The sequence below is a fragment of the Mixophyes fleayi genome, chromosome 11 (genome assembly GCF_038048845.1).
Source record: "Mixophyes fleayi isolate aMixFle1 chromosome 11, aMixFle1.hap1, whole genome shotgun sequence".
Classification (NCBI taxonomy): domain Eukaryota; kingdom Metazoa; phylum Chordata; class Amphibia; order Anura; family Limnodynastidae; genus Mixophyes; species Mixophyes fleayi.
The window spans coordinates 49,631,367-49,919,724 of NC_134412.1; positions in this window are offsets into that span (position 1 = coordinate 49,631,367).

Here is a 288,358-nt window from a genome sequence, read left to right on the forward strand (position 1 = left end):
CCGTCAGATTTAGTCCTGCAGGCCATGTCACCAGCCAGACTGAGTCCTCTTCAATACGGGATTCATCCGAGGAATCCTGCAACGGTACGCCTACTACTGCCACTGCTGCTGTTGCTGCTGGTAGTCGGTCATCTTCCCAGAGGGGAAGTCGTAAGACCGCTACGTCTTTCACCAAACAGTTGACCGTCCAACAGTCGTTTGCCCTGAGCACAAAGTACGACAGTAGTCACCCTATAGCAAAGCGTATAACTGCGGCTGTAACAGCTATGTTGGTATTAGACGTGCGTCCGGTGTCCGCCATCAGTGGAGTGGAATTTAGACGGTTGATGGAGGTATTGTGTCCCCGGTACCAAATCCCGTCGAGATTCCACTTCACTAGGCAGGTGATACCAAAGATGCACAGAGAAGTACGAACAAGTGTCCTCAGTGCTCTGAAAAATGCGGTTGTACCCACTGTACACTTAACCACGGACATGTGGACAAGTGGTTCAGGGCAAACGAAGGACTATATGACTGTGACAGCCCACTGGGTAGATGCATCGCCTTCCGCAGCAACAGCAGCAGCTGCATCAGTAGCAGCATCTCCACAACGGCTGCCCGTGGCAAGGCAGGCAATGTTATGTATCACAGGTTTTAATAAGAGGCACAACGCTGACAACCTCTTAGAGAAAGTGAGGGAAATAATCTCGCAGTGGCTTACCCCACTTAGACTCTCCTGGGGATTTGTGGTGTCAGACAACGCCAGTAACATTGTGCGGGCATTACATATGGGCAATTTCCAGCACGTCCCATGTTTTGCCCACACCGTTAATTTGGTGGTGCAGCATTACCTCAAGAGTGACAGGGGTGTGCAGGAGATACTTGCGGTGACCCGCAAAATTGCTGGACACTTTCGGCATTCTGCCAGTGCCTACCGCAAACTCGAGCAACATCAGAAAAGCCTGAACCTGCCCTGCCATCACCTCAAACAAGATGTTGTGACGCACTGGAACTCCACCCTCTATATGCTGCAGAGGATGGAGGAGCAGCAAAAGGCCATTCAAGCCTACACAGCCACCTACAACACAGGAAACGGAGTGGGGATGCGCCTGAGTCAAGCGCAGTGGAGACTGATTTCCGTGTTGTGCAAGGTTCTCCAGCCGTTTCAACTTGCTACACGAGAAGTCAGTTCCGACACTGCCAGCTTGAGTCAGGTCATTCCCCTGATCAGGCTGTTGCAGAAGCAGCTGGAGAAAGTGAGGGAGGAGCTGGTAAAGCATTGCGATTCAACAAAGCATGTAGCTCTTGTGGATGAAGCCCTTCGTACGCTTTGCCAGGATCCGAGGGTGGTCAGTCTTTTAAAGTCAGAGGAATGCATTCTGGCCACCGTGCTGGATCCTCGGTTTAAAGCGTATGTTGTGTCTCTGTTTCTGGCGGACACAAGTCTACAGCGGTGCAAAGACCTGCTGGTCAGGAGATTGTCCTCTGAAGAGGACTGTGACATACCAACAGCTCCACCTTCATTTTCTTCTACACCTTTGGCTGCGAGGAAAAAGCTCAGTTTTCCTAAAAGACCCGCTGGCGGGGATGCTGAGAACAACTGGTCCGGACTGAAGGACCTTCCAACCATTGCAGACATGTCTACTGTCGCTGCATTGGATGCTGTCACAATTGAAAAAATGGTGGAGGATTATTTTGCTGACACCATCCAAATAGACATGTCAGACAGTCCATATTGTTACTGGCAGGAATAAAAGGCAGTTTGGAAGCCCTTGTACAAACTGGATCTATTTTACCTGAGTTGTCCCCCCTCTAGTGTGTACTCCGAAAGAGTTTTTAGTGCAGCGGGGAACCTGGTCAGTGAGCGGCGAAGGAGGTTGCTTCCTCAGAACGTTGAAAAAATGATGTTCATAAAAATTAATTATCAATTCATCAATTAAGAACAGCACTGCCCTCCAGAGACTACAGAGGGACCTGTGGTTGTGGAGTCCAGCGAGGACGAATTGAAAATGTGTGAGGATGAGGAAGTACACACTGTAGGGGGAGAGGAATCAGAGGTTGATGATGCCTCAGTAGAGCCTGTTTAGTTTGTACAGGGAGAGATGAATAGCTTTTTTGGTGTGGGGGCCCAAACAAACCAATCATTTCAGCCACAGTTGTTTGGTAGGCCCTGTCGCTGAAAAGATTGGTTTGTTAAAGTGTGCATGTCCTATTTCAACAACATCAGGGTGGGTGGGAGGGCCCAAGGATAATTCCATCTTACAACTCTTTTTTTGGCATTATGTGACCGTTCAACAGTCGTTTGCCATGAGCACAAAGTACGACAGTAGTCATCGTATGGCAAAGCGGATAACTGCGGCCTTAACAGCTATGTTGGTGTTAGACGTGCATCCGGTGTCCACCATCTGTGCAGTGGAATTCAGACCATTTGAAGGCGGAGGTATTGTGGCCCCGGTACCAAATTGGGTACCGGGGCCACTCCACTACGCAGTCCAGATAGATGCTTATTACATATTAAACTAAGTTCAATGTTGCTGCCAAATTAAAACAAAAGTAAAATGCCCTGTCATAATAGAAAACAAGAGGTAGTGACACGCTCGAACTACACCCTGTATATGCTGCAGAGGATGTAGGAGCAGCCATATGTGCAGTGGAATTTAGAACAGTTGAGGGAGGTATTGTGGCCCCGGTACCAAATTGGGTACCGGGCCTACTCCACTACGCAGTCCAGATAGATGCGTATCAGATATTAAAAAACGTTGACTGTTGCTGCCAAATCCAAAATTAATTAAAATGACCTGTCATCGTCAAAAACAAGAGGTATTGACGGGCTCGAACTACACCCTGTATATGCTGCAGAGGATGTAGGAGCAGCTATATGTGCAGTGGAATTTAGAACAGTTGATGGAGGTATTGTGGCCCCGGTACCAAATTGGGTACCGGGCCCACTCCACTACGCAGTCCAGAAAGCTACCCCGGTGCAATGTTTTGGACTAAAAACAATATTGTGAGGTGTTCAGAATAGACTGTAAATTAGTGGAAATGATTGTTATTGAATGCGATTGAGGTTAATAATAGCGTAGGAGTGAAAAGAAACCAAAAAAACTGCATTTTAGCACTTTTTATGCTTTTTTAAAAATAAATCAGAACCCAAAACCCTAAATCAGAACCAAAACCTTTCGTCAGGTATTTTGGCAAAACAAATCAGAACCCAAAACCTCAAGCTAATCAGAACCCAAAACCCAAAACACTAAAAGTGCCCGGTGCACACCCCTAATCTCCATTAGAAAACATTGACAAATCAGTGCCTTAAAATCAATAAACACACAACACTTAGTTTATGCACTTTACCTGGACAGAAAAGTAAATTCACATAGTGAGTCAGATATATGATTAAGACACTGCTTAATTATAGAATATATAGAATATTTTTCAGGTGAGGCAGACATGTCCCAGCTAAGGCCTGGTAGTACATCAATGAAAGCCTTTAGTTTGGTCTATTTTAAAAAAAACTCTAACAATCAAACTTCATCATTATTTTTCTAAGTGCTATGGCTATAAAAGTCACATCTGATAATCTCAGAAGGGACAGAGGCAGCCCTTACAGCACAATTTCAAAGGTACACATTTGATTAAACTATCTGGTGCATGCTTTTAAATATATATAATATATTGTAACAAAGGGAGGCATTTTTCTGACAAGAGGCAGATAAAGTATACAAACAGAATAAAACATTGGCACAGTTATGCACCTAGGGGGAGATTAAACCATGTAAAAACATATGTGTAGTTTAGAGTGTGCTAACTTACATGATTTAAAAGCTGCTTCCTCTCAGCAAACAAACAGGGTGTATCTTAGTCTAAACAGAGCCAGGGATGGGTGTTTCCTTTTAAAGGGAAAGTGTGTGTGTCACCTGCCCATCAAGCTAGGCCTGTGGGAGGAGTGTCAGGTATAAAACCCTGCTTGTTTCATTGTTCAGGGAGATCAACGCTGGGCTAGCTGGCTGATCTGGATTGAGAGCTGGACTATGTATAGTAAGCGTAAAGGGTCTCCATAGTTGCTGTGCAAGTATACGGTATCAAAAATATTATTACCATCCTGACAATAAAGAACCATAAAAAGGAAGAAGTTGTTCGCGTGTGCTTCACCAGTAGCGGGCTCTTGCCACAAAATATATAAACATATAGATTGATGAGCGCTTCCTAGTGGCTGTGGGACACAATGGGGAAGGGGTTAGGGAATGCTGCCACTAATCCCAAAAAGGAGAAGGTCCTGACACTTCCCAATGAATAGAGATAAATGAAATATTGTGGAATGGGCGCAAAAAGGGGGTATGGATTATACATACAAAAGTTAAGTGATTTGAAGATGAATAAATAAGAGTATATACAATATAAATATCTAAATAAATGAACCGCCAATATAGCTATTGTATATATCAATTACTTGTATGGCATGGTGATTAACAAAAAAATATAAATGGGCTGCCAATATAAATATTGTATATTAATCACTTATATGGCATGATGATTAAAACAACCTTGTGTGTGGAACATACATCAATATATACTAGTAATATTGGTGTCACTGTAAATGGATCAAGTATATATAAATGAAAAATCAATAAATATGCCACAATTATAATATATACATATGTCTCTTGCACATCATAGGTAATTTAAAAAGTCCATTCTCTGACTCCTTAATATTCCAACCTTTTAGATTATCCAACAGTAGGTCCATAAAAGGTTAACCAGCCTTCTGTCTCTCAGTTGAAAAGACCTTCTGTATCTCTTCCTTTTCCCTCAATTACCATCATCATATGGATCGGAAACACATACAGGGAGAGAGTAAAGGTAGAGAAGAGACGGCTGATAGTGTGGTATTTATATTTACTACACTATTGTCAAAGTTGAATAATTGATGAAAGAAAGTATATTGATTAATATTGTTTTGCCATGCGGTTGCAATCAGTACGCCACATGTCATGGCGCAAGCGCACAATAAATAACGCACGCATACACTTGCACTTACACATTCACTTGTATATAGTTGATATTTTAGTTTCAACCCACAGTTGTTTATGAGTAGATGTTATTTGTTTTATAGTTAAATATTATAGGATCGCACTTTGCGTATGCTAGTTATGGATGATAGGGAATAAATGATTAGAATGATATTGTCTGTGTAATGCTAATAGACCAGTTGAAACTAGTTCTTGGTGGGAACATTAGTATTCCTTCTTTGGAGAGTTGACCCCCACCCTTGGAAAGGTAACCCCCACCCTTGGAGGGTGTCATTTGAATTGACCTATGGACTGCATTACACTGGACCTTCCTGCAGCTTGAACCTATGGAAACTTGCCAAGTCAACTGTATTGTATTTACTGTAACACCAAATGTATATATATTGCTCCCTGGGATCAGCTAGTCAGTCACTCTGACTACAGTCTTCAGGACTGAAGGACTGTCTAGCTGGATCCAGCAGAGCACAACACCTCACAGCACCGCGCAGCGTACCGACTATACTTATTTATTGAACTGTTATACTATTGCTTTTTCTAAATAAATTGCTTATGCTTTGGAACCACACAAATCTCTTAGACAATAATTATTGGAAAATTATTAAATAACTTTAATAATTTGGGGGCTCATCAGCGGAGGTTACACTACCGGACTCTTCACAAATCCTACAGATTTCGGTTCCTCAACAAAGGGTGGAGTAACGCGTCATATATGGGTAAAAACGCAATGTGTTCAAAACCTGTTTATCATTCTGTGTTGTGAAACCGAATGTCTGTTATTGCATAATCTGAGGAGCGCTAACTTGAATCTAGGGAAAAGAAGGAGAATTGTTTATTTTTATTGTCGGTTTCCGTTTTAAATGTATTGCATTGCATAGCGTATGTGTATTTCCTGCATTGTGTATGTGTACTTCCGGTGTTGTTGCCATGAGTTTAAACAGTCGTTTTGATAGTCTGTGGTATATGTATAGTATAATCAATTGTTAAAGCCTCTGAAAAGATATTACTATTGTTTGGGAAATTAATTTTCTGCGCAGAAAACGAAGGTGTATGTGTATGTGAACAGGCTATGGAGATAACCTGCGAGACAAAGGTTCTGTTTGAAAGGATAAAAGTGTGTGAAGAAACCTTTTATGTGGCAGGTATACGCGGAGCAAAAACAACAGGTTTTTGTCGCATTCCCAATATTAATCGCAAAGCTTACCAATAGATAGTATCTGTAAGTGGTGCAATTGGACCGTATGGTTGATTGTGCAACCGTGATTGTGACTTGGGAGTTGTGGGGGGGAAATACGCTGCAACCGCTGATATTATGATAAATATAAAGTGCTAACAGTTGTAAAGTACCCAAACGGGAAAGGCAGGGCATTGTGAAGTTGGTGCCTTTCTGATCCCAGTTGCTGTGTTAGGGTGTTCATCAATTAGGTATGCTAACAATCGCGTGTTATTGTTCAGTGTCTTAGTAGAGTTGAGCGGAGTGGATTCAGTGTCACGGGCACTAGGAGTCTTTACCCAGGGATCACCGAGTGATGGACTTACCAGAGTAGTATAGATGGTAATATGGTACTCTGGTAGCGGGGTGATCACGGAACAAGAGACAGCAGATGGTAGAGAATGCTCGTGGAAAGTCTATGACTAGCAGCACTGGTAATATACAGGTAGTAGTACACGAGGAACTGAATGGACAAAAGAAACGTGAGGGTAGTCAGTGGTCTGCGGTAGCAAGTTGTACCACTGCTATAGTGAGGAGGAATGTCCAGCAGCAACGAGAAGGTGATGAGAGTCAGCGGTCTGCGTTTAGCAAGTTGTACCGCTGTCTATGTGAAGGAATGGAATCCAGGTGGAGGTATCCGGGAAGTCAGTGGTCTGCGTTAGCAAGTTGTACCACTGCTATGTGAAAGGATACTGGAAACAGGTGACTCGGGAAACAGGGATCAGTGGTCTGCCTCTAGCAAGTTGTACCACTGAATATATATGTGAGGAGGAGCAGGGGGAGAGAAATGCAATACAGAGTATACACGGACACACTGAACTTGATCCCACGATGATATGCACAATATAGTAATGACTGAACAGCACTGCACAATAATACAAAGTCACAGGAACTATCCGGGCAAAAGGTAACACAGTCAAATGATGGCAATAGTCTCAGTGGATAGTAAACCCCAGGGGAGAACAACTCAGTCCAGCAAGATATGCAATACACCAGCACAGTCAATGAGAAATATGCATACCGTGGTTCAGGAGCAGGCTGTCAGACAGGAGTGCAGAGATAACTGAACGGCTGGAGGCCGGCAGGATGCGAAGTCCCAGGAGGGTAGAAGCGGTAATCAAGTAGGTGCAGCGCACAGATAGGTAGACCAGCGGAGATGGGAACAAATACTCAGGAAGCAGTAGTATAGGACTGGACACCTGGAGAACACTGAAGTGTAGAGATGGTCTAGACGAGATGAAAGCAGCGAGGCGTTGATCCGATGCAGACAGGCGAGTTGACACAGGCAGGAACACTGTAGAAGCACGGAGAGCGGATCAGCTGACTGCAGACACGAATAGAACTGAAGGGTAGCGGCAAGCAGGACACTGCAGGTACACAGAGGCAGCGGATAGAAATCAGCAGGTGCAGTCTCGATGAAACACGGGAGAGTTGAGATGAGCTGGAACTGTTGAGCACGGAGACAGCGGATAGGAATCAGCTGGTGCAGTCTCGATGAAACACAGGAGAGTTGAAGTGAGCTGATAGCTGTAGTGCACGGAGGCAGCGGATAGGAATCAGCTAATACAGTCACGATGAAACACAGGAGAGTTGAAGTGAGTTGATAACTGTAGTGCACGGAGGCAGCGGATAGGAATCAGCTAATACAGTCACGATGAAACACAGGAGAGTTGAAGTGAGTTGATAACTGTAGTGCACGGAGGCAGCGGATAGGAATCAGCTAATACAGTCACGATGAAACACAGGAGAGTTGAAGTGATCTGGAAACCACAGGAATCAGCAGAGCTGAATACACAAGGAAACACAGGAACACCTTCAGAGGCTCATGGGAATGAGACTCCAAGATCAGGCAACGAGGTATGGAACTCAGGTGCTTTAAATAGGGAGTGTTGCCTGATCAGCCAATTAACTAAAAGGAACATGAACTGAAGGCTTGAAAGGGCTGCACATGCGCAGACCCTCAGGATGGTGGACGGCCACCTAAACACACGGGAAGAAGCACTCACAGTCTGGTGAGTGACAGTACCCCCCCTTTTAAAGGTGGGCACAGAACACCTGGAACCGGGCTTGTCCGGATTTTTGGAATAAAACTTCTTAAGAAGAGCTGGAGCGTTGAGATCTTCAGCTTTGATCCATGAACGCTCCTCAGGACCAAAGCCCTTCCAATGAACGAGGAAACGAAGAACTCCTCGCGAAATTTTTGCGTCCAATATATGAGTAATCTCGAAATCTTCCTCCTGATGAACTTGAACTGGCTGAGGTGCTGAAGGAGGGACCGAGAAACGGTTGATGATGAGAGGTTTGAGCAAGGACACATGGAAGGCGTTGGAAATGCGAAGATTCTTAGGAAGTAGAAGTTTGAAACAAACTGGATTTATCACTTGAATGATCCTATATGGACCAATAAAACGGGGAGCGAATTTCATAGATGGGACCTTCAAACGGATATTTTTGGTAGATAACCAGACACGGTCTCCAATTTTCAGTGGTGGAATAGCCCGCCTCTTCTTATCTGCAAAAGACTTATATTTGGCAGATGTCTTCTTTAAACAGGTTTTGACCTGAGACCAAATATTTTTGAAGGTCTGACAAACAGTCTCTACAGCAGGAACTTGGGTGGGAGGGAGGGCAGGAAATTCCGGAAAAGACGGATGGTGACCGTAAACCACAAAGAATGGAGTTTTGGAAGATGACTCATGGTACATGTTGTTATGAGCGAATTCAGCCCAAGGAAGCAATTCTACCCAGTTGTCTTGATTGGCTGATGAGAACATCCTTATAAAGGTCTCGAGATCTTGATTGACCCTTTCAGTTTCTCCGTTTGATTGAGGATGGTAGGAAGATGAGAGTGCTAATCGTATGCCCAAGGTCTTACAAAGGGCCCGCCAGAATCTGGAAACTAATTGTACTCCTCGATCTGACACAATCTCAGATGGACATCCATGAATACGAAAGATTTCCTTGACAAAATGCTCAGCCAGAGTAGAAGAGGAAGGCAAACCAGACAAAGGGACAAAATGAGCCATCTTCGAAAATCTTTCTACCACTATCCAAATAGTATTACAATTTTTACTAGGCGGAAGATCAGTAACAAAGTCCATACTAATATGGGTCCACGGCTTGGAAGGGATGGGTAGTGGTTGAAGCAAACCCGCTGGGGTTCTGCGGGAGGTCTTAAACTGAGAACACAATTCACAAGCAGCTACAAACTCTTTGACGTCTCTCCTCATCGAGGGCCACCAGTAACTTTGAGAGAGAATCTCAAAGGTCTTGCGTTCACCAGCATGTCCAGAAAAACGAGAAGAGTGGAACCACGAAAGGATTTTCCTCCTAAGAGTAGGAGGCACGAGGGTTTTCCCAAATGGTAGCACTTTAGTGGAAGAAGCAGCCAGCGAAATACATTTGGGGTCTAGTATAGAGTGGTTGGAAACCTCTTCAACGTCAGAGGACGTCACAAAAGCTCGGGATAGAGCGTCAGCTTTTTTGTTCTTGACAGCCGGTTTGAAGGTTATGATTAATTCGAAACGAGAAAAGAAAAGAGACCATCTTGCTTGACGAGGATTCAAGCATTGAGCAGACTGTAGATATGACAAGTTCTTATGATCCGTGAAAATCGTCACAGGGTGACAAGCTCCCTCCAACAAGTATCTCCACTCCTCTAATGCTACTTTGATAGCCAGCAACTCCTTGTCCCCGATAGTGTAATTCCTCTCCGCAGGCAGGAGACCCCGAGAATAAAAGGCACAAGGATGGAATTTTTGTTGCTCCGATCGTTGGGAGAGAATGGCTCCTAAGCCAACATTAGAGGCATCTACTTCTAGGAAGAAGGGAAGCGTCACATTAGGCTGTCGAAGAATGGGAGCAGAGGAGAAGGACTCTTTAAGAAATTGAAAGGCTTGGAGAGCCTCAGATGGCCATTGCTTAGTATTGGCCCCTTTACGAGTCAGGGCCACAATAGGAGATGCAATGGACGAGAAGTCTTGAATGAAGCGTCTATAGTAATTGGCAAAACCTTAAAAACGCTGAATGGCATGAAGAGTAGTTGGCTGAGGCCAATGTAACACAGCATTCACCTTTTCTGGATCCATTTATAGACCAACTCCGGAGACAATATAACCCAAAAATGGAATCTGGGGCAACTCAAATGAACATTTTTCTAGTTTGCAGAATAATGAATTTTTCCGGAGTCTGGAAAGGACCTCTGCCACATGTTGGTGATAAGAAGGCAGGTTCTGTGAAAAGATCAATATTTCGTCCAGGTAGACAACGACACATACATATAACAAGTCCCGAAAGATCTCATTAATGAAGCCCTGGAAGACAGCGGGGGCATTACATAACCCGAAAGGCATTACTAAATATTCATATGCCGATCTCTGGTGTTGAAAGCTGTCTTCCATTCGTCACCGGCCCAGATTCTAATTAAATTATAGGCACCACGAAGATCCAACTTGGTAAAGATCCGAGCTCCCTTAATGCGATCAAATAACTCAGTAATCAGAGGAATGGGATACCGATTTTTAATAGTAATGGCGTTAAGTCCACGAAAATCTATGCAGGGGCGTAGTGATCCATCCTTCTTTTTTACGAAGAAGAACCCGGCTCCAGCGGGAGAGGTGGAAGGTCGAATAAAACCTCGCTGGAGATTCTCTTGGATGTATTCAGATGTAGCTTGAGTTTCAGGTAACGAAAGTGGATACACCCGACCCCTAGGAGGAGTCTTGCCAGGTAGAAGATCGATCGGACAATCCCATGAACGATGAGGAGGAAGACGTTCAGACTGAGCTTTATCAAACACATCGGCAAATGAAGCATACTGCGGAGGAAGTCCCGGTGAGGAAGATGAGATGGAAGATTGCTGTATTTTAAGAGGAATGACTTGGGAAAGACGTAACTTGAGGAGTGCGCCAGTCAATCTGGGGAGAATGACATTGAAGCCATGGAAGGCCTAAAACAATCGGACTTGTAGTAGCAGGAAGAATTAAAAACGAAATCTCTTCATGGTGTAGCACACCAATCTGAAGCGTTACTGGAGACGTACTCTGGGTGATGAGACCATTCATGAGACGTGATCCATCTATAGCAGTCACAGTAATCGGTGTTTTCAAAGTAATCACTGGTAGGGACCATTGATTCACTAGGGATTTAGAAATGAAATTTCCTGCTGCTCCAGAATCAATCAGTGCTTGGCACTCAAAGGATTTGGTAGCAAAGGAAATTGTAACATCAAAAGCGCAGACTTTTAGTTTCGTAGAACATGGAGAGGACTCCAGGGACCCTAACTTCACCTCTCCAGAACTAGTTAGGGCCTGGCATTTCCCGATTTCTTGGGGCAAGAATTGAGCATATGTGTGGAATCAGCACAATAGATACAGAGTCTATTCTTTACTCATCGGTTCCTCTCCTCAGAAGTTAATTTGGAACGTCCTATCTCCATGGGGATCACAGGAGATGAAGCTGGACGAAATTGAGGGGTTGAGCGAAGAGGTGCTTTAACTGAAGTTGATTTTTCAGATTCCCTTTCACGAAACCTCATGTCTACACGATGGCAGAGGGAAATCAAATCTTCTAATGACGTAGGTAGCTCTTGGGTAGTCAGTGCATCTTTCATTTTATCGGAGAGCCCCTGCCAGAAGGCGGCAATCAATGCTTCAGTGTTCCACTGAAGTTCAGAGGCTAATATCCTAAATTGAATGACATACTGGCCTACTGTACGAGAACCCTGACGTAAACGGAGAATGCTGGAAGCAGCGGAGGTCACACGACCTGGTTCATCGAACACACTTCGGAACATAGAAATAAATTTGGCACTATCTTGTAATACTGGATCGTTCCTCTCCCACAGAGGGGAAGCCCAAGCCAGCGCTTGTCCAGAAAACAATGAAATAAGATAGGCCACTCTGGAACAATGGGTAGAAAAATTTTGAGGTTAGAGCTCAAAATGAACTGAGCATTGGTTGAGAAAACCCCTACAAGTTTTGGGGTCTCCATCATATTTTGACGGAGTAGGCAGGTGAAGCGTGGAAGCCGTAGACACATGGGATGGCACTGGGGAAACGGAGGAAAGCACAGGAGTTTCAACATTAGCTGTAACATTCTGTCCAGATGTTCCTTGGGAGGCTAACGCCTGGTAACATTGTAGTAACAGCTGTTGGCGAGCATCCTGTTGCTCCACACGGGTAACCAGATGCTGCAGCATCTCTTTAGCTGTAGGTTCCGAATCTGGGTCTGTCATGGCCTGATCTTACTGTCACGGGCACTAGGAGTCTTTACCCAGGGATCACCAGGTGATGGACTTACCAGAGTAGTATAGATGGTAATATGGTACTCTGGTAGCGGGGTGATCACGGAACAGGAGACAGCAGATGGTAGAGAATGCTCATGGAAAGTCTATGACTAGCAGCACTGGTAATATACAGGTAGTAGTACACGAGGAACTGAATGGACAAAGGAAACGTGAGGGTAGTCAGTGGTCTGCGGTAGCAAGTTGTACCACTGCTATAGTGAGGAGGAATGTCCAGCAGCAACGAGGAGGTGATGAGAGTCAGCGGTCTGCGTTTAGCAAGTTGTACCGCTGTCTATGTGAAGGAATGGAATCCAGGTGGAGGTATCCGGGAAGTCAGTGGTCTGCGTTAGCAAGTTGTACCACTGCTATGTGAAAGGATACTAGAAACAGGTGACTCGGGAAACAGGGATCAGTGGTCTGCCTCTAGCAAGTTGTACCACTGAATATATATGTGAGGAGGAGCACGGGGAGAGAAATGCAATACAGAGTATACACGGACACACTGAACTTGATCCCACGATGATATGCACAATATAGTAATGACTGAACAGCACTGCACAATAATACAAAGTCACAGGAACTATCCGGGCAAAAGGTAACACAGTCAAATGATGGCAATAGTCTCAGCGGATAGTAAACCCCAGGGGAGAACAACTCAGTCCAGCAAGATATGCAATACACCAGCACAGTCAATGAGAAGTATGCATACCGTGGTTCAGGAGCAGGCTGTCAAGCAGGAGTGCAGAGATACCTGAACGGCTGGAGGCCGGCAGGATGCGAAGTCCCAGGAGGGTAGAAGCGGTAATCAAGTAGGTGCAGCGCACAGATAGGTAGACCAGCGGAGATGGGAACAAATACTCAGGAAGCAGTAGTATAGGACTGGACACCTGGAGAACACTGAAGTGTAGAGATGATCTAGACGAGATGAAAGCAGCGAGGCGTTGATCCGATGCAGACAGGCGAGTTGACACAGGCAGGAACACTGTAGAAGCACGGAGAGCGGATCAGCTGACTGCAGAAACGAATAGAACTGAAGGGTAGCGGCAAGCAGGACACTGCAGGTACACGGAGGCAACGGATAGAAATCAGCAGGTGCAGTCTCGATGAAACACGGGAGAGTTGAGATGAGCTGGAACTGTTGAGCACGGAGACAGCGGATAGGAATCAGCTGGTGCAGTCTCGATGAAACACAGGAGAGTTGAAGTGAGCTGATAGCTGTAGTGCACGGAGACAGCGGATAGGAATCAGCTAATACAGTCACGATGAAACACAGGAGAGTTGAAGTGAGTTGATAACTGTAGTGCACGGAGGCAGCGGATAGGAATCAGCTAATACAGTCACGATGAAACACAGGAGAGTTGAAGTGGTCTGGAAACCACAGGAATCAGCAGAGCTGAATACACGAGGAAACACAGGAACACCTTCAGAGGCTCATGGGAATGAGACTCCAAGATCAGGCAACGAGGTATGGAACTCGGGTGCTTTAAATAAGGAGTGTTGCCTGATCAGCCAATTAACTAAAAGGAACATAAACTGAAGGTTTGAAAGGGCTGCACATGCGCAGACCCTCAGGATGGTGGACGGCCACGGTTCCTAAACACACGGGAAGAAGCACTCACAGTCTGGTGAGTGACATGCAGCCTGTTCAAATCGTCCACGGTCCATAAAGTCTCTAGTAGTAGAGAATGGATACGCTGGAGATGGGCACGGATGTGCTGCCTAAGGAATGGCCGATTGGTTCGGCGAGGTATATTATGCATAAGAAATATGGGGAGAACGCAACGGCGTACTGTGACAAATGGGGCAAGATGACCCGGGAGTGTGTGAGTCCTTTTGCCAAGGAAGGTATTTTTGATTTAGAGGTACTAAAAACTGTAACTGATAAAATATAGTTGATCGAACCAACGAAAAAGAGAATTAAGCACTATGACTGTTTAAAACTGTGGCAACAGGAAGGTAACACGTTGCAGGGTAATAATACATGCGTACCGGAAGTAAGTGTTCTGGAAGTAAGCGTTGCAAAGCGAACAGAATGCGGTTGGGATGGTAAGTACAGCCAATACCAAAAATGTTAAAAATGTAACTAGTAATTTTTATGATTTATTAAGTCATGTTAAAGGTAATGTTTCAAAAGAAGAAATTGAACCCACCTTTATTTCAGCCATTGCCCATGCCAGTAACATGCAAGACGCATCACACGGACAAGGAAAAGGAATGGTCCCACCAGCAGGGGCAGCGGCTAAAATCGGTGAGAATAATGTAGAAATTAATAGAAGGGGGAACATTCATTGTACTGCAACAGTAATTCCAGCAAATGGTCCAGACTGTAGTGATTTGGTATGTTTACATCCTGTCCGCACAATAGCAGTACCCAATGGGAAGTCGGACAAAGATGGTGTAGTTCCCATAAAACATTTAGTAATGCATTGTCCATGGAGTAGGTCTGAACTGTTCAATTATGTCTGATTTCCCTGATCCTAGAAAAGAGTTGGCCAAGTGTCAAAAATTTATTAGACATTTAGGTAATGCACATGCGCCTACTAATAATGATTGGCGAGTGGTGCTGAGGGCATGTCTTCCTCTCGATACTGATGTACAAAAGTTCATTAAGAATTGTATGTTGGAGGAGGATAGATCCTTAACAGAGGATGATAATCAGGAAAATGTTAAACGTATAATCTCACAGTTGGCCATATATTTTGCCGTGTTAGTGAACTGAATAAAAATTTTCACTATCAGACAAAAAGGTAGTGAGATTGCAGCTTGCTATTTAGAGCTCTGTCAGAAATGACTAAGTACACAGGGATACCAGATATAAAGGAAAATGTGCAACACAGGGAGGTAACTGTTAGAGTACTAATGGATGGTCTCAGGGAGGATCTAAAGACAAGGATACAAACCTCTTTGCCTACTTGGAGAGGCCTCACGGTAGATGCAATTAGAGAGGCTGCCTTGGAACATGATAAAAACATATGTAAAAGGGAAAAGGCGCAGAGAGATAGGGTACGGATGGTGAGTATCCAGGCTTTAGAAAGATTACATTCACAACCTCAGACTTATAAAACCCACTATAAGGGACGAAACAAACAGAAGTCTTTGAAGTGTTTTAACTGCCTTAAGAAGGGACACTTGAGGAAGGAATGTAAAGAAAGAACTATGGCGAAAGCAAGGAGATTAAGACCACCTATGGGTGAATATTATACTGTGGTAAGTATCATTGTGAAGAGTTAGAGAGAAATTAATCTAAATGTATATGTTCTTTTTGCTGTTTGTATTATGTTGTCTTGTATTTATTCTCCTGTCGCTGGTCGATGGTAAGGAATGAAAATGTTTGTTTTTCTTTGTTATTTGAAACTGACTGTGTTTTATTCCCCTTTTTCTATAGCTAAGGACAAATAAAGAAATATATATACTTAGTGATTAAGGGGATTGCTGGAGGAGCGCAAAACTTTCCTTGAAAGAGAAATTAACAATGGGTCATTGAAACATTCTTCTAATTGCAGTTGCTCATGATATGTTATTTGGTTGAGATTCATTATTTAAAATGAAGTGTGCACATACTTCGCTCTAATGTTGTTTTATGTATTTCAGGAGGACACACATGAGAAATATAGAGTATGTGTCACAATGGGTTAACTTTGCACTTCTCCATTATAGTCATGACTCTATCACAAAGGTATATAGGTAGGATGATAATGAGATACCAAGTTCCATACGAGCTAACGATGGACGACACTGGATTGGATGGGTGACATAACCCCCAGTTAAACTTGAGAAGAATGGGGAGGGGGTCATAGTTTAGTGAATAACTAAGGGGATTAGTGGTAAAGTAGAATCATTTTCCCATAGTGTCCAATCCAGCTGTCATTTTGCTGTAAAATCTCATACTTTGTTTCTCTGTTTTCTGTTTGTCTGTAAATCTTTTTGTTTTTATTATTTGTTACTTTCCTATTTATAGTTAACTTTTTATAGCAATGGCATTACATAAGTAGAACACTCATATTAGATGTAGGACTTGTGACAGTGACACAGTTACCGACTTAAGTAACTGCTAATTAAGTTAACACTTATACAAATGACTTTCACAAAAGGACGGACATGGCTGTTAAAAAGACAGCAGGGTTTTTACGTGACAGCCAAAAAATCAATGTTTTGTTTTGTTTTTCTTTGGATTGTTTTAAATTGTACACACACACACACACACACACACACACACACACACACACACACACACACACACACACACACACACACCCACACATTAGTTAATATATGAGATTTGTGTTGCCTGACGAATAAACAGTCTGGAAGGTGAAGGGAGGTAGTCAGGAGTCTGCTGGACCCTGGAGAGATGGACAAGGTAGGCCACTAGCTCCCAGGGTGTATCTTACAGGTCTAGCGGAGGCAGCACATGGTCTGGCTCAGCTGGGTAAAGAAAATATGTGCAAGCTGGTAAAGAGCATATTGGTGTGCATCAGACGTTTCTTCTCAAGTTGGTAGGAAGGCAATGTCCTGTCTTGAGTGAGAGAAAATGTCAGGAAAACAATACCAATAGAGCCATCTCATACCCCTCCTACAGGTGGACTTTTTTCAGGTAAAACAAATCAACTTCATCCAATTACCACCTTGCAGGATCCTCAAGTATGTACTGTTCTAGCGATGAAATATATCTGAGTAAAGATGTATTGAAACGCTTCTAATGTATTGCTGTGTCATACTCAGGGTTTTGTTAGTAGATGTGATATCCCTAGAGTTATAAAAAGTGATAGGGGTATTCATTTTATTGGTAATAACTTTATAATGTATGAGCAGTAATAGTAAGTTACATACTTTTGATCAGCCACAAACCAGTGGAAAATAAAGTAACGGTACTACGAATTGAATGGAATGAGAGTTGAAACTTGATTGGAGTGGCTGGTAGCTTCGGCCACTTGTCCTCTCCACAATCAAAATCACTCCTAAACTGCCTCTTAAACTATCATCTTTTGAAATGTTTTTGACTTTCCTGTGATGAGTTTGTAACGGAGAGACTGGTCTAGACCTTGAGAGGAAAAGCAAATAGTGAGACAGCAACCAAGAACGTTTGAAACACTGTCTCCTGAGGAGTTACACTAATGGTTATGATGTTGGACTGGGAAAGTAAGATGTGGAACTGTAATTTCCTATGCTCAGGTTGTTTAACAGACAGGTGCCAAGTGTTGACGACCAATATCACATCCGTAGGGGTAGCAGAGAGACACCTGTACCAATTCTATCCACTGCAGAGGAGTCAACACCTGGAGAAGGTTCCAATTACTAACTGCTCATGAATCTGTTCTGGGAGACCCCGATTGCAGTTAATAACACATGAGCCAAGGTCTTTGCAAAGACAGTTGTCCAGCATGAAGTAGTAGTTTTTCCTGTTCTGTGTTTCTCTCATCTCATTCTCTTTTCAGGACAGGCAATTCTTTTAATTGTGAACAGGTGACAGAGGCTGGTTCATGTAGTGATATTGAGGAGTTGGGGATGAAGGAGAAGTTGTTAGCGCAATCAGTCCTGCCAATTACTCTATTCAATTCAGGGGTAAAGGAAAAATTGGTAACCTTGGAGCTTGGAGACAGTGTGAGGGCCTATTGTCTGAGGAGTATTACATCCGTAAGTACGTTGACCCCATAGTTGAAAAGATGTGCATCCAGCGATGCCAGTCCAGTAATATTCGGACTTGAGCAGGCATCCTTGAGAATGATTATTATTCTTGGGTGGGTAAGGTTTTAGACCAAATTGAGTGCTGGGTGTGCTCTCACGTGCCTCAGAGATTATATCAAGTAGGACTAGTTCTCTTTCCACTAAATATTCCTGAGGTACCTGAACTATGGGGTAGAAGGTCACTAGGGGAAAGGTAAGTCAGATAGGTCCCTTAGTTTGGAGTCTCCCAATATTCGACAGGCCGATCACTGTTTCACGTGCAAAGAAACTTGAGTATTGGGAGACTGGGAGGAATAAACAGACAATATCCTGCCCCACAAGTGTTGATGAAAAGAAATGTTGATATTATAAGAGTGTATATACTAACTCAGGTTGAAGGATAACGTAAATGACATTGTTGATACACATAGGATGATGTTATTGGTGAACATGCATTATTTAAATGTTGTCTGAGCTAAAGATATGTGTTGGACAGATGAACATGTTAGGCATGAAGAACTGTAGTAGAATATTCTATATTATTGATACATGTTCTATCTTGGAGGGCATACAAAAGGTTATCTCTAAGCTCCAGAGGTATATGTTCCATAGTAAAAAAAATTATTTCTAGGATTATGATTCTCTGTTATGGTAACCTGCCTGAGATCTACAGACAGTGTAGTCACACGCAAAGGGGGACATACATTACTGAACAATGAAACGTACTACTAAGATCCTGCAATAACATTTTTAAGGTGATAGTTATGTGTACTATCAAAGGGTGGTGCTGTCAAAGTGGAATAATTGGATGAAAGAAAGTATATTAATTAATATTGCTTTACCGTGCGATTGTGATCAGAACGCCATGTGTCATGGCGCAATTGCATGATAAATAACGCACACATACACTCGCACTTACACATTCACTTGTATATAGTTCATATTTCAGTTCCAACCCACAGTTGTTAATGAGCAAATGTTATTTGTTTTATAGTTAAATATTATAAGGCTATATGTACATGTTAGTGAGATCTAAGGTTCAGGTCACAGGAAACATATCATGTCTGGTATCATTCTAATCCCCTATTTTTTTCACAGACGTCTGGTTCATTCGGCGAAAGAATCGCACTTTACGTATGCTAGTTATGGATGATAGGGAATAAATGATTATAATGATATTGTCTGTGTATTGCTAATAGACCAGTTGAAATTAGTTCTTGGTGGGACAATTAGTATTCATCCTCTGGAGAGCTGACCCCCACCCTTGGAATGGTAACCCCTCCCTTGGAGGGTGTCGTTTGAACTGTACTATGGACTGCATTACACTGGACCTTCCTGAACCTGAACCTATGGAAACTGGCCAAGTCATCTGTATTTTATTTACTATAACACCAAATGTATATATATTGCTCCCTGGGATCCGCTAGTCAGTCACTCAGACCACAGTCTTCAGGACTAAAGGACTGTAGAGCTAGATCCAGCAGACTGCAGCACCGCGCAGCGTATGTATCGGCATTTATATATGTCTATAAAAGTGAAAGAGGCCTTTACTTCCATCACCAAACAATTGTATTATTAGGATATCAGAGAATATTCAAAGTGTGATATAAACCATAATAGAAAAAGATTTTACCTTGCAAATCAGTGTTGAACCTGAAGTGGGCTGCCTTCACAGTTTCAGGAGTGTAGGGGACCTGATGGATAAACATGCAATATAGGAAAGTGAAAAAATTAATAAGAATTATCTTAACTAATATTAGATTAAAAAGCATCACAACACTCCTTCCTCCCCCAACCAAAAAAAAAACATAAATTGGGTTCATATTTATAATGCAAACAACACACACTTTAAAACACGCCATTATTGTGGAACATAAAATAACTTACAAACACAAAATCTTGAAAGTGTCTATAAAAGAGTAAGAGATAGTATAACTGTTATACAAATAAAAGTCCACTATAAAAATCTACACCAGTAAACCTCACTATAGACTCCTAACCAACTTCAAGTGTGCATGAAGCAGTCCTTTATAGTGGATTGTAATGAGATAAGTATATGCAGGTGTATGGCCCACTGTGGTATCAGATGGCGACAGCTGATGCTGGATCTACGCAATGCTGGTTATGAAAATCTGTTGTTTCCTTTTATACTGATTAAAAAATGTTTGTGTTTATTTCTGATTGCAAATTATTTTGATATGCATTATCATATACTTTCTTATTTTAATTTTTATAAAACAAAACATAATCCTTTATGTCTGTTACTAAGAAGGTGTGTGCAATTGTTCATTTAATTATGCTCATTAACACTTTAGGTTGCCACTAATTCCTGTGTTATGTTGTATGTGTGTTTCAATCTGAAGTATGCCTTACTGATTAGACAAATGAGCTGCCAAAAGTAGGGTCCTGAGTTCGAATCCACAATCATGCCTGTATCTGTGTGGACTTTGTATATCCCTATATTACTGTGAATTTACTCTAATGTGTCACTTATAGAAGAGTACGCTAATATATGTTTTCGAGATTATATTGTATCGTGCGTGGATATATATGTCTGCGAATTATTAGCCGTTAAATCCGCATCCACAGCTATTTACAATTCAAAATTACAGATGATACATTTTTTCATGTTGTAGAACAAGAGAATGTGTATGTGTAATTCTTTATTGTTTATACTTAAACCTTCAAGTAATGCATGTGTTGTGTTGTGAATTTCTATCGCCAAATTTTTAAACCAAGGATTTAGGGTTATAATATTTCATTGTATAATTGATAATAATAATATAATTGATTGTTTGCTACATTAAAAAAATTACAAAAGTAAAAAAGTTTGTTATGAGAGAAGTTCATGCTCAGCTTTTCCTTCAAGTTCAAGTACATTATGTTGCCACTTGCACGTTGGTTTAGTGGTTAGACAATCCACCCTCTAACAGTGGAGACCTGAGTTCAAATCCTCACCCTCATTCTCTCTCTGGAGTTTATATATCCTCCTCATGTTTGTGTGGATTTCCTATGTATCCCTTATGCATGAGTACACTTGGCTTAAATTCGTACAATTTTGAAAAATTATTATTAGCGTATTATTAGCCGTTTTTTACAAATATCAACAAAGATATAGGCTAACTATTAGACAGATCAACCACTTTACATTGGAATTTATTACAACTGTGGTTGTAATAAATAAAAGTTTTTGTTTTTTAAAAAAAAAGTACACATTGTTTAATGTTTGATATAAATATAAAATATTTTTTTAAAAAAATAAATAATTTTGGAGTGAAGTGTATTAAGATGTATGTTGTGCATATTTAGTTGTGAACGTTTTAAATAGAGATGTTCACTGACCCCCGTGTTTTGGTTTTGGTTTTGCTTTTGGATCTGGGTTACCTTAGTGTTTTGGTTTTGGTTTTGCAAAACCGCAAGTGCGTGTTTTGGTTTTGGTTTTGTTTGGTTTTGTTTTACAATTTTCATTAAAAATCAATGTTTTTGACCCTAAAATAACCAAATTTAGTGCTCCACCTGTTTCTGTCACTCACCGGACGGTTAGTGCCTCTGGTCTGGTATGTGGCTCTCTCTCATTCCTGCCGGCGCCTGTCCTAAGCCGCGGCCGTCTGCCATCTTGACTGGATTGCGCATGTGCAGGACTCTTGAACTTAAAACCTTGCTTTTAATCCTATTGGTGAATCAATCACCACTCACTATTTAAGGCACCTGTGTCCTTAGTATCGTTGCCTGTTCTTGGTTCTCATTCCCTTGAGACTCCTAGGTGTTTCCTGTGTTCTGCTCGTGTGATCGGTTTTGCTGTGGACAAGTCCTCTCTGCTCATCCGTGGTAAACTTGCCCGCTACAGATTACCTCTATTCTGCTGCATGCCTACACCTGCACAAGCCTTATCTGCTCTTCTGTGGTAAACGTACCCGCTATAGACTGATTGCCATTTCGCTGCATACCTGCACCTGGACAAGCCTGCTCCGCTCATCAGTGGTAATGTACCCGCCACAGATTATTTGCTATTCAGCTGCTTGCCTGCATTTGGACAAGTCTTCCTTGCTCATCAGTGGTATACTTGCCGCTACAGACTACCCGCTATTCTGCCACCTACCTGCACCTGGACAAGTCTTCCCATCACCGCAGTGGTACAACTTGCTATCCGCAGACTACTAACGCTCCCGCTACCTACCTGCACCTGGACAAGTCTTCCCATCACCGCAGTGGTACAACTTGCTATCCGCAGACCACTGACGCTCCCGCTACTTACCTGCACCTGGACAAGTCTTCCCATCACCACAGTGGTACAACTTGCTATCCGCAGACCACTGACGCTCCCGCTCCTACCTGCACCTAGACAACTCTTCCCATCACAGCAGTGGTACAACTTGCTATCCGCAGACCACTGACGCTCTTGCTCCTACCTGCACCTGGACAACTCTTCCCATCACAGCAGTGGTACAACTTGCTATCCGCAGACCACTGACGCTCCCGCTCCTACCTGCACCTGGGCAACTCTTCCCATCACAGCAGTGGTACAACTTGCTATCCGCAGACCACTGACGCTCTTGCTCCTACCTGCACCTGGACAACTCTTCCCATCACAGCAGTGGTACAACTTGCTATCCGCAGACCACTGACTCTCCCCGCTACCCACCTGCACTGGCACAAGTCTTCACTGCACATCAGTTGTTATACCTACCCCCGCATTATAGTTGCAAGTCGCTGACTCTCCTGCTGCATAGCTGCAAGTCGCTGACTCTCCTGCCTCATAGCTGCAAGTCGCTGACTCTCCATTGACATTCCTTATCCTAAGTTGTTGTACTGTTCCAACCATTCACCATACTGCCCAGAGGATTGCTGTGATAAACTCCGCCCCTCTGGTAAGCATAATCACACCTGGTGAATCCTGGGTAGAAACTCCTAGTGCCCGTGACAGTTTCTAGGATAAGTAATGTAATTGTAAAGCTAATAAATTATCCAAAAAACAGTTTATTTCCTGTTAGGCCTTCATTAATTCTACACACAAACCAGATTGTCTTCCTCTCCATCTATGAATATTGGCAATGCAGCCATCGTCTTTGGATGTATATTACACCCTACACTTATACTTAAATATGTAAAGAAATGGACAAAGGCAGTTTGGTTTCTGTGTCTCTAGACCCCCCTCCAGTTGTTGTAAATACAAAAAAATTCAGCCGTTATAGACTGTACAATATTAATAGAAATGTACAAAGGCAGTTTGGTTTCTGTCTCTATAGGCCCCCCTACATTTGTAGAAAATAGAAAAAAATTCAGCCATTATAGACTGTACAATATTAATTGAAATGCAGAAAACCAGTTTGGTTTCTGTCTCTCTAGGCCCCCCTCCACTTGTATAAAATACTAAAAAATTCAGCCGTTATAGACTGTACAATATTAATTCAAATGGAGAAAGCCAGTTTGGTTTCTGTCTCTCTAGGCCCCCCTCCACTTGTATAAAATACCAAAAAATTCAGCCGTTATAGACTGTACAATATTAATTCAAATGGAGAAAGCCAGTTTGGTTTCTGTCTCTCTAGGCCCCCCTCCACTTGTATAAAATACCAAAAAATTCAGCCGTTATAGACTGTACAATATTAATTGAAATGGAGAAAGCCAGTTTGGTTTCTGTCTCTCTAGGCCCCCCTCCACTTGTATAAAATACCAAAAAATGCAGCCGTTATAGACTGTACAATATTAAGAGAAATGGACAAAGCCAGTTTGGGGTTACTCTGTCTATGACACCCTACCCTTAAGGAGAAATTGCCCAAAGACGATATGTGATATTGAAATGCCACAAGTCCCTTTCCTCTTTGGGGGTAAATTGCACCCTACACTTACAAAGAAAGTTTTAAAAAGATGGTATTGTCATCATCTTCAGCTTCATCCTCACCCTCATCAGTGTGTATGTCATCATCACAGATTATCAATTCATCGCCGCTTGAATCCGCCATTAGAGAACAGTCAGTGCTTGGATGTCTTGGATGGTGAAGGCCTTTCTCGTGGAAGATGTAGTTCATTTTTATAAACATCATTTTCTACACATTTTTTGGGAAGTAACCTTCTACAGCGATCATTGACTAAGTTCCCTGCTGTGCTGAGCACTTGTTCAGAGTACACACTGGAGGGTGGGCAGCTTAAGTATTGCAAAGCAAGTTTGTACATGGGTTTCCAAATGGCCTGCTTTTCTTCCCAGTAAGGAAAGGGACTGTCTGTCATTTCCATATCAACTACCTCTTGAAAGTAATCCTCCATCTTCCTTTGCATGTTAATACTCATATTGGATGGAGTTATGGGCAAGGTCACACATTTTTTTATAAAATCCTTGAAACCAGCACAGATGTTAAACTGTTCTGGTCTGCCCTCTGCGTCCTCCCTGCATTTTTTGGGAAAATTCAATTTTTTACGAGCAGCAGCTGCTTGAGAAACTGAAGGAGGACACGTCGGCAAGCCAAGGCCCAGTTCAGCGGACAACTTGCTGAGCAATAGCTCCTTGCAAAAGTTCACATCTCGTTCATTTTGAAGCAAAGACTCAATGTAGGTCTTAAACCTTGGATCAAGCACAGTGGCCAAAACGTACTGATCCGAGCTCAAGATCTTAATAACTCGAGGATCATTGTAAAGCGAATTAAGTACTTGATTGACAAGGCCAACATACTTGGCGGAATTGCTTGCTTTCATCTCCTCCCTCAGTTTCTCAAGCTATTTTTCCAATAGTCTAATTAAAGGAATGACTTGGCTCAAACTAGCAGAATCTGCACTCACTTCACATGTCACAACTTCAAATGGTTTCAGCACCTTGCACAGCACTGAAAGGATTCCCCACTGTGCAAGACTGAAATACATGCCCCCTCCTTTCCCAATGACATGGCTTGTGCAATACGCTTGGATGGTTTTGCGCTGTTCCTCCATCCTCTGCAGCATGTACAGGGTGGAGTTCCACCTAGTTACCACCTCCTGCTTAAGTTGGTGGCAGGGCAAGTTAAACTGCTCTTGGAGCTGCTGCAATCTCCTACATGCTGTGGCTGAATGCATGAAATGGCCTGAAATCTTACGGGCCACCGAAAGCATCTCCTTGTCACTCACCGGACCGCGAGTGCCTCTGCGCTGGTGCGTGGTTCTCTAGCCTTCCTGCTGGCGCCTGTCCTGAGCTGCGGCCGTCCGCAATCTTGATGGACTGCGTATCCTCCAAGAACTCTTATGACCTTTGCTTTTAATCTAATTGGTGGATCAGACACCTCTCCCTATTTAAGGCACCTGTGCTCATTACATCGTTGCCTGATCTTGAGTCTCATTCCCTGTGAGTCTCTGAAGGTGTCTCCTGTGTCCTGCTCGTGTCTTCAGTTTCCTGCTGATTACCTGCTCTACTCATCGGTGGTTCCCATACCCGCTACTGACTCCTGTGTCCTGCTCGTGTCTTCAGCTTCCTGCTGATTATCTGCTCTACTCATCGGTGGTTCCCGTACCCGCTACTGACTTCTGTATCCTGCTCGTGTTCTCAGCTGTCTGCTGGATTACCTGCTCCACTCATCAGCGGTTCTGATATCCGCTACTGACTCTTGTTTCCTGCTCGTGTCTTCAGCTGTCTGTTGGATTACCTGCTCTGCTCACCTGCGGTTCCCATACCCGCTTCAGCAGTTCAGCGCTCCTGCAGTGCCTGCATATCCTCGTGGACAAGCTTCTCTACTCATCAGCGGTATGCTTACTTGCTATTGACTTTCAACTGTTACCTTGCATATCCGCTTAGGACAAGCTTCTCTACTCAGCAGCGGTATCCATACCCGCTATAGACTATTAGCTGATACGCTGTATATACGCTTTGTACAAGCCTCTCTACTCAGCAGCGGTACATACCGCCATAGACTATTAGCTATAACGCTGCATATCTGTTTGGAGCAAGTTCCTCTGTGCTCTCATTGTATTCATACAATTATTGACTCTATTCATTCCTCTACTTATCCTCACCTGGACAAGTCCTCACTTCCTCGCAGTGGTACAACTTGCTGAACGCAGACCACTGACTCTTCCCGCTACCTACCTGCACCTGGTCAAGTATTCCCTTCACAGCAGTGGTACAACTTGCTGAACGCAGACCACTGACTCTCCCATTACCTTCCTTCACCTGCTCACGTCCACACTGCTCTCCGTGGTTGAAACCTGCCTTCCACTATAGCTGCAAGTCGCTGACTCATCTACCAGTATAGCTGCAAGTCGCTGACTCATCTACCAGTATAGCTGCAAGTCACTGACTATCATCAATTCCATTGGCATCCTCTCTCCATCTGCTGTTATATACGTTTCACTATTCACCCTGCTGCCAGAGGACCGCTGTGCAAACTTCGCCCCTCTGGTAAGCATAGTCAACTGGTGAATCCTGGGCAGAACTCCTAGTGCCCGTGACACTCCTGCAGCTCACAGTCTTCGTAGGAAGCTCTGCACCACCAAGTTGATGGTGTGAGCAGAACAGGGAATGTGCTGGAAATCACCCAGCTGTAATGCTCGCACTATATTGTTGGCGTTATCAGAAATGACATATCCTGGGGAGAGTCCAAGTGGTATAAGCCATGTATCAATCACATCTTTCAGTTTGCGTAACAAATTGTCAGCTGTATGCCTGTGTTTGAAGCCGGTGATACAAAGAGTGGCCTGCCTGTGACAAATGTTACGTAGTGGTTTACATGCTGCTGCTGTTCCTGCTGGTGAAGGTGAATGACCAACCCAGTGGGCTGTCACAGTCATATAGTCTTTGGTTTGACTACTTCCACTTGTCCACATATCTGTGGTTAAGTGGACAGTGGGCAGAATGGCATTTTTCAGTGCAATCTCTACATGTGTACACACTTTTTGGTATAGTTGTGGGAAAAATGGTGTTGCGGGAAAAATGGTGTCGCGATGGAATTCTGTAACGCGGACACAAAAAATCAATTAACTGTGAAAAACCAGCTGCGTTTATTGTGGAGATTAGACGCAGATCTAACACTAACATGACAGCCATGGCGTCTGTGATTCGCTTGGCGACTGGGTGACTGCTGTCATATTTGCTTCCCCTAGCAAATGATTGTTTCACAGTTAATTGTTGAAATGTAGGACTGCTCTTTTTCTTGGCCTTCCTCTGGGCTGATGATTCACCCCCAGCAGCAGCAACAGCAGCAGCAGTGGGACTAATGTTTTCTTCAGAGGAATCAATAATAGTGCAGGAGTCATCCAGCCTTAATAATTGGGATGCAGGGCTAACACCGAGCGCTACTAAAGATATTGATGAGGATGGTGTGGTGGGTGTATTTTGTAGCCGTCAGGATGTCGGTGAGCGGAGGGTCCTAGCTGATGTGGGAGTGCTTGTAATTTTTTTGGAAGAACTTTCAGCTTTTCCCAACACTTTGCCATGAACTCTCGTCAAATGGCGTAACATAGACGAGGTTCCAAGATGGTTATGGTCCCTCCCTCGACTGACTGTGGCTTGACATACACTACAAATGGCTATACAGTTGTTGTCTGGATTGGGGTAGAAATAATTCCACACATAAGAAGTGGATTTTTTTGTTTTATGATCTGGCATGACAATGGCCTTTTTATTGTCACGTGCCAGAACTGCTGCCACTAGTGCAGGACTGACACAAACAACCTCATCCTCATCAACATCCTTATTAGCACCCTTGTCACCTCCACAAATCTCCCCCTCATCCTCTTCTATTTCCAAAATGGCATCCTCAATTTGTGTATCACCGGCTACACTCGGGCTGTTCAGGCACATATCAGCAGAGCTGCTGAAAGGGTCCCTCTTTATGGTTACACTAACAGAATGCTCACGATTAGACATCCCACTGTTGGATGGACTCTCCACAGGGATTGGTGTCATTTGTGATTCAGAGCAAACATTATCCTCTAATGCCTTACTGTTATCTTGCAGCTCGGCTTTAACCCGTAACAGTAGTTTTGCACCACTTGTAGGCTCGGTAATATTTTTTGATCTGCCACTAATAGACAAAGGTGAAGGTCTCATTCTCTCTTTGCCACTGCGTGTATAGAATGGCATGTTGGCAAAAAAAAAATTATCGGCACTTAACTCCTCATCAGTTACACTTCTTTTGCGCTTCAACACCGCAAAAAATTTTTGGGTGTGTGTTTTTTTGACTGATTTCAAAAGACTGTGTAGTTTGACATCGCCTTTCCCAGATGACATAATGGGAACACTACCATCAGGACTGGTGACAGAACCTGGTTGTTCATTCTGCTCATAGGTGGACTGCTTTGAATCCATTCTGAGCCCAACGCACTTGTAGTGCTACAAATTGTTTTAGATACTGCTGACAGATAGTACTTTTGACAGCCAGAAATATTAATGCAAAATAATGGGGGACACCCCAAAAGCACTTTGAAGTGCTACAAATTATTTTTTCAATCTGCTGACAGATAGTACTTTTGACAGCCAGAAATATTAATGCAAAATAATGGGGGACACCCCTAAAGCACTTTGGAGTGCTACAAATTATTTTTTAAATCTGCTGACAGACACTACTTTTGACAGCCAGAAATATTAATGCAAAAGAATGGGGGACACCCCAAAAGCACTTTGGAGTGCTACAAATTATTTTTTCAATCTGCTGACAGATACTACTTTTGACAGCCAGAAATATTAATGCAAAAGAATGGGGGACACCCCAAAAGCACTTTGGAGTGCTACAAACTATTTTTTAAATCTGCTGACAGACACTACTTTTGACAGCCAGAAATATTAATGCAAAAGAATGGGGGACACCCCAAAAGCACTTTGGAGTGCTACAAATTATTTTTTCAATCTGCTGACAGATACTACTTTTGACAGCCAGAAATATTAATGCAAAAGAATGGGGGACACCCCAAAAGCACTTTGGAGTGCTACAAACTATTTTTTAAATCTGCTGACAGACACTACTTTTGACAGCCAGAAATATTAATGCAAAAGAATGGGGGACACCCCAAAAGCACTTTGGAGTGCTACAAACTATTTTTTAAATCTGCTGACAGACACTACTTTTGACAGCCAGAAATATTAATGCAAAAGAATGGGGGACACCCCAAAAACACTTTGGAGTGCTACAAACTATTTTTTAAATCTGCTGACAGACACTACTTTTGACAGCCAGAAATATTAATGCAAAAGAATGGGGGACACCCCAAAAGCACTTTGGAGTGCTACAAATTATTTTTTCAATCTGCTGACAGATACTACTTTTGACAGCCAGAAATATTAATGCAAAAGAATGGGGGACACCCCAAAAGCACTTTGGAGTGCTACAAACTATTTTTTAAATCTGCTGACAGACACTACTTTTGACAGCCAGAAATATTAATGCAAAAGAATGGGGGACACCCCAAAAGCACTTTGGAGTGCTACAAATTATTTTTTCAATCTGCTGACAGATACTACTTTTGACAGCCAGAAATATTAATGCAAAAGAATGGGGGACACCCCAAAAGCACTTTGGAGTGCTACAAACTATTTTTTAAATCTGCTGACAGACACTACTTTTGACAGCCAGAAATATTAATGCAAAAGAATGGGGGACACCCCAAAAGCACTTTGGAGTGCTACAAACTATTTTTTAAATCTGCTGACAGACACTACTTTTGACAGCCAGAAATATTAATGCAAAAGAATGGGGGACACCCCAAAAACACTTTGGAGTGCTTCAAACTATTTTTTAAATCTGCTGACAGACACTACTTTTGACAGCCAGAAATATTAATGCAAAAGAATGGGGGACACCCCAAAAGCACTTTGGAGTGCTACAAACTATTTTTTAAATCTGCTGACAGATACTACTTTTGACAGCCAGAAAAATTAATGCAAAAGAATGGGAGACACCCCAAAAGCACTTTGGAGTGCTACAAATTATTTTTTTAATCTACTGACAGATAGTACTTTTGACAGCCAGAAATATTAATGCAAATCCTCTATCCTCCTCTCTTCTCTATCGATTGTTAGCAGAATTGGAATCAGAATTGTATTGTCTGTCCCTGCTCTAATCAGCCTGTGACTACACCCTGCTCTCTCCCTCTGTCAAATGGCGATGACTTGCTGTGAAGGCGGGTATTTATAATTTTCAAGTATCGCGAGAACCAAGCCCCGAGATCCGATGACGTCATGATGACGTTCGGCCTCGATTTGGATTCAAAGCGGGTGGGAGAGTACCGAGCCTGCTCGGCTCGGTACTCGGATAGCCTAAGTTCGGGTGGGTTCGGTTCTCTGGGAACTGAGCCCTCCCATCTCTAGTTTTAAACGAACAATGCTTTTTGAACAGTCTAGTGTTGTTTTCAGCACTGCTGCTATAACTGCTTTGGATTTAAACATGACCACGAGCTTCCTTAAGTTTAAGAAGGAAGTTAAGATAAAACTCTGAGCATTTCCTCTTAACTATCCAACGGATCCGGAGGTAAATGCCTACTCTTCTTAAATCAGTACAAATATGGCCTACTCTCCTTAAGTCTGTACGATCTCCGCCCTATAACGCTCCGGTCCCACAGATAGTACCTGTCTCGTTACCTGCAGTCCATTCATCTGGAAACTTGCATGTCCCAGCATCAGACATTCTCCAGTTCAATCATTCAGGTATATTCAGATCTGTGCAGCTGCAAGCCTTTGCACTTCAGGACCTTCTCCCTCTTTTTCATTGGCTAAGCACTTCTGGAGCACTATTTAAACCTCCTGGATTCACCTGTCTGATGCCTGTTCTTCAAGCTCACTTCCTGCAGCCTGTGGTTCTGGTTCCTATTCTCCTTGTGGTTTGCCTGTGTTCCAGTCTGCTCTCAGTTCATGGTCTGTGCTAAACCATCGCTGTTCCAGTACCTCTCTTACCATCTCAGTGTACTTCATCATGACAGCTCCGGTTCTCTCATCGCTACCACTCAGAGCCTGTCACTCATCAGCTTTTACCACGGGGTTACCTCCACTACTCCAGCCTGCTGCTCTCAGTCTCTGACCATGTTGAACTATCGCTGCTCCAGTACCTCACTTACTATGTCCACTGTACTTCATTGTGACAGCTCCGGTTCTCTCATCGCTACCACTCAGAGCCACTACTACATCTGTGACTCCTCAGCTGTTACCACGAGTTACCTCCGCTACTCCAACCTGCTCTCAGTCTCTGGCCGTGTTGAACTATCGCTGCTCCAGTACCTCTATTACCATCTCTCCAGTATACTTCATCGTGACAGCTTCAGTTCTCACATCACTAACACTCAGAGCCGCTACTCTCTCTGTGACTCATCAGCTGTTACTACGAGTTACCTCCACAACTCCAGTTTGCTCTCAGCCTGCGGCCGTGTTTAACTATCGCTGTTCCAGTACCTCTATTACCATCTCCAGTGTACTCTATTGTGACAGCTCCAGTTCTCTCATCACTACCGTTCAGAGCTGCAATTTCATCTGGGACTCATCAGCTGTTACTACGAATTACCTCCACCACTCCAGTCAGCCTTCAGCCTCTGGCTGTGTTGAACTATTGCTGCTCCAGTACTTCCATTACCATTTCCAGAGTACTTCATAGTGACAGCCTCTGTCCTCTCGTTGTATACCACAGAGCACCTATTCTCCTAGTGACTCATTGGCTGCTGACCATCAGCCTATATTATTGTTGTGCATGTATTTGTACCACTCGTCTGTGGACTCCATCGTCTCCATCCACTTCACCGGGCTCCCCCACATCGTTCTCCTGTACACTCACTCACTCCGCGACCTGCAGACTTGGTGCAGCTAAGACCATACCTCCTTGCGGGGGTTCCTGGTGAAAACCCTCTGTCTGTTAGACTCTGCGCCTATGGGTGGGCTTAGCAATGTTCAGCAGAGCCTAGGGATCAATTTCCTGTAAGCCAACCGTGACAGTAAGAACAGGCCAAATGTCTGATCCCCCAGTGAAGCCTTCAGCAAGAAACTTGCAACAGCATCTAGTTTCATGCATCGAGCAACAGGATAGCATCCAACGGCAACTGTTACAGTGTTTATAGACTCTGACCTGTCGCCTGGACATTCTACAGGCTGCTCAGCCATCTGTTGCTCTCTCTCCTCAAGACCAGCGCTCTACTCCACAGAGTCCGTCCTCTTCTCAGAGACTACCTACACCAGCAAAATTTGATGGGGACCCCAAACTCTGTCGTTGTTTCATTAACCAATGCTCCATACAGTTTGAACTACAGCCCCAAAATTTTCCTTCTGATAGGTCTAAAATAGCTTACATTATCTTCTTGTTGTCCAGTCAGGCCTTGGCATGGGTCTCTTTTCTATGGGAGCGAGAGGATCCTTTACTCAGCAACTACTTAGTCTTCTTAGCTACCTTCCGGCGGATCTTTGACGAGCCCGGACGAGTTTCTTCAGCCTCTGCCAGCATTCTCAGGCTTCATCAAGGTGCTAACACAGTCGCCTAGTATGTCATTGAATTTCGTACCCTTTCCTCAGAACTCTCCAGGAATAATGATGCCTTGGTAGCAGCATTCTGGCAAGGGCTATCGGACAAAATTAAGGATGTACTGGCACCCCAAGAACTTCCTACAACTGTGGATGCGATAATCACTCTTTGTAATAAAGTGGACCTTCGCTTCCGCGAAAGGTGAGCGGAGAAAGAACATCCTAACTGCTCATCCTTCAAATCCGCTCTTCGTTCTCAGGCCCTTGTCTGCCCCGGGGAGGTCACCATCTCCAGTGTAATTCATCGTGACACCTTCAGTTCTCTCATCGCTACCGCTCAGAGACGCTACTCTCTCTGTGACTCATCAGCTGTTACTACGAGTTACCTCCACAACTCCAGTTTGCTCTCAGCTTGCAGCCTTGTTGAACTATCGTTGTTCCAGTACCTCTATTACCATCTCCAGTGTACTCTATTGTGACAGCTCCAGTTCTCTCATCACTACCGTTCAGAGCTGCTATTTCATCTGGGACTCATCAGCTGTTACTAGGAGTTACCTCCACCACTCCAGTCAGCCTTCAGCCTCTGGCTGTGTTGAACTATTGCTGCTCCAGTACTTCCATTACCATTTCCAGAGTACTTCATAGTGACAGCCTCTGTCCTCTCGTTGTATTCCACAGAGCACCTATTCTCCTAGTGACTCATTGGCTGCTGACCATTAGCCTATATTATTGTTGTGCCTGTATTTGTACCACTCGTCTGTGGACTTCATCGTCTCCATCCACTTCACCTAGCTCCCCCACATCGTTCTGCTGTACACTCACTCACGGGACCGCGACCTGCAGACTTGGTGCAGCTAAGACCATATCTCCTTGCGGAAGTTCCTGGTTAAAACCACCTGTCTGTTAGACTCTGCGCCCGTGGGTGGGCTTAGCCATGTTCAGCAGAGCCTATGGATCAATTTCCTGTAAGCCAACCGTGACACACCCTTTCCCCTTCCATTCTCAACCTTTTTTTCTTAAGTGTTTGGAGAACTTCTTAAGTGCAGTTAAGAAGGATTTTCATCTTAAGTTAAGAAATTCTTAGCATACGCAACAGATCTTCCTTCTCAAGTCTCTTTTCTGGGCATGCGCAGAGAAGATTTTCGCTAGATCCGCAAAAAACGGCACATAAGATCGCTAATGAATCAGACCCTAGATATCTAAGCGCAGAAGAGTCTGAGGCCCTCTGATTACTAAATGTCTGGACCATCCCAAAATTATCACACCAGAAAATAATGCTCTTGTTATGCAAACAATTACTCCACAATACAACAACCACAATGATCAGAAATAGCTCTAAAAGCAGCAGATTCCTTGTGAGCCCATCTTCATGCCAATTAAGGGGTTATGGCGCATCCTTCTGACAAAGCTGGATCAACAGCTGATTGTCCCATTTAGTTGCAGGAGTAGGAACTCACAAACAAACCACATTGAAATGCTGCAATATGCCACATCGCCAGATTATACCTGTTCTTGTAAGAAAGTATAATAAAATGATGAGTCTTAAAAATACCAGAAAGCTATCTACAAAAAATCTGCTCCATTGGAATCACATGACATGCAAAATTTCAGCCCCAAATAGAGACTGAATCTGTTTCAGTGTGACCTTGCTGTCTCCAGTAAATAAATCCAGCATGCCCCTCAGTTTAGCCATCTTGGCCGTCTGCAACCTGCAACAACCCGCGAATGTATCAATTACAATGCTGATCATTCAGGTTTTTCAACTGCAACTGGCACATATAGCACTGCAAACAAGGCCATTAAAAAAATAACCTCCTAACAACCAGCAGACTTACCTGGACTGACAACTGAAAAATCTTCCAAATAATACACCACACTATGGTGGCCCATTCCAGCTATAAAGCACCAGTGAAGGAAGGATCTAAAACACTTTATAAAGGCACACAACACCCCATAACACATGGGAAAGCATTTATGCACTTAAAACCCATCATCTAACTTAAAATCTATTTACAGTGTAGGGGGAGGAGACAGAAAGCTGATTGCATATCTAGCTTTGCCCCATGCACCTGACCCATACTCTTGAACTAAAGCCCAATTCTCCTCAAATGTCTGATATACCACCTTGCAAACATAACCATCAGTGGCCGGTGTCTAGACAGGAGGTTTATGTCTAGCCAGTGATTGGTTGCCTTTTGTCATCCTGACGGAAAGTGTATGCTGTGTTATTGTGATGGAACAACAACACACTCTTTTCAGCAATAAGTTAGCCATGTGTGTCTCACCTAATGTGATAGTGTCACACTAGGTATGGGAGGGGATGGTAAAGGACCACACATTCCCCCCAAACTTATTTCCTGCCTTACTACATTGGGCAACTCCTGAGCTAATTTTAAATTACGGGGAAAACTGCCCCAAATGGGCCAATGAATAAGCAGCAGGGACCCATGAAGAAATCCGTTGTATAAAAACAGAGGGGTGTGACTATGGGATACCAGCCCAAACATTTAAACAACTTATTCAAAACCAACCTGGATAAAGCCTTAGCGAGGAGGGATCCTTGACCTGCAATACTCAGCGGGCGTTTGACCTAAGCGTTTAGTACAATTCCTCCTGAATCTACACATGGAATAAGCATATTTGAAGTGAAAAGAATGCCCCTGACACAATGTCCACTGTTAAAAGCAAATTACTTATGCCTGAACTGAAAGGATGAGCCAGGTCTACCCATCCTCTGTCTCTGCTTGGAAGTCTCTCCCTCAGACAAGCCAGCACAAGGTTGCTTTGAATGAGAGAGAACATTATTAAATATAAGACAAATCAAAAGAATATTATTTAGGAAAAATCTAGGATACATTGCTGTGATATGTTATTCCAGTGATCTACCGGCACTATACTGCTACATAACAAATATATTTTCTATATTAAGTTGTGTGATGTTAAATACTTTCGTGTCAAAAAAAACAAAAGTATTATAGGAGTGATACCTTTATTGGCTAACCCCAAAAAAAATATTATATTTGCTAGCTTTCAGAGCACAGAGGCCCCTTCATCAGGCAGGTTTACAAATGAAAACGTTTGTGACAAATGCTCCAATTGCTATGCACAAACATTTTGGTTTCAAGAAGCCATTGCATGAAGTGGAAGGCTTTTAGACTCCTTGTAATACACCATAATTTTAATGTAGAAAGTTTGAGAAAAACGTTCAATTAGTAATACAATTCTGTCATCGTTTTTGCTATAATAATGCAGATATTTTTACATTTCTCAATTATGTTAGAGGTACTATGAAAATTTTTTTTTACTTCAATATCAAAATAGAACAGCTACAAATAAACTTCATAATATATGACTGCAAAATAAGAAACTGCTTCAAAACAAAAAAGATTGTTATGCTATCAGATGCATAACAATAAGCTGAACAATATGATTACTTTCAGTTGCTAAGGAGAATACAGAGCATTCAGCAGGGGTTAAGCTCACACACCTTTTTATGAGTTATTTGAAATGATTAATATATTTGCAAAATTTTAATTAACTTTACAGCTATCTTGGATTATTACTCTTGAAGCAACAGCCTCCACTCGCACACTCATCTCATATCACTAAGAAATGCCATTACTGTCTGTCCTTGTAAGCAGTAAGGCTTATAATTTTCACAGAGTGGGTGCATTGTTTTCTTAACCTGTGCATACTTAAGAAGTGTGTCCATTAGACTAAACGCAGTTAAAATCATGTGGGTGAGTGACTTGCCAAAGAACCTATGTGGATTCCTGGATTTTCAGCCAATGGGAGCAGGAAGGGGTTGGGACTTATACACAGTTATAAGTCAGTGTTCAGAGGATATAGTTCTTCCTGCTACTGGATTGAACACTGATGAGTCAGGCTGAGTATAGCTAGTGCTTGGTGGTATTGGTTATTGTGTTTTATTTTCATTTGTTTTTCTTTTTCTCTCTGGTTTTCTTTTATTTCTTTATCCCTCTGCTGGTCCCTCTGTCCTTCCATTCGTTTCTCTGTTACCCGTTCTCTCCCCTTGTGCATTTTCCCTCTCCTTCTCACCCCCCTCTCCTCCCTTCCTCCCCCTTCTGCTGTTCAATGGCGGGGCTCCGTGGCTGTCTTTTTCGGTCCCCCCTTACCTTATTGTATGGAGTCATGTCTAGACCTAGCCGGGTGCGCAGCGCGCCGGGTAGGTTTCAGGAGGCGGAGCTGAACGCACGATCACTCTCGGCTCCCCCTTCTCAGCGGTCAGCGGGGGAGCGAATCCCCATCTCTGGCGGTGTGCCCGCCATGGGGACACTCAGTGTTTCTCTCCCGTCGGACTCTCGCAGCAAGGGTGTCACTAGGAGGTGGCGGTCGCGGGGCAGCGGGGCGGGTAGTCTCTCTGGTCCTCCTGTTGTGAGCGTTAGTTCCCCGGGGGGTGGGGGGAACATCCTCGTTCCCGGTTCTGGGAACGTTTTTGCAGCTCGGCCCCCCTTGTCTGTTTCACCAGGTGGTAGCATTTCAGAAGGTGGGAGGCTTCCTGGCAGATTGTCACTGCAGGTGTCAGGAGGAAGGGGCTTTCCTCCCCTTACAGGGGTTTGGGACCCGTTATGGGTTCCTCCTATGTCGGGAGCAGTCCCTTCCCGCCAGGGAAGCGTGGAGCCTTTGGGGGTGGGTGGTTCAGGGGCCGCTGGGGTTAGTAGCCTTCCTCCTCCCCTGGGAGTCAGCAGCAGGGGAGTGAGCTCAATTAGCAGTCCATGGCAAGCCGAAGTTTTGGTTTCTCAGGTTGGGGGAGGGGTAGAAGGGGGCCTTCCTGGGCAGAGTTTTAGCTTTCCCTTGTTAGGGAGTGTTGGTCCGGCCACGCAGTTCTAAGTGGGGGTGGTCAATATTTTCATTCGGGGCAGGTCAGAGCTCAGTTTCCCGTGACCCCTTTTCCTGTTTCTAATACGGTTTCTCCCCGGGTCACTTGGGATTTGCCGTACCCCCCCCAAGGGTGGTCCAGCATCCACGACGGCGGGGGTGGGCGATGTTCCGCCTTACCCCACCCCTTCTGGCAGGTATACCCATTTCTATCTCGTTCCCTGGGAGCACACTGCAGGGGATGGCGGGCATCCTTCGGGGAACATAGGTGCTTCAGTAAAACGAGCCCCTCATCTTGGGTTTGTGGGGGCACAGCAGTACCTGTTAGGAGTCAACGCATCAGGGGTGTTGCTAGGTCGCCCGGTCAAGAGTCAACAGATATTGTCAGAGGTTAACGTGCCTTTTGTTGCAGATTCACAGCAGGAGCCAAAGAAAGAATGGTGGTCGCAGGTGACAATCGGGGGTTGCCAGCAGCAGGGTCCTCTGGAATTTTGACGTTACCGGAAGCGCAGAAGTCGGCCGTCATGGAGGCTTCATCGGCACCGGTACCCTCCGGCGCGGCAGGAGTCGGGCAGCAAGCAGAGGCGAACGCAGGCGGTGAGTTGCTCAATGTTGGTTTGTCGCATGAAGGCACACATAGCCCGCCAATGTCATCCACTGTCGAGGATTCTCCCTCTTCATCGGGAGAGGGTCCTCGGAAGTTGATCAAAATACTTAAACACAGATTTTAGCAGAGCTAGATCTCAAGGGGATAAAAGAGGAGCGACAGCAAAAGTGGCAGCTTCTAGGGCCCCCATGATTCAGTGTAGAACACCGCCCTTTTAGCTGGTATGCGCGCTAGCATTAAAGACAGGATTAAGCAAGGCTGGTTTGTAAACATGTTTGGCTTACAAAATCATCAAAGAAAGAGTAAGACGCGGCCTGCACAAAAGGGGACATAGGAGAGAAGGCCTATAAAAAACTTCCCTAATTGGTTAGCGGAATATTGTTCCTTCGCGGCGTGCTATATTGAGACGAGACCGGAGGCAAAAGAGGAGGTCTGGAAATATCTGCATCTTATAAATGAGATGCACATTAATGATCGCCGGGGACTTGGCGTAAGTACGACGAGTTGTTCCGGGAGAAAGTGGACGCTCAAGTGGACATGCCACTAGGGGTTAAGGACGTAGAGATATGGATGAAGCTGAAGCAAGCTAGCTTAGCTTTCGGTCCAGGGGCCCAGGGAATTCGGTTTCCGCAAGGGGGGGAGGAGACGTGGAGCTCCCCAGTGTGCCAAAAATAGGTGCTTTGCCTTCAACAACAGGGCATGTGGTAGAGGAGAATCATGCAGATACAAACACAATGGCTCCTATTGCCGTGGTGCACATTCAGCCAGCGAGTGTCCGAGGTGTGCCCCGGCCTCTCCAGAAACCGCGGCAATGACAACAGCATTCTTTAAAGCGTGGTCTCCTATTTGTAGCGAAGTTTTAGACAACTGGCTTAGACGTTACCTGAATGCGGCTCAGGCTTCCTTTCTCTGCAAAGGTTTTTGTCACAGGTTTAGGCTCCCTATTGTCACATCGGTTAGCGCCAAGGCATAGAGGAACTTGAAATCAACATGCATATTTCCTGAAATCCTGGAGGAAAAAATTTGTGGTGAGTTAAGTTTAGGACGCATGATTGGCCGATTTGATTCCCCCCCCCCTTTTTAAAATTTTTTAGTCATACCCCCAGTAGGTATAGTCCTTATTAAAAAAAAAAAAAAAAAGTACCCAGTAGATTTCAGCTAATCCAGCACATGTCACATCCCGCAGGAAATTCGGTCAATGACGCCATAGACCAGGATATAAGTTCTGTTGTATACCAATCATTTGAGAAGGCTTTAATGCTCCTTCAGCAGTTTGGGGTGGGGGCACTTATGGCCAAAGTAGATATTGAGTCAGCGTTCAGGCTGTTTCCCCTTCACCCAGAATCATTTCGCTACATGGGATTTAAGATCAAGGATAAATATTACATCGATAGATGCCTCCCCACGGAGTGTTCCCTCTCAAGTACCTACTTTGAATCCTTTAGCTCTTTTGTACACTGGGCTATTCAGGCGGGTACAGGTCACAAGGGCATTGCGCATTATCTGAATGATTTTCTGTTTGTAGGACTGGCTAGCTCCTCAGTGGGCTCGGATACGCTGGATTCAGCACAAGCACTTGCCTCTGTTATGGGGGTACCGGTAGCCAAAGATAAGACGGAGGGCCCAACAACTTGCTTGTCGTTCCTAGGGATGGGAATAGATCAGTCGCTGGATATTGCCATTTGCCAGCGGATAAAATAGCAAATGGAGAGTTTGATATCCAGCACTCTGGCCTCTCCGTCTCGTACGCTTGGGCAGGTTCAAGCTTTGCTAGGATCTTTTAATTTTGCATGTAGGGTCATACCCATGGGTAGGATCTTTTGCAGGAAATTACAGTTAGCCACGGCGGGCAGGAATAAACCCCACGCATCAATTGAGCTGGGTACTAAGATTAGGGAGGAACTGGCAGTATGAGCAACATTCCTCCAGAATGTTAACGGGTCCAGGATTTAGCCTTCCTCGCCCATTTCCACGTTAGAGTTAGATCTTTTTGCGGATGCCTCAGGAGCTGGAGGAGTTGGTGCTTTCTTTCAGGGTCGGTGGTGTGCTTCCCCGTGGCCTCAGTCTTGGATTGAAAGTGGTCTCACAAAGAATCTTTTGGTCCTAGAGCTTTTTCCCATCATTGTGTCTCTAGAGTTGTGGGCCCCTCAGCTGTCGGGGCGTAACGTGTCTTTTTGGTGACTTGGTTTGGGAGTGGTTCAGGCAATAAACCATCAGAGCGCTTCCTCTAAGCCGGCAGTAAATTTGCTGCGCGTTCTGGTGCTTCGTTGCCTGGACTGCGACATAAATTTTCGCGACAAACATGTTCCAGGTATAGACAACTGCATAGCTGGCTCCCTTTCCCGTTTTGAATGGGAGCGCTTTAGATCCCTGGCCCCTCATGCTGACCCCGTGGGTACAGCCTGTCCATCCTATGTTTGGCAGATGGTCGGTCCGGCTTAAGATTATTGGCAGAGGCTTCTCTAGCTCCATCCACGTGGAAGGCCTATCGGGCAGCCTGGAAACGATGGGAGAGTTTTCTGTAGTCCAGTTCCTCTCGTGCTCCGGGGGATAGTAACGGTATTGTGGACTTCATGTGGGGGTGTTACCAGGAAGGGGTTAGTAAAACATCCATGTCAGCTACTCTAGCGGGTATATCATTCATGGCTAGGTTGCAAAGTTTACAAGATCCCACTAAATCGTTCCTCATTAACAAAGCTTTAATAAGATGGTCAAGGTTTCACCCCGCCCCAAGGATAGGAGAAAGCCCATAGATCCTGTTATTATTGGCCCGTATGATTCTTGTTTTATCTGAAGTGACATCACACCATTTTGAAGCTTCACTGTTTGTGGCAGCGTTCTCTATGGCTTTTCACGGCGCTATGCGAGTCAGTGAGTTAGTTGCACAATCAAAAAACAGGATGGAAGCTGCTTTACTAGTTAAACATGTGGTGTGTCGGATGACAACATTCAAGTAAAATTAGGCGCTCTAAAACGGATCAGGTAGGCGTAGAACATTGGTTTAGCCTTAGTAAACATCAGGATCAAGTTATATGTCCGGTTAAACTTTGTCAATATTTTGCCAGCCTTAGGCCACATGGAGCAGTGATTTGGCTAGTTCATGAGGATTGCTCCCCCCTTACTAAATTCCAATTTCATTCAGTTATGTGCAGCGCATTAGATGCCCTTGGTTTATCAATATCAGAATTCGGGACTCATTCGTTTCGGATTCGAGCTGCCATAGCGGCTGCAGCAAGTGGGGCTTCTGTAGCTTCTATACAAAGGCTAGGAAGATGGTAGTCTGACGGTTATAAATCTTATATTCGTCCTGATGTTTAACATGTTGTTTTTCTCTTTACGCAGCTCTTCTCTACCTCTTTTCTCCTCTAAGCAAGTTAACCCAGGGCGCTAGGCTGCTCGCCGCTATTTGCGGGGACGTTGAAGGGCTTTTTTCTCACAGGTTTTCACCTTCACCTGGGTTGCTGCTTTTCCTTTCGTTCTGTTAGGTTTAAGGTTGGAATTTATGTTTTATCCCCAGTATTCACCTCACTCCCTCCCCTCCTGTTGGTTATAAATAGGGTTTGTTTTTTTTGTTATTGTGTATAATATCTTATTCATTGGTCCTTGAGTCATTTCAAGATAGGTTATTGCTTGGTGTTCCTTAAGTGTTGGTCGTTCACACTGGTGGTAATGATGTGGGTCAAACTAAAACCCTGGAGCTCATCATTAGAATTCGGGAAGACATGTCTGTTATTTCTAGTAGATGGCCTAATCTTAATTACCGTATATACTCGAGTATAAGTCGAATCGAATATAAGCCGAGGGACCTAATTTTACCACAAAAAACTGGGAAAACTTATTGACTCAAGTATAAGCCTAGGGTGGGAAATGGCGCTATATAAATACCGTAAATGGTGATGATGATGATGATATCTGTCAGTTTACAAAAATACCCCCCCCCCAAAAAGAATACAACAAATCTTTTGAAAGACTATATGACACAGAAATACACATTTATCTCTCCCTGTTCATCTTCTTATAAGTGATTTATATAAACTTTTGACTAGGACTGCACTGCTATAGACATTAATATCTCTGGGGATAAGGCAATGGGACCGTGGGTATATATCTTTGCATGTGTATTTATATTATGGCGAGGTAGCTGAGCATAAAACATTACCTCTGTGTGTGCAATAATGTATTTTTCAGGAAGCGTGGTATTGACTGGAGCCAGGCTGCCCCCCTCTCTCCCTGAATGTCTGTAAGACTGTCTGTGCCAGAACGCACATGCGTTCCACTGCGGAACTACACAGAAATTCAGGGAGAGAGGGGGGCAGCCTGGCTCCAGTCAATACCACGCTTCCTGAAAAATACATCATTGCACACACAAAGGTAATGTTTTATGCTCAGCTACCTCACCATAATATAAATACACATGCAAAGATATATACCCAAGGTCCGATTGCCTTATCCTCAGAGATATTGATGTCTCCTCCCAACTCACAAGAGTTTGGTGCTTGCCGAAAGCTCCACAGTGGAACGCATGTGCGTTCCACAGACAGGAAGTTCGGCACTTGCATTGGAAGTGCCGAGCTTCCTGTCTGTGGAACGCACATGCGTTCCACTGCGGAACTAACGGCAAGCACCAAACTCTTATGAGTTGATTTTTTTTGTCCACTAAACTCTTCAGTTAATGTTTTCCTTCTCTTTCTCTTCAGCCCTTAAGCGGGCTGAAGCTATGGAGGCAGGCACCACCCTCCTTATGGCCGTGCATTGTGGTCTTTAACTATCACTCGAGTATAAGCCGAGGGGGGGCTTTTTCAGCACAAAAAATGTGCTGAAAAACTCGGCTGATACTCGAGTATATACGGTATGTTGGTATTATATTGTTACTAGATGTCATTGGAGATCAGATATGTCTGCTGTTAACATTGCGGCGGCTGTTCGCAAAATAAATCAGGTGGTTAGTAAAATCTTTCGTGCTGTGGGTGGTTCTGTTATAAAGCACCCTTTGTTGAAAGCTGAGCTTCCTTTCTCATATGAATTGGACGGTGTTCACTTGTCAGATGAAGGGGTTCGTTATTTTATTGACCAGTTGTGTTGGAGATTAAGAGGAGTTGTTAGGTCTGTAGTTGGCGGGCCACATGTATAAGTTCATGCAGCGTGGTAGGAGAGCAGTGCAGTCTGTAACTGTGCATATGGTGCTCGGGTGATCTTGTCATAGGTCACTACCCCTCTGTGGTTATGGTGTCATACCATGGTTGGTCCGTATGTTAGGAGGACCATTGGGCCAGTTTTGTATGGTTTATACTGGCGGAGTTAATAGGGGGCGTAGTCTTGCCGTTGGACTTGATCTTAGCACCGGCCAATAGATAAGGTATGATCCTGGGTTGGTGGTACTATGGTCTGACCTTTCCACCTTTATTGGTTTTACGTTCCTGACTGCCCTGCTATCGTCCGCCTTAAAGTCCTATTAGTTTAAATATTAATAAATACCGTCATTCATTCCAACTTTAATTTGGTGTCCGTGTCTTTATTTGGTTTGGTAAAGGTTATGTCACAGGTTGTGTTATTTGGGGAAAGCTTCCCCGCTATGCATTTTAGTCAGAACTCTGACAATTTCAAAACACTAAATATGATCACTGTCATGGATTGTACTTAGGTAGCCAAAATTGAGTTCTAATAGTACTAGTAATAATAATAAACACATGGTCATATAGACGAACTAAACTGCGTCACATGTTTGCACATGTTTACTTGTGCGGAATAATAGGTAATTTTGCAGAGGTGCAGAATTCTGGCAGTTCAATCTTTTTAGTACTAGTTTTTCTTTGCCATTCCACAGAATGCAATTCTGAACTGAACATGTAAATGTGTGTTTCACAGAATTTATGGTATATAAATAGAGGCAGAACGATGACAGTCAATTCATTCTGCTGTGTAATGTAGTGTAGTAGGGGTAGGGCACAGAACACTGCAAATAAATTATGTCATGTGAAATTTTACGTCCAAATGTGAAATGATGCAAATATTCTGCAGGACAGATTTAAACAATACCCAGAAATTTAATTTGAGAATGTTCAAAGAGGCACTTCTCCAACTTACAACAGAGATGATTCTGGTGTAGGCAGGTGAGAAACTTGTTTACTTGTGCTCAATGGGAAGATAAATCTCAGGAGAAAATCAGAATATCATCTAGATATACCGTAACCAAGTGGTAAAGTAAATCCTCAAGGTTTCATTGATGAAACCTTGAAAGACTACACAGATCATTATTATTCATAATTCCCATCTCGGGTATTGAAGACTGTCTTCCATTCGTCTCCCTGATGTATGCGAATGAGGTTGTAGGCTCCACTAAGATTAAGTTTTATCAAAGATCTTGGCCCTATGAATGCAATCAAATAGAATAATACCCAGTAGCAGATTCTCTGAGATATATTTCAACATAGAATGGGACTCAGACAAATATAAAGGATAAGTTCTCCCTCTGGGAAAATTCCTGGGGTGAGGTCAATAGAACAATTCCAAGGATGTTGCGGAGGCAGCTTCTCAAAAGCCATTTTGCTGATGACATCCTGAAAGGAAGCGTAAACAGAACGTAGGACTAGCGTTGAGGAGAGGACATGCTGGTCTCCGTGGGGGATACCGGAGATAAATACTGCTTGTTACAGAGTGGTCCCCAGGAAGTGACCTATGAAAGATGCCAATCAAACTGTGATAATCCAAATCAGGGGGCAGTGCCCTAGAAGCCAACTCATCTTTTATACAGTCCTTTAAGCCTTACCAGAAGGCTGCCACCAATGCCTCCTTGTTCCATTTCAGTTCATAGGCAAGGGTTCGGATATGGACCTCATATTGACCCACAGTAAGGGATTTTTGACATAATGTCATTAAACCAGAGGCAGCAGAGGAACCAAGGCAGATGCCACTTAAATCATAAGCTCCTCCTATTGCCCTGACCAGGGTAATAGGAGACCCACGCTTACTATAATCTGCCACAGACACATGGTAAAAATTAAAGTTTTTCTTGCTTCTCTTGTTTTGGCAAAACAACCCTAGTGTGTCTCGACTTTGGTTTTGGATCCCGATTTTTTTTCTAAAATCACATATTATTGCTTTTTTCCCCTCTACATTATTATTAACCTCAATAACACCAATTTCAAGTCATTTACAGTCTATTTTGACCACCTCACAGGTCACAATATTATATTCATGCACTTTTAAACAAAGACTGCAGATTTAGAAGACCAAGTCTGCCAGACCTAATTATTTCTATTTCAGCAATGGCAATTAGCAATGGAGCATGGAGCTCTCCTCTTTGTGTGTTACCTATATAACACAGTACAATGTGACTGCAGATTTCCACAAGAAATATGCGTACCAGAAAAATAGTAATATAGGCTTATCTGTATAATGGTTGTCTTCTTGCCCCAGAGTGGATCTCACAACAATAGTAGTAGGTATCAAGTTCTTTTACATGGATGCTTGGTTTGAAATGTCCTTCCTCTCAGCAACCAGACAGGGTGTGTCAGTGTATATATATATATATATCAGGATACTGGATTTTTAGAACTGAAGTTCACTAGGTTACCCGGCCCCCCTTAGGCTCAGACATAGCACAGGCAAGGAGGGGAGTGTAAGATACAGCGCTATCTTTTCTTTTCTTACAGTAAAACAACAAAATATAAAACTGCACACTTTACACAATAGGTCAAGCGGATCACCAGTGTCAACAGGAATACCAGCAAGGTTCCCCACCCGCCTTAGCCATGCAAAAGTTCCACAGGCAAGATTCTGTCAACAGAAGGTTCAAGAAGTCTTGGTATCTTGCTGTTTCCGGCCACTTGGCCAACTAGTGCTGGTTCCGTGAAAACCGGGGGGACCCCACACAAATTTTTCCCGATTTTCGAACAACCAGCAATAGGCTGGCAGCTCTAGGCTTTATAGTGCTTAGAGGGGGGACCCCAAGCATTTTTTTTAACACTATGTTTTTTTTCAGGTTACACAGCTACTGGGTCCTGCGGCATTAATTTTAACAGCGATGTGTTTGATCATCTTGCAGCAAGAAAGTAACGTGTTGTATCTGGTAATTGCTAAACCAAACCTGAGTGAGTTTGCACAAGATTTGTATAGCTAGAGTGGGAAAAAGTCGGAACCGCGATTTGTAGCGATTTTGAGAATGGCAATTTTTAAAACAACAATAGAGATTTTCCATTAAATCTCAGGTTAATACATTGACAAGTTTCAACTCGCCCGAGAAAATCGAGAGATTTTCAAACTCACAGCTTGATACATTTACCCCCAGTACACATACAGATATACACTTGTCAGGTGTTGTATCTCTTGTGGCTGCTAGAGAGCAAGTGTAAATACCCACTGATGATGATGACAAACAGCACCATTAGCTCATACATGACAACTCTCCGAGAATGTCCGAGAGACTCCCAAAACCAGGGTAGGTAACATCCAGATTACAGCCAGCATGTATGGGCGCAGGAGGTGGGGCTTCGCGGATTGCGTCATTTCAGCCCCGTCCCCAGTGATGTAATGCCTGTTTTGGGTATTTTCACCACTCTAAGAGGTCTCAAAACAGGCATTATGTCACTGGGGGCGGGTCAAAATGACACAATTCACGAAGCCCCACCCCTCCCACCCATAATCCCCTCCTGCCCTCCAGGAAGTTCCAGACGTGGCCAACAAAAAGTTGACAAATGTGCATTATCTGCCCACCTCTCCAGCTAATACCACTTTCTTCATTGCTCACATCTATATTAGAGCAATCAGACCAACACAGGCACTGGAGTTATGTAATGTAATTTTTGTTTTACACAGAATAATGCATGTTTGTTTAGCTAGCAAAACAAATGTCAGCAAACGTATCTGCTTATGATATGTACTTTACAATTATGTTTGGTTAGGCTTATATGATTGTATATAGTTAGTGTACTGCTATTGGGCACTTTTAAAATTAGTACTGTAAACACACTACCCATTTTTCCACCACAGATCTTTTGTGCTTTGGAAATACAACATATTAGGATTGCTAACAGTAATATTTTTTTTTTAATCATTTTTTATATGATTATAATAGCCATGCAAAACTTATGCAATTTTTATTTTGCAAATCTATTTTCATATCTACATTCTACATATTTGGCTTTTTAACTAACACTATGCCATTATTATTCTTATGCATTCTTTATTTGTGAGCTGCATAATAATTAACAGTAGTCAACAATAACAGTTCCAGAGAACAAGCAAAGCAATTCAGCAACATTTTTTTCTTGCACAGAAGAAACATATACCAACAATGGAGGAGGGGGACAGACAGACAAGGGGGAGGTGGGAGTGACGGATCGAGGGAGGGGGGGCAATAGGAGGGAAAATTGGGTGCAAAATAAGGTTTAAAAAAAACAAAAATCGTAAAAACAAATATGCACTGTGCTCAGTTCACAGATAACACAAGTTTACTACAGCAGCAGTGGGACAAAGGTATTCCTCCATGATTAATTAATCTAAAAATGCATAAGGTGTCCCATCCATGCTCATAAAAAACTGATCACATAAATAGATGAAATGCAGTTCTAAGAACTGTAAACCTGTGTAAAACACCTCTTCAGTCGATTGTCTAATACAAACACACCGGTTCACAAATCGGTCCTGTGACATAAATTAATATATTGATATTACGGAATACGACATACATAAGAGAATCTGGTGTCAGTCTATGACGTAGTCAATACAAAACATATATATAAAAATGTCCTCAAAGAACAATATACTTAGTCCACAAAAAGTAATGAACACATGTGTGTTCAACTGATTCATAAAATCAATCAATTAATAATATCAGTCTGAGATAAAAAAAAATAATAATTAAAAGTATCACCATTGTTGATTTAATCTTGAGATCAATTGTACTGGATCATCCTTGTGAAAGCTTGATTTAATTGTCCCTTGAGAATTTCTGCAGTGAGTACTTGTTGTATAACCATATATTTCATAAAGGACTGCAATCAGGATGTTTACAAACCTCAAAGAAAAAAGATATTAGGGTCAAAGGACCCAATTAATGCAAATTGGAGATGAACAAATAATATGTTGGATGACCTTATATGAATCTGTTAAAAATATGCTAGCATTTGATCATCTGGTATTAATAAATCTGGTGCTCAAAACTGGAATAAAAACTTGAATACAGTAAAACATCATTACACACATGAAACAGTAAAGATATATTAATGTAAATACTAATTCACACTATAAGGATTAATCTAACAGGACACAGATAAACATACAATTGTATGTATTCAACCAATAACACAACAAGTGATCGCTTGCCCAAATAGCAAGCGTATATCGTTTGCAATTTCATCTATTTATGTGATCAGTTTATTATAAGCACGGATGGGACACCTTACACATTTTTCAAAAACAAAAACCACAGTTTGCAATAGGAAACTACTCCAGGATAACTCAACTTAGTGTCATCTCGGTGTAAAAGTTGTTACTGTGGTGTGAGAGAGTATAAAGTTCTTATGCAGTAGTTGATTGTCTCTTTAAATTCCAGTCAACTGAACCAAGTGGCTGTAAACTCATCGTACCGATTACTGGCAGATAGGGACAGATCCTCCATGGACATATAAAAATCAATGCATTTGAACCAATCAGACATAGTAGGAGTTGAGGGAGAATTTCAACGGACCAGGATCAGAGACTTCGCTGCATTGTTCAGGTGCTTAAGGAAAGAAATGGAAATTCTGGACAATGACAGGAGCCAGAGACCAGGGTCAGTTGGCACATCTGCACCCATGATCAATTTAGAGAAGTGTATTATTTTGTTCCAATAAGGAGAGATCTTAAGGCAGGACCACCAGATATGGCGGTGAGAACCTACATAAGAGTTACATTTCGAACAAACAGGGGATACTGAAGGCAAAAATGTATTTAATAATTGATGTATTTAATACCATTGTGTTAAAATTTTGTATTGGGTTTTGACAATAGTGGTGTTTTGTGAACAGGCATGAGTAGCCATGAACACTTTCGGCCACTGGATTGTCCCAATAAGCTCTTGTAGATCTCTCTCCCATGAATCTGTGAAATGAGGTTTGTGTGTGAATTTATCTTCAATGAGTAATTTGTAGATTGTTGAAATAGCATATTTGGGTGTGCTTTGGAGCGCACACAGTCTCCAAAGGCATATGCCATCTGTTGATTTTAGTTAATGTACCCTTCGTGTGGAGAAGAGAACTGAGTTGTAAATATCTCCAATGTTTGCTTATTGGAAGCGAGAATTTTGATTGGAGTTCCCCAAACTCTCGGATGATACCATCCTTGAGCTGGTAACTTAATGTTGGATACCTCTCTGAGTCCAAGCAGCAAAATGACTGAACTGAAGTCTAGCTGAGAAGTCCCCATTGCCCAAAAAGGAAGTCAAGGGGGATATAATTGTGTTGATACTTTGGCTTGCCCTAGTCTGTGTCCAACAATATAGTGTCTGCCCAAAAGTGGGGTGTGTGAATTTGGGTATAGTCGGGAACCACGGCATCAGGTGCATTCCCTATTCCCTGACCTTCTATGAAAATCCACTGTTTACTTTTCATTTGCCTTGTCCACTCCAGGGGGTAAATGTGTCAAGCTCAGAGTTTTCCGGCAGCTTTGAAAAACCAATCAGATTCTAGCTATCATTTATTCAGTATACTCTCCTTGGTTGCTATAGGCAATATCTCCATTTTTCAAACCCACTGGAAACCTCTCAGCTTGATACATTTACCCCCAGAACTCTAGTGAGAATAGAAGCTTTTTTCCCCTCCAGAAATGTGGAAGCTGTAAGCCTCTTAATGTCTTAGTCTATAGAGTATTATTATTATTATTATTATTATTATTATTATTACCATTTATTTATATAGCGCTGTACAGAGTACTCACTCACATCAGTCCCTGCACCATTGGGGCTTACAGTCTAAATTATCTAACACACACACACACAGACAGACAGAACAGAGGCATACAGACACACACAGACAGGCACACAAACTAGGGTCAATTTGTTAGCGGCCAATTAACCTACCGGTATGGGTTTTTTTTGGAGTGTGGGAGGAAACCGGAGCACCCTTGAGGAAACCCACGCAAACACGGGGAGAACATACAAATTCCTCACAGATAAGACCATGGTGAGGAATTGACCCCAGTGCTGTAAGGCAGAAGTGCTAACCACTTAGCCACCATGTTGCCCAGAGTACATAATGCTTAAACCTTGGTCATATGCTCCCCCAGACAAAGTCTCTAATCATACGTTACAGATTCACAAGAAAGCTCATGGGAACTTTAATTGGAACCGTCTGCAAAACATAAAATATCTTAGGAAGGATAGTCATTTTGATGACATTCACATTCCCAAACCAGGAGAGTTTTAGTGTGGATCATGATTGCAAATCCTTGCATGTTTTATCTAAAAGACTAGTGTAATTCAAAACGAATATTTGGAGGTGTCATCCGACAGAGTGATCCCCAAATATTAGACAAAGTCCGGATGCCATTTGAAGAGAAAGGAAGACTTCAAGGAACCCACAATATGGTCTGGCAGTAAAATATTAGGTGTGACTGCTATCGAGTAATTAATTTTAAAATTTGACAGTCGGGCAAACTTTGTGAATTCGTCCATCAGGTTCTGGAGGGAGACAATTGGATTTGTGACAACATCTAGCAACTCATCTGCAAACAACGCTAGATAAACCTCCCTATCCCCCCACCTGCACACCGCTTATATCAACATTATGGCGGATCGCCCTGGCCGGTGCCTCCATACAGAGAATAAAGATTAACGGTGATAGAGGGCAGCCTTGACTTGTGCCATTGGTGATTGAGACCAGGTCTGAAAGCATCCCATTGATCCTGATTTTTGCACTGGGTGATTTATATAGGGAAATAATCCTGTGCAAGCAAAGAGGGCACATGCCCAAATGATCCAGTACCACTCACATGAATGGCCAATTAATTCTATCAAAGGCCTTCTCAGCGTTTGTGGAAAGAAAAGCGCCTGGGTCTTGGATTGAGAAATGAATTATATCAATCATTTTGTTCGTGTTATCACAAACCTCTCTATAAGGAACAAAACCCACTTGATTGAAATGAATTAAATTTGGGAGAAACAAATACAGGCAGTTGGCTATGAGTTTAGCAAATAGTTTTACATCAATGTTGAGGAGGGATATAGGGCTAGAACTTGAGCAGTGGGATGGATACTTTCCTTCTTTATAGATGACAGTGACGTGTGCCTCCAACGCTTGATCAGAGAAGTAGGTTTTGTCTGATACCATGTTGAAGGCAGACAAAAAGGATTTCTTCCCTGACGGTGATGATTTAATGACTTCATCTATTTCCTCACCAGAGAAAGGTTGTTCCAACATCTCCTCCATTTCTTTAGTAAATCTAGGAAAATGTATCTCTTTCAGGTAATCTTTGACGGCTACCGAGTGTCCGGCCAGTAATGTGGGAGAGGTATGAGACTCAAGGTTATATAAGTCTGAATAATAATTATGGAGTGCATTGGCAATGTCTTTTTTGTTAAAACATGGGATATACCCTTCATTTTTAACTGAGTGAATGTAACTCTGGTCGTGCTGTTTGCATAGGGATTTAGCAAGGAGTCTCCCTGGTTTGTTACCCCATATGAAAAATTTATTTTTACACTTCCTGAAGGCAAATTCATTTTTGTCATCTAGTAATTTGTTGAGTGCGTTGTGAGTGGATTCAAGTTCTAGATATATGTCAGGAAATTGTGAACTTTTGTGTTTGGTCTCTAAAGTAGCAATTGGAGAAAGAAGGGACTCCCTGAAAGTCTCCTTTTGCTGTTTGAGGAAAGACCCAAGTTGTATACATTTTCCTCTAATGACACAATTGTGGGCCCCCCAGATTGTGATCTTGTAAGTCTCACCATTGTCGTTTAGAGCAATATAGTTATTGAGGGATTGCTCAAGCTAAGATTTACAATATTCTGCAACAATTGTTCATTAAATCTCCAGGTCCACTGCCTTGGAAAGGACCAGCCAAAGTCAAGGTAAGATATATGAGGGCATGATCTAAACCCATTATTTGTCCGATTCAGGAGTTCAAGAGGAGATCCGAATGTCTATGTTCAATGAAAAAATAGTCAGTTCTGGAGAAGCAAGAGTGTGAAACAGAGTAGTATGTGTGCCAGTAGGATGTAGGAGAAGCCAAACATCTATCAACTGATGTTCATGAAAATTGTGCCTGGTTTTCCTAGCCTCTCGCAAAGGTAGTCTGGGACTCTGTCCCATCGTGTCTACTTGAGGATCCATAGCCCAATTAAAATCTCTGCCTACTACAAGGACGCCCTCTTTGTATTTGTTAATCAACTCCAAAGTAAGTGCTAGGAAAGCCAACTGACCCTGTTTCAGAGCGTATAAGTTAACAAAGGTAAAGAGTTGACTAAATAGTTTTCCCTTCACCAAATGGCACCATTTTTATTTATAAAGGCAGCCTTATTTATTAGTATTGTTTTGAGTATTTTTTATTCTCCATTTTTTGACATACAGCACATTGCATGAGATAAAATGCTAGTTGAGAAGCAAAGACAACAATGTTGTTGCCTCTGCCAGTGTCAGCAAAGACAACTTTTTGTTTCCAGGGACACTAACCTACGCTCAGCCTGCTGCTCATGCACTTCCACCATCTGTACACCTCCTGGAAGGAATACAAAGATAAGAGAGAAACAGATGTCGAAGTCAGCAAATTGGATAAAGTCATTTCAATTAAAGTCGAGCAAACTTGGTTGTCTTTGTCTGAAAAGGGCGTACTGTACGCTACGACGTAGAAGGGCACGCTACGGCGTGAAAGGGTGTGCGCATCCAGTACACGTGGCAGCAACAGTAATTGGTCTTTTACCATACATTCGCACAAACACGCATACTTATAAAATAGTACACATTAATGGTAGTTGCAACACATAGTCAGTTATGTCGAAATATAGTAGTATTTATATGTTATATTAGAGTTACATGCATATTAGTGAAATACACGGAACAGGTTGAAGGAATCATATCATGAGTGGTATCATAATAAACCTCTTTACATATCCTACTGTTTGGTTCACTCTGCGAGGGAATCGCAGAGTGCATACACAAGTTATGAATGATAGGGAATTATGAACTACTTAAGACTAAGGAATCTTGGCGGGAAGAGCCGAGCATACCCTCTGGAGAGGTGACCCCCTCCTTTGGATTCCTTAGGATGAACTAGCCAATGATTGACAACCCCTTGGACCTTCCTGAACCCTGGACCAATAGATGCAAGCTATACCATCTTCATTGTATTACTGTATTTCTGTGTGTATATAAGCAGCAGCTTCACACCTAGTGTTCAGACATCTTGTCCCCAGACTTCAGGATTGAATGACTGCACACAGGATCCAGAGCGCCTGCGATAAGTAACGGCTGTATTTATTTTCACTTCGCTTGAGCATATTATTCTACTATTTGCGAATAAATCTTTGTGCGTTGGAAACAGAAATCGAGGTTCGACAATCGTTATTGGTTAGCGACAAAACGCACATAACAATTTGGGGGCTCGTGAGCTTTGGAGGTTTCGTTGCCGATGATACGCAAGACCAACGGATTTCGGTTCCGCAACAAAGGGTGGAGACGCGTCATATACGGGTAAGAACGCAATGTGTTCAAAAGCTGAATTTTACTCTGTGTTGTGAAACCGAATGTCCGTTTTGCATTGTCTAGGGCACGCTAACTAGAACCTAGGGACAAAAGAGAAAACTGTTTCTTTTTACTGTCACTGTGCGTTTTAACTGTATTGCATTGCTTAGCGTATGTGTATTTCCTGCTGTGCGTACGCGAACTTCCGGTAGATTTGCCACGTGGTTAAACAATCGCCTTGATAGTTATTATATGTGCATAATATAATTACTTGTGAAAGCCTCTGAGATATTATTACTGTTGTTGGGAACTTTTGATTTTCTGCGCAGAAAAGGTGTATAGTGTGTGATTTTGTAACGTAGATACACTGTTTATTATTCATTGTGCTCAGTTGCTGTCTGAGGAGGCGGATTGCCCAACTGAAGGACGGTATACAGGGCAGGTATACCGAATGCGAAAACAGGGTTTTCGCAAAGCGCTGCCAATAGATTGCAAGGTTTGCTAATAATTAGTATTGGTAGGCAGTGCGATCTAACCGCACCGTTAGTGCGAATTGGTGAAGCAGCTAGGAGGAATTATATTGGAAAGGCTGGTTGATTGTGTCGACTTTGTTCTCCCAGTTATAATAAACTCAACAGATTTTGTGGTTATCGAGGAGCAGATAGCCCTTGGGTCCCACAGTGATGTTGTCTGTGTTAGGGGTCCTTGTTTAATACAAGAGGAAGTGAGTGGACGCGGCTTGAGCAAATACGTCCACGGCCAGTAAGAGATCTCTAGCGGTAGAGTGTTTGTAGCAAATTGTTGAAAGCGTTCTGCATAGATTGGTGTTGTTCAACATGGGGTGCTAAGCATACGCTAGAGATGGTCAGTGTACTGCCTAAGGAAGGTCCTATTGGTTCAGCGAGGTTTCTCATGTGTAAGAAATATGGTGCATACGAAACTGTGTATTGTGACACGTGGGTCAAGATGACCAAAGATTGTGATAGGCCTTTCCCAACAATAGGAAGTTTTAATGCAGAGGTACTAAATAATGTAAAAGATAAAGTATGGTTGATTAACTCAACGAAAGTGAGGAATAAACATAATGATTGTTTAAAATTGTGGCAAATGGAAGGTAAAACGTGGCAGAGCAGCGAATACAAAGCGGAAATAGGCATGGCGAAAAGCGCGCGCACGGCGGAAGTAGCCGTTGAGAAGCGTGGCGAACTCAGCGCAAGCGCGCCCCCGCCACCTTATGTGGCGGGAGCGGTAAGTACAGCCGGTATTAAAACTGAAAAAAGAAAAATTGCTAAATTGTATCCTGTTTTAAGCCAGTTTAAAACAAGTGTATCAGAAGATGAAGATGAACCCACTGTGATTTCGGCCATTGCCCATGCTGTTAGTGTACTAGAGGCTCAGCGCAAGTATGAGAAAATGGCTGAGATAGGTGAGAGTAGCGTGATCACTAGGAGTGAAAGCGTTCCAAATCTTGAACCAGCAAATCCTGTAGTGTCCCCATAAGTCAGTGAACCAGAGGGTGCGTACCCAGTCCGCACAATATCAGTTCCCAATGGGAAACCGGATAAGGATGGTGTAGTTCCTTTAAGAAATGTTACAATGCATTGTCCCTGGACTAGATCAGAATTACATTCCATTATGACTGAATTCTCAGATCCTAGAAAGGAGTTAGCTAAATGTCAGAAATTTGTTAAAGACTTAGGAAATGCCCACGAACCAACCAATAAGGATTGGCGTGTAGTGTTGACGGCGTATCTTCCTCCCAATACTAACATGCAAAAATGTATTGAAGATTGTTTGTTGGAGGAAGATGACACCTTGACTGATGAGATTAACCAAAAGAATATAGAACAAATTGTCAAACACTTAGCCATCTATTTTCCAGTAGTAGTAAATTGGAGTAAGATTTTTACCATTAAACAAAAGGATAGTGAAACAGCAGCAGATGCAGATGCTATTAGAACTATAGCAGCGATAACACGGTTTACTGGGATATCCAACATAGAGGAGGACCCACATCATAGGGAAGTAGCTATAGGAGTATTAATGGATGGCCTTAGAGAAAATTTAAAATCCAGAGTACAAACCACATTACCTAATTGGAGAGGCATCACAGTAGATTCTCTTAGGGAGTCTGCTGTGGAGCGCGGCAAAAACCTTTTTAGGCAAAAGGAGGAGAAAGGTGATAGGTTAATGACGGTGAGTATACAGGCTCTAGAGGGGATGCATACACGACCACCAGCATACAACCCACATAATAAGAAACATAGAGTGAGATGTTTCGATTGTAATGAAGAAGGACACATGAGGAGGGATTGTAAAAAAGACAGATACAGCCCTAGATGTGGGACACATAGATATCCTCCAAGGAAAAAATCACATAGAATCGAAGACTCACATCTACCCGCACATATTATAACCACAAATATTGCGTGGGAAAATGATAGTCAGCGCTAGGGGTCAGGTCATACCTGTAGTCTACAACCAGTGAGGTTAACTGAGAGTCAGAGTGAAGAACCAACAATGATAGTTGACATAGCTGGTAGGAAAGAAACTTTTCTTGTAGATACAGGGGCGGCCCGGTCTGTGATAACCTCTCCTTTCAATCTACAGGTGACCAGTAAAACAATTCCAGCCATCGGGGTAACGGGAAAAGTGTTGCATTATCCACTAACTAAACCAGCTGAGGTTACTATCGGGCCCCTGCATACCAAGCATTTGTTTCTCTTGGCTGCGGCGGCTTCTACTAACTTGCTAGGGAGGGACTTGTTATGTAAAATGGGATGTGTCATATACTGTACTTCTAATGGTGTGTTCTTAGATATACCGGAGAAGGTCGCACATGAGGTGCAGGATATATTGGACATCCCTCAAAGGTTAATGTTACACTCTCCTGTTATAGATCAAAGTCCATCTCAAGTAAAGGGGATGTTGCTGGAAATACCAGGTTCACTATGGACCAGAGATGGACAGGATACTGGACTGATGGCAAACGTAGCCCCTGTCATGGTCAATCTAAAAAGTGGTAGGATAGCTCCAAAAATCCCACAGTATCCATTAAAACCGGAGGTGGAACTAGGGGTATATCCTGTTATTGAGAGGCTGTTACAACAAGAGATTTTAATTCGTACAGCCAGTACAGCAAATAGTCCCATTTTCCCTGTGAAGAAGAATGGGGGGAGGGGCTATAGATTAGTCCAGGACTTAAGGGGAGTTAATAAAGTTGTTGAGAGCCAATTCCTCGTAGTGCCGAATCCAGCTGTCATCCTCATGCAGATTCCACCGTCTGCCAGTCATTTTACTGTCATTGATCTATGTTCTGCTTTCTTCTCAGTCCCTCTTCACCCTGACTGCCAATACCTTTTTGCATTCTCCTACAGGGGAGTGCAATACACATGGACCAGACTACCTCAGGGGTTCATTGACAGCCCCAGTATTTTCTTCCAAGCCTTACATGACTGTTTGCAATCCTTTCAACCCCACAATGGGTCTGTTCTACTTCAATATGTGAACGATTTGTTGTTGTGCTCTGATTCTTTTATGTCATGTTTACATGATACTAAATTGTTGTTGCTTCATCTTTCACAAACAGGGCACAAGGTGGCAAAGGATAAATTGCAGCCATGTCAGACTAAGGTCAAATACCTAGGACACTGCCTCACTAAGGGGCTAAGACACCTGACAACCGACAGGAGTGAGGCCATACAACACATGACTCTGCCGCAGAGTCAGAAGCAGATTCGTACTTTCTTGGGGATGTGTGGATACTGTAGATCCTGGATCCCAGGTTTTTCTATTCTGGCATTACCATTGCAGGAGCTAGTCTCTTCCTCAAAACCAGAACGTGTTGTACACACAGAAGAGTCAGAGCACGCATTCTTTAATCTTAAAGACAGTCTGACTAAAGCACCTGCATTGGGAATACCTGATTATGAAAAGCCTTTTGAGCTATTCTGTACAGAAGCTGATTGTGACGGCACTAGGAGTCTTTACCCAGGTATCACCAGATGATAGACTTACCAGAGCAGTATAGTTGGTATTATGGTACTCTGGTAGCGGGGTGATCACAGAACAGGAGACAGCAGGTGATAAGAGAATGCTCGAGGAAAGTCTATGACTAGCAGCACTGGTAATAGGTAGATAACTGTACACAAGGAACTGGATGGACAAGGAAACGTGAGGGTAGTCAGTGGACTGCGTATGGCAAGTTGTACCACTGCTATAGTGAGGAGGAATGTCCAGGAGTAACGAGGAGGTATAGTAAGTTGTACCGCTGTCTGGGTGAAGGAATGGAATCCAGGTGAAGGTATCCGGGAAGTCAGTGGTCTGCGTTTGCAAGTTGTACCACTGCTATGTGAAAGGATACTGGAAACTGGTGACTCAGAAAACAGGGAACAGTAGTCTGCCTCTAGCAAGTTGTACCACTGAAATATATAAGTGAGGAGGAGCACGGGGAGATAAATGCAATGCAGAGTATACACGGGCACACTGAACTTGATCCCACGATGATATGCACACAATAATAATAACTGAGCAGCACTGCACAAATATACAAAGTCACGAGAACTATCCAGGCTAAACGGTAACACAGTCAAATGATAGCAATAGTCTCAGTGGATAGGAAACTCAGTCCAGCTAGATATGCAATACACCAGCACAGTCAATGAGAAGTATCCATACCGTGGTTCAGGAGAGCAGGCTGTCAGAGAGAGGTGCAGGGATACCTGAACGGCTGGAGGCCGGCAGGATGCGAAGTCCCAGGAGGGTGGAAGCGGTAACCAAGTAGGTGCAGCGCATGGTAGGTAGACCAGCAAGGATGTAAACAATACTCAGGAAGCAGTAGTATATAGAACTGGACACCTGGAGAACACGGGAGAGTTGAGGCGGTCTAGCTGAGATGAAAGCAGCGGAGCGTTGATCCGATGCAGACAGGCGAGTTGACACAAGCAGGAACACTGTAGAAACACGGAGACAGCGGATCGGCTGGCTGCAGACACGATGAGTACTGGAGGGTTGCGATGAGCAGGATACAGTAGAAACACGGAGGCAGTGGATAGGAATCAGCTGGTGCAGTCACGATGAAACACGGGAGAGTTGAAGTGGTTTGGAAACTGTAGAAGCCCGGAGGCAGCGGATAGGAATCAGCTGGTGCAGTCACGATGAAACACGGGAGAGTTGAAGTGGTTTGGAAACTGTAAAAGCACGGAGGCAGCGGATAGGAATCAGCTGGTGCAGTCACGATGAAACACGGGAGAGTTGAAGTGGTTTGGAAACTGTAGAAGCACGGAGGCAGCGGATAGGAATCAGCTGGTGCAGTCACGATGAAACACGAGAGTTGAAGTGGTTTGGAAACCACAAACGAACAACAGGAATCAACAGGAGCTGAATACACGAGGAAACACAGGAACACCTTCAGAGGCTCATAGGGAATGAGACTCCAAGATCAGGCAACGAGGTATTGACCACAGGTGCATTAAATAGGGAGTGTTGCCTGATCAGCCAATTAACTAAAAGGAACATGTACTGAAGGGTTGAAAGGGCTGCACATGCGCAGACCCTCAGGAGGGTGGACGGCCACGGTTCCTAAACACACGAGAAGCACTCACAGTCCGGTGAGTGACAGTACCCCCCCTTTTAAAGGTGGGCACAGAACACCTGGAACCGGGCTTGTCCGGAAACTTGAAATAAAACTTCTTAAGAAGAGCTGGAGCGTTGAGATCTTCAGCCTTGATCCATGAACGCTCCTCAGGACCAAAGCCCTTCCAATGAACGAGGAAACGGGGAACTCCTCGCGAAATTTTTGCATCCAATATATGAGTAATCTCAAAGTCTTCCTCTTGATGAATTTGAACTGGCCGAGGTGCTGAAGGAGGGACCGAGAAACGGTTGATGATGAGAGGCTTGAGTAAGGACACATGGAAGGCGTTGGAAATAAGAAGATTCTTAGGAAAAAGAAGTTTGAAACAAACTGGATTTATCACTTGGATGATCCTATATGGACCAATAAAACGAGGAGCGAATTTCATAGATGGGACCTTCAAACGAATATTTTTGGTAGATAACCAGACACGATCTCCAATTTTCAGTGGTGGAAAAGCCCGTCTCTTTTTATCTGCAAAAGACTTATATCTGGCAGATGTCTTCTTTAAACAGGTTTTGACCTGAGACCAAATATTTTTGAAAGTTTGACAAACAGTGTCTACAGCAGGAACTTGGGTGGGAGGGAGGGCAGGAAATTCCGGAAAAGACGGATGGTGACCGTAAACCACAAAGAATGGAGTTTTGGAAGATGACTCATGGTACATGTTGTTATGAGCGAATTCAGCCCAAGGAAGCAATTCTACCCAGTTGTCTTGATTGGCTGACGAGAACATCCTTATAAACGTCTCAAGATCTTGATTGACCCTTTCAGTTTGTCCGTTCGATTGAGGATGGTAGGAAGATGAGAGTGATAATCGTATGCCCAAGGTCTTACAGAGGGCCCACCAGAATCTGGAAACGAATTGTACTCCTCTATCTGACACAATCTCGGACGGACATCCATGGATACGAAAGATTTCTTTGATGAAAAATTCAGCCAGAGTAGAAGAAGAAGGCAAACCAGCCAAGGGAACGAAATGCGCCATCTTCGAAAATCTGTCCACCACTACCCAAATAGTATTGCAGTTTTTACTAGGCGGAAGATCAGTAACAAAGTCCATACTAATATGGGTCCATGGCTTGGACGGAATGGGTAGTGGTTGAAGCAAACCCGCTGGAGTTCTGCGGGGAGTCTTGAACTGAGAACACAATTCACATGCAGCTACAAACTCTTTGACATCTCTCCTTATAGAAGGCCACGAGTAACTTCGAGAGAGGATCTCAAAGGTCTTGCGTTCACCAGAGTGTCCAGAAAAACGAGAAGAGTGAAACCACGAAAGGATTTTCTTCCTAAGAGCAGGAGGCACGAGGGTTTTCCCAAATGGTAGCACCTTAGTGGAAGAAGCAGCCAGAGAAACACATTTGGGATCTAATATAGAGCGGTTGGGGACCTCTTCAACGTCTGAGGACGTCACAAAGGCTCGAGATAGAGCGTCTGCTTTTTTGTTCTTTGCAGCTGGTCTCAAGGTTATGATTAACTCAAAACGAGAAAAGAAAAGAGACCATCTTGCTTGACGAGGATTCAAACATTGAGCAGACTGTAGATATGACAAATTCTTATGATCCGTGAAAATTGTCACAGGATGACGAGCTCCCTCCAACAAGTATCTCCACTCCTCTAATGCTACTTTAATAGCCAGCAACTCCTTGTCCCCGATGGTGTAATTCTTCTCCGCAGGCAGAAGACCCCGAGAGTAAAAGGCACAAGGATGGAATTTTTGTTGCTCCGATCTGTGGGAGAGAATGGCTCCTAAACCAACATTAGAGGCATCTACCTCTAGGAAGAAGGGAAGCGTCACATCAAGCTGTCGAAGAATGGGAGCAGAGGAGAAGGACTCTTTAAGAAACTGAAAGGCTTGAAGAGCCTCAGATGACCATTGCTTAGTATTAGCCCCTTTACGACTCAGGGCCACAATAGGAGATGCAATCGAAGAGAAATCTTGAATGAAGCGTCTATAGTAATTGGCAAAACCTAAAAAACGCTGAATGGCACGAAGAGTAGTTGGCTGAGGCCAATGTAACACAGCATTCACCTTTTCTGGATCCATTTGCAGACCAACTCCGGAGACAATATAACCCAAAAATGGAATCTGGGGCAACTCGAATGAACATTTTTCTAGTTTGCAAAATAATGAATTTCTCCGGAGTCTGGAAAGAACTTCTGCCACATGTTGGTGATGAGAAGGCAGGTCCTGTGAAAAGATCAATATGTCGTCCAGATAAACGACGACACATATATATAACAAGTCCCGGAAGATCTCATTAATGAAGCCCTGGAAAACAGCGGGGGCATTACATAACCCGAAAGTCATTACTAAGTATTCATAATGCCCATCTCTGGTATTGAAAGCTGTCTTCCATTCGTCACCGGACCTGATTCTAATTAAATTGTAGGCACCACGAAGATCTAACTTGGTAAAGATCCGAGCTCCCTTAATCCGATCAAATAGCTCAGTAATCAGTGGAATGGGATACCGATTCTTGATAGTAATGGCATTAAGACCACGAAAATCTATGCAGGGGCGTAGTGATCCATCCTTCTTTTCTACAAAGAAGAACCCGGCTCCAGCGGGAGAAGTAGAAGGTCGAATAAATCCTCGCTGGAGATTCTCTTGGATGTATTCAGATGTAGCTTGAGTTTCAGGTAACGAAAGTGGATACACACGACCCCTAGGAGGAGTCTTGCCAGGTAGAAGATCAATCGGACAATCCCATGAACGATGAGGAGGAAGACGTTCAGACTGAGTTTTTTCAAATACATCAGCAAATGAAGCATACTGAGGAGGGAGTTCCGGTGAGGAATGTGAAATGGAGGATTGCTGTATTTTAAGGGGAACGACTTGGGAGAGACAACGATGATGACATTCAGCTCCCCAAGACGTAACTTGAGGAGTGCGCCAGTCAATCTGGGGAGAATGACATTGAAGCCATGGAAGGCCTAAAACAATCGGACTTGTAGTAACAGGAAGAATTAAGAACGAAATTTCTTCTTGGTGTAGCACACCAATCTGATGAGTTACTGGAGACGTACTCTGGGTGATGAGACCATTGATAAGACGTGATCCATCAATAGCAGTCACAGTAATAGGTGTCTTCAGGGTAATCACTGGTAGGGACCATTGATTCACGAGGGATTTAGAAATAAAATTTCCCGCAGCTCCAGAATCAATAAGTGCTTGGGACTCAAAGGATTTGGTAGCGAAGGAAATTGTAACATCAATGTCAAGGGCACTAGGAGTCTTTACCCAGGGATCACCAGGTGATAGGCTTACCAGAGCAGTATAGGTGGTAATATGGTACTCTGGTAGCAGGGTGATCACGGAACAGGAAATAGCAGATGATGAGATGCTCAGGAAAGTCTATGACTAGCAGCACTGGCAATATGGAGGTAATAATACACGAGGAACTGTATGGACAAAGGACACGTGAAGGTAGTCAGTGGTCTGCGGTAGCAAGTTGTACCACTGCTATAGTGAGGAGGAATGTCCAACAGAAACGAGGAGGTGATGAGAGTCAGCGGTCTGCGGATAGCAAGTTGTACCGCTGTCAGAGTGAAGGAATGGAATCCAAGTGGAGGTATCCGGGGAGTCAGTGGTCTGCGTTAGCAAGTTGTACCACTGCTATGTGAGAGGATTCTGAAACAGGTGATACTGGAAACAGGGATCAGTGGTCTGCCACTAGCAAGTTGTACCACTGAATATATATGTGAGGAGGTGCACGGGGAGAGACTGCAACACAAGATATACACGGCACCTTAACTTTGATCCACAGTAATATGCACAATATATATATATATATATGACTGAACAGCACTGCCATAAATAGAAAGTCTCTTGAAGTAATCCAGCACGAGATAACACAGTCAATGATGGCAATAGACTCAGTGGATAGCAAACTCCAGAGGAGAACCAACACAGTCCAGCAAGGTATGCAATACACCAGCACAGTCAATGAGAAGTATGCATACCGTGGTTCAGAAGCAGGCAGTCAGACAGGAGTGCAGAGATACCTGAACGGCAGGAGGCCGGCAGGATGCGAAGTCCCTGGATGGGTGAAGCGGTGGTCTAGTAGGTGCAGCGCACAGGTAGGTAGACCAGCAGGGAAACAAATATACAGGAATCAGTAGAGCGTGGAACTGAACTCCTGGAGGTACCTGGAGAATGGCGATGGTCTAGCAGAGAGGTAAGTAGAGAGACACGAATCCAATGCTGACAGGCGGGTAGAGACCAGCGGGAACACAGGAAAGCGTGGAGAGCGGATCAGCAGTAGATGGATGAGTAGCGCTGAGGAGTAGCAGCAGCGGGTCTCTGCGGAAACACGGAGGTAGCCAATAGCAACCAGCAGGTGCAGTAACGATGGGACACGGGAGAGCAGAGTTGAACTGGAACTGTTGATCACGGAGAGTAGCGGATAGCAATAGTGGCAGCAGTCTCAAGGAAACACGGGAGAGTTGACAAGAACTGAAGACTGAAGCGCACAGAGGCAGCGGATAGGAATCAGCCAAACAGTCACGATGAAACACAGACGGGTTGCAGGTTGAAGACTGTAGTGCACGGAGGCAGCGATAGGAATCAGCTAACAGTCACGATGATGAAACACAGACGAGTTGCAGGTTGAAGACTGTAGTGCACGGAGGCAGCGGATAGGAATCAGCTAACAGTCACGATGATGAAACACAGACGAGTTGCAGGTTGAAGACTGTAGTGCACGGAGGCAGCGGATAGGAATCAGCTAACAGTCACGATGATGAACAGGTGAGTGGATGTGGATGGAAGACTGTAGTGCACGGAGGCAGCGGATAGGCATCAGCTAACAGTCCCAATAATACATGGTGGAGTTGAAGTGGTTAGAAGACTGTAGTGCACGGAGGCAGCGGATAGGAATCAGCTCACAGTCACGATGATACACAGAAGGGTAGCTGTGGTATGGGAACCACAGTAGTAGAAGTGGTTTGGAAACCACAGAGATAGAAGTGGTTTGGAAACCACAGGAATCAGCTGGGCTGAATAAACGAGGAAACACAGGAACACCTTCAGAGACTCATGGGGAATGAGACTCCAAGATCAGGCAACGTGGTGTTGACCACAGGTGCTTAATATAGGGAGTGTTGCCTGATCTGCCAATTAAGTTAAAGGAACATACACTGAAGGTTTAGAAAGGGCTGCGCATGCGCAGTCCCTCAGGATGGAGGACGGCCACGGTTCCTAAATGTCCGGGAAGAAGCACTCACAGTCCGGTGAGTGACAATCAAAAGCGCAGACTTTTAATTTCGTAGAACATGGAGAGGACTCCAGGGACCCTAACTTCACCTCTCCAGAACTAGTTAGGGCCTGGCATTTCCCGATTTTTTAGGGCATGAATTGAGCATTTGTGTGGAATCAGCACAATAGATACAAAGTCTATTCTTTACTCTTCGGTTCCTCTCCTCAGTGGTTAATTTAGAGCATCCTATCTCCATGGGTATCACAGGAGATGAAGCTGGACGAAATTGAGAAGTTGAGCGAAGAGGTGCTTTAGCTGAAGTTGTTTTTTCAGACTCCTTTTCACGAAATCTCATGTCTACACGATGGCAAAGAGAAATCAAATCTTCTAAAGAAAGAGGTAGTTCTTGAGTAGTCAGTGCATCTTTAATTTTATCGGAGAGCCCCTAACAGAAGGTGGCAATTAACGCTTCAGTGTTCCACTGAAGTTCAGAGGCTAGAATCCTAAATTGAATGACGTACTGGCCTACTGTACGAGAACCCTGACGTAGACGGAGGATGCTGGATGCAGCGGAGATGACACGACCTGGTTCATCGAATACACTTCGGAAAGTGGAAATAAATTTGGCACTATCCTGTAATAATGGATCGTTTCTTTCCCACAGAGGGGAAGCCCATGCGAGAGCTTGTCCAGAAAACAATGAAATAAGATAGGCCACTCTGGATTGATGAGTAGAGAAATTTTGAGGTTGGAGCTCAAAATGAACTGAGCATTGATTGAGAAAACCCCTACATGTTTTGGGGTCTCCATCATACTTTGACGGAGTAGGCAGGTGAAGCGTAGAAGCCGTAGACACCTGGGATGGCACTGGGGAAAGGGAGGAAAGCACAGGAGCATCAACATTAGCTGTGATATTTGGCCCAGATGTTCCTTGGGAGGCTAACGCCTGGTAACATTGTAATAACAGCTGTTGGCGAGCATCCTGTTGCTCCATACGGGTAACCAGATGCTGCAGCATCTCTTTAGCTGTAGGTTCCGAATCTGGGTCTGTCATGGCCTGATCTTACTGTCACGGGCACTAGGAGTCTTTACCCAGGTATCACCAGATGATAGACTTACCAGAGCAGTATAGTTGGTAATATGGTACTCTGGTAGCGGGGTGATCACGGAACAGGAGACAGCAGGTGATAAGAGAATGCTCGAGGAAAGTCTATGACTAGCAGTACTGGTAATAGGTAGATAACTGTACACGAGGAACTGGATGGACAAGGAAACGTGAGGGTAGTCAGTGGTCTGCGTATAGCAAGTTGTACCACTGCTATAGTGAGGAGGAATGTCCAGAAGTATCGAGGAGGTGATGAGAGTCAGCGGTCTGCGTATAGCAAGTTGTACCGCTGTCTGGGTGAAGGAATGGAATCCAGGTGAAGGTATCCGGGAAGTCAGTAGTCTGCGTTAGCAAGTTGTACCACTGCTATGTGAAAGGATACTGGAAACTGGTGACTCAGAAAACAGGGAACAGTGGTCTGCCTCTAGCAAGTTGTACCACTGAAATATATAAGTGAGGAGGAGCACGGGGAGATAAATGCAATGCAGAGTATACACGGGCACACTGAACTTGATCCCACGATGATATGCACACAATAATAACTGAGCAGCACTGCACAAATATACAAAGTCACGAGAACTATCCAGGCTAAACGGTAACACAGTCAAATGATAGCAATAGTCTCAGTGGATAGGAAACTCCGGAGGAGAACAACTCAGTCCAGCTAGATATGCAATACACCAGCACAGTCAATGAGAAGTATGCATACCGTGGTTCAGGAGAGCAGGCTGTCAGAGAGAGGTGCAGGGATACCTGAACGGCTGGAGGACGGCAGGATGCGAAGTCCCAGGAGATTGGAAGCGGTAACCAAGTAGGTGCAGCGCACGGTAGGTAGACCAGCAAGGATGTAAACAATACTCAGGAAGCAGTAGTATATAGAACTGGACACCTGGAGAACACGGGAGAGTTGAGGCGGTCTAGCTGAGATGAAAGCAGTGGAGCATTGATCCGATGCAGACAGGCGAGTTGACACAAGCAGGAACGCTGTAGAAACACGGAGACAGCGGATCGGCTGGTTGCAGACACGATGAGTACTGGAGGGTTGCGATGAGCAGGACACTGCAGATACACGGAGGCAGCGGATAGGAATCAGCTGGTGCAGTCACGATGAAACACGGAAGAGTTGAGGTGAGCAGGATACAGTAGAAGCACGGAGGCAGCGGATAGGAATCAGCTGGTGCAGTCACGATGAAACACGGGAGAGTTGAAGTGGTTTAGAAACTTTAGAAGCACGGAGGCAGCGGATAGGAATCAGCTGGTGCAGTCACGATGAAACACAGGAGAGTTGAAGTGGTTTGGAAACTGTAGAAGCATGGAGGCAGCGGATAGGAATCAGCTGGTGCAGTCACGATGAAACACGAGAGTTGAAGTGGTTTGGAAACCACAAACGAACAACAGGAATCAGCAGGAGTTGAATACACGAGGAAACACAGGAACACCTTCAGAGGCTCATAGGGAATGAGACTCCAAGATCAGGCAACGAGGTATTGACCACAGGTGCATTAAATAGGGAGTGTTGCCTGATCAGCCAATTAACTAAAAGGAACATGTACTGAAGGGTTGAAAGGGCTGCACATGCGCAGACCCTCAGGAAGGTGGACGGTCACGGTTCCTAAACACACGAGAAGAAGCACTCACAGTCCGGTGAGTGACACTGATGGTTGTGCAGCAGGTGTCCTCGCACAGAAACATGGTGATGCTAGCAGACCGGTAGCATACTACAGTGCACAATTAGACAATGTGGCAAGATCACTCCCAACATGTCTCAGAAGTGTAGCAGCAACGGCTCTTCTGGTAAGTAAGAGCGAGGACGTAGTATTAGGACATAATTCAACTATCTATACACCCCATGCTGTATCAGCTCTGTTAAATTCAGCCAAAACCAGACATGTCTCTTCAGCTAGATTCACAAAGTGGCACCCTCAATCATCACCATCAAATGATGTAGCACCTTAAATCCAGATACATACCTTCCGTATGTGTCTCTAGAGACACAAAGGGTGGGAGGTGAGGAGACCCTGGTTGATGATGAGTTAGGCAAGAATACTGACACGCATGACTGTATGGAACACCTGAATCAGACCTTTACTGCAAGGCCCGACATACGTGACACTCCCTTAGAAAATGTGGATTTTACGTTTTATACAGACGGAAGTTGCCATAGACAGACAGAGACGGGAATGCTATGTACTGGTTACGCTGTTGTAGACGATCAGGATGTGGTAGAAGCTGAACCCCTTGGCCCACCTCACTCAGCCCATGTGCCGGAACTAGTAGCACTAAGGAGAGCGTGTGAATTAGCAGAGGGTATATCAGCCAATATATATACAGACTCTAGGTACGCCTTTGGGGTAGTGCACAATTTTGGGGCCCTTTGGCATCTTTGAAACTTTACGACAGCAGCAGGTACGCCAGTGGCACACTCACAACACATAAAAGGACTTCTGACAGCGATACAGTTACCCAGAACAGTAGCCGTCATAAAGTGCAAAGCCCATACCTTTGAAGAAGACCCAGTGTCATTGGGCAACAACAGGGCAGACGAAGCTGCTAAATGGGCAGCAAGGCAACCTATGACTGTATCGACCGAGACTATGATGGTTTTTCAGACATTAGACATGCAGAAATTAATTTAAATGCAAGATTTGTGTTCCCTGCAGGAAAAGGCGGTCTGGAAGGCGATGGGATGTGGTCAAGAGTCCTCAGGACTCTGGAGGGATGGACAAGGTAAGCCTGTAGCTCCCCGAACATACTATCCAAGCCTGGCAGAAGCAGCACATGGTCTGACTCACCTGGGTAAAGAAGGTATGTGCAAACTGATGAGAGCATACTGGTGTGCTCCCGGATTTTCCTCTCAGGCTGGTAAGAAAGCAATGTCATGTCTTACTTGTTTGAGGAAAAATGTTGGGAAAACTATTTCAACTGAGCCATCCCACATCCCTCCTACAGACGGACTTATTAAGGTAATACAAATTGACTATATCCAATTACCACCGTGCAGGAATCTAAAGTATGTGTTAGTGTGTATTGATGTGTTTTCCGGTTGGGTGGAAGCATATCCGGCAGCCACTAATACTGCTGTGTTCACTGCAAAGAAAATTGTACAAGACTTTGTGTGTAGGTTCGGTATCCCTAGAATCATTGAAAGTGATAGGGGTACCCATTTTACTTATGATATCTTCCAAAACATGTGTAAACTCATGGGAATAGGTAGCAGACTTCACACCCCTTACCGACCACAAGCCAGTGGTAAGATGGAGAGAGTAAACGGTACTATAAAGAACAAGCTTGGTAACATAATGGCTGAAACTGGGTTGGCATGGCCTGAGGCCTTGTCATTGGTCCTCCATAGCATTCGAACCACTCCTAGACCTCCTCTTAATCTGTCCCCCTTTGAGATACTGTTCGGACGACAGCCTCATTTGATCGTGGGTCCACAAGACGACTTGAAGTGTAATAATGAAGGGACTGTACAATATCTTATAAGAATGAGTAGACAGCTAAAACAACAACAACAAAAACTAAAAATGCTGTCACCTGGTATGCCAGAAACGAACTGTCATGATGTTGAACCTGGAGACTATGTTATGATCTGCAATTTCTTACGTTCAGGTTGTTTAACAGACCGTTGGGAAGGCCCGTACCAAGTGCTGCTGACCAGTACTACATCACTGAAGGTTGCAGAGAGAGACACTTGGGTCCATTCCACTCACTGCAGAAGAGTCCATAATCCGGAGAAAGTGCAAGATAAAGCTAAGACCAATGACATAGATCTGTCACTCGTGAGTCTGTTCCGGGAGACCTAAAGCCTGCAGTCGAGACACCTGAACCAGAATCGTTGCCCCAGAACTATCTTTCCAGCGATCTAGTGGCGGTTTTTGTTTTTCTTTTGTTCCAGGATTTTCCTTGTTTTTATTTTTTTTAGGACATTCTATTTTTGTGAAGGAGGATGGAGGACGGAGGAGAGTTCTGGGAGTGATACGGATGAAATGGAGGCAGAAGAAAAGTTATTAGGATACTCAGAGCAGCCCATTATCAAACTTGGACCGGGGTTATGAAAAGGTCTGCTAGCTCAGGAACTCGGAGGCAGTGTGAGGGGCTATTGTCTGACGAGTATTGTATCTGCAAATTCTGCGACTCCCTAGTTGAAGAGAGATGCATCCAATGATGCCAGCCCCCCAATACTCGGAATATAGGCGGGCATCCTTTGGAGGATTATCACTCCCTGGTGGGTAAGGTGCTAAACCAGACCAAGTGTTGGGTGTGCTCTCACATGCTGCAAGGGCAGCATAATATAGGACTAGTGCCATTCCCTCTAAACATATCCGAAGTACTCAAATTGAGGGGTGGGAGGCCCATAGACGGGAGGTACAATAACACTTGGTCCTCTAGTCTGACGCTTCGACAATACTCCATAGGCAGATCTTTGCTGTGCCTAAACATATCTCATGCAAAGCGCCTGGAGAATTGGGAGGCTGACCCATCAGATCAGACAATGGCTCGCCACACTCATTTTAGAGGGAGACTCACAAGGTCACTAATAGGCAGGAATTTTGATTGAAGTCACAAATTAGGGCGTATAACCAAACATAAGAAGGTATCCATTGGAAAAGTCTCTACAGATAAATGTAAAAATGTCATTAATGCCGACACGTGTCTAGAGCAAATGGAGACACTAGGCATGGGTAGTTTTATCAAAACTCTATGTGATATAATTCATGGGCACACTGTTCCTTATGTTCTCCCTGATGATGTGTATTTTGTTTGTGAAAGGAAAGCTTATTCCTGGGTGACTCCGAGTTCCAAGGGCTTGTGTTTCTTAGCTAAACTGGTTCCTGAAATCATGACTATTACTCATGAAGAAATGGTTGGTATTCACAAGACTACATCACCACCATACATACACACACAGTATGAACACCGTGGCAAGAGAAATATGATTCCTGGTGAGGAACCCATAGCTACAAAATTGATTAGTGAAACCTCACCAGGACCACTCGGGGAACATTAAACTTTAAATATATCCAAGACCTAGCTAAATTAATAGATAATATCACCGAGATGTATGATGACACTTTCAGGTATACTGGAAGGGAGCTACAAGCGTACAAGAAGGAGTTGGTGCAACATAGACTGGTACTAAATTATCTCACCTCTATTACTGGTGGGTACTGTGTGACACTGGCCACCCAGTTCAGTGTCAAATGTTGCACGTACATTACTAATAATACGGATGACCCTAAAGAGGTTATAGACCGGAAGATGGATGAAATTTTGCAGCTGAAATGGGAATTTCGAAAGAGCCATAATTCTTCGTTATATGAGGTCGGGGAAAAGGTGGCGGGTTGGTTCTCGTGGTTGAACCCTGTGAAATGGTTCTCCGGTCTGGGGGAGTGGGTACAGGAAATGGTTGCTAGTGTAGGTAAGCTCCTTCTCCTTATACTGGGTTTCATCTTAGCAATTGGTTTAGTTGTCAAATGCATTCCTACTGTGTTGAAGTGTGGAAAATGGTCTCATAGGAGTAACACTGAGAAAGAGACTGAAAGGGTGGTACCAGATACCGAGATCATGGTCTGTGAAGAAGTATTGTGTAATCCTGAACTTGAAACGGTGATTGGGTGATAGTTTATTACACTATCAAAGGGTGGAGCTGTTGAAGTCAGCAAATTGGATAAAGTCATTTCAATTAAAGTCGAGCAAACTTGGTTGTCTTTGTCTGAAAAGATGCGTACGGTACGCTACGACGTACAAGGGCACGCTACGGCGTGAAAGGGCGTACGCATCCACTACACGTGGCAGCAACAGTAATTGGTCTTTTACCATACATTCGCACAAACACGCATACTTATAAAATAGTACACATTAATGGTAGTTGCAACACATAGTCAGTTATGTCGAAATATAGTAGTATTTATATGTTATATTAGAGTTACATGCATATTAGTGAAATACACGGAACAGGTTGAAGGAATCATATAATGAGTGGTATCATAATAAACCTCTTTACATATCCTACTGTTTGGTTTACTCTGTGAGGAAATCGCAGAGTGCATACACAAGTTATGAATGATAGGGAATTATGAACTACTTAAGACTAAGAAATCTTGGCGGGAAGAGCAGAGCATACCCCCTGGAGAGGTGACCCCCTCCTTTGGATTCTTTAGGATGAACTAGCCAATGATTGACAACCCCTTGGACCTTCCTGAGACCTGGACCAATAGATGCAAGCTATACCACTTTCATTGTATTACTGTATTTCTGTGTGTATATAAGCAGCAGCTTCACATCTAGTGTTTAGACATCTTGTCCCCAGACTTCAGGATTGAATGACTGCACACTGGATCCAGAGCGCCTGCGATAAGTAATGGCTGTATTTATTATCACTTCGCTTGAGCATATTATTCTACTATTTGCGAATAAATCTTTGTGCGTTGGAAACACAAATCGAGGTTCCACAATCGTTATTGGTTAGCGACAAAACGCACATAACACAGAAGAACTGTTGGCAGGAATCCATCAAACCCTCAAGGAGATGCAGGACCAGCAGGTGGCACTAAGGGAGCGTATTTACAGGTCCCTTGTAAGCCTCTTTGGGATGCCAGACACAGGGGTGATATGTCAGTTTTGGATCCCACACAATGTCATTATGTAGACTGTACAGACTGACTCTTGTGCCATCATAACAGCTCTGACCTGTCAAGACTCGGACTCCACATGACCTGTCCTGTGGTATCTGGCACCAAGTTGTTAGCAGCAGATCCTTTAAGTCCTGTAAGTTGTGAGATAGCTCAGACTTGTATTTCCAGCACATCCTGCAGATGCTTGATTGGATTTTAGATCTAGTAGCTCTGCTGTGGGATTGGACCAAACATGTTAGCTTTCACTCCCTACATACATCAATGATCATTGGGCACCCATGACACTGTCGTCAGTTCACTTGTTTTACTTGCTTGGACCACATTTGGTAGGTACTAACTACTGCATACTGGGAACATCCCACAAGATCTGCCGTTTTGGAGATGCTCTGACCCAGTCGTCAAGCCATCAGAATTTGTTGCTCAGATCCTTGTGCTTGCCAATTTTTTCTGCTTCCAACATATCAACGTCAAGAACTGACTGTTCACTTGTTCCTATTATATCCCACCCATTAACAGTTGTCATTGTAAAGAGATCAATAAATGTTATTCACTTCAATTGTCAGTAGTTTTAATGAGTTTAATTATAACAATCTAATACATACTTGCCAACTTTAGCAGATTGGTCCTCGAGAGATCCAGGGGGAGGTGGGCGTGTGGGGACGTGGCACAAGGAATCGCTCCATGTAGCCCCATCCAATAAACCATCATCACAATTTCTAACCTATTACAGAAGGGGGCGGGGCCACAATGATGCCTGAATCGCATCCTAACCTCCTACCTCTCCACTTAACTAATGAAGTGACCAGGAACTAGGAGGTTGCCCTGCTCTTCCGGGAGTATAATATATAATTGTTTTATATTACAGTTAAATACTCCTTAATGAAACCTGTTCACTTCAGGAAGAAAACTTGTTTGCAGTGTTCAGGTAAACCAGCCTTCTAAATATGAGTTCTATATATCAAAGTATTTAACAAACAACAGAATATTCCCAAACCATTTAGCAAGCTAAAGTATAAAAACAGGATAATCTTAATATCGGGCCCAAGAGCCACTTTAAACATAAATAATATAAATCATATGCACAATGCAATAAATAAGGGTCCTGTGACCTGAAAGAGCATTTTAGGTTTAAGCTTGGATACACTCTAGGATGCTTTTTGCTGTTTGAATGATTCTTGCTTTGACGAGTATCCTGTGATTTATGCTTTTAAGTGGCACTTGTGTCTTAAATAAAGATTTATACATTTTCAAAAGCTTACTGCATGAATTGGAAATATGGTTGTTGCTATCTATGTCCTTTGATATTTCCTAAATAGACGTCTTCCACCCAAAAGATCAAAGTATGTAGATAGCAACAAAAGTATTTTCATTTCATGCAGTGAGCAATCACAATGTATCAGTCTTTATTTAATGTAATTTAGATGTGGCAGACTTTGGAGGTTTTTAATTGCTATTTAAAAAAGAGACTATTGACAATTCAATTTTATGTAGAATGATTGCTCTAGCTTAAGCAACCACTATAGGTGAAAAATCGGAACTATTGTCATACTGTTCTTACTTGAAAGCTAACATTGGTCCACAAATAATAGGATCCAAATTGTTGCAACCCATATGAAACTAACTCAATAACAGTGGATCGTTTTTAACACAAAGGAGCTATCATTTTTTGCAAGTAACTCAATTAGCATCTGAAATTTTTCAAAATGATTGCTTCTTGTCTGATATCTTCAATATAAAACGGGTAATTGATTTATTTTATACCACAACTTTTTTCTATTAATGGGGATTCCATTATTGCTAGAGCAATAAATTGCCATTGCCTAATAATACCCACTGATAAAAGACTTCCATATTCTGATATATCACACCCAGGGCTAGATTTACTAAGCTGCGGGTTTGAAAAAGTGGGGATGTTGCCTATAGCAACCAATCAGATTCTAGCTGTCATTTTGTAGAAGGTACTAAATAAATGAAAGCTAGAATATGATTGGTTGCTATAGGCAACATTCCCACTTTTTCAAACCCGCAGCTTAGTAAATCTAGCCCCCAGGGTCAGTTCTAGCTCTAAATGAGCCCAGAGTGAAATGGTTCTTTGGCACCCACCGCAAACAAAATAAAACAAAAGTGTTTATTATGCTACCTCCCTACAAATAGTTCTACTAGGAATATATGTCCCTATTTATATATTAATATTGCAGATGAATAAAAATGTACATGGTAAATAATCTCTTCACATATTTGATTACTGGTAATCACCACTGAAGGTGAACTATGCAGACCTCAGATAAACATCCCTGATACTTCTTCACACCAAGATATCCCGACCAAAACTCAGGAAGTACAAAACTCGATCCAAGCCCCAGGCAATTGTCTGTGCATATTCAAAATAGATTCAACACCCAGCAATATATGCTGTACATGTACATCATACATAGCTATATATTTATAAAAAATCATATTTATACATGTATGTTATATTATACATAGATATATATTTATAGCAGCAATGTTGTAAACTTTTTATAACATACATCATTCTCAAATGAATTAGCATACAGAAAAATATATAAACACTTTTTATGTACAGAGTAACAATATACTGTAAAGAATCAGACTTATGTTAAAAGTCCCTGTTGTTAAACTGCCTACTCCTTTACAGTTATCTGTCACTTTGCCATGGCCATGCATAGAACACCCTCCAATTCCCTTCCCATTTGAGCACCAGAAAAAATGCTTTGTCTCTATCCCCAAACCAGGCAACACCCCTATAAATTCATACTGTTAAATGGTAATATCTCTTAACTCAAAGAAAAGTGTATTTTATGCATGAGATACATGAGTAAGTGCAGCCGGCATTTTGTTTTCAAAGTCCTGATCTGCCCAGCTCCTCCCATCTGAACAAGCTAAACATTGCATGGCTGCAGACTGTAATAGACCACAGGAGTTTGGACTCCAAGTGTTAATCTACACTGGCACTGGAAAACCAGGGGTGCAGGCTCTAACGAGTTCACCCGTGTTCACCAAGAACCGACGCAAAGCAGGATAGGCTTAGCTACTGAGAACTCACAGGTTGCGGTCCTCTAACCTGCCACTAGATGTAACACTGCAGAACTAGGAGAGTGAGGATGTAGGTGAAGCCTAGACAAGGTAATGAACCGAACTGGTACACAGGCGGTCTGCACGAACTACAGAAGATAGTGACGAGGTCAGGTGAGCAGGAAACTGGAACCCAGGTGGTCAGTGGAGTACAAGATCAGGAGACAGGTAGGAAGGTCAAGTGGAGCCAGTAACTGGTACACAGATTATCAGCTTTGGTGGTTAATACAGCAAGGCAGGGATCCAGGCATAATGCACAGGAACAGGGAGTCGGATAAACTGGAATACTTGTTGGTCTGACACTGCTGAAGTGTCAGAGCAAGTTTAAATAGTGCAGGACATTTGAATGGCCTGCCTCTAGATTGCAGTCATGTGATGTGCCGAGACCTGGAAGTGCTGAGCACCCTCACTGATGGCGGGACAGAAAACGTTGGAGCGAGGAAGAGTAAGTGATTGTGACACAGTCTCTGTTATTTTTATATTCAAGATTTGCAATACAGGCCTGCAATTTTGTGCTTTCAGAATTTATCTTTACTATTTCTGTTAGTAACAAACTGTCAATAGATGGTGATATGTGGGTGTGTTCTTTCTTAGATATATCTGGGTCCAGGTCTATGTACAGACTGATGATACCAGTTGTTTTTTTATTCAGTGGAGAAAGTCAGCATTGAAAAACCACTGTTTGATGCACATTTTTACCCAAACATCAACAGATCTTTAAAAATTATCTGTTTTGTCTACTTAATAACTGTATTCATAACAGTGTTAGACAGCTTTAAAAATAATAATAAATTAAATCATAAAGATTAAACAAATAATTAATAATGATGTAATGATAATACAAATTGTATGAATTAAATAATGTTAGACAAATTGATGTTCTTATCAACTCTTCACTGGCTCATGAGCAAAATGCTGTTTAGCATCAGCTGAGGATTGTCTTAGAGATTCAACGCTTTCCTTAGTTTTAAAAGTCAGAAATTACATAGCTGAGACCCTTTACTTACAAACACATTGCTTCAGGGAGACAACAAAGAGAAGTGTCATTACATTTAATATCAGTATCACTTTTGATCCTGACATAGCTTAATACTTGGTTGAATTATGAGATTCTAAGATTTCTTTTAGAAATCTCTAATGTGACTGGAAGGGAAGATGAGAAAATGTATGCTTGTTGTTGCCTATTGGGGAGGATGGAGACAGCTGAATCCACAATGAAATTATTGTGCCCTGTATGGTGCAGTAGTTATCTGTGTTCCTCTTGTTCCTGGTAGTTTGGGATGAAAAGGAGTGCCCAAGTGCAGCTTCCAAGTGGAGGAGAGGTAGAGATGGTGTTAGGGGGCACACATGTGCCCAGTGCACAGCAACAGGCCATGCCCCTATGTAAGCTGTGTGGCCATTCAGGGGCACAGATAAATGAGGGAGGTCCTGAAGGTGCGCCCCTTTTTGTCAATACTGACCATTTCACTACATTTGAGACACTCTGCTTCACTTGGCTTGGTAAGCCCAAACCTTCAGATATTTTAATTGTGATACATGTAATAAATTGATAGCCCTTTGGTCCTATCAAGAGCCACATGTTCTGGTCTTGAATCTATTCCAAATAAAATAAAAATAACTTGAACACCAAGGGCCTTATGTAGAGCTTGACATAATTTATGCTTACAACATAATTGTAAATTGCGTCCTGTAGTTTAATTAGTATTCCAAGCTGCATGTATCTCAAAATAGGTGACACTCAAAACAATATGCATAATGCTTAAAGCAAATGCTAAGTTACAAATAAGATAATGAGAATAAGCTCTTAGTGAGGGTACAGTTTTATTTATAATCGAGCACTCGACCACTCAAGAAATATCGCTGACACTGTGTAACCACTAAGAGCTTATTTGCAGCTGTAGCTCTTAGTGAGATAGTACTGCGTTGTCCAATAGATATATATTTTCTTTCAAAACTGGGATCTATAACAGATGATGAGGATGCCAAGGATGTCCACAAGGATCTAGGTTAGCAATAAAGAGGGTAAATCAATGAAGTTTATGGGAGTGTTTATTTCAAATAAATGTATTTTGTAAGCAGTGTGTTAGGAACCCCTCCAGCCGGCACAACACAACCCGGAATCTACTCTGCCAATCAGGTGTTCACTGGAGCCCCTGATGGTGGGGACTGGGCCACAGACTGACAGAGGGTCGTGAAGTGTGTACCGGCTGGAGAGAACCCAGGCAAGCGAAGTGAGGTCCACGCAGAGGTCAAGGGCCGGCAGCAGACAACAGTATCGGTACACAAGCTGAGGTCAGGGGTCAGAGGCAGATAGCAGAAACGGTAAACAGGCCGAAGATCAGGGTCACAGGAAACACAAGCAAAGTCCAATTCAAAGCCAGGGGTCATACACGGGAAATCAGTAGCAGTATCAGGATACAGGAACAGGAACAAGCAGGTCAGCAGACTGGAGCACAGAAGCTATAACCGGCAATGAGGCAGCAGACCTCATTGCCTTAAATACAGGCATAGACCAATCAGCACTAGCATACACAGCTGCAGAGTAATTGCTGTTACAGAGTAGAACCAATCAGGGCTTGTCCCTGAACTACTCACAGTTGCAGGGTAATGTTTAGTAGATAAATCCCCCTCATACAATCAGCCCACCGGCTGTCTACTACACGCCCGCGCCCGGCTTCTAACACTGCCGGGACGCAGCGCTACTGAAGAAGCGTCCGGCCGTTGCCTTGGCGACAGCCGGGCAGGAGGAGGAAATGACGTCCCAGTCGTCAAGGTGATGGCCGGGACGCCAGGGGGAGCCAGAAGCGAGCTGCGGCGGCTGTGAGTACCGCCGCGGCTCGTGACACAGTGTGATAGTGTTTTATTGGCATCACTACAGGTTGGGTGGGTGGCAGGGAATTCTGGCACTTGTGGGTGTCATGTCAGTATGTCCCATGGGTATACAAGCATCCATGGTGCTTGTATACTATAAACACAAGCATACCCAAACAGTTAATGCCAGCCTGGGGATGCTAGGACCTGAAGTGCACCAAAAACAAAATTGTTAACTGAATCTACTTTTGGTAGAATTAACCAACATCTGCCACAATAAGGGTGTGGGTATATCCCTTGTGCTAATAAAGGTGCTACTCAGTCATGGTGTATCGTATGTATGATCTATAGAAATTTCTCTATGGGTGAATTTGTAATAGTTGTTGATGTGCTTATATGATCTTATTTATATTCATGTTGTACTTTTATTCATGTTTCACTTTTTTTAAAAGTTTTCTGACTTGCTTCTGTTTTTCTTATTGTACGCTTGTTATTGTTACCTAGTTGTTCTACAGGGAATGTTAGATGTTTCATTCTATTTGATTTTTGTTTACTTGTTTCAAGGTTTATTACATGCTGGTAAAATTATGTCAGTGTTTGAATATGACAAAGAGGTCTGTAATTACACACTGAGAGATCCCTACTGATAATTGTTCTTATGCAGAGGACAAACATAACTGCATACAATCAGCCCTCCAAAATGAAGAATAAGATTTAAAAGGTACTTGTTAAAAGGAACTCTACTAGAGAATGTGCCTGACCAAAAGAAAAATAACAGGAATTTTTGGACTGTTACCTTACAGTCATGGCCAAAAGTTTTGAGAATGACACAAGTATTGGTTTTCACAAAGTCTGCTGCTTCACTGTTTGTAGACCTCTTTGTCAGATGTTGCTATGGTATACTGAAGTAAAATTACAAGCTATTAAAGTAATTCTATCGTTTTCAAATAAGCATTGCCCAAGCGATTGAATTGTGTTTCTAACGCACAAAGTGATATATTTTAGCAGATGTAAAAAGTTAACAGTTCAATACATGATTATAATATAATACAGTACAGTACAGCCAATACCAAAAATACATACATACCGCTGCACTATGCTGCTCTACGCTGCGCTACCACGGGCACCAGTGAACAGTAGTTCACCCTTGAATACTGTGGTCAGAGAATGACTGAAGCTACTGGGAGCGCAGCTATGATATATACATTCAGTGTTACAAAGTGAACAATGCAGATGACGTGGCTTGCTTCTATAGGTCCAGACTTCGGGTGGGTCCAGGGTAAACAGGTCATAGGCTAGTTTAAACTAAAGAATCCAAAGGTGGGGGTTATCTCTCCAGGGGATGTGCTCCTTTGTTCCAGCCAAGACTCCAGTTACAACTAGTCTATTAGCATTTTATAGTCAGCATCATATTAAAGGTTTATTCCCTAACATCAATAACTAGAGTATGCAATGTGCGATCTCTTCGCCGAATGCACCGTACAGCTGATGTAAAGGGGATTAATATGATATCAGACATGACACATTTCCTATAACCTGAACCTTAAATAACACTGAGGTGTACATATAATCATAATATATAAACTAATAATAAACTAAACACTATCTGCTCATAAATTACTGTGTAACAGAACCAATATGAATATGAATTATATAAATAACTAAATGTTGTAATGCGAGTGTGTACGTGCGTATTTTACTGTGCGATCGCCGAATGCCACGTGTAGCGTGGCATACTGAGTACAATTGGCCAATCAAACAATATTAACCAATATACTTTTGTTCATCCAATTATACGACTTCGACAAAGCATTTCATTAGTGTCAAAGGCTTTTATTGACAATTACATTAAATTTATGCAAAGAGTCAATATTTGCAGTGTTGACCCTTCTTTTTGAAGACCTCTATAAATCGCCCAGGCTTGCTGTCAATCAAGTTCTGGGCCACATACGGACTGATGGCCGCCCATTCTTGCCTAATCAATGCTTGGAATTTGTCAGAATTTATGTGTTTTTGTTTGTCAACCCGCCCCTTGAACATTGACCACAAGTTCTCAATGGGATTAAGGTCTGAGGAGTTTCCTGGCCATGGACACAAAATTTTGATGTTTTGATCCCGAGCCACTTAGCTACCACTTTTGCCTTGTAGCAAGATTTTCCATCATGCTGGAAAAGCATTGTTCGTCTTCAAACTGTTCTTGAATAGTTGGTAGAAGTTGATCTTGGAGGATGTGTTGGTACCATTCTTAATTCATGACTGTGTTCTTAGGCAAAATTGTGAGTGAGCCCACTCCCTTGGCCGAGAAGCAACCGCACACATGAATGGTCTCAGGATGCTTTACTGTTGGCATGACAAAGGACTGAAGGTAGTGCTCACCTTTCCTTCTCTAAACTAGCACTTTTCCAGACGCCCCAAACAATCTGAAAGGGGTTTCATCAGAGAAAATGACTTTACCCCAGTCCTCAGCAGTCCAATCCCTGTACCTTTTGCAGAATATCAGTCTATCTCTGATGTTTTTCCTAGACAGAAGAGGCTTCTTTATTTGCCTCCTTGATACCAGGCCATCCACCAAAAGTCTTCGCCTCACTGTGCATGCAGATGTTTTCACACCTGCCTACTGCCATTCCTGAGCAAGCTCTGCACTGGTGGTGACCCGATCCTGCCATTGAAACAACTTCAGGAGGCGGTCCTGGTACTTGCTAGACATTCTTGGGCGCCCTGAAGCCTTCTTCTCAACTATTGAACCTCTCTCCTTGAAGTTCTTAATGATCCGATAAACGGTTGATTTAGGTGTAATATTACTAGCAGCAATATCCGTGTGTCACAAATCGGGATCTTAGCCGCACTTATCTCATCCGCCGCTGTCATATCACGGCTACCTGGGTCCCTTCTGGCCATCTGCAGCATTCCCATCCTCCACACCTCCGTTTGTAAACAAACACATACTTTTTGTTCTGCTGCATGGGCGCGGCCATCTTGGATGCAGTCAGGTGATCATTCCAGACCAACCAGATTCTGCAGCTGTGATCACATGAACTGATCAGCCAATAGTTGTTTGGGACACCCTATTTAAACCTGCTGCTGTGATCTGTTCATTGCCAGAACAACACACTTCTCTCCAGAGGATAGTTCTTGGCTCCAGTGTTCCTGACTGCATTACAAGTGCAGTGTTCCTGACTGCATTACAAGTGCAGTGTTCCTGACTGCATTACAAGTGCAGTGTTCCTGACTGCATTACAAGTGCAGTGTTCCTGACTGCATTACAAGTGCAGTGTTCCTGTCTACATTTCCAGACTGCTAATTCCCCTGCTATATTCTACAATCAGCACGAACATGAGCAAGAAGTTCATCCAGGCTGCCAAGTTCTGTTTCACTCCTGCTCCAGCTAGTCCCAAGGGTCCCGAATCGGATCAAGAAATTCAGACGACCGTGACACCGTGCCTGTGAAGCACTTTTTGTGCAAAGCAATGATGACTGCACGTGTTTCTTTGCAGGTAACCATGGTTAACAGAGAAAGAACAATGATTTCAAGCACCACCCTCCTTTTAAAGCTTCCAGTCTTTTATTCTAACTCAATCAGCATGACAGAGTGATCTCCAGCCTTGTCTTTGTCAACACACTTACCTGTGTTAACGAGAGAATCACTGACCTGATGTCATCTGGTCCTTTTGTTACAGAGTTGAAATGCAGTGAAAATGTTGTTTTTGGGATAAACGTCATTGTCATGGCAAAGAGGGACTTTGAAATTAATTGCAATTCATTTGATCACTCTTCATGACATTCTGGAGTATATGCAAATTGTCATCATAAAAACTGAAGCAGCAGACTTTGTGAAAAATAATATTTGTGTCATTCTCAAATCTTTTGGCCATGACTGTAATAAGAAAAACTTTTAGAATATCACAGCAGTACCTATTTACCAAGCCACAAATACCTGACAGTCTTCATCCTTGTACTCCAGTGTACTCTTTATTAGTTACACCTGTTCCGTTTATCAAACTACATAATAAGCTAATCATATGACAGCAAATCAATGCATAAAAGTATGCATACAGAATGAAGAGGTTAAGGAGTTGTTCAGACCATACACCAGAATGGGAAAGAAATGTAATCTAGGTGAATTTGACCATGAAATAATTATTGGTGAAGGGCAGGTTGGGGTGCTTTGAATATCTCAGAATCTGCTGATCTCCTGGGATTTTCATGCACAACAGTCTCTACAGTTTGCAGAGAATGGTATGCAAAGCAAAAACATCCAGTCAGTGGCATTATTTGGGCAAAAACACATTGTTAATAAGAGAGGTCAGGGGAGAATAGCCAGACTGGTTCAAACTGACAGGAAGGTGACAAAACCTCAAATAACCATGCGTTACAACAGTGGTATGCAGCCCTGAACAGAGAGCATGTTGAGCCTTGAAATGGAGGGGCTACAGCAACAGAAGAGCACTCCGGGTTCCACTCCTATCAGCTAAGAACAGGAAACTGCGGCAACAGTAAGCACAGGCTCTATATATGTATATTGTTAAAGTCCTCTATTTTCACTCAACACAGCTTTCACTTGTCCGTGTATCTGCTGTCTCTGGGTGTAAAGATTGGGACTTTGAGCAAAGTAGCAGATTGTCAGTAAAGATACAGCACACTACTGTCCACTTCAGAAGAAGATGTAAATCAAACAGCTCATGTGTGCTATTCTTTGCTTAATTGCATTGCTATGTAAAGAAATAGATAATGGCTTCATCAACTGCAGTCTATATACAGTACAGCTGGCTCACTCTATACTGAAATACATAGAAATGTACAGTGAAACTATTAAAATGTGTTACGAGCCACAGCGGTGCCCAGCCGCCGCGACTCTCCTACCTCCGTCCCGGCCGTCGTTATGATGACCGGGACGTCACTTCCGGGAGCTCGCCGACCGTTGCCGTAGGAACGGTCAGACGCTCTTCTGTCCAGTGCCGCGTCCCGGCAGTACAGGTCAGCCGGGCGCATGCGCAATAGCGGGGCAAGCCTGCGGGCTAATTAATTCCATCAAGGGACAGCCTGTGGGCAATCAGAGAGCTGGGCTCTCATTGGTCTGTTTCAGTATTTAGGGCAGGGAGGGCTTAGCCTCCCTGCCAGTTATAGCTTCATGGTTCCTGTGTTGCTGCCTGCTTCTGTACTCCTGTACTCCTGGTGTTCCCTTTGGATTGTTGCCTACTGTGTATGACCCCTGCCTGTTTACTGGATTTGCCATTTGCCTGTGCCCTTGACCTTCTGGCCTGTACCACCGTTTCTGCTGATTTACCCGTGACCTCGACCCTTGGCTTGTTTCCTGACGATTCTTCCTAGCAAGTGACCCCTGACCTCTGCCTGTCCTTTGGAATTGCTGTCTGCCATTATCCTCTGCTTCTGGGTTAACCGCAGCTAGTACATGCCACATGACCCTCTGTAGTCTGCAGCTAAGCCTGTCCCCACAACTAGGGGCTCCAGCGAACACATGACTATAAGAGTAGACTCCGGGTGGTGTTGTATTGGTTGGAGGGGTTCCTGACAAAATGCTTAATGGTTGATATTCTCACATAATAATCAGTTCCCCTCTTTACCTCCCTTTTTACCCATCTACTAATAATAAAGGACAGAAATACAGAGCTTGGCAAATAAAGGAGTTTATAAAAATACAAACATTGGATGGTGGAGGAGAAAACAATAAGCAGTTCGGCAAGGACCAATCACAGTGAGGGCATTTACCCTCTTGATATCAATACATGGGGAAAAATTTCAACTGGACACACTGAATTTTATTGCAGCACCACCTAAAGCAGAATTGACTGCTCCTAGGCAAAAGGAATGCGAGAACATACTCATTAAGCCTACCTGTCACTTAAAGACAACTGGAAATTGGCATTCTGTAAGGGGGGCACCCAACACAATGTACCGACTATGTTTCCGATGCCTGGGGATGTATCTTGGCAAATTTAGGGACATTAAATCAGGTAAACTCAGCAATTCCTCGTACTTGCAGACCATGGAGGAAGCTGCAATAATTACATGCTTAGTGAGGATGTCCGATTATGTAGCCAACCTAGAAGAGACTAGCAAGTCGCTCGCTGGGAAGCGCCAAAACTACATTAGAAAAGCGTCACTAAACAATGCACAGTCAAACGCATCATGCACCACCACTGCAAGATTCCCCAGCAGATCTGTCAATGTAGTGGGCTAATTGTCCCCATAAGGTCACAGGGGACAGGATGCCCCTGCGCCTAGCAAAGCTGTGCCAAGGAGAAAAACTCAGATCAACACCCACTGTCCCATGCAGCCTAGCAAAGAGGGAGGTACTCACCAAGGTGGCAGACAGTGCTCAGGAAAGCAGCTCAAAAGAAAGAAAGCATGCACTCATGCAAACCTCTGCCTTTACCCAAAAAAAAATCGACCCACAGCATCCGGGCCCGGCAATACTGCAGAGTAGTAGGGGCAGGGGAAAGCTTTACCAAACCCACTATGTCTGCTTGACAATTGTATTCCCAAAGGGAAAAACTGGGAAAATGGGGAAAGGGAAAAACCGCTCCGCACTAGACAACAACCAACCTCACTGCTTGGATAACTCAACTTAGTGAGGGGGTGCTAAGGTCATATATATAGCATATGAATTGGAAGAGAAAGAGAGTCTTGACCTAAAAAGCACTCCAGGTGTGAAGTAAATAAACATTTAATACTAATATTTTAATGGTATGCGTTAAAAAAATGTATGTCAGTATACAACTGATTAAAAAAGCGAAGTATTTAAAAGTAATAGTGTTGAAAAAAATAGAATTAAAAATCGTGTAACCCTGTGGTGGAGCCAATCTTGAGAGTACTGATAATAGGGGAAGATCTGCCAAATAGAAATTCCTTCCACATGTATATACACAATAGGTGAGGTGAGAAATAGCCAAGGAGAATGATTATAAAGTCCTATAGTATGGTAACTATGTTACATTCACCAAAACCCTATTCCTGTTGTATTCATGTAGACTCTAGATGGCAGTAGAACGTAAACTTCCTCCCTATGATCTTGACTCACTGGAGAGTGTCCCTCTGTTATTAATAAATCAGAGTCCTAACCATAGTCAGAAGCTGAGTCACTGGAAATTCCCAGATAAACAAAACATATATAACGTGGCTTAACTTATTCCCTAATGGTATAACTTCAGGGAGACCACTCATATGTGCGGTTTATATTGTTACCTTACCAATAAACTGTACAGTATAGTGACAAAGCGCCTTATTTTGTGTTATAATAGTGCACTTATAACCAAAAGAATTTATAACCAAAGGGATTCACCCTAATAGGAGACAGTGTAATACAGTGGAACCACTCATTCATACATCCTATATTACTGCCTTGCCACGAGGCTGCACAGTGCAGCGACAAGGTACCTTATTCAGTGTTGTTATTGTGGGTTTATAGGCAAAGGGATTCCCCTGGTAATAGGTTATAAAGTATAGTAATAGGTCGCTGTATTTAAATTTGGTATGCACTTGTAGAGAGAAAGATATCTACTCTAAAAGTAAGTTATTCCTTACAACGATAAAGCGCCGTAATTGTTGTTACTATGCGCTTGTGAACATAAGAATTTGCTTTAAAGGTAAGTAATTCGGTTCAGCGGCCAAACACCGCACTGAGAATTGTGTTATTTATTTCATAAACAGAGAAATTCCCCCTAGTAGTGAGTAGTTAGATAGAGAGGCACAACGCCGCGATTGGCTCCGCCCACTTCCGGGTTTGACGTCACCTATTGTGACGCCGGCCCGACGTACGTTTCGCTTGAAGGCTTAGTCATGGAATTACTGGGTTACTGCTAAGGGGTTGGTTTTATACCCCTCCTGACCAATCATTATTTTGAAACTGCATGACGTTTATGTCCAGATTGCATTGATACTACTGGGGAATTGCGTGGCATAAAATACAAAGGCAAATACCATCGTTTACATATTAAACAGGGATTCTAAGGATTACAGGTATTGGTATATCCTCATTGTTATCTACAGATGAGCTAAGACATGTTACAGATTATATTCTAGATATCCATGGAGAAGTGTATTTATATATATGTAGAATACATTGCTGGTAACTCCAAGGAGGCTGTGACCTTATGTATTATAGAGACTATTAAAAAGGAGAGTATCTGATGGCCTTAGTGTACAATGGGCTTCAAATTATTTGCAGATTTTTTAGAAAGTATAAATACATATTAGGGTTGTTTATATTATAATGTACATAGTATATTCTCATATGTACATAGTATATTATTATTACATTTCTATATTTTTGACATTATAGTTTTTATTTTGTATTTTTTATTTATTGTTTATTTTATTTTGTTTAATATTTATTATTTTATTTTTTGTTGTTTTTCATTATTTTTTATTATTTTTTATTTTTTATTATTTTTTATTTTTTATTATTTTATATTTTAATATTATTTTTACTGTTTTATGTTATTTTTAATTTATTATTATTCTTATTTTTTATTTTTTATTGTTTATTTTTTATATTTTATATTATTGGTATTTATTCATTCACGTATACATGTTTCAAAAAATAAATAAAGATATATAGTGTCCACTGGTGTCTTTTTAATTTGTTATTATATTTCTTCTTAGTGAATTATGTGAGTACAAAAAAAGAGAGGAGAGAGAAAAAATTTTTTTGTGTAATAATACATAAATTTACTTTGCTAAGTGATCAGTTGTGGGTCTCCTTAATTCGGGAGAGAAAAGAGAGAGATAAGAGAATCTCTCTTGTTGCCTATTCTATTACGTGAAGTGAGACATAACACAGATAAATATCCGTGATTAATTGATAAACATAAGTGAATGTGAAAAAAAGAGAGAGAAAAAATTGTTTTTTGAATTAAGGACCATGTGTTGGTCTAGAATCGTGAATAGGAAGGGAATAGACAATTAAAACATGTTTTTATAAATAAAAAAGGTGGCTAAAATATCTTTACCTATGTAAACATATATATACATTATCCATCCAGATTAAACTAAAATAAAATAAAGTTAGATTAAAATCACTAAGTAAGGTCATATTTAAATTAAATTGAAGAATTGTTAATTTAAGATGCCCTATGGATCCTTATCTATCAAAAAATGATGATAACATTGATACTCACAAACAAATTGTTGAATTAAATGAAAATTTAGTTTTACTCTTAAGTATTCTCTATAGCATGTTAAAGATCTTAATAAATATAGGTAGTGATATTGGTCACAGCACTCTTGCGCTTCTCTGATAATCGAAGTCTCTATTGTATTATAGAGCATTGTAATATGCAATAGTTGTCCAAACGATAGATTGATGTTTAAATTGATATTTTAATAAGCCATCTTACAAGAAGCTAGCATAGCTAGTATTCTCGTTGAGACCAAATGGTATTATAGAGTTTAAGAGAAATATCCACCTGCTCTCTCTTTGTAGGAGCTGTTTAGTAACATCACCCCCTCTAATGCCCATCTTAACCTGTTCTATACCAAAGGCTTTCATATTTTGTGGATTTCCTCCATGTTCATATAAAAAATGTTGTGCTACTGATGTCAGTTGTTTGAACTTATTTTTGTCTATGGCTGCATTTCTAATTGATCCGATGTGTTCCAAAAGTCTATTTTTTAACATTCTGCTGGTCATGCCAACATAGATCTTATCACATGGACATGTCAGAGCATAAATCACACATTTAGTAGTACAGTTGATAAATTGTTCAATCTGGTGTTTGTTGCCATATTTATCAAGAAAATCTGTGGTCTTAGTCATGTATAAACACGCCTTGCAGAGACCACGAATTTCTAAGACTGAGACGAAATTGTTCCAGTACATCTGACTATAAAAAAAGATCCGAAGAACTAAGTATGAGACTTGTACAACGAGGATATAGTAAGAGACTCATTAAAAGAGCCCAAAATCAGGCATATATGAAAGATAGAAACCAACTAATATATAGTAAGGCCAGACCAACTAATGAAAATAAAATTAGAATGGTGGGGGATTTCTGTTATGAATGGAAAGAAATACAAAATATCATACAACAACATTGGCCCATTTTACTATCAGATATTGATTTAGCAAAAAGTCTGAGGAACAGACCAGACTTCAGTTGGCGTAGGTCACCTAACTTAGGTGACAAATTGGTGAGGAGCCATTTCTCTATGAAAGGCACAAACTTATCTGTGAAAGGGTCCTATAAATGTGGTCTCTGCAAGGCGTGTTTATACATGACTAAGACCACAGATTTTCTTGATAAATATGGCAACAAACACCAGATTGAACAATTTATCAACTGTACTACTAAATGTGTGATTTATGCTCTGACATGTCCATGTGATAAGATCTATGTTGGCATGACCAGCAGAATGTTAAAAAATAGACTTTTGGAACACATCGGATCAATTAGAAATGCAGCCATAGACAAAAATAAGTTCAAACAACTGACATCAGTAGCACGACATTTTTTATATGAACATGGAGGAAATCCACAAAATATGAAAGCCTTTGGTATAGAACAGGTTAAGATGGGCATTAGAGGGGGTGATGTTACTAAACAGCTCCTACAAAGAGAGAGCAGGTGGATATTTCTCTTAAACTCTATAATACCATTTGGTCTCAACGAGAATACTAGCTATGCTAGCTTCTTGTAAGATGGCTTATTAAAATATCAATTTAAACATCAATCTATCGTTTGGACAACTATTGCATATTACAATGCTCTATAATACAATAGAGACTTCGATTATCAGAGAAGCGCAAGAGTGCTGTGACCAATATCACTACCTATATTTATTAAGATCTTTAACATGCTATAGAGAATACTTAAGAGTAAAACTAAATTTTCATTTAATTCAACAATTTGTTTGTGAGTATCAATGTTATCATCATTTTTTGATAGATAAGGATCCATAGGGCATCTTAAATTAACAATTCTTCAATTTAATTTAAATATGACCTTACTTAGTGATTTTAATCTAACTTTATTTTATTTTAGTTTAATCTGGATGGATAATGTATATATATGTTTACATAGGTAAAGATATTTTAGCCACCTTTTTTATTTATAAAAACATGTTTTAATTGTCTATTCCCTTCCTATTCACGATTCTAGACCAACACATGGTCCTTAATTCAAAAAACAATTTTTTCTCTCTCTTTTTTTCACATTCACTTATGTTTATCAATTAATCACGGATATTTATCTGTGTTATGTCTCACTTCACGTAATAGAATAGGCAACAAGAGAGATTCTCTTATCTCTCTCTTTTCTCTCCCGAATTAAGGAGACCCACAACTGATCACTTAGCAAAGTAAATTTATGTATTATTACACAAAAAAATTTTTTCTCTCTCCTCTCTTTTTTTGTACTCACATAATTCACTAAGAAGAAATATAATAATAAATTAAAAAGACACCAGTGGACACTATATATCTTTATTTATTTTTTGAAACATGTATACGTGAATGAATAAATACCAATAATATAAAATATAAAAAATAAACAATAAAAAATAAAAAATAAGAATAATAATAAATTAAAAATAACATAAAACAGTAAAAATAATATTAAAATATAAAATAATAAAAAATAAAAAATAATAAAAAATAAAAAATAATAAAAAATAATGAAAAACAACAAAAAATAAAATAATAAATATTAAACAAAATAAAATAAACAATAAATAAAAAATACAAAATAAAAACTATAATGTCAAAAATATAGAAATGTAATAATAATATACTATGTACATATGAGAATATACTATGTACATTATAATATAAACAACCCTAATATGTATTTATACTTTCTAAAAAATCTGCAAATAATTTGAAGCCCATTGTACACTAAGGCCATCAGATACTCTCCTTTTTAATAGTCTCTATAATACATAAGGTCACAGCCTCCTTGGAGTTACCAGCAATGTATTCTACATATATATAAATACACTTCTCCATGGATATCTAGAATATAATCTGTAACATGTCTTAGCTCATCTGTAGATAACAATGAGGATATACCAATACCTGTAATCCTTAGAATCCCTGTTTAATATGTAAACGATGGTATTTGCCTTTGTATTTTATGCCACGCAATTCCCCAGTAGTATCAATGCAATCTGGACATAAACGTCATGCAGTTTCAAAATAATGATTGGTCAGGAGGGGTATAAAACCAACCCCTTAGCAGTAACCCAGTAATTCCATGACTAAGCCTTCAAGCGAAACGTACGTCGGGCCGGCGTCACAATAGGTGACGTCAAACCCGGAAGCCTTCCGCGGCGTTGTGCCTCTCTATCTAACTACTCACTACTAGGGGGAATTTCTCTGTTTATGAAATAAATAACACAATTCTCAGTGCGGTGTTTGGCCGCTGAACCGAATTACTTACCTTTAAAGCAAATTCTTATGTTCACAAGCGCATAGTAACAACAATTACGGCGCTTTATCGTTGTAAGGAATAACTTACTTTTAGAGTAGATATCTTTCTCTCTACAAGTGCATACCAAATTTAAATACAGCGACCTATTACTATACTTTATAACCTATTACCAGGGGAATCCCTTTGCCTATAAACCCACAATAACAACACTGAATAAGGTACCTTGTCGCTGCACTGTGCAGCCTCGTGGCAAGGCAGTAATATAGGATGTATGAATGAGTGGTTCCACTGTATTACACTGTCTCCTATTAGGGTGAATCCCTTTGGTTATAAATTCTTTTGGTTATAAGTGCACTATTATAACACAAAATAAGGCGCTTTGTCACTATACTGTACAGTTTATTGGTAAGGTAACAATATAAACCGCACACGAGTGGTCTCCCTGAAGTTATACCATTAGGGAATAAGTTAAGCCACGTTATATATGTTTTGTTTATCTGGGAATTTCCAGTGACTCAGCTTCTGACTATGGTTAGGACTCTGATTTATTAATAACAGAGGGACACTCTCCAGTGAGTCAAGATCATAGGGAGGAAGTTTACGTTCTACTGCCATCTAGAGTCTACATGAATACAACAGGAATAGGGTTTTGGTGAATGTAACATAGTTACCATACTATAGGACTTTATAATCATTCTCCTTGGCTATTTCTCACCTCACCTATTGTGTATATACATGTGGAAGGAATTTCTATTTGGCAGATCTTCCCCTATTATCAGTACTCTCAAGATTGGCTCCACCACAGGGTTACACGATTTTTAATTCTATTTTTTTCAACACTATTACTTTTAAATACTTCGCTTTTTTAATCAGTTGTATACTGACATACATTTTTTTAACGCATACCATTAAAATATTAGTATTAAATGTTTATTTACTTCACACCTGCTTGACAATTGGCCAGACAGAAATGAACAAGGCAAGCCATTAAGATGTCACACTTCAATGTAAGTCACAGCTATGGAACCTGGGATGTGATGAAGCATAAAGGTGTTTATTGATCAGAAAATACAGATAAATAGTATGAACCCAATATTGCTGAAACGTGAATTCTGTTTGCAAGGAATACTGTTGAAAATGGTAAGTGGAGAGAGATCCAGAGACGTGGTGGTAGCAGCAGAATGTGAAGGTCCAAGAGCACAGTAACAGTCTGAGAACAAAACCATAAGAAAGTCAATGAAACAACAATGACCAGCACAGGAAAGAGAGAGAGGCAGGCAGAAATAGGGAACACCCAAGTGCAGGAGATTATTGGTGCAACAAATTAACCCCTAGTGATGAAAAGGAAAGGCACAATAGCAGCACCACTGGTGAACAGAGACACTACAGATAATACATAAATGCAACAAGTCCAAGGTCCTGGAGGCAGGAGCTGCCAATGCAAGCAGCATGCAATGCAGAAAGCTGCAGGCAGATCCTGACATAAGGGCGCCAAAGCCCAAAACGTATCCCCACTCCCACGTGACAAAGTGGCAGTCAGCCCATTCACAACATCCGGCACATGGAGGTTAACATCAAAATGTAGGCAACGTGGAACCAGCTTACCAGCAGGTTAGTTTCTGTGGGGGAAAAACACTTTCTGTTTAGTAATGATATGCATAACGCCCAAGTTATTACACCAGAAAACTATCTTTCTGCCAGGAAAGCCAGATGGCCACAATCCAAACGCCACCACAATTGGAAAAATGTCCAGCAGGACAAGGTTAGCAGTCCAACCGGAACTAACACAATCGCTGGCCAAGGTACAGTGCACCAATCATTGGCAAAATAGGCACGTAACCCAACTGCCCCTACTGCTTCTGGTCACAGTTGAGTTGTCATTTTTTTCTGGACACAGTGACACATAAGTGCACCCTGTTGAAATCCCTGAGAACACGTCCCTGACTGGCAAGCCAACCCCAAACACTTTGGAAAATTTGGATATAAATCAGCGAGGCCTGGAAAAACCTGTGGTCACCCATATGAACTAACTGCAAAAAATCCTATCCTTAGGGATCACCCTACACTCAAAATTGAACAGGCCCAAAACAGATAGCGCCCGTTACAACATCACCTCTGAACAAAAGTGCAATAAATCAAACAAGGCATCCGAATAAGTCGGGGACTGACCTGTCTCCGCCACCAGAAAATCGCCCGGTTGCAACATACCAATGCAGGAAGGGATTGAAGCATTTAAAAACGAATAGGAAATGAAACATCCCATGAGGAGGCAACCATCCACATAGAATCTATGAACAGAATTGACTCGGGGAGCAGTGGACGAGGTGAAAAGTGTATTAAATATCCACCTTTACACGCAAAGACTCCCTTCCATAACCATTAATTATCTTCAAGGTGTACTAAAAAATTTATTAGATACAGAGTACAGGAATTACCGTCATAACCCAATGCATATGGCGAAAATGGACATATGCCGGCTCAGTAGGAACTTCATCACCTCTTTCTAAGGGACCACCCTTGTGGGGAAAATGACAAAACCCCCAAAAGGCAGATCCAAGGAGGGGCCAGACATGCTTCCTAACAAGACTTCCCTGCTACCCTTCCACACCAGCACCTCAAGATATAAAAGCCGCCGATTTTAAATTTGTAACAGATGACGTCTGAATGGACCCCGAGATCGGCAAGTGAAAAACAAAGCAAGAACACAAAAAGTTAGCATCCACCTGGTTCAGAGAGCAGTGTAGCTATCAACCCATGAGGCCAAATGCGCAGGGAATACGCTCAATTACATGACAAATCATGGAAATGCTCATGGCTTAACCATTCTGAACAGCTGCATCATAGAGCCCATGATGGAGCATATAGCGGGCAATGAATAAGCATGTAGGCCCCACCCTCTGCAAAACGGGGAGCATGGGGAGGACTACCCTGATTCTAGATATGACCTTGGCATTGGCACATAAAGTAGGCCCCAAAAATACTGTAATAACCCTAAATGTCTGTGCAACACCACATGTAAAGACTTTTGAAGTTAGGTGTGGCCTCATGAGCTGTGTAATGACTTGGTGGAGGACTGCCCCAGTGAACAGATACACAGAAGCACTTCAAGGTGATATAGGTGAAACAGGTCATTAAAGGGGAGTTAGCTATGACTACATGTTATCACACGCTAACACAGGGTTTCCCAAACCTACTCATCAGGGCTCCCCAACAGTGCAGGTTTTCTGGATCACATCTGACATAATTAGGACCACCTGTGGATCTGTTACAATGTGTCAGTCAGTAATGAATACACCTGTGCTCCAGCAAGCAGATATGAAAAACCTGCAATGTTGGGGAGCCCTGAGGACTGGGTTTGGGAAACCCTGCGCTAACACAAACATGCATTTATGGGCACTCATAGCAATAAGCCTAAAAACACCAATTACTTTCAAAATGAATCTGCCTTCCCTTAGCTATATAAAGCATCCCCCTCGTCATCAAGCAGTGTAGCAAAGCTCCCAACAGCAATCATGACAATCATGCCTGTGCAGCTGACATTATCACATAGCAGCAGCAAGTATCCCTGTCTCGAGGTCTGCATTTAACTTTTTTCTTTTGTTTTTTTGGTTAATTTTTTCATTTAATAAATGAAAGAACCCATACAGGTAACAATAAATATAGAGCAGCCAACAAATCCAACACGTAAAAACAAAAATAGCAAGGATAAGCCATACATTCATAACGCCCAATGATGCAGACATTTACATTATGCATAGGTGGTTCAATGCCCTCCTAGCCAGGCTTCACTATGCTCAGCCCATATAGCAGATCTCACAGAATGCCCCCAAGCAATGTGCCGCAGGATTGGGGGTGCAGGATACATAACTCTATGCCCCCATCCACTATGTGGGGCAGCCCCAGAACCCAAGAGTAAAGGTGACTTGCACAGGAAATGTTAAGAGGTTTATTATGATACCACACATGATATGGTTCCTTAAACCTGTTCCATATATTTCACTAATGTGCATATAACTTATAATATATAACATAAATACTACTATATTTCAACATAAATGACTATGTGTTGCCACTGCCATTGATGTGTACTATTTTACAAGTATGCGTGTTTGTGCGAATGTATGGTAAAAGACCAAATACTGTTGCTGCCACGTGTAGTAGCTGCATACACCCTTCCACGCCGTAGCGTGCCCTTGTACGCCGTAGCGTACCGTACGCATCTTTTCAGACAAAGACAACCAAGTTTGCTCGACTTTAATTGAAGTGACTTTATCCAATTTGCTGACTTCGACAATGGCAAACATCAAATAGGGAATAAGAGTGTCCCAATCTTTTTTTTCTTGAGCCACTGCTTTCCTGAGCATGTGCTTTAATGTGCAGTTAAAGCGTTCCACCAAGCCATCTGTTTGTGGATGGTATACAGAGGTGTGAAGCGCCGTAACCCCTAGCAACTGGCCCATGTCCTTTACCAGTTTAGACATGAAAGGAGTACCCTGATCTGTGAGAATTTCTCTGGGTATTCCCAATCGTGTAAACATCAATACAAGTTCCTTAGCTATGGTACTGGACTTTATGTTTCGTAGGGGAATTGCCTCTGGATATCTGGTTGCATAGTCAAGCACCACTAGTATATATTGGTGCCCACGTGCAGATTTTTCCAGTGGCCCCACAAGGTCCATAGCTATCCGTTCAAAGGGAACTAGTACTATTGGTATCGGAATGAGAGGTGCCCTGTACATGGGTTTGGGACAGGTTCTCTGACAAATGGGACAGGACCGGCAATACTTTTTCACTGCCATGTGTACACCGGGCCAGTAAAACCTAAACAGAACTCGTTCCCATGTTTTATCCTCCCCTAGGTGTCCCCCACAGACATGTGTATGTGCTGCTTTTAACACTAGGGTTACATGGACCTGAGGAACCATTAATTGTTCTACTTTATCCCCCTGTAAAGTAGCAACTCTATACAGGAAATTATTTTTAGCAATAAAGTATGGTATACCTTCTGCAGGCTGGGTGGCTTTCGCTACCCCATTTACCTCAGTCACACTTTTAAAGGCATGTTCCAAAGTGGCATCATTAAGTTGGTCTCAAGCAAAGTCCTGCAGAGGAAACAAAATTGGTATTGCGGACTAGTCCGTAACGGGGTGGGCTCATCTGCGACATCACCGACCAATGCTAGTTTGGACTGTCCATGTTTCCCCGCAGGTGGATGCTTTTGTGGAACTCGTGCTATGACTCCCAGGATGGCATTCCGGTTTGGCGGTTCCCAAAGATCGATGTCCAGATGCTGTGGATTCTTAGGCGGTTCCTTTAAGTCCGGGCTTCCGACCGTTGCATCAGTTGCCGGCATGTCCGGCCGGATCCGCTCACCAAGGACATCATTAAACAGTTGAAAGTCTCGCCCCAAAATGAGTGGATATGGGAGTTTAGGTGCTATCGCAGCTACCACCATAACAATTTTGTCTTTGAGTGTGACTAGTAGTATTGTTCTTTCATACTCCTCTGTCGTGCCATGTACGCAAAGAACCTTCACTTTGGGCAACCAAGAAGTTATGGTTTTGGGTAAGGCAGAGCTGGAACCAATGAGAGTTCACTCCCCGAGTCAACAAAGGCCAGAACAAGGTTTCGGTTGATTAGCACAGTCACCCGGAACAAACAAGGACTTCCTGATGTGGGACTCATGGTAAAACAGCTTGTAAACGCAGGCCCAATATGTGCCACGGAACAGTCCATGGGTCCCTGTAGTTTAGGACACTCTGTCTTAAAGTGGCCTGGCTCACCATATTCAAAACACTTCAGATTAGACAGCTTTGCACCTGGACCTCTGTCCGTTGCAGTTTTGCCATTGGGCCCTTTGGGAAGGATGGTCAATCCTGGCTTTTGGCGTGGCAGCGGCTTTGGCACAAATGCAGGTTCTTTAGTCATTTGCTGTAGCGCACAAAACCTTTCTACCACGGTGGCAAGCTCTTCATAAGTTTGTGGGTCTGATTGCAGCACCCACCTTTGCAAATTGCGGTACAGCCCCCGGATGCAGTGATCTATCATCAGAACTTCAATAATCCGAGAAGGCGAATTCTCCTCAGGCTGCAGCCATTTCTTTAAAATTTTAGAAAGCTCAGCCACTTGCGCTCTGACCGGTTTTTCTTTATTATAGCACTGGGCTCGGCCTGGCCCGGAAACTCCAACGCGAGCCAATATCTCAGACTTTAGGCATAAATAATCAGAGGCCCGTTCCTCATCTAGATCCATATGAGCTCGCTGAGCTTCACCAGTCAGATATGGCCCCAGTCTCTCAGCCCAATCTTTAGGAGGCCATTTTGCCCTTTTTGCAAGTCTCTCAAAGGACACCAGATATGCTTCTATGTCATCACCTGGCGACATTTTCAGGAGAACAGGACCAGGTGGTTCATTTCTGTCATGCCTCACCTGGCTTAACTTTTCCCTTAAGAGCCTTGTGTTTTCCACCTGTGCCTCGGCAACTCGTAGCATCTGATCTTGCTGCTGTTGCTGCGCAGCGGCCACATTCACGAGGGTTCTCAGTACTTCCTCCATGTTGATGTCTGCGCGGGTTGGGTAGCGGAAACTTGCTTCCCGGATCATCCCACTCCTGACACCACTTGTGGCAAGAGCCCGCTACTGCAGAAGCACACGCAAACAACAACTTACTTTTTATGGTGCTTTATTGTCAGGATGGTAAATGTTTGACACCGTATACTTGTACAGCAATCATGGAGACCCTAAACACTAGCTATACATAGTCCAGCTCTCTCTCAGGACCAGCCAGCTCACCCAGCATTGGTCTCTCTGAACAAATGAAACAAACAAGCTTTTATACATGATGCTCCTCCCCCAGCCTTAGCTTGATGGACAGGTGACACACCCACCTTCTCTTTAAAAGAAAACACCCATCACTGCCTCTGTTTGCACAACCAGACACGCCCTGTCTGTTTGCTGAGAAGAAGGGTTTCAGATCATGTAAGTTTAACCAAATTTAAACTATTGCTTTTCTTACATAAGTCTTCACTCTAGGTGCATTACTGCACAAATGTTTTACTCTACTTCCCTGCTTTCTCTGTATATTGCCAGCTAAATGCCTACTTTTGTTACTATATATATATATATATCTACTATATAAAAGCCTAGTGGCGTGTGTCTGTGTGTGGAAAAAAACAAAACAAGCTGCAGCGCCCCCTGCTGGGCGAAGTTATACACTGACCTACTAAATTCTTAGTGTGTGTGGGGGAAAAAACTCAGAAAGGGCTGAAATTTGCAGCAGCGCCACCTGCTGGGCGGAGTTATACACTGACCTACTAAATTCTTAGTGTGTGTGGAAAAAAAAACTCAGAAAGGGCTGAAATTTGGTATACTAAGATGTTTTTAATTCGTTAATTTAATTTGTTAATTGTTAAAAGTGTTTATAAAGATTTTAAATATATATATATATCTTTCTTGAAGGAGAAGTGACAGTTGGGAGTGGTTGGTGGTTGCTGGAGGTGACAGTGGGGAGTGGTTGCCGGGGGTGACAGAGCGAGAGGAGTGTGATACTCAGGACCGCTAAGAGAGATCCCTGTGTCTGGATAGACATCTGGATAGATGTGGCGATAAAGATGAAGGATGAGGTGATGGTGAAAAATGATGAGGTGGTGACATGTGGACAAACCCACGTTAAAAAAGGGCACTTGCGACGGGAAGTAACGCTCTTCCCCTGAGGATGCCTAGACTATGGTCCAAATGCATGACAAGAACCTTTTTAACACCTAAAGTAGCTTGATTTGACTAGAATGCATGAGTATCATACACGGGTTAACTTGTATATATATATATGTTTATATTTATCATCCAAATCCATCCAGTGAAAGGTCCAGACTCCCTGGGTCAAATTTCTGCCCAGCGTACACCAACAGGAGTTCCGACCCAGAACTCAACCCCCAGTATGTCTTCTGGGATCCAATGTTATCAATCTGTGATATTTTCTTCCAGGTACATCATCATCATCACCATTTATTTAAATAGCATCACTGATTCCGCAGCGCTGTACAGAGTACTCATTCACATCAGTCCCTACCCCATTGGAGCTTACAGTCTAAATTCCCTAACATGCACACACAAACAGGCAGATAGAGACTAGGGTCAATTTTGATGGCAGCCAATTAACCTACTAGTATGTTTTTGGAGTGTGGGAGGAGACCGGAGCACCTGGAAGAAACCCACGCAAACATGGGGAGAACAGACAAACTCCACACAGATAAGGTCATGGTCGGGAATTAAACTCATGACCCCAGCGCTGAGGCAGAAGTGCTAACCACTTAGCCACATTGCAAGGCTTAGCACAGGCTCAGAATAGGCTCCCTCGGTCAAAGTTCTGAACCGTTTAGAGAATAGACTAATAATACTCCACACAAAGTGACCATACATGGGTAGGAGCTACTAAAAAGATACATTTATTGCCCAAATGGGTTAAAAACTCTTACAATGTTTAAAACATTATTATTATTATTATCGTTTATTTGTAAGGCGCCACAAGGTTTCCGCAGCGCCGTACATGGTACAAACAGTAGACTATACAGGGTAAAACAGTACAGAACAATAAACACAAAGTACCAGTACTTCAGAAACTCCAGGCAGGCAGATACAGTAGAGACGGAGCGGAAGAACAGGTATGGAGACAGGAGGGAAGATTGGCCCTGCTCATACGAGCTTATATCCTAAGGGAGGGTAAACAGAATCAGGTACATAAGGAAGCCAGTGAAGCAACGGTGAGAGAGAAAGGGGGCAGGGGAGAACCAGAAGAGGTGAGAGGTTAAGTGGATGGTTGGTAGGCCTTAAGGAACAGGTGAGTTTTAAGTGCCCGCTTGGAGGAGCACAGATTGGATGAGAGATGAATGGAGCGAGGGAGGGAGGTCCAGTGAAGGGGGGCAGCACGGGAGAAGTCTTGGATTCTAGAGTGGGAAGAGTTGATCAGAGTGGAGGAGAGGCGTTGATCATTGGCCGAGCGCAGGGAGCGGGCGGGAGTGTGAATGGAGAGGAGGTTAGAGATGTAAGGGGTAGACATTGTATTACCTATCTGGACATCGATAGTGGTCTGCAGATTGGGTAGGAGTATACCAATTTACCATAATGATAATCACTATGAGAACACTGTACATTCGAATAATGTTGATTTTAGGGATTGCAAATTCTCTACAAACAATGGGCCTGATTCATTAAGGAAAGTAGGTAAAAAAAGTAAGTATGTTTCCTCTTGGACAAAACCATGAAACAATGCACAGGGTGCAAATTAGTTTATTATTTTGCACATAAGTTAAATACTGACAGTTTTTTCATGTAGCACACAAATACTTAATAGCTTTAATTTTACCCTGAACTTTAAAGTTGATCTATAAATCTGCCCTCATATTTTAAATTGAGTTCCCCCACAATGCAACATGGCTTTGCCAATTACAATTTTTTTGCTTTCCTTTCCTTAATGAGTCATGCCCAATGAGTTATTTAATCCACATCACTTATGAGGACCTGTTTAGGCCATCACATTTAAAAATGTTTTGATAAAAAATATATTGATTTTTCACAGAAAGATGTTCAGCAATCACTGTCTACTATGCATAGGTTACCTATGCATAATAGGTTTGTACCATTGAGTTCATCTTCACCACACAAAAATAATGCCAAGTATTTTTTAGACGAAAAATACAGACCAGGTTTAAGGTCACATATCAGAGAGGGAAATGTAATTTCCAAGAATTCAATCCCCTATGGGGTTAAAAAGAGGGTTTAGACAGGAAGAGGAAAAAGAGGAAGATCGAAACCATCCAACAAAATAAATAAATCCATTGCATTGACAAAAGAACCCTCAGGAATCTTTAACTTATCCTTCCAGAAACTTACAGAACAATAGAAGAGCGGACTAAAGAAATGTTTGAATTCGACCCCTGGTCGTCCTGTGTGCAAATTTGAGCTTTTTGTAGACTTGAATAAATTTATTGCATCTTTAACTTTTTTTTGAGAAATCCTAATCTTTGAGTGGCTATGAACGAGAGAGGTCCTCCTTTAACATAATGTAGGCCTCAATCTAAATGTTATCCCGTGGAGTAGAGATGGAGCCACATTGATATGTTTTTTATATTTTTAGACCACAATTTAACCAAAATGGAAAGACGGGCAGTGCAGCAATTTATTAAAGACAACACATTGGGACTAGGGGAGCAGATAAGGGAGCAGGGGTAGTGGTTCAGGACAGAATGGTCTATTTAGGTGAATGCAATAGAATTCTTAATTATGACTATACTTATGAAAAATTGATTCAGGATCCCATGGTAACTTTTAAGAAGAAACTCCATGTTTTGATTAATAAAGCACATTTGGACAAGGTAATATCAAAGAAAGAATTTAAATATTTATACAATGCATGTTCAGCAATCCCGGTTTTTTTTTTTTCATACCCAAATTTCATAAGACATTGGAATCATCACATGGACGTCTGATAATTTTGTGTATTAATTCATTAAATGCAAATCTGTTTCATTTCATTGATCTGAATTTGCCATATGTAGCTAAATTGAAATTGAAATTGAATTCTACTACAGTATTACAATTATTTGAGGGCTTATTGGATACTGCAATTGAAAGAGCATCTAAAGTAAATAGACAATCGTTATTGTTACAGAAAAAAGGATAAATATGGCGATTCCAATGCTGAGGTGGTTGGTCAGAAACAAAAATTTCAATAGCTAGATATAATAATGAAAATAGGAAGATAGAGGGGGTATTAATGAAGTATTGGGCCACAATATTGTGCAATCCAGTATAAAGGCAACATTTACCCCCAGTGCTAAGGGTTGTTTATAGGAGAGCACATAATTTGAAAACTATTTTGGCAGCTAGTACTTTGAGAAATAATGCAAACACTGATAATTCTGTGAAAGAGGTGTGCAGTATCCCTATTGGGTTTCAAAAATGGGTGCTACCTGTGTCAACGATGTAATACATGTAAATGTATGGACAAGCAATATGGTTTATTTAAAATCAATGGCAATGATTATAAAATAAAAGCTGCATTACATGTAATTCTACTTTTGTCATTTACATGATTAGATGTGGGTATAATTTAACATAGGTAGGCAAGACTAAAAGGGTATTAAAAATTAGAATGGTAGAACACCTGCAAAATATAAACACATATCTTATGTTCATAGTCTCCCTAAACATTTCCATATTATAAATAATTCTGAAACTTCTATCTTCATAGGGATTGAGCATGTCCCAATTAACCCGAGGGTGGATAGAGAACTCTATATCAAAAAGAGAGCTGTTTTTTGGATCCATTGGATCCACAAGTTGGATTCCTTAAATCCCACCTGCCTTAATGAAGTTATTGATAGTTTTTCCTTTTTAGGCAACTAGCCTTCTGTTATGTGAATGAGTTTACGGTTTAATTTTTGTTTTGTAAATCACTCTGAGTTTTTATGAAATTGATGGAAACCATTAGATATAGTGGGATTGGATATTAATCCATTGTGATCATGGAGGTAAAGCATTAATCAATTGATTTGTTTGAGTGAAAACTCAACTATCTTCCTTGAGAATGTGCTGAGAATTGTAATCATGTACAATACATTCATTCATTTATTCATCATTTTTGCATTTTTATGTTACCTGTTCATTACTGTTTTTATCTATATTGTATTAATATTTTTGCATCATAATTATATTAAAAAAAATGTATAATGTTCTGTAATTATTGACTTGTTGGGCACTGCAATCAATATTGTTTTAAATTAGGGAAAGTTCTTCATTTTAGAATGGTGACCCTGTAGTAGCCTTTGCTACATTGTTTAAGAATCATGAGGGATTATTATTGAACTTTATAGGTTTTGCAGTTTTTTACTTTTTTGTTTCAGAGTTTTCTTTTAGAGTTCATTGTTTTTTTTTACTTTCTTTCTCTTGTTTGTTAGGAACTCCTCCAGCTGGTACAACAAAACCCGGAGTTTACTCCGAAAGCCAGGTGTTCACTGGAGTCCCTAGTGGTTGGGACAGACTTGGCCGCAGGCTAACAGAGGGTCGAGAGTTGTGTAAAGGCTAAGTAGAACTCAGGGATAGGGTGTTATGGCGGACAGCAGCGTGGGGTTCAGGCAGGGTTGGTGCCGGCAGCAGACAGCATATCCACAGAACAAACCAAGGTCAGAGGTCACAGGCACAGGTTCGGAATCCAGGGACTGGTGAAAGATCAGGGGCACTAGCAGAGAAGCGAAATCCGGGTTCAGGCAATTGGTCAGGGTCAGAATCACAGGCTTCAAAATCCAGGAACAAGCAAGGGTCATACACGGGAAATCTATCATAGGTTAACACCAAGCACAGAGATAAGGTAGCAGGCAGCAGAACTGTAAACAGGACGCTATAACCGGCAGTGAGGCTCAGTCCTCACTGCCTTAAGTAGTCCAAGTAACCAATCAGGGAAGAATTAATTAATTATTAATTAATCAGGAGCAGCCGAATTACTACATAGCCCCGCAAACCAATGAGGGGGGAGAGAGAGCTGCTTAATGAAAATGCTGAGCAGCTGAACTTATACAGACCTGCCTGTCAAACATCCGGGCGCGGCGGCAGGAGAACTACAGCGTCCCGGTTGTTGCCCAGGCAAACGGGACGACGACCCCGGAAATGACGCCCCGGTCATCATAGCGACGGCCGGGACAGCTGCAGAGCAATGGTGAGAGTCACGGCGGTGCCCGCAGGTCGCCGCGACTGCTAACAGTACCCCCCCTTGAGGAGGGGTCAAGAAACCCGACATCCAGGCTTTGTAGGAAACTTCTTAAAAAATTCTTTAATGAGTCTCTCAGCGTGAAGACGCCTCTGTGGTATCCAAGTTCGCTCTTCTGGGCCGTAACCTTTCCAATGGACTAGGAACTGGACCTGCCCTTGAACCTTCCTTGAGTCCAGAATTTTTTCAATGATGAACTCGCGGTCTCCCTTTATAAGCAGAGGCCGAGGTCTTTTAGAGGAGGATTGATTGTGTTTGCTGGGAGCAACGGCATTTTTTTAGAAGAGAACAATGGAAAGTACAGGGAATGTTTAAAGATGGTGGTAGTTTAAGTCGGAATGCCACTGGATTCACTTTCTTTTCATTCAAAAATTGCCCGATGAATCGGGGACCAAGTTTCTTGCAAGGTTGCCTCAATTTGATGTTCCGTGTGGACAACCATACACGATCTCCTGCTTTTTTTTTTTTTTTAAAGATTTTATTTTTGCAAGGGTCAACCGAAAGTAACATTCAGTACAGCACCGTGTTAAAAACATCTGAGGAATACATATGTATTAAAATATACAGCGTCTTGTTAGAAACGAGTGTTAGTGAGGATGTTGACCCAATTTTCCAAGAAAGCAACAATTTTAGAAAAAGAAGTAAGATTGAGAAGAGTAAGGAGGGGGGGGAGGGCGGCGTGGCGGACCGCCTGAGAGTAAGAGAGAGGAAAGAGTGTGGTAGAATATGGGAGAAGATAAAGAAAGAGAAGAGATGGGAGGTATGGAATAGGGGAGGGAGGAAAGGAACCAGATGGAATGATGTTGTAGAATCACATGAAAATAGGGGCTTGGATTTGGAAGTATGACGTCCACGGTGCCCACACCTTAGTGAATGATTTAGAGGTATTACGGATTATGCAAGTCATGTATTCCATTTGATAGACGTACCGAATCCTCCCAATAATCATCTGTAGGGTTGGAGCATTGGGCTGCTTCCAGTCCGTAGCAATTTGGCATAGGGCAGCAGAGATTACATGACAAAACATTTTCATTTGATGTTTAGTGGCCGATGGAATCCTGAGAGGGGGAAGGAAAAACCTGGGAGAAAATGGGATGTCAAGCTGTAGTAGCTGTGAGGAAAAGTCCCTAAGTTCCATCTAAAAGGGGGCAAGTCTGGGACACTGCCACCAGATATGGAGGAAGGACCCCTCTGCGCCACAACCCCTCCAACATGTGCTAGATGAATCTGGGAAGATTTTTTGTAGTCTGTTTGGAACCAAATACCAACGATAAAGAAGTTTATAAGCATTTTCTTTTAATTTAACACAAATTGAGCTGGAGGCTGTGTTAGTTCTAATTTCCTCCCAGTCTTCATTATCTAACGTTTCCCCCAAGTCTCTCTCCCAAGCCCTCTCATGAGAATCTCGGTCGTTCGAATCAGGGACTTTAAGTTACCAGTATAGTAAGGAAATGAGACCTTTGGTAGAAGAACGCTGAAGCGAAAGCGCTTCGAAAAAGGTCAACGGCCTGCAACTTAGAGTTAATTTGTTGGTAGAATGAAAATTTCTTAATTGCAGGTATTGGAAGAAATATGTGTTTGGAATATTAGGTTTTGCTTTTAAGTCATCAAATGAAGGAAACGAAATGTCTTTGGTGATATCGTTGAGGTAGCGTATGTCTTTTCGTTTCCAATGTTCAAAGGATGAAGTTATGCACCCTGGTGGAAATTTAGGGTTATCAAAGAGTGGAATGACCGGGCTGGGGGTAGGAGCAAGGTTAAACTTCACATTTGCTCGATCCCAGATAGATAATGAGTGGGCTACAGTTTGGTGATGAGAAACGGATCGTGAACGACTGGTGCGAGGGAGCCACAGGAGAGAGGATGTGGAAGAGATACCCAAGCTTTCTGCTTCGATTGAGACCCAGACCCTGGAGGAACTAGGAGAGTTCCATAACACGCATTGAGCAAGTTGCGCTGCTAAGTAATAATGCCTAAAATTGGGAACCCCTAAGCCACCACCCCGCGCCGACCTCTGCAAGACAAGAAAGCAGACTCTTGGGCATTTTTTTCCCCATATAAATTGCGATGTGTAGTGCTGTAAAAATTTGAAAACGTATGGGGGAATGCGTATTGGTAAGGCTTGATCAAGATATAGTAATCTAGGCAAGATATTCATTTTAACTGAGTTGATGCATCCTATCCATGAGATAAAATGTTGGTTCCAAGCTTCAAGATCAGATTTAATCTGGGAGAGTAATTTTGGGTAATTAGCTTGAAAAAGTTGGTTGTATTGCTTAGTGACGTGAATGCCTAAATATTTAATCTTTTTTTGATGCCATTTGAAGGGGATTGCTGAGAGAGGGAGGATCTAGTTTTATCTGTTAGAAAGAAATCAAGAATTTTTGTTTTTTGGGGATTAATTTTGTATCCTGTGATGGTGCTATAAGTGTCAATATCTGCAAGGAGGGGGGGTAGAGAGACTGCTGGATCCGAGAGAGTCAGGAGAACATCGTCTGCATACAATGATATTTTGTGTTCAGATTTCCCCGTTTTAATTCCTTGAATATCCTTATTAGATCGAATTTTTGCAGCTAAGGATTCAAATAGAAGGGCAAAGATTAAAGGTGAGAGGGGGCAACCTTGCCTTGTTCCGTTGGAGATTGAGAAGGGGGAGGATGAAACTCCATTGGCCAACACCGTTGCCCTAGGCGATTGGTATAGAGCTAGTAACCCGTCTAAAACTTTACCAGAGAAGCCCATTGATCTCAAGATCCTAGACATAAAAGGCCAAGAAATTCAGTCAAATGCTTTTTCAGCGTCTAGCGCCATGATCAAAGATGGACATTTAGGGGTATTAATAGAGTGTACGAGGTCAATAGCGCGTCTTGTGTTGTCTATAGCTTGGCGGCCTGGTATGAACCCGACCTGATCCGGGTGGATCAAGGAAGGAAGAAGGACATTCAGCCGATTAGCTAAAATTTTGGCATATATCTTAAGATCTACATTCAGTAGTGATATTGGTCTATAGTTGGAACACAGGGTGTGGTCTTTCTCTGGTTTTGGTATAACAACGATGGTGGCCAAGGTCGTCGCCTCGTTAAACGGGGAACCTGTTAAAACTTTGTTTAAAAAAATTGTCATGTGAGGGGCAATATCCTTAGGAAATTTTTTGTAATATTGTGGGGTGAGTCCGTCAGGGCCCAGAGTAGAAGATGATTTCATCGCCTTAATCGCCGAAACTGTTTCTGTCTGAGTGATATCAGCATTCAAGAAAGCAAGGTTATCATCTGTGAGATGCGGTAATGAAAGAGATGATATAAAGGATGTGATCTTTTCATCAAGAGAGTCGGCAGAGGATGGGGCCCCGGGGAGATTGTATAGTGCCTTATAGTAATCGTGAAACTCTTGAGCAATTTGCACAGGGTCATACACCGGCTGAGAGTTAGATGTTTTTTAAGTTTTGTGATCAGTCCTTTAGCTTTCCTCTGTCGAAGTTTGTTAGCAAGTATAGAATCTGCTTCATCAGTCTTATCATAGTATTGCTGATTTAATTTTTTAAGTGTGTTTGCCGCTCTGCGGGAGAGGATTGTATTCAGTTGGCCTGTGACTGCAGAAATTTGTGTTAGAAGAGACGTAGAGGGAAGTAGTTTATGTTGAGTAAGCAGTAAGGCTAATTTCTTTTCAAGGGATATTATTTCTTGAGAGGCCAATTTTTTAGCTGCAGAAGTCTTACTTATCATTTTGCCTCGAATGGTAGCCTTATGAGCTTCCCAAACAATTCCTCGGGTGATCTCATCTGAGGTATTCAGTACAAAGTATTCTTTAATTGCTTCCTTAATCTCTTGGTGGACAGAATGGGACAACAACAGTGAGTCATCCAGGCGCCATCGACGAGGTTGTGGAGCTAATTTTATTAAGTCAAGAGTGATATCTACTCCTGCGTGATCTGTCCAACTGAGAGGGGCAATTCCTGCTTTTAATATCGCCTGAGTAAGAGAATGGGAAACAAAAATCATGTCTATGCGAGAATAGCTGCCATGAGGGGCTGAATAATGTGTGAAGTCTTTTGCATCCGCATTTTTAAGTCGCCAAGTGTCATGTAAAGCTAAGTGTAGACCTGACAGCAAGGATTGGGAGTCTCTTAAGGAGGTGGGAGAAGGTTTTTGGTTGGAGGAGCCAGAGGATCTGTCTAGTGTTGGATGTAAAATGGTATTGAAGTCCCCAGCAAGAATTATATGGCCCTGTGCAAGGCGCCCAACACGATTAAATACTTCAGAAAAAAAAGAACTCTGACCCTGATTTGCTGCATATAGAGAAATTAGTGTAATCTGCTCAGAGCGGAGTGTGCCAATCAGAATCAAATACCGACCGTCTGCGTCTGAGTATGACTTAGTAAGCAGAAAGGGAACCCTGTTGTGTATTAAAATTACTACCCCACGTTTCTTGCAGCCCGCAGAGGCAAAAAACGTTTGGGTATAAAGCTTACTTTGCAGACAAGTGTGTTGTCCCGTGAAGTGGGTCTCTTGAAGGAAAATCACATCAGCTCTCTCTCTCCTGCAGGCCCCCAAGACCATCGCCCGCTTAGTAGGTGAGTTCAGACCGTTGACATTAATCGAGAGTATCTTAAACGCCATAGGTGCAGGAGGAAGCGTAATTACTACATAATTTTGGTGAAAACATTACATGAGTGAATAAAAAAGAAAAAAGATCTTTAGTCCATCTGGAGCCTTGGGGGAAGGAAGGGGGAGGGGTGGGATGCTACAGGTAAGAGAAAGGTAAAAAGAAGAAAGAGAAAGAGGCCTACTTAGGCCAATACCCTCAGAGAGGAGAGCCCCGGGTAGGGCTATCAATAAAATCAGACAATGAAGAGAAAACATTGTAATACGAGTAAGGGTGCTTGTGGGGGGTGGTTAGTTTAGTGGGATACAGATAGGCCGTGAGAGGGGCCAGGTGTAACTATTTAGTATGATAGGTTGGAGTATTCTGAGCAACGTTGGGGTGGATAAGTGACCAGAGGAAGGGATACAGGGAAAAAAGGGAAGGAGGGGACGAGAGTAGTAGAAAGGAGGAAGGGGTGGTAAAGGTTGGGGGGGTGGGAAGGGGACAAAGGAGAAAGGTACCGAGTGGGAGGAGCAAAGTACGATCTCCTGCTTTTAATACACATGGACCACGATGGCGATCAGCGAAGGCTTTAGACCTAAGAGAGGCTTGACACAGAGCAAAATGTACCTTCTTTCAAACGGACTTCAACCTGGCAGTGAAGGCAGGTGTTCCAGGATCACCAAAGGAAACAGCAGAAGCTAAAGAGTTAGATTTTGGGTGGAACCCGAGATTACAGAAGAATGGGGATGTGTGTGTTGCAGAATGGCAGGAATTGTTGTAAGTGAATTCTGCCCAGGGCAAGAGGGAGGACCAATTATCGTGGAACTTGGAAACATAGATGCAGAGGAACTGTTCCAAGGACTGATTGGTTCTTTCCATCTGCCCATTTGACTGAGGGTGATAAGCAGAGGACAGACTGATACTAATTCCTATGGAATTACAAAAAGACCTCCAAAATTGTACAATAAACTGAGACCCTCGATCCGAAGCGATGTTTTCCGGAAGATATGGGTAATAAATAAGGTAGCCAAACTTCTGGCATCCGGCAATTTGAGTAAGGGTATAAAGTGTGCCATCTTGCTGAACCGATCAACAACTACCCAGATGATGTTATGACCCGAGGACAATGGGAGGTCAACAATAAAATCCATGGAAATATGGGTCCATGGCCTGTTTGGAGTTGGCAAGGGTAGAAGTTGACCCGGAGGACGGATTCTGGAAGACTTGTTCCTGGCACATTCTGGGCAAGCGCGGACATAGTTTTCCGCATCAGACGACAAGTTGGGCCACCAAAGCCAACGAGAAAGTATTTCTATGGTTCTCTGGATACCAAGATGACCTGCTGAGCGGTTGTCGTGGCATTCGATGAGGGCCGACTTCCTCAGATGAACTGGGACAAACAATTTTTAAGCGGGTGTCTGAGCTGGAGCAATTTTCTGAAAGCGGCGGAGTGTCACCCCGAGATCCTGAGTTAGACCGACATGAATGGAGGTCGAGGAAGTTATAGGTTGTGGGTCAGGAGGCTGAGGATGGGATGCCATAAAACTCCGAGACAGAGAATCAGCCTTGGTATTCTTTGATCCCGGTCGGTAAGTGATGAGGAAATTGAACCGGGTAAAAAACAAAGCCCAGCAGGCCTGTCGAGGATTTAGAGTCTTGGCTGTCTAAATATACTGAAGGTTTTTGTGGCCAGTGAAGATGGTAATAATGTGAGATGCTCCTTCTAACCAATGCCGCCATTCTTCGAGGGCCTACTTGATGGCTAATAACTCCCTATTCCCAACATCATAATTCATTTCGGCAGATGAGAATTTCCTGGACATATACGCACATGGGTGCAATCTTTTGCTTGGAGGATCCCTTTGAGAGAGAATGGCGCCTCCTCCTATATCCGAGGCGTCTACTTCAACAATGAACGGCAGCTCAGGATCTGGATGCCTGAGCAGATGTGAAGGCGACTTCAAGGGCAGAAAAGCTCGCCAACGCCTCCGAAGACCAATTAGCTGGGTCTGAGCCCTTCCGGGTGAGGGCAGTAATAGGTGCCACCAAGGAGGAAAAGGAACGTATAAACCTCCGGTAATAGTTGGCGAAGCCAAGAAACCTTTGTATCGCCTTGAGGTTAGTAGGAAGAACATAGTCTTGGATTGCTTGGACTTTACTGGGGTCCATGGAGAAGCCAGTTGAAGAAATGATGTAGCCTAGGAAGGCCTCCGTAGGGACTTCAAACTCACACTTCTCCAATTTTGCGTAGAGGTGGTGTTGACGTAACTTCTCCAAAACTTCCCGGATGTGTTGGCGGTGCTGGGACAAGGACTGTGAGTAAATTAAAATATCATCTAAATAAACCACCATGGTTCTACCCAAAAATTCTCTCAAGATGTCATTGACTAGATCTTGGAAGACTGCGCCGGGGCGTTACACAGTCCAAATGGCATCACCAAATATTCATAATGCCCAGAGAGGGTATTAAAGGCCGTCTTCCATTCATCTCCCTGTCTGATGCAGATGAGATTATAAGCGCCCCATAGGTCAATCTTAGAGAAGATGGCGGCAGACTTGAGCTGATTGAAGAGAACAGAGATCAATTGCAGCGGATAAGTATTTTTAATTGTGATCTTATTCAGCCCACGATAGTCAATGCAGGGTCTCAGACTGCCATCTTTCTTAGCCACGAAGAAGCACCCAGCACCTACAGGAGCTTTGGAGGGGCGGATGAACCCTTTCATTAGGTTCTCCACGTACTCTTCCATGGCTTGTGTTTTAGGGGCAGACAAAGAATACAGATGCCCTTTGGGAAGCTTTGAACCTGGCACAAGCTCGATAGCGCAGTCATAGTCTCGATGAGGTGGGAGAGAGTCAGCCTTCTGTTTACAGAACACATCACTGAAGTCCTGGTAAGGTGCAGGCAACAATTCCGGACTAGGCTGCAGAATTGTGAGAGGCAGGATCAAACAAGACGCATAGCACTCTGGACTCCAATGGATAATTTCCCCTCTTTTCCAGTCAATAAGGGGATTATGGCTGCGAAGCCAAGGATACCCCAGAATCAACGGAGCAGAGGGACAATTAATTAGGTAAAAGGAGAATTCCTCCGTATGGAGGGCTCCCACAGACAATAAACCATTGGAGTCCTTGCGAGAATTCTATCCCCAGGCAAGGGGTTACCATCCAACCCACAGGTGGCAATGCTTGATCCTAACTTGATATTCGGAATGTCAAGCGTCTGAGCCAAGTGTATATCCAGGAAGTTACCTGCCGCACCACTATCAAGGAAAGCTGTCATATCCATGAATTTGTCACAGAAGACTAGACGTCCAGAAACTAACAAAGAATTTTCTGAAGAGATAATTTGAAGACCTAAGCGCACCTCTTCACCAGTGCTTAGGCTTTGGCATTTCCCGACTCATTGGGACAAGAACGTGCAAGGTGACCTGGTTGGCCACAATATAAACAAAGGCTTAGTGAGCGTCTTCTGGAGCGTTCCTCTGGAGGCAGACGGTAAGCACCCAGCTGCATGGGCTCAGGAGAATCCGGCAGGGTAGCACAAGGACTGGGTGGTGAGCCAACAGGTATGGACGATTCCCATTCAGTTTTCCTCTCTCTGATTCGACGGTAAATTTTAATGACGAGTTGCATCAAATCTTCCAGCGAGAAGGGTACCCGATACTGGACTAAGGAGTCCTTAATTTGCTCGGTGAGACCAAACGGAATTGACTCCAAAGTGCCGAATCATTCCAGGTGCTATCAGTGGACCATCGCCGGAATTCCGCATAATATTCTTCAGCGGATCGACGTCCTTGCCTTAATGCCCGGAGATGAGACTCAGCTGAGGCCACCCTGTCTGGGTCATCGTATAGTAACCCCAGGGCCTGGAAGAAGGCATCCACAGTCTGCAAGGCGGGTCTGGTTGAGGGAAGGGAGAAGGCCCAAGACTGAGGGTCACCCTGGAGTAGAGAGATAACAATCCCTACCCTTTGCTGTTCAGAACCAGAGGAGCGTGGTCTCAGTCGGAAGTACAACCTGCAACTCTCTTTGAAGTTGCGGAAAGCAGACCTGCTTCCAGAGAACCGGTTAGGCAAGTTCATTTTTGGCTCTGCTGTGACGCCAGCGGGGGCTTGCTGAAGCTGCAGATTTCTGGAAGCCTCTTCTTGAGCTGCCAAATGCTGGGATAAGCCCTGTACAACTTGAGAAATCGCCTGGATCTGGTAAGCCAGGATCTGGGCTGGAGAAAGGTTTGGGTCACTGTTGTCCATGGCAATATAACACCAATATTCATGGCCGGTTATAATGTTAGGAACTCCTCCAGCTGGTACAATAAAACCCGGAGTCTACTCCGAAAGCCAGGTGTTCACTGGAGCCCCTAGTGGTGGGGACAGACTTGGCCGCAGGCTAACAGAGGGTCGAAAGTTGTGTACCGGCTAAGGAGAACCCATGGATAGGGTGTTATGGCGGACAGCAGCGTGGGGTTCAGGCAGGGTTGGTGCCGGCAGCAGACAGCGTATCCACAGAACAAACCAAGGTCAGAGGTCACAGGCACAGGTTCGGAATCCAGGAACTGGCGAAAGATCAGGGGCTCTAGCAGAGAAGCGAAATCCGGGTTCAGGCAATTGGTCAGGGTCAGAAGCACAGGCTTCAAAGTCCAGGAACAAGCAAGGGTCATACACGGGAAATCTATCATAGGTTAACATCAAGCACAGAGATAAGGTAGCAGGCAGCAGAACTGTAAACAGGACGCTATTACCGGCAGTGAGGCTCAGTCCTCACTGTCTTAAATAGTCCAAGTAACCAATCAGGGAAGAGAGCACTGCAGAATCCCCAGGAGCAGCCAAATTACTATATAGCCCCGCAAACCAATGAGGGGGGAGAGAGAGCTGCTTAATGAAAATGCTGAGCAGCCGAACTTATACAGACCTGCGTGTCAAACAGCCGGGCGCGGCGGCAGGAGAACTACAGCGTCCCGGTTGTTGCCCAGGCAAACGGGACGACGACCCCGGAAATGACGTCCCAGTCATGATAGCGACGGCCGGGACAGCTGCAGAGGGAAGGTGAGAGTCGCGGCGGTGCCTGCAGCCGCCTCGACTGCTAACAGTACCCCCCCTTGAGGAGGGGTCAAGAAACCCCGACATCCAGGCTTTTTAGGAAACTTCTTAAAAAATTCTTTAATGAGTCTCTCAGCGTAAAGACGCCTCTGTGGTATCCAAGTTCGCTCTTCTGGGCCGTAACCTTTCCAATGGACTAGGAACTGGACCTGCCCTTGAACCTTCCTTCTTGAGTCCAGAATTTTTTCAATGATGAATTCGCGGTCTCCATTTATAGGCAGAGGCCGAGGTCTTTTAGAGGAGGATTGATTGTGTTTGCTGGGAGCAAAGGCTTTTTTTAGAAGAGAACAATGGAAAGTACAGGGAATGTTTAAAGATGGTGGTAGTTTGAGTTGGAATGCGAGTCACGCCGGTGCCCGCGGCCGCCGCGACTGCTAAAAAATTTTTGAGATTTTCATTTGAGATATTTTATCATTTTGCATATCTGACCTTTTATGGGTGCAGTCATTATTGTGGTTTGATTCCATTAGACAGCCATTTTGTTGGTTGGTATGAATTTAATCTATCCAAGTTAAACACTGTAGAATGATCTCCAGCCAACATGGATATAGTGACTTTATCAGGCATTTAAAATAATATATTTCAATATCTATTATGGTACCTGTCCCTGTAATTTTTGAAAGGTTTATTGTTGGTAGCCACATGAGAGATCCCTTAGTCTCCAATACCAGATTTTTTATGGTGAAATGAGGAATAATATAAGACCAAACACCATACATTTCTTAGGACTTGAACCATAAATACCTTTAATGTAAATTTATCTTTGTATAAATAACCTTTAAGTCTTACTAATAAAATGACGTGAGTTAGAACTTTATTAAAAGTGAACTATTTACAAATGTACGTGTTATGAATGTAAGTGTATTTGTTGTGTTTTCCTATGTGGTTGCATAATTAACCTTTTTACGCCATAGCGTACTAATTGCAATCGCACTGAAAAACCATTACAATCTTTATTTAATAATTAAAGTGACTTCATCCAATTATTCAACTTCAACGCCAGATTGCTCCGTTATTGACTGAGGTGCATGGGCTAGAGCAGCTGCTGTGTGCTATTGACAGAACTCTTTGTAATATTTATATTAGAAGGGATTTTATGTAAACTTGAAGTTAATGGGACGGGGCTTAGGCCTCGCCTCAGCCCCAGTGCCTGCAGGCAACAGTGAAGCATGGTGAAAGTTCCGTGAAAGTTTGGGGCTGCATTTCAGCAAATGAAGTTGCGGATTTAATCATGATTAATGGTTTCTTCAATGCTGAGAAACACAGGTACTTATCCACCATGCAATACCATCAGGGAGGTGTCTGATTGGTTCCAACTTTATTCTGCAGCAGGACAATGACCCCAAACATACAGTCAATGTTATTAAGAACCATCTTCAGCGTAAGGAAGAATAAGGAGCCCTGTAAGTGAGGACATGATCCCCACAGAGGCCTGATCTCAATATCATAGAGTCTCTCTGGGATTACATGAAGAGACAGAAGCCTACATCCACAAAAGATCTGTGGTTAGTTCTCCAATATCTTTGGAACAACCTCCCTGCCGAGTTCCTTCAAAAACTGTGTGCAAGTGTACCTAGAAGAATTGATGCATTGATACTTGTTTGAAGGCAAAGGGCAGTCACACCAAATATTGATTTGATTTAGATTTCTCTGCTGTTCCGTCCCTTTGCATTCTGTTAATTGAAAAAAATAAAATATCAACACCTTTATTTTTGAAAACATTCTTACTTTGTAGCATTTTTTCCACACCTACCTACAACATTTGCACAGCGTTGTGTGTGTGTGTGTGTGTGTGTGTGTGTGTGTGTGTGCGCATGTGTTTGTGCTTGTATATACATATATATTTGTTTAAAGTTTTCAATGTACATTAATCTGTAGGAGCGTTAGCCGGGGTGGGATGTATCTTACACAAGCAGAAAGGGACTCCTGCTTTCTCACTGTTAGTTATATGAAAGGGCTTGTTTAAGATTCTGATGGTGTGGTATATGAATTTCTACTTATTGTTTGTGCAGGCCTGGTATTGTGGTCAAAAGCATCGCTGTAGTCAAACACACAGGCTTATTTAATAACATAATACAGTAAAATTATTGCAATTCCTACCTTACTGGTCTTCCCAAAATCAGACTCGAGCCACTACAATCTATTTTGAAAGCAGCAGCTACATTGATTTACCTTGCAAACGTTCTTCATCTGCTGAGCCAGTCATTCTCTACATTGGTTGCCTGTTTTTCAACGTATCCAATATAAAATTCTTCTACTAACATACAAGGTCATCAACAAAATTTCACCAACATACATCTTCTCACTTGCCTCAAAATATCTCTGTACGCGACATCTCCTTTCTGCACAAGATCTGCGTCACTCTTTGATGCTCATCACATCCTCCCATTCTAGATTACAGGACTTTTTTCGGGCTGCACCAAATTTGTGGAATTCACTCAATCGCACAATAAGACTTTTTTCTAGCCTTCAAACCTTCAAGCGTTCTCTGAAAACCCTCCTCTTCAGACAAGCTTATAATATTTCTCAGCCACCCTCTTAATCTCACTAGGATACCCTATTACCACCCTCTACACATCTAACACAAGACAATATCCCTCTGGCATAGTTGTGTGACTGAACATACAGCCCACTGAATACTTTTTAATCTTTGCATTCTAGCTTTACAAAAATGCAATATGATGTAGCACTTACCCTTGTGTATCAAACCATTGTCCCATAGATTGTAAGCTTGCGAGCAGGGCCCTCTTGCCACTCTGTATGTATTACCCAGTATTGTTTTATTACTGTTTGTTCCCAATTATAAAGTGCTACATAATTTGCTGGCTTTATATAAATAAATGTTGATGATGATGATGATATATATCTTTTACTTTTTTTTTCATCTGTTTTTGTTTTTATCCTTTATGATTCTTTGCAAACACCATATAATGACATTTCTAGTTTCTATGTCACTTGAGTATATTTCACTATTTGTTTAAAAATAAATTTGGTACTGAAGTTTGAGAATGCTTAAAATATATATTAAATCACAACATACAATGCTTACATTCTTTCTTCCATCTTAAATGTCAAGAAAAGTGAGAACATTGCAGGGCTCAGAAAAAGCCTTCATCTTGTCTAGTACTTTAGATGCTGTTGTTTAAATAAATAGAGGGGATGATTGAGGTTGACCTGTGTGTTTTTTCTTCTACACACCCCTGAGAGGACCACATATACCATCACAGTGCTTAGTGGGAACTAGGGAAGAGAGGAGGAAATTATTCTTTTATTGTATTATGATTCAAATTCTTCTAATCAGCAGAAACCCTGAGCAAACCGCGATAGGAATATATGTGTGGAGTGTAATGAAAAGGAACCAGACAAAATGAAATAGAGGGAGAGAGAAAAATAAAAAGTGATTGAAGGATAAAATGGTGGTGATTGCATGTGGAAAAGTAAGAAATTGTGAGGGTGTCACAACATATTAAATGTCAAAATAGACAATAAATACTCAATTTTAAGGGAATTAAAATAATCAAGTTAAAAAATAAACAATGTTGTTACTGCAGCGACCGGGACTTTACTTCCTCCACGTCCTGGCCTTCTCCTAGGCACTGGCCAGGACGCTCTCTGCAGAAAGTACTAGAGGACAGCCTTGCGTGTGCGCAAACTCCTATAATAATAATTAATTATTAGCCTGCACTGTGGCACAACAAATTTATTATTAATCCTCCAGTGGCTGATACAGGGCTGTTTCCCAAACAATTTGATTGGGCCATGTCACTACTTAAGGCAAGGAGGGCTTAGCCTCTTTGCCGACTATAGCATTCTCTGTGTCTGCACAAATTGCTGACCAGTTCCCCTATGAATATGGGCTAACAAAGATCTAATAATAGTCCAAAGCTAACAAACTGCAAACTAATAAGATAAAGTCATGCTGTATCATTTTCAACCTTCAAAAATCCAGTTAAATAAACTCTCTGCTATTGTATCAATAATTAAATAGTCCAAGGACACCAAGAATGTAATGAAGAGAGAGATACTTACAAACGTATTTGCAAAAATAATGACTACGGTATTTAAAACATTGTCTATCACCACAATTCAAGTCTTATTATATGTAATATAGTCTTGTAGCTGTATAATGTTCATTAACAGTCATTTGAGTGGCAGTGTGTGCAGGCTTGATAACCTGGATTGCAATGTCCCAGACTAAAGTCTGATGGTGTGGTAATGCAGAGATGTGTTCCCAAATGTATTTCATCAAATAAGGGGTGTGACTTTCTCAGGAGAATGTGGTGCATGAAGTCGTTCATGCTCTTTTCTTTTAAATAGTCACAATGAGAGAGTACTAAGTTATGATTGTTATCTAGGTGACAGTCCTGCATAATAAACTAGCAATCCTGCTATTAAAAATCTTTTTGGTAACTTATAGTCCATATCATGAATAATGATCCTGCAAATAAACACATATTTGATGTCTTTTAGTCCAAATCACAAGTTTATGAATGTTTAACTTTTCATTAGTGAATGTTGCTACATATAAGTAGAAAGACATACATACATATATTGATTGATGAGGGAATGATGCAAACTTACAACTGACTAATAATTACAGAGGTAAGGTCACATTATATATTTAAAGCTATTGCTTTAAATACACAATCTTTGCTCCTGTGGTATAATAGCAGGTTGGTCTTCTAGATGTGTTTGTTCACAAAGAAAGTGGCTAGATACAATGCTATTCGCATCTCTCCCACAAGTAAGGGATGTGATAGTCACTTTATTCTACATCATAACGAATGCCATTTAATATCAAACCAATACAGGTAAAACGACATACAAATAAAACATTGAATGTAAGTTGCAATGTATAACATATACTCTATATTACTCAAATGAACCCATATCAGCGTGTTCTAATCAAGGGGCTTGTGGCTGAAACCAGTAATTCAATAAACTGAATGAAATGTTTGTACAATGAGATACCTTGGGCTTTAATTTAATTTATGTTTAATTGAATAAAAGACTCCACATAACACTTGTTCACCACTTTATACATCTTTATGTATCCAAATTAGTCCAAATGCAGAAATAGAAACAAACTTGAAATATTCCCATAAAAATGATCATCGCACATACTACAAATGGCTAAAGAAAAGTTCCCTTCACTGCCAACTAATCTCAAGTATTTTCTCACACTTGCTGCTTGGTAGTGGATGGAGATGAAGGGGTATCTTGAAGACTCCTGGTTATGGACATTTTGTTTTGGTCTTTCCTAGTATGCAGGTGGGTGGTTGGTTATAGGGCTATTTGGATGTGTGAGTTCTGCTGTTTTGAAACTATCCTTCATCTCTAGAAATAACACATATAGCAGTTTAAAACACAAATAATTAATTTTCCTTTTGTGTGTCTAAAAAGTTTACAATAAAACATTTTTTATAGTTATCAAATCAAAACTGAATTATTTTTTTTTAAATGCATATGTCATAAACCTACCTAAAGTGGCTGCTGTAAAAAGGGGATAAACAAGCAATTAAGCTATAATTTTATAGTAAATGGTTTGTTTTCCTACCACATATATATTTTGGTATTTTTTTTTTACACATTCACAAATGTAAACACAGCCACAAAATATCTACAGTAATACTGAATGTAATGTACTGAATAGCTGTGTGTTGGCAGTAGAGGAATGAACTTTGCATTAATAATAAAATATATCATGTACATTCCTATAGTATGGTTGTCATGGCACTCATTTAAAACCAATCAAACTAAAAATGTTCCTTTGCTGCATTGCTATTAGTTCAAAGCCATGATACATCGCATCTGCAACAACTGCAGATATACAACTTAAGTATTAAATTAATTGTAATGCTACAATGTTCATTTCAAATCTGTTTGATTTTATGTGTACAAAGAAAACATGTCATAAAGAAAAGGGAGTGAATGTACAAAAGCATATTATTGTATTTTGTGCTTTATATTAATCTGAAGTTAGGGGATGATTGTATAATAATAGTCCTACTGCAGGGCTTTAAGAAACTTCTATTACATACGTACTTCACCTACCCTGAGGGAGAACAAAGACAAAATCGTTAAGTATGCTCTTTTATGATGTTATCATTTCTGCTTACAGTAATTTAGTGTGTCATTGTTTTTGCTACTGTAATAGCACATTTAGCTCATAAAGTCATTCTGTTAAACTTATTCATATTAGTAACATAGTAATTAGGGACTGCAGTGATCAGAGAAGTGACCAACCCCAAGTCCTGGGCTGCTACTCCTATATTAAGAGGCTCCTATTGGGTGTTGCCTGATATGCAGAAAGAATGTCAGCTGACCTTTTTATTTACAGTAATACCAATTGTTGTTTTGAAAATTATTGCAGTCAATAAACATAGCTGGTGAGGAAAGGCTGAATATGCAAATGGCAGATAAGATCCAATTGACAGAGTGTGAGGAGGTGCCCAGCGGGGATCTCACCCGAGCAGCTGGAGAGAGGCAAGTTCTTTTCTGATCTTTTCGGATCCCCGGCGCTGGTGGCAGAAAATTGGAAGCAATTCCCCATCAGCCAATCAGTGGCTGGGATTCTGAGTCAATCAAGGCTCACCTCCGGCCATTTGATGTTTTGGTGCTAAGGTGAGCCAATCAGGGCTGGCCTCATTCCATTCCACGCCTACGCGTGGAGTTATCCATTCGTCGAGAGGCAAGCAGACAAGAGCTGCAGACAGAAGACTGAGAATGGGAAAAGCACAGAAGACACCAGAATCAACAAGGAATCTGGCAGAAGAAGTGGAGAACAAAGAAGAAAGGAAAGCTGAATAAAAGGTGCAGGATTGCGAAAAGGAGGGATGCATTGACCAGGAGATAAAGTGTCGCCAAATGGAGGGTCTGAAACAGACAGAGAAGCAGTAGGAGGAAGAAAAAGAGCTGTCATGATTCCCAGTTGCTGCCACCAAAAAGCTGATGGACTGATGTAAGATACTCTTTCAGGCCCACGTTTGCACTTTATCCTTTCCTACAGTATTATTCTTGGGCACAAGTCCTGTGGCATAAATCAGACATTTGGCTCGTCCAACAGTAGTGGGCACAAGACACTGTGTAACTAGGTGTGGAGGTTAAATAATAGCTTTACTAATGGGCGCAGAAGAGAAAGTTTAGGCTTAGCCTGTGGCACCAGGTGAAGTTCAGGCTTAGTCTCAGTCCCCAAGTTAAAGTTATACTTAGGCTGTGGTGAAAGTTAAAATTCATTCAGGATTAGCCAGTAAATCCAGGATTAGCTTGTAATTGTAATTGTAACTTGTTGGAGTTCGGACTGTTCATCCACCTGTTTGACTTTGCCCTTTTGAGTGCTTTGGTCTAGTCTGGAACTTGTTCCTGCTCCATACCAAGAATTTTGCTATGTATTTTCTAAAAGTAAGGTGGACAATCTTCCCCCTGATCGAGAATTTGATTGCGCAATTGTTCTTATCTCTGGGTCTAGATTGACTTAAGGAAGTTTATATGCCCATTCAATTCCTGAAACCCAAGCAATGAAAGAGTATGTAGCAGAGAATCTTCAGAAAGGGTTAATTTGACCGTCTAAGTTTCCGGTGGGAGCCAAGTGTTTCTTTGTAGTTAAAAAGGATGGCAACTTGAGGCCTTGCATTGATTTCCAAGGTATGAACAAAATCAAAAACACCTACCCGCTTTCTCTCATTTCTGCACTCTTTGATCAACTGAAATCAGCTTATATCTTTTTTAAGATTGACCTTCGGCGTGCCTACAACTTGATCCAGAAGAGAAGGAGATAAGTGGAATACAGCGTTTAATACCGACTTAGGGCATTACGAATATTTGGTTATGCCATACGGCATACTCTCTGTGTCTCTGCAACACTCCGTCAGTGTTCCAGGATTTAATTAATGATGTCCTGCGATAATTCTTAGGTAAATTTGTTGTAGTCTACCTGGATGATATTCTAATCTATTAACAGTTCTTTATTCTACATCATCAGCACGTCCATGAAGTACTCCTTAAACTTTGCCAGCCACATCTATATGCTAAGCTCGAAAAATGTGAATTTAAGGTCCCCGTGTAAGCTTTTGGGTTATTCCATCTCCTCCAGTGGGTTCTCAATGGATCCTGACAAGGTCCGGGCAGTTCAGGATTGGGTGCTTCCCATGAATTTGAAAGCCATTTAGAGATTCCTTGGCTTTGTCAATTATTATCGGAGATTTCATTTTCAGTGCTGTGGCCTCTATTGCTGCTCTTTCTCGTAAAGGTGCTAATACAGCAAATTGGTCGCCGGCTGCCTTGGAATCCTTTTCAGCCCTCAAGGATGCCTTTACATCTGCTCCAGTCCTCAGACATCCAATCCCGGAACTCCCATTTATTGTTGAAGTGGATGCTTCAGACGTGGGGGCTGGTGCTATTCTTTCGCAGAAGGACATTTGGAACCAAAGACTGCATCCCTGCGCTTATTTCTCCCAAAAGTTTTCGGCTGCTGAGATCAATTATGATGTAGGTAACCGCAAATTATTACCCATCAAATGGGCTTTAGAGGAGTGGCGACACTGGTTGGAAGGAGCTAGCCATCAAATTACCATCTTCACAGACCATAAAAACCCTTTAGTACATTCAGGAAGCCAAGACACTGGATTCTAGACATACCCCGATGGGCTCTCTTTTTTCCCATTTCCAGTTCTTAATCACCTTTTGTCCAAGCTCTAAAACCTTCAAGGCCGATGCACGCTCTCAGAGCTTCATGTCCTGTCATGCTCCGCCTCCTGATCCTTGGGCCCCACATTTTGACTTCCACAATTCATGTTGGTTTGACCCAAGACCTTGGGGTTACGCTTCGTCAATTCCAAAGAATTGCCCCATCGGAAACTCTTACAGACGAGTTGTTTTTTCCTGATCAAGTTAGGAAAATGATTCTCGCCGAATGCCATGAAAACAAACTTGCCAGACATCGAGGAATCTCCAAGACCATCAATATTCTTTCATGCTGGGTTTCATGACCCACTCTGTCCTCTGATGTTAGGAAATATGTCCTTTCTTGTGAAGAATGTGCCAGAGGCAAGTGCTCCAGGAGTTGTCTTTGGGGTCAATTAGTGTCTTTGTCTATTCCAGTTAAACCTTGAACACATCTCTCGATGGACTTCATTGTGGATCTACCTTGGACATCAGGCACCAATCATCATCATCATTTATTTATATATCACCAACATATTCCGTAGTGCTTTACATTTAGGGACAAACATAGTAAACTAATAAACAAACTGGGTAAAATAGACAAAGAGGTGAAAAGGCCCTGCTCGCAAGCTTACAATCTATTGGACAATGGGAGTTTGACACATGAGGTTAAGTCTACATTTGCAGTCGGCCCAGCCAGACTGCAAAGGTAAAAGTGACTCATAAGCTAAATGATCCTGTCACACAACAATGTTGGTCAAGGGGTAGTTGTATAACAGGTGGTAATAGGGTAATGTAGTGAGGTTAAGAGGGTGGTTGAGGAATATTATAAGCTTGTCTGAAGAGGTGGGCTTTCAGAGAACGCTTGAAAGCTTGTAGACTAGAGGAGAATCTTATTGTGCAAGGGAGAGAATTCCTTAGAATGGGTACAGCCCGGGAAAAGTCCTGTAATTGGGAATGGGAGAATGTAATGAGTGTGGATGAGAGACGCAGATCTTGTGCAGAGCGGAGTTGCTGAGTTGGGAGATATTTTGTGACAAGAGAGGAGATGTATGTTGGTGCAGCTTTGTTGATGGCCTTGTAGGTTAGTAAGAGTATTTTATATTTGATTCGATTGAAAACAGGCAAACTGTGTAGAGACATACTGAGTGATTCAACAGAGGAATAACGATTTGCAAGGAAAATCAATCTTGCCGCAGTGTGCAAAATAGATTGTAAGGGTTTGAGTCTGTTTTTGGGAAGGCCAGTAACGAGGGAATTGCAATAGTCAATGCAGGAGATGATAAGTGCATGAATTAAGGTTTTTGCAGTGTCTTGTGTGAGATATGTGCGAAGTTCTGGAAATGTTTTTTAGATGTATGGAACCTGATTTAGATATAGAGTCAATGTGGGGAACAAACGATAGGTGTAGGTACTATCTGGGTGATCATTTACCGCTTCAGCAAAATGGCCCACTTCGTACCTTTGCCTAGACTACCTAATGGCCAAATTCTGGCTTCATTATTCATCCAAAATGTTTTTCATATCCACGACCTTCCTAAAGATATCGTCTCTGACCGTGGTTCTCAATTTATTGCCCAGTTTTGGATATCTTTTTGTAACTTGTTGGAGATTAAGGTTAGCTTGTCATCCACAATTAAACAGATAGTCAAAAAGGGTAAACTAGTCACTGGAACAATTCATTCGGTTGTATGTATCCAAATTCCACGATAATTGGTCATCTTTACTTTCGTGGGCTGACTTTGCCTATTGCAATTCTTGTCATTCCTAAACTCGCCTGTCTCCATTCTTCTGCAACTTCGGTTTCCATTCCAGAGCTAACTCTCTTTGCTCCATGAATCCTTCTGGTCTATCTGAAATCCGACCTACTGTCTCACGGCTTACAGCTATCTGGAAAAATTCCACTCCGTCTTGCTCCAGGCTTCCTTCAGATCCAAATCTTTGTTGGATCGGGATGGTAGACCTTGTTCCTTTAAAGTTGGGGATGAAGTATGGCTCTCCACGCAGAACATCAAGCTCAGGCAGCCCTGTAAGAAACTTGGGCCTAGATTTATTGGACCTTTTACTATTATCAAAAAGGTTAATGCTGCTGTTTTCAGGCTAAGATTTCTTCATTCTTTAAGTATTCCCAACATCTTTCATTGCTCCCTTCTGAAGCCAGCTGTTCTCTCTAGCAACTTTAGAGTCTTACAATCACGGAGACCTTGCCCTCTCGACATAAACAGTCAGAAAGTGCTCCTTGTGGAGAAGATACTGGATTCCAAAAATTCCAAGGACAAATCCACTTTCTTGTGCATTAGAAGTGCTATGGGCCTGAAGAATGCAGAGACATCTTAATGCTAATAGTGTTTTTCAGGCACTTCCCTGGGAAACCAGTGTGTCAGGGTTGCTTGAGCCCTCCTCAACAGGGGGTACTGTCACGAGCCATGGAGGTGCATTCACCCACCGGGACTCACTGCTCCAGACCAGCGGCGACCCGGCCATCACCATGACGAACAGGATGTAATTTCCTCTTCTGTCCTGACTGTTGCCAGGACAATGGTCGGGACGCTCCCTGATGACAGAGCCACGTCCCGGCATGGTCCACAGTTGAGTGCATGCGCAAGTAAATAAATTATATTTAGTTGGCACTACTTAGGGTCAGTATATCAGCAGCTCTTTATTTATTGAAGTTCACACATTTTTATGGTATGTGTTTCCAGTCTGTGTTTTCGATTATGTCAGCCCTAATAGTGTAATTAGTAGCCTGCTGAGGCTGATTGTCAGGCCTGTCTTCCTCCTTCTGTGATTGGCCAATCTGTGTATATAAGGCAGGGAGGGCTTAGCCTCACTGCCGGATATAGCTTACTCTGGGATTGTGGCACTTGGCTATGATGTCACAGTCAAACACCACACTCCCTGTCTGAGGAAGCGAAGATGCTGCCTCCACTGGACTTTAATATTTAAGATTTACACTTTTGGTCAGTGCACAGCTGGTGATTTTTCTGTCTCATAGCGAGGTGCACTTTTAAATTGTGGATGTGTTTCCTGAACAGAAAAGATCTAATTTCTGCAATTGAAACAGAGAAAGCGAAAATAACTCTGTCTTGACTGCTGGTCTAGCCACTGCAGGGAAAAGGCAAATTATTTCTCTTGCATCAGCATTTAAAGCACTAAGGACTCATTTACAGTTTGACACAGAAATGCGGCTTTTGCACACAATTAAAAAATGTGCTTGCACACAGGTGATTTACATCTGCATTTTTGAGTTGCACTTTCCTTAAGATCTAAAATATACTGTCCGATTGTGTCTGTAACAAAGCTACACCAGTCATCATTATTAAAATGTCTAGTATATAGATGTGTTCTGTGCAAAGATGCAGCAGTCATTATCATTAATTTTTCCCTTGGCCAACCTTCGAATAGCCTGGGGAAAAGTTTATAATGATGACTTCTGTATGTTTTAAAGATTAAGAAAAATAAGAAATATACTAAAATGGTGCCCCCTCTCTCCTCTATAAAATCAATAAGCCAGTACCAGTATTAAACAGCCTGTCAATTGAGATTGAACCTCCTGATCAATTGAGGACTGTGACGAAGTGGAGTCCCACTGGACTGAGGACTTTTTATTCATCACCGGTTTCTCACAGTTTAATGTACTTTTTGGTCCTTGATCCAGACTAAGTTTATACACCTGAGCATCGATATATTATGTATATTATTATTTCATGTTATTAGGTACATTTTGTCCTGCTGTTACCTGCAATATATGTATGTATTAGAAATATAAATAATATTGCCATATTGTGTGAAAACAACAGGACAGCATGTCATTTTGCTTGTGTAAGCTAAGATAATTACCATTTGTCTCAGAACAATGTCTTAGGCTAGGTACACACTGAAGAATTTTCCGACCAACGTGTTATCTACAACGACTTCCCCTTCTACTGAAGGTCTGATCGCTCGGACGATTAATGTGTACACACTAGTCATGTTTTAGGCGATTAATGAAAGACCAACCGTCCGGGAACCGACTTTTCACCGCCATATTGTTGTGAGCAAAGATTAGAAATTTGTACACACTTAAACGACTATGTAACGATATCCCCAAGAAATTTAAATAAAGGGCAGAGCATGTTCAATAGTAACCACCCCAAACCTCATAAAAAAGCGAAGCTAACACATTTTCTTCAAACATTCGTTAGCACGTGTACAGTGTACGTTCGTTATCAACCGCACATGAAAAAATATTTTTTACTAATTTGGATACTTTTGAAGAACAACAAGCAACTGCTCTTTTTCTGCTCACTGTGTCAAGAAGACTGCAAGTACAGACCTGAAGGAGAAAAAGGAGAAAGAATAGATCTTGTTGGACCAAAGAGTGGTTCAAGAGGAAAGACTCATACTTTCATATGTCCCTGACAACAACCCCAATGACTTCAGGAATTTCCTGAGAATTAATGAACCCACATTCCAAGAACTGCTCCAACTAGTCAGCGCCATCATCCAGAGGGAGGACATCCGTTTAAGGAAACCCATATCTGCTGAGCAGAGACTGGTTTCTAACCTAAGATTTCTGGCAGCAGGAAGGACACTGACTGATCTGAAATACAGGTCAGCAATTTCACCGCAAGCTCTGTGTTTGATATTATCAGAGACCTGTGATGCTATCATTGAAATTCTCCATGAACAGTATATGAAGGTTGGTAAACATAGTCGTTTTTAGATATAAATGCATCATTTTATTTACAATATGTATTACATTTATAAAGTACAAACCAATAAAAGCAGCCAAATAAACAGTTTATAGTTGTTCACATTGCAACACTTCGCTATTATCCATTTGTGATGACCTTCCACTGAACTGTTGCATGTTTGAGCTGGGTATAGGGTTAGAAGTCAGGAATGGTTTTGGCATTAAATATTGTCCTCTCATACTACCATGTTGCATCTGTGTGTGCCAAAATGTGTACGAAGGTGTCTGGCTGTGGTTTGCTGGCATTAGAATTGCAACCAGGTACAAATTCTTCCTTGGTCGCCATACACAAGAGGTTGCACACCAAACGCTCCATTTCCACTTGTATCAGTCTACTAGCATTTTTCATTTTGCTTGCTAGCGTTTTTCCAAGTAGATCAAAAGCGTGTGGTTTAGGTTTTTTGGCCATCAAAGTGTTTGCGCATTGCACTATCTTTGTATTAGCGCATTACTTTCATCAACCTCACAGAGCCTTTTTTTACCTCTTCTGTTGCGTTTGTGGTGGAATTACAACCTCAGGTACATCTTAGCTTTTGACTGGCACCTGGGTTCCCTGTACAATAGTTGTTATTGTCTCTTCTTGGTCAGCAAATTCCATCATGAGTTCTTGTGACAGGACAGGGCTGAGTATTGAAAAAATTAGGAAAAAATAGAGTACAATATTAAATGCATGTGATTAAACTCTTTCACTAATCTTTATGTTTCAGTTTCCTGCAACGGTAGAACAATGGAAAGTTATTGTGGACAAATTTGAGAAGCACTGGAATTTTCCAAACTGTGGTGGTGCCATTAATGGTAAACATGTCCGAATTATGCCTCCATCCAACAGTGGATCTTTTTATTATAATTATAAAGAATTTTTCAACATTATTCTAATGGTCATAGTGGATGCAAATTATGAATTCTTATTTATGGACATTGAGAAAAATGGGAAAATATCTGATGGTGGTGCAATGGAGCAGACACCCTTTCATGCTAAATTAAAAAAAAACTATGAACTTAATATTCCAAAAGGAAGTAATATAAGATATGGACTAAAGTTTGTGTTTGTAGACGATGAAGCATTTGCAATGTATTGAAACCTTACCCGCAATGCAACTTGTCTACAGAAAGGCAGATATTTAATTATAGACTGTCACAAACTAAGCATGTTGTTGAAAATGCGTTTGGATTTCTCATTGACAGATTCAGAGTTTTCCATTCTGCTATTAATCTGCGTTTGAACAAGATAGACAGAGTGGTGATGGCCTGTAGGGATCTGCATAACTTTTTAAGACTTAAAACCTACTGTGTGCGTTGTTCATATACGTATGAGGACAACAATGCCAAGGAAACTGTGGTAGTTGGCTTGACACCTCTGGAGTTGGGACACCTTAGAAATGCAAGTGCCAGTGTAAAATTAAACAGGAAGGGCATACCTTCAATATTTTAATGGGGAGGGTGCTGTGCCATGGCAAAATGAGTGTGTGTAACAATTGTGCATAAGCATGTCATGTGTGCAAACTTTATTGTTATGTATGTCTACTGTAATAAACCTGTTACACAGCTACAGCAAAATATAATTTACTTACAGTTCCACTAGGAGGTATTACATCTGCTTGGACCACATCAGTAGGAGAACCAGAGCCGGATTAACACCTCATGGGGCCCTAGGCAAGATATCGGGTTGGGGCCCCCCCCTTCACACACACAGTGGCCCCTCACACACACGCAGGGCTGCCATCAGAAATTGTGGGGCCAAGGACAAACGAAAGAGTCTGGGCCCCCCCTTCCCAATGTATAGTGCGTGGTATATTACATTGACTCCATATTAAGCCACACATAGTACCCCCAGATCATATTATGCTACACATAGTACCCCCAGATCATATTATCATACACATAGTACCCCCAGATCATATTATCATACACATAGTACCCCCAGATCATATTATGCTACACATAGTACCCCCAGATCATATTATCATACACATAGTACCCCCAGATCATATTATGCTACACATAGTACACCCAGATCATATTATCATACACATAGTACCCCCAGATCATATTATCATAAACATAGCACCCCCAGATCATATTATCATACACATAGTACCCCCAGATCATATTATCATACACATAGTACCCCCAGATCATATCATGCCCCACATAGTACCCCCAGATCATATTAAGCCACACATAGTACCCCCAGATCATATCATGCCCCACATAGTATATTACGTAACATTCTGTTACAATATTCATCTTTTGTCCACTGATAATATCACAAAACTCTACAATATATGGTAATATATTTATAAAATATTTTCAGTACTATTTTATGTACTAATACTAGTGTATCTTAAATAATACTAATAAGTGTTACCAAAGTATTTTGCATATACACATTCTAGCATTCACAAAATATATATTTATGCAGTTGTTACGATAAGCATAATGGTGCAAGAAAAAATTCATAATCACAACTTACCTTGCATGGCAATGGATGTAAGGTTTAAATCGATTGTAGTATCCGTCCGTATTTTTCTGACCACTAGGGGTTAATTATATTGATATATTTGCTAACACAGGGTTTATAAACACGTATGGCATTTACCTACAATGCTCCATTCTGTGCAGGTAACACCACTGATTGGTCTACAACTGAAACGAACACCCATGTCTGAGTGTATAAAATTACTGAGGACACTGTCTGGCGCCAAGGGACATAAGAAGATGGCGGATGAAGAGCAGGTGTTGGTGGGGGTGCGAGAAGTAGAATTTGTTTTTGTAGAAGTAGTGGAGGGGGATGGAGAAGAAGAAGAAATACAATTAACAGGCATGAAAAGAGCAAAGGCAATGAGCCCGAGAGAGGTGGAGCTGATGGTAATAATTCTGGACCAGTACGACTAACACTGCCAAAAGCGAAAATACCGAAGAGTTAATACCAGAAAGGAACTGGTAGAGGCATTATAAATAAACATACACCCTCCCCCCAAAGGAGTCGCAGCTCAAATAACTATTGGCACTTGGATCAATCGGAAAATTATGCACACTACATGATCATTTTCTGGATTGGTCGAAAAATATTAAACAGTACGACCAACCAAATGAGCCGACAATCAATACTTTGGTACAACTTTTGACCATCGTGTCACTATACACACTAACCCGAGCTCCGACCAAATGGTCATATGTCGGGCGATTTGCCCATTTATTGGGCGAAAACGCTCCAGTGTGTACCTAGCCTAAGTAACTGTTAAGATAGCTAGCTGGCAGCCCAAGTTAATTAAGTAGTTCAACAAGTAATCTGAGCTGTTAGATTAGATTAGATTAGATTAGATTAGATTAGATTAGATTAGATTAGATTAGGTTAGAACGTCTAGATGATATGCAATGTGCCTCCACAGAACTATAGTGGCTGAAACAGCATTGAGAAATGTATAAATATGTATCAATATAAATGTTATTTTATCAAAATGTATCACAGACTCAGATTGTGTAACACTGCAGATACAGTGTGTCAAATGCTTTAATGTTTTACGCAAGCGTGAAGTGTCATTCCCTAATGTAATATAGTAACCCTTTGCTAAGTATATACAGCCAAATAGCTAATTTAGTCAAACCATTCCATTGCATAATCAAGGTAACAGAGACAGTGGGCCTGAGTCATTAAGGAAGGCAAGGCAAAAGAGGAATAAATGTTCTCTGGGACAAACCATGTTAATCAAAGCAAGGGGTGCAAATTAATTTATTATTTTGCACATCAGTTAAATACTGGCTGTTTTTTCATCTAGCACTCAAATATGTAATAGCCGTATTTGTAGACTGAAATGTAAAGTTGATCTAGGACATGCCCTACCTCAACTATAAATCGGTCCCCACATTTTACATTTACCTCCCCCTCCAATGCAACATGGTTTTGCCCAGATACAAAGTTACTCCTTTTTTATGCTTTACTCTCCTTAATGACTCAGGTCCAGTATGCCTAACAGTTAAATAATTTAATGTCCATTGACAGCCAAATAGCTAATTTAGTCAATTAATAATTAATTATAACTAACTAATTAATAGCAAACTAATTAATAACTATTAACTAATAATAACTAATTAACTAATATAACTAATTAATACCTAATATATAGCTATATAACTAACTAATAACTAATTAATAACTAATAGCTAAGTAAGTGTCCACTGACAGCCCAATAGCTAATTTAGTCAAACCATTCCATTGCATAATCAAGGTAACAGAGACAGTATGTCAAACAGTTAAATAATGTAAGTGTCCACTGATAGAGCCCTGCTGAAAGGGGGAGGATTGAGACATTTGACTCTACCGCCTATGTAAGCAGTTAGTAATATAATGAGAGCAGAATGCCATTCAAGGCTATTCTATCTTGGAGTATCTTGGTGTACAAGACATCACTACAAAGGACTCTGGGCCAGGCATTGCAGTGCTGTCAGAGGAAACCCTACCAGGACAGGGTATGTGTGAGCCAGTAGCCCAGGCAGGGAGATACAGGACAGTCTAGCAAAATGGTAGTGGTAATATTGTGGGAGAATAAGACTCTGAAGAATACCGAGATTTTTACTTTGGGCAGGGGACTGACTGCAAGAGACAGCTGAAGGGTGCACACTGCCATTTAACCTGTATCTTTGTAAACATCTATGGTGTTGTGCTGTCATATTTAAACCTTATTTTGGATATACTATGGTCTACCCAAGTGAGTTGAATCCAACAAAGGGTTACCACCCTCCTAAACTAAGGGTGGTTTCCTCAAAAGGACTATGGAATCCACCCATAGGCAGTTACATCATCGTGTGTTTTTTTAATTTTACTCCCTATGGAGAATGAAGACTGTCATAATATTGTGGAAGAATATATTATTCTAATAAAGTTATTTGCTTATGCTTTCAGGTATTATTTATTGTATCCTTGTTTCTCTATGTTTAATTTACTTATCATATATTTGTTTAATGTGGTATTAGTGACTCAGATCCCATTTAGTTTCAGCCTGCCAAATATTTTGGAAACATTAAATGCAGGGGATTATTATTTACAGTTAGAAGCAAATCCACTTAAAGAGTGCAAAAAATGTGCATGAAAAAACCATGCCATGTTGTAAATTTTTTTGCAAGCAGAGAAAATATTGTCTACTTTTGCATGTAGCACACAAATACTGGACAGATTTATTTTAACAAATGAGCTATGAAACCCTCTATGCCATGTCTATATCCGTATGCACATTTTACATTTGCCCCCCTGCAGAGTAGCATGGTTGTGCCAAGGTGCAAAATTGTACCTTCTAGCAAGATTTACTCCTAACTCTTAAAAAGGCCAAATACATTTTCATTATAAGACTCAGATATCAGGGTGTGTGTGTGTGTGTGTGTGTGTTTGTGTGTGTGTTTGTGTGTGTGTGTGTGTGTGTGTGCTAACAGCTATTATCTAAATTATCTAAATAGAATGCTGGTCATTGACATTCCAACTGTATTTCCATTTTGTTTTGTAGCAGAAAACGTAATTACACTGTTTGCTTATGCTTTAAATTATTTTAGATATAAAGTAAATATTTATTTCTAGATGCATTGAATCCCCATTTTCTTTGAATTAGATATATATAGTCTATACAGATTTATACATACAGCATGGGAATCATGGCTTTGGAAACAGTTTAAAACAGATATTAGTGGTAATCTATATACATTTGTATGTGAGTGGGCCTGTATTGATGAAGTTATGCTCCCAAGTAATGTAATGAAAATCCTACCAGCAGGTCACAATCCCCAGTCCTGAGTTTCATTGATTGACAGAGAGATATAAAAGAAAAGGATACAAGTAATCAATATTTTAATCAACAGTTCATTAATCATGTCAGATCCATCACTCAATAAGACCAGAAAATGAGTAAGCAAGGGATTTACTGAAGTCCCAAGAACTGTACTTCATTAAGAATTAATTGAGGAATGGTTTGGGAATTGACTGGCATCTATAGTGCAATAATGGGAATTTCTAAAACGTAAGTTTTAAGGTTTAAAGTAGGTAACAATATTTCTATAGATAAACACAGTTATTGTTGTACAGTTCTCTTGAGTAATTGATCGATGATCTAAAAACACAATCTAGGGTATCAAGGGTAAGGAAACTTTAGTAATGCCTATGGACCAAAACATTTGCAACAACATAAAAAACAATCTCAAGTTTTGCACTGCCATGCTTGCATTTATATAGCCCCATTGTATTTTCCACATCAATCAATGTTTCCCTACTACTATAAAATAGCATATATTAAGAAGTTGCTCTGATACATTTTTAAATTTTTATTCATTTTAATTTATTAATTCAGTTGTGTGCCTCTGATTTGCAAAAGTCCTCCTTTGTTGACAGAATTTATTCGCCTTTTCTTCTTTCTCTACTATTTTTCTCAAATATGTTGTATCTTTTTTTTTGTGGAACTGTATATTAATTCAACCCATACCCTATTCTTGGAAGTTTCATCAAATAAAAAGGAAAAATCTGTCTGAAATCAAGGTTTGACTGTGTAAATGTAGAGATGTGCCCGTGAAGAGGGCGAAGACTTCCGGCGTCGCTGCGCCCCTGGAGGGGCTGAAGATGTTTCTGTTCCCTGTGCCCAGCAAGAGGGTGAAGAAAGAAGAAGGAGGTTACTCACCCGTCCATCGATCCAGCGATGAGTATCGTGGCTTCTTTCCTGCAGGTCCCGTCCGCGGAGGAAGGATGAGCCAATCAGGGCTCATCTTTCCCCGCTGGCCAATCAGCGGCCGGATACGCGAGCCAATCGCGGCTCGCGCCCGGCCATTTAAAAGATTGGCGCCGACGCGAGCCAATCAGCGCTCGCGCCGGCTAATGACGTCACGCCGGCGACTATATAAGTCGTGGGGATGGAGAATTAGGGGCACAAGGCCGAGGGACTTGGACACTAGGCCCCATGAGTTAGTGGGCCAGTAGGCCACAATCCTTTTGATAAAGGGGACAAGCCCCTGTTAGTTAGTTAGGCAAGGGGTGTGAGAGCCCCAGGTGCAAGGGCACAAGGCCTTTGGTAGTTAGTGGCCTAGAGGCCATAGGAAGGTCACTAGGCCTGTGTAGGGGCACAAGGCCCTCAGCTAGTTAGGGAGGCCACAGGCCTCAGTAGGCAGGGGCTAGTGCCCCTAGGTGGCAGGGCACAAGGCCCTAGTTAGTGGGCTCAGAACCCAGAGTTAGAGAGGGGGCTTAGGCCCATTAATCAGAGCACAAGGCTCTGTGTGCAACTGGGCAAGAGGCCCATGGTGTGAAGGGCAGACGGCCCTGGTGGTGTGGTAGAGGCGTGAGAGCCTCATGAGTGTAGGCGCGGTCCTGTGTGAGGTGAGCACACCGATTTAGGAGGTACAGTAGAGCGGAGGCTCCTGTGGGTGCTGTAGCAACTGGCTGGTTGGCTAGCAGCGGTGTGCTCTGGTAAGTAGCGTGCAAAGTACTGTATACTGCATTTATTTTGTCTGTGCGGCGAGTATTGTTTGTATTACGGTATTTTGGGGTGTGCTACATAACTGTGTCCAGGGGCAAGACGTCAGGTCCCCATTAAAGGTAGGCTCTTGTTCCTGTGTTTTTCTGTGCTAACCCGTGCTGTGGGGAACAAGTGTAGTTACCAGCGTACACATAATCAGGGGAGAACACACGTAGTTTTCCCGTCCCTTAGGTCCCCGGGGTCACACTGGTTCCCAGAGGGGGTGGCTAAGTGAGTTGGTGGCAGTGCAGCACACCTTAAGGCAGTTCCAGGGGCGGCCCGTTGTTCTGGTTGAGGGTCCCCAAAGCCGGTTCCGTGCAGGTGGACCTGTGGCTCCGGACGTAAGGACACGTGTGAGATACCCGAGTACAGGCAGTCGGGCGGTTCAGTTTCGATCGGCTGTTCCGTGCGGCAGTCGGCCCGCGGGTTAGTGGGCTGTTCCACTGAGCCTTAGCCGGGCTTCAAGCAACCGGTCCTTAGGGTCTGTGGGTGACCCCATAGTGAGGAGACAGTCTCCTTGGTTAGACCTGGGTGAGGGGGTTAGGAACTGCCCTCCGGTATAGTCCGTGAACACCGGCTGGTGTTCCCCGTAGTGTGTAAGTGAGTAGTTCCGTTAGTGCACCACACCTAGTTAGTCATAGTTGTTTGACTTAGTTGCGTTGCCGACCATTAGAGTGTTGTTAGGGTCGGGTCGCTGTTTTAGTCAGTTTAGTTTTGTGGGTGCCATCTTAGTCTCACTGAGAGTGCAGAGGGAGGCTGTGTGTTCTTGTCCTCCGCAGGTGTCGGGGAGGTGCAGGAGAACTGGATCGGAAGTGGGAATGTCCCGGTGAGTATCACGCTCGATTCCCCCTTTCGGTTAGGCCCTTACCGGCAGGTGTGCGAGGTATTTGAGGCGGGACTAGTCCTGGTCTCAAGTACCTGTAGTCCCCCGTGCCTTGGCAAGAGCAAAGTGAGGAGGCGGCAAGTGAGCTTGGACTGACCGTGTCTTCGTTCTTTGCTGTATTCTCGGACAGCCCTTACCTGGTAGGCACGGCCGTAATCTATGTCTCTTTCTTAGAGGGACGTGGTTGGAGGTGACAAGGGTTGTGGCTGCGGATCTGCTGGGATCCGATCGCATCTGGGATATCGGAGGCGGACTGGAGGTGACCATCGTTTACAAGGTAAGTTCTTCTGTGTTGCGTCAGTCACTGTTTCCCCACAGGGGGGCGTTACATAAAAACATGTTTGATTTCATTTCTGCACATACTGAATGTGCAATATGTACTGGTAATAACTCTGTTAAATATGGATGTGAGATAAAATCTTGTAATTGATCAACTGATTTTTAATATATCATCATCATTTATTTATATAGAACCACCAATTCCGCAGAGCTGTATAGAGAATACTTGTCATTCATATCAGTAACTGCCCCATTGGAACTTACAGTCTAAATTACCTAGTACACACACAGGTAGACACACACACACACACACACACACAGACTAAGGTTAATTATTTCAGCAACCAATTAACTTACCAGTATGTTTTTGGAGTGTGAAAAAAAATGGAGCACCCTGAGGAAACCTGTGCAAATGTGAATAGAACGTACACATTCCACACAGATAAGGCCCTGGTCAGGAATTGAACTTATGAGGTAGAAATGCTAACCACTGAACCACTGTGTATTGTATAGAGATGAGCGCACTCGGATTTCCTGAATCCGAACCCACCCGAACGTTGCTGATCCGAGTCGGATCCGAGACAGATCCGGGTATTGGCGCCAAATGAAAACTTGAAACCGAGGCTCGGAGTCATAATCCCGCTGTCGGATCTCACGATACTCGGAACCTATAAATTCCCTGCTAGTCGCCGCCATCTTCACTCGGGCATTGATCAGGGTAGAGGGAGGGTGTGTTAGGTGGTCCTCTGTCCTGGTAGATCTCGTGCTTTGCTGTTTAGTTCTGTGCTGTGCTGTTTAGTTCTGTGCTGTGCTGTGCTGTGCTGTGCTGTGCTGTGCTGTGTTGTGCAGTATCAGTCCAGTGGTGCTGTGTGCTCTGCTCTGTCAATTTAGAGTTCAGTGGTGCAGCTGGGTCCTGTGCTGTGTCCTGTTCAGTCCAGTGGTCCTGTGTCCTGTGCTCTGTGCTTCTAAGGGCATAGTTCTTATTTCCCCAATATTCCCAAGTGTTTAAAAAATAAAAAAAAAGTTATAAAAAAAATACAAAAAACTAATTAAATTTTTTTTTAATTACAACAAAATTTGCAAAACCAATCCTACAGTATAAGCCCATTGGTACTGCAATATTACCAAGTTCACACATTCAGCAATAAAAGTCGAGTGGTACTGCAATATTACAAAGTTCACACATTTAGCAGTATCAGTCCAGTGGTGTTGTGTGCTGTGCTCTGTCAATTTTGAGTTCAGTGGTGCTGCTGGGTCCTGTGCTGTGTCCTGTTCAGTCTAGTGGTGCTGTGTCCTGTGCTCTGTGCTTCTAAGGGCATAGTTATTTCCCCATTATTCCCAAGTGTTTAAAAAATTAAAAAAAAGTTATAAAAAAAAATACAAAAAAATAATTAAAAAAAAAATTAATTACAACAAAATTTGCAAAACCAATCCTGCAGTATAAGCCCATTGGTACTGCAATATTACCAAGTTCGCTGATTCAGCAGTAAAAGTCCAGTGGTACTGCTATTACAAAGTTCACTGATTCAGCAGTATAAGTCCAGTGGTACTGATATATTACAAAGTTCACTGAATCAGCAGTATAAGTCTAGTGGTACTGATATATTACAAAGTTCACTGATTCAGCAGTATAAGTCCAGTGGTACTGATATATTACAAAGTTCACTGATTCAGCAGTATAAGTCCAGTGGTACTGATATATTACAAAGTTCACTGATTCAGCAGTATAAGTCCAGTGGTACTGCTATTACAAAGTTCACTGATTCAGCAGTATAAGTCCAGTGGTACTGATATATTACAAAGTTCACTGATTCAGCAGTATAAGTCCAGTGGTACTGCTATTACAAAGTTCACTGATTCAGCAGTATAAGTCCAGTGGTACTGCTATTACAAAGTTCACTGATTCAGCAGTATAAGTTCAGTGGTACTGATATATTACAAAGTTCACTGATTCAGCAGTATAAGTCCAGTGGTACTGATATATTACAAAGTTCACTGATTCAGCAGTATAAGTCCAGTTGTACTGCTATTACAAAGTTCACTGATTCAGCAGTATAAGTCCAGTGGTACTGATATATTACAAAGTTCACTGATTCAGCAGTATAAGTCCAGTGGTACTGCTATTACAAAGTTCACTGATTCAGCAGTATAAGTTCAGTGGTACTGCTATTACAAAGTTCACTGATTCAGCAGTATAAGTCCAGTGGTACTGATATATTACAAAGTTCACTGATTCAGCAGTATAAGTCCAGTGGTACTCTCCTGTGCCGCATATAATTTTTAAAGGCTTTGCCGAGTGTGTGTGGCTTAGGGGTATGCTCTCTTGTGCTACATATTATGGAAAACCAAAATTTGGAGTATAAAGTAGGGAAAGATCAAGACCCACTTCCTCCTAATGCTGAAGCTGCTGCCACTAGTCATGACATAGACGATGAAATGCCATCAACGTCGTCTGGCAAGCCCGATGCCCAATCTCCTAGTACAGGGCATGTAAAATCCAAAAAGCCCAAGTTCTCAAAAAATATCAAAAAGAGAAACTTAAAATCATCTGAGGAGAAACGTAAAGTTGGCAATATGCCATTTACGACACGTAGTGGCAAGGAACGGCTAAGGCCCTGGCCCGTGTTCATGACTAGTGGTCCAGCTTCACCCAAGGATCTAAGCCCTCCTCCTCCCCCCCTACAAAAAATTTAAGAGAGTTATGCTGTCAGCAACAACAACAAAACAGCAAAGAACTCTGCCTTCTAAACAGATGACATCACAAATCCCCAAGGCGAGTCCAAGGGTGTTGTTGGTTGTGAACCCTGATCTTCCCATCACAGTACGGGAAGAGGTGACTCCATCCAGCATTTGCAGAACGCCCTCTGCATATGCTGGAAGGATCACCCACAGTCCAGTTACAGATTTGGCTAAATGGTGTGAATGTTGTACAACGGGAGGAGGATATGGATGTAGCTGGCGCTGAGCAGGATGTTGATGATTATGATGCAGACAGATACCAAATTGCCTTTCTCAATTTCTATTTATATTCTAGATTATATAACGGCTGAATAGTTTTCTATTTTACTCCTAGTGGAGAGGGGATCTGATGCAGACAGATACCAAACAGCCTTTGTCCATTTCTTTGTATATTTGAATTTCTAGTTCTACAGTCTATGCAGGCTGCTTTTTTTATATTCAACTACAAGTGTAGGGTGGGGGGGGGGCATAGATAGCAACCAAAGTAATGTGGTCCATTTAATTTCACTTTCTAGCTCTACAGTCTGTGCAGCCTGCTTTTTTTTATCTTCAAAGTATTTACAAGCCTTGCAATCAAAATTAACTAGAGGTAGTGACGTGCTAGAACTCCAAAAGGCAGTTTGGAAGCCCCTGTACAAACTGGCTCTATTTTACCAGAGTTGACCCCCCTCCAGTGTGTACTCGGAAAGAGTTTTTAGTGCAGCGGGGAACCTGGTCAGTGAGCGGCGAAGGAGGTTGCTTCCTCACAACGTTGAAAAAATTATGTTTATAAAAATGAATAATCAATTCCTCAATGAAGTACAGCACTGCCCTCCAGATAGTACAGAGGGACCTGTGGTTGTGGAGTCCAGCGGGGACGAATTGATAATGTGTGAGGAGGAGGAAGTACACACTGTAGTGGGAGAGGAATCAGAGGTTGAGGATGAGGACGACATCTTTCCTCAGTAGAGCCTGTTTAGTTTGTACAGGGAGAGATGAATTGTTTTTTTGGTGTGGGGGCCAAAAAAAAACAAATCATTTTAGCCACAGTTGTTTGGTAGGCCCTGTCGCTGAAATGATTGGTTTGTTAAAGTGTGCATGTCCTATTTCAACAACATATGGGTGGGTGGGAGGGCCCAAGGACAATTCCATCTTGCAACTATTTTTTTGGCATTATGTGACCATTCAACAGTCATTTGCCATGTTCAAAAAGTAAAAGAAAATGTCAACAAATTCAAAAAATTTAATCAAAAGTTAAATGCCCTGTCATTATTTAAAACAAGAGGGTTTGACGTGCTAGAATTAGTGTAGTGTTAATATGTTATAAACACTACACTTGGAACTTGGAGGAGGTATTGTGGCCCCGGTATCAAATTTAGTACCGGGGCCACCCCACTACGCAGTCCAGATACTTGTTTGGTGGAATTCTGACCAGTTGAGGGTGTAACTATTTATTATATTGTGGCCCCGGTATCAAATTTAGTACCGGGGCCACCCCACTACGCAGTCCAGATACTTGTTTAGTGGAATTCTGACCAGTTGAGGGTGTAACTATTTATTATATTGTGGCCCCGGTATCAAATTTAGTACCGGGGCCACCCCACTACGCAGTCCAGATTTTTTTTTTGGGGAATTCAGAGCTGTGGAGGGTTTTTTATTAATTATATTGTGGTGACCCACTCCTCTACGCAGTCCAGGTACATTTTTTGGTGCGATTAAGACCAGTTGATGGTTTTCTTATTATATTGTGGTGACCCGCTCCTCTACGCAGTCCAGATACATTTATTGGTGCGAATCATACAAGTTCAGGGTTTTTAAATTATATTGTGGTGACCCACTCCTCTACGCAGTCCAGGTACATTTTTTGGTGCGATTAAGACCAGTTGATGGTTTTCTTATTATATTGTGGTGACCCACTCCTCTACGCAGTCCAGATACATTTATTGGTGCGAATCATACAAGTTCAGGGTTTTTAATTTATATTGTGGTGAGTGAACACTCCTCGACGCAGTCCAGGTACATTTTTTGGTGCGATTCATATCAGTTGATGGTTTTCTTATTATATATATTGTGGTGACCACTCCTCTATGTAGTCCAGATACATTTATTGGTGCGAATCATACAAGTTCAGGGTTTTTAAATTATTTTGTGGTGACCACTCCTCTACGCAGTCCAGATACATTTATTGGTGCGATTCATACAAGTTCAGGGTTTTTAATTTATATTGTGGTGAGTGACCACTCCTCTACGCAGTCCAGGTACATTTTTTGGTGCGATTCATACCAGTTGATGGTTTTCTTATTATATTGTGGTGACCCACTCCTCTACGCAGTCCAGATACATTTATTGGTGCGAATAATACAAGTTCAGGGTTTTTAAATTATATTGTGGTGACCACTCCTCTACGCAGTCCAGATACATTTATTGGTGCGATTCATACAAGTTCAGGGTTTTTAATTTATATTGTGGTGAGTGACCACTCCTCTACGCAGTCCAGGTACATTTTTTGGTGCGATTCATACCAGTTTATGGTTTTCTTATTATATATATTGTGGTGACCACTCCTCTACGCAGTCCAGATAAATGTATCTGGACTGCGTAGAGGAGTGGTCACCACAATATATATAATAAGAAAACCATTAACTGGTATGAATCGCACCAAAAAATGTACCTGGACTGCGTAGAGGAGTGGTCACCACAATATAAATTAAAAACCCTGAACTTGTATGAATCGCACCAATAAATGTATCTGGACTGCGTAGAGGAGTGGTCACCACAAAATAATTAATAAAAAAAACCTCCACGGGTCTGAATTCCCCCCCAAAAAAAATCTGGACTGCGTAGTGGTGTGGCCCCGGTACCCAATTTGATACCGGGGCCACAATATAATAAATACACCCTCTACTGGTCAGTATTCCAGGGAACAGATGGCGGACACCGGATGGACGTCTAAAACCAACATAGCAGTTAAGGGCGCAGTTCCTCTTTTTTGTGACTGCACAAACAATTAACGTAGTAATAGAAATGACAGTTTTTGTTTTTGTTTTAAATAGAGAAAGAAAGAAGGTAGTACTAGAAATGGCAGTTATTTAGTTTCTTTTAAATAGAGAAAGAAAGAAGGTAGTACTAGAAATGGCAGTTTTTTTTGTTTTTTTTTAAATATAGAAAGAAAGAATGTAGTACTAGAAATGGCAGTTATTATTTTTTTTTTTTTAAAATAGAGAAAGAAAGAAGGTAGCAATAGAAATGGCAGTTCCTCTTTTTTGGAACTGCACAAACAGTGATGAAAATGAAGGTGGAGCTGGTGGCATGTCACGGTCCTCTTCAGAGGACAATCTCCTGACCAGCAGGTCTTTGCACCGCTGTAGACTTGTGTCCACCGGAAACAGAGACACAACATGCGCTTTAAACCGAGGATCGAGAACGGTGGGCAGAATGTATTCCTCTGACTTTAAAAGACTGACCACCCACAAGAGCTACATGCTTGGTGGAATCACAATGGTTTACCAGCTCCTCCCTCACTTTCTCCAGCTGCTTCTGCAAAAGCCTGATCAGGGGAATCACCTGACTCAAGCTGGCAGTGTCGGAACTGACCTCTCGTGTGGCAAGTTCAAATGGCTGCAGAACCTTGCACAACACGGAAATCATTCTCCAGTGCACTTGACTCAGGCGCATCCCCACTCCTTTTCCTATGTCGTAGGTGGCTGTGTAGGCTTGAATGGCCTTTTGATGCTCCTCCATCCTCTGCAGCATATAGAGGGTGGAGTTCTAGCACGTCACTACCTCTAGTTAATTTAGATTGCAAGGCTTGTAAATACTTTGAAGATAAAAAAAGCAGGCTGCACAGACTGTGGCGCTAGAAAGTGAAATTAAATGGACCACGTTACTTTGGTAGCTATCTATGTCCCCACCCCCCCCGCCCTACACTTGTAGTTGAATATAAAAAAAGCAGCCTGCATAGAATGTAGAACTAGAAATTCAAATATACAAAGAAATGGACAAAGGCTGTTTGGTATCTGTCTGCATCAGATCCCCTCTCCACTAGGAGTAAAATAGAAAACTATTCAGCCGTTATATAATCTAGAATATAAATAGAAATTGAGAAAGGCAATTTGGTATCTGTCTGCATCATAATCATCAACATCCTCCTCAGCGCCAGCTACTTCAATATCCTCCTCCCGGTGTACAACATTCACACCTTCATTAGCCAAATCTGTAACTGGACTGTGGGTGATCCTTCCAGCATATGCAGAGGGCGTGCTGCAAATGCTGGATGGAGTCACCTCTTCCCGTACAGTGATGGGAAGGTCAGGCTTCCCAACCACCAACACCCTTGGACTCACCTTGGGGATTTATGATGTCATCTGTTTAGAAGGCAGAGTTCTTTGCTGTTTTGTTGTTGTTGCTGACAGCATAGCTCTCTTAAATTTTATGTAGGGGGGGGAGAAGGAGGGCTTAGATCCTTGGGTGAAGCTGGACCACTAGTCATGAACACGGGCCAGGGCCTAAGCCGTTCTTTGCCACTACGTGTCGTAAATGGCATATTGCCAACTTTACGTTTCTCCTCAGATGATTTTAAGTTTCTCTTTTTGCTATTTTTTGTGAACTTGGGCTTTTTGGATTTTACATACCCTGTACTAGGAGATTGGGCATCGGGCTTGCCAGACGACGTTGATGGCATTTCATCGTCTATGTCATGACTAGTGGCAGCAACTTCAGCATTAGGAGGAAGTGGGTCTTGATCTTTCCTTACTTTATACTCCAAATTTTGGTTTTCCATTATATGTAGCACAAGAGAGCGTACCCCTAAGCCACACACACTCGGCAAAGCCTTTAAAAATTATATGCGGCACAGGAGAGTACCACTGGACTTATACTGCTGAATCAGTGAACTTTGTAATAGCAGTACCACTGGTCTTATACTGCTGAATCAGTGAACTTTGTAATAGCAGTACCACTGGACTTATACTGCTGAATCAGTGAACTTTGCAATATATCAGTACCACTGGACTTATACTGCTGAATCAGTGAACTTTGTAATAACACACCCTCCCTCTACCCTGATCAATGCCCAAGTGAAGATGGCTGCGACTAGCGGGGAATTTATAGGTTCCGAGTATCGCGAGATCCGACAGCGGGATTATGACTCCGAGCCTCGGTTTCAAGTTTTTATTTGGCGCCAATACCCGGATCTGTCTCGGATCCGACTCGGATCGGCAACGTTCGGTTGGGCTCGGATTCAGGAAATCCGAGTGCGCTCATCTCTAATATATATGTATATATATATATATATATATATATATATATATATATATATATATATTATATAATATAAGCCTTTTGTGTAAGCTGATGAAAAGGATATGAACAGGAATTGAGGAGTTATTCAAAGAACAGATGTTTCCAATCAAGAGATTTTGAACAAAGACTTGCACAGACTTCTTCAACTTCTCCATTGCATCCAGGAGACTCCAAAGGATCAGGATACGCCTATATACTTTCTCAGCCAATTGTTATATGATATGTGTAAATTATAGTACAACCTTCTTTTGTTGGAACACAAAGTACATGTCTGGTCTGTTTAAGATCAGAGTTTTCAGCATCGAAAATGAGTGGAAGCTTATTATTTTGTAAATAAACAATGATCCAATTTTATTCATTATGTCTCTTTTGCTGAAGGAATTATTTTATTACTTTATTAACCTATAACACCAATGAGGTTATGCAGCTAGCCCTGTTTTCCCTGTTTTCTTAAGCTTAGGCCTTCTTCTTGCTGATTTCTACCATCCCTTTCGCTTTACCCTGTCACCTGTGTTTGTATATATTAGTGTATCATGTTGTGTCTTGGTTCTGTTTTCAGCATATGTTATGAAAGAGGTTATGCCGTACATAATTGTTAATTTTTTGGGGGCTTATTACATTATATACCGGATGTGAGGTGTGACCCTATTGGTTGGCCTCTTCTCCATTGCCTTTTAACCAACAGCTTGACTTAAATGTATAATGATAAAACGAAAATTTGGTCAATCAAATCACACACATACCAGTTTTTCTTTTAAGAAAACATTTTTAATTTCAAAACTAAAACTATCAAAAAATTTGAACAATTAAATGTATAAAAATCAATTAAATCAATAAAATGTATTTAAAACATTTTTAAGATATTTTATTTTTTTTTACTTTTTTTTGCTTTTTGTTTATATTTTTGATATTTTTTTTCTTCTTCTTTTTTTATTTCACTGAGAAGCCTCTGACGGTGTCTTGGAGGACCCATCAACTCCTCATCAGCTGCAAAAAACGAAAGACAACAATTTAGTTAATGCACTCTTAATACATTAATGTGGTGAAATGCTAGCTCTAGGTTCCTGTACCTATGCATTTTTTAAGCTCGGTATAGTGCATAAATGATTGTTACCCAAACACTGGCCCCGATCTTTTAATTTTGATAAATGTAGGAGTAATTATTATTTTTAATATTATTATCTTTGACTTATAAGGCGCCAGAAAGGGTCTGCAGTGCCGTACATAACATATACTGAAAACAGAACCAAGACACAACATGATACACTAATATATACAAACACAGCTGACAGGGTAAAGCGCAAATCAGATTATCTCTGACAGATAGTGAAAGGGATGGTAGAAATCAGCAAGAAGAAGGCCGAAGCTTAAGAAAACAGGGAAAACAAGGCTAGCGAAGCAGGCCAAGAGGTATAGAGGGTGAAGGCAGGGCCATCTTTTCCATTGGGCACGATGGGCAGCTGCCCGGGGGCCCCACGGGCAAGGGGGCCCCATAGGCACGGCTCTTAATGAGAATAAATAATCCTGCAAAAGAAAAAAACCTGCAAAAAAAACCTACAAGGGTCACTGAGCAAGTACATCTATCTATCTCTATCTCTCTATATCTATATCTATATCTATATCTATATCTGTATACATCTATATATCTATATCTATATCTATATCTAGTGGCCCCGGTGCACTGCTTTGCCAGGGGGGCCCATAATGTTGTTAAGATGGCCCTAGGTGAGGGAACCGTAGAAAGAGCACACAAGGAAAGAGGGCCATGCTCATGAGAGCTTACAACCTAAAGGGAAGGGGGAGACACAAGTAATACGAAGTATATAGTATAATAGTGTTTTTTTGTATACATTAACAATTGCTTTTGCAAGAAAGCAAATGTTGGAAAGGAGAATCTCACCCTCTAGGGTGCATTTTTAAAGCCAGCCAGCTGAGTTGGCCTGCGCACAAGACAAGAAGTGGGGGGAGGACATTTTTCCCATTGTGGGAACTTAGGATGCCCTGTACTGTGAATGGGCAGTGAAAACTGTTTCTCATGTTCTACGTCTATCTCGTAAAAAAAAAAAAAAAACAACTCAACTATACGAAAATTACCATGTAATGTACTTACTTTCCTCAACCAGCACTTGTGGTTGCTGAGAGGTGGGTTCTGGTTGGCTCTGGAAGAGCCGAGGTGATGTTGCAAGGTCATCTGACTGCGGCGATTCCTCCACCACCGCTGACTCCTCCTGTGGCTGGTGGCTTCCACTTGGCGCCTCCGGTGTGACCACCTGTTGATGTTGGCGGTGGTGTTGGGAGCTGCGTTGGCGTCCTGATAGAGACCATGATGTGTTATCTTACGTGTATTTTTGTAATTTTTCCAACATACACAGCGAATACATACATACATGCAGCGAATGGTAGCTTTGAATGCTAAAAGGTACTCATGTCAATAAAATGAAACGTTTGAAAAAAAATGACCATAAGAATTAAAAACTATACATAATTTTTAATAATAATAATAATAATAATAATAATATTAAATAATAATACTAACATTAATAATATGTTTAGTATGGTAATGGTCAGAAAATAGGCCTTTTCTGTCCATATTTCCTGTGTGCAGAAAATATTGCATTGCCATATTATATAGTCTTTGAGGGCGACTTACTAGAAATAATTTCCGCCCTCAAATCTGCCAGAAGGTCGGGCTGTCATCTCCGCAGATCACTCCATCTGCGCTGCAATTGCACGATGGAGCGACGGTTGCCAACTTGCATACGCAGACGCGTTCGCACGGCTCTTTATGCCTGTAGTTTTCCTCATTACCCACGTACCTCCCTGCGGGCTCAAAGCAATGGTCCATCGTTGCTGTAAGTACCCGCAGTTCGGTATGTAAGAATGTGGCGGACCTCATTTTTGATCACAAGGGCCAGTTTAATATAATGCTTACCTATTGGTTCTCAGTGCACGTCAGTGCGTCTGCACATCCAGCGCGGAACCTTTACTTAGATGGCTGACTGACCTGTCAATCACTGCTCAGCCGATGGGAGGGCCTAGCGTACTGGCGAGGACGCAACGCAACGCACCACTATTAAACCGCATACTGCATGCGATAGTTCGCCCTGACAATTTCTGCATGGACCAAGTTTTTGCTGTCAGGAAACGTATTGCATTGGTGGATATTAAGGTAAGTAACATAGGCCTAGGTCTGCAGCCTGACATAGCGTACAACAAGAAGGAATAATTGCACTTTCTTTTTCCTTTTTTAGTTTGCCATTAAAAACTTGCTGGAAGTGAACAGGATAATCTTGCTCCATTTTGAGGTAAGTAACATGGGCCTAGGTCTGCAGCTTTTTGGTCTAGTGATGGACTAAACTTATTTTATTTCCATTTGTAGACATGTCTGAACAAGACTCCAATTAGCCATCAGGATCATCATCTGTTGCTGGGAAAAAAAAACGGCAGCCCAATTTTTCCAAAAATGAAATAGACATTTTGGTCGAATTGGCTGTTGATAGGCTCTACTCCACTCCGCGTCCACTCTCTGCACCATCCAAAGCCAGAATATGGGAAGAAATAACAAATGAGGTCAATGCCGTGACTCCAATAAGACGCAAGGTGAATGAGGTCCAGAAAAGGTAATTATTGAAGCGTGAAACAATTAGCTCTTTTTTCTTATTTAAAATGTGTCCAGATTTTGGGGATAATTTTATCCTGCTAATGTTTCTATTTTGCACACAGGTGGCAAGACTTTAAACGTCGACTAAAAGACAAAATTACAGAACACCGAAGAGATGCACAAAAGACAGGTGGTGGACCTCCAGCAACGCTTGAACTCACTGCATTGGAGACCAGGGCATTGGCCTGTTTGGATGCGGAGATGGTTCAAGGTGTGGGCCGCATTGACACTGGACGTAGCCCACCCGCCAGCGAGCCTATCACAGCTACAGGTATATACACACACATATAATATATATAAATTGTTTACTAATATATATATATATATATATTACAGTTAACCAATAATTGGCCTTCAGTAGCAAATCCTATACTTTAACAGATTTGCAGTTACATATAGTGAGAAGTAAAGAAGTTATATTTTAACCACTACACACAGTAAAGAAAACTATTGTATTGACAATGTATTATTTACAAAAATGCGGACAATAAGAATTCACACTAAGTTACTAAGGACGGCATTAACTTTTTTTTTTCATTTTGTTCTTGTAGGGGCCCATACAGCGGGAGAAATTTCCGAGGATGAGCTGGTGGAGAAGGCACGTGATGTGGAAGAGCATCAGATGAGTGAGGAAGCAGAAGTCAGTGAACAGGAATCACTACACGCCTGCTATCACAGTGTTAGAGACACAAATGCCACTATTCAGTCCAATACCACAGATATTGCCACAACCCTCACCTGTATGGAGCATACTTTACACAGTAGCCTCACCCGAATAGAGAACACTATGGACTTAAACCTTACCTTCATCAACACTACCCTTACGCGTCTCACTGACCTTATTGCAATGTATATCACCAATCCTGAAGCACGCATATCACAGGGATCTTCTCCTACTTCTTTCTCTCCATCTCTCAGTACCATCCATCAATTATACTACACTTCACCCGATTATGGTTCCACAAGTAGACTTTATCGCGCGCACCCGTCTTCACATATTGAACAACTCCACTCAAGGTTCTATTGGTTCTAGTCTACGACCCTAAATGCATCACCATCGTTTCCAAAGCAACCCATATGTTGACAATGACCCATATGCACATTATAATCCGCCAAACAACTATTATTTACCTCCACCTGGCCCTTTTGCCCCCTCTGCCATCTCTGCCCCTTCTGCCATCTCTGCCCCCTCTGCCCCCACTGCCACCTCTGCCCCCTCTGCCACCTCTGCCTCTTCTGCCACCTCTTCCCCCTCTGCATCCTCTGCCCCCTCTGCCATCTCTACCCCTTCTGCCACCTCTGCCCCCTCTGCCACCTCTGCCCCCTCTGCCATCTCTACCCCCTCTGCCACCTGTGCCCCCCATGCCCCCCGTGCACCCCGTGCCACACAATCGTCGGCTGCTGTACACTCACTCACTGCTGCTCCACTGGCCTCTGCTTCCTCCCCACTGTTGCCTTCCATATCACGGTATACCAGAAGCCAGACTCATCCTAGAACAGATGCAACCATTCTTCCACCAAAGAGGCCCCGAAAAAACAAGTAATTGTTTGTTTGATGTTTTTTCCTTATTGTGTAAATAAAATCTATAATGATATACTTATTAGTTATGTATGTTGTATTTGGTAAAAACAAAACAAAAACACTTACAAGAGAAGTAGGTGTCCAGGACATATTGCTTAAAAGACACAGCATCAACTGATTCTGGAGGGCTGGGGTCAGCATCTAACACCTCCTGGCCAGCAACCTCGGCCTCCTCCACCCAAGGAACCCCACTCCTAATGGCGATGGTATGGAACACCACGCACAGAGCTATGATATCATACACAATGGTTGGAGCATACATTAGAGCACCACCAGACCGATCAAGGCAACGGAATCTGGCCATTAAAAGACCAAATGCCCGCTCCACAACCGATCTAGTGGCCGTATGTGCGAAGTTGTATACCATCTCCTGCTCCGTACTTGGGTTTAATAGAGGAGTGAGGAGCCAAGGGTGAAAAGGGTATGCATTATCTCCTAGAAGGGGTGATTAGAAGGAAAAAGTTCAAAAATATGAGTGAGTGTCATAATTGTAGGTTGATCAACATGACAGGCAACATGTTGGATGACAAATAATGGCAAAATAAACAATTAGACACAGATATTACTTCAGAGAAGCTTACATAACATACTCAATGTATTTGGACCCAAGGTTTAATTTTGTGAAAAGCTTTTCATATGGGCAGCTATCCAGGTAGGATTTTAAGGTAAACATCACAATTAAATGTACCTTGGAATGATATTGCAATGTGCCTTTGTAATATATCTACTTAGCTACCAAACTTAAGACATTACTATATCCACTTTAAACTACTACATACATGACATGTTTGTTAAATAATAAAAATACCTAATAGCCACGCATCACCATTCGGCCTTGCACCACCTTGCCTCAGTTGCAATCTTTGCCACATCCCTGATTGCCGGATGGCAAAGGAGTCATGTGTACTCCCTGGCCACATAGCTACCAGGTTACGAATCTGGAGAGAGGCATCACATATATCTTGGACATTTATAGAATGGAAATGCTTGCGATTCAAAAAATTAGCAGCATTTCCACCGGAGGGGACCAAGGCTACATGAGTCCCATCGACTGCCCCTATGACATGCGGGAAACCGGCTATGTTGGAAAACTGCCGTTTTATCGTCACCAGGGACTCCTCATCGAGTGGCAGATGTATGAATTGCCTAAGCCGCGACATAAATGCCCCCAGAACAACCTTCAGCACACTACTGAAGGACTTCTGGGACATCCCTGAAGCGACTCCCACAGTGGTCTCCAAAGACCCTGTGGCGCAAAAGTGCAATACCGCCAACAGTTTGGTCAATAGTGGTATTGCTGTTGGACTGTTGCTCTTGGGCTCCAGGTCAATCTGCACTATGCGCAGGGTGTCCAGAATGACTCGAGGCGGGAACCGATAACGACGCACCACCTCAGCATCAGACATGCCAAAGAGGCTGACACGTGGCCTGAACACATGCTCCCTGGGTTGGCGACGATGGGCAACTTGCTGATTTCGGAGGCGGCGACACTGGTTGCCCTCCTGTGCTGCCACATGTGCCTCGACCATTTCTAAGAAACGCTATATTTGAAAGAGAAGGATGTAAAAAAAAAAATTAACTCATAGTTTTGGAAATGTTACTCCTATTTGCACAGGAAACATTTACAATATACTTACACCAACAAGTGGGTTGGCAAAACTCATAATGGGGCTAAAAAAACAAACAAAAAAAATGTGTCAGAGGGTGAATAAGAAGTTATTCCATCTGCTTCTATGCTATGTCAGGTTGCAGACCTTGGCCCATGTTAATTACCTCAAAATGGAGCAGGGTTATCCTGTTCACTTGCAAACAAATGTCACTGTAAAACTAAAAAAGAAAAAAGAAAGTAAACAAAAGATAGAAAAAATTTAAAAAGTAGTACACAGCCCAATATAAGGAATCTATTAACTGTAACTATTATCTGAAACAAAGTATAACACCCAAAATAACACAAAAGTCAAAGACAAATAAAACAAAGCAATAAAATGTGAAAATAAATCAACAAAGAAACCATAGTAATATCTTAAAATATATCATGCAAACATACCAGTAAATGAGTCAGCAGTGAATATGGCACATCATCTACGCAGAGCTTTATAGCAGTGGTTAATTTGCTAAGAGTATGCAGGTGAGGGTCAGCATGCGTCATGATCACATGGCGTTCCTGAGGCCAATTTGTGTGTCCTAGGGGTTCTGAAATGATAGATAAACTAGACCCCTGGCAGGTGCATAGAATACGCCACCACGCACGCGACCGCCTGCGTTTGCACTAGTATGACTTTGATGTAGTAAGTCGGGAACGCCCCTACTGGAAATTGACTATGTCACCACGCCCCAGAACCACCCTGTTCACACCCAAAAGTCGTAGCTCGTCTCAAATGCCTTTTGCGTTCGCACCCTTACAGTTTTCGCTTTTGTGAAATTGTGTAAGCTCGGCTACCGAGCATGCGCACAACACTTTTGCGTACGCTACGTGCTGAACAGGGACATACGTCCCTTAATGTCTCAGGCCCTAAATCTGTTAAAACGTAAAGTAAAAAAAAAATAATATATGGATTGTCTGTACTACCTAGAATTTTGCTAATGAGGGAATCTAACGCTTTTTGGCAAGGCTTACGATTGATGACTTTACTGATTTTTAGATAAGAATTATCATCTTGCTATCATTTTCATTACTGTTCAATTGCTGATTTGTTTGAGTTTAGATTTATGAGCAAAGTTAAAACCATAGAAAATCATCATCATCATCATCATCATCATGTATTTATATAGTGCCAGCAGATTCCGTAGTATTTTACAATTGGGAACAAACAGTAATAAAACAATACAGAGTAATACATACAGAGTGGTAGGAAGGTCCTCCTCGCAAGCTTACAATCTATGGGACAATGGTTTAATACACAAGGATAAGTGCTACATCATATTGCATATTTGTCAGGCTAGAATGCAAAGGTTAAAAAGTATTTAGTGGCCTGTATGCTCAGTCACACAACTATGTTGGTCAGGGGGCTGTTGTCTTGTGTTAGCTATGTAGAGTGTGGTAATATGGTAACCTAATGAGATTAAGAGGGTGGTTGAGGAATATCATAAGCTTGAAGACTTTGAAGGTTTGAAGACTAGAGAAATAAGACTAGAGTCTAAGTATGTGTGGGAGTGAATTTCACGAAGTGGGTGCAGCCAGAGAAAGTCCTGTAACTGAAAATAGGAGGATGTAATGAGAGTGGAAGAAATACACAGATCTTGTGCAGAACAGAGGTGTCAAGTTGGGAGTTATTTTGATATAAGTGAGGAGATGTATATTGGTGGAATTTTATTGATTGACTTGTATGTTAGTAGATGACTTTTATATGGGATTTGTTGAAACACAGGCAACCAATGTAGAGACTAACAGAGTGGCTCAGCAGAGGAAGAACAACTTGCACTGAAAATCAATCTAACTGCTGCATTCAAAATAGATTATAGGGGCTCCAGTCTGATTTTGGGAAGACCGGTAAGGAGAGAATTGCAACAGTCAATGAGGAAGATGATAAGTGCATGAATTAAAGTTTTTTCAGTGTCTTGTATGAGATATGTACGTACTCTGGAAATGTATTTTAGATGTATGCAGTATGATGTACATATAGAGTTTATGTGGGAAACAAAGGATAGTTGTGAGTCAAGGATTACACCTAGGCAGCATGCTTGGTGGGTGAGATTTATGGTCATGTTGTCAACAGAAATAGAAATGTCAGGCAGGAAGCTTCTGTTGTTGGGTGGAAATATTTCGAATTCTGTTTTTGAAAAACTGAGTTTGAGTTGGTGAGAGGACATCCAAGATGGAATAGCAGAAAGAAGGTTAGTAACGCGAGACAATACAGATGGTGAGAGATCAGGAGAGGATAGATAGATTTGTGTATTATCTGTATAGAGATTATACTGAAATAGTATATACTGTAATGGTAGATAGAGAATAGCAGAGGACCTAGGGTTGAGCCTTGTTGTACTCCAACTGATAAAGGAAGCAGAGTAGAGGTTGTTCCAGAGAAATTAATACTGAAAGAGCAATTAGATAGGTAGGATGAGAACCAGAATAGGACAGTGTCATGAAGACCTAGGGATTATAGCGTTTGTATGTAGAGAGAGTGGTCAACAGTGTCATTTGCAGCAGAGAGATTCAGGAGAATTAGCAGATAGTAATGGCCTTTAGTTTTAGCTGTGATCAAATTACTGACAACCTTGATCAACACAGTCTCTATCGAGTGTTGAGAGTGAAAGACTGACTGAAGAGAATACAGTAGGTTGTTTGCAGAAATAAAAGCATTTGAGGCGAGTTTAGGCAATTCTCTTGAGAAGTTTGGAGGGACGTGGGAGCTTCGAGATGGGACGGTAATTTGAGAGTTTAGGTCAGAATTTTGTTTTTTCAGAATAGTAATAATCACTGCGTGCTGGAACAGTAATGGAAACATATCAGTAGAAAGAGATACAGATATTACAGATTACAGATATTAGTAAGAGGTGGAATGAGCACCGGAGACATTGACCTACCAATTTGTGAGGGTATGGGATCGAGAGGACAGGAGGTAGAGTAGGAAGATAAGAAGAGATTAGAAACTTCTCTTCGTTTGTGAGATCAAATGAAGAGACCACCGTCTCTTCATTTGATCTCACAAACGAAGAGAAGTTTCAGAGGGTGCTGGGAAGGAATTGAGCTGAATGCTAGTTGAGGGAGATGATACCATGTCAAGTGAGATCTTATCAATCTTCTCCTTGAAATAGGAAGCAAGATCCTGGGCACTGATGGTGTTCATAGGGTTTGGGGTGGGAGGGTTTAGAAGAGATTTAAATGTGTTAAAAGGTGTCTGGAGTTTAGAATCCTGAGCATAGATGAGAAATTGGAAATATGTTTGTTTAGCAGTGTCCTGAGCATTTCGATAGGAGTGGCAGATAGCAGTATATGTGATGAAATTATTAGGTACAAGATTTATGCCAGTGACATTCTGCTTTGCAAGAAAGTTTTGGTAGTTTTCATGTTATTTTATTGTGCCACAGTTGACAATGAAGTCTACTCAGACTGTGAAGAGCCGCTGGAACCACTTGATCAAGGGCAGTTGCTAGGGTATGATGGAAATGAGCAACTGCAATATCAGAGGAGGAAAATGTTGAAATTGGAAGGTGTTGGAGAGAGGTGGAAACCTGTTGAAACTGTTTAAAATCAGTTAGAGTTAATAGAGTTAATATTTCTGAGGGTATGAGGAGGCTTGGAAGAGTTTGACAGCAGGGAGGTTAAAGAACTGGGAGTGAGCGAGTAACTGATGATCTCAGAGGGTGAAAGGAGTGTTAAGGAAATCAGAAACTGAACATAGTTTAGAGAAAACAATATGAAGACAGTGGCACCTTGGTAAAATCTCTTTGGCACAATAATTGTTTCATGTTATGCCGTATTTCCCCATGTATAAGACGCACCTTTTTCCCAATTTTGGGTCCAAAACCTGGGTGCGTCTTATACAGGGGTAGCGATACAGGGGTAGCGTTACAGGGGCAGCGGGGTAATCCAGGAGGAGGGGGACAGGCAGCGTGTCAGCGGGGATGCAGCAGGCAGAGTGTCAGAGGGATCCAGCAGGTGGGGACAAGCAGCATGTCAGCGGGGATGCAGTAGCCAGCAGGCAGAGTGTCAGCGGGGATCCAGCAGGCGGAGACAGGCAGCTTGTCAGCGGGGATGCAGTAGCCAGCAGGCAGAGTGTCAGCGGGGATCCAGGAGGAGGGGACAGAGGCACAGTGGCAGCGATTGCAGGAGGAGAGTATGCTGCCCGGCTGCTCTGATCACTATCAAAGCAGCCGGCCATTACACTCTCCCTGCCTTTTTTGACAGCTACCGTAATATTTCTTTTCCAAATTTCGGGGCCAAAAGTAAGGTGTGTCTTATACATGGGAGCGCCTTATATATGGGGAAATACGGTATTTTGTTTATACATTTTTTAATCATGAAAACAGCTTGAATCATGAAAGGCCCACCAGGGAAACCAGTGGTTGGGGCCCACCTGATGATACTTAACTTTGCAAAGCATCATCGGGGAAGCGGCCAAATAAAGAATATTCATTTCCATTATACAATTAAAGTGACATATGCAATAAGGTGTAAAAAAATGGAATCATGTACTGTTAAACCTACCTGCAAATATCTGTGACCATCTGGTTCTCAGACTGTGCTGCTGCTGGATTCAGGCTGGTCTGGTCCAGGGCCTCTGATGCAACTAAGTTCCGGCCATTTTCTCATACTCTCATGATTCTCAGATCATTGACTTTCCGTAATCATTGGGTTCCTTCTTCAGTTTACAGTCCTTAACACCCCTAAATCTCACACCTCATGTCTTCCCCTTTGTTGCCCCAGTTTCCTTGCCTTAAAGTCTTTCCCCATAGACATTCAATGACTTTTCTGACCTCTCTCCTTACTTCACTCTCCCCAAGTATGCACTCAAGCATTTATGCGTGTGCATATATATTGAATCCAATGGCATTACAGTCTCTGCTAGTGTACTACTGGTAAAGCGTCTGAATACTTTTGACCACATAATGTATATATATATATATATATATATATATATATATAAATATATATATATATATATATATATATATATATATATATATATATATCTATACACACACACAATATGTGGACAAAAGTATTTATATATATATATATATATATATATATATAATGCAGTTAAAATCAGATGCACTCACCTCCCAGGTATAGGGGTTTACATCTAGCAAAGGCTGGCTTGTGAGCCACACCCAAATGTGCCTTAAATAGGCTTGATGGACAGCTGCTATGACAAAAAGGCAATATTTTGAAACAAAACCAGAGAAAAATAAGCCCACGCTCGGTATATCCCACATTATATATGGTACCAGCTGCTTGGCAATAACCCCGCGCTCGGTATATCCCATATTGTATGTGGTACCAGCTGCGTGGCAATATAATTGCCGATATATATGTTTACAAAACAGAAAGAAATATGTCAGCGCTTATCCTTTAAACTGCAAATCTGTGTGTGTCTAGCAAAATGAAAACATGAGGTATTAGTTCATATTTTGATCAAAAGACTTAAGCCTGCATCCCATATACACACACAATATGTGACAAAAGTATTCAGACGCTTGCCCATTATACCATTTTGTATTCAATTACATATAGTTGAATATGGAGCAGCGATAACAGCTTCCACTCTTCTTGGAAGGCTTTCAACAAGATGTTGGAGTTTCTGTGGGAATTTGTGCCCAGAAATTCTGGCGAGCATTTATAAGGTCAGACACGAGAAGGCCTGGCTTGCAATCTATATTCAAGTTCATCCCATAGGTGTTCGATGGGGTTGTGGTCAGGGCTCTCTGTGGGCCAGTCAAGTTATTCCACACCAATCTCATCAAACCTTGTGTTTGCAATCCTTACTTTGTGCACTGGGGCACAGTCATGTTGGAATAGAATTTGGAAGCATAGCATTGTCCAAAATGACTTGGTATACTGAAGCATTATGATTGCCTTTCACTTGAGATAAGGGGCCTAGTCAAAACCCTGAAAAACCGCCCCATACCATTATCCCTCCACCACTAAACTTCATAGCTGGCATAATGCAGTCAGACAGGTAACATTCTCCAGGCATCCACCAGACCCAGACTCACCCATCTGATTGCCAAACAGAGAAGCGTGATTCATCATTCCTCAGAACACATTTTCAATGCTCCATAGTCCAGTGTCGGTGTGCTTTACACAACTCCATCCTACGTTGGTTATTGGTGATTCAAAATTCATATTAGAATATCAAAATAAAATATACATAAGTATTTTTTAAATGTAAAGATACAACCCGTATCTGTTTGTCACTCCTTGCCTGCACCCCCTTCTCTTTGTCTCTTGCCCAGTATTGATTTATATTGTATCACTGAACTCACCTTTATTTTCTGCCTCCTAAGTTTTTACTTACTTACTTTTCTGTGCCTTTATCTTGCTTCTCTTATGCTCTTACCACCTTCTTCACTGCTCCAGGTCTCTTGGTGGCTTTCAGTCCCATGACCTGTAACTTCACAAGTTTAAAACTCTGACCTCTGCCCTCCTGTGTTGCCAATCAGAGGCATATAAAGCCAACACATTATTCCTATTTGAAGGAGAGTCCATGCAGGCAGTGCAGGTCGGCAGTACACAGGTGCACATGCCACAATACCCCAATTAGGACTCTTCTCCTTCCCTGCAAGTGGCAGGAGGCCCACTGGCATAGCGGAACCACTGGGGATTTCCTTGGAGTCCCTATGGGCAAGTCCAAAAGTAATAGTAGGGGCCAGCGAAATAGATCTGCCTCCTGGCCAGCAACCTTGACTTCCTTCTCAAAAGGCACCCCAATCCTAACTGCAATGTTATAAAAAATGGCACACAGACATATAATGTCACACAAATCATTTGACGCATAAATGAATCACAGTTTCCTTCCATGTCTGTGGATATTCATCTAAATATTTTTTATCAATTTTTCTATTAATAATATAGTACCAGGGTGCTTTGTTTTGTGTCTTATGAGACCTAGGAGTAAATGTATCAAGCTGTAAGTCTCCAGGCGGCTTTGAAAGTTGGAGATGTTGCCTATAGCAACCAATTAGATTCTAGCTATCATTTTGTAAAATGTACTAAATAAATGATAACCAGAATCTGAATGGTTGCTATAAGCAATTTATCCACTTTTCAAACCTGCTGGAAGCATTCAGCTTGATATACTTACCGCCTAGAGTCTCACCTTGGCAGGTAAGTCTAGTGATGATGTCACAGTCATCACCAGGTTTCAGACAATATCATTAAGTGCCTCATACAGCACAGCAAACACTGTTCATTAAGATTGTTCTATGTTTGTGTTCAGAAAGTGAGTGGGTCTCCAGAAGGAAATTTAAATACATATGAACTGGGTTCTTCCGAGTTCACTGACACTCTTAATCACAGTTACTAGCTATGATTGAAAGCAGTGGGGGAATAAACTAATATGATGCAGAATCTATACTTGAAGCCCTGTGGAGTATAACCTACTTAGATCATATACATATGATGTTGGCCATTTGGGTGCTACCCTTTCATAGCAATTTCCTGTTGCTCTGATATGTGTAACAACTGTTAGGAACCCCTCCAGCTGGCACAACACAACCCGGAGTCTACTCTGCCAGTCAGGTGTTCACTGGAGCCCCTGATGGTGGGGACAGACTGGGCTGCAGACTGACAGAGGGTCGTGAAGTGTGTACCGGCTGGGGAGAACCCAGGCAAGCGGAGTTAAGTCCAAGCAGAGGTCAAGGGCCGGCAGCAGGTAGCAATTCCAATAAACAAGCCGAGGTCAAGGGTCACGAGCAGACAGGGAGGTCGGTAAACAAGCCAGAGGTCAGGGTCACGAGAAACACAGGCAGGATCCAAATCCAGGCAAGGGGTCATACACAGGGAATTAGTCTAACACGTTTTCACCAATACAAGGCAGGAGCAGGAGCAGGTTAGGCTAACAGGTAACTGGACGCTATAACCGGCAGAGAGGCTAAGCTCTCCCTGCCTTATATACAGACTTTGGCCAATCAGGGCTTAGCCCTGAAATGCATCCCAGGGGGTAAATGTATCAATCTGCGGGTTCTTCAACACCCGCATGTTCAGCCTCTTCCGCAATTAAATTTCAAGCGGCGCTGCATTGTAAAGGGTTAACTTCCCTTTACAATGCAGCGCCGCTTGAAATTTAATCGCGGAAGAGGCTGAACACGCGGGTGTTGAAGAACCCGCAGATTGATACATTTACCCCCAGGTGTGCTACCAAACTTAATTAGCCCGCAGGCTATCCTAGCGCATGCGCCCGGCTGCCTCACTTGCTGGGGCGCATCGCTTGCTACACTCGGCGTCCGGCCATTGCTGTGGCAACAGTCGGGCCCGAGAAACCGGAAGTGACGCCCCGGTCATCATGGAGATGGCCGGGACGTTCACTGACACCGGAAGTGAGTCGCACCGGTGCCCGAGGCCGTCGTGGCTCCTGACAGTACCCCCCCTTGAGGAGGAGTCAAAGGATCCCGACACCCAGGTTTTTTAGGGAATTTTTTGAAGAATTCCTTTAAAAGTTTTGTAGCATTAAGTTTCCTTCGCGGGACCCAGGACCGCTCTTCCAAGCCGCGATTCCTCCACTGTACCAGGAAGTGCACCTGGTCCTCCACGTTCTTAGAATAGAGAATCTTCTGAATTATGTATCTTTGAGGTTTATTCCGATTCTGTACATGCGGACTTGGAAGCTGGGATTGACTTGGGTATAGCACAGGCTTGAGCAAAGAACAATGGAACGTGTTTGGTATCCTTAATGACCCAGGAATTTTCAACCTAAATGCCACGGCATTGATCTGCTTAACAATGAGAAACGGACCGATGAATTTAGGACCCAATTTCCTGCAAGGCTGTCTGAGCCTAATATTTCATGTAGAAAGCCACACTTTCTGACCAACTTTGAGGGAGCAGGTGGTACGGTGGCGATCCGAATTTTTTTTTGCAGAAAATGAAGCCCGTCTTAAAGCGGAATGCACTTTTTTCCAAATGACCTTGAGGTCAGCAGCTGTGGAACGAATCTCCGGAATACCAGTGGATCTGAGGGAATACAAGGAATTGATCTGGGATGAAAAACAAAGTTGCAATAGAATGGCGAGATTTGCGTAGATGAATGATATGAATTGTTATAGGCAAATTCTGCCCAAGGCAATAAGGACGACCAGTTGTCGTGAAATTCAGAAGTGTAGCATCGTAAAAACTGCTCCAAGGACTGATTAACCCTTTTAGTCTGTCCATTAGACTGAGGGTGGTATGCAGACGACATGCTAATCTTGATTCCAAGCAGGGTACAAAAGGATTTCCAAAATTGTGCTATAAATTGCGAACCACGATCCGACACGATATCGGTAGGAAGTCCATGAAGACGGAATATATGCTGGATAAACAGGATAGCCAAATCTCGGGCACAAGGGAGCCTAGATAACGGTATGAAATGTGACATTTTGCTGAAGCGTTCAACTACCACCCATATGGTGTTATGTCCTGCAGAGAGTGGTAGATCGACTATAAAGTCCATTGATAAGTGTTTCCAAGGCTTCGCAGGGATGGGCAATGGAACCAATTGGCCTGCAGGCCGATTCCTGGGGACTTTATTCCTGGCACAGTTATCACAAGAGAGGACATAACTTTTGACGTCAGCAGACAATGATTGCCACCAGACTGTTCGGGAGAGAATTTCCAGCGTTTTCTGAACTCCAGGATGTCCAGCAGTCTTACTATTATGTGCCTCTGCAAGAACCGCCATCCTTAAATGAACCGGAACAAATAGACGTCCCTCTGGCATACTATCAGGAGCTAGTCTTTGGAACCTTTGGAGTGTTGTGCTCAGGTCTTGAGTTAGCCCAGCATGAATTATGGAAAAAGGAATGATGGGTTCCCGATTAGTAACTGGAACATGGTGTGCCAAGAAGCTCCGAGATAGCGCATCTGCCTGGACATTTTTAGAACCTGGTCGGTAGGTGATTACGAAATTAAAACGAGTAAAGAACAGCGACCAACGGGCCTGTCTGGGGTTCAGGCGTTTGGCCGATTGTATATATTGCAAGTTTTTATGGTCCGTGATAACAGAGATGTGATGTATTGCACCCTCCAGCCAATGTCGCCACTCCTCAAAGGCCCATTTAATTGCCAGTAGTTCCCTATTGCCCACATCATATTTGACTTCAGCCGAAGAGAACTAACGCGAGAAGTAGGCACATGTGTGAGTATGAGAGTCCTTCTGAGATAATATAGCACCAGCACCGACATCAGAGGCGTCGACCTCAAGAACAAACGGTTTTTTAGGATCTGGGTGTCTAAGGACCTGAGCGGATACAAAGGCCTTTTTCAAGTTTTCAAATGCAGCTATTGCTTGAGCAGACCAATTAGCAGAATCCATTCCTTTGCGGGTCAGGGTGACAATAGGAGCCACAATATCAGCAAAGCCATGAATGAATCTTCTATAATAATTAGCGAAGCCCAGGAACCTCTGCACCGCTTTGAGATTATTTGGTTGCACCCAATCCAGGATAGCTTGGACCTTGGTTGGATCCATAGAGAACCCTTCTGAAGAAATTACGTAACCTAAAAAGGATACTTTCTGCACCTCAAACTCACACTTTTCTAATTTGGCGTAAAGGTGGTGTTCTCGCAATTTCTATGGGACCTGTTTGATGTGACCACGATGTATATTTAATGATTTGGAATAGATGAGAATGTCGTCCAAATAAACGACCACGAAACAATCGAGAAACTCCCGTAGCACTTCATTAATCAGATCTTGAAACACAGCAAGTGCATTACTGAGGCCAAACGGCATAACCAGATATTCGTAGTGGCCAGAGTGTGTATTGAATGCCGTCTTCCATTCATCTCCCTCTCTGATGCAGATGAGGTTGTATGCTCCACGGAGATCGATTTTGGTGAAGACGGTGGCACCTCTTAACTGATCGAATAACACTAAGATGAGAGGGAGAGGATAGGTGTTCTTGACTGTAATTTGATTGAGGCCCCGGTAGTCAATGCAGGGCCGCAGTCCACCATCTTTTTTTGACACAAAGAAGCATCCGGCACCTACAGGAGATTTAGATGGCCTGATGAACTCCTTCTCAATATTCTCCTCAATATAAGCTTGCATGGACTTGGTCTCGGGACCAGAGAGAGAATACAAGCACCCCTTCGGTAACTTGGACCCAGGAATCAGCTCGATGGCACAGTCAAAATCGCGATGAGGCGGTAGGGAGTCAGCAGCTTGTTTGGAGAACACGTCCAGGAACTCATGGTATTGAGAAGGAAGATGCTCAGGAACTGATTGCAGGATCCGGAGTGGCAAGGTCAAGCAGGACTGTGAACAAAAAGAGCTCCACTGGACAATCTCTCCTTTTACCCAATCCACAACAGGGTTATGACGAGAAAGCACGGATGACCCAGAATCAGCGGAACTGACGGACAGTCGATAAGGAGGAGGATTATGGACTCTGAATGAAGAGCTCTTATGTTCAGTTGTAGTGATGGAGTCTCCCAAACAATTTTGCCTCCAGGCAAAGAACTCCCATCTAGGCCACAAACTGTAACTGCAGAACGAAGCTTGACCATAGGAATCCCGGCAGAACGAGCAAATCCGATGTCGAGGAAGTTGCCTGCAGCTCCACTATCAATGAAGGCTGACAGGGCCACGGAACTGGCACCGAAAGTGATTTGTGCGGGAACCAGGACAGCATTCTTTTGGGAAACAATTTGCAATCCTAAGTGGACCTTTCCCAGACATGCTCCTTTCTTAGGTTTGTATGGACAAGAGCAGAAGTGGCCCTTATTGCCACAATAAAGACATAGACCTAGTGACCGTCTCTTGTCTCTTTCCTTAGCAGGGAGGCAAAACGCCCCTGACTGCGTAGGCTTCTCAACATCCGTGGAAGCTGGAATAACTGCAGACAAAAAAGAAGACGCCTCTTTCTCTGTCCTCCTCTCCTTGATCCTCCTGTCAATTTTAATAGCAAGTTGCATAAGGCTCTCCAACGAGGTAGGGGAAGGATACTGCACAAGTGAATCCTTAATCACCTCTGACAGTCCTAAGCGAAACTGGCTGCGTAATGCTGGATCATTCCATTCGCTGTCAGACGACCATCTGCGGAATTCAGCGCAGTATTCTTCACCCAAGCGCCGGCCTTGCTTTAAGGCCCGTAGATGAGCCTCAGCAGAGGCAACTCGATCGGGATCATCATAGAGGAGACCTAATGCGTTGAAGAAGACTTCCAACGATTACAGGATAGGACTTGATTGCGGTAGGGTGAAAGCCCAGGACTGGGGGTCACCTTGCAGGAGGGAGATGACAATCCCAACTCTCTGCAGTTCTGAACCAGAAGACTGAGGTTTCAGCCAAAAATAGAGTTTGCAGCTTTCTTTAAAATTCCAGAACAGGACTCTATTTTCGGAGAAGAGGTCCGGCAAGTTTAACTTGGGTTCAACAACAGAACTGGAAATGGGTAATGGAGAACGGGAGTTCTCCTCTTGAGAGGACAACCGCTGGGACAATCCCTGGACCATTTGGTACAGGGTCTCAACATGACCCGCTAGGGCTTGAAATGGAGACGATTTGGTTCCGCTTTCATCAATCCCAATTCCGTCTCCAGAACGTTTTTTTGGGCCGGTTATAATGTTAGGAACCCCCCCAGCCGGCACAACACAACCTGGAGTCTACTCTGCCAGTCAGGTGTTCACTGCAGCCCCTGATGGTGGGGACAGACTGGGCTGCAGACTGACAGAGGGTCGTGAAGTGTGTACCGGCTGGGGAGAACCCAGGCAAGCGGAGTTAAGTCCAAACAGAGGTCAAGGGCCGGCAGCAGGTAGCAATTCCAATAAACAAGCCAAGGTCAAGGGTCACGAGCAGATAGGGAGGTCGGTAAACAAGCCAGAGGTCAGGGTCACGAGAAACACAGGCAGGGTCCAAATCCAGGCAAGGGGTCATACACAGGGAATCAGTCCAACAGGTTTTCACCAATACAAGGCAGGAGCAGGAGCAGGTTAGGCTAACAGGTAACTGGACGCTATAACCGGCAGGGAGGCTAAGCCCTCCCTGCCTTATATACAGACTTTGGCCAATCAGGGCTTAGCCCTGAAATGCATCCCAGGTGTGCTACCAAACTTAATTAGCCCGCAGGCTATCCTAGCGCATGCGCCCGGCTGCCTCACTTGCCGGGCGCATCGCTTGCTACACTCGGCGTCCGGCCGTTGCCATGGCAACGGCCGGGCCCGAGAAACCGGAAGTGATGCCCCGGTCATCATGGAGATGGCCGGGACGTTTACTGACACCGGAAGTGAGTCGGGCACCGCCGCGGCTCCTGACAACAACGCAATATGACACAGTAGGATAAGTTAAAAAAAAAGTTACACAGCATAAAAAGAAAAAAAAGTGCCCAATATGTTTCACAGATTAATCACCCAGGTCCTTCTGGGGCATTATCTCATTGTACAATCTATTGCGAATACATTTTTCTGCCTTTATAACGTCATAATCTACAAAAACATATATGTGTCTGAAATGCCCATTTTGGAAAACACTCTACTAGTGTTACATCTATCAGAATACTGAGCCAGCTGTATCAGACAGCAAGTTTTGGAGGGCAGTGATTTGTAGGGAATATATATACTTTTCTTGCTACAAAAGTCTAAATTAGTTGGTTTGCACCTTGCTGGTATACCAAGTAATAGAACTAAAATGACAATACTGTTTCATTAATAGTGTACATTACTTGTACTGTATACAGTTATTTATGGGAGTCTGTATAATGGAAAATAAAGAGAATAACAGGATTTTGTTTTCCGCCTCAGAAAGCAGAATGATTATGCATAACCCTGTATTTCTTCAGAAATTAAATAGAGGGAATACCTGGAAAATAATGATGCTCATTCCCTAAAGAAATCATTCCAGTCTTTCAAGTCTCCAATGCCCCTATTTTCACAAACTAAAGTATAAAGAGATCACTTATCAATTTCAACACTGATAGTATTTGCAAATACATCACCGATTCCATGTCCAAGAAAATGAAGAGAGAATATGAGCAACAGATAACCTTTAAACAATACATACTAGGTCTGATTCATTAAGGAGAGGAAAACAAAAAAATGGAGCAACTTTGCACCTTTGCAAAACCATGTTGCATTGGAAGGGGAGATCAATTTAAAATATGAGGACAGATTTATAGATGGGGTAGAGCATGTCTTAGATCAATTTTAAATGTCAGTGTAAATATAAAGCTATCAAGTATTTGTGTGCTACATGAAAAAACAATAACGTAATTTGCACCCCTTGCATTGTAACATTTATTCATTTTCTTGCTTTGCTCTCCTTTCTTTTTTTGCACTGTTTCTATGCTTTATGCCTCATGCCTTCATCTTGGTTACTGAGATCAGAAATTTGGCACTCATAGTATACCCAGGGACAGCCCTGACAAGATCAATTACCACTCCTGCATCCAACCCTACCAAAATCCCCATGTATGAGTTGTCACTGAGTAATACAAAAGCAAGAGTTACACAGAGCATTGCTCTGTTAGTTTTTATCATTTCAATATGATATTACATGATTAAACTGATTAATAAATATATATATATATATATATATATATATATATATATATATATATATGTATAGGCAATACTGTAAAGCGATGGTGAGAAGCAGTAGTCATCGGGTTACAGGGTGGATACATCTGGAAGAGGAGGAGAGATAAGTGGCCTGCGGACTGCAGGGTCAGATAACTCTGGAAATGTGGTGAGATGAGTAGCCTGTGGATTGCCTCTAGAAAGATACCTCTAGAACAGTGGTGAGATGAGTAGCCTGTGGGTTGCAGTGTTGGACACCTCTGGAAAGGTAGTGAGACGAGTAGCCTGCAAGTTGCAGGATTGGATACCTCTGGAAAGGAGAGATGAGTGGCCTGCGGGTTGCAGGATTGGATACCTTTGGAAAGGTGGTGAGATGAGTAGCTTGTGAGTTGCAGGATTGGATACCTCTGGAAACATGGAGAGATGAGTAGTCTGCAGGTTGCAGTTTTGGATACCTCTGGAAAGGCGAAGAGATGAGTAGCCTACGGGTTGCAAGATTGAATACTTCTGGAAAGGTGGTGAGATGAGTACCATGCGGGTTGCAGGGTGGATACATCTGAAAGAGGAGGAGAGATAAGTAGCCTGCGGACTGCAGGTTCACATAACTTTGGAAAGGTGGTGAGATGAGTAGCCTGCGGATTGCCTTTAGAAAGATACCTCTAAGAAGGTGGTGAGATGAGTAGCCAGTGGGTTGCAGGGTTGGACACCTCTGGAAAGGTGGTGAAACGAGTAGCCTGCAGGTTGCAGAATTGGATACCTCTGGAAAGGAGAGATAAGTAGCCTGCGGGTTGCAGGGTTGGATACCTCTGGAAAGGTGGTGAGACGAGTAGCCCCTGAGTTGCAGGATTGGATACCTCTGGAAACATGGAGAGATGAGTAGCCTGTGGGTTGCAAGATTGGATACCTCTGGAAAGGTGGTGAGACGAGTAGCATGCGGGTTGCACGGTGGATACATCTGGAAGAGGAGGAGAGATAAGTAGCCTGCGGACTGCAGTTTCGGATAACTCTGGAAAGGTGGTGAGATGAGTAGCCTGCCACATGGGTTGTTCTAATTCTTTGCACAAATTTCGAAAAATTCAGCTCCTTCCTGCATTTGTGTGTCCAGGTAGGAATGGGTCATTCAAGTATCACCCACTTTCTGGAATATTTTCTAATCATAGGTCCTGCGGACACCTCGGTCTGCGCCAACATGCTTTTTGCGGACCAGGCTTTGTTTTTAGGCAGATCGACACAATTGCAGTTTTCTGTCACTAAGTCACTAAGCTAGAAGCCTTAATTTTAAGCGCTCAAGGCCCCCATAGGGTACCCCTGCGCTGGATACAGTCACTACTAGGTTTGTTCATTTTTGTTTATCTTTGTTTATCTTTACCCTATGGGTAAAGATTTCTGCCTCACACTCGGCTGATATTGTTGGAGGGGAAAGAAAAGACCAATGAAGTGTATACATTGGGGCCCTCTGGGGTGTTAACTGAGAAATATGTAAACAATAATAATTTGTTATTAATAATTTCTTAGAATATAAATCATTTGACTGAAACAGTATAGTATAGTATAAATTAAGAATTGCATTATGTGACGAGACCAGGCACTACAGTGGGAATATCAGGTCAACTGGGTCAGTCAGTCAGTGGGCCAATTGGCAACATTGACCCAACCAGTTATTAAGTGCCGCACGGTGGCCGGATCCAATATTATTTTTGTGAGCACAGAGTAAGGGCAGGCAGCCCATAGGAAGTATTGAACAGCTGGGGACCCTGTGACATCACCAAGTAGTGTAAGAGGATATGAACAGGAGGGTCTGGGCTCAATCTAAGATCAGAAGGTCGGATATTGACTATTGACTGACCATTATCTCAGCACATCCTAATCCAGACATGATGACAGGGAAACAGCAGGTAGGCTTCTGCTGTGGTCATATTCTACCTCCATCCCTGTTACTACCTAGATTCCATCTACCACCAATGAAAATGGATCATGACCTGGGGGTCCTAGGGAAGGGGCAAGGATCGCTCATTGACTAAATACAAATCTGTTATTTGGTTCTAGATGTTATGATTGAGTGTATAATATTCCATTATCCTGTATTTTATTATGGCTATGGAGCATTCCGTTTAGCCAATTCACGAGAGTCAGACACAACTGTACATTCCTGGTTGACTATATCAAACAAGGCACTATTATGAAGAAACAATTTATTGATAAAAATACGAATAATCAACATTCTAGATGAAGCCTATGAAAAAGAACTGCACACTGACTGATAGAGTGGAACTTCTAATACACAAACAAATCTATACAGGGAGATAATAAGCAGAAAAGTGAATCTAACAAAGTGTACTTTATATCAGACTATTCTGATGGGGCTTATCAGATTAAAAATGTTATTAAAAGACATTGGCATATCTTAAAACATGATGAAGTTTTAGCACTTATTTTAGCAGAATATCCAGACATTATCCTTATTAAAGCACCAGATATCAAAAAATCCCTGGTGAACAGTTATATCAATGACAAGAAAAGCACGACCGCCAAAAACTGACTAGGAGACATGTCTTAGAAACCTGGATTCTATCATTGTGGGAGATGCATTGGTTGCACCAATATGCAACACATGGGTACTAACTCCACACAGGAATATCAGGCCACATCAGATGGGAAACGCTATAAAATTATAGTGTTTATTACATGTGACTCCACCAATGTTATATATTTAATTCAATGCCCATGCAATAAACAATATGTGGGCCCATACAATTAGAAAACTGAAAGTGAGGATAGGAGAACATATTAGGAATATTAAAAGAGGCTTTGAAAAACACCATCTGTCAGACCACTATAAAGAGGAACATAATTGTAACCGCTCATGGACTATTTTTTTAGGCATTAAAAAGATCACTAATGATTGGAGGGGTGGTGACTTGATTGAGAAGATCAATAGAGAGGAAACCAGAACTATTTACAATATGAAAACCCTAAGCCCACGGGGTGTAAATATGGAACTTGATTTGATGTTATAACATCACCAACATACAAGATTATATGCGCTATAGGGTTGTAAAATGGAGACTACAAGAGACATCCATGCATGGCCCAGTCGCCAATAGAGGTAGCAGTTACTACGGACATACCACCCTGGAGATGCCCAATCACATTCGATCTTGGAAGCCAAACAGAGTGGAGCCAGATAAGTAATAGGATGGGAGACCACCTAAGAACACCTACGGTAGGTTTGCTATACTCTGGCAGAGTGACAGGGCTTTGCATGGTAGACTCCAATCACCCGATGAATGATCATTGGGCCATATATTTGAGGACCAAACAATTTATACACCGAAGATAAAAAATAAAAATAAAATACCGTAATACCATAAGAAATAATGTGGTTCATAACATATAAGCCAATATCAGCCAACTTCATTATAGGAGGCCTCTCTTTTTTCCCCCCTGGGAGACAAATCTCCAACTGAAAGTATTATTATGGAAACCATAAAACACGAAACTTATTCCAAATAGATGAAATGAAATTTTAAATTGGAGTATGTAAGTAGTATGTGTTTATATAATATATGGTATGAAGAATGTTTAGTGTTAACCCCTCATTTTTAAAAAAAGCATTGAATTACAAACGGAATATTTGTATGCTGATCAATATTTGCATTTAAAGACATGGTAAATGTTTAGTGTCAACCCCTGAAAATATTTAATGACCAACTAATGAATTACTGATCAATGTATCACTAGTAAAATTGATTCATGAATGGCCAATCACGATAACAGACAGACCAACAACCAAAACGCAATTTAGAGGGATACATAAATAACAAGCCAGAGTATACACACTGCATTCTTTTGAAAAAGTCTGAAAATCAGACGAAACGCCTTGAGTCATGAGTACAGTGATGTATCCACCTACAGGAAGCACGGTAAGCACTTGCGTTCCACAGTGGAACGCACGCGGTGAGCATCATCAATCATAACCTGCGGGAGCTGGCATCTGGGTAACCAGCGCAGACTACTAACCGCAAGTATTTCCATACATCCCGGTAAACTCTGGGAAGACTACTAATATCTCCATTGAATATCCATTCAATCCACACCTCTAGGAGTTTATTTTCTTTGACCAGGACCACAGTTGAATAGATCGAGTCAATTGGTCAATTAACACAGATAAGATATTTCGGACACTGATTGAAACTTATATAAATGTCTCTCAACATTGAAGAAATTGGACTGAATTTTTGTTGGAATTGCAAATTGCATGTGGCCAAATGTAATTTTAGTAAATTGGGACTAAGTGCAATATATGTTTTTCTTTTTTCCCTGTGATTAATGTGAATTATTAAGAATATTAATGTGGACTGATTTTTATGCTAAAGTTTATGCTTATTGGGCCTAATTCATTAAGGAACTTACATTAAGAAGTTTCTTATTTAAGTCTCTTGGACAAAACCATGTTACAATGCAAGAGGTGAAAATTAGTTTTCTGTTTTGCACATAAGTTAAATACTGACTGTTTTTTCATGTAGCACACAAATACTTGATAGCTTATTTGTACACTGAAATTTAAAGTTGATATTTGTGTGCTACATGACTAAATAGTCAGTATTTAACTTATGTGCAAAACAGAAAACTTATTTTCACCCCTTGCATTGTAACATGGTTTTGTCCAGGAGACTTAAATAAGAAACGTCTTAATTTCCTTAATGAATCAGGACCATTATTTTTTTTTTTTTTTAAAGATTTTATTTTTGCCAGGGTCAACCAAAAGTAACATTCTATACAGCACTGTGTTAAAAAAAAAAAACATCTGAAAAATACATATGCAATAAAACATACAGCGTCTTGTTAGAAAAGAGTATTAATGAGCATGTTGACCCAATTTTTTCAAGAAAGCAACTATTTTAGAAAGAGAAATAAGACTGAGAAGAGTAAAGGGGTGGGGGGGGAGTGGCGCAGGACCATTATTTTTAATATTAAATTTAGGAATCCCAAGGAGAGTTTTTAGCTAAATTTTAATTATCACTGTATTGTTATTGGCATATTGTAATAAACATAAAGATAAAGACTGGAATACTCATCTAGTCAATTCATATTTAAAAGGAATGTAAATTAACAAGTTAGCTGAATATCAAACAGAACATAAATATATTACATACCCTCAGTTACATAACAATTAGGGAATGTACACTAACAGAATAGCTTAATATAAAGTATAGTGGAATATTATACTCTCAATCATAACATCTAGAACCAACTAAAAGATTTTTATTTAGTCAAAGAGCGCCTACTTCTTGTGTGCACTGTTAATTGGTAAATAAGGGAGGGATCCCTCTTACTGGCAGAGCTGCTCTTGCAATCAAGTAGGAGTGCAGTTCCTGTATCTGTATAAAGAGACAAAAAAGGAAATCCAGAGAGGAAATTGGTTGTTGTTGTTGCTGGGGAATTTGGAGAGAGAGGACTTGGGCTGATGTTGAGAAGCCGTACTCTATCAGTGCCAGAGAAGTTCACTTGAAACAGGGATCTGCTTAGCCAGATCTGGTGCTGAACCTTGAACCTGAGTGTTGTCATCACTACACCCTGAGATACACGCAGATACTGGGTAATTGGTGAGCCTACATTGGTAGGGAGACTGATTTTCAGAGTTCCACCAAGCTAGTGGAAAGATGACAAAGTGGCCAAGATTAGCAAGACATACATTGTGGGGGACAAGTGTATCATTTTGATTAGAAAGGACATCTTATAGACAGCAATTCTGTCCAGCCAGGAGACCTTGTGACACTTCCATGACCTCGACAGATTTGTCAAAAGCAACATCAATGGGACATATTTGTCATCAATCATATACTCTATATGACTTATAAAACAATATACAGAGTTGTGGATTCCAAGATCATCAAGTAACTATTTAAGATCTCACTCTTATAATAAGAGATCTTATTGATGTTCTGCAATAGCGTGATTATATTTATAAATTTGTTATTGGATGAAAATAGTCACTATCACGAATATTGTTGATTCCACTTTGACCTATTGGTATCTCCAGGTCGTGGAGCAATGGATAATCTAGCAGATTTTCACCATTCAAAACTATCCAGATAAGAGTCTATTCAGGCTTATGCATAAGTATTTAGTTCAGTTCATTTAACACACTGCAGTGTGGGCTTGTATTCATATACAATACAATAGCCAGTAAAGCTTATTTTCACCTGCATAGTACTCCAGTCTCCACTTATTCTCAGTGTCGGATCGCCTCCTGGGCATACCGCCCGTCCTGTTACGGAGCAATCACGCTTGGTAGTATTGTTCAGCAGCCCATATGCTGTGGGTTTGTTTCCAATTGTGTCCACAATAATGATCACTGGGTCCTCAAACTCTGATGTAAAACAGCAATAAACGAGCTGTGGTAATTCAATTGCTTGGCGCGTTTCTCGGCTTCAATAGCCGTCTCCTCAGAAGCAGAATTCTGGCTCTGAGGAAACGGCTATTGAAGCCGAGAAATGCGTCAAGCAATTGAATTACCACAGCTCGTGAGAATCTGCTAGATTATCCATTGTTCCACGACCTGGAGATACCAATAGGTCAAAGTGGAATCAACAATATTCGGGATAGTGACTATTTTCATCCAATAACAAATTTATAAATATAATCACGCTATTCCAGAACGTCAATAAGATCTCTTATTATAAGAGTGAGATCTTAAATAATTACTTGATGATCTTGGAATCCACAACTCTGTATATTGTTTTATAAGTCATATTACATCATGTTAAGAATTTTAACAATGAATTAACCATGTATTAATTAATAAATGATATATGTACTATCAAGCGCCCAATATTTTTTGATAGAATATTTATTTTTTAATATAGGTTGGATACCTAATTGGTGCAGCGGATAGATACATAAATGTATATAGCACATAATACCTATTTCAGTATTAGCGCATGATTTGTTTTTATTTATATTGTATAAACTCTATAAGGAGTGTGATAAGAATTCCAAGGTACGGCAAAGAGGAGGACTTCCAGGAATATGAACCTACATTTAAGCTGACCAAGCAAGATTTTGAAATATTGATAGGGAGGGCGTCATTTAGGACTGGTAACAAGGTCTCCGGGCTGGTGATGAACAGCAAAATATCATTGGCAAAGAGACATAACTTGTGTGAAGTACTGGCCAGAGTAATAACTGACAGTTGTGGGGTAACTTAAATCTGTTCAGCTAAGGGTTTGATGGCTAGAAGGAAAATCAACGGGGAAAGGGGGCACCCTGTCTAGTACCATTTGTGATCATAAACATCTAGGATATGAAGCCATTACAATAGACACAAGTTGATGGTCCAGTGCAAAATACTAAACTGGAGTTAAGAAACTCATGGCTGAATCCAAACCGGACCAGGACTACTAGCATATAGTCCCAGTGGACCTATCAAAGTCCTTTTTTTGGCATCCTTATACATAATCAACAATTATTGGCCTACCTTGTTGACTTGCTCAGTAATATTAATTGCTTTACAGGTATTATCTGATGTCTGCCAGCTCAGAACATAGCCCACCTGGTCTGGATGTATAAGGGAAGGATGTATAAGAGAACTCGGTCGGTTTGTAATCAATTTAGCATATATCTTTAAATTTGGATTAAGAAGGACAATAGGGTTATAATTCTGGCACAACGTTGGGTCTTTGACCTGTTTGTGTTTGTCACAATATAAAATTCCAGCATTTCTGGCGGGAGGCACCTCTGTTTCACATAAAACATTTATTCTAGAATATGGGCTAGCGCTACCTTTCAGTGGAGTAGAAGCTATTTATGAACCCGTCAGGGCCCAAAGCCTTGTCGTTAGCAAGTGATTTGATCACATTCAAGATCTCAAGCTGGGTCCACGGGACATTGTGTGCAATTCAGTTGAGACATGGACCAACATGAGTGAAGATTGTAAAGTTTAGAGTAATAGGCTGCGAACACGGTGGGTTAGAAATTCTGACACTGGAGTCATTAACTAGATACTTATTTCAATTTAGAGCCAGTTGTCCCCACAGTTTCCTAGCAAGTAATCTGCCAGCCCTATTACCCATGACATAGAACTTCTGACACAGACTACTCAGTGCTTGTTGGGTGCATGTTAGGATGCATGTTAGGAACAGAGTCATGTATCACAGCCTTCAGTGTGCACCAAAAAAAGATAGAAGTGTCTTCTGGGGAGTTAGTCAAAAGGTACATGTCCAGCATCTCTTTAACACTGAACTTTCAACTGAGTCAAAAGATGTGGGAAGAGATGCCAAGAGCCAGGGGGGATAACCGACCTTAGGGAACCACCATGTCCAGACCACCAGGGCATGGTCCGACTATGATATTGGGAGGATCCTAGCTGAGCTAGTATTTTGAAATGAACATTTAACAGTCAAAATTAGATTGATATGGGAGTATGAGTTATACAAAGTAGAGTAATAAGTGTAGTCAATTTCTACAGGTGCCTGTACCCTCCAAATATTGTATAGGTCAAACACCGTAAGAAGTCTGGAGAATGCAGTGGAGGGGCCTGCCAAGGTGTTCCCTGTTCAGAGGGCCACATCGGAGGACCTGTCAAGTTTAGAGTCCACCACAATATTAAAGTTGGCCATGATTATTAGGGTGCCCTGTCTATGGTTGTCAATGTCACTGAAGGCGGACCTAAGGAAGGAAACCTGAGAATTATTATTTTTTATTTAATTCTCAGTTAACATCTCAGAGTGTCCCATTTTATACACTTTCATCTGTCTTTAATTTTTTCTGGTATATACTTCTGAGTATGGGTGTATATCTCACGTGAACAATTTATAATAATATCCTGAGCACATGGACCAATCTTTGAGGGATGTAAAATAATAAGAGCACCTAGTGCAATTGAATGGATGTTCTTTGCATTATCGGAGAAGATCAAGGCAGACCTTCAGATGGGGCTGAGATTCTTAGAGAATTTCAATGGAGTTCAAATTTGGCCTAGGCACAGGTTTCTAGTCAGCAGTTATATTTACACACGGGTGCCTTGGGGTCCAAAGGGTTCGGTGTTTATTTACTTATCCAAGCCGCAGCAACATAGTTCATAATTTACTTGTTTTAGAGCTGTTCCCCATAATAGTGGCTGTGGAACTGTGGTCATCCCGGTTTTGGGGTCATAACATAGTGTTTTGGTGCAGCAAATTAGGAGTAGTGCAATTCACTAATGAGCAGAGTGCATCATTTGTGCAGGCTGTCAACCTCTTTAGACACTTAGCTTTGTGTTGCCTAGAACATGACATTACATTTTAGGTGAAACACATTCCTGGGGTGCACAGTGATATAGCTTATGCCCTATCTCATTTTCAGTTGTGTCATTTTCGGGATATGGCCCTGCACACAAAGCTCATTAGTACCTTTTGTACTTCTCATATTTGACAGATTGTCAAGTCGGCCTGCCAGTAGTGGGTCCAATTCTTGAGGTCACGGGAGTGGCATGATTCAGGAAGACATGCTTTCATTTATCTGCCCTAAGTACCTGGGGGGCACCTCAAAAACGTTCATGGTTGCCACCAAGGCAGGAATATTGTTTATGACTTGGCTCCATGGGTGGGAAGATTTTATCAAAGTTTTTACCATCTGTAAGGCCCTTAAGGGATGGGCTAGGGTATGTCCCACAAGCAAAGTTTTCAGGAGATCGGTAAATGCTAAAGTGCTGAGTCAATTAGTGTGTGTCCTTCTGACTGTCGATACCGATGCTGACGGACCAGTGGGAGAAGTTTCATTGGATTACCATACTTGCTCATGGGAATTCAACCATTTATGCCCAGTTGTATTGTCTATGCTGGGGTTAGACTCCATGGGGGTGACAGCTGGTTGGTTCATAGCGACACCCCCCCCACACACTATTTATAAACCACCCCTTAATTACAGTGGAACATGCTCACCTATATAGAGCAGTTAGGGTTCATCTTATGGACAAGGATTTGTGACTCTTTATAGGACAGATATATTGGTGGTTGAATGTTTTGGTTTGGTCACTTGGTGGTGGGCTGTGTTTCTTTTAATGGTCCCCAGCTTTGGCAGGAAAGCATTACAGTAGGTGACTAAAACATAGGGGGCCTGATTCATTAAGGAAAGGAAAGCAAAAATAAAGAAGTAGCTTTGCACCTTAGCAAAACCATATTGCATTGGAGGGAGAGGTGAATTTAAAATGTGGGGGCAGATTTATAGTTGGGGTAGGGCATGTTCCAGATCAGTGTTTTCCAAACAGTGCAGGTTTTCTAGGTCACAAGTTAAATCACAGGTCACCTGTGGATCTTTCAAAATGTGTCAAGTCAGTAATGAGTACACCTGTGCTCCAGCAAAGACATATGGAAAACAAGCGCTGTTAGGGGTACCTGAGGACTGGGTTTGGGAAACACTGTCCTAGATCAACTTTAAATTCCAATGTAAAAATAAAGCTAAGTATGTGTGTGCTACATGAAAAAGCAGCCTGGATTTAACTTATGTGCAAAATAATAAACTGATACGCACCGGTTGCATCGTAGCATGGTTTGTCCAGCAGAAAAATGTACTCCTCTTTTCACACTACTTTCCTTAATGAATCAGGCCCATGGTGCTTCTGCTGAATGGCTGCAAGTCACTTTTCCCTTTTAAGTAACATGGATCTTGGTCCTTTTGTATGGGGGACCCATTGACCTACTTTGTGTGGGCTCGTCATTGTGAGTTGAGAGGGGAAGTAGGCAACTTGATCTGGTAATATTTTTTGCAAATTTCATGAAATATATATCATACAAGTTAACCTGTGCATGATACTCATGCATTCTAGTCAAATTAAGCTACTTAAGGTGTTAAAAAGGTTCTTGTCATGCATTTGGGCCATAGCCCAGGCCTCAACCACCAACCACTCCCCACTGTCACCCCCGGCAACCACCAACCACTCCCAACTGTCACTTCTCCTTCAAGAAATATATATATATTTTTTTTTAAATCTTTATAAACACTTTTAACAATTAACAAATTAAATTAACAAATTAAAAACATCTTAGTATACCAAATTTCAGCCCTTTCTGAATTTTTTTTTCCACACACACTAAGAATTTAGTAGGTCAGTGTATAACTCCGCCCAGCAGGTGGCGCTGCAGCTTGGTTTTATTTTTTTCCACACACACACACACACACACACACACACACACACACACAGACAGACTAACACACGCCACTAGACATTTATATTATAGATATATAATTATTGTAAAGCAGTTCTGTAGAGTTTAGTTAGCTAGAATAGTTTGCTGACCAATTGCTTTTAACTGCAATATTTTCAAGACTTTATATGGACTAGTGGCTACTGGTTGTTGTTAATGCATTGCATATATAATAGTAATCGTATATAGACCGAGTTAGATATCATTCTGAACTAAGTAGTATATATAGTAGATGAAAACAGTAGCAGCAGAATCCAAAAAGCAAACAGATTAATTTAATTTAAAAATGTTGAAACATTACACAGCAAGCATCATGCAGAGTGAAGAGGCAGTAGCAATCAGATGTCATTTGACGGACAAAGGCATCAGTTGATAATTCGACAAGGAGATCTTTACAAATTGTAAAGCACTATTTAATTGCTGTCGCTATATAAATAAATGATGATGCTGAATGATGAAGGTGGCCTGCACCCATACTTTAAAGACTACACAGACAAAACAATTTTGAATGTTACAGGGAATTCATTATAGACAGTGAAGTTACAGTAACAGGCAGAGATCATTGGATGGAGAGTGGTATGAATGAATAGAGTTACACAATTATAGAAGTAAATAGACAAAGGAGGCCTGCACCCATGCTACAAAACTTTAAAGATACAATGCATTTTTTAATGGGCAGAGCATTCATCGGTAGCCAAGAGCTTTCCTAACCTAGTTTTATTTATTTGCTCTGTACCGTAATGCTGCCCTGCTGAATCTAACCAGGGGACCCGTATATATTTATGGGGAGGGCTGAAGAATCAATCCCCCAGTGGAAACTTCATCAAATCCTGGGGTAAAAGGGACTTCCCGAGATTTGCAGCAGAGGTGGTCCCAAAGAAGGTGTGTAAAACTCTGCAGCCAGAGTTTGGTTGCCCAAAACATATCTTGACAATGCAATTGAAAGTACACATTCTGAGAAATTAAGAGGACAGATTTTGCCCCTGGCAAAGAATACATTTAGAAATGAAGATATGATGGCTGATAATTTACGCTAAGTGAGCGAACCGTATTCACAGTTTACAAAAAAAATCCCAAAACAATCAAATCCCAAGTAAATATGCCAAATACTTTTCTTTCCAATGCATTCATTCCTATTTCAGAAGTGCTGGAGAAAATAAAGTTTGGAATGACATTATTAAGGATATTTGTAGTCCTTTTCTATTTATAAGAACACAGCACCTCATCCTCATTAATTTCTACCAACTACTTTTGCCTAGCTCCCAATGTTCCTCTCCCCTCCTTCTGCTGTGACTATAACATATTAAAATCAATGCAAAATTGCTTTATTCTTTGAATAAAGCATTTGTACAATCTTAAAGATTTAAATAATGTATAAGGCACCACAGTGCTTTGCAGCGCCATACAGTAGGGAAAACAGGAATACATAAAATGTAACTAAGCCATATATATATATGTATATATATATATATATATATATATATATATATATATATTAGAGATGGTCACTGACCCCCGTGTTTTGGTTTTGGATTCGGTTTTGGATCTGGATTACCGTCGTGTTTTGGTTTTGGTTTTGGTTTTGCAAAACCTCCATTGCGTGTTTTGGTTTTGGTTTTGGTTTTGTTTGGTTTTGTTTTGCTATTTTTTGGGAAAATCCATGTTTTTGGGCCTAAATTAACCCAATTTAGTGCTCCAACTGTTTTAGAGACAAGTAATCTAATTGTTGAGGTAATAAATCATCCCAAAAAACAGTTTAATTCTTCGTTGGTAGGCCTATTCTACACACAAAACAGATTGTCTTCCTCTCCATCTATGCATATTGGCAATGCAGCCATCGTCTTTGAATGTATATTACACCCTACACTTATAGTTAAATATGTAAAGAAATGGAAAAAGCCAGTTTGGTTTCTGTCTCTCAAGGCCCCCCTCCACTTGTATAAAATACCAAAAAATTCAGCCATTATAGACTGTACAATATTAATTGACATGGAGAAAGCCAGTTTGGTTTCTGTCTCTCAAGGCCCCCCTCCACTTGTATAAAATACCCAAAAATTCAGCCATTATAGACTGTACAATATTAATTGACATGGAGAAAGCCAGTTTGGTTTCTGTCTCTCTAGGCCCCCCTCCACTTGTATAAAATACTAAAAAATTCAGCCATTATAGACTGTACAATATTAATTGACATGGAGAAAGCCAGTTTGGTTTCTGTCTCTCTAGGCCCCCCTCCACTTGTATAAAATACTAAAAAATTCAGCCATTATAGACTGTACAATATTAATTGACATGGAGAAAGCCAGTTTGGTTTCTGTCTCTCTAGGCCCCCCTCCACTTGTATAAAATACTAAAAAATTCAGCCATTATAGACTGTACAATATTAATTGACATGGAGAAAGCCAGTTTGGTTTCTGTCTCTCTAGGCCCCCCTCCACTTGTATAAAATACTAAAAAATTCAGCCATTATAGACTGTACAATATTAATTGACATGGAGAAAGACAGTTTGGTTTCTGTCTCTCTAGGCCCCCCTCCACTTGTATAAAATACTAAAAAATTCAGCCATTATAGACTGTACAATATTAATTGACATGGAGAAAGCCAGTTTGGTTTCTGTCTCTCTAGGCCCCCCTCCACTTGTATAAAATACTAAAAAATTCAGCCATTATAGACTGTACAATATTATGAAAAATGGACAAAGCCAGTTTAGGGTCACTCTGTCTATGACACCCTACCCTTAAGGATAAATTGCCCTAACAGCAGCCTTTCAAGATGGTATGTGATATGGAAATGCCACAAGTCCCTTTCCTCTTTGGGGGTAGATTGCACCCTACACTTACATAGAAAGTTTTAAAAAGATGTTATCGGCATCATCTTCAGCTTCATCCTCACCCTCATCAGTGTTATCGTCATCATCACAGACTATCAATTCATCGCCGCTTGAATCCGCCATTAGAGAACAGTCAGTGCTTGCATGTCTTGGATGGTGAAGGCCTTCCTCGTGGAAGATGTAGTTCATTTTTATAAACATCATTTTCTCCACATTTTTGGGAAGTAACCTTCTACGGCGATCACTGACTAAGTTCCCTGCTGTGCTGAACACTCGTTCAGAGTACACACTGGAGGGTGGGCAGCTTAGGTATTGCAAAGCAAGTTTGTACATGGGTTTCCAAATAGCTTGCTTTTCTTCCCAGTAAGGAAAGGGACTGTCTGACATTTCCATATCAACTACCTCTTGAAAGTAATCCTCCACCATCCTTTGCATGTTTATACTCATATTGGATGGACTTATGGGCAAAGTGACACTTTTTTTTGAAAAATCCTTCAAACCAGCCCAGATGTTAAATTGTTCTCGTCTGCCCCCTGTGTCTTCCCTGCTTCTTTTTTGGAAATTTAATTTTTTACGAGCAACAGCTTGAGAAAGTGAAGGAGGACACGTCGTCAAGCCGAGGCCCAGTTCAGCGGCCAACTTGCTGAGCAATAGCTCCTTGCAAAAGTTCACATCTCGCTCATTTACAAGTAAAGACTCAATGTAGGTTTTAAACCTTGGATCAAGCACAGTGGCCAAAACGTACTGATCCGAGTTCAAGATCTTAATAACTCGAGGATCATTGTGAAGCGAATTAAGTACTTGATCGACAAGGCCAACATACTTTGCTGAATTGCTTGCTTTCAGCTCCTCCTTCATTTTCTCAAGCTGCTTTTCCAATAGTCTAATTAAAGGAATGACTTGGCTCAAACTAGCAGAGTCTGCACTGACCTCACATGTCACAACTTCAAATGGTTTCAGCACCTTGCACAGCACTGAAAGGATTCCCCACTGTGCAAGAGTGAAATACATCCCCCCTCCTTTCCCAATGTCATGACTTGTGCAATATGCTTGGATGGCTTTGCGCTGTTCCTCCATCCTCTGAAGCATGTACAGGGTGGAATTCCACCGAGTTACCACCTCTTGCTTAAGTTGGTGGCAGGGCAAGTTAAACTGCTCTTGGAGCTGCTGTAATCTCCTACATGCTGTGGCTGAATGCCTGAAATGGCCTGAAATTTTACGGGCCACCGAAAGCATCTCCTGCACCTCACGGTTGTTTCGTAGGAAGCTCTGCACCACCAAGTTGATGGTGTGAGCAAAACAGGGAATATGTTGGAAATCACCCAGCTGTAATGCTCGCACTATATTGTTGGCGTTATCTGAAATGACATACCCTGGGGAGAGTCCGAGTGGTATAAGCCATGCATCAATCACATCTCTCAGTTTGCGTAACAAATTGTCAGCCGTATGCCTGTTAGTGAAGCCGGTGATACAAAGAGTGGCCTGCCTGTGACAAATGTTACGTAGTGGTGTACATGCTGCTGCTGTTCCTGCTGGTGAAGGTGAATGACCAACCCAGTGGGCTGTCACAGTCATATAGTCTTTGGTTTGGCCACTTCCACTTGTCCACATATCTGTGGTTAAGTGAACAGTGGGCAGAATGGCATTTTTCAGCGCAATCTCTACATTTTTACACACTTTTTGGTATAGTTGTGGAATAGCTTTACGGGAGAAATGGTGTCGCGATGGAATTCTGTAACGCGGACACAAAACCTCAATTAACTGTGAAAAACCAGCTGCGTTTATGGTGGAGATTGGACGCAGATCTAACACTAACATTGCAGCCATGGCGTCTGTGATTCGCTTGGCGACTGGGTGACTGCTGTCATATTTGCTTCCCCTCGCAAAGGATTGTTTCACAGTTAATTGCTGAAATGTAGGACTGCTCATTTTATTCACCTGCCTCTGGGATGACGATTCACCCCCAGCAGCAGCAACAGCAGCAGCAGGACTAACGCTTTCTTCAGAGGAATCAATAATAGTGCCGGAGTCATCCAGCCTTAAGTGGGATGCCGGGCTAACTCCGAGCGCTACTGAGGATATTGATGAGGATGGTGTGGTGGGTGTATTTTGTGGCCGTCGGTATGTCGGTGAGCGGAGGGTCTTAGCTGATGAGGGAGTGCTTGTATTCTTTTGGGAAGAACTTTCAGCTTTTCCCAACACTTTGCCATGAACTCTCGTTAAATGGCGTAACATAGACGAGGTTCCAAGATGGTTAAGGTCCCTCCCTCGACTGACTGTGGCTTCACATACACTACAAATGGCTATACAATTGTTGTCTGGATTTGGGTAGAAATAATTCCACACATAAGAAGTGGATTTTTTTGTTTTATGCCCAGGCATGACAATGGCCTTTTTCTTGTCACGTGCCAGAACTGCTGCCACTGGTGCAGGACTTACACAAACAACCTCATCCTCATCAACATCCTCATTAGCGCCCTCGTCGCCTACACAAATCTCCCCCTCATCCTCTTCTAATTCCAAAGTGGCATCCTCAATTTGGGTATCACCGGCTACACTCGGGCTATTAAGGCACACATCAGCAGAATGCTCACGATTAGACATCCCACTGTTGGATGGACTCTCCACAGGGATTGTTGTCATTTGTGAATCAGAGCAAATATTCTCCTGTAATGCCTCACTGGTATCTTGCAGCTCAGCTTTGACGCGTAACAGTAGTTGTGCACCAATTGTAGGCTGGGTAACTTTTTGGGATCTGCCACTAATAGCCAAAGGTGAAGGCCTCATTCTCTCTTTGCCACTGCGTGTGTAGAATGGCATGCTTGCAATTTTTTTTTTATCGTCACTTAACTTTTGCTCAGTTACACTTCGTTTTCGCTTCAATACAGTAAATTTTTTTTTGGTTTTTGTTTTTTGCACTAATTTGAAAACACTCTGTTGTTTGACATCGCCTTGGCCAGATGACGTACTGGGAACACTAACATCAGGACTGGTGACAGAACCTGGTTGCTCATTTAGATCATATGTGGACTGCTTTGAATCCATTGCGTAGATACTGCTGACAGATATGACTTTTGACAGCCAGAAATATTAATGCACAATTAGGGAGGACACCCCAAAAACACAGAGGAGTGCTAAAATTTATTGAGTAGATACTGCTGACAGATATGACTTTTGACAGCCAGAAATATTAATGCACAATTAGAGAGGACACCCCAAAAACACTGAGGAGTGCTTAAAATTATTGAGTAGATACTGCTGACAGATATGACTTTTGACAGCCAGAAATATTAATGCACAATTAGAGAGGACACCCCAAAAACACTGAGGAGTGCTTAAAATTATTGAGTAGATACTGCTGACAGATATGACTTTTGACAGCCAGAAATATTAATGCACAATTAGAGAGGACACCCCAAAAACACTGAGGAGTGCTAACATTTATTGAGTAGATACTGCTGACAGATATGACTTTTGACAGCCAGAAATATTAATGCACAATTAGGGAGGACACCCCAAAAACACAGAGGAGTGCTAAAATTTATTGAGTAGATACTGCTGACAGATATGACTTTTGACAGCCAGAAATATTAATGCACAATTAGAGAGGACACCCCAAAAACACTGAGGAGTGCTTAAAATTATTGAGTAGATACTGCTGACAGATATGACTTTTGACAGCCAGAAATATTAATGCACAATTAGGGAGGACACCCCAAAAACACAGAGGAGTGCTAAAATTTATTGAGTAGATACTGCTGACAGATATGACTTTTGACAGCCAGAAATATTAATGCACAATTAGAGAGGACACCCCAAAAACACTGAGGAGTGCTTAAAATTATTGAGTAGATACTGCTGACAGATATGACTTTTGACAGCCAGAAATATTAATGCACAATTAGAGAGGACACCCCAAAAACACTGAGGAGTGCTTAAAATTATTGAGTAGATACTGCTGACAGATATGACTTTTGACAGCCAGAAATATTAATGCACAATTAGAGAGGACACCCCAAAAACACTGAGGAGTGCTAACATTTATTGAGTAGATACTGCTGACAGATATGACTTTTGACAGCCAGAAATATTAATGCACAATTATGGGGGACAACCCAAAAGCGCTGGGGAGTGCCAAATATGAAGAAAAAATAATAAACCTCTATCCTCCTCTCTGCACTAGCGATTTTGGTTAGAGCAATTGCAAGAACAATATTGTATTCTTTCTCTGTCCCTGCTCTAATTAGCCTATGACTACACCCTGCTCTCTCCCTCTGTCAAATGGCGATGGATTGCTGTGGAGGCGTGTATTTATAAAGTTGAAGTATCGCGAGAACCGAGTCCCGAGATCCGACGACGTCACAATGACGTTCGGCCTCGATTTGGATTCGGAATTGGCGGGAGAGTACCGAGCTGCTCAGCTCGGTACTCGGATACCCAAAGTTCGGGTGGGTTCGGTTCTCGGAGAACCGGACCCGCCCATCTCTAATATATATATACTTTATTATTAACTGGTAGTAAAGAAAATTATGCCCATATACAAACAGGACACTTTTTCTATGCTGATTTTAATAACTGACATGGCCACATCTACATGTTTAATATTCCACCACTCGTCATAGCTATTCTATATAACACAGCTTTCCAGTAATTCAAGTAAACCAGCATATAGGATGAGAAGTGGTTGTAGAGTGGTGTAGAACTGTCTAAATTGATAGGCATGCACACTTAGGTGGAGTGACATGAAACCCACCTCAAAAAATCCTGTTTTGTCCATGACTTGGGAGGTGAGTGCATCTGCTTTTAACTGAATTTTAATGGTGTTTAAAGCATATAGGTCAGGGTACAACATGCATACAATTAAGTACGCTTGACACTGGTATGCAGGCTAAATATTTTGTTCAAAATAAACAATACCTAATTTGTTCATTTTGATAGATATACACAGTTATATACAAGCACCAATAGCAAGTGTCTTTTTGATTTATATACATACAGGGCATTTACATGCAGTTCCCATTTATAATATGGGATTAATCAAGCACAGGCTTATTTTTTTGTGGTTAAGTGAAAATATGAGTTGCAAAAACTTATGATAAACCAGATGAGTGTGACTGATGATGATGTCCAGGTACTTAAAACCAGATTAGGAACACACACAATATTCACTTAATCTCTGCAACTTTCAATAGGTGACAAGTACGTTGGGACTATGGCGTCAACTTTGATATAGACCTGTTAATCATAATGGGACCTGCTTGATTGATCACAGTGCAATGCTTTAGCTGCTGCGCGGTAGGGGGTATAGTGAGAAGTCTATATAAGCAATACAAATGCCAAGTTATGGCATTATATACAATATAGTTTGAACTGATGCCGAGTTACCAGTATTTATTTTAATCTTTAAGTAGAGTTTGCTCTACGAATGCTATACATTATAGGGAGGATTTTACTATAACTGATAAGTGAATGGTCATGATATATGTTAAACAAGCAGGAAAATTAAACAGATGAATGAGTGATAACAATACTTCTTATATATTAATTTAGGGTATGTGGAAAATATATATTTTAACAAATAATACTAAGAACCAGTGGCGGATCCAGGGGGAAGGATCGGGGAGATCGCCCCCCCTAGCAGGGGCTTGCTGCCGAAAGCTGCACACTATGTGCAGGTCCGTTCAGCAGAGACAGGCAAGGAGAGTGTGCTGCCTGGCCACTATGAATCAGAGCGGCTGGGCAGCACACTCTCCCTGCCTGTCTGTGGAATGGTGGGTGGTTGTATGGGCGGCGGGGTTGTGTTTAGCTAGGTTACGGCCATTGTCATATTACATACTTTAATTATCACAATAGCTTGCAATTTGTTTCCAATGTGCGCTGCACATTTTGAACAAATAATTCAAATAAAGTTCAGCTGCTACTGTGAATAAGCAAACAACCCCAAACAAATTCTAGAACATGTGGCACAAACCAATCACATGCAGCCCTCAACTCAAAAAGATCTCATCCACACACAGATCCAAATATACAGTCAAAACAACACGATATTGAGATGAAATTGGCACTAGTGATCTGCAATCAAAAGCTTTCCCTAATTGGTAAAAACATAAAATCTACAATACATACCCAATCCAATATATTGTCGGTTTTTTCTTACAGTTCAGATGCAAACTTGTGTAAATGGGATTTAAATGTTGATTCTTTACCTTGCTGTTATTTTTCTGATTCTATCAAATATTCTTCACAATGTCTCCCATAGAAAGTGCAAATAAAAAAAAGCAAGAAAATGTTTCAAAGTGCAACCTTAAAATCTTAATTGAATAAAAATGACTACTTCAAAATAAAAAATATATATTATTACCAATTAGAATTGTGTTTTTCCAATGGAGTGCTACAAGCCTCTGTTTACACTATGTGTATAAAATACAATGAATTGGTGATAATTATAAATGCTTTTGTGTTTAAATTGTTAGTGAATTATTTATCCTTCTTGTGTATACTATATGAACAAACATCCCTTATAATATTGCCCTCTTTGTGTATTAAAGGACAAGTAAATTATAAGTAAAACAATTCATATTTTATTACCAGAAATACTGGCTCAATTAACTGGTATAAAATTCCATGAATCCATCAAAAGCTTGGAAACACGATCATTGTGTAATGAAAATGACAAGATGCCGGCTGGTGCTCCATGAGACCTGGGATAAGATATCCACCTTTATGCGCCTTCCATCCCCGCCAAAACATTTTAATTTAAAAGAAAAGTCTCTAGGCATGGGAGAAGTGTTGATGTGCAAGCATATAAATAGTCCGCAATCAACCTCCATTCATGAGACCACATATAGCATAGTTATTAATTAAAGATAGCGTACTATATATAAAACAAAGTCAAATAAATTGAATACAATGAACACAGCCAATTTATACGTATCTAAACCATAATTTCATTGTCAAGCATGTTTATGTACATCTGAATGGGAAAACTTATATTAAACAATCCCCTTTCATTCAAAAGCTTGTCCCAATCTTACCACATTATCACATATGAAAAGGTTTCTCTAATTAGGACCCACATGTTTTCAGCTATAATACTAATTCTTCTATACTTGACATTTTTATCATAGATCTCACTGGTACATCCGGCAAGCACATTTCATTGGAAAATATTATATTAAATAATCACATTACATTCAGGGGCTTGTTGCGATTGTCACAGATGAAAAAAAGACTTTCCTAATTAGGAGCCGCATAATCTCCATGTCAAAAATATAATCATCTTATTATAAATTCAGCTGGTACAACTGACAAGCATATTACATTCAAACATTCATTGCGATCTTAGCATTGTTACATGCAAAAGCTGTATATTTTCTCATAGCCGTATATTATCCATTTCAAAACTGAGGTGCAGGATATATCATTGTGAACTTAGTTAATCTCCAATCTGGTTTTACATTACAAGGTATTTAATTCTAACTATGTATCCACATTCTTAACGTACTTTACTAAAAAAGATCTCTGTTCTTTATGGCTTTGCACTACATAGTCTTCATTACTAAATGAACCCCTTATAATGTGATCTTTTAGTAACAGACTTGAAAAAAAGAACAGACTGATCAAACAAAGACATCAGAACATTCTTCTATGTATATTTTGTCCTCATGTAAGAAAACTATACTAATCGATAATACAGTAAATCCAGCTACAATTAACTTTTCATTTTTATCATAAATGATGCTAATTATTTATTCACAAATAGTACCAAATTAACTGATCTTATCTTTTAGAATTTAAAATATACATCTATTCCCATAATCAGATCTGCATTAAATATTGTAAACTCTCCTTGGTCAACACAAAAAATAAGGTTAAGGAAAGGAGACAAAACAGTGAGAGGGGTAAAACTGAACCCCCTATTAAGTATTCTACATTCACCTTTCCCTCTAGATTGTATTGCAAATTTACATCCCATTTCTCATAGATGAACTGCACTTTTAAGAGAAACCATCTTCTCGTATATAAAACAAGTATGTATTCTGTCTATTGTAATAAAATATTACTAAAGAAACAACTTTGTTTCAAAAACATTGTTTAATCCCATAGGGATTAAGGTGCCCATAGAATAAATTAATTTAATTTATGTTTGCCCCAAGATAATATTTGAATCCTTTTTTTCTCCAGTTTTCCTTTATTTTCTTTATGGCACAAAAAGATATTTTTGAATTGATATTGCAATCATGCTTTACAATGAAATGATAGTAAATGTAGTTCATAAACATTTTGCAATATTTCTTAGATGTTCACTTCATCATTCCTGTATATTTCTTGATGTTCTACCTATGTACTGCTTTTACATCTGCATTCTATTAGATATATACATTTTTTTAAGTCACAAGTTATTAACCTTATTAATCTTGTAAATATATACAGTAGTAGATAATTTGGCTTCATTGAACTTAGAAACATTGTTTTTTATGCTCTTCCACATAATGCATGATTCATCTATAGAAACCTTTCAATGTAATTTGGTTATTCCCTTTAGATTTAGATGCACTACTCTTTACCAGATGATTTTTTAAGTTAGAGGCTTTTCTATGAATAAAATGAGGAGTCTTATAAATTGCATCTCGTAAGGCTTGGCCTCTTATCAAAATAGACCAATGTTTTTTGAAAACTTTCTTGATGGGTTTATAATGGAAATTATAATGTGTAAATAAAGGCATATTCATATTATTTGGATATTCTTTATTCTGCTCCTTTGAATTCATGATAGATATCATATATAACTCTCTTATTTTATTTATGGACCCATTTAATTTTGTATTTTAGGGAATATGTAAAAATTGAAATTGGTAGATTTCTATACTGGTTTACTCTTTATTGCACAGTAATCACTCCATTATTTTATTTTTTTCCAAGAATACTTTAAGTTTATTGAAAATGGTGTCACTTGATTTCCCTTTCATTTTTTATAAGTTACATTATCCTCCCAATTGTCACATAACGGCATGATGGTTCATGTAAAAAAAACCTATATAACTGCACCCCCTCTATTATCCGTTGGTTTTATGACTATTTCCTTGTTGGACTGTAAAGAGTTTAAAGTTAACCTTTCTCCCTTCATTAGATTTAATGCTTTAGTCTTAAATTTTAAATTAAATGAATCTTCCTTTACCATATTCTCTAATGTTCTGCAAACAGACCATTACAATATATAGGAAAAATGTAAATAAATGTTGTGAATTAGAAAGGTTTTGTGAAATCTTTATATTATATTTTTATTAAAATATTTTTTAAATATAATCATTCTTATAAATTTCTGAAGGTCCACAAAAAAATAAAATCTTTAAGTTTACTTGATGGAACAAATTTCAGCCCTTTTGTAAGTAAAGATTTCACCTCTGATAAAATGTATTTACTAAAATTATAATTTTTCATTTTTTCTATAATGGTTTCATTCGCTGTATGTACCATTTCCTTATTCTATATCACATTGTTTTTTTAAGTTCCCTTTTTATTCTTATAATTATCCTTATTTCCCCCCTTTTTTATTCCTTTTCTTCCCTTTTTTTAATTAATTGATTTTACTTTCCTAAAAAATATTTACGATTTAATGCCTCTTATCTGTTTATGTGGATATCAAAATTTGGGGAGAGTGCTTGTCATTCATATCTTTATTGCTCCAAGTTCTCCAATTGGAATCCTTTGATTTCCTATTGTTTTCCATCTGTTCTGATTTTTTGTCATTCTAAGATCCCTAGGTATAAACTGGTCCTCTAGATTACAACTTCACACCAGATTTTACTCTCCTTCATTAACATCATCTCTAATCTTCACATCATTCCCTTTAAATCATCAAAAAATATTACACTGCATCTTTTTGTTTTTACAAAGACTTCTTCAAACATTATTTTACAATTTTCTCTATTATGAAACATAGTGCTGCAGCACACAGTTATCTAGAGTGGATGAATATAGATAAACAAACAACCCCCAAAAATTGTAGGATATGTGGCGCAAACCAATCACATGTAGCCCTCAACTCAAAAAGATCTCATCCACACATGCATCCAAATATACCATCACACCAACTCAGTATTAATAAGAAATTGACACTAATGAACTATAGTCAAAGGGTTTACCTACTTTGTAAAAACATAGAAAAAATAAATAAATACTGAATTCAATATGATATCTGTTTTTTTCTCACAATTCAGAAGCAGAAAGACTTGTGTAAACATGATTTAAAAATTTAATTTTTATCTTGCTGTTATTTTCAAACCGTTTAATAGTATGAATGTGGTAAGATTGCAGCAAGCTTTTAAATCAAAGGAGATTACTTAATATAAGTGTTCCCATGCTTGACAATTAAATTATGGTTTAGCTATTTAGAAATTTGATGTATTCATTGTATTCATTTTATTTGATTATGTTTTATATAATGATATGTTTAATTGACAATTATGTTATATGTGGTCTCATGAATGGAGGTTGCAGACTATTTATTTGCTTACACATTGAAAACTTCCACCTTGTCTTGAGAAAGATTTTTAATTGAAATGGTTGGCGAGGATGGAAGACGCATAAACATGGATATCGTATCACTGGTCTCGTGGAACATTAGTCGGCATCCTATTATTTTCATCAGATGGTGATCACGATTCCATGCTTTTGTTATACTTACCTGTGGTAAGGACCCACCTTATACTTGTACTGGGTTCTTGGCATTTTATACCTGTGTATAGTTTTATACACATGGTGTAAACGGAAGCTTGTAACACTCCATTTGAAAAACACAATTATAATTGTTAATTATATTTTTTTATTTTAAAGTAGTAATTTTTATGCAATTTCTTTGGATTGGTTCCACTATGAAATGTTCTCTTGCCTTTTTATATACACATTCTATGGGAGACATTGTGTAGAATATTTGAAAGCATCATAAAAATAACAGTTAGATAAAGATTCAACATTTAAATCACGTTTACCCAAATGTACATCTGAACTGTGAGAAAAAATAGACATTATATTGGATTCACTATTTATTGTTGTTTTTATGTTTTTATCAATTAGGGAAACATTTTGACAGTAGATCACAAGTGCCAATTTCTTCTCAATATTGTATTGGTGCTACTGTGAATATGTTTGTGACCATCGAACAAGTGAAATTCTATTGAATTTCAAACTGATTTTAAATTGTTGCGCATCCGTATATGTCATAGAGAACAATACCCCAGATACCCTTAAAGGCCCTTTACGGTCATGTTACTCAACAAAGTAAGAAATGTTGAAAAAAAGTAGCTAATCTCCAAGCAAATTAACTGCTATAGGTACAGTCTATTGTGTGTAACTTAAGGTATTTAAGTAAGGCACTGCTGTTACTTAACAACCAGTACACATATACATAACTGATTATTGAATTAATGCTCTCCCATTGCTTACATAATCAGCTCTGCTGCATATGTAGAATACTTTATTTAATGACAGTGCACATTACTTAAGAAGAAAACACATATGCAGAACTGATATTCTCTCCCTTCTCTCTGAGCGCTATGTGATGTGTGCAACAAGAGGGGTTAAAACCTAGAATGAGTTGGATACATGCTGCATCTCTAAAATTGTTACTTGTACTTTATTAGATTTCTGCTGTGACAGTTGACATCACATTTCATTTAGACACCCAGAATGCTTTGTGCTGACATTCAGGGCACCAAATACAATACAGATATCCCATCTTTTTGCTACATTACTAGCCACATTTTGCTGCACTGAGCTCTACAGGCATATGTGGGATCAGCTCCGCTCTGCAGTAAATGCATCTGGGTCAGATGGACAGATTGGCCACCTCTGAACAATATGTCTTATTGCTACTCAGCTGCACTCTGCATCAATGTGGTGGTTAAACAGATATAAAATATGCTTTTAAATATTTTGCATTATTGTTTTACTAATTGATTTCTTATATTATTAAAATACAGTACTAAAATCAGTGGCCCTGCAACCTTTTATTATTGCTTTCATAACACGTAGATTGTTCTTTGGGTTCTGCTTCAAGGTTCACTGATATTACAGTATGTTTCCTTTGAAAGTCTTAATCATTTAAGAAAAAAAAAAAAAAGATTTATCATTCCATGATCTAGCCAGGATGCCCAAACTATTCATGTTCATATGTACATCTGCAGATTTCTAGAAATTGGTTTGTGTTTGAGCGATATGAAAAATATGTACTCCTTTACAACTCTGGCCTCATGACACACATTTTTCTTGAATCATCTCTAAAAACTAATATCCATCATACATCTGAACATTTATCAACTTTGATAACAGGCTAACATGAATAGAAAGAGAAGAGGTCTACAACATACTATACTTGGAACCAACTGTTACCAAATGTAACAAGCAAAGTTAGGCAAGGCTGGACTTCTTCCACAGTCTTATTGCATTCAGTGTGCTTGTATAATACTAACCAACTGATCACAATAACATTGCAGAGTACAGCATGGGCACATGTTGACTATGACATATTTTTTAATATGTTTGACTTAGAGCAGGGAGTTTAACTTAATTGTAGTCTCCAAGTAAAGGAGTAATTATTATTATTAATTGCTGATTTAGGAATTATTGGCCGCCCGCTCCCTGCACTCGGCCAATGATCGCCGCCTCTCCTCCACTCTGATCACCTCTTCCCACTCTAGAATACAAGACTTCTCCCGGGCTGCCCCCCTTCACTGGAACGACCTCCCTCGCTCCATCCGTCTCTCACCCAATCTGTGCTCCTTCAAGCAGGCACTTAAAACTCACCTGATCCTTAAGGCCTACCAACCATCCACTTAACCTCCCACCTCTTCTGTTTCTCCCCTGGCTCCTTTTCTCTCCCCTTTGCTTCACTGGCTCCCTCTTGTGCCTGATTTTGTTTACCCTCCCTTAGGATGTAAGCTCCCCTCCTGTCTCCACACCTGTTCTTCCGCTCCGTCTTTACAATATTTGCCTGCCTGGAGTTTCTGAAGTTCTGGTACTTTGTGTTTATTGTTCTGTATTGTTTTACCCTGTATAGTGTACTGTTTGTGCCGTGTACGACGCTGCGGAAACCTTGGGGCGCCTAACAAATAAATGATAATAATAATAATAATAATAATAATATGTGGTGAACTGGAATTATTTAGAAATTGTTGACTGAGAAATGGGGAATCTTTTTCCACTGGTACATGGGAACAATTTCAGCATATCTCAGCTTTCAAAACCACTGTCTACTGTCACTGTACATTCAGCTCATAACATGAAAGGTCATAAAAAGGATGAACATTTTCATGAAACATTTTTGAGTGCAGCAACATTTTTGAGAGCACTAAAAATATTGGAATGTCCTGTGGGAGAAGTGGCTCTTCATAATATTTTTTTTAACCTTTGTCGCCAATAGTGGTACAGTACGTTCTTCTATTGTTAAACATATAAATACTTTCACTTTCTTTATGTTTCGGCAAGAAGACAAATTGAAGCTCAAATAAGACAGTATATTTTAGATACAGTCAGTAATTATACAGTTATTTGGGCCATTGTAATAAGAATGGCCAGCTTGGAGTGATAATCATGTACAACAATACCTGTGATTTATAGCTCTATACAAAATAAGACACCATATACACAAATATTTGCCATGAGCAGAATATACTGATTGCTGTCATAAATCAGGTGAGAGCTAAGTGCCATCTCTGTTGTGTATGCTCTTATATCATTTTGCTTCCCTCATTGTAAGGTCATACCCTAATGACCATTGGGAATTACTAAAGCTCTGCAGCACAGCAAGGTTCATTCATTGATCACTTGCATATGGAAGCATTTTTAAAATCTAGAGGAATTTGATGACTGCATATTGTGTTGTCTAAACTTCCAAGCTAAACACAGGTGTGGTAAAATGCTTAGGCTATATTACTAAAGAAAGGTATACGTTGTGAACAGTGATGCTGAATTCACAGATGGTTCAAACAGTAGATGTTCCACGTTTTGGTTAAAATTACTTTGCTTTCTGTGTTTATAGTGGCAGAAACCTTCCATAGTATTTTTTGCTATACATACATATCTGTAATAAACACTATGGAATGTTTAAAATAAATAAAAAAAATTGTTGACAGGAGGAATGCAATAAATTACGGCACACGGGTACACTTCAGTGGATGGCCATATAAATACCCTCTTTCTTCTGCCTTGCTTTCTATTGTCAGAATGGCAAAGTAATTCATAAAATAAAGTTTGCACACACTTTTTCTGTAACCCTAATGCTAAAGTAATAGAGATCAGCTCCCTGGACACTGGTCCCTGTTTAGCTTCGGTCATGCTATACAAAAGAAAAATATAGCTTAAATATTTTTCCCTCATTCCACAGCTCCAATGTTATAGTCAGATAACACTTCCACATTGCCTTTAAAAAGTGTCCACGGCAGGTGCTCTGTTTGTTTGCAGACCTACTCTGTCAACTGGCTGCTAGCTGTGGAAAGAGATGCTTTTATACCACTTCAAAATTTGTAAGTTAAATTAGATTTGTTACTATTATTTTGTCACACGTATGTTCTCCACCTATATCTCTTTAACTTAAGTGCACTAGTGTTCAAATGTGTAACTGTGTTTACATTGCAGCCATTCTCTGTAGATTTCCAGCTAAATACCTCCTCTTTTAGTAGCCTGTGTCAAACCAGTCCCTTTGTCACAATTAATAAATAATACAGGTACAGAATGTTTGATATGTTAGTGTCACTTTTAGCTAGTGCATTACAGTCCAATTTTGCATAGTGTTTTGTAATTTAAGATGACTTATTGTTACTTGCAAAGGGCCGAAGTCATTAAGTAAAGTAAGTCAAAAAAATTAGTAAAAGTTCTCCGGGACAAATCATGTTACAATGCAAGGGGTGCAAATTAGTTTATTATTTTAACTACTGTATTTCCCCATGTATAAGGCAATCCCATGTATAAGACGCACCTTACTTTTGGCCCCGAAATTTGGAGAAAAAAAATATTACGGTAGCTGTCAAAAAAGGCAGGGAGAGTGTAATGGCCGGCTGCTCTGATTGTGATTAGAGCAGCCGGGCAGCACACTCTTCCTGCAATCGCTGCCACTGTGCCTCTGTCCCCCGCCTGCTGGATCCCCACTGACACTCTGCATGTCCCCACCTGCTGGATCCCAGCTGACACTCTGCCTGTCCCCGTCTGCTGCATCCCCGCTGACACTCTGCCTGTCCCCGCCTGCTGGATCCCTGCTGACATTCTGCCTGTCCCCGTCTGCTGCATCCCCGCTGACACTCTGCCTGTCCCTGCCTGCTGGATCCCCGCTGACACTCTGCCTGTCCCTGTCTGCTGCATCCCCGCTGACACTCTCTGCCTGTCCCCGTCTGCTGCATCCCCGCTGACACTCTCTGCCTCTCCACGCCTGCTGGATCCTCGCTGACACTCTCTGCCTGTCCCCCTCCTGCCACTGTAAAGCTGCCCTGCTCCCCCTCGATCCCCCCCCGCTGCCCCTGTAATGATACCCCCCCTGCATCCCCGCTACCCCTGTATAAGATGCACCCACGTTTTAGACCCAAAATTTTGAGGAAAAAGGTCGTCTTATACATGGGGAAATATGGTATAAGTTAAATACTGGCTGTTTTTTCATCTAGCACACAATACTTGATAGCTTTTATTTGTACACTGAAAATTAAAGTTGATCTAGGACATGCCATACCCCAACTATAAATTTGGCATAACACTTTAAATTTACCCCCTCCTCCAATGCAAAATGGTTTTGTCTAGGTGGAAAGTCACTCCTTATTTATGCTTTGCTCTCCTTAATGACTCAGGCCCAGAGTGTTTTATCTGCGCATCTACTTGCATCCTGTAGGTACCTGTGCCACTGCATGTGTAAAATGTTGATCTAATTAATTTTATTTTTCACATTATAGAAATAAACATATTATCTATCACAGTGTTTTCCAAACCCAGACCTCAGGGACCCTTTACAGTGCAGGCTTTCCAGGTAACAAATGAAATAATTAGGACCACCTGTGCTGTGAATCTGTTACAATGTGTCAGTCAGTAATGAATACACCGGTGCTCCAGGAAGGAGATCTATCAGCATTTAAGCCATTGGAAATTTGAAATGAACCATGTTGTTTTCTGTGAAATTGTGTAGAGTATGCAACTATGCATTATTATGATAAATAATTCATCTTTAGAGGTCTGATTCATCAAGGAATACAAGTCCCATTGCTAGCCATGTTTTGCTTGAAATTGCCCTATGTATAGTCAGAAACGGACTTTACGCCAGTGAACGCAAGTGCATGTAATTCAAGTTCGAATGCAAATGACATTTCCGACAGTTTATGATTTGAAGTGCAGAACAGGGGCAGAAAGGAGCATGTGCACGTAAGCAATGTAAAGTAAGGGTGTGATCAAGGTCAAGATCATACACATTCGACCAATTCATGCTCCGGGCATCATGAGATATTGGATTTTTAGTTGTATCGCTTGCAGCAGCTACAGGGCAGTTGTAAGTGGTGATTGCTAATGATGAATGTTTATGCATGCTAGAACATGTGTTTGCAATTAAGAACAACTAAAAAAAGGCATTTTAAGTATAGTAGGCATTAATAACATCCTAATAAATGTAATTCATATTAAAAAAAATTATAATATGTTTTCTTTAAATGTATGTTTATTAATGATTAAAGTATTAACAGGTGTTAATGTATTTAATATTTTTCTGTACACTCTGATGGTTCTTTACATTGCACATATGCATTGTATATATCTTGCAGTGTGTTGTGTCTGTCTGCATACGGCAAGTACCATATAGCCAAAGTGTACTTAAACCCTTTTTCAAATAGAAACAAACTATATTGTGCTTGAATATGGGGGAAAGGATGTAATTTGCCTCTGTTTTTAAAAAATGCAAATTGTGTTCACTTTGCATTCCTTGATAAATCAGGCCCTCGGTATGCAAAAAAACTTAATTTTCAATTAATAAACAAAGTCTGTATCACCAATTAATTTTGGTTTACTATACTTGATATACCTCTGATTTTAAAAAGGTGCTTGTTGTTTAAAGTATGTTCAAATGTGATGGATAGTGCTTGTGTTTGAATTACACTCATTCACAAATTGCATTTTCTTGCACTAGCTATTTTAGTATTAACCTGTAACCTAGAGATGAGTGTATTTGGGCTTTTTCAATTGAGTGTTAATATCACATGTTTAAATCCTGGTAAACATGCTTTAACGCTAATAGTCCAAAAATGAATATTTGTAAATTTCACACACATATTTATCACAAGCCTTTGCTCTATGTTAATTTTAATGGCACTTGCAGTGTTCACAAGCATTAATGTTCTGAACAATATAAGGAGCACTCATTAAATACATATAGTATAGTATTCTATGCTGCAAGAAGGCTTTGAGAATATTCCTTGATTGCTTTCGTAAAAATAAGGGCAAAGTACACGGTTGTGTCTAAGCTCCTAAAAAACATTGCTTTTAAACACAGTGTCTAATATCAAAGAGAAACTGAATACAAATGAAAAGTTATTAAAGTTGCATTCTATACAATTACGTGTATGCCAATCAACAATTATCCCAATATTAAACAACAACAATTGCCTATTGTTGTACAAATACTATTTTAATATTTCAAGTTTACTATTTCCAATCAACTGTGTTCTGATTGCCTTATGACTGCTATATTGTTTTCCTAGACAAAAGCACCAGTTCCTCTTCTAAATAACAAAGAATAAGCAACAATACATGAAATCTATCAGTTTGTAGACCTGAGCTCTGTGCCTGTCTTTCCTCCCTCTGGAATTTGTTGCTGAGGAAATGTGTTTCTGCTCCATTAGGTTTCCCATTGAAATATGTGAGAATCACCTCTATGTGTAGCAGGAAACCATCAGGACAGAAATGAAATATTAACTTTCTTATGCAACCTGGTAATGTTTTATTTCATGCTGTGTGTTCCCATATATTAGAGAGAACACTATGATAGTTATATCACACAATTTGCTTTTAATCCCGGCACTGCCCAAATTGTTTTACTCCATTTAAAGTGAAAATTACTAACCACAGAGCCTTTAGGCATATCCACAATGTGCATAAATGTAGTGGTCACACAGTTGACAACATAGTAGTTAAGAGCTGATTAATCTTTTTCAGGATACATTCACTTTAATGTCCAGTTTTAAACTTACCGGGCCTGAGTCATTAAGGTAAAAAAGGAGTAAATGTTCTCTGGGACAAATCATGTTACAACTTAAGGGGTGCAAATTAGTTTATTATTTTGCACATAAGTTAAATACTGGCTGTTTTTTCGTCTAGCACACAAATACTTGCTAGCTTTATTATTACACTGAAATTTAAAGTTAATCTAGGACATGTCCTACCCCAAGTATAAATCTGTCCCAACATTTTAAATTTACCTCCCCCTCCAATGCAACATGGTTTTGCCCAAGTGCAAATGTTACTCCTTTTTTATGCTTTGCTCTCCTTAATGACTCAGGCCCACCATGTCAAGAATATGATGCTTAAATGTTTAAATAATATGTCAGCTAGATTATGTTTTTTTCATTAAATTACTCCACACATTTAACAATGCATCATAAAATATATAGTTAAATAATGCATTATTATTATTATTATATTTTATTTAGTAGTACATGGACATGTACATGGAGCAGTTCATGACACAAACAAATTAGCTACAATGCCCTGAAACAGAAAGTAAAGATGATCAACTGAGCCAGCAATCTAAGAGATATGGGGAACACTTAATACAGTGAAATGAAATAATAATTACATAATATTTGGACCTATTGGTGGGGGAAATGTGTACAGAATTGTAAGACAGCAACATTATCAGCTACAAATAATAAATCAGTCATTGGCAACAATTCTTTGCAGCTAGTGTGAAATGGTAATGGCCAGGGGAGGGCTGGTAAATTTTAGCCCGGGAGGCAAAACTTGACTCAGAAGCCTATTTTAATGGGAAAAAATGTAGGTGGCCCAGTGACCCAGCCCAAGGTAGTGCACTATGGGACAGCACGGGGGGCAGATGCTCACCTACCCCCCAGATCAGCCTGCCCCTGGTAATTGGGTGGATTCATTAAATATGAACATTAAACATGAACTAGTCATTGCAGAAATCTTAAAACAATCTGCTGCTGCAAATTAAATTGTCCGTCACCAATTATCTTAACTGAGCCTCTTCTGGTTTTAGAGAATTCTGTCATTTTTGGGCTCCACTACCACTCTTGTTGCTATGGATCAGTTTGGAGTAGCTGTGTGTAAGCCAGTGTTTTTCTTTAGTATCAGACTTGCTGCTGGAAACAGAGTTGGGACCAGGGCCGGATTAACCCTAGGGCTAACTGGGCTACAGCCCAGGGGCCTCGGGCATCCAGGGGGCCCTTGAAAGTGCTCAGCAGCATTATTGACTGGTCGGGGGTGCCCCCGGCCCGATCAGTGCTGCTAAGCACTTTCACTGTGCTCCTTCCCTGTCGCGCTGTAGTCTCCTTACTGAGGAGATCTCGTGAGTCTCACTCTCACGAGATCTCCTCAGTAAAGAGCGTACAGCGTGCGTGGAAGGTGGTAAATGCCTTGGGGGTGGCTCGGACCACAGGGGTGGCTCGAATCACAGGGGGGGGCCCTCACGGGGGAATGGAGGCCCCCTTAGCCCAGGGGCCTTCATTCCATTAATCCGACCCTGGTTGGGACACTTGTTCTCCATCTTCAGCAGCAGCAGCTCCATCAAGAAGGGCATAGTACTAGTCTTTGAAATTTTTAGTATGGGTGTAGGTCACCTTCGTCTATCATCATCAACATTCATTTATATAGTAACAGCAAGTTATGTAGCACTTTGCAATTGGGTATCTAGTTGTCTAATTTCTACTTATGCTTTTGTCCATCTAATGACATTTGATTGTTACTACCTCTTTACAGGTAAGCTGTTTCTCCTCATTTTCCAAGATTTTGATGAGGAGGCTGTAAATATAGGAACTTAATATTGTATTCTCTGACCATGCTCCACAGGTATGATGGGGACCATAGCAATAAGGGCAAACTCTAACTTAATGCTCAGCATTCTTCATTTGTCTTCTTTGCATGTAGGGGCTAGTATATTAAACTATTTGAATGATAATCTTGTCCCTCTGTCTTTACCAATACCAAGCATTTAAAAGCAATGTAGAAAGGAATGGCAACATTTCAAATGTCAGCTGGTTCAATAAGAGATTCTCATATATCCGAATCTTTAGACTCTACTCCAAGCTTTAATTGGTTGGGGGAAAATCAACTTGTATGTCAAGATGGTTTGTAACGGTTTCCACCATTTCTCTTGCAGGCTAAATTCTTAAAGAAAAGAAAAAGATCTTGGTAGTCACCCATTCACTCCTCACACTCTTGCTCATTCTCTGCGGGCATCATCACTGATTGGTACACAGCATAAACGAACGCCCATGTCTGAGTGTATAAAATTATAGAGGAGCCTGTTTGGTGCTGAGGAACATGAGAAGATGGCCAGTGAAGAGAAGGTGTTAGTGGGGGTTGAGGCAATGGAGAAGGAGACGCAGTCAGAAATAGTGCTGGAAGGGCCATCAAATGTTGGAAAAGTTAAGGTGGGCGATGGAGATGTTCAAGAAGAATGTACTGCAGTTAAAAGGGCAAAGTCAATGAGCCCAAGAGAGATGGAGATGATGGTAAAAGTACTGGACCAGTACGACTACGTGTCACACGCCGGTGCCATAGCTAGGTGCCGGCGCTGTTTATCTACCTATAACCTATCTGTTATCTACCCGGAACATTCATCTTAAAGTTCCTTCAATGAAGTTCGCTCCTCGATTCATCGGTCCGTATAAAATTTTGAAAGTTATCAACCCAGTGTCCTTCAAATTAAAACTGCCAGCCTCACTTCAAATTTCAAATTCCTTCCACATTTCTCTGTTGAAACCAGTAATTATTAATAATTTCTCATCTACAACATCTTCTTCAACACTACCAGAATTCTCTCAACAGGAGGACTTTGAGATCCCTCAAATTCTGGATTCGAAAGTGGTTTGAGGAGTGATTAAATATTTAGTGGATTGGAAGAGGTTTGGTCCTGAAGACCGTTCCTGGGTAAATGCCTCTGACATCAATGCTCCTGCACTATTACGGAAGTTTCATATCAAGTTCCCATGGAAAGTCATCGCTAAGTGTCCGGTGGCCACTTTTAAAAAGGGGGGTACTGTCACACACTGGTCCCATAGCTAGGTGCCGGCGCTGTGACTTTCCCTTTAAGAACCATGATTGTGCTTGCTTCTGCTTCAGATACATTACTTTCATACAGGTGTTCCTTGCTACCTTGATCTGGACCTCCTCCCGAATCTCATTGGTCCTGGAGCACTATTTTAACCTCCCATGATTATGGACTCATTGCCTGTTCTTCGTGTTACCCACACTGCATTTGGATCTGGCTGTATACCTTGACCTTCCGTTTGTCCGTTACCTGTTCGCTGGGCTATGCTTGCCGCCGAAGTTACCTGTCATCTTTGATTCCTGGTCGGCTCAGCTGAAACTCCTCACCGCTGTTCATCTGCAAGCTGAAACTCCTCTCCACTGTTCATCTGCACGCTGACTACTATCGTGAGTTGTTTGCTACACCTGTGCCTAATCTGTTGGCTCAAGTTTACCTCTATCTGGCTGGCTATATCGCTACATCTCGCTGATAGAGCTACTATCAAGTTACCTGTCACCTGTAGTTCCACGTCTGGCACGGTTTATCCTCACTCTGCTGTTAACCTGTTTGCTGGACTGTTATTGTGAACTGCTTGCTGTGTCTGTGGCTATCACTTCAGCTCAAGTTGCGTTCCTCTATTCAGCTGCCTCATACTACAGTGAACTTACCTTTGCATCTGAGACTGGAATACCTGTTACCTGTAGTTCCTTGCACGGTTCAGATACTCCTCACTCCTCTGCTACTTCTAGGCAACATTTTGCTGCATGTGTCTGTGTCCTTGGATGTTGTTTAACGCTTACTGCTCTGCTAGATAAGAATCACTGCGATACCAGTAACCACCTGCTATGTTGAATCATCTCTATTCTCGGATCAGCCAAGTTCTATATACTACTCTGTTTGGACTTTAGCTGTACCAGTGATTCACATTTATCTGCTGTGTGTTTTCCTATTGGATCCAAGTGTTCTTATTCATCACCTCTGCGTTGAACTGTTGTATTATTCATCTCATGCTGTTGCCAAGGGTTACCAACTATGAAGTAGCATATGAGATTTGTCTCTGCAATCTGACCAACTGCCGTGTGTTCATCTCTGCCGATATATATATATATATATATATATATATATATATATATATTCTCTTAATCCTGTTGTACCATCAATCAATACACTACTTTGCAGCACTTTTACCATCTCCTGTGTTATTATTATTCAGTGATGCTTATGAGCCGTGAACTTTTAAACCTGTGAATCTCATTGTGTTCTACCTCCACCATCCTCTACTAATACTAGCCTGGGAGACTCCTCACTCCTGGGCAAAGTTCCCTATAATATAGGGAAGGGATCTACTAAAATCGTTCAGAGCCGTGACACTACGACTGTCAAAAGCGAAAGTACTGAAAAGTTAATAATATAAAGGAATTGATAATGCAAAAACTACTGCGATTAGGAAGAACTTGGAAGAAAAAGAAATAAATTCCAAGTCCAGAAGAGGTGGTCGGACCTTAAAAATAAAGAGGCAAGGAGACTGGAGCGAATCCGTAGAAACATTAAAAAAGTGAGTGGCACGTGTAGTCTTGTAGTGTACCTGTTTGAAGGACTTTATGTATTTCATTCTACTGTCATATGAACCAATGCAAACGCATGATTATTGTTTTGTCAGAAGGAAGAATTAATGGTGAGAAGGCCAGTGTAGATACCACTGATGTAATAACACCTGTTATCAAACAAGAAAAAATAAATGTGCCAGAGGGACCACAACAGAAACTGATCTCGAGTAGTGTCCAAGGTGAGCACATTTGAGGTGTTGGATTAAAACTCGAGGAAGTAACGGAGGATTGTCGTGGATCGGTCGGAAGTTTATACACACTACACAACGGAAACGAGATTGGAACGAAAATATTAAACGGTACGACCAACCAAATGAGGCGACAATCGTCCATTTGGGCAGACTTTCGACCATCGTGTCACTACACACACTGACCCAACTTTTGAACAAGCGGTCGTATATTGGCTGATTGAGCCGATTATTGGACGAAAACCGTGTAGTGTGAACCTAGCTTAAGTAAGCACTGATTCTCTCGGTTTAAGAGGGCAAACATTTTTGCCCTGATAAAGCACGGTCAGGAAACGCGTGTCGACGTTGTTGCTGTGTGCATCTGGTCTTTAGATAATGAAGATCTCAGATTAAATTTAAAAATAGTTTAATAAAACAAATATAAAATTCTAAGATAAGATTTATTTTTCATTTGGGATGGGGATTATAATTCTATTTAATCATTTTTTAGTTATTTAAATTCCAACTATTTTGGTTTAAAATTTACTGGTACATTTCATCCATTTCATATTAATTTTCTAGACATTACTTTAAAAGTAGAGGTAAACTCTGGAATTATTTATTCAGAGTCATATTCTAAAGATATAGATGCACACAGCTATCTACATTATCAGAGTGGACATTTACGGAGCTGGAAGAATAATATCCCGAAGAGGCAGTTTCTCGGTATGAAGAGGAACTGTTCCACGTTGGATGATTATAAGAAACATTCAAAGCTAAATCTTTCTCTGAACAAGGCTATCTCCAAAACACATTCTTAGAAAGGCACTTAGTGAGGTTGACCAGGTGGATAGAGCTCAACTTTTCCAAGTACATGGCAATAAGTCTTCCAATGGATTCGACAAATTGGTGGTTTTTACCACACAATTCAACAGTTATGCAAATGATATTTTGAGAATTAGTATGAAGAATTCTGTTTTACTCGAATTAGGTGAATTGCTTGGTCCCATTTTGAACAGGGGTAGAAATACCATCTTTAGAAGATCACAAAATTTAAAAGAAAGGTTAGCGCCTAGTTTTTTTAGGGGCATTAAATTAGAGTCTTTGGTCCCAATACCATCTATAATTGAAAATTGGCTTTACAAGAGACTGAACAGTTTTTACCATTGTGGCAAATTGAGGTCATAACATGCAAGCATGTCGAACATAAATGTAAAACATTCTCTTCATTTGTATCAGGAGAATCCTTCTCGATTGATAAGATAGATTTAACTTCCTCTGCTAGTGGAAAGCTTTTTGGATCTTTAGACTGAAAACATTAGCACCCTTGGGCCTTAATGATTCCATAGAGTTGAATAACATCTAAAAATGACTAGGGATGCTATTACACTACTGTGGTTGGGAAATCCTTAGTTTTTATTGAGACTCTCTGATAGTACTTACAGATTTTCTGATACGTTGGATTTTCTATATATAACCTTAAGTGAGTCCACCACACACCCTTCGGAGACTGTTCAATATTCTTAATATTTTTAATACTTTTAATATTCTTATTTTAAGTTTATTTAATATTTAATGACTATTTAATAGAAATTGCACTATAAGATATTATATATGAGGTTATATAATTATTTATATTGTATGGATTAATCTATCTAATAATGTATATGGAATATTATTTCTAACTAATACATGGAATTATACGAGCCAAGCAATATTTATATGATTGTTATATGTAAAAAATCCTTATGTGTAATTTTCTATATGCTATCTATACATAGTTCATGTAACATTGAATATCACATTGGAGACCATTGTTGTTATTATTATTATTATTTATATTTATTATTATTTTCATTATTTAGTCATAGGCTTTATAGTGATGCATTTAACATGATCGTATTAACATAAGCGCTGGAAAAGAGGTGCGCTTAGGCCTTCAGATTGTCTCTTCGGAAAACTCTTTGTTGGCCCCTGGACGTCTAGTCTTCCGTGACAAATCCGCGGATGTGACAGTTTTCCTTGATAGCGTTGCAGCAGGGGACTTTCTGGATATCCATTTGGCTCAGATGCTCAAAATTCCGGATATCAAGTTGGGATCAAGCATTACCACCTGCGGTTTGGATGGTAACCCCTTGCCTGGGGGAAGAATATTCGCTGAGACTCCAATGGTTCGGTTGTGTGTAGGAGCCCTCCATGCGGAGGAGCTCTCTTTCTTCCTGATTACCTGTCCCTCTGCTCCATTGATTCTGTGGTATCCTTGGCTTCGCAGCCATAATCCTCTTATTGATTGGAAAAGAAGGGAGATCATCCGTTGGAGCCCAGAATGTTCCGCTTCTTTTCTGACTCTACCCTTTAGAGCTATCCAGCCTAGTCCGGATTTACTGTCTGCACCCTATCAGGACTTTTGTGACGTATTCTGCAAAAGGAAGCTGATTCACTTCCACCACATCGAGAATATGACTGTGCGATTGATCTGGTACCAGGTTCCAAGTTGCCCAAAGGGCGTTTGTATTCCTTATCCATCCCTGAGACTCAGGCCATGGAGCAGTATGTGGAAGAAAACCTGAAGAAAGGATTCATTCGCCCCTCTAAATCTCCCATAGGCGCAGGTTGTTTTTTGTTTCTAAAAAAGATGGCAGCCTTAGGCCTTGCATCGATTTCCGTGGTCTGAATAACATCACTATTAAGAACACGTATCCTTTACCGTTGATTTCTGTTCTGTTCGACCAGCTTAAAACAGGCACTATATTCTCGAAGATTGACCTCCGAGGGGCCTACAACCTAATCCGAATCAAGAAAGGGGATGAGCGGAAGACTGCCTTCAACACTCAGTCGGGACATTATGAGTATCTCGTAATGCCATTCGGTTTATGCAACGTTCCGGCAGTCTTTCAGGACCTAATCAATGATGTATTGCGAGAGTTCCTTGGGAAAACAGTTGTTGTTTATCTGGATGACATTTTAATCTATTCCGAATCCTTACCTCAGCATCGTCAGCATGTCCGCCAGGTTCTATTGAAATTGCGGGGACATCACCTGTATGCAAAATGGGAGAAATGTGAATTTGAGGTGTCCACAGTGGCCTTCCTGGGGTACATCATCTCCTCATCAGGATTCGCAATGGATCCCGCTAAAGTTCAGGCAATTCAAGATTGGGTCCTCCCTATTAACCTGCAGGCGATCCAAAGATTCCTTGGATTCGCCAATTATTATCGACGGTTTATTGGCTCTTTTTCCTCATTGGTGGCTCCTATCACCGCTCTCACCCGAAAAGGAGCTAACCCAGCGGACTGGCCCCAGAAGTGTTGGCAAGTTTTTCTGCTCTCAAAGCTGCATTCATTTCCGCTCCAGTTCTTAGACACCCTGATCAGGAACTTCCGTTAATTGTGGAGGTAGACGCCTCAGATGTTGGTGCTGGTGCCATTCTTTTGCAAAAAGACCCACAGAGTAAAAAATTACATCCGTGTGCTTTTTTCTCTAGAAAGTTTCTGCCTGCTGAAAATAATTACGATGTCGGAAACTGTGAATTGTTGGCCATTAAATTGGCATTGAAGGAATGGTGACATTGGTTAGAGGGAGCTGTACATACCATTACCATCTTCACTGAACATAAAAACCTCCAATATATCCAGACCGCAAAAACTCTGAATCCCAGGCAGGCCCGCTGGGCCCTGTTCTTCATGAGATTCAGGATCCTCATCACATTCATCCCAGGTTCAAAAAATACTAAACCTGATTCGTTGTCCCGAAGTTTTTTGGCCCATCATTCTCAGCCTCCTGACCCGCGGCCTATTATTCCTTCGACTTCTATTCATCTCGGACTAACCTAGGATCTGGGAGCCACAACCCGACAGTTCCAGAAAATTGCTCCAGTTCAGACACCTGCCAGCAAATTATTTGTTTCAGTTCACCTTAGAAAATCTATCCTCATAGAGGGTCACAACAACCGCTCAGCTGGTCATCCTGGAATTCGTAAGACGATTGAAATTCTTTCTCGCTGGCTTTGGTGGCCCACTTTATCTGCTAATGTGGAGACTTACGTCCGTGTTTGCCCCGAATGTGCCAGAAACAAATCTGCTAGAAACCGTCCTTCTAGTCTACTGTTACCCTTGCCTGCTCCAAGCAGGCCTTGGACCCATCTTTCGATGGATTTTATTGTTGACCTTCTGGTATCCGCGGGTCATAACACCATTTGGGTAGTCGTGGACCGATTCAGTAAGATGGCACATTTTATATCCTTACCCAAACTACCTGATGCCAGGACCTTGGCCGCCTTGTTTCTGACACACATCTTCCGTCTCCATGGTCTTCCAGAAGACATCGTCTCGGACCGAGGATCCCAGTTTATCGCACAGTTTTGGAGATCCTTTTGTAAGTCCATTGGAATCAGTATCAGTCTGTCCTCTGCGTATCACCCTCAGTCGAATGGGCAGCCAGAAAGAACCAACCAGTCCTTGGAACATTTCCTACGCATCAATGTTTCCAAGTTCCATGATAACTGGTCCTCTCTCTTGCCTTGGGCGGAATTCGCTTACAACAATTCATGCAATTCCACAACACACACATCCCCATTCTTCTGCAACCTCGGGTTTCACCCGAAATCCAACTCTTTCTCTTCTGATGTTCCCAGTGGGGATTCCGGAACACCTGCTTTTACTGCCAGGTTGAGGTCTGTCTGGAAAAAGGTGCATTCTGCACTAGGTCATGCTTCCGAGAAGTCCAAGGTCTTCGCTGATCGCCATCGTGCTCCATGTTCATTAAAAGTGAGGGATCGGGTCTGGTTGTCCACACGGAACATCAAGTTGCGGCAACCTTGCAGGAAACTGGGGCCCCGATACATTGGACCATTTTCAATTGAGGAAAAGATAAATCCAGTGGCGTTCAGGCTAAAACTACCACCTTCTTTAAAAATACCTTCTACATTTCATTGCTCTCTTCTGAAGAAAGTCGCTGCTCCCAGCAAATTCAATCGGCCTTCCTCTAACAGGCCCCGGCCTCTGATGGTGAACGGAGACCATGAATATATTGTCGAAAGAATCCTTGACTCAAGGAAAGTTCAAGGTCGAGTTCAATTCCTTGTACATTGGAAGGGTTATGGCCCTGAGAACCGATCTTGGATACCGCAGAAGCGTCTCCATGCTGAGAAACTCCTTAGGGAATTTTTTAAGAAGTTTCCTTCTAAACCTGGAAGTCGGGGTTCCTTGACCCCTCTGGGTTCTCTGGGGACGCCTCGTCTGTTGCTACGGCAACTGGGGCGTCACTTCCGGTTTCAGCGTCCCGGTTGCCTGGGCAACAACCGGGACGCAGGGAAGCTTCTGGCGCAGCGCCCGGCCAGCTGTCAAACAGCCGGGCGCATGCGCTTAGGGAAAGTATGAGACAGCCATGCAAGGCTGTTATAGATCAGTAATCAGGGTTGATTAGGAACTTAGTTTGCCGCTGGCACTCTGCCTTTTCCATTTGCTGCAGGCTCTGCATTTTTATTATGTTGCAGCTGAGGACATTATGGACTGTGTTCTAATTGGCCATCAGTACTATTTAAGGCAGTGAGGACTGAACCTCACTGCCGGTTATAGCGTCCTGTTCACAGTTCTGCTGCCTGCTTGTACTCTCTCTGTTTGGTGTTTAACCTTTGACCGACCTCCCGTGTATGACCCTCGCTTGTTCCTGGACCTTGAACCTACGCTTCTGACCCTGACTATTTGCCTGCATTCCGGATTCTGCTCCTTCGCCTGTGCACCTGATCTTTCGCTTGTCCCTGGATTCCGAACCTGTGCTTGTGACCTCTGACCTTGCTTTACCCTGCCGGATCCCCACGCTGCTGTCCGCCAATCATTCCACTCCTGGGTTCTCCTTAGCAGGTATACGATTCTCGATCCTCCGTCAGCCTGCGGCCAAGTCTGTCCCCACCACTAGGGGCTCCAGCAAACACCAGGCTTTCGGAGTAGACTCCGAGTTTTACTGTGCTGGCTAAGGAGTTCCTAACATTTATAGGATCGAAACTCGTCGGTGACAAGTAAGTGTGTTTCTCTTTCTCTACCCGTACGTGATTACCATCTGTGAGGGCCTGTAGCATTGTATTCCGCCGCTTGTACATCTGACATGCTATTTATTTCCTCAGTTCCGGTAGGAGTACCTATGTACTGCATTTTTATTTATTAAAGTTTTTATACATACTACCTTAGATTTTTCTTTTGTTTTCTATTATTTGGGGGTTTTGCTGTGACACTGAAGGAACAGAGTTTATCTAATGTGCTAAGACTAAAGAAATTAGTCTGTAAGTAGGGCCTCTTAGGGGACGTCCTCACTTTGCAAAGTGGTGATTATTTGAACATCATTTATGTACACTTGAATACACAGCCGGTTGTTGGAAGTCTTATTTGGAAGATACAGCTTACTATTCTTTCCACTTGATGGTTCTACTTATCCTACTATCTTCTAAAAGTACCTTACCATATAGAATAGCACTATTATCATCTTCTTTTTTTCATATGGTATCCTTCGGAGATTAAAAGAACAACCCACGTGTGTCAACATCTTTGAATTTAAATATTTTCACTGAATTTAAATATTTTTTTTGCACAGTTATTTATGTATTTTGTTATATTTATTTTTTTATCTATTGTAGTGTGATAACAGCACAGAAGTATTCACCTACTTATATTTTATTTTATTTTGCTTTATATTGTGACTTGGGTGTTTAGTCTATGGTGAATATATCTGCAGCAGTTGTTTGTGAAGTGCTGTAAGGAAATTGCATTTATACTATTCATTAAAAAATAGTTTATAACAAGACATACAGGATAAGTTGCACAAATGATTTTCAGAAATAAAATAGGAAATGAAACCAGAATCACTAACCTACTAGTTAAGACTTAGCATGAGAGGAGTACACATTGAGACGGATGGCACACTTTCACTGTTGACAGATCCCCTTTTAGAAAATGCACACGCTATTGATTTTAAACCTTTTTTCACATAGTTCTCACCCCCATCTTTGGAGGTTCACTGTCAATCAGGACAGACTGATTTCCAGAATGTCACAGGGCTTTCGAAGTGAGTTAGGGCTTTTCAAGTAAGATCTGGAAAATTTCACAGGGCCTGAGTTCTCAACTCTGCTCGTGGCTGGTCAGGTCCACATCCTCTGCATACAAAAAAACTCTTTAGAGATTATTATCTGTCCTGGGTCTGGCTAATTTGAAAAGATTTTTGACACTTTTTGACACTTGCATTGGTTCAGACTCATGACTCATATCATTTAGCAAAGCACATGTTGAGATTATATTACAAGGTTACATACAATATACATTGTCATATCTGAATATTAAGGGAAAATAACAATAACACACAATCATCACACAGACGTGCGTAATTCTGGCACTCATACCATCCTGCGTCTGGAGGAGCCGGATGGGTGTGGGGAGGAGCGTAATAATGAAGGCCTAGTAGGGCAGGTGCAAATACTTGCTGATGATGCATATTGATAGAAATACATTATTTTTTGCTGATCAGTTTAGACCAATTTGCTCCCATTTTGCAAACAACCCTGCGTCAGCCACAAAGAGTGTGTGCTACATTTAAATATATTACATCTTACTCCTTTGAAATAAAGCATATCTTTTATTTGTTTAAAAGGCACCACAAAATTTGTCAGTCCTAGACAACCAGTATAAAAAAAATCATACATAGAAACAGATATGATACAGGTAGCATGGCCCTGCTTTTAGTACTTTACAAACTAGAGGGAGAGTGTAATACTGAGACATAAACAAAAGAGGTCAAAGCTAAAATAAAAAGATAAAATATTTAAATAAAACTATTTTTATTAGTCAGGCTGATGAGGAATCCATATATAAAATGTTTTATTTACATATAAGATAGTCAAATTTAAAAAAACAGCACCAACAGTTCAATATAAAATTAAATTGAAATTTAAACAAAATCGAAATACTTTCAACAATAATTATACACTTTTCATACAATTTATATAAAATAGCAGTTAATAAGTATTGAAGCATGTATCCTAATTAGACAGGTATATACTACCTAATAAGCAAATTGGAAAAAACTATAGGAAGGAGATATAGCCTAAAAAAAGACACTTATATGAAAGAATTAGTCCCCACAGTTGTATTCTAGAAGTATCAGCATAGATAATTTTGGAAATCAAAATGGTATTCTGCAGTTCTAAAACATCTATCATAAATCATTGCGGTATATTAAGTCCTTATAGATGCAAACAAAAGTCACTAGATGTAACAAAACTCATTTCATATTAGGAGCAGGATAGATGGGTGAGGTGAAGGACAGATAGGAGGAGCTTGCAGTAATAAGAAGAAAAATAATGAAACAATGTCTAAGGGTTTTAGTAATGTCCTAAAAAAGGTTAATTCTGGCAATGTTTCAGGTTTTTTTTTGCAAACAAGCCTGGACAAGCAGCACAGTGCATGAAACCTTCAGAAACCGTGGAATCAGAACTCCGCTTCCTGCCCTTATTACCTTGTAGTTATGTGCAAAGTTTCCTCTATTCCAAAGATCGTAGCACTAAAAAAGAAAAGACCGCACTAGGTGGTCCATTACACTTCCTCTATGATAAATACGCTAATGAAGCTGGGATAATATTATCTATCCTCATGTGGGAAGGGTGCACCTGATCATAAGTATTGATGACCACAAAATAGAAAGAAAAAGATGATCCTAAGGGGAATGTGTGTACACCAAAGAACTCCTATACATATGTGGTTCAGAAGTCAGTAACTCAGACCCAATCACGCTCATTTATATGGGGTTTAAGTAGATCTGAACAGTGCTTCTGTAATCACCCAGAATCCATTTGTGTATTAACACATGTAAATTAGTCTGGCAGTTTTAATTCACGTCTATCTATAGATTTCTATGCTGCCTGTGCGAGTGTGAACAGCTATTTGTGTTCCCCATAATTCATTGTGGCAATATTCACTATTGATTTATTTCAATGATTGGGACTCTATTTAACAGGAGGTAGCAAGCGATTTCATTGAGCTTGTGATTTCACTGCTTTTTTGATTTCAAGTGCTGTTTTTGTTTAAAGTGTGGAGTTGGTTCCAGTAAGGATTGCTGTGCTGTGCTGAGAGAGTGATATAGTTTGGGGAATTATTCTGTGTGTTTATTGAACGGGATTCGTTTTTCTGTGTGTTTATTAAGTGTCTTTTTTTTTTTTTTTTCCCTTCTCTCTGTTAGAGCTAGTGGGTGTGGTTTAATTGCATAGTTGATACAGCTGGTTAGTGCAAGCTCTATTTAACAGGAGGTAGCAAGCGATTTCATTGAGCTTGTGATTTCACTGTTTTTTTGATTTCAAGTGCTGTTTTTGTTTAAAGTGTGGAGTTGGTTCCAGTAAGGAGTTGAATCCAGGAAGGGGTTTAATCTGGTAAGTGACTAGGAAAGGCTAGTACTAAAGTTCACTGTAGGCTATAAGAAGTTAGGTTAGCCATAATAAGATGAGTAGTAGCAGGCTTGATGATCTCACTCAATGCATATCTTGTCATATGTATGCACACTTGGAGCAAGTGTTCCAAGGTTTATACCTCTGTGAGAAATGTGAGCAATTGGTCTCTTTGGAAGCCCAGGTAACTGATCTAAAGCAGACCATTGCAACATTGAGAGACATTGCCAACCTGGAGCAGAGTTTACAGCTCACCGTTGATGCGTTAGCTGAGCAGGGTGGAGCAGAGACAGATGAGGATGCACAGGTAGGCAGCTGGGTAACAGTTACTAGGGGTAGCAGAGGGAGGAAGAGGCAGGCCAGTTCTGAGCTAGGCAATCCCAGCAGATTTGCCAGATTGGATGAAGATACTGTGGAAGGCAGTTCAGAATTGGTAGAGTTGGATGACACTGCTTCCTCTAGCAATCAGGGGAATGATCTCTCCAGCACAGAAGGGACCAAAGTTACTCAGGGACCCAGGCAGATTGTGGTGGTAGGGGATTCAATTATTAGGAAGGTAGATAGGGCAATCTGTTACCGGGACCGTGCATGCCGAACAGTGTGTTGTCTCCCGGGTGCTCGGGCTCGGCATATTGCGGATCGGGTGGACAGATTGTTGGGAGGGGCTGGGAATGACCCAGCGGTTTTGGTGCATGTTGGCACCAATGACCGAGTTAGAGGAAGAAGGGGTGTCCTAAAGAATGATTTCAGGGACATAGGTCGCAAACTTAAGGCAAGGACATCCAAGGTAGTATTTTCGGAAATACTAACTGTGCCACGCGCTAGTCCAGGGAGGCAGCGGGAGATTAGGGAGGTTAATCCGTGGCTAAAAGATTGGTGTAGGAAGGAGGGTTTTGGATTCTTAGAGCACTGGGCTGATTTCTCGGTCAGTTGCCATCTTTATTGTCGTGATGAATTGCACCTGAATGAGGAGGGGGCTGCAGTGCTAGGGGAGAGGATGGTTAGAAGGTTGGAGGAGATTTTAAACTAGGCCCTGGGGGGGAGGGGCAAGCAAGTATTTATGGGATAGACATTGAGAGTAGTAAGGAGGAATTTAACAAGAGTAAAGGGGGTGGAGAGGGGGGAAAGGGAAGCATAGCCGATAAGGAGCGGCCCTTTTTAAAGCAAAAAGAAATACCTAAGGGAGGCAATAGACTTAAGTGTATGCTTGCAAATGCAAGAAGCCTGACAGGTAAAATGGGGGAGTTAGAACTAGTAGCAATGAATGAGCAGTATGATATTATAGGTATTACTGAGACCTGGTGGGATGATACACATGACTGGGCAGTCAACTTGGAAGGCTATTCTCTCTTCAGGAGGGATAGGGTAAATAAAAGGGGAGGAGGAGTATGTCTTTATATTAAGCCAGAATTAAAACCAAGTATTCAGGAAGTTATATACGAGAATATTGGTGATAATATAGAGGCATTGTGGGTGGAAATATCCAGCGGAGGAAAAAGTTCAGAGAAGTTTCTGATAGGGATATGCTATAAACCGCCAGATATTAGTACGATTGAGGAAGCCCAACTTCTACAGCAAATTGAAAAGGCTTTACAACTAGGTCAAATTTTAATTATGGGGGATTTTAATTATCCGGACATTGATTGGAGTACTGAGACGTGCGGTACAGCTAGGGGAAATAGGTTTCTGAGCACGCTAAAAGACCATTACATGTCCCAATTAGTTGAGAAACCAACTAGGAACCGGACTATACTGGACCTAGTAATAACAAACAATGTAGACGTAATATCAAATATTCAAGTAAAGGAGCACTTGGGAAACAGTGATCATAATATGGTCTCATTTAAAATTAGTTTCCAGAAACAACAGTATAAGGGATCAACTAGGACTTTAAACTTTAAAAAGGCAAATTTTAATATGCTAAAGGAGTCTATAAAGAGCATAGACTGGGACAAAGCCTTTGAAGGAAAAAATACGGAAGAAATGTGGGCTGTCTTTAAAATGTTGTTGGAAACATACACGTATAAGTTTATTCCTATGGGAAATAAATGTAAAAGAATTAAGTCTAAACCAATGTGGCTAAATAAAAAGGTAAGGGAAGAAATGCAAAGGAAGAAGCATGCATTTAAATTGTTTAAGTCTGAAGGGACAGAGGAGTCCTTCCATAGGTACAAGGAATGTAATAAAACATGCAAAAAGGAAATTAGATTGGCTAAATTAGAAAATGAAAGGCACGTTGCAAAAGAAAGTAAGACAAGCCCCAAAAAGTTTTTTAAGTATATAAATGGCAAAAGGATTAAAAAAGATAATATAGGACCCCTAAGAAGTGAGATGGGTGAATTGATAAATGATACTAAGGAAAAAGCAGAGATATTAAACACGTTCTTTTCTTCAGTATTTACCAGAGAGGAACAAATGGCAGGAGTAATACATAAAAATGGAAATGAAACCATGCCATTAATTAATACTTGGTTGTCAGAGGAAGAAGTCCAAAGGCGACTGAAGAATATTAAGATAAATAAAGCTCCAGGTCCAGATGGCATACACCCAAGGGTCCTTATGGAGTTAAACTCGGAAATAGCTAGACCGCTATTCTTAATTTTCAGAGATTCAATCTCATCAGGCTCAGTACCAAGGGATTGGCGAATAGCAGATGTGGTTCCGTTGTTTAAAAAGGGGATGAGATCACAACCAGAGAATTATAGACCTGTAAGCCTGACATCAATAGTGGGGAAACTACTGGAAGGTATTTTAAGGGACAGTATTCAGGATTACTTGGTACGCAATAAAATTATTAGTGGGAATTAACATGGATTTGTGAGGGATAGGTCATGTCAAACTAATCTAATTAGTTTCTACGAGGAAGTTAGTGGGAACTTAGACCAGGGCAGGACAGTAGATGTGGTCTACTTAGATTTTGCAAAGGCCTTTGATACAGTGCCACACAAGAGGTTGGTTTACAAAATAAGGGAACTGGGTCTAGAAATCAAAATTTGTACTTGGATCGAAAACTGGTTAGAGAATAGGGAACAGAGAGTTGTGATAAATGGAACATTTTCTAATTGGTCAAAGGTCTTATGTGGAGTACCTCAAGGTTCCGTGCTGGGACCACTCCTTTTTAATATATTTATTAATGACCTTGGTGATGGTTTAGAGAGTAAACTTTCTATTTTTGCAGATGACACTAAACTCTGTAAGGTAATAAAATCAGAGCAAGATGTAGCTTCTCTACAGAGTGACTTAAATAAACTGGAGGATTGGGCGGCTAAATGGAATATGAGGTTTAACACAGATAAATGTAAGGTTATGCATTCAGGGATCAAAAACAAGAACGCAATCTATAAATTAAATGGAATTAATTTGGGAGAATCTATAATGGGAAAGGATTTGGGAGTGCTCGTAGACAGTAGACTTAGCAATAGTGCTCAATGTCAAGCAGCAGCTGCAAGGGCAAACAAAGTATTGGCATGCATAAAAAGGGGCATAGATGCAAGGGAAGACAGTGTAATTTTGCCACTGTATAAATCATTGGTAAGACCTCATCTTGAATATGCAGTACAGTTCTGGGCACCACTCTATAAAAAAGATAATTTGGAACTAGAAAGGGTTCAGAGAAGGGCGACAAAATTGATAAAGGGTATGGAGTCATTAAGTTATGAGGAAAGGTTAGCCAGTTTAGGCATGTTTACTTTAGAAAAGAGGCGTCTAAGGGGAGATATGATTACTATGTACAAATACATTAGGGGTCAATACAGAGAGCTTTCATGGGAACTTTTTACCCCAAGGACCATACACAGGACACGTGGTCATCCCCTAAGGTTAGAGGAGAGGAAATTTCACAACCAGCAAAGGAAGGGGTTCTTTACAGTAAGGGCAGTCAAGATATGGAATTCATTGCCAGGGAAGGTTGTGATGGCAGATTCAATAAATATGTTTAAGAAAGGGTTAGACAAATTTTTAGCGGAAAGGTGTATCCAGGGATACGACCGTTAATTTAAAATAAAGGATAGTAGTGGATATAGGGTAAAATTGGATTGCAATATTGAGTCTGGGGGGATTTTCAAAATTGAAACAGATGGGCGGTTGCCTACTCTGGATTAATTTCAAATATAAGTGCAGGATCGCAGGAGATCCAAAATAGGTTGAACTTGATGGACTGGTGTCTTTTTTCAACCTCATCAACTATGTTACTATGTTACTATGACTATCAGATAATGACACAGTATTGCTGTCCAAAAGGCTCTCACACGTACATATGATTGATTAATCACACATGTGCTAGCAAGCGTGTAATTACATGAGTCACATGCTATTTGTGTATCATGATTAAATAGCATTTACTTATACTCCAGTTCATAATGAATATTTGAATCTATTTGTGAGGGATCTACTAAAATGGATTATATACAATGATTACAAGATCCACTATATATGAGGATTCCAATAAAATATTATTTCATTATTTATGACCTGTTCCTATGGCCAAATATATGGTACTTAATAATATTTTTGTCAGCAGTGACGCGGCTTGACAATTATTATTGTCTATTTTATCAGTTTATTTTTATTCTCAATTCTACTCCATAAACATCTTTTAATATTTCGCTATTAGAGTTTTAGTTTATTCAATAAAGTTACATTTAACAGTAATTTTCTGAAAATTTCTGGTCCATTCGAGTGCCCCTTAGGATCATCTTTTTCTTTCTATTTTGTGGTCATCTATTCCAAAGATGTCTTGCCTTGACACTGTAACCTTCTTCTCACTGGCCTACCTGATTCTTGCCATGATCCTCTTAAGTCTATCCTCAATGCTGCTGCCCGCATCTTTTTTCTCTCCTGCCGCTCTATCTCTGCGGTCGCCCTCCAACAGTCACTACATTGGCTCCCCATACCCTACAGAATTAAATTTAAACTCCTCACCCTCACCTTTAAAGCCCTTAGTCAATCTTCCCCTCCCTACATCTCCAATCTGATCTCTACCTACACTCCTACCCGCTCCCTCCGCTCTGCCTCTGACCGCTGCCTCACTACTTCACTGATCAACTCCTCTCACTCTCGTCTTCAGGACTTTTCCCGGGCTGCTCCCCTGCTGTGGAATGATCTTCCACGTTCCATCAGGTTAGCATCTACTCTCAAATGCTTCAAGCGTGCCCTTAAGACTCATTTCTTTATTCAAGTCTATTAGTCCTCCTAACTTCCTTGTCCTGGCTCTCTCCCTCAGTTAGCAGAGCCGTAACGAGGGCTGTGCGGCCGGTGCGACCGCCCAGGGCGCATATGCAAGGGGGCGGCACTTACTGTGATGTTAGATCTGTCCCCCTTGCAAAATCGTCCCCCCCTCTCCCGTATCTCTATACATTTGGCCGCATGCTGCCTGTATCTGTATAGAGGCAGCATGTGACCACTCTCATTATACAGGAGGCGTGGCCTCTTCATGTGCACACTGCACAGGCTCACCCCCTGACCTCTCTGCTCCTGGTCACATGATTCATGCTTCTGCAAGGATTTCACTGCTGTCTGCTGTCGGTAGGCATCCACCCCCCCCTCACTTCCCACCGTGTTTCTGTCTGCCTGTCTCTATGTCTCATCCCCTGTCTCTTCTTCCCTCTTGTGTTTTCCTGCTATTTTGTATGTGTGGCTCTGCTCCCCCACTTTCTGTGTCTGTGCATCTTTGTGTCTGTTTCTTTCTTACCCCACTTTGTGACTGTCCTTAACTTTGTTGAACTCTGTGTGTCCCCCAGCCCTGTCTCTTCTCCCCTCTTGTGTTTTCCTCTGTCTGCTGTTTTGTATGTGTTGCTCTGCCTCCCTCTTGTATGTCTGTGCATCTCTGTCTTCTCTGTGTCTGTCTGTCTCTTTCTTACCCCACTTTGTAACTGTCCTTAATTTTGTTGAACTCTGTGTCCCCCCCGCCCTGTCTCTTCTCCCCTCTTGTGATTTCCTCTATGTATGTGTGGTTCTGCCACCCCCTTTCTGTGTCTGTTCATCTGTGTCTGTCTCTTTCTTACCCCCACTTTGTGTCTATCTTTAATTTTGTTGAACTCTGTGTCCCCTGTTGTGTTTTCTTCTCTGTCTGCAGTTGTGTATGTGTGTCTGTGCATCTCTTATCTGTCTGTGCATATATTACCCCCACTATGTGTCTGTCTTTAATTTTGTGCAACTCTGTCTCCCCCTGTGTTACTTTGCCCACCCTTTGTTTTATCTATATACCCACCCTCTACCATTTTCCCCAACACCCACTTTTTCTCTGTGCCCCTCACAGCTACCCCTTCTTCTCCCCTCTTACCTTCTTCCTCCTCTTCTGCTGATGTTGATGGAGTCCTGGTGGCTGCCGATTGGAAAAGCTGCGGACGAACTTGAGTATGGCAGGTAGGCACAATCTTCTTATTATAACAATTTTTTTGTACATTATGTGGCAAATTCAATTACCCGCTATGTTCTGAGGAACATCGTGGCTGTGCATTTTTACTGTTACTACAGTAATTTCTCAGCTGACTTTTCCTTACACCTCAATGGGGGCGTGAGAAAAAAATCAGCGGATATTTCTTGTAAAAATTCTGCGGCCGCAATGTTCTGAACAACATGGCGGCTAAATGAATTTACATAGCATATTTACTTTGTATAGAGATACAAGCTTCCCACATGAATGGACTACACTCCCCTGCACTGCTCCGGAGAAGCTACAGAGGAGAAGCAGACACGCCAGAATACCAGCTGCAAGGTAAGTGGGCCTTCAGTCAATGACTTTTATAGGTGCCTCTGGCTCTTCAGTGTTGTGGAACGACAAAGCACAGCATGCCCTACCAGAGGGCAAGCTGAAACTTGTCGTTCAACAAAAGCTGGAGAACCATAGTTAACACTGTATCCAGCCAGCCACATAATACACTTGTGGAACTGTCATCACAGAGATGAGCCGCTAGTTGTGCAGGCTTGTTTTGTGATTGCTAACATTATTTGTTGTTAGAGTGTTTTTTGTGTTTTTCTTGTTTTGTTCTTATTTATTATACAAATTGGGTTTGTAACTAGAGCACTGTGATCTCCCAGGGCGCAATGCCGAGCTTTCGTCACGGCTGGGAGAGACCACCTACAACTACCAAGGTAAGTGGAGGGGGGGGGCGCCAGTGCTCTTTCTCGCCCAGGGCACTAAAATTCCTAGTTACGGCTCTGCCAGTTAGTACCACTCTTTATGTGTCTCCCCCTTCCCTTTAGGTTGTAAGCTCTCATGAGCAGGGCCCTCTTTCCTTGTGTGCTCATTCTACTGTTCCTTCACCCTCTGTAACTCTTGGCCTGCTTCACTAGCACTGTTATCCCTGTTTTATTAAGCTTCGGCCTTCTTCTTGCTGATTTCTACCATCCCTTTCACTTTCTGTTAGATATAATTTAATTTGCTTTACCCTGTCACCTGTGTTTGTATATATTTGTGTATCATGTTGTGTCTTGGTTCTGTTTTCTGTATATGTAATGTACGGCACTGCGGACCCTTTGTGGCGCCTTATAAGTCAAAGATAATAATAATAATAATGTTCAAATTGCTTGCACCTTTCCATCGGGTACTTAAGAAGGTTACGGGTCAGGTAACTTTAGTCTTATTATGGTGAATATGCTCGATTTGGCACAGTATTTTTCTAACAGTAGACAGTACTGCTTTTTGTTATACGCTCTGGATCCATCACTTTTTTTGGAAAGTGTTTGGACGGACACTGTATCAGATAGAGAATCATTGGGTGTAAGACTGTGTCTGTTGTTTATTTTTATTCGCTACCCCACAATGGTGCAATGGTGCATCACCACTGTTGTTGCCTGTGTCTGAAACACTCTCTTCTGAAGGGTCAGGGTCATGCTCATCATCACTGCTCCTAAAACTGTAACTATAAACCAGCACCAACAGATTGTGTCATACCCCCCTGTTCCTACCTCCCTTTCAGCAATAGGAGTAGGCTGTGCTAGTCTCTTTTTCAGATCCACGTTACATGTAATAAGGAGAGAAAGCCACAATCTCATTGACACTGACAGTTCTATGATGTAACAGAGGGCACATAATCGAATGTGTGTATGAGCCTGCAATTCCACAGGCAGTCAGTGGTAGAGTGTGTACACATTCTCCTCCACAGCATAAACACAGACACGCACGCACTTTTTGTCCGACAAAAGGAACTCGTGGGGACATGCCAGATTTTGATGGATGTATTAGCTTCTGCATTGACTTGAATAGTCAGCTTTGTGGGAACTTAATTTTGTGTCCCTGCTATGGCTGTAGTCCCCACAGTGTTGGTGTGTAAATAAGTCAATGTCCCCACAAGTATAGCAATATAAGTACACACAGACGTATACACTAGTGCCCATTTTGTCATAAGCAAATTAACCTAACAGTATGGAAGGAAACTGAAGCAACCAGATGAAACCTACACAAATATGGGGAAAATATACAAACTGCACAAAGATAGGGCTTTATGAGGCAGTAATGCTAATAAATGTGCCACGTGCTGTCCTTGTATTAGTTTACTGTTTTAAGAGAAGAGAAAAGCAGAGGACCTTGAGGGACCCTGACAGATAATGGGAGATGAAACAAGAGGTTCAGTGTTAATTTCTCTGGATCCACCTCTTCTCCGCTTCCTTTATCATTTGGAGTACCACAAGGCTTAGTCCTAGGTCCTCTGCTATTCTCTATCTACACCATTTCTCTTGGAAAACTAATAAGCTCCTTTGGATTTCAGTATCATCTCTAGGTGGATGATACACAAATTTATCTATCCTTTCCTGATCTTTCACCATCTGTGTTGTCTTGCGTTACTGACTGTCTTTCTGCCATTTCATCTTGGATGTCTTCTCGCCAACTCAAACTCAATCTTTCAAAAACTGAATTAATAATATTCCCACCAAAAAACAGAAGCTTCCTGCCTGACATTTCTATTACCGTTGATAACATGACCATAAATCCCACCCCGCAAACTCTTTGCCTAGGTGTAATCCTTGATTCACAACTGTCGTTTATTCCCCACATCAATTCTATTTCTAAATCATGTTACATACACCTAAAGAACATTTCCAGAATACGCACATATCTGATACAAGACACCGCAAAAACATTAATTCATGCACTCATCATCTCCCACATCGACTATTGCAATTCCCTCCTTACTGGTCTTCCCAAAGTCAGACTTGAACCCCTACGATCTATTTTGCATGCAGCGGCTAGATTGATTTTCATTGCAAACCGTTTTCCTCTGCTGAGCCACTCTGTCAATCTCTACATTGGCTGCCTGTATTTCAACGAATCCAATATAAAATTCTTCTGCTAACATACAAGGCCATCAACAAAATTGCACCGACATACATTTCCTCACTTGTCTCAAACTATCTCCCAACTCAACACCTCCGTTCTGCACAAGATCGACGTCTCTCTTCCACTCTCATCACATCCTCCCATTCTCAGTTACAGGATTTTTTCCGGGCTGCACCCACTTTGTGGAATTCCCTCCCACGCACAGTAAGACTTTCCTCTAGTCTAAAAATCTTCAAGCGTTCATGAAAACCCACCTCTTCAGACAAGGTTATGATATTCCTTATTCCTCAACCACCATCTTAATTTCCCTAAATTATCCTATTACCATCCTCTACACTGCTAACGCAAGACAACAACCCTCTGACCAACATTGTAAGATTGTAGATTGTAGATTGTAAGTTTGCGAGCAGGGTTCTCTTACCTCTCTGTCTGTATGTATTACCCAGTATTGTCTTATTAATGTTTATTCCCAATTGTAAAGCGCTACGGAATTTGCTGGCGCTATATAAATAAATGTTGATGATGATGATGATGATAACGATACTAGATGAGCACAGTGCTGCAAAGATCAAGGGAGTGAAGGGTGTAAAGGAGAAGAGGAAGGTCAACTGTATCATAATATACTGGCAGAGAGGCCAAGGAGGATGAGCATGGGGAAGTTATCCTTCTACTTAGCTGTGAAAAAATCATTGGTCCTGTTAGGGAGGGTAGTCTTGGTGGAGTGTAGAGGGATGAAGCATGATTATACAGGGTCCAGGAAGGATTGAGTGGGGAGGAAGTGGGGGCTTAGTGGTTGTACAAAAACTCTCAAGATTGGAAGCAAAGGGAATGAGATAAACAGGGCAGTAGTTGAAGAAAGAGATAGGTTTGTGAGATGCTTTGTTTAGAATAGGAGAGCTTGGTGCATGTTTGAATGTGGAAGGGAAAGTACCATTGGAGAAGGATAGCTTAAAGATATGAAATGTATTTGGGCAGCCATTCAAGAGTGAGGAACAGAGGTTTTGTGAGGGAGTGGTTTCATGGGGTTTTAGAAGCCTTCCCACACTACTCTAGAAACTACTTACAGGGCATCAATGGGATCCATACAGCACTCCACCGCTAAGAGCACCTATCACTTCCTTCTCAATGGTTGCAATTTTCAAAAAAGAAAAACATTAATCGCAACTTCATATTTTTCCAAGTATCCATGAAGCTAAGTAATAGTCCAACTCATTCTTAGCACACATAGAGATCAAATAAGTAAAACGCCTACTTACAGGTCCTACACTGGCACTACCTGTCATGAGTGCCGAGGGAGGAGGCATGGATTGCAATTGTCATCAGGCTGTGTCATGATGACATCACTGAGGGAGCAGAGCTAGGTCTCTAAGTGAGAAAAAAACTGTAGTGTACACTACAGAATTATTGTGAACTCCAGGGATCAGGAATATCTCCCCCAACATAGCATCAATAAACAAAGGGGTACACTCATTTGAAACATGGAATGCCTCCCTTTCCAATTATCAGGGCCTTTAGCAGTTATTTTTTGGTGATCACAATTGATCACCAGACAGATACACTCTTCACTACAGAAACATTAAGGATTATAGGATGTAGGAGGGGTTTTGCAATGTCCAGATCTCCCCAATCTGTTTCACTGTCTACCTGGATTAATAATATTGTTGAAAAGTGTTTCAGTTTTATAACAAACCAATAAATAGACTATTTGAATGCTTTAAGTCACTGAGGGATAGCACCAATAAGTGATCACCTATATTTTATTCAGTCTGGGGAAACATGTTTGGGGTGTAATGTGTTGGGCTTTCTTACACTAAGTGGGTTTACTCACAAAGTGTTTGGAAATGCACAGTTAAACAAGTAGGCAACATCTGATGACATCCAGGAATAACCTGTATCTGCTGCAGCCTAGCTCTGCACTACTTCTCTAACTGCACTGAACATTGCAACTAGGTATTTCTTTAAATTCCCTTACATTTGTTGTCTTTTACTCTAAAATCCCAATGATTAACAAATTGTTTTTATTAATCTCTTTTCATGGCATTATCTTTAGGACTATATCATCCTTCACCCTTCCAATAGCACACACCTTTGCCTATGTTGCCCCTTCATTACTCCATTCACCTCTATTCAATGCTCATGAACTTTGCCCAATTAATATTTACTAACTGGAACAACCTCATCCTGTCGACCAGAAAATAAAAGGTCACACATTGTAATATCATCTTACCTATCTTCCATTCTCTCTACTTCTATCAGCTGATGATATATCACCTAATCCAGGTCCCCCACACTCCTCCAATACACATATTTCAGAACCCCACTGAAATCCAGCAAAATTCAAACACATCACCTGTCTTCATTCTCTTCCAAAGTGCTTGAAATCTATCCTTTGGAATGCATGCTTAGTTTAAAATAAACTTGGCACATTTCAGAACCTCTTCCTCTCAAACTACATCAACCATCTAGCAATAACAGAAACATGGCTATCACAATCAGACACTGCCACACCTGAAGCCCTTTAACAAGGTGGCCTTCATTTCAGCCACACCCCCAGACCTAGAGGCAGTTAAGGAGGTGGATTTGAATTACTTCTCTCCTTCTCTGCCCACAGTGCACATTCACAGTTCTATTAAATTTCGCCTCACTCACATCTTTTAGAGTACATGCTATTTGGATTTTAAATCCATTCTCTATGCATTTTGCTGTGATCTATCGCCCACCTGAAATGCACCAATAATCTCTTGAACATTTCTCTGCATGGCTCCCTCACTTCTTATCTTCTGACACCCCTACTATCATCCTGGGAGATTTCAACATCCCCATTGCTAATCAACATTCAAATTCTGTTTTCAATCTACTTTCTCTTATCTCCTCCCTTTGCCTCTCCCAGTGGGTTGCATCCTCTACTCATTGGGATGGCCATTGCCTTGATCTTGTTTTCTCTAGACTATGCTCAGTTTCTTATTTCCTCAAAACACTCCTTTCCCCCTCTCGGATCACCTTATCAGCTAAATGCTCACTCATAGTACTTTAACCTCTATCATGTCAAACTCGACCAAGCCTCCTCATACCAGGATAATTCCATAAACATCCTATTGGATCCTCTTCAGTCAGACTTTTGTTCTCAGCACTCCACAGAGACAGCATTGACTACGCTTGTCAATGATTTGATCACAGCTAAAAGTAAAGGCCATTACTTTATTCTAATTCTCCTGGATATCTCTGCTGCATTTGACATTGTTGACCACTCTATTCTTATACAAACGCTACAATCCCTAGGTCTTCAAGACACTGTTCTGTCCTGGTTCTCTTCCTACCTTTCTAATCACTATTACAGTGTTAAATTCTCTGGATCTATTCTGCTCTGCTTCCTTTAACAGTTGGAGTATCACAATGCTCAGTACTAGATCATCTGCTGTTCTCTTTATATACCACTTCTCTAGGAAAACTAATAAGCTCCTTTAGATTTCAGTATCATCTTGGTTACTATTAAAATGCCCTTAATCTCTCTTGGTCTGTATGAGTGTATGTTAGGGGATTTAGATTGTGAGCTCCAGTGGGGCAGGAACTGATGTGAGTGAGTTCTCTGTACAGCATTGCGGAATTATTGGCACTATATAAATAAATAGATGATGATGATGATCATCATCTCTATGCGGATGATACTCAAATGTATCTATTCTCTCCTGATCTCTCACCATCTGTGTTGTCCCGTGTGACTGACTGTCTTTCTGTCATTTCATCTGGGTTGTCCACTTGCCAACTCAAAGTCAGTGTTTCAAAAACAGTTAAAAATATTCCCAGCCACCAACAGAAGTTACCTACCTGACATTTCTATTTCTGTTGACAACATGCCCATAAATCCAACCCTGCAAGCTCACTGCCTAGGTGTGATTCTTGGTTCAGAATTATCCTTTATTCTCCACATTGACTCAATATTTAAATTATGTTACATAAATTTAAAAAACATTTCCAGAATACTTACATATCTCACTCAAGGTACTACCAAAACTTAAATTTATGCACTCATCATCTCCTGCATTGACCATTACAATTTTTACTTACGTTTCTTCCCCAAATTAGACTTTCACCCCTACAATCTGTTTTGCATGCAGCGGCTAGATTGATTTTCTTTGCAAATTGTTCTTCCTCTGCTGCACCACTTTGTCAGTTTTACATTGGTTGCCTGCTTTTTACCGAATCCAACATAAAATACTTTTACTAACCTAAAAGACCATCAACAAAGCTGCACCAACGTACATCTCCTCAATTGTCTCAAAATATTTCCCAACTCAACAACTCCATTCTGCATTTGATTTGCATCTCTCATCCACTCTTGCTCCCGTTTTTAGGACTTTTTTCAAACTGCACCAACTCTGTAGAGTTCCCCCCTTGCGCAATGAGACTTTCCTCTGGTCAACAAACCTTCAAGCGTTTTCTGAAAACCCACCTCTTTAGGCAAACTTATAGTATTCATCAGACACCCTCTTATCACCCTTTACACAATTCACATAAGACAACAACCCTCTGACCCCCTGACCAAGATTGCTGTGTAACTGGATCATATATCATACAAATCACTTTTTACCTATGCACTCTGGCTAAACCGAAATGCAATATGTTGACTTAACCTCATGTATCTAACTCCCATTGTCCCATAATTTATAAGCTTGAGAGCAGGGCCTTCTTACCTCTTTGTCTGTAATTCCCAGTATTGTTTTATCACTGTGTTTGTCCACAATTATAAAGCACTATGGAATTTGCTGGTGCTATATAAATAAATGGTGATGATGATGATGATCATCATCATCATCTTCAACATAATTTTGTTCTGTTTGTTTTTATGAAAGTTCTTGAAAGTAATCAGTTTATATTGTTTGTAAATATATCCCATTCTGTGCAAGAAAGATCCTCTCTCTTAGAAACACTACATCTATATTTATACACTTCTCCATACATTACCCTGAGCCCTGGGATCTCTTTTGTAATTAGTATGATTACTGGAGGGTTGGCAGCCCTCTGCCCTATTCCCTGAATGGCAGCAAGATCATGTCAACATACAGAAAGCGCAGAATAACGATTTTTATTCTCATAATTAATTCATACTGTGTTTTCTATTTTTATTCGACTCACAGCTGTAATAATGTTTAATATTAATATTCCTAACTCTCACTTTCACATTCATTTCACAGTTCCTGAGGATCTACAGTCCAAAATCCTTTTACACTTTCACCATCTGATTTATCTAAGATTTCTTTTTTGTTTTTATTCTTGTTTATATATAAAGACACCACAAACAGTCCACAAGGCCGAATATAGCGAATACAGTATGTTACATGAATTTAGAAAGTTTTCTTTTTCATAAGATTTTTTTCCATGAACTTACATTTACAACACTCTTATACACTGCACCGTAATCCCTCCCCGTCTCTCTTTTTTACTTTTTTACTTTATTACATTTTTACTTAGTCTTCTATTTTCTTCTCTTTTTCCTTGAGCTTCTTTATTTTTTACTTTATTTCTCTCTGTTTTTTTTCTTGACAAACCACATTTTCCAATTCTTTCATTTTATTTTGCTAGAATATTCTTCTTACCCATTCTTATAAACCTCATTATAGCATTTATATTTTCATACCCTTTCACAGTCCATATTCCTACTCCTCATCCTAAACAACAACACTGTGGACCTCAAAGCAGCCCCACTTTTGATATCATCTTACAGGACATCAAGGGCTCCATACAGTGCTCTACTGATATAAACATATAAAATTTCCTTAATTTTTTTCCTTTTATATAGCTTTCCATTTGGCATTTGCACTGGAAGGTGTGCTATAATGCCATTTGCTTGTTCTTCTGGATGTGCTTCCCACCAGTTCAAATTTTCTTGGCGAGAATGCTCTTTTTGCATTTTGACTTTTAATTCTTTTGCTTGCAATAGGAAAATTGCTGTAAATTCCAGCTGCAGCAGTTCCTTCTATCTTCTACAGTCATAGCCAAAAGTTTTGAGAATGACACAAATATTATTTTTCACAAAGTCTGCTGCCTCAGTTTTTATGATGGCATTTTCATATACTCCAGAATGTCACGAGTGATCAGATGAATTGCAATTAATTTCAAAGTCCCTCTTTGCCTTGACAATGAACTTTATCAGAAAAACAACATTTCTACTGCATTTCAGCCCTACCACAAAAGGATCAGCTGACATCAGGTCAGTGATTCTCTGGTTAACACAGGTGAGAGTGTTGGAGGGTGGAGATCACTCTGTCATGCTGATTGAGTTAAAATAACAGACTGGAAGCTTTAAAAGGAGGGTGGTGCTTGAAATCATTGTTATGACTTTGTTAACCATTGTTATCTACAAGGAAACATGTGCAGTCATCAATGCTTTGCACAAAATGAGCTTCACGGACAAGGATATTGCTGCTAGTAAGATTGCAACTAAATCACCCATTTATTAGGTCATCAAGAACTTTAAGGATAGAGGTTCAATACTAATGTAGAAGGCTTCAGGGCACCCAAGAACGTCGAGCAAGAACCAGGACTGTCTCCTAAAGTTGATTCAGCTGCAGGTTCGGGTCACCACCAGTGCAGAGCTTGCTCAGGAATGGCAGCAGGCAGGTATGAGTGCACCTGCACGCACAGTGAGGCGAAGACTTTGGAGGATGGCATCGTCTCAAGAAGACCAGCAAAGAAGCCACTTCTCTCCAGGAAAAACATCAGGGACACACTGATATTATTCAAAATGTACAGGGATTGGACTGCTGATGACTGGAGTAAAGTAATTTTCTCTGATGAATCCCCTTTCTGATTGTTTAGGGCATTTGGATAAACGCTTGTCCAGAGATACAAAGGTGAGCGCTACCATCATTCCAAGCACTGATTAGGCAAGAATAAGCGGCCATCAGTCAGTATGTGGCCCAGAAGTTGATTGACAGGATGCCAGGGTAAATTGCAGAGGTCTTCAAAAAGAAGGGTCATCACTGCAAATATTGAATCTTTGCATAAACTTAATGTAACTGTCAATAAAAGCCTTAACACTTATGAAATGCTTGTGATTTTACTTCAGTATACCATAGCAACATCTGACAAAAAGTTCTAAAACATTGAAGCAGCAAACTTTGTAAAAACCAATACCTGTGTCATTCTCAAAATGTTTGTTCATGACTGTACAGTTCTCTAATTCATTTCCTGTATCTACAGTAGGCATCAGGGAGAAAGGTGATTTCTGTATGCTGTGCTCTGATCTTTTTTGGATCACCCCCACAACAAGTAGCTAGCTCAAAAATCACAGACAGTTGCTTGCTTCTCAGCACTGAACATTGTTTATTCTATCTACATTACATCAATGCTTCTTTGTTAGATACATAATACAGTAAATAGTGGTAAATTAAATGGCTCTGTATATTCACTACACCAAATAAATGCAGCTATAGAGACTGAAATACCAAACTAGAATTTACAGGATACAGAAGCTGCAGATGAACAATAACATAATATGATAGCGAGCAACATACATATATATTACAACAGAGTTTGGCATTGCTACCTTGCATCAGTGGGATTCAAGGTGCATTTATCGTAGGCTTGAATGATGTTTATTTTACCTTTCTTTGTTTCCATGCTCCAGATTCCTCTGGTCCAAATTAGAGATGATCAGGCTCGGTTCCCCAAGAAACTAACATAGCAGATCTGAGTACCAAGCCGGCTTGGTAATTTCGCTCTTTGTCGGAATTGAAAACGAGGCAAAACGTCATCGCTACGATGTCGAATCGCGGATCTCGCGAGTATTCTATTCTATAAGTAACGCCCTCCACGGCGAGATCCAGCGCCATTTCACAGAGGGACACAGAAGGGGTTGCACAGTCTGTAGAGCAGTTGGGCAGCAACATAGGTAGAATAGAAGAAGGAGGGGGGTAGCAGTGTTCTTCAAAGTCTAAAGTGACATTCAGGAGAGCTCCATTGCTCCATTGCTAATTGTCATTGTTGAAATAGAATTATTAGGGCAGGCTCGGTCTTCTATATCTGCAGTCCCGTAATGTATAGAGTTATATAGATAACACACAAAGAGGAGAGCTCCATTGCTCTATTGCTAATTGTCATTGCTGAAATACAAATACTAGTCCTGGCAGGCTTTCCTTCTGACTTTGCAGTCAAATTGTACGGTGTTATATAGGTTACACACAAAGAGGAGCTCTCCATTGTTAATTGTCATTGCTGAAATAAAAATACTAGTCCTGGCAGGCTTTTCTTCTGACTTTGCAGTCAAATTCTACGGTGTTATATAGGTTAAACACAAAGAGAAGAGCTCCATTGCTAATTATCATTACTGAAATACAAATACTAGGCCTGGAAGACTTTACTTCTGACTTTGCAGTCAAATTGTATATGTTATATAGGTTACACATGAAGAGAAGAGCTCCATTGCTAATTGTCATTGCTGAAGTACTAATACTAGGCCTGGCAAGCTTTTCTTCTGAATTTGCAGTCAAAGTGTTCGATGTTATCAAAATGGATTCACAGCAGTACAGAGAAGAGCAGGAGCACCAAGCAGCTGCTGGCACTAGTCATGATGATAGTAATCCCTCTGCGTCATCTGGTAAAGCCTATGTAAAAGTGCATAGTGTTTTTAAGTTAGGGAAACTAAAATGTAAAAAAACACCTTTTACCTTGGTCAAGAAAAAAAGACATGTAATGCAGGCAAAGTTAACTGCAGAAAAAAATGAAATTGCCAACATGCCATTCTACACGCTGTCAGGTGCTGTCCCCGTGCTGTGTCCCCTGCACAGGGATGGGCGCCTGCTTCCGGCCGCAAGCGTCTGGTTGCCAGACAACCAGACGCACTTCCTGCCTCATGTCGGTGGTGCGTCCCGTTGCTAAGCAACGGGACGCTATTGACAGATTCCGGCGGTGGTGTTCAGCGTTACCACTGCCAATAGTTAGGTCTGCCCCCTCTCCTATAAATATCTGGCTCTGGCACCTAATGAGTGCCAGAGTATTGAGTCCCCATTGCTTCAGCTCTCCTTGTGATATATTCTCCTTGTGCCATCCAGTGTATGACCCGGCTACATAATAACCTATTCCCCAGTCTTCCAGTGCTCCTTGTGTATGACCCGGTTATGTTATTGACCTAGGTTCCAGTCTCCAGTGTTCCATGTATTTGAACCGGCTACGTTACTGACCTCGTTTACGGATTCTCCTTTCTGGTGCCACTTGCTCGCTCGGCTTGACCCGGACCGCCTGACACCTCTTCAATCTACTCTTCACTGGTTGCTCTCTCTGAGGACCGTGACCTGCATGTCTCCCGCACCAAAGTCCATACTCCCTTGCGGGGGTCCCTGGCAAAGACCTGGGACACGTTAGACTCCGCACCTCATTGCTGAGTGGCGCAGAAACCATTAAGCAACTCCATCAGTCCTTAGTTACGTGACACACACGCAGTGGCAAAGAAAGAATGAGGCCTTCACCTTTCTCTATAAGTGCGAGTTTTGCAACTTTCACTCAGGCATCTTCTTGTAAGTTCAGTCGTGACCAAGCAAGACCTTGTCATTCTGTCTCCAAAAGTAGTGTCCAAATACTTTTACGTGTAAAACCCGAGCTGGAAGAAAACAGTAAGGCATTAGAGGAAAATGTATGTTCAAATTCAGAAATGAGACAAATCCCTGAGGAGAGTCTATCCACGAGTGCTATGTGTAATCGTGACCATTCTGACAGTGTACCCATAAAGAAGGCCCCTTTCAGCATTTCAGCCGATGTGTGCCTGAACAGCCAAAGTGTAGCTGGTGATACACCAATTGAGGATTCCACTTTGGAATTGCAACAGGATGAGGGAGATATTTGTGTAGCCGACAAGGGCACTAATGAGGATGTTGATGAGGATGATGTTGTTTGTGTAAGTCCTGCACCGGTGGAAACAGTTTTGGCACGTGATAAGAAGAAGGCCATTGTCATACCTGGACATAAGACCAAAAAATCCACTTCTTATGTGTGAAATTATTTTTACCCAAATCCTGACAGCAGTTGTTTATCCATTTGTAGCGTATGTAAAGCCTTAGTCAGTCGAGGTAGGGACCTTAAACATCTAGGAACTTCATCCGTGTTACGCCATTTAAAGTGAGTTCATGGCAAGCTGTTGGGAAAATCAGAAACTTATGCTAAAAAATAACAACAAGCAGTCCATCATCAGCTAGGACCCTTCTCTCACCAACATCCCGACACCTGCAATCTACACCCATAACACCATACTCATCAATATACTCAGTAGCGATTAGAGTTAGTCCTGCATCTAAGTTGCTATGGCTAGATGACTCCTTCACTATCCTGGATTCCTTAGAAGAATTCTTGAGTGTTAGTCCCACTGCTGCTGCTGCTGCTGCTGCTGGGGGTGAATCTTCATCCCATAAGCAGATCAAGAAGAAGACTACTAGTAGTTTACAACAGTTGACTGTTAAATAATCCTTTGCAAGAGGAAAAAAGTATGAAAGCTGTCACCCAGTTGCAAAGAGGATCACAGGCGCCATGGCAACTATGCTAGTATTAGATCTGCGTCCAATATCCACTATTCATGCACATGGTTTTAGACAGTTACTTGAGCTTTTGTGTCCTCGTTACGAAATTCCATCACAACACCATTTCAGTAGAAAAGCTATTCCTCACCTCTACCAAACGGTTCGTAAAAATTTACCTATTGGGCTACAAAATGCCATTCTATCCACTGTACACTTGACCGCAGATATGTGGACAAGCGGAACTGGGCAAGCTAAAGATTATGTGACTGTGACAGCCCACTGGGTTGGTCATTCGCCTTCACCTGCAGGAACAGCAGCAGCATTTACCCAAGTACGTCAAACTTGTCAGAGGCAGGCTTCTCTGTATATTACCGGCTTCACTAAGTGGCATATAGCTGACAATCTGTTACAAAAACTAAGGGATGTGATTGCAACATGGCTTATCCCGCTTGGACTCCATTCGAAGTAGTCACCTTTGAAGTGAGTTCAGACACTGCCAGGAGGTTATACTGTTAGCGGCAGTATGTTATGGCGGACAAAATGATGTGAGGTGGCCTCTCAGGGAAATGGGCAAAATGAGGGAAGCAGGCAAACAAAAACAAATGATAACAGTTATAAATACAAATACACAATCGAATGTCCTGTTGTGGTTAAAGATGGATGATCAAAATTTCTGTGACAGCTGTGTGTCGTTGTTTGCAGAAAAACTGCTGGGGATCTGGATCTGTGACACTGGTGTGTCTGTATACAGATGAGTGGTGGTGTGGAATAGCTGTGCAAATACCTTACAGCGCTATGTCAAGCGCATGTGAGTGGTTGTATCTGGTCGCGATGATCTGCTGCCTGGTGTCGCCGTGTGTTGGTGCGATTCTAGAACCAGCTAACTGCAGTGGTTAGAAAGCAAGCGGTTCCCTGGATAGTGTTGTCTCGGTTGCTGGCCGCCGTGTCGCTCGTCCGTTGATGGGATCTGCAGGCGCCGCGTGTGTGACGTCACTTTTTGTCGGGATCTGTTGGCGCTGGTCAAACGCGCATGCGTGGAACGCGGAGGGAAGAATTACGGGAAACTACATGGTGAAGTATCTCAATGAAGTTTATTTACAAATGTAATGCAGCACTTACATAGAGAATACTTGGCAGTCAGTTGGAAAATTATCAGGAGTGATGTATCCCCCCAACGCGTTTCGTCCTATGGACTTTCTCAAGGAGTGACTGGGTGGGAATGTGGGGCCTGTATTTGAGGGGGTGGAGGTCCCCTGATTGGATGGGCGATCTTCGTGTTGATTGGCTGCTGACATGGAGGAGGGGTTACTGGATATCATGTAGCTGATGGATAGGGGAATGAAGTGAAGGCGTGTATTTGTTATCACATGGTGTTGAGTAATGGGATAGAGTAAGAATGGAAATGAAAATGATTGTGATCATATCAGCTAGTAGGATTTGGACTTGAGTTTGAGAGGTAATGGAGATGGATAATCAAAAGGGAGTTTGCCTGATGTTGAAAGATAAAATCGTAAAGGCGTGCTAGTTCATAATGCATCTTAGCGGACACTGCTGTGTGCGCTTATGGTGTTGCGGATTTTGTGAGGATGAATAGTTGATCTAGGGAGAGTGACTCAAAGCAATTTGATAGATAAGGGAATGAGGGAGGGGGGGCATAGGATGGGGAGAGGTGCATTATTAGGCTTGAAGCTGCATTGATGTGGGGACGTTTGTGAGTAGACACAGAATGTGCCAGGAGGTGACAGTATCTTCTCATTACATGATGGATGTAACATGTAGATTGAAGGAAAATTGTGGGGTAAAGGTTACTAGTCTCGTAAGCGACCTTGATCAAGATAATAGTGGTTTGAGATCAAAATCTAAATTTAGACCTCTGGGGCTGAGGGTTTTAAGGTTAAAGATCCAAGATGCTTCTTCCTTATTGATTAACTTTAAAATGTCCCCTCCTCTCCAGTTCTTTTTGATTTGTTTAATGGCTGTGAAAGTGAGACCTTCGGGATTGGAGTTGTGAACTCTGTGAAAATGTTCGGGTACGCTGTGGAGAAGGAAGCCCTTCTTAATGTTACGTATGTGTTCGTAAATGCAGGTTTTCAATGGTCTGATCGTTCTCCCTACATACTGTAGGTTGCATGTGCACTCCAGAAGGTAGATGACATTATTGCTGTTGCAGGTCATGAAATCTTTTATCTGGAACTGTTGTTTTGTGACTTGAGATTTAAATTGAATAACTGGTTTAGTTGAGTTGATATACATGTTTTTGCAACCTGTACATCTGTCACAGTGGTAGAATCCTGTGGGAGGTGATGACTTGTCAATAGTTGACTGTTGTTGTTTGGAGGGGGGTATATGATTGTGAACCAGGGTCCTGTGTAGACTTTTAGCTTTTGTGAACACTATTTTGGGTTGGGTGGGCAGGATATGTTGCATTGTTGGGTCCCTTAGAAATATGTTCCAGTGTTTCTTGATGATATTGCTGATTTTGTTGGCTGCTGATGAGTATTGGGTGATGAAGTAAATATTTTCTGAGGAGGAAGTGGTTGATTTATCAGTCCCGATGGGGGGGTGTTTGTATGTCATCAGTGATGCTCTGTCTGATTCTCTGGCCTGGGTAAAGGCTTTGTTAATCGTTGCTGCTGGGTATTGTTTGTCAAGAAAATGTTTAAGTGCCTCCCCTTGTGTGTCATAGTCGTTAAGGTTTGAACAGTTGCGGCGTATGCGTTTAAATTGACCCAGTGGGACACTAGAGAGCCAAAGTGGGTGGTGGTGGCTTGAAGCTAGAATGTAGCTATTGACATCTACTTTCTTGTGGAATGTGCGTGTGTGGATGGATTGATTGTGTATGAATATCTCAAGGTCCAAGAATTCTATTTTAGATTGGCTTATTTGGGAGGTGAACTTGATGTTATCTGAGTTGTCATTGATGTCATCTAAAAATTTTGTTAAGTGAACCTGAGTCCCCTTTCCAGATGAATAATACATCATCGATGTATCTTTTCCATAGCACCAAATTTGCGCCGAGGTCCACGCTCCCCCATGTGCGATCCTCCTCCCACTTGGCCATGAAGAGGTTCGCGTAGCTCGGCGCAAACTTGGTGCCCATGGCGGTGCCTCTGTGCTGGAGGTAAAAGTTGTTTTCAAACCACGTGTAGTTGTGGGTGAGTATGAAATTTATGCCTGTGAGGATGAAGTCAATCTGATCCTTGGATAGTAATCCTTCAGATTCGAGAAAATGTTTAACGCTATTGATACCTGTCTGATGCTCTATAATATTGTAGAGAGAGGTAACATCAATAGATGCTAACCACGTATCCTGTGACCAGTGAATATCCTGTAGTGCTTGGATGGCTGCTGTGGTATCTCTGAGGTATGATCTCTGTATGGTTACGTAATGTTGAAGGAAATGGTCAAGATACTGGGACAGATTAGATGTTAATGAATCTATCCCAGATATGATGGGTCTCCCAGGCGGGTTGATGGGGTCTTTGTGCAGTTTGGGCAGATAATAGAAAACTGGCATGATGGGATGTTTATTGTATAGGAAATCGTACTCTTTGCTGTTGAGAATGCCGGTTTCTTTACCAAATTTGAGTAGAGTCTGTAGTTCTTTTTGGAACATGGGGGTGGGGTCTGATTTGAGTCTGCTGTACGTGTTGAAGTCGTCCAGAATGTTTTGGGCTTGTTTTATATAGTCCTGTTTATTGAGTATCACTAAACCACCACCTTTGTCAGCTGGTTTGATGACAATGTGGGTATTGGACTCGAGGTTCTTGAGGGCCATGTTTTCTGGTTTGGTGAGATTAGGCTTACTAGTGGTTGTTTTGGTATTCATTGTTTCGAGGTCATCTGTGACTAATTTCTCAAAAGTGTCTATGTAACTTGATTTGGACTGTATTGGGTAGAATGTGGACTTGGGTTTGAGACTGGTGTGTATGTACTGGGAGTCTTGTGGCAGGCGATGTTGCAGTTGATGTTGGGCAAAATACTTTTTAAGGCAAATTTTCCTAGTGAAGCGTTGAATGTCGAGGTATGTCTCAAATTTGTTGAGATGACAGGTGGGTGCGAATTTGAGTCCCTTGCTGAGCACAGAGATTTCATGATCTGTAAGGTTGTATTCACTTAAAGTGAAGATCCACAATCTAGTGGGGAAGGGGGGGGGGCTGAGGTTTTGGTGTGATTTGATCTTTTTGTTGGTGCAATTTGCGACCTCTTCCTCCTCGTCTGGTTCTGAAAGGTTTCGTTTTTTGTGTTGTGTGTGTGTTTTTGTTGATGGGTCTGGGGCTGAGGGGGGTTTCAGGCCTAAGGGTAAAAAAGACTGCTTGAAAGAGTTGGGGTTGACTGACGGATCGGGAGTCGGGTTTATGTTGGCCGGGTGTCTAACGGTGGTCTGATCTTCGGAAGGGATGCCTAGGGTGGAAATTGAAGTTGTGGGGTTCTCTGGTGTTGGGGATGGTTGTGTTGCTGGATAGATAGGGGTTAGCATCTATCCATCCTTGTTCAAATGAGTGAATGACCAATGACTCGTACCGGGATGTATCTAGGGGTGTACTGGCAGGGGAAGGATTGGTTGTGTCATTGTGTGTAGTTCCTAGGGAGGAGTTGGATAAATTTGTGTCATCAGTTGGAGGAGGTGACATGGGGATGTTAATGGTCTGGGAGTTCACATTATTGGTGTGAATCCCTTTCATGTATTGCTGGTAGGTGAGCCCTAACTTTTTATATATGGGTGTTTTGACGGAGTTAGTTATTGCGTTTTTCGGATTGGAATGTGGGTTTCGATGTTTAAAGGAGTGGTGTTTTATCCCATACTTATCGCTTACGAGACTAGTAACCTTTACCCCACAATTTTCCTTCAATCTACATGTTACATCCATCATGTAATGAGAAGATACTGTCACCTCCTGGCACATTCTGTGTCTACTCACAAACGTCCCCACATCAATGCAGCTTCAAGCCTAATGATGCACCTCTCCTCATCCTATGCCCCCCCTCCCTCATTCCCTTATCTATCAAATTGCTTTGAGTCACTCTCCCCAGATAAACTATTCATCCTCAAAAAATCCGCAACACCATAAGCGCACACAGCAGTGTCCGCTAAGATGCATTATGAACTAGCACGCCTTTACGATTTTATCTTTCAACATCAGGCAATCGCCCTTTTGATTATCCATCTCCATTACCTCTCAAACTCAAGTCCAAATCCTACTAGCTGATATGATCACAATCATTTTCATTTCCATTCTTACTCTATCCCATTACTCAACACCATGTGATAACAAATACACGCCTTCACTTCATTCCCCTATCCATCAGCTACATGATATCCAGTAACCCCTCCTCCATGTTAGCAGCCAATCAACATGAAGATCGCCCATCCAATCAGGGGACCTACACCCCCTCAAATACAGGCCCCACGCTCCCATCCAGTCACTCCTTGAGAAAGTCCATAGGATGAAACGCGTCGGAGCGATACATCACTCCTGATAATTTTCCAACCGACTGCCAAGTATTCTCTATGTAAGTGCTGCATTACATTTGTTTCCCGTAATTCTTCCCTCCGCGGTCCACGCATGCGCATTTGACCAGCGCCAACAGATCCCGACAAAAAGTGACGTCACACACGCGGCGCCTGCAGATCCCATCAACGGACGAGCGACACGGAGGCCAGCAACCGAGACAACACTATCCAGGGAACCGCTTGCTTTCTCACCACTGCAGTTAGCTGGTTCTAGAATCGCACCAACACACGGCGACACCAGGCAGCAGATCATCGCGACCAGATACAACCACTCACATGCGCTTGACATAGCGCTGTAAGGTAATTGCACAGCTATTCCACACCACCACTCATCTGTATACAGACACACCAGTGTCACAGATCCAGATCCCCAGCAGTTTTTCTGCAAACAACAACACACAGCTGTCACAGAAATTTTGATCATCCATCTTTAACCACAATAGGACATTCGATTGTGTATTTGTATTTATAACTGTTATCATTTGTTTTTGTTTGCCTGCTTCCCTCATTTTGCCCATTTCCCTGAGAGGCCACCTCACATCATTTTGTCCGTCATAACATACTGCCGCTAACAGTTTAACCTCCAGGCTCTTTAATTACCATTCTCAGAGGTATATTCTGAGCCCCACACCCCCATTCCATACCAGTATTTGAGCGCATCAGGATTTTTTCAATTTTATCGTACAAGGGCTGGTTACCCCCATCCTGACCTGCAGCTCATACCACATCCAAATTTGTCCAGTGCATCCCCCTATTTCCCTATTTGAATAATGACTTTATAATAGTTACCAATGCAAAGGAGAGCTAATCTTCCAAGTTTAAAAGATCTGTTGAGGTAAGTGAATTACTACATGCTATTTCTACTACCGAGTGATCTGGATTCTGAAGTGCAGTTCCTGATGTAAATCATAGTTGCCTATTCTCCCAGAATTTTCTGGAGACTCACACATTTCTGCCCACTGTTAGTGAAGTGAGTGGAGGCAGGACTTAGTGATGCAATTCACGTGTCATTGTTGCTCCGCATAGTTTAAAATTGTGGTGTCCATTTAGGGCTGGGGCCAAAATGATTCGATTCGCCGAGTGCAGACAGTTTCCACAGAGTGGAGTAATTTCAAGCATAGGATTCAGATGTTTTATCTAAATGCAGGAACTGCTTTTATCTTGTCGAGCATGTTAAAGTCAAATTTATAATAATAAATACAAATTATGGTATGCAACCTGATTTGCAAATTAATATATATATATATATATATATATATATATATATATCTCTACATACATTACTATTGTCATTATCCATTATACATATTGTTTATTTGAGAATAGCCTATAAAATACTATAAACTGGTTATGAACTATTTAAACATCAAAATGGCTGCTGCACATGAAAGAATGTAGATATGTGATACAATGGTTATTCCTCATTGATTTGTAAACTGCCTTGCTGTGACCTTTTTACATCATGTAATTAAAACCAGTAAATTATTACATCTTTTGTAAGACACACCTTCCATTGTAAAGGTTTATAAATTGGACTGTAGCCAGAGAGCTGCCTCTCACTCTGGCTTGGATGGCTTGCAGATAGAATAGTATTGATGTCGAAATGTACTTTTTCTGGCAGGGGCTTGCTGCCGACAGCTGCACACTGTGCAGGTCCGTTCAGCAGTGACAGTATGCTGCCCGGCTGCTCTGATTGTGTTTTAAACACAATCAGAGCAGCGGGACAGCACACTTTCACTGCTGAACGGACCTGCACATACTGTGCAGCCGCCGGCAGCCTTAGAACACAGAAAGGGGGCGGGGCCTAAATCCCCCCCCCTAAAATCGCCCCGGGTAGGGCAAATGTCTGGGTCCGCCCCTGGTGCATGCATCCACTTTAAGGACATGCACAGAGTGATTTCATGTACGATTCGCTAACCAAACTGGCATACTCCCACTCTGCATCAGCCCATTGAGTGCATTCATGGGCATAATGGGACCAATAGTGCAACAAACCCTAAATAGTTGAGCCAACCAAATGAGCGACTAAGATTGTGAAACCATGGATTCTGAATTTATCTACAGAGACAGTGTACCTGTAACCTGTGTAATATCTCTGTATATACGTAAAGAGTCAAGGGACACTTAATTACTGTTGTGATAACCTGATGCAGGAGAATCAGGAAAGCTACTGTTAAGGCTCAAGACCACCAAGATGAGCTTTTAGAATGGATAGTGTCAACGTCTTCACCTTTAGCAGCTGCCTTTCCCGTAGAGCTTTATGTGCTCACAGGTACTTGGATGCCCCCAGGTCTTAAGCTCAGTGTAGTAAAAGCTCACCTATGATGGCCGTAGCGCAGATGGAACTGAAGGCACTAGCCCAGACTGGAGCTAGTGGTCAGTGGCAGGCCGAGGTCAGGGGTCCGTAGCAGACAGACAAATCGGTATCCAAGCAGAGGTCGGGATAAACAGCGGAGTCCACTATTCAAGCAAAAGGTCAGGGCAACAGGCAAACAGGCAAGGTCCAAGGTACAGGCAAGGGTCACAATAGAAGGTTAGCCACTGTCAGGAGACAAACAGCAGTTCAGCAACAGCACAAAGTGTGAACGCTATAAACGGCAGGGAAGCTAAGCCCTCCCTGCCTTAAATACAGAAAGCAGCCAATCAGAGCCCTGCCCTACAAGTATCGCCATAGGTTGCCTAATTAATTGATAACTAGATAAATTAGCCCGCAGGCTGTTTAACTATGTGCACACGCACCCGGATGCCCAGCGGTGTTGGGGAGCAGCGCTGCTTAGAAAGCGCCCCGACCGTTGCCATGGTGATGGTCGGGGCGCCGGAAACCGGAAGTGACGTTTTATTGCTACTAACAAGTTTGTCCTGCTGATATTCAATAAAAGAGATGGCCTGTCGCCAATTTTGTAATAACAACTGAAATTTACAAGTGTGATGTCCTACTGTTAACCTAGTTTTTAAATTTAGATGGGCTATGACCCTTTTCCCATTTTAATCCACAGATCCCAGGAGACTGTCCTAGCTTGGTGGAATCATGACCCGATGTTAGATACACTGGCGACAAGCACCTACTCACCTATTCTTGTGGAAAAGGACTATATATGGACAACACCAGTATCATGCTCATCAAACCATTGGATAGGGTCATTGTAATACATGAAGACACTTAGGATCAGAATTAGCAGTGATTTTAACTTTTAATGGGTTTATTGCACACAAAGCATGCTAGAAAGGTGCTCTATAACATCACTGAACCATCAGAACTCTTTGCTTTTGGACAGAATCATTCAGTCTGTAGAGCTCTTTAGGTTGGTACTATGCATGAATTCATGTTGTTAAAACATGATGAAGGATAATTCATATGTCCATATCAGATTCTTCCACTGCACTGCATTCCATTGCATGTGCTCCTTGCACAACTGAACTCACAAACATGCATTGTCAGGTATGATGAACGAGTTAAGCTCTGCAATCTGACTGATATCCTGCTCTGTGGAGTTTTGTTGGACCGTGTCAGATTAAGCTGGATGAAACTTATTTGGTGTCACCTGCAAATGAATGTGCATATATGATGGTTCTGGAGTATACACTTCTGCATACTGTTGCCCTTTGCTGATGATGTTTTTCACTTCAGTTCCATGCTGACATCACCTTACACACCATTATTTATTCAGAAGCCACACATGTTTGGAAGCCCTTGTTTTTATTATGCTTGGTGTATTTCATTTACCCAGGGCTTTCCATTCTTTTTAATCCAGTACCTGAACCAATTAATATATTTTGTTTAATAATATCTATGAAACATGTTGGTGAAATCACAATAAAATAAAAAATACATCTTAAACTGAAGACAAAATATATTTTTAGTTGGTGACCATGATGAGTTAAACTAATGACTGGGTCTATAAAGTATTTTTATTCTGAATTGTAAATTGTATTTAATGAAAGCTGAATATGCTAAACAGTCATCGGTATGCAGTCTGAGGCAGTGCAGGTTTTGAGTCAGAGGCTGTAATACCCATATTGTACATTTTATTTATATTTGCACATTCAATCCTGCAGCTTTTAAAACTTTGTATAGCTCCAATAAAGATATTTTAGTCCCATTGCAGCACATGAATATTTCAGAATTCTCATGCATGTTAACCTTTTATATGCTGACTATTAATTGACTCTCGGGTGCACCATTGCTTTTACAGAAGACTATGAAATTAAATTTTATGCTGTAAACTGTGCTAAACTTGGTTTTTCTTTATTTCCTAACAATCCTTCTTAGTCTCAGTTCTTACTCATATTTATCAGAGGAGGGTTATTTCTCAGTTATTTGTTACTTTCATTCAGTTCTGTGGATTTGTGTATGTCTTTATTTTAATATGTTTTTGTTTATAACAGCTTTCTGTGTTTTGCTAGTTTCTAGTCATTCCACTGTGAATTTATTTGTGCTTCTTTTTCTTGTTGATGTTTTCTAGTGCCCCACTTGTGTCCAGTATACATTATCATGTTGCAATCATTAGAAGGCAATAAAGGCATCAGTGACCCAAAACATGTAGAACAGAGGTACTCAAACCCAGCCCTACCAACAAGTCATGTATTCAGGATGTCTGTCTGTAGAAACAGATGGGATAATTACTGACCCAGAAAACAAATTAGCTCACCTGTGCATGATTAAATAAATCCTGAAAACATGAACTATTGGTAGCACTTGGAGTGTCTTTTTTGGTGTATCTCCTGGATGTTGGTTCTTAAGTTAAAAGCACATGGATATGGGACAACATTTGCCCACAAAAGTAATCACCAGTAAAGGTTTTTGATAAATAGTCAGAAGAACTAAATCCTGAGAAAACTCTCATTTTGCAGGGTTTAGGGCTTTTGTCTCTTTGGTAAATAGATCCCTTAGACCAGTGTTTCTTTCAGTGAACCCCAACAGCTCATGTTTTGAACATTTCTGTCTGTGGAACAGGTGGGATAATTACTGACCCAGCCAAGTAGACTAAGTCACCTGTGCATGATTATAGAAATATTGAAAACATGAGCTGTTAGGGTTCAGTGAAGACTGGAGTTAAGAAACACTGCCTTAGTCTTTTTACTGGTTCACAGAAGTATGATGAGTTGTGTGTTTCTGCCATATTTCACAGTCATAATTCAAAAACACAATGCACATAGCACTAGCACCATTTACCAAATGCCCAATAAACAGTGTGTGTTTGTGTATATATATGCACGTTTTTGCACTGTATATAATAGAGATGAGAGGTTCAGATTCAGAGAAATTCAACAGATCGAAGACTTTTAAGTGAAACGGAGTCATCACTCGATTTCGTGCGCTAATTTCAGATTTTGAAACGAGGCAAAATGTCATTTCTGGGAAAATATCTATGCAGAACTAGCATGAGCTTTGGATCAATCTCTTCTATATATAAAGCCCTCCCTTGTTTTCTCCTATGCCATTTTAGAACAGGAAGCGTGTAGGGAGGATGCTTGCTGCAGTGCTCTGCTTATAAAAAGATAACATTCAGGGTCAAAGAGTGACATAGAAAACAATAGAATTGATTATTTTAAAGCATTTCTGTAGAGATCAGTCAGCTAGAATAGTTTGGTGATCCCCACCCTTTACTTAACCCAGTTCTAAAACCGCATTTCTTTCTTGGATTCCTCTCTATTTAACAATGGATCTAGTCACTCCTTACTTTCTTTTCTTCTCTCTCTCATCTCGCACTTCTTTCTTCCTTTATACTCTACCTATCCTTCTTCCCTTTTTCTATAAAATCTCTGGGTCACTTGTTATGATATATACTTGAAAGTTTGATTGACTTAGTGTCTTACATGTTCTACGCTGGCCGTTGACTTGTTTATTTTCTGACTATTATTGTTAACAGTATTCACTATGTCAATTGTTCTCTGTTGTTACTATGACCTTGCAAAAATAAAACTTTTTTAAAAAAAAAGAATAGTTCGGTGATCAATTAGTTTTCATTTGTTTAGATGGAGTGGTGGCTAATGGTTGTTATTAATGCATATATAATAGTACTAGTATATAGACAGTTAGTTATCATTCTGAACTAACTAGTATATTTAGTGGAGAAAAACTGTTTTTGCTATATGATTATTAGCAGCAGAAAACAAAAAACAAATAGGTTTATTTCTTTTAAAATTTTATGTTTTTCTAGTGAAAGTAATCTTGTGTGGGCAGTGACATCTGAATTAATTTTGAAAAAAACCTGTGCGTTTGCGTGTGAGTGTCATTGCAGCTGCAATCCACAAAAAAAGTGCTGTATTTTCTAAACTTTTTTCTATTTTTCATTACTTGTCAATTTTGAAAGGGTGATTCAGTGACATCTATTTTAAAACAGGGTGTTTGCGTGTCCATATCAACACAATTGAACAACCCCAAAAAAACGATATATTCTAAACTTTTGTTTATTTTTCAATACTTGTCAATTTTTAAAGGGTCATTCAGTGACATCTATATTAGTAAAAGGGTATTTTCGTTCTGCAAAAAAATGTCATCTGCCATGCTACCAACTGAAACAAGCCCATTAGATAAATTAAACAACAACAAAAAAATAATATAAGGTGCAAAAGATAAAAATGTTGAAATGCTATGCACACACTAAATTTGGAATGTTAGACAGCATGTATCATGGAGAGTGAAGAGGGAGTAACAATCAGATGTCATTAGATGGGCAAAGGCATCAGTAGATATTTAGACAAGTAGATATCCAATTGTGAAGCGCTACATAATTTGCTGTCACTATCTAAATAAATGATGATGATAGACAAAGGTAGTCTGCACTCATGCCGAAAACTTCCAAGACTAATACTATGCACTTCTCAATGGGCAGAGCATCCATTGTTAGCCAAGGTTTGAGCTTTCAAATACCTTGCTACAGTATAAATAAATGTTGATTCTGATAGATGAAGGTGTCCTGCATTCATATTATAAAACTTCAAAGACCATGCACACAACATATTTTGCTACAAGGCATCCATCATACAGTCATGGCCAAAAGTTTTGAGAATTACACAAATATTATTTTTCACAAAGTTTTCTGCTCAGTTTTTATGATGGCAATTTGCATATACTCCAAAATGTCATGAAGAGTGATCAGATGAATTGCAATTCATTTCAAAGTCCCTCTTTGCCTTGACAATGAACTTCATCACAAAAAAAGCATTTCCACTGCATTTCAGCCCTGTCACAAAAGGACCAGCTGACATCAGGTCAGTGATTCTCTGGTTAACACAGGTGAGAGTGTTGATGAGGACAAGGCTGGAGATCACTCTGTCATGTTGCTTGTGTTAGAATAACAGACTGGAAGTTTTAAAAGGAAAGTCGTGCTTGAAATCATTGTTCTTCCTCTGTTAACCATTGTAATCTGCAAGGAAACATGTGCAGGCATCATTGCTTTGCACAAACAGGGCTTCACAGACAAGGATATTGGTGCTAGTAAGATTGCAACTTAATCAACTATTTATTGGGTCATCAAGAACTTCATGGACAGAGGTTCAATAGTTATGAATAAGGCTTCAGGTTACCCAAGAACTTCCAGCAAGCCCCAGGACCGTCTCCTTAAGTTGATTCAGCTGCGGGATCGGGGCACCACCAGTACAGAGCTTGCTCAGGAATGGCAGCAGGCAGGTATGAATGCATTTGAACGCAGAGTGAGGCGAAGACTTTTGGAGAATGGCCTGGTGTCAAGAAGGCCAGCAAAGAAGCCACTTGTCTTCAGAAAAAACATCAGGAACAGACTGATATTTTGCAAAATGTACAAGGATTGGACTGCTGAGGACTGGGGTAAAGTCATTTTCTCTGATGAATCCCCTTTCAGATTGCTTGGGACATCTGGAAAATGCTTACCTGGAGAAGGAAAGGTGAGCGCTACCATCAGTACTGTGTCATGTCAACAGTAAAGCATCCTGAGACCATTCATGTGTGGGGTTGCTTCTTAGCCAAGGGAGTGGGCTCACTCACAATTTTGCCTAAGAACATAGCCATGAATAAAGAATGGTAACAAAACATCCTCAAAGAGAAACTTCTCCCAACCATCCAAGAACAGTTTGTGAACGAACAGTGCCTTTTCCAGCATGATGGAGCACCTTGCCATAAGGCAAAAGTGATAACTAAGTGGCTCAGAGATGAAAACATCAAAATTTTGTGTCCTTGGCCAGGAAACTGCCATACCCTAATTCCATTGAGAACTTGTGGTCAATCTTCAAGAGACGGGTGGACAAACAAAAACCCACAAACTCTGACAAACTCCAAGCATTGATTATGTAAGATTGGGCAGCCATCAGTCAGTATGTGGCCCAGAAGTTGATTGACAGCATGTCAGGACGAATCGCAGAGGTCTTCAAAAAGAGGGTCAACACTGCAAATATTAACTCTTTGCAAAAACGTAATGTAATTGTCAATATAAGCCTTTGAAACTTGAAATGCTTGTATTTTTACTTCAGTATATCATAGCAACAAGTGACAAAAAAAGTCTAAAAACACTGAAGCAGCAAACTTTGTGAAAACCAATGCTTGTGTCATTCTCAATACTTTTGACCATGACTGTAGACAGTGAAGCTACAGTAACAGGCAGAGGTCATTGGATGGACGGTGGTATGAATTACCAGAGTTTTATACTTATAAAAGTAAACAGACGAAGGTGGCCTGCACCCAAAATAAAAAATTCAAAGACTAGTACTGTGCACTTCTCAATCGACAGAGCATTCATTATTAGTCAAGAGTGGAGCTTTAAAAGACCTTATTTTATTTAAGTGGTTCTTTAATAATTATGCTACAAGTAAGTTAAATCTCGCTCACAACAGGAATGTGTGCCATAATGCTGCCCTTCTGAATCAAACAAGGGTACTCACATATATTTATGAGGAGGGCTAAATAATTAGTCCCCTGGGAGTAGCTTCTTCCAACCCCAGGGTAAAGTGGACTCCCTGAGATCTGCAGCGGAGGTGGTCCCCAAGACCCATGAATATATATATGGAATGTATATAAATAATATTTATATGTTTTATTAATGAAGTGTAAGTAATATGTAAAGCAGACAGTTCAGATTGGCCAATAGTTGCCCTTCCCACACATTTAAGTATGTATAATACTCACATTGATGCAGATTTGTTTGCCAAAAACATGTCTAGACAATTGAAAGTCTACATTCTGAGAAATTAAGAGGACAGATCTTGGCCCTGGCAAAGAATACATGTAGCGATGGAGATATAATGGCTGGTGATTTACGCTAAGTGATGGAGTTAGAGACCCATATAGACAGATTCATTACTTTGGAAATGAGGGGGGAGAAAGTAAATGCAATGATTGTAAAATGACAAATTACTTCATTAATACAGCTTGCTGCACACTTTTTGCCAAAACTGGTGACAATTGGGACAGTTGTGGAGGGATCATTAGAAAATAGACTGGAAATAACTGGAAAAGAATGTTAATGCTATAAATAGAAATATAGGAGCAAAAACAACTTAAAATTATTTTACCTATTTTTCAAAATTTTTAATTAAATCCAGTTCCGAAACCAGAACCTTAAGCAATTTTTTTTGGCAAAACCAGTTACAAAACCAAAACCAAAACACGTTTTAGGATCAAAACCAAAACCAAAACCAAAACCACATCTCTACTATATACTGTGATAAGCATGGCAAACAAATGATGCTCATACAGATTTGCTGAACCACTTTGCTGCACTTTATTTAGGGATGTCAGGATGATACAGTCAGCAAGAGGTATAGTTCCAGCAAACAAGCAATTCCCTGCCACCATGCTTCTGGCTAAACAGTCAGTCATCTCAAAAGCCACTGGCTGACTAGTTCAGTGCTGATCGGTCCTCCCACAAAACAAAACCAACTACTTATGCTTCCTCTCCAGCACTAACTAAACCAGAAATTATTCATACCCATGTGCTCCACCCGTTAGCCTATGTTCTGTGTGTAGAGAAGTGTGAAAGATTAACCCTATCTATATCATGACAATTCGACAATATCAATACATACATTAGGCGCTGCCTTCACACACACTGGGAAAGATGGTACATGCACATATGAATTCTGTATTCAGATTTCAGGTCTCCGGGCTAGAAGGATATATAATACAAGAAAAAAACCAATAGTGCAGATCATAAGCACAAATTGTCCAATCTGTAATATCCCACTGGAATCTGAACCCGTGTGTAGATAAAACTACTGCACACCACACCCGTGTGTTCACTCCAAACTGAATCCCCCTTAGGGTATGCGCTTACTTCACAATGGAAGTTTTCAAGCCCTCAGAGGTATTGCTGATATTCAATTCTTTCCGACTCCATCCTAATGGTCTCTTGCACTCATAAACAGTGAAGATAAAAACAATCTGGTGCATTAACCTTTTTAATTAAAAGCAAATATAAAAACAATGGCATATGCTCGTACCGGAAAGCAGTGATAACACGCATGGAACAAGATGGTATGAATATGAACGATCCCTCTCCCCAATCAGTCTCATATGTCCATATGTAGTCCCCGCAATTCCGGTCTGCACAACGTGTGTAACCAACGCGTTTCGACCTGGATCGGTCTTTTTCAAGGTATCTATATCATGAGTCTGCAAACTCTCAGAAAAACTATCTGTCTCTCATTTGACTGTCCGTAGCTTACAGCCCTTTTTGCCACATGCCCCCCCTTTAGTGTTGCTAACCTAGATTACACGGACACAGAGACTGCGGTGAGCGCATATAATTGAGATCCTTGCATAATATTGTGTATACACAGTATATACGTGTATACAAAGTGCAGCAGGAGTGTAGTACAGTATGTATATACACAATGTAATGTATTATGGGCAAGGGACCCAGGGTATTTCAGTCTCTTTTAGTATACCAGTCACTTTTGCAGCTATGTATTTGGACATTTATTTTACTGTACATACATATGGTTCTATTTATTTATTTAAATAGACATTGAATATTCTTCCGAAATGCAAATTGCTGTGCATTCTGACAGGTTGGCAGTTACAGCACATATTCATATGTGAAATCTGTTACCATGCCAGGAGCAGCAAAAAGTCATGTGGAATGTGGGGAGGCCATGGCTAGACATTGTGTTCCTGAATGAAATGATGCTAAGACAAGCAACACTGACGGTCCCCACTGTGTCACGGGCACTAGGAGTCTTTACCCAGGGATCACCAGGTGATAAGCTTACCAGAGCAGTATAGGTGGTAATATGGTACTCTGGTAGCGGGGTGATCACGGAACAGGAGATAGCTGATGATAGAGATGCTCGGGAAAGTCTATGACTAGCAGCACTGGTAATATATATGTAGTAATACACGAGGAACTGAATGGACAAAGGACACGTGAGGGTAGTCAGTGGTCTGCGATAGCAAGTTGTACCACTGCTATAGTGAGGAGGAATGTCCAACAGAAACGAGGAGGTGATGAGAATCAGCGGTCTGCGTTTATCAAGTTGTACCGCTGTCTGAGTGAAGGAATGGAATCCAGGTGAGGGTATCCGGGAAGTCAGTGGTCTGCGTTAGCAAGTTGTACCACTGCTATGTGAGAGGACACTGGAACAGGTGACACTGGAAACAGGAATCAGTGGTCTGCCTCTAGCAAGTTGTACCACTGAATATATATGTGAGGAGGAGCACGGGGAGAGACTGCAATACAGAGGATACACGGGCACCTTGAACTTGATCCACAATGACATGCACAATATAGTAATGACTGAACAGCCCTGCAATAATACAAAGTCATAGAAACTATCCGGGCAAAAGATAACACAGTCAATGATGGCAAAAGTCTCAGCGGATAGTAAGCTCCAGAGGAGAACAACTCAGTCCAGCAAGATATGCAATACACCAGCACAGTCAATGAGAAGTATGCATACCGTGGTTCAGGAGCAGGCTGTCAGACAGGAGTGCAGAGATACCTGAACGGCTGGAGGCGGCAGGATGCGAAGTCCCTGGAGGGTGAAGCGGTAATCAAGAAGGTGCAGCGCACAGGTAGGTAGACCAGCAGGGGAACAAATACTCAGGAAGCAGTAGTATGTAGAACTGGACTCCTGGAGGACCCTGAAGAGTAGCGATGGTCTAGACGAGATGAAGGCAGTGAGGCGCAGATCCGATGCAGACTGGCGAGTAGAGACCAGCAGGAACACTGAGAAGCACGGAGAGCGGATCAGCTGCTGCAGACACGAGTAGAACTGAGGAGTAGCAGACAGCAGGACTCTGCAGGTACACGGAGGTAGCGGATAGCAACCAGCAGGTGCAGCCACGATGAAACACGGGAGAGTAGAGCTGAGCTGGAACTGTTGAGCACGGAGAGCAGCGGATAGGAATCAGATGTAGCAGTCTCGAGGAAACACGGGAGAGTTGAGATGAGCTGAAGACTGTAGCGCACGGAGGCAGCAGATAGGAATCAGCCAAACAGTCACGATGAAACACAGGAGAGTTGAAGTGGTCTGAGGACTGTAGTGCACGGAGGCAGCGGATAGGAATCAGCTAACAGTCACGATGAAACACAGCAGGGTTGAAGTGGTTTGAAGACTGTAGTGCACGGAGGCAGCGGATAGGAATCAGCTAACAGTCACGATGAAACACAGCAGGGTTGAAGTGGTCTGAGGACTGTAGTGCACGGAGGCAGCGGATAGGAATCAGCTAACAGTCACGATAAAACACAGCAGGGTTGAAGTGGTTTGAAGACTGTAGTGCACGGAGGCAGCGGATAGGAATCAGCTAACAGTCACGATGAAACACAGCAGGGTTGAAGTGGTTTGAAGACTGTAGTGCACGGAGGCAGCGGATAGGAATCAGCTAACAGTCACGATGAAACACAGGAGAGTTGAAGTGGTCTGGGAACCACAGGAGTAGAAGTGGTCTGGAAACCACAGGAATCAGCAGCGCTGAATACACGAGGAAACACAGGAACACCTTCAGAGGCTCATGGGGAATGAGACTCCAAGATCAGGCAACGAGGAGAGGACAGCAGGTGCTTTAAATAGGGAGTGTTGCCTGATCAGCCAATTAAGTTAAAGGAACAGGTACTGAAGGTTTTGAAAGGGCTGCGCATGCGCAGACCCTCAGGATGGTGGACGGCCACGGTTCCTAAACACACGGGAAGAAGCACTCACAGTCTGGTGAGTGACAGTACCCCCCCTTTTAAAGGTGGGCACAGAACGCCTGGAACCGGGCTTGTCCGGATTTTTGGAATAAAACTTCTTAAGAAGAGCTGGGGCGTTGAGATCTTCAGCTTTGATCCATGAACGCTCCTCAAGACCAAAGCCCTTCCAATGAACGAGGAAACGGAGAGCTCCTCGCGAAATTTTTGCGTCCAATACATGAGTAATCTCGAAATCTTCCTCCTGATGAACTTGAACTGGCTGAGGTGCTGAAGGAGGAGCCGAGAAACGGTTGATGATGAGAGGTTTGAGCAAGGACACATGGAAGGCATTGGAAATACGAAGGTTCTTAGGAAGTAGAAGTTTGAAACAAACTGGATTTATCACTTGAATGATCCTATATGGACCAATAAAACGGGGAGCGAATTTCATAGATGGGAATTTAAAACGAATATTTTTGGTAGATAACCAGACACGATCTCCAATTTTCAGTGGTGGAATAGCCCGCCTCTTCTTATCTGCGAAAGACTTATATTTGGCATATGTCTTCTTTAAACAGGTTTTGACCTGAGACCAAATATTTTTGAAGGTCTGACAAACAGTCTCTACAGCAGGAACTTGGGTGGGAGGGAGGGCAGGAAATTCCGGAAAAGATGGATGGTGACCGTAAACCACAAAGAATGGAGTTTTGGACGATGACTCATGGTACATGTTGTTATGAGCGAATTCAGCCCAAGGAAACAATTCTACCCAGTTGTCTTGATTGGCTGATGAGAACATCCTTATAAAGGTCTCGAGATCTTGATTGACCCGTTCAGTTTGTCCGTTTGATTGCGGATGGTAAGAAGATGAGAGTGCTAATCGTATGCCCAAGGTTTTACAAAGGGCCCGCCAGAATCTGGAAACGAATTGTACTCCTCTATCTGACACAATCTCAGGCGGACATCCATGAATACGAAAGATTTCCTTAACGAAATGTTCAGCCAGAGTAGATGAGGAAGGCAAACCAGACAAAGGGACAAAATGAGCCATCTTCGAAAATCTGTCTACCACTACCCAAATAGTATTACAATTTTTACTAGATGGCAGATCAGTAACAAAGTCCATACTAATATGGGTCCAGGGCTTGGACGGAATGGGTAGTGGTTGCAGCAACCCCGCTGGAGTTCTGCGGGAGGATTTAAACTGAGAACACAATTCACAAGAAGCAACAAACTCTTTGACGTCTCTCCTCATCGAGGGCCACCAGTAACTTCGAGAGAGAATCTCAAAGGTCTTGCGTTCACCAGCATGTCCAGAAAAACGAGAAGAATGGAACCACGAAAGGATTTTCCTCCTAAGAGTAGGAGGCACGAAGGTCTTCCCAAATGGTAGCACTTTAGTGGAAGAAGCAGCCAGCGAGATACATTTGGGGTCTAGTATAGAATGGTTGGAAACCTCTTCAACGTCAGAGGACGTCACAAAAGCTCGAGATAGAGCGTCAGCTTTCTTGTTCTTGGTAGCTGGTTTGAAGGTTATGATTAATTCGAAACGGGAAAAGAAAAGAGACCATCTTGCTTGACGAGGGTTCAAGCATTGGGCAGACTGTAGGTATGACCAGTTCTTATGATCCGTGAAAATCGTCACAGGGTGAAGAGCTCCTTCCAATAAGTATCTCCACTCCTCTAATGCAACTTTGATAGCCAGCAACTCCTTGTCCCCGATAGTGTAATTTTTCTCCGCAGGCAGGAGACCCCGAGAGTAAAAGGCACAAGGATGGAATTTTTGTTGCTCCGAGCGTTGGGAGAGAATGGCTCCTAAGCCCACATTAGAGGCATCTACTTCTAGGAAGAAGGGAAGTGTCACATCAGGCTGTCGAAGAATGGGAGCCGAGGAGAAGGACTCTTTAAGAAATTGAAAGGCTTGGAGGGCCTCGGATGACCATTGCTTAGTATTGGCCCCTTTACGAGTCAGGGCCACAATAGGAGATGCAATGGACGAGAAGTTTTGAATGAAGCGTCTATAGTAATTGGCAAAACCTAAAAAACGCTGGATAGCACGAAGAGTAGTTGGCTGGGGCCAATGTAATACAGCATTCACCTTTTCTGGATCCATTTTCAGGCCAACTCCGGAAACAATATACCCCAAAAATGGAATCTGGGGCAACTCGAATGAACATTTTTCTAGTTTGCAGAATAATGAATTTTTCCGGAGTCTGGAAAGGACCTCTGCCACATGTTGGTGATGGAAGGCAGGTCCTGTGAAAAGATCAATATGTCGTCCAGGTATACAACGACACATACATATAACAAGTACCGAAAGATCTCATTAACGAAGCCCTGGAAAACAGCGGGGGCATTACACAACCCGAAAGGCATTACTAGATATTCCTAATGCCCATCTCTGGTGTTGAACGCTGTCTTCCATTCGTCACCGGGCCGGATTCTAATTAAATTATAGGCACCACGAAGATCCAACTTGGTAAAGATCCGAGCTCCCTTAATGCGATCAAATAACTCAGTGATCAACGGAATGGGATACCGATTTTTAATAGTAATGGCATTGAGTCCACGAAAATCTATGCAGGGGCGTAGTGATCCATCCTTCTTTTTTACGAAGAAGAACCCGGCTCCAGCGGGAGAGGTTGAAGGTCGAATAAACCCTCGCTGGAGATTCTCCTGGATGTAATCAGATGTAGCTTGAGTTTCAGGTAACGAAAATGGATAGACCCGACCCCTAGGAGGAGTCTTGCCAGGTAGAAGATCGATCGGACAATCCCATGAACGATGAGGAGGAAGACGTTCAGACTGAGCTTTATCAAAAACATCAGCAAATGAAGCATACTGAGGAGGGAGTCCCGGTGAGGAAGATGAGATGGAAGATTGCTGTATTTTAAGAGGAATGACTTGGGAAAAACAACGATGATGACATTCAGCTCCCCAAGACGTAACTTGAGGAGTGCGCCTGTCAATCTGGGGAGAATGACATTGAAGCCATGGAAGGCCTAAGACAATCGGACTTGTCGTAACAGGAAGAATTAAAAACGAAATCTCTTCACGGTGTAGCACACCAATCTGAAGCGTTACTGGAGACGTACTCTGGGTGATGAGACCATTGATGAGACGTGATCCATCTATAGCAGTAACAGTAATCGGTGTTTTCAAAGTAATCACTGGTAGGGACCATTGATTCACTAGGGATTTAGAAATGAAATTTCCTGCTGCTCCAGAATCAATCAGAGCTTGAGACTCAAAGGATTTGGTAGCAAAGGAAATCGTAACATCAAAAGCGCAGACTTTTAATTTCGTAGAAGATGGAGAGGACTCCAGGGACCCTAACTTCACCTCTCCAGAACTAGTTAGGGCCTGGCATTTCCCGATTTCTTAGGGCAAGAACTGAGCATATGTGTGGAATCAGCACAATAGATACAGAGTCTATTCTTTACTCTTCGGTTCCTCTCCTCTGAAGTTAGTTTGGAACGTCCTATCTCCATGGGGATCACAGAAGGTGAAGCTGGACGAAATTGAGGAGTTGAGCGAAGAGGTGCTTTAACTGAAGTTGTTTTCTCAGATTCTCTTTCACGAAACCTCATGTCTACACGATGGCAAAGAGAGATCAAATCTTCTAATGACGTAGGAAGCTCTTGGGTAGTCAGTGCATCTTTAATGTTATCGGAGAGCCCCTGCCAGAAGGCGGCAATTAATGCTTCAGTGTTCCACTGAAGTTCAGAGGCTAATATCCTAAATTGAATGACGTACTGGCCTACTGTATGAGAACCCTGACGTAAACGAAGAATGCTGGAAGCAGCGGAGGTCACACGACCTGGTTCATCGAACACACTTCGGAACATAGAAATGAATTTGGCACTATCTTGTAATACAGGATCGTTTCTCTCCCACAGAGGGGAGGCCCAAGCCAGAGCTTGTCCAGAAAACAATGAGATAAGATAGGCCACTCTGGAACGATGGGTAGAAAAATTTTGAGGTTGGAGCTCAAAATGAACTGAGCATTGGTTGAGGAAGCCCCTACAAGTTTTGGGGTCTCCATCGTACTTTGACGGAGTAGGCAGGTGAAGCGTGGGAGCCGTAGACACCTGGGATGGCACTGGGGAAACGGAGGAAAGCACAGGAGCTTCAACATTAGCTGTAACGGTCGGTCCAGATGTTCCTTGGGAGGCTAACGACTGGTAGCATTGAAGTAACAGCTGTTGGCGAGCATCCTGTTTCTCCACACGGGTGATCAGATGCTGCAGCTTCTCTTTGGCTGTAGGTTCCGTATCTGGGTCTGTCATGGCCTGATCTTACTGTCATGGGCACTAGGAGTCTTTACCCAGGGATCACCAGGTGATAAGCTTACCAGAGCAGTATAGGTGGTAATATGGTACTCTGGTAGCGGGGTGATCACGGAACAGGAGACAGCTGATGATAGAGATGCTCGGGAAAGTCTCTGACTAGCAGCACTGGCAATATATATGTAGTAATACACGAGGAACTGAATGGACAAAGGACACGTGAGGGTAGTCAGTGGTCTGCGATAGCAAGTTGTACCACTGCTATAGTGAGGAGGAATGTCCAACAGAAACGAGGAGGTGATGAGAGTCAGTGGTCTGCGTTTAGCAAGTTGTACCGCTGTCTGAGTGAAGGAATGGAATCCAGGTGAGGGTATCCGGGAAGTCAGTGGTCTGCGTTAGCAAGTTGTACCACTGCTATGTGAGAGGACACTGGAACAGGTGACACTGGAAACAGGAATCAGTGGTCTGCCTCTAGCAAGTTGTACCACTGAATATATATGTGAGGAGGAGCACGGGGAGAGACTGCAATACAGAGGATACACGGGCACCTTGAACTTGATCCACAATGACATGCACAATATAGTAATGACTGAACAGCACTGCAATAATACAAAGTCATAGAAACTATCCGGGCAAAAGATAACACAGTCAATGATGGCAAAAGTCTCAGCGGATAGTAAGCTCCAGAGGAGAACAACTCAGTCCAGCAAGATATGCAATACACCAGCACAGTCAATGAGAAGTATGCATACCGTGGTTCAGGAGCAGGCTGTCAGACAGGAGTGCAGAGATACCTGAACGGCTGGAGGCCGGCAGGATGCGAAGTCCCTGGAGGGTGAAGCGGTAATCAAGAAGGTGCAGCGCACAGGTAGGTAGACCAGCAGGGGAACAAATACTCAGGAAGCAGTAGTATGTAGAACTGGACTCCTGGAGGACCCTGAAGAGTAGCGATGGTCTAGACGAGATGAAGGCAGTGAGGCGCAGATCCGATGCAGACTGGCGAGTAGAGACCAGCAGGAACACTGAGAAGCACGGAGAGCGGATCAGCTGCTGCAGACACGAGTAGAACTGAGGAGTAGCAGACAGCAGGACTCTGCAGGTACACGGAGGTAGCGGATAGCAACCAGCAGGTGCAGCCACGATGAAACACGGGAGAGTAGAGCTGAGCTGGAACTGTTGAGCACGGAGAGCAGCGGATAGGAATCAGATGTAGCAGTCTCGAGGAAACACGGGAGAGTTGAGATGAGCTGAAGACTGTAGCGCACGGAGGCAGCAGATAGGAATCAGCCAAACAGTCACGATGAAACACAGGAGAGTTGAAGTGGTCTGAGGACTGTAGTGCACGGAGGCAGCGGATAGGAATCAGCTAACAGTCACGATGAAACACAGCAGGGTTGAAGTGGTTTGAAGACTGTAGTGCACGGAGGCAGCGGATAGGAATCAGCTAACAGTCACGATGAAACACAGCAGGGTTGAAGTGGTTTGAAGACTGTAGTGCACGGAGGCAGCGGATAGCAATCAGCTAACAGTCACGATGAAACACAGGAGAGTTGAAGTGGTCTGGGAACCACAGGAGTAGAAGTGGTCTGGAAACCACAGGAATCAGCAGCGCTGAATACACAAGGAAACACAGGAACACCTTCAGAGGCTCATGGGGAATGAGACTCCAAGATCAGGCAACGAGGAGAGGACAGCAGGTGCTTTAAATAGGGAGTGTTGCCTGATCAGCCAATTAAGTTAAAGGAACAGGTACTGAAGGTTTTGAAAGGGCTGCGCATGCACAAACCCTCAGGATGGTGGACGGCCACGGTTCCTAAACACACGGGAAGAAGCACTCACAGTCTGGTGAGTGACACACTGCCAGCAAATGGCCTTTTCGAAACCTCTGCTTATAAATTGTTAAATGAGCAGTGGAGGAACATGCTCATATAGCAATTAATTTATCTTCAGTGAAGGTACTAGCAATAAAAAAAAAAACTACTGAATATATAAAGCTTTTAGCAAAAATCAAAGGCTGCACAGACAACACCCCCCCAAGTCTAATGTACATTCAATGCAGGCTGAGGTAGTGGTAGTCAGCATATCGATGCTGAATACCCCGACAACACTTACCTGACATGATGACTCCAAAGAACTCCTTCCCGAAGATCAGCGATGACGACTACTCTTAAAAGTGATTTAAAGCAAACACGATAAAGTAAGAAGCCGGCTCCACTTCATGACGTCATTCACCATGGCGACGGTATTATCGGGAAGCAGTCCTTTGGAGTCATCCTGTCAGGTTAAGTGTTGTCGGGTAACTCTTCATCGATATGCCGTACCTCACCCAGCAAAGGTTAATGTGTTTTAAGCCTTCAAATATCATAATTGTTTTTATTTGTAGAAAGGGGTGCATGGATTTTTTGGCCTGATAATGACTTCCGGTGGGAGGCGCTTCCTGTGAGACCGCATTTTACTTCGGCTCCCACACACAGCAATAAAGACTCCTGTAAATAAGAAGAGAAATAGAAAGAGAAAATACAGTGAAGTAGTTACAGCAGCAAAAGTACTTATGTACTACATATAGTATGGGGAGCAATTTATTTTCTCTACTGGAGTTCGACCACACAAATCCTGGGAGTACAGGATAACTGCTTAATACATTTCTGCATGGAGCCCCAGTGGAAGCCATTGGACCCTTGACTTCCAGATTTCAGGATATCCTTAGGAAAGATCTCCCTAACCTGACTGAAACCTGAAGGGTAACTAATGGAAACATTTTGGGCCTTGTTACGTGACTCTGAACAGCATGTAGAAGAGGATATGAATACAGAGAGAGTCTGTCATTATATTATTTTGGACAGAAGAACTATGTCTGGCTTAATATTTGCAGTGTTGGAGTATATTTTTCCCTCTAAGTGTTAAAAATGTGAGCTTTGGAGAGATGCCAAATGTGATGAATCTAATATGGTAACTTCACAATATAAATACAGCACAGTATCAAAGTTAAAGTGAACTGTGTTTCTTAAAGATTAACTGTGTTATGACTTAGTTTTGTGATATCCCAGAGAGACATTTTCTGGATTAGCAGGATAACTTTGATTAACTATTAGCACAGTGCGACCTTTATTCTGGATGAGATGGGTGAAGTTAGGTATTGACAAGGAAATAATTTGGGAATTAAAACTATATCCAGATAAATGGAAATGCCTGAAATATATTTGAGATCATATATAGGATTTGCATATCTGAGACTGAGAAAATAGTGGATACTGCTGTATATTCTATTGAGTACTAAGGATTGTGAACTGTACTGTCTCAGTTTGCCGAATTTGAAAATAAGTACTCTGTTTAATAGCATGGAAGGATGAACTGAGATATAATACTTATAAGCTATGAATAGACTGTTGTAGATGGCTATACTATTTCCCTATATTCATACTTGCCAACTCTCCCGGAATGTCCGGAGACTCGCGTGAGTCTCCCGGACTCCCGGGAGTGTGTGGCAATCTCCCTGATCTGCCCACTTCCTTGTGAAGTGAGCAGAATTCGGTTCAAACCCCCGCTGTAAAATGACGTGTTTTGCGTCATTACGTAAGGGGGCGGGGCCAAAATGATGCAATTTTCAGAGCCTTGCCCCCTGCACGCCCACCTCCCCTGGAAGCCAAATCTAAAATGTTGGCAAGTATGCCTATATTAGGTTGAAGAATCTTTCAATGATAATCTTTGATATGTGTCATTTTACTCTCACTTACTATTTTATTGCATCAGGTATGTATACTGATAAATTGCAGTGATAATCTGTGTAAAATTTAGAGACTGACAAAAGATGGTTTGGTAAAATTGCATAAAAAAAATAAAAAATAAAGGGAGGAAAAATGTATGTTTTATAGGTATCACAGAAAATGTGAAAGGCTTTTTATTGCTTGAATACTTAAGTGTGGACCTTACTCATTTTAATGTTCCTAGTAGTAATGGTAGAATTCAAATTGAACATGTCCATTGCCTAGGTCCAGAAAATGTATCCTAAAATAATACTAACTGCCCTATACATGTCATAGCAAAATTTCTTAATTTCCATGAAAAATAAAAGATTCTTGTGACATATAGGAAATCTACATCTGTCTTTGTTAGTGGGGACAACATTGTTATATTTAAAGACTTTTCTGTTACAGTCTCTCTAAAATGGAGGGAATTTAAACCTATATGCAAAGCTCTATATGAAAATAACATTGTTTGCATTGCTTTATTCTGCAAAACTGCTGTTATGCAGTGGAATTATATTTAACTCAGGAGGAGAAAATGTTGAACATGGATGAACTTAATAATGTGATTTCCATATAGGAAATGTTACTTTTATTTTTATGGTGTTATGTGTAAATATGGTGTCTTTATACTTAGAAATCAGCCTCTGATGTGGGTTTCTCCATAGGCTATTTTGTTGTCAAAGGGAGATCCCGTATGGTTGGGACGGATCGTTCTCTTATATTATAGATATCTATATTCTGATATCTCCTATTATGGGTATAGCATGATAACTTCTGGTGTGCCTTATACATCTTCATTAGCAAATACCTCTGCTCCTATTAGGATTTTATCCTGGAATGTGGCGGGACTTAATTCACTTTCTAAAAGGAGGAGAATACTTACTCATTTTCATCCAGATGTGGTTCTCTTACAAGAGACCAACTGGAAAAGTTCTCAGAAATCTTGGCACATAGGGCTAGACAACAAAAACCAAAAACTTATGCCACTTCTGTTTTAAATCGATCCACAATGGAGAGATACATTTCTGTACAGGATATTGTTAAGCAATTTCATCAATATTATTCCAACCTGTATACAGCACTTTCTTTTGATGAAGCTAGTCTTCAAATATTTCTTATAGATGCCAAACTTCGTAAACTAACTGTTTCTCAGAGAGAAATGTTGGAAGCTGAAATCACAGTAGGGGAAGCACGGATAGCCATTGTGGATATTAGACCTAATAAACCCCCGGGTCCAGATGAGCTCAGTAAAGACTATTATAAAATCTTAAAAATGGATATTATATATGTTAGTACTAATCTTTTTAAGAAAATACATAAACATCAATATCCAGTGTCTAATTTAGTGAAGCATATTCTATTTTATTACTTAAGCCAGAAAGGGATCCAGAAATCATATCTTCTTATAGATCAATTACATTTCTTAATCAGGACTTTAAACTTTTGGGAAAAATTATGGCAAATAGACTGCAGTCTATTATGCTTTCTTTGCTGGCAAAACATCAGCTGGTTTTACCCATGGTAGACTTGCAGTGAAAGGTATACAAACAGCTCTAGCTTCACTGATTTCATCTTCTGCCTCTAGAAATGCACAAAATACTGCGTTAAGTTTAGATGCAGTGAAGGCTATTGCTAAAGTTTCATGGTCCTTCTTATATTATATTTTTGAAATAAGTATATGTGGATCGCTTTTTTCAAAATGTACACAATATTTTTATAATAATTCATGCACAAGGCTTTTTATTAATTACAAATGAGGAGATCCAATATTTATGTCTAGGAGCATTAGAAAAGGTTGTTCCTTATCTCTACTACTTTTTAATTTGGCTATCAAGCTCATTATTTGCTTTTTTCAAAACTGGGAAGCTTTTCGAAGTATACAGGTTGTTCGATCTGTTATTAAACTTATAGTGTTTGCTGATCATCATCATCATTTATTTATATAGCGCCACTAATTCCGCAGCGCTGTACAGAGAACTCATTCACATCAGTCCCTGCCCCATTGGAGCTTACAGTCTAAATTCCCTACTATAGACACACACTCACACACACAGACAGAGAGGGAGAGACTAGGATCAATTTTTTTTTATTGCAGCCAATTAACCTACCAGTATGTTTTTGGAGTGTGGGAGGAAACCAGAGCACCCAGAGGAAACCCATGCAAACACAGGGAGAACATACAAACTCCACACAGATGGTCGGGAATTGAACTCATGACCCCAGTGCTGTGAGGCAGACGTGCTAACCACTACGCCACTGTGCTGCCCTCACTGATGATCTGCTCTTATATATTTCTAATACTCAAGAATGTCTTTTGAATTTGATTCAAATACAATTTCTTCTATTCAAGTAACATAATATATATTCTAATTGCACGTTAAACTCTAGTATGTATTGTGAAAAGTTATTTAAGCTCTTTCATTGGGGTTATATGTGTCATGAACCGTGACACCTTATTCCTTCCATCTTTGGGCTACGTACCAGCAGTCATGGCAACAGCATGGACGTCACTTCTGCCCTCTCCATCACCAGGGCAATGGCCGGGATGCTTAGTTAATCAGTGCAGCATTCCGGCAAGTGTGGGCAGCTGGGTGTGTGCACATTAGCTATATAATAATTTAGGCAGCACCTGGGGCTAATTATGCCACGCTTGTGCCTGACTTCTGATTGGCCACTGTTGGTATAAATGCAGGGAAGGCTTAGCCTCCTTGCTGGTTATAGCATCCTGTGTGCCACACATTGCTGACCAGTTCCTGTCCAGTGGAAAACTCTGTTGCTTTCTATTGATTCCCGTTGTGACCTTTGGCTTGTTATTGGACCCTGCTTGAATGCTAATTGCCCCTGACCTCTACCTGTTTACTGAATTACCCTTGCTTGCAACCTGCCCTGATCTTTGGCCAGTCCCTGTTTATCCGGTCTGCTTCTGACCCTCGACCTTCGGACTGTACAAAATATTGTCTCTGGCATCTCCAGTTAGTCCTTCCCATCAGTGCTATGGTTACCATTAAAATAAACATTGACTTTGACTATGATAGAGTGAAGTCTTGGGGGCATCCAATTAACTGTAGGCTCTACCAGCTCCACGGGAAAGGCGGCTGCATATATGTGAAGACCTCTATCCATCTTGTTCTAAGTCTATTTTGGTAGTCATTAGCCCTAACAATATGTCACCTTCTAGATCTTATAAAGTAGATATTAGTAACACTTCTAGCTGTCCAATATCCTACTACTATATTACTGTCTATGGGAATGCAAATATATGTAAAGCGATTTTGGGTTTAAATTAAGATATATGTAACACAAGAATTAATTAATTTTGCCCTATTATCTCTTGAATAGAAGATGTTAGGAATCTTGGATAAATATTTTAAATGTACAAAAGGTAGTAAGGAAATTCTTCTTTACATTTCGACAGTAGCAAAGAAATATCTTGAATACACTCTCAACCTTTATCTTTAATACTATTTAAAGATAACATGACATATATATTTAGAATGGTTTGGATAGAAGATTCTAAATATAAGGCGTAACAGGTGAAGAAACTCTTTGAAACATGGAAAAGCTATATAAATTCATTAGCACCTGATATTAAACTTCAAATTCATAAATGTTTTCAATTTACAAAATGGTATGAGATTGGGATATTAATGCAGGATTCTCCTATTGATATGTAATACAGATATATTTTTTGATAAGCACTTTCAGTATATATTTGTGTTATATAAGGAACACATCACAGTGCTGATATTTTGTGGGTTCATGTGATGATTATGTAGTATATCTAACGACTGATTGTTATTTTCTGTTGAATTCATGTATGACAATGTATATTGTATGTAATCTTGTAATGTAATCTCAATGTATGCTTTGCTAGATGACATGAGTTTGATTTTATTTCAAGTGTCATTAATCTTTTGAAACCAGCCAGGCCCAAGATAGATAAGGGTCTTGGAGGAGTTTGAAGCCCCAAAGTTATAAACCATCTAGCTACTCAAGCAGAAGGAGCAGAGGTGAGAAATCAAGCCTGTGAACATTCCGATCTCAGGACATCCCTAGCTCACTTGGAAGCCCTGTGACATTTGGGAGATCAATCTGTCTTTATAGACAGCTAAACTTCAAAGGTGGGGGATGATAGCTATGTGGAAAAGGGTTTAATATCCTCTGACTTAAATAATAATGTGTGCATTTTCATGGGGGGTCTATCAAGACTGAAATGTCCCATTTTCCTTAATTGTGTTCCCTCACATATCAGGCCTTAACTAGTAAGTAGTAAATTCTGATTTTATTTCATATATTATTTTCTAAAACTTATTTGTGCAAAATATATTGTATGTCTTGTTATTAATTTTTGTAACTAAGCATTGAAACCATTTTTCAGATTAAATGAATATAATCTAGGAAAGGGGTGCATGTGGACAGCAGTTAGAATTAGCTGTACATTAGTTCAACTCAGTGCCATACTTGAATTCACTAGGGAGCCCACCCTCTCCCCCAGGGATATTCAGCCCGTGCTGAAAACATTAGGGCTCTCCCTACACCCCTGAGGCAGTGGGTATAGAAAATTGAAAACAACATAATTTTGTTTGTGGAACTGCAAGTCCCTGCCAGCCCAGACTGCATTAACAGTCTGGGCATGCTGGTGCTTGTAGAACTACAAGCCCTTGCATACCCATGGCAGCCAGGGTATGCTGTCACTTGGAGAACCACAAGTACCAATATGCCCTGACACCCATGTCTCACTAAGCCATATAGTGCCACAAAGTAAAATTTAAATAAAATACACAACCCTCTCTGAAACCACATTACATTAATAACAATAAAAAAACAAACTAAAATAATCCACATACCTCTTTTATACCACATTGCTTTATCGAAAAAATCACAAAACACCATATACTTACAATCCAATGTCTTCATCTGTAAGGGATCCAATCTTGTAAACTTTCACTCCATTAAGCTTGAGAAAAACCATACCAAAAACCATAATATTCCAAAGGTCCTGTTGCTGTCCAACAAAATAGCATTTCTGGTCCTGGAGTGATACAAAAAAAATAAAAAATATTCCATGTGATTGAAAAAAATCTTCTTTCTTCAGTCGCAGTGACACCAAAATATTCCAGTAAGATCTGGCTTGGCAAAACAAGAAACCCTCAACAACCACCACACTATAGTCTTCTATGGAAGACCATCCGTTGCAGAATGAAATAAAAACAGAGGCGAGGTCTATTTATACTGCAGGGGGGTTTCACACTCTGTCATGGAAATCCCTCTACAGGGTCTCCCTGGGAGGAAGAGGCACAATTTTTTTGCAGACCCCACTCCCAAGGGAATGCAGCCCATGCTGAACAGCCTAGGGTTGGTTTGTTATCATGGCAGGGAGAACCCTGCCATGTGACTCCATGCTATAGTGCCAACAACTTCAGCTGGTTCACCTAGGGCTAGTTTCTGTGAAATGAGGGGGCATTTAAATACATGGGTTGATGAATTCAGCCACATGCAAAGCCTATACACGACCGTCACATTCTAAATACAAGATGTGCCCAAAATGCGTGCCCTAATGAATCAGGTCCAATGGGTTTACTCAGCATGACATATAAAACTAAAATGCAGAACAGAGAACAGGAACTTCACAGCATGTCTATTCAAAGACCTCACTTCCTGCCAGGCTCTGACAGGTCATACATTTACAATATACTTAACATATATTTAACACCCATTGCCTCTTTGTCACACTCAGGTCACATCTCTGCCCACAACCACCTCCTTCCCCTTTTTCATCACAGCCCATGATCTTGCTACTAAAGACAAAATCAACACCATTTGACAAGTTATTTCCTCATGCCAAATCCTGCACGCCCCACCTTTTCCTACACTCCACAATACTCCCTCAGTACTTTTTTTCCAGTAACCAAAGATGAAAAAATCTGCACTGAACTCATCATTAAACCCTACAATCTGCCCCTTTATCTCTATTCCCTCCTAACCTCTATGATCCATCTCCCCGAAACACCCACATCAAGCTCACCTCTTTGACCTGTCCATCTCCACTAGCACATTTCCATTTCCCTTAAAAATGCACTTATCTCACCAATCCTAAGAAACAGCTCTCAACCATGACTCTCTCTACAGTTACACCCTTTTTGCTCCCACTTCCCTCCAACTGTTTGAGTTGCTTGTGTGCCACTGCCTATCTAATTTTCTCTTATCTTATTCCATTCTTGATTTCTTGCAATCAGTGTTCTGTCTGCAACATTCTACTGAAATTGCACTCACAAAAATAATCAATGGTCTACTTAAAGCAAAGTCTAATCGGGAAATGTATCAAGCTGCGATTTGTGAAAATTGCGTTTTTTCTGTGAATTGAAAACTGTCATGCAGAGAAGGGCAAACTCATAAAAAACTGCTTTACAATCAAAGCGTGAGATTTATGCAGCAGTATTTTTTTAAAACCACAATGAAAAAAGTGCCAGAAAAGTAGAGCTGGTTCTGATGGCAAGATTGCACAAATAGCATTGATAACATAAGAGGAGATACCATTACCTTATACATTATGGGGTAAGCAGTATTAATGATTAATGGGGCAAGAATAATTCATAAATAACTTAATAGAGTAATATTTTATAATTAATATAAGCGGTACTATAATTTGAATGCTAACAAAAGGAATAATCAATTATGACAGTAGAACACTTATTATTTCATAGTGGAGGCACAATTTATAATACACTTTTTTGGCACCTCCTACTCTTCCACAAAATGTTTGTTATCTTTTACATCAGATTAAACACAGCAGCAGGGGATGAGTGTGCCGATCATGCAGGAGGCAGTGGTTTGTGCACTTGTATCATTACGTTAATGAGAACAGTGCTTCAAGTGACATAGACAATGTAATAATGTGTGGCAGGCAGTAAAGGAAACAAGAAATCTATATAGTGAAGGCTCTACTGTCTCAAAATTCTTGTTTTCATGGCAATAAGTATTTTTTAAAATAAAAAATATAATATTTTATAGAAAACAATACTTTTTTGTCACAATTTTGTAGCTTATTGATTTCTTGTTATCACATATTTTTCCTGCAATTGAGATTTTTGCCCTTTAATAATTCGGCCCCTGATAGTTAGATAATGGAAGGAGCAGCATCCTAAATTGCACAGATATGACAGGGTGAGTGAGAGCCCCTATGTATATAAGTGTATGGATTATGAGTAATTGATGAGAAAAACTATACCTATTATTTATATCTCAAGCTGTAAAAATATATATTTACATGTGATTACATGAATTAAACGGTTCACAAAGGAGGACGTGATAAGTAGAATAACCAAGCTACAGGGAGATAGATTTCCACATTCTACTTTCACTTCAAATAAACACATATTTACTGTGAGTTCAAAAATACATACTTTTTAAATAATTTGTAAATAATTCTTAAGCAATTGCAGGTGTGTGCATCAATATCTGCATGCTATAGCCTGAATTATCAAAAAATGTGCATTTTTTTTAAATGCTAAAAAAATGTTAGTAAGTGGTAACAAGACTTCAAAGAAATAATTGTAACAAACGTTACTTTTAAACAGAATTATAATTGAACGCGAAAAAAAGAAGTTCAAAAATAAATCTGATTGAAGTTACCAATGTTTTTTTTTCACCAGGTGACAGCAACTCCAACATCCAAAACAAATGATGAAAAAGGATATAGGTTTTATGGCAATGCTAAATAAAGTCACAATAAAATGTCTTATGAACAGAGTACAATGTATTTCCTGGTATCACCGGATTTAAAACTAATTACCTGCTTGTGTACATTCCCAACTGGACCTCAGTGTTTAAAATATCGCTCTCTTAGCAACAGCCTCTAGCATCTTTCAACCAACTGCACAAGAAAAGTTAACTTTTAAAGGCATCGGCAGAAGCCCTAGAGGAGAAATTGAATTTAAAAGATCTTGATAAAAGAGGCTGATTTGACAAGGCCTGTTAAAGTAGGTAAACTGTTAACAGCACACTTAATCTCTCTACTAAGTGCAACTTCTTTGACTGATCACTTCCTCTGAGGAAACCATTTTCTTTTTCTTTGTATAAATCTGGAGCATTTTCATCTATTCTAGGATTCTCTTGGCGTGCAGGATGTGTCAGCAAGATGATCAGATAATCCAGCAGAAATCGCCAGGGATAAAAAAACAAAGAGGCTTTTGTTCGCCTTTTCCAAAACAACTTCTTGCCTTGTGGAGAGAGCTCACGCAGATATTGCTTTCGTTCACTTCAGAAACATTGTTCATGGGAGCTGTTTGAATAAATAAACAGACACTTAAGAAGTGGCCAAGTCCCCATACAGATAAACACAGGAGGTGTTAACCTGCATCTTAGAAGTGTGCTTTTGATACACTAAATGAAAATGTACTCAAAATATTTAAAAATCATCAGGGTATCTGTGTTTTTTTTGCAAGTGCCTGCTTTCTCTTGATATTTATTTCTTATACACAGAGGGCCTGATTCATTTAGGAACATAACGGGTGAATTTTTGCATATATAGCGCATAATTACTAAGCACATGCCCAGAATACAACAACTTCCAATTCATCATTGATCGCAAAAAACACTTACTACAGCCTATCAGGGCCGTCTTTCCCATAGGGCACAATGGGCAGGTGCCCGGGGGCCCGTCGGAGGAAGCCAAAAAAAAAAACCTGGAAAAAGAAAAGAAGAAAATACTTACCGTGAGCCGGATCGCCAGCTGACAGCACGGTAAGTATTTTCTTCTTTTCTTTTTCCAGGTTTTTTTTTTTTTTGGCTTCCTCCGACAGGCCCATATATATAATCATAATCATTTTGTTATATATTTTTTTATATATAGGGGCCCCGGTGCACTGCTGTGCCCGGGGGCCAAGATAGTCTTAAGAGGGAATTGCAGCCTATGGTCTCAGGGAGGGAATAGGGTGAGGAAGGTGCATAAGCAATGTATAGTAAGGGCGTGCCAAGTTTTAGCACACGCGACTTTGTCCAATTCAAGTTCTGTTCATCTCTAAGGTACTTGTTTTTCAGCCATATCTATTGCTCCTACTATAGGTCTAGTGTAAGTGCCTATTACTAGTGATGATGGCTGAGTGTATGCTAGACCATGTGTTTGCAATCAGAAACAACTGTAAAAATGTTTTTGTTTATGTACAGCAGAAATTAATTACATTCCAATAAATGTTTTTCATGGGGAGAAAAAATGAAAACCAACAACTTTTAAAAAATTTTTTTTGCCATTAATGCCTTTATTATTAACAGGTGGCATTAATCGAATAGGTTTTTTTCTGTGCACTCTTTTGTGATTTTATATTTCTCAAATGTATTGGATGTATCTTGCAATGACCTGTCTAGTAAAGCAGAGCAGATCTACACCCATTTTCATCACCACGCATATCTTCATATCCGCTCCTTGTTGAATACAATATACATATACCCGTTTCACATGCATTTTTTAAAAATGCAAATTATGTTTGTTTTGCCTGCCTTAATGATCAGGCCCAAGATTATTTGCTAATAAATAGAAATTAATTGCCTTTTAATGGGATCCCTTCAAATGACACACAGGCACAAAAATAAATTTCTGCTTAAAGTGACATTTTGCTGACACATTACTTTTAAAGAATGTATGTCCTATGTGTAAAAAATGATTTGCTGCAAGTTGTAGCTAAAGAAGATCAACAAATGTGCTATTATAGTATGGTCATTTAGGAGCTAGGATGAATAATTCTTTTAACCTCAGTTGAGAAAGCAGCATCCCAAATCCCACTCATACTATGAAAAGAGAAGCCATAAGCCAAACACACTTAAACCCATGTGTTTGTGCATTACCAGCCAAAAAGATACACAGAAAGGGTCTTAGGTTTCCCTATATATTCCCCACCCTCCCCCCCAGTGGCTGCTGGGTCTCTTTGTTTGCTGCACCAAATACCTCCCTCCCATCCTGCTAATGTAGCTGTTTTCCTTGCATTGCTATCTGTGTTATACAATTCTGTTTGTCCCTATCACGGAAGAGGCACAATAGGGAGGAGAGCCTTGCAGTCAGCGACTAATTCATACAGTGGTAGGGCTGATTGGCTGCAGGTCACTGCCCCTTTAAAAGTAATCTGAATTATGCTCCTTTTGTATTCAGGACCTGCTTCGTTTGGACACGCAATTGTGAGTCCAGATGGGGTGTAGTCACTCTGACATAAGATTTAACACTGGCCAATCGTAATGGATTATATCATGGGACCAGTGGGTAATGGCAACTTGACCTTCCACTGTTTAGTTTTGCTATTAGTTGTTAGCTGACTCATACTGCTCTCCGACACTATTTTTGTTTAAACTGTGATTTTGTTTTAGCTGTGAGTTTTTAATCAAATTTTAATTGTGTCAGTGTGGTAATTTATCCATTCAAGCACAGTAATAGAAGTCTGAACCTACAAAGGAGGTTTGGGTGCAATGACAGGGAGATATCAACACTTATAGAAAAACAAACAAATATAAAAGTCTGTTGCCTCATCCTACAATACACTTATAGGGAAATCATTCCACATATGTATTTTCAATTTATGGCTCCAATAGACAATGAACAAGAAATCGGATGAAGAGGAAAATGTCAAATAATTACAATCAGTATTAGGATACACTATATGTCTCCACTTAGCTTTGCCTGAGAAAGTTATCCACTGCTGGTACATATAATCACAGAGTTCGCTTCACAGGGGAGCAACTGAGAGGTGGGACCCAGACAGTCTGTAGCCAGCGGTGCAACAAACTTCTGGCTACAGCTGACCTCCGATTCCTTGTTCCTCACCACAAACCAAATGCCGGTTACGCAGCGGTTCTTTTACTCACAGTACAATTGTTCCCAATAGTAGATTCCGAGTAGCCAGATCCAAATTTTTCAGATATTATGAAGCCTCTTCAAGATATTCTATGAGCAAAGATCTGTCATGAATGGAGAGAACTTACAGTAATTTTTAAGGGTTAACCAGTCACATAATTGTGGGAGATAAGGCCTAACATCATATCTGCAGTGTAAATATGTTATATCAAATGAATCCATTGAAAAATTGAGCTATTGAAGTGTAAAATGTGGAGATAGAAAGTCTGATTTGATGGCTTTGCACACTCAAGTGTGAGAAGACAGTAGTGTCACCTGTAGCAGCTTCAAAGAGCCCCTGCTGTGAGATATAGCCTGGCCTGGCCTGGGATGGAGTTTGGCACCTGAATAGACTTTTAGGGATGCTCAGCATGGTGTCTGGATCACAGAGCCCATCTGCTAACTTGGCTATACTTTATATAGACAAATAGAATTCAGTTTTAAAATATGCCACAAAAAATCAATAAAAGTAGTGATAAACCACATATTCCTCCATAGCAGGATGAAGGACAACTCATATGTCAAATTCAGAATTATGCCCCACAGAGAAGTTAAGAAATAAGTATAAGCTCTACAATTACACTCTATCTGGCGTGTTTGATATCAAAAGATGGACCAGTTCATAGAGAATCCATTACTGAAAAAAATTGGATCTGTGTTATGCTCCACAGAAACGTTAGGTCATATAGTAAAATTAGTTAGTAAATCAGGCCACATGCAAATGGTGATTGAAAAAAGTGTCACAGGCCACAACGCCCTGGGGGTAGGAATAGGTGTGGAAGTGTCTTTAAAAGGCTGAGACCAGGTACAGCAAATTGTCAGACTTTGGGAAATCAATTCACATTGATAAGCTGTCCATCTTCCAAGCCAATTTCCCTTGGCTAGAATATACCACTTCAATGTAAGTTATACTCTGAATCTAATTATTTTTATTTTAAACTGTTTTGCTTGTGTATGTATTATGTCAATCTATTGTTTATTAATTATTTTTTATATCTAAATGCCCTGTACTTTTGTATATTATAATCTATAATTTAATATGTTGCGTCCTGGATACTCATTATCTTGAATCCATTAGCCTGTTAAGAAAAAATAGCTGGACCAAGTTAACCATTTAAATGCCAGTGTGTGATTTGTTGATACATTTGATTAACATGCTTAGTGTGTGCTTGCATTTACATTTGTGTAACAGTCTAGAGGTGTGAAAAGTTATCCCTTTGTTCGCCGGTGTGGGTCTTGCTAGTATGTGAGCAGCTAGAAGCCCTGTGTGCCAATGTGGAACAGTATATTGGGGGTCCTTTTGCCCATATTCAATAGGTAGTGGAAAACCTGAAGTGTGTGGGGGTGGGGGTGTGAGCGCTGTTTGGGGGCGATTCAGTATGTCTATAACCTGTGTGATAGGTATAGAGAGACTGCGGGCTGGAATTGTGTGTGACCTCATACAGCAAACACCCCAAAGTCACAGCAGCTGGGAGCGTGTTCGTGACAAATATGTGGCATAACATTGGGATTATTTACTTTCTTAGAAAATTAAGTGCATGGTTTAAGCAATTAACCCTTGCACTTATAGACTGATTGTAACCTTGCGAGGAATACAATAGTTTTACAAGGACAAAACTCAGGGATTATTATTCTTTTTGAAGACATACTTGCAAAGAAGGTCCCTTCTATCTCTTTGTTTTTTCTTTCCTATCTTTTATTTTGCAACGTATCTGAGGAGTTGGCTGCGGCATATAAACGCATGACAAAAGAGGCGCTGATTTCACAATTTGAGGACTGGTGGCAAAAGCAAGGAACAATTGATTGAAGCTCTCGTGCAGAGAGATCAGTACCAAGTCGTAGATGTGTTCCAGGAAGGGCACAGCCAGGATTCAGAAGCGGACCTGACTGTGGATATTGCTCTAAAACCGTGGACTGTTAATTTCGGATGATTCTAATAGCTTGTGTGGACACTGCTATGGACGCTTATTTGCAAACTGTCCTTTTGGCCCAGCGGACATTACAACTAAAATATAGCTTATACAGCACTTGCAGAAGAAGGAAACTGCAGAGAGCGCCAGGCAGAGGTAAGTCATGCTGCTATGGAGGCAGCGGAGCACCAGGCAGAGCGCCAGGCAGAAAGAAAAGCTGCTGAGCGAGAGGCAGAGAGGAGATACCAGCTGGAGCTTGCCAAGCTCCAAACGCCAGCCATAAGCCAGAGAGGCTGGTATCAGCAGAGCCCGTAAAGAGAATTTCCCTGTATTGGAAAAGATGGGGATTTGGATGCTATTTTGATAGGATTTGAAAAGACATGCCGACAGTATGGACTGCACAAATATCAGTGGGCACAGTATTTAACCCCTGGTTTGAGAGGGAAAGCATTAGAGGCCTTTGCAGATCTTCCACCTAAGATGGATGGAGATTATAAGCCTATTAAAAGTGCCCTGTTGCAGCGTTTTAATATCACGCCGGAGGCACACAGACAGAAATTCCGAGATTTAAAACGGAGTGCCTCTGACACTTATTCAGGACTTGGCCCAACTGTCTGCTTCTTTCAAACAGTGGATTGGAGGGTTAAAGATCACCACCTTTGATGCTCTGAAAGAGTTGATGATTAAGGAGCAGTTTCTTACTTTGTGCCTAGCTCATGTGAAGGAATTGGTAGTGGATCGGGACCCTGAATCATCTGCGGAAGCAGCTAGACTGGCTGACAAGTATACTGTCACCCGGGCACCTGTAGCTTAAAGATGGACTTTTGCGCCAGGGCAGTCTGCCTGGAAAGGGGGACGGCGCAGGAGGATTAATGCCACCCCCCTCAACACCATCACCCCCTGTTTCTACACTTTTGGGAGGGTTGGGGCAGAGCCTGTTTTGGGAGACACCCACCGATGTTTTGTGTGCAACCAGGTGGGACACATCAGTACCAGCTATCCAGAAAAAGAAGACCACTTTACCCTCCTCTAGGGAAGTACTTTCCCTGCAATCTTATCCAGCTGTCCTGTGAGTTGCTGGACCACAAAGGGGCCGAAAGGGCAACCTACAAGCAGTCACTGTGGGTGACAAGGTAACTGTAGGGTTTAAAAGACAGTGGAGTGGATGTTTTGCTAGTGCATTCAGAACTGGTAGGGAAAGAGGACTTCCTTCCAGGAAAGTGTATTTCTGTACAAAGGGTGGATGGAATTCACCTTACTGTATCTGTGGCCAAGTTTTACTTGGATTGGGGTGCTGGAAGAGGTCTTAGAGATGTAGAGGTGTCGGATATTATTCCTGCAAATGTGTTGCTGGGAACAGATTTGGGAAGGATGCTGTCTCAGTATGTTTCCAATGATGATGTAAATGCCACACCTCTTACCTTGTCAAAATCTACCGAGAGTAACCACATTTTTTTCCCCAGATACCAGAAAGTGACAGGGAAAAGGAATGTTGTATTGTATCTGATGTGTGTAATGATGCTAATGCCAAAAGTAGTATTGCATTAGAATCTACACATGTTCTTCCACTGACATCTTCTCCTGAGGCAGGGACAGGAGACACGGTTATTGCAAATATTGGTATTGATATAGGTGTAGATAAGATGCTTGCTAGAAATGGGAGAGATGACAATGTGATTACTTCTGTTGTGTTAGAGAAAGGCAATGTTTCCACCCAGTTAATATGCTTAGAATATAGGGTACAAGGTAAATGGGAGGGAGGGCAGAGTGAAACTGTGTTCTGTGCCTGAACCAGCCATACCAAGAGGTATTGAGAATGTAGGGGAGACACATAGACTTGACCAACGGGAAATAGTGAGTGAGGGCAGTCCTTACATTGTTGCTGGGACCTGTAGTTCAAAATTTCACCCCTTAGATCTCCATATGAGTTCTGTACATTCACCTGAATTTTCTATGGAGACAGGGAGGTCAGTTGCTATCCCACCCTCTCCTAGTCAGCCGTCTAACCGCTTAGAGGAGGTAGATGAAAGGCCCTCACTCCCTGTTACTCTTCACCCCCAAATAGATGAGTCGAAGGGGAAGGGGAGTGTCCTGTTCAGTAGCCCCCCAGATAAGAATCGTAAAGTGTGTCCCACTGACAGGGAATTTTGTAACTGGGAAACAGGGCAGAGTGGAAGTAGGTATTCGGCTGTGCCAGAATTAAGGGGTTCCCCCTTACAGGAGTTTTTTTGGGAGAGAGGTGTTCTCTCAGGCAGCACCCACAAAGAGACACAGTCAGTGAGAGGCACAGAAAGTGTAGCTAAGAATGCAGAGGTCAGCCTACAGCTATAGAAGGACCAGAAGTCCCAGCCAAATGAGGTATTTAACCCCTTCTTAACCCTTCTCACCAGAGACCCGAGTGAGACCGAACTAACAACTATCCTAGTGGAACCAAGGGAAATCTGTGGGAGTTGACCTGGGAAATGACCTGTCAGTCAATTCCCATGCCATCTCTTAAAAAGGAGAGGTGTCGTGAACAGAGAGAACTTACAGTTATTTATAAGGGTTAACCCAGAAATGCAAAGTAAGAAGCGTGCATTTAAATTGTTTAAGTCTGAAGGGTCTGAGAAGTCCTTCCCTAGGTACAAGGAATATAATAAAGCATGCAAAAAGGAAATTAGATTGGATAAATTAGAAAATGAAAAACAAGTTACAAAAGAAAGTAAGACAAACCCCAAAAAGTTTTTTAAGTATATAAATGGCAAAAGGATTAAAAAAGATAATATACGACCCCTAAGAAGTGAGATGGGTGAATTCATAAATGATACTAAGGAAATAGCACAGGTATTCAACACTTTCATTTCTTTAGTATTTAGTAGAGAGGAACAAATGGTAGGAATAATACATAAAAATGGAAATGAAACCGTACCATTAATTAATACTTGGTTGACAGAGGAAGAAGTCCAAAGGCGACTGAAGAATATTAAGATAAATAAAGCTCCAGCTCCAGATGGCATACACTCAAGGGTTCTTACGGAGCTAAACTCAGAAATAGCTAGACCGCTATATAAATACATGGGTTTTCGTTTGCCGGATGGTTATTATGTGGATGAATGCTGGTCTACGGGATGTTCAATGTCTTGCGCATTTTTCGAATGTTTCAGAAATTTCCTCCATTGGTGTGTCGTTACGGGGACGGGCATCAAAGTGTGGCCCATTACCTGGATGGTTTCTTGTGCATTGGACCAATGGGTCCATGGTGTGTCAGGAGTTGTTGTTTTCCGCTCAGTGATTGTTTAGAGCTATGGGAGTTCCAGTGGCTGCGGATAAATCGGTAGGTCCGACAGAGAGATTGTCATACCTGGGTACCAAAATTGACACTAGAGCAGGGTGCTGTAGGCTGCCTAGGGAGAAAGTGGCTAAGTTTAAGGGTGTGATCGACTCATTGCATGGCAAGAATAGGGCTCAGTTAATGCAAGTTCCATCCCGCTTTACTTTGCTTGTCGCATTATACCCATGGGTAGGGTTTTGCAGGAAATTGGAGAGAGCTATAGTTGGGGTTGCATAAGCCCATCATCTGGTTAGGATACCCTAGGAGATCGGGGATGATCTGGTAATGTGGCGTTTGTTTTTGGAGAACTTCAATGGGGTTTGTGGATGTCGCCTGCCGCCAATAATGTGGAGCTTCACTTGTTTACGGATGCGGCTGGCCCGTATGGGTTTGGGGCTTACCTGGACGGAGAGTAGTGTGCGGCCGCGTGGCCCCCATTCTGGCGTGAGGAAGGTTTTACGAGGAATCTCTTGTTGCTGGAATTGTTCCCAAGGGTGTAGCAATGGAATTGTGGTGTAATCGCCATGGCAATAAGAAAACAGTTTTCAGGTGGGATAATTTGGGGGTAGTGCATGCTATTCAATAATCAGAGGGCTACCCCTCCTCCGGCGCCAGAGTTATGGAGGCATTTAGTGTAGAAATGCGTTTAACATTATCTTTAGGGCGAGACATGTTCCTAGGCCTGATAATGGGATTGCGGACGTTTTGTCTAGATTTGGTTGGTTGAAGTTTTGTCCGCTAGACCCTGGGGCTAATGCGATTGGTGTTTTATGCCCTGATTTTATCTGGCGGATTATATAGGCCAGTATAGTGGACCTGGCAAAGCATACGATAGGGCCAGGTACCTTGAAGTAATATCAGGTGGCTTGGCCGGCCTGGGAAGAGTTTTGTCCATCAAGGGAGGCCGAAGATAAGACTGATCAGCAGCGTATACTGCCTTTTGTGTGGCATTGTTTTCAGGTGGGTAAATCGAAGCCCTATATGGTGTAAGCTTTGGCAAGTATTTCCTTCTTTCTGCAGTTGCACGATACTCAAGATGTTACTAGGCAGGTTTTGGCTCGCAGGGCATTAAGGGGTTGGGCTAGAATTTCACCTGCGGTGGAAAACAGACGTAGGCCCTATGATATGTATGGTTGGACGGTGTTGTCAACATTATCCCGGCGGTAGCTAGCGATGCTTTTGAGGCTGCTGTGTTTTGGTTGTCGTTTGCTGTGGCCTTTTTTTCGGAGCATTCAGAATAAGTGAGTTGGTGGCGTCCTGCAGACTGGCGATCAGGTCAGGGCTATTTCTCAAGAATGTCGTGGTAAAGAACGATAGCATGGCATGTAAAATGCATAGATCAAAGACAGATCCATTGGATAGAGAGCGACAGGGACAGTGCAGTTTGTCCATTTGAGCTAGCTAGGTTGTATAGGGCATGGACCCCTCCCCTGGTGGTAATTGGCTTAGACGCCGTGATGGGTACCCCCTTACAAAGTATCAGTTTTCAACCGTCTGTAAGAAGTGCGCGGCGAAGCTTGGCTTGAATACCGCAGATTATGGGACTCACTCCTTAAGAATAGGAGCAGCTACAGTAGCTGCTAAAGAAGGCACTTCAGAACAGTCTATTATGGCGTTGGGTAGGTGGAAGTCAAAGTGTTTTAGGAAATATGTTCATCCACCTATTGCACTTTAGCGTATTTGCTGCGATTTCGGGAGGCTGACCCATGACATAGGTTGCTTGTCTTGTTGAAAGGAAGCGCGGAGGGATTTGCCATTTTCTTTTCTTCGGGGGCCTGATTGGCTGTTGGCACCCCGGGGCTACTAGTTTTACCTCTGCATGGGTCACCGTATCTTGCACAAACAGTGGTGTGCTTTTCCACTATTTATTAAGTGTGTATTACGTCTCTTGTTGACGCGCATCTCGGTCCATCTTGCAGGTTCTCGTCAGGATAGCCAAAGTAATTGGCTGGTTAGCCATTCATTCATCTTTTGAGCCAGTAAAAGTGGCCCCATTCATAACTGGGACAGATCCCCCCAGGCAAGTTCAGTTAGGTGGATAGGACACAGGGGGCCGCGCTGGGAGTCGCTATTGAAGGTTCTAATGGATAGCGAGCTGAGATTTGGGGCCCTTATGTACTTATAATCCATATTGAGGGCAATGATTTGGGTAAGTGTAAAGGTTTGGAACCCAAAGTAAGAATCAAAACAGATATTGGGGTAATGAAGCTACATTGGCAGCGGTGCACCTCATATGGTCGGGCATCATTCCTAGAATCAATGGGAGGGGAGCGGACAGCCCAGCTCGTATTGGAAAGGCTCGCAGGAAGGATAGCAGGGCTGCGAGGATAATATTCTTGGGCCACCCATGTATCAGAGCACGTTTCACAAAATTCCATAGGCCTGACGGAGTACATTTGTCGGATACAGGGTTGTCGTATTTTGTAGAGCAGATTTTCTGTGCTTTGGCTATGAGAGGTCAGTTGGTGGCGGGTTTGGGTTCCTAGCGGGAACCCAGCTGTGGTGGTAAGCAGCCCAATCAGTGGACAAATTGGTCACATTCAAGACGTGGTAGGCACTCTCCCCTAAAGGGATTGGGCAATTAGTGAGAATACCCCTTCGGGGTTATGGGGCTCTGCTAAGACGGGCGTGCCTCAGCCGTACCCAATCTATTGGGGCGGAGATTATAGCTCATGGGTGTCACCTAGGGGCTGATTGGTCTGCTTAGATTGGCCACCTCTTCTCAATATATTGAACATTTCAATAAATTGCTGACCTTTCATTTTAGCCGAAACAAGTCTCTGTGACTTTATTTCATAGTGGTATATTAACTCTGTCAGTAACACTGTAAAGGTAAGATATCAACCGATAATCGGATTATGCATTTTTCAGATCTAAACCACAGGATTTTCTATTCTGTGTGTTTCTCTTATTCGTAACTTTATTTTTTTGTAACATGCTCACAAATATTAGTGTAAAGAGAAAACATATGAGCAGTGTCTATTGTGAATAATTCTATCCATCTGTTTATGCTTTAATGAATGACATCTTCATTGTTCTAAAGATGTACAGTATTATTATATTTTAGTTATAGACTGATAAAGAACAGTGGTCAAAATTACATGATGAGAGCATTATTATTATTATTATTATTGTTATTATTATATTTTGCACATTTCATCTCATACACATAGAACTTTGTTTTATTCACACTAAGTCTAAATTTCTTTGAAATGTAGTATTTTTCAGAGCATTGGTATCCTTAGTTTCTTTTGTATATAACAAATATTAGAATGGCAGTATTAAAGAGTTTATGCCCTTTAGTTACGCGTTATTGCTATCTCTATTGTTTTGTAAAATGCTGAAGTTAAATCTGTTGAATTAGCAGATTTCAATTAAAATTATTTTGCCCCCAAATAATTCTGTACCAATCCAGATTACATTGTGTTCATCAAAAGTTTAACTGTGCATAAAACTGCTTAATGGTTACTGGCTGTGTCCCTGTCTGTTACTTTCTGCAGAGATTTGTTCTATTATACCGGAATCTTATAATAACGTATTGATTCTGAACTCAGCAGCGAGGTTTTATCCTTTCAAACTGTTTTGGAAAGATGATACTAATTCATTATTTGTTCCATTTTAATTGATCATTGTACATTCTGTGCCCTTTCCACAGAGACGTGCATGTTCATAATAAAGAGAAGGATTACACACATCAGCTAAAAATATATGTACGTCCATGCATAACATATTGTAAAGCAAGATACAATTATGCATATTTCTTTTTACAAATGTACATATGCACGTATTTTAATAGTGACACTAATTAGGTGACCAAGAGGCTTCACCATATATATTTTTAATAGCTTATAAGATGAATGGAAGCTCTGTAGACTTCAGTGTCAGATCACTCCTTGTAACAAAAACAGGTCAGAAAAATAACAATACATAACTCCAATCTGTAACCATCTCCAGCCAATAAATAAAAAAAGTGAAAATGGAAAGGACAACTAAGTTAAAAATTTATGAAAGAAGATGATCTGTACTGGTTTTGGTCATGCATGCATAATCTGTTTACAAGAACAAAAGTCAATATTTTGTAGCTTGGTTGAAACACTAATGTGGGGAGCATATGTTACAAAGGGCCTGATTCATTAGCGATCGGATCTTATTTTTCCTCATCTTAAGTTGCGATGAGTAGTTTAAGAGGAAACAGGGAAGATAAGAAATTTGCAATTCAATAAGGAACGCAAAGTTGCAAAATACACCCACCTTCAGTCCTTTACGCAGCGGGATATAAGATGCAACAGATCTTAAGCAGTTTAGTCCACGTTAAGATTTGCTTCTCATTTAGGAAAGTGTTACGTAACGGCAAATGTGGGAGGTGCAAAGGGTTTGTTTACAAATGTTAAAACACAATCAGAGTGTATTATGCAGGAAATTGTAATCTAATTATTCATTTTAACACTCACATGTTTAGAGACCCTGAGAAAAATTGCTTTGCAGTGTTTTGTAATCAACTAAATCAACACACCTTCTTATACACCTGCATGAAAGATCGTGTAATGTGTTTGCTTTGAACTAAGAATGTGGATGCAAATTTATCGCATAATGAATCACTAACTTAAATAAGCGCATACAATAAACTTTTGCGTATTATTAAAATTGTTATATTTTTATTTTACAAAATGCATAGTGTACTCTTCCATAATAGAGCACATACAACTTCAATACAGATAAAGCTCATAAGCCAGGAATCGAACGCATGACTGCATTGTGGATTGGTTAACCACTAAGACAACGTTTATGTGGAAAGATAATTAAATTGTAGAGACTAGAGTGAGAAGCCCAATAATACAGCATGTGTACAGTAGATGGAAGAGCTAGATAATAGTACTCTTCCTTATTAGTCCAAAATCTATGAGAGTTACAATTTGCACAGGTACCTTAGTGGTTAGCACTTCTGTCTCAAAACACTGGCTTCATGAGTTTGAATATCAAACATGGCTTTAGCATCTGTGTGCAGCTTGTGTGCCTTATTCATTAATGAAAGGAATGCAGCCGGAACTTTGCCCAAACCAGCCTATTTTTTTTTTGCCAAGAGCTAGTATTTGGATAGTAGTTACCTAATAAGGAAAGTAATGGTTGGTTTTCATGTAACACACAAACACAAACACTTGATAGCTTGATTTTTCACGCTGTACCACAATGATAAATCTGTCCACATATTTTACATGTATCTCCCACTCAAATGCAACTGTATAAGGACAAGGAGCATTTTGAAATCTTACTGCTTTTGGTGGAAAATGAATCTGCCCCACAGGGCACATTCATTTACATTATCTGCATGCTGTCATCTATTACTATCAATGTCCTTAGACTTTTGGGGTGGAGGTTGTTCATCTTGAGGGGACATGCTCCTTTGAGGTCAGTGCAAATATTGTCTGCAAAATATTTTTGTTAAAATTAGAGATGCTCACTGACCCCAGTCCTTTGGTTTTGTTTTTGGTTTTGGATCTGGATTACTGTTGTGTTTTGGTTTTGGTTTTGCCAAACCACCATTGCGTGTTTTGGTTTTGGTTTTGCTTTGTTTTGCTATTTTGTTCAAAAATCAATGTTTTTGTGCATAAAATAACCAAATTTAGTACTCCACCAGTTTCTTGGATAAGTAATGTAATTGTAAAGCTAATAAATTATCCAAAAAACAGTTTAATTCCTGGTAGGCCTTCATTAATTTTACACACAAACCATATTGTCTTCCTCTCCATCTATGCATATTAGCAATGCAGCCATCGTCTTTGGGTGTATATTACACCCTACATTTATAGTTAAATATCTAAAGAAATGGACAAAGGCAGTTTGGTTTCTGTCTCTATAGCCCCCCCCCTCCACTTGTAGTTGAATAGAAAAAAAGAAGCCTGGATAGACTGGACAATATAACGAATAATTGAACCAAGGTAGTTTGGTATCTGTCTGCATCAGATCCCCTCTCCACTAGGAGTAAAATAGAAAACTATTCAGCCGTTATATCAGCTAGAATATAAATAGAAATTGAGAAAGGCAATTTTGTATCTGTCTGCATCATAATCATCAACATCATCATTAGCGCCCTCGTCGCCTACACAAATCTCATCCTCTTCTAAATCCAAAGTGACATCCTCAATTTGTGTATCACCGGCTACATTCGGGCTGTTCAGGCACACATCAGCAGAACTGCTGAAAGGGCCCTTCTTTATGAGTACATTATCAGAATGCTCACGATTAGACATACCCCTGTTGGATGGACTCTCCACAGGGATTGGTGTCATTTTTGATTCCGAGCACACATTATCTTCTAATTACTGTTTTCTTGCAGCTCGGCTTTCCCGCGTAACAGTAGTTGTGCACCACTTTTAGACTGCAAATTACTTGGTCTTGCTTGCTCACGAGTGACCTTACAAGAAGGCTCAGTATTATTTTTAGATCTGGCAGTAATAGAGAAAGGTGAAGGCCTCATTCTTTCTTTGCCACTGCGTGTGTAGAATGGCATGTTGGCAATTTTTTTTTTATCGGCAGTTAACTTTTCCTCAGTTACACTTCTTTTTCGCTTCAACACAGTAAACTTTTTTTGGGTGTGTGTTTTTTTCCTTGATTTAAAAAGACTATGTACTTTTACATCGCCTTTACCAGATGACGTACTAGGAACACTGCCATCAGGACTGGTGACAGAACCTGGTTGCTGATTCTGCTCATATGTGGACTGCTTTGAATCCATTTTAATGAGCCCAAAGTACTTGTAGTGGAAAATATTGTCTTATATAGATACTGCTGACAAAGATGACTTTTTTTGACAGCCAGAAAAGTTAGTGTAAAACACTGGGGAATATTGGACACCCCAAATCACTTCTAGTGCAAAATATTGTATTAGATAGATATTGCTGACAAAGATTACTTTTTTGTGACAGCCAGAAAAGTTAGTGTAAAACACTGGGGAATATTGGACACCCCAAATCACTTCTAGTGCAAAATATTCTATTAGATAGATATTGCTGACAAAGATTACTTTTTTGAAAGTCAGAAACGTTAGTGTAAAACACTGGGGAATATTGCACACCCCAAATCACTTCTAGTGCAAAATATTGTATTAGATAGATATTGCTGACAAAGATGAATTTTTTGACAGCCAGAAAAGTTAGTGTAAAACACTGGGGAATATTGCACACCCCAAATCACTTCTAGTGCAAAATATTGTATTAGATATATATTGCTGACAAAGATGACTTTTTTTGACAGCCAGAAAAGTTAGTGTAAAACACTGGGGAATATTGCACACCCCAAATCACTTCTAGTGCAAAATATTGTATTAGATAGATATTGCTGACAAAGATGACTTTTTTTGACAGCCAGAAAAATTTAATGTAAAACACTGGGGAATATGAGATACCCCGAAAGCACTTGGAGTGCCCAAAAAAGAAAATAAAACCTCCTCTATCCTCCTCTAATAATTGCAAATGGTATTAATGTTATAATTGTAGAGATTAGGATAGAAACAGTTATGTGTACACTAATTGCTCTGTCCCTGCGCTAATATAGCCTGTGTGACCTAACCCTGCTCTCTCCCTCTGTCAAATGGCGATGGATTGCTGTGGTGGCTGGTATTTATGCTTTTCAAATCTTGCGAGAACCGAGCTCAGAAATACGAACACGTTACAATGACGTTTTGCCTCGATTTTGATTCCGAATGGGCGGGAGAGTACTGAGCCTGCTTGGCTCCATAATCAGGCTAAATTTGGATGGATTCGGATCTCGGGGAACCGAGTCCGCCCATCTCTAGTAAAAATCATCTACAGCTTGTATGTTATGTACTCAGCTTTCCTACAAATGAATGCAGACAACACCTCAACAGCACAGTGGGCTAGTGCTTCTCTCTGGGAGGCCTGAGTTCATGAGTTTGTTTCCCCAAATTGGCCTTAGCTGCGTGCACTTTGTGGGCCATTAACATAAATAAAGTCTAAATTAGAGGAACTTTTAACCTTGTAAAACTGTGGACTCAAAATTGTTGTTTGTGCACCAAATTAAACTAATGCCTCTTTTTTGTCAGGTATCACACTGATATATGTGAAAGTTTCTCTAGGACATGGCTTACCCCAATTTTAAATATAAATACATTTTTCAATATACCTGCTATCAAACCTTCTTTCTCCTAACTTACTCCTTTTATTGACTCACTTTTTTGAACAAATCTTGCTTTGTATGTTCTCCCCCTTTTTTGTAAATAATTCCGCCCTCAACTACATTTGACTTCATCAATCAAAGTGTGTGTGTTGTTACAATGTAAGCTCTATTGGCCTAGGGACTGTACAGCGTCTCAGAGTTGGTGGTGCCCTCATAATTGTGAAAATGGTGAAATAAAGTAAGATGCAGTGCAAAGGGCCCAATGTAAAATACATTTTAAATTAGGTTCAAAATGTTCGTTCATTATTGCCTAAAAAGACCACAACACATATGTTGACATTAAATGTAAACAGACACACACACTCCACTTTTCTTTGTTTTTTTTATCACAACTTGAACAAAACATAAATGTCAAAAATAAAAAAAACTAGTCATATGCTTGCAACAGCAATACAGTAAGCAACTGTATTTTTTACATTTTTTTCTATATTTTGCAATCGAATGCAAAAGGTCCACCTTGAAGGGTGATGGGACGTCACCCACAGCCTGGGTGTCTTTTTGAGCTGTAGAAAAAAGCCCAAAAAAAACCACAATGCTTACCTAATTGTTAAAACATATATTACTTCAAAAGGGTGTACTTTGTTTAACCCATTTGACGGGATCACCAGAAACATGAAGTGTTACCTAACGTAACTATGACAGAAATGGTGATGCTAAAAACAGTACTAGGCAGAGGAGTAATACTTGTCAGTGGCAGATGCATTTATATATACACATTCGTGTGGTGGCTGGTGTTTACTTCAAGCCACAACACATTGTATTAGGCCCATCATGGTTTCAAAATGTGGAATGGATAACTAGCTATTTGCCTAAAGGCATGTGGGTCATCAAGTTTTGGTCTTAAATACTATGTGACTGAAAAAGAATACAAATCCGAAAAGTGTTTTAGTTCAATGCTTACATTCACCCATTGCCCCCTCCAACACTGCCTGTGTGGCAGGCACTTCCTCCTCCTCCACAACCACCTCCTCCACTTTTTCCTGTAGAGCCTCCTCCTCCACCTCCTCCTCTGGTGCATCATCCTCCCCCACCTCCTGTGGGCCCTCCTCTACCTCTTCTGCTGCCTCCTCAACTTCCTCCTGTGGGGCCTACTCCCCCTGCTCGGCTGCTTCCACCACCTCCTCTCCAGACTCCTCGGTCTCCTCCAATGCCTGTTGTTGGTGGACACGATGTCTATGGTCTGTTTGAATAAATATTACACATATGTTTATTTCTAAAAAAACAACCTGCTTGTCAATTAGAAACATCCAGCCTGATAACAATGTCAACTGACATTGTGAAACATGCTTTTTAATATTGTTTTAATGAAAATAAGTAATAGAAGGAATACAAATTAACAGACACACCCCACTTTCATATGCCCTGTAACAAGGCTGGTTTTGGGATGATGGATGTGTAAATGTCATTATTAATGTTTAAATCAGTGCTAAAGTTTGCATTTATTTCCCAAACATATTTCGTACCACGTAAATAGTGTCAGATGTATGTAATGTTATAAATGTTGGTAAGGTAATGTCAGCAAGTTGCCTTAGTGGGTAGTACTTCTGCCTCACAGAAATGGGGTATTGAGTGGGAATTCCAAACATGTGTTATTGGTCTTGAGTTTGGCCCTCAATCATTAAGGTTACTAAATGTTCCACCACAAAAATTAAGAGACAGGGCCCAAAGCATGTTGCATTGGAAGGGGAGTTACATGTCTAATCAGGATAAAGATTGATATGTTTGGGTAGGCCATGTCATTTGCAATTAATGTAAGCTTTTCGAGAAGTAAACCTCCTGATTTCTGCTTTAAGCTCAGCTAAGACCTGGGGCTGGCAGCGGTGAAGATCGCTCCAGCGACGCTGGAGCTGAACGACCGATCTGCGCCTATGGAACGGTCTCCAAATGTATCTGCTGACCCTTTGATAGGTCCGCAGCTTCAGCTCATTAGAAATATATTGGCCTTGAGGACATGCTGTCCATGCCCGCTGTCAGGAGCTACAACTCCTTCCGTGCAAAAGTTGCAGACCTTATTTTAGAATGCAAGATTTTACTCTTCAATACTCTGCGCTCTGATTAGTTCTCTGAGAACGTGGAGGGCATGCTCACGGCACTCGCGGATCTTTTCTACACCTGTATGCAAAATGTCTGCCTGTCATTAATTCATCGTATTCTAGAACAGATGGGTGGAGCGATGGGAAATGTACTCCACTATTTGCAAATTTTTGCACTTTTTAACAGGAAACTTTAACTGCATGCAAATGATAACAGGCACTAGTTTTATAAGTGTGCTCGTTTTTGTCAAAACTGAGTTGTAAACATAAGTGTAGAAATAAAGTAACATTTTGAGGTAACTACCAGTAAAAGCATACAGTAATTTACTTAAGGTTTAAAATATATGTCTGTAATTTAAAATATAACTTGGTCATATGGTTTTGATAAGGATCAAAGTTACACATTTTTGGGCCCTATTTTGCCTCAGAAATCTGCTCCTTCTAGCCTCATCAAAAAATTACAGACAAATTAAATTTAATGCAATACAGAGTGATGTTATTGACAGTGAGTGAGATTGGAGGCCAGTTGGTGACTCTGGCATGAGGGACAAGAATGAACTCTGTGAATGAACTCTGTATAGAACATGATTTGCTTTAGCTAACGATGTGACATCTATGAGGCAAATGAGGAAAGACAGTGGTTTTCAAACGATAGTGCTGTAAGAAATAGGTGAGAAAAAGCAATGTACATTTTCTGTCCTAGGCGTAGAGATGGTATTGCAGGCCACATGATCAAATTAGTATCCCAACACTAGAGCTGTACAATATTAAAGTACAGCATTATGCCAAAAAATGAGGCTTGTGAGGCCTCACTAAAGAGTGAGAGTGGAAGGGAGAATGTGCCAGAGGTGGGTATACTACAGGAGCGGTTAGAGTGGTAGCAAGTGACCCAGGAGAGAACTGTGTCTAGATGGACAATGGAGTCAATGATGTGTAGGAGAAGAGGGTATTCAACAGTGTCCAAAGCAGCAGAGAGTTAAAAGTGAAAGAGTTTTGCAAAAATAAATTATTAATATTTATTTAAACACAATTACAGTAATCAAATAAAACATGAAAACTAACTGAAAATACCACCTCCTTTGTAAACTAAAAATCATAAACATCTGAATGTTGGCTTCATCTCATTGGTTAGAAGTGTTGCAAGGCAGGTCATGCAGGAACCCATAATGCCTGTCTTCTTTCTTTGTTTAAAATATAAGAGAAAAAGCAATCAACCTAAGGCTATTTTTAATTTAAAAATTAGTTGACTGTACTTTGTACACACCTGTACTTTCAAACAGTAAACTCAACAATTTGTTGCCGTAACAGTAACACAAGTCCCCCAATAACCTAAAAGGAATAGCATAACTAGATACTTACAAGATACTTAAAAGACAACTCCTCCATGTATTGATCCTTCTGCATGAAATGAAACTTGATTAATAAATATTTTTCAGGTTAGGTAGACATGTCCCAGCTAAGGCCTGGTAGTACATAAAGGAAAGCCTCTAGTTTGGTCTATTCTCAAGAAAACTCTACCAATCAAGCTTCATCATTACTTTTCAAAGTGCTATGGCTCTAAAAGTCACATATGATATCTCAGCAGGGGCAGAGGCAGCCCTTACAGCACAATTTAAATTTTGCAGAATTCAAAGGTACACTTTTGTTTAAGTCCAAACTATCTGGTGCCTGCATTTGTATGTTTATAAAACTGAAACAGGCCTTTACTTTCATCACAATACAATTGGTATTTTTAGGATGTCAGAGATTTCAAAAAGTGTGATATAAACCATATTAGAATTTTTTTTACCTTGCATATCAATGTTGAACATGAAGTGTCCTGCCTTCACAGTTTCTGGAGGGCTGGGGATCTGTTGAAAAATCATGCAACATGAAAAATTTCCACAACCACATCAGAAGTATATTAACACATTTGTTGACATTAAATGTAGAGATGAGCGCACTCGGATTTCTGAAATCCGAGCCCATCCGAACGTTGCCGATCCGAGTCGGATCCGAGACAGATCCGGGTATTGGCGCCAAATTCAAATCTGAAACTGAGGCTCTGACTCATAATCCCGTTGTCGGATCTCGCGATACTCGGATCCTATAAATTCCCCGCTAGTCGCCGCCATCTTCACTCGGGCATTGATCAGGGTAGAGGGAGGGTGTGTTAGGTGGTCCTCTGTCCTGGTAGATCTCGTGCTGTGCTGTTTAGTTCTGTGCTGTGCTGTTTAGTTCTGTGCTGTGCTGTGCTGTGCTGTGTTCTGCAGTATCAGTCCAGTGGTGCTGTGTGCTGTGCTCTGTCCTTCTGAGGTCAGTGGTGCTGCTGGGTCCTGTGCTGTGTCCTGTTCAGTCCAGTGGTGCTGTGTCCTGTGCTCTGTGCTTCTAAGGGCATAGTTATTTCCCCAATATTCCCCTGTGTTTAAAAAAATAAAAAAAAGTTATTTAAAAAAATACCAAAAACGAATTTAATTTTTTTTAATTACCACAAAATTTGCACAACCAATCCTGCAGTATAAGCCCATTGGTACTGCAATATTACCAAGTTCACACATTCAGCAGTAAAAGTCCAGTGGTACTGCAATATTACAAAGTTCACACATTCTGCAGTATCAGTCCAGTGGTGCTGTGTCCTGTGCTCTGTCCTGCTGAGTTCCGTAGTGCTGCTGGGTCCTGTGCCGTGTCCTGTTCAGTCCAGTGGTGCTGTGTCCTGTGCTCTGTGCTTCTAAGGGCATAGTTATTTCCCCATTATTCCCAAGTTTTTAAAAAATAAAAAAAAAGTAAAAAAAAATAAAAAATAAAAAATGAAAAAAAATATATATAATTATAACCAAATTTGCAAAACCAATCCAGCAGTATAAGTCCATTGGTACTGCAATATTACCAAGTTCACACATTCTGCAGTATCTTGTGCTACATATAATGGAGACCAAAAATTTGGAGGATAAAGTAGGGAAAGATCAAAACCCACTTCCTCCTAATGCTGAAGCTGCTGCCACTAGTCATGACATAGACGATGAAATGCCATCAACATCGTCTTCCAAGCCCGATGCCCAATCTCGTAGTACCGGGCATGTAAAATCCAAAAAGCCCAAGTTAAGAAAAAGTAGCAAAAAGAGAAACTTAAAATCATCTGAGGAGAAACGTAAAGTTGCCAATATGCCATTTACGACACGGAGTGGCAAGGAACGGCTTAGGCCCTGGCCCGTGTTCATGACTAGTGGTTCAGCTTCACCCACGGATCTTAGCCCTCCTCCTCCTCCCCCCCCTACAAAAAATTGAAGAGAGTTATGCTGTCAGCAACAAAACAGCAAACAACTCTGCCTTCTAAAGAGAAATTATCACAAATCCACAAGGCGAGTCCAAGGATGTTGGTGGTTGTCAAGCCTGACCTTCCCATCACTGTACGGGAAGAGGTGGCTCGGGAGGAGGCTATTGATGATGTAGCTGGCGCTGTGGAGGAACTTGATGATGAGGATGGTGATGTGGTTATTGTAAATGAGGCACCAGGGGGGGAAACAGCTGATGTCCATGGGATGAAAAAGCCCATCGTCATGCCTGGTCAGAAGACCAAAAAATGCACCTCTTCGGTCTGGAGTTATTTTTATCCAAATCCAGACAACCAATGTATGGCCATATGTAGCTTATGTAAAGCTCAAATAAGCAGGGGTAAGGATCTTGCCCACCTAGGAACATCCTCCCTTATACGTCACCTGAATAACCTTCATAGTTCAGTGGTTAGTTCAGGAACTGGGGCTAGGACCCTCATCGGTACAGGGACACCTAAATCCCGTGGTCCAGTTGGATACACACCAGCAACACCCTCCTCGTCAACTTCCTCCACAATCTCCATCAGATTCAGTCCTGCAGCCCAAGTCAGCAGCCAGACTGAGTCCTCCTCAATACGGGATTCATCCGAGGAATCCTGCAGCGGTACGCCTACTACTGCCACTGCTGCTGTTGCTGCTGTTAGTCGGTCATCTTCCCAGAGGGGAAGTCGTAAGACCGCTAAGTCTTTCACAAAACAATTGACCGTCCAACAGTCGTTTGCCATGACCACAAAATACGATAGTAGTCACCCTATTGCAAAGCGTATAACTGCGGCTGTAACTGCAATGTTGGTTATAGACGTGCGCCCGGTGTCCGCCATCAGTGGAGTGGGATTTAGAGGGTTGATGGAGGTATTGTGTCCCCGGTACCAAATCCCGTCGAGATTCCACTTCACTAGGCAGGCGATACCAAAAATGTACAGAGAAGTACGATCAAGTGTCCTCAGTGCTCTAAAAAATGCGGTTGTACCCACTGTCCACTTAACCACGGACATGTGGACAAGTGGTTCTGGGCAAACTAAGGACTATATGACTGTGACAGCCCACTGGGTAGATGCATCCCCTTCCGCAGCAACAGCAACAGCTGCATCAGTAGCAGCAACTACAAAATGGCTGCTCGTGCAAAGGCAGGCAACATTGTGTATTACAGGCTTTAATAAGAGGCACAACGCTGACAACATATTAGAGAAAATGAGGGAAATTATCTCCCAGTGGCTTACCCCACTTAGACTCTCATGGGGATTTGTGGTGTCAGACAATGCCAGTAACATTGTGCGGGCATTAAATATGGGCAATTTCCAGCACGTCCCATGTTTTGCCCACACCATTAATTTGGTGGTGCAGCATTACCTCAAGAGTGACAGGGGTGTGCAGGAGATGCTTGCGGTGGCGCGCAAAATTGCTGGACACTTTCGGCATTCAGCCAGTGCCTACCGCAGACTAGAGG